The 286452-nt window shown below is 46.5% G+C and overlaps 5 protein-coding genes and 2 non-coding genes across 7 annotated transcripts in view; 5 read left to right on the top strand and 2 right to left on the bottom strand.

Moving 5' to 3' along the window:
- Nucleotides 1–83984, top strand: part of MGA (MAX dimerization protein MGA) — a 91790-nt gene extending 7806 nt beyond the window's left edge. The window contains exons 2-24 of the mRNA XM_049782134.1: nucleotides 1–655; nucleotides 16902–17850; nucleotides 18574–18652; nucleotides 18768–18866; nucleotides 26902–27033; nucleotides 27221–27325; nucleotides 28558–29213; nucleotides 30664–31006; nucleotides 38332–38555; nucleotides 40112–40288; nucleotides 42255–42327; nucleotides 44387–44904; nucleotides 48583–48880; nucleotides 50510–51121; nucleotides 56362–56652; nucleotides 57369–58861; nucleotides 62468–62592; nucleotides 66850–66904; nucleotides 72262–72468; nucleotides 73279–73395; nucleotides 73899–74127; nucleotides 77330–77506; nucleotides 80182–83984. The exon at nucleotides 1–655 is cut by the window's left edge and continues 473 nt beyond it. Of these exons, the coding sequence (XP_049638091.1) occupies nucleotides 1–655; nucleotides 16902–17850; nucleotides 18574–18652; nucleotides 18768–18866; nucleotides 26902–27033; nucleotides 27221–27325; nucleotides 28558–29213; nucleotides 30664–31006; nucleotides 38332–38555; nucleotides 40112–40288; nucleotides 42255–42327; nucleotides 44387–44904; nucleotides 48583–48880; nucleotides 50510–51121; nucleotides 56362–56652; nucleotides 57369–58861; nucleotides 62468–62592; nucleotides 66850–66904; nucleotides 72262–72468; nucleotides 73279–73395; nucleotides 73899–74127; nucleotides 77330–77506; nucleotides 80182–81434 (8867 nt within the window). The 3' untranslated portion in view covers nucleotides 81435–83984. The remainder of the gene's footprint in view (nucleotides 656–16901; nucleotides 17851–18573; nucleotides 18653–18767; nucleotides 18867–26901; nucleotides 27034–27220; nucleotides 27326–28557; nucleotides 29214–30663; nucleotides 31007–38331; nucleotides 38556–40111; nucleotides 40289–42254; nucleotides 42328–44386; nucleotides 44905–48582; nucleotides 48881–50509; nucleotides 51122–56361; nucleotides 56653–57368; nucleotides 58862–62467; nucleotides 62593–66849; nucleotides 66905–72261; nucleotides 72469–73278; nucleotides 73396–73898; nucleotides 74128–77329; nucleotides 77507–80181) is intronic.
- LOC126021398 (U6 spliceosomal RNA) lies at nucleotides 25879–25985 on the bottom strand. Its single transcript, XR_007499916.1, has one exon. It is a non-coding gene; the product is annotated as a U6 spliceosomal RNA (small nuclear RNA).
- LOC126021518 (U6 spliceosomal RNA) lies at nucleotides 35967–36069 on the top strand. The gene has a single exon (XR_007500029.1). It is a non-coding gene; the product is annotated as a U6 spliceosomal RNA (small nuclear RNA).
- Nucleotides 83985–90965: 6981 nt separating the features above from the next.
- Nucleotides 90966–149049, top strand: MAPKBP1 (mitogen-activated protein kinase binding protein 1). Its single transcript, XM_049782400.1, has 31 exons — nucleotides 90966–91087; nucleotides 125292–125383; nucleotides 132484–132546; nucleotides 132701–132758; nucleotides 134208–134378; nucleotides 135134–135271; nucleotides 135520–135702; nucleotides 135837–135854; nucleotides 136082–136242; nucleotides 138580–138769; nucleotides 139649–139795; nucleotides 140032–140207; nucleotides 140889–140980; nucleotides 141134–141259; nucleotides 141600–141670; nucleotides 141751–141872; nucleotides 142296–142371; nucleotides 142453–142564; nucleotides 142727–142790; nucleotides 142996–143130; nucleotides 143248–143384; nucleotides 143515–143570; nucleotides 144543–144773; nucleotides 145041–145183; nucleotides 145313–145458; nucleotides 145553–145735; nucleotides 145872–145956; nucleotides 146220–146494; nucleotides 146652–147179; nucleotides 147562–147647; nucleotides 148196–149049. Exons 1-31 carry the CDS (start codon nucleotides 90974–90976, stop codon nucleotides 148418–148420), a joined length of 4404 nt encoding a protein of 1467 aa, XP_049638357.1. The 5' UTR covers nucleotides 90966–90973; the 3' UTR covers nucleotides 148421–149049.
- A 1601-nt stretch (nucleotides 149050–150650) lies between these two features.
- JMJD7 (jumonji domain containing 7) lies at nucleotides 150651–158396 on the top strand. Its single transcript, XM_049781569.1, has 8 exons — nucleotides 150651–150714; nucleotides 155342–155495; nucleotides 155568–155821; nucleotides 156467–156523; nucleotides 157366–157461; nucleotides 157633–157709; nucleotides 157826–157985; nucleotides 158061–158396. Exons 1-8 carry the CDS (start codon nucleotides 150651–150653, stop codon nucleotides 158159–158161), a joined length of 963 nt encoding a protein of 320 aa, XP_049637526.1. The 3' UTR covers nucleotides 158162–158396.
- An 855-nt stretch (nucleotides 158397–159251) lies between these two features.
- Nucleotides 159252–171407, top strand: PLA2G4B (phospholipase A2 group IVB). The gene is made up of 20 exons (XM_049781537.1): nucleotides 159252–159260; nucleotides 161533–161605; nucleotides 161809–161945; nucleotides 162029–162160; nucleotides 163051–163088; nucleotides 163256–163298; nucleotides 163513–163567; nucleotides 163805–163932; nucleotides 164174–164248; nucleotides 164446–164483; nucleotides 165100–165235; nucleotides 165735–165871; nucleotides 166181–166403; nucleotides 166500–166617; nucleotides 166793–166930; nucleotides 167014–167118; nucleotides 167260–167439; nucleotides 167716–167882; nucleotides 169922–170108; nucleotides 171184–171407. Exons 1-20 carry the CDS (start codon nucleotides 159252–159254, stop codon nucleotides 171405–171407), a joined length of 2343 nt encoding a protein of 780 aa, XP_049637494.1.
- Nucleotides 171408–182006: 10599 nt separating this feature from the next.
- Nucleotides 182007–275646, bottom strand: EHD4 (EH domain containing 4). The gene is made up of 6 exons (XM_049781554.1): nucleotides 275380–275646; nucleotides 250359–250535; nucleotides 235579–235676; nucleotides 196981–197393; nucleotides 190454–190618; nucleotides 182007–182787 (listed from the first exon to the last, which is right to left on the bottom strand). The coding sequence occupies exons 1-6, from the start codon at nucleotides 275613–275615 to the stop codon at nucleotides 182251–182253; spliced, it is 1626 nt and encodes a 541-aa protein (XP_049637511.1). The 5' UTR covers nucleotides 275616–275646; the 3' UTR covers nucleotides 182007–182250.
- Between the last annotated feature and the right edge of the window lie 10806 nt (nucleotides 275647–286452).

Genomic DNA, 286452 nt, shown 5'->3' with positions numbered 1-286452 from the left:
AGTGGAATGGTCGCTGGTGGGAACCCAGTGGGAAAGCTGAGCCCCATGTTTTGGGCAGGGTTTTTATTCATCCAGAGTCACCTTCCACAGGTCATTATTGGATGCATCAACCGGTATCTTTTTATAAACTCAAGCTTACTAATAATACACTGGACCAGGAGGGCCACATCATCTTGCACTCTATGCATCGGTACCTGCCAAGGCTTCATTTGGTGCCTGCAGAGAAGGCTACTGAAGTGATACAGTTAAATGGCCCTGGTGTGCATACTTTCACTTTTCCACAGACTGAATTCTTTGCGGTAACTGCTTATCAGAATATTCAGATTACCCAGCTGAAAATAGATTACAATCCATTTGCTAAGGGTTTCCGGGATGATGGGCTAAATAGTAAGCCCCAGAGAGATGGAAAGCAAAAGAACAGTTTTGACCAAGAAGGGAATAGTGTTCCCAGTTCTCCTGGTCAACGTGTACGTCTTATAGAAGGTGAAGGGTCAGAGATACAACTAAATGATTTGGATCCTTCATCGGGGGGTCATGAATCATCAGGAAAGGGTTTGGAAAAGACTTCCCTTAATAGTAAACGAGATTTCCTTGGTTTCATGGATGTTGATTCAGCACTTGAAGCTCCTCAAATGAAGCAAGCGGCTTCTGAAAGGTATGTAATATTTTCCTCTTCATGATTGAAATAAAGATTTTGGATTTGGCATATTGTTGGCATGAACTGTTGCATACTGATAAATAGAAACCTATAAAATATTTCTTAATCACATTCTGTAAAGTGACAGTTCATTTTTTATTTTTTTTTTGGCAGTGATTATCACATGGCTTCAGAGTCCAGAATTGTAAGCAAATTAAATGATGTCTCAGAATAGGAATTTTTTGCTTATTTAAATTATTTAAATTATTATTAAATTGGTTGATTTGGGTTGGAGCGATGGCGCAGTGGTAGGGTATTTGCCTTGCATGCTGCTGACGCAGGATGGACCACAGTTTGATCCCTCAGCGTCCCAAATGGTCCGCCGAGCCAGGATCAATTTCTGAGTTCATAGCCTGGAGGAAAGCCTGAGCATCACCAGGTGTGGCCCACTCAGGTTATTACTGGTGGTGCATAGGGGACCATATGGGATGCTGAAGATTAAGACAGGGTCTACTGTGTGCAAGGCAAACACCCTACCACTGTGCTCTCAGACCCCCCCCCCCGTGATGTTTTACTTTTAATAAATACTTTAATTGAATCACTGTCAGATACATAGTTGTTCATGGTTGAGTTGCAGTCAAATTGCTAACGTTTCCCACCACCAGTATGCCCAGTTTCCCTCCCCCCTCTCCCACCTTCCTCTATGGCCTACTCCTCAGTTTGCCTCTCTGGCAGTCCTTTTTCTTCACTCTCTACCTTCCCCCCTCTTCCTCTCTTCGTTTCCCCTCCCCCACACCCAACTGCCCTCCAGGTATTCTGGCTCTGCTTTTAGGAATCCTGGCAGGCTGAGGGACCACAGGTTGGCCTCAAGCAGGGCAAACACCCTGTCTGCTGTGCTATGGCTCCTGCTCCCTCTCACTTTTGCTCTCTTCTTATTTTCTTGTAGAGGCTGTGGTAAACACATAGATCATAATTTTTGATTAATTGGGAAAGAAAAAAAGATGTCTCCCAATAATTGAAACAAAGGTTAAGAGGTTTGTTATTTTTCTTACATCTAATATTTCAAATTTACTGCTCTATAGGCATCCTTTTTTTAATCTTTGGTTTCTGGGTCACACCCGGCATCGCCTAGGGGTTACTCTTGGCTCTGCGCTCAGAAATTACTCCTGGCAGGCTCAGAGTACCATTTGGGATGCCAGGATTCGAACCACTGTCCTTCTGCATGAAAGGCAAGCGCCCTACCTCCATGCTATCTCTTCAGCCCCTCTATAGGCATCCTAATTCATAAATTGTTAAAGTTTATGAATGACAGTTTATTAATGAAGGTTATTTAAATATTAAATATTAAAACAACAGAAGTCATAATTTTTTAATTTTTGTTTTTGGGGGCTGCACCTGGTGATACTCGGGTTACTCCTGGCTATGTGCTCAGAAACTCCTCCTGGCTTGGGGGACCATATGGGAAAGCCTGGGGATCGAAGTGCAGTCTGTCCATGTCTGTCATGCTCCACCGCTCTGACCCCTATTATAGTATTATTTAAAAACTTATTAGGGGCCAGAGAGATAGTATGGAGGTAAGGCATTTGCCTTTCATGCAGAAGGTCATTGGTTCAAATCCCAGCATCCCATATGGTCCCCCGAGCCTGCCAGGAGCGATTTTCTGAGCTTAGAGCCAGGAGTAACCCCTGAGCGCTGCCGGTGTGACCCAAAAACCAAACCAAACCAAACCAAAACAAAACAAAACAAAACTGTTATCAGAGACATTGTTTCGAGCAGTGTAGGTTCACAACAAAATTGAGATGGTAAAAATTTCTCATATACACATTCCTCATGTATGTATGCTTAGCTTCCCTAGATTTTAAATATTCCCACTGAAGTGAAACAGATGACAATTGATGAATTTAGTTTAATACATGATAATCAACCAAAACCCATAGTTTACCTTCAGGTTTACTCTTGGTGTTGTGCATTCAATTGGTGTGGACAAATACAGTATGCTTAATAACCAGCATACTAAACAGGTTTTTCATTAATCCCAAAAATCTGTGTCTGTCTATTTCCTACTCTCAACCTCTGCCAACCACTGGCATTTTGTTGTTGTTTGATTTTGGGTTTTGGGCCATACTCAGCAATACTTGGGGGCATATTCCTGACTCTGCACTTAGTAATCGCTCCTGGCAGGCTCGGGGGACCTTATGGATGCTTGGGCTCCAACCTGGGTCAGCCACTTACAAGGTACATATTGCTGGCGCCCCAGCCCCATCCACTAGTATTTTAAAGTTTCCCATATCTTTCCCCTGTTTAATAAGGTGGCATGTTAATCAAGTCTGTTAAATTTAACATTTTCAAATGTTGAACCAGTCTTGCATCTGTCATGATTTTATTATCATGATTATGATAATTATTTATTTGTTTTGGTGCCACAGCTTGTGATGCTCAGAGGTTACTCCTGGCTTTACATCCAGGAATCACTCCTGACAGGCTTGAATACCCTAATGAGATGCTGGGGATTGAACTCAGGTCAACCTTGTGCAAAGCAAGTGCCCAACCCATTGTACTATCTCACTGGTCCATGGTTATGATTTTTTAAATTTTTAATATGCTATTATTGAGGACTTCTGTGACTGTTTTTGAGAGTTAATGGTCTGTTTTCTTTTAGTCTAATTACTGCTTGGTTTTGGTATTAGGGCAGTGCTGGCTTCATAGAATTAAGTTGCTTGTTAGTATTTTCTCTTGCTTCTGCCTCATGTCAGATTGTAGGGAATTAACTTAATTTCTCTCTTTTATTTCATGTTTGGGAAAAGTTCACCAGTGAATCCTAGACTTGGTGTTTTCTTTTTTGTGAGGTTAGTGGTTATTGATAGTTTTCCTCTCCTTTTCTTTCTTCCCAGTTTTTGGGTTGGTTCTGTGCTTAGGTGTTATTCCTGTCGGACTCAAGGGATATGGCATGCTGGATATCTAACCTGTGTCAGCTCACAGGCAATACTGCTAATACTGTACATGCTATACATGCTATATTACCTTTGATAATATTTCTTTAATAGCTGTGGCTGTCAGTAGTTTCCTGAAAGAATTTTGTACTTTTTCAAGAAAATGGTTTTTTAGGAAGCTGGATCTAGAGTATAGTATATCGTTTGTTAACAAATGATAATTTGTTGTATTTTTCATGTGATCTGGCTAGTAGATTGTTCTGATCTTATACAAATACTGTTTTCGGGGGCTGGAGCGATCGCCTGGAGGCGAGGGCACTTGCCTTGCATGCAGCCAACCGGGGTTTGATCCCTGGCATACCATATGGTTGCCTGAGCAGTGCTTGGAGTTGTTTCTGAGTGCAGAGCCAGAGTAAGCTCTGAGTATCACTAGTGTGACCCCAAAACTAAACACAAAATATAATTTTTGGGGGACCAGAGTGATAGTACAGTGGGTAGGGCATTTGCCTTGCACACATCCAGCCCTGGTTTTATCCCCTTTATCTCATATGGCCTCCTGAGCACAACCAGGAGTAATTACTGTGTTTAGAGCTAAGAGTAAGCCCTGAACATTGCTGATTATGGCTCCTCCAAAACAAACAAACAAAAATCATCTTTCGGGGGCCGGAGAGATAGCATGGAGGTAAGGCGTTTGCCTTGCATGCAGAAGGTCGGCGGTTCAAATCCCGACATCTCATATGGTCCCCTGAGCCTACCAGGAGCAATTTCTGAGCAATAGAGCACTGCCGGGTGTGACCCAAAAACCAAAAAAAAAATTGATCTTTTGGGGGCTGGAGAGATAGTACAGTAAGTAAGGCACTTGTCTTGCATGTGGCCAACCCCAGGATTCAATCCCTGGCATCGCATGTGGTCCCCTGAGCATCAGGAATAATTCCTTAGTGCAGAGCCAGGATTAATCCCTGAACATTGCTATGTGTGGCCCCCAGAATACCTCCAGTCATAATCTACCTCCCCCAAATCATCCTTCCTTTCTTTTGTTGATTTTTTTCAATGTTTTTGTTTTATGCTGATTTTTACTTTTCTTTTTATTTATTAATAATTTTTATTTTGACCAAAGTGGATTACAAATCATTCACAGTAGTGTTTTAGGTACCGTATTTTCCGGCATATAAGACGACCCCCTAATTTTGCAGTTAAAACATAGGTTTAGGCCTATATTCGCTGTATCAGACAGAATGTTCCTGTGCTGCAACTGTATGTACCCCAGTGAGCCAATCACAACAAGCAAAGGTTCAAAGGTTATACTGTAATAGACTTCCTCTCTGATTCTGGCCGATATGAACATGCTTTTTACAGTGTAGATTCGGGTCCAGAACATTGTCTAAATGGCATGCATAAAAAGCCTGCTTGGATTGGCTGAGTTAGAGAGGCTGTCCGAGCAGCCTTGCAGTGATTGGTGCAGGATCGAGTTGGAAAATTTGTTTTGTGGCAATATTCAGACAATTTTCGTTTAGCGGTATATTGAAACATTCCCACCACCAATGTTGTCCTCCCTCCACCCCTGTTCCCAGCATGCATCCCATATCACCCCTCCTTTACCCCCCCCCCCCCCGGGCTGCTAGTATAAGTGGTCCCTTGATTGGGTATCGATTCTATTGTAGTTGACTTTGGATTTGGTGTTTTAAGTCTGATCATTTTTTATTTCTACTTGATGTTCATATGACTGTTTGGTCTTGGTGCCATCCATTATTTCTCCCTCAATTTGTGAGGCAGAACAAGATGGTTCAAGTTATGTGGTTCTGTTTGAAGAGAAAAAAAAGAAAAGAAAAGAAAAAGAAAAAAGGGGGGGGGCAAAAATTCAAACAAGCAAAAAATGGGGAGGAGTCCTTCTAGAGACTTAAGAGACTATAAAAATCATTTTAAAAAAGAAAAGAAAGGGAAAAGGAAGGAAAACATAAAAATAATACAAAAAGACAAAACAAAAACAAACAAAAAACCTGAAGTGCACCACAGCAATAAAGACAACAACCAGACACTAACCATGGTCCCGAAATAAAGAAGAATCAAAGGGAGAAAAAATACGCAAAGAAAAGAAAAAGAAAAAAAGCAACAACAATTAACAAAAAAAACTTTTAATTTATGCTATTTTTTTTTTTTTTGCATAGGCATAGTAAAAATTGGGGAGATTAGAAATGGAATTCACCTGGCCTAAGAATACAGGGTTTCTTCACCCTTGAAGTATACTGTCATGGGTATAACTACAGGCTCTGTACATGCTCTTTTACTCTCCCCTAGGTTCTTTTGTGATGTCTGGAAGTTTTCTGTTCTGTTGTGGATGATAAAATCAGTTCTCTGTAGACAGTGATCTTGGTATCTGCACAGGTCAAAGGATGGAGCCTAGGAATGGAGTCTTTCTTTACAGTTCTAGAAGTTTTGTTCCATCACTTTTACTTTAATCAGTCTTCTGTAGTTGGTGGTCTTGATTTTTGCACTGATTCTAGGACGAAGCCTAAGATAGAGTCTTTCATTATGTTTCTAGAAGACCTGCTCAGTTGCAGTTGTCTCAGTCAGACCTCTGGAATTAGAGATTTTTGGTTTTTATACAGATCCTAGGCCAAAGCCTATAGTAGGGTCTTTTTTATTGGTCCCAGGATGCGATCTTGGCTTTTGCACAGATAAAGGATGATGTGTCTTCTGATTTTGTCTTATCATTAGGTGTTGAGATAAGACAACCTGCTCTTAGACCAATTTGTTGCCATTTCCTCATTGACAGGATGTCATACTAAAACTGGCACATATTGGTGTCAGAGCAGTATTAAGAATGTCCCAGAGGGTGTTTGGTTCCTGGAGCTGTTACAGAGAACCGTGTCGGTTCTGTATCTGAGATCTAGGGTTCGGGGTCGATGGTCACTGTCTAATCGCATGGAGTCTTAAGTTGGGACCACATGGCATTTGTTCAAGATCTGCTTAGTACTTACTACTAAATACTACTTTTTTTGTTTTGTTTTGGGGTTACACCTGGCAGCACTCAGGTTATTCCTGGCTCTGCACTCAGAAATTACTCCTGCAGGCATGGGGTGGGGGTGTGGGGGACACACCATATGGAACCTTGGGATTCGAACCACCTTCTGTTCAAACCTGCTGTGTGCAAGGCAAACACCCTACTTCTGTGCTATCTCTCTGGCCCCTACTACTAAGTACTACTTAGTATTTATTTACAATTTTTTTTGGGGGGGGGAAGCATACTCAGTGGACTTATTCCTGATGGGCCCATTGGACCATATGAAATGCTGGGGATCTGGCTGTTTGCAAGGCAAGTGCCTTACCTGCTGTGTTAACACTCCAGCTCCTTTACAAACTTTTTTTGGGGGGTGGGCCACACCAGTCATGCAGAGGCTACTACTGTGCATTCAGAAATTGCTCCTGCCGTGGCACAGCTATAGGGCATTTTTGCCTTGTACACGGCTGACCTAGGATGGACTGTGGTTCCACCCCTGGTGTTCCATATGGTCCTCCCCAAGCCAGGAGCGATTTCTGAGCGCAGAGCCAGAGTGTCACCAGGTGTGGCACAAAACAAAACAAAACAAAAACAAATTCCTCCTGGCTTGGGGGACCATATCCAACCAAGGTTTGTTCTGTTCAGCCATAAGCAAGGCAAAAATGCCCTATCACTGCACATCACTGCATATCTGCTCCCTTTATAATCTTTTTAAAACCCATCTGGGAGGGACCCAGTTCTATTCCAGGTCTCCCATATGGTCCCCCAGCCTGCTGGTGGCAATTTCTGAGTGCAGAGCCAGGAGTAACCCTTGAGCACCACTGGGTGTGGCCCAGAAACTGATCTTCAATCAATCAATCAATCAAGTTAAAAAAAAAAGTTGAGGGGCCGGAGCAGTGGCACAGGGTGTAAAGCGTCTACCTTGCACACCCTAGCTTAGGATCACACACCCATAGGCTTCCTAAGTCAGGGGCCATTTCTTTTTTTTTTTTTTTTTTTGGTTTTTGGGCCACACCCATTTGACGCTCAGGGGTTACTCCTGGCTATGCGCTCAGAAGTCGCTCCTGGCTTGGGGGACCATATGGGACGCCGGGGGATCGAACCGCGGTCCGTCCTAGGCTAGCGCAGGCAAGGCAGGCACCTTACCTTTAGCGCCATCGCCCGGCCCAGGGGCCATTTCTGAGTGTCACCGGGAATGGCCCCAAAACAAAACAAAACAAAACAAAGTTGAAACTTAGATGGTTGACTTTTTTTTTTCGGTATCAAGCAACAGTTCACATTTGGAGGGAGATGGTTGACATTTTAACTTATTTTCTGTTCATTACATGCATACATAAATTCCTTCAGAGGCTAGAGATATAACTCAACAGACTTTAGTGAATATTTTATGTGCAGCAGGAGTGGATTTGGCTTTTGGGGCCACAGCTGGTGGTTCTCAGGAGTTCTGGCTCTACTCAGTGATCACTCTTGGCTGGTTTAAGGGACAACATAGGGCTTGGGGAACCAAAGTACCATAACCACTGTACTATCTCTATGGACCCAGGAGGAGTGGGTTTGATTCTCTGCTATTACACAGTCCCTGGAGCATTTAGAGAGGAGTGGCCTTTGAGCGCTGCCAGGTATGGCCCAGAGCAAAAGCATAATCAAATAAGCACTGTGTTCTCTGTATCCCATAGATATTAGTAAATTGTGCTTTTAAATTTTTTTCAAAGTATTAAAAAAATTCTACTCTGATTATATAGTACTGATGCGTGTCTTTTTTTAGTTCCCCCTTATTTTGGGATTTTGGTCATGATTACCTTGATCATGATTCCTGCTTTAATTTCATTATAGTTCGAGAACAGAGATTGTATGATTTTTGTTCTATTAAATTTGATAACATGATGTGGCCCAAGAATGTTTTGGTGATGAATGTCCATGTGATCTCCAGAAGAATGTATGCTGCTATTGCTGGGTGTAATTTTCTGTAGTAGATTATATCATTAAATTATATATTACTATATTGTATAATTAAATTCTAATCAGTTATATCCTGTTGTGATGGTATTGTTGAATTTATCTTCAATTCTTATTGATTTTCTTTTAGAAAATTTGTCTATTTCTGATCAAATATGTGTCCAAGTAATTTTTCTCTCTGTGTTTCTGTTTTGTGTAGTTTCTTTATGTAGTTTGATACTATTGTTGGGTACATTTCCTTAAGGATTGTTGTCTAAGAAAATTTGCCTTTTATCATTGTGTAATGACCCCTTTCCTTATAACTTTTTCTTAGTTGGAAATATACCGTGTGAAGTTAATAACAGTTACAGTTGTGGGTTTGGATCTTTTTGTTGTTTTGATTTGGTTTTGGTCATATCCAGTGATGCTAAGCACTTACTCCTGACTACGCTCAGGGACCACTCCTGACTGGACTTGGGGAATCATATGAGGTGCAACACACACAATGCTCAATTGCTTGGTCTGGTGATGCTGAACTTGGGCTTCTAGGGCCACCCTACCAGTGTTCAAATGCAAAACTTCACATAAGCAAATGGTATGTGCTTATACCACTTAAGCCATATTTAAAATATTTTTACATTAAATTTATTTTATTTTGGTCACACCCAACAGCTCACTGGGGTTACTCCTGGCTCTCTGCTCAGAATTCATTTCTGGCAGGCACGAGGGACCAGCCCTATTGCTGTGCTCTATCTCCTGCCCCTTAAATTTATTTTTAAATTAAAAAAAAATTTTTTTTCTATTTTTGGTCATACCTGGCAGCACTCAGGGGTTACTCCTGGCTCTATGCTCCGAAATCGCCCCTGGCAGGCACGGGGGACCATATGGGATGCCAGGATTCAGACCACTGTCCTTCCACATGCAAGGCAAACACCCTACCTCTCTCTCTGGCCCCCTTAAATTTATTTTTTAAACATCATGATTTACAGAGTTGCTCATAATAAATAGTTACTTCTGACATTGAGTGTTCCAACACCAATCCCACCAGTAATGTAACATTTTCTCTACCATTGTCCCCTCTTTTCCAACTTTCCTGAAACCTGTCCCTTGGCAGATTTGAGTAATTTATTAATATTTCTTGGTACACTAAATATTAATGAAATTATAAAAAAAAGTCCATTAAAAGACGATTTGTGGAAATTATATCTTGCAATGAGGTCATTATATCATTGAAGGTTTACTAAGCTGTTGGACTTACGTGTGACTTCTATAATTTCATGTCTCATTTGTATTCTTCTGTTAAAAGCTTTTTTGTTTTGTTTTTGGTTTTTGGGCCACACCTGGAGGCACTCTGATTACTTTTGGCTCTCTGCTTAGAAATCACTCCTCGGGGGCCAGGCGGTGGAGCTAAAGGTAAGGTGCCTGCCTTACCTGCGCTAGCCTAGGACGGACCGCGGTTCGATCCCCCGGTCCCATATGGTCCTCCAAGCCAGGAGCGACTTCTGAGCGCATAGCCAGGAGTAACCCCTGAGCGTCATCGGGTGTGGCCCAAAAACCAAAAAAAAAAAAAAAAAAAAGAAATCACTCCTCACAGGCTCTGGAGACCATGTGGGATTGAACCCAAGCAGGCCAAGTGCAAAGCAAATGCCCTACCATTGTTCTCAGGCCCCTATTTTTTTTCTTTTAATTCTTTTTTTTTGGGGGGGTGAAGACCTTGTGTCCCACATTCACCTGGAGCCACTGTTTCAGCTTCTCCGCTGTCCCCTGCATCCAGGGCCTCATCTTGGCAAGCCTTAAGTGCCAAGGACCACCACCTGCCTCGCAGGCCCACAGGTCACCAAGGGCCCGCCCCCGGCCATGATGAGCATGTGCTGCCTTGGCCCCACCCACCCTCAGGCCCCTAATTTGATGCTTTTTGTTGTTGTTTTGTTTGTTTGGTTTTTGTTTGGGGGCCACACCTGGCAGCACTCGGGTTACTCCTGATTCTGTGTTCAGAAATCACTCCTGGTAGGCTCGGGGGACCATGTGGGATTCCGGGATTGAACCCGGACCAATCATATGTGAGGCAAATGCCCTATCCACTGTGCTATTGCTCAGGCCCCTTAATTTGGTGACTGGGAAGTCAGTATTAAAGTTACAGAGGTGTGGTCCAGGACTTTGAGGATCTGTAGAGCTGAACTGATGAGCTCACGTACATGATATTGAGGTTGTTCGGGGGCTTGGTTGCCAGGACTATTGAAAGTAACAGGCCCAAGAGGAGGTTGCCCATCCTGTCTCAAGGAGTCCCTGGAAATAACAGCCACAAAACTGGAGCTTTTGGCACTTAGGAGTCTCTGCAGAGATAAGTAGAAAAGTGGTGAAGCTGGGCCATTGATGTGGCAGCATTTGTATGGCAGGTCTCTTTGTGCAGCTCTCAGGGCTTCAGCAGGGTAAGAGGACTTGCCCCACCACCCTCCAAAGGATCAGCTATGAGACAGGGTATATCCAGGAGTTTTTGCTGCTAGTTTTCCTCTCTTTTGAGAGATGAGTCTGTGACGCTGGCAGATGGGCAGACATGTGAGCCATATTACAGTGGAAACTGCCACATTTTATCTCAGTAGTTAGATCTTTTAAAATTAAGCCTTATTGGGGCCAGTGAGTTGGTGCTAGAGGTAAGGTGTCTGCCTTGCAAGTGCTAGCCAAGGAAGGATGATGGTTCGATCCCCCGATCCCCTGGCGTCCCATAGGGTCCCCTCAAGCCAGGGGCAATTTCTGAGCGCTTAGTCAGGAGTAACCCCTGAGCATCAAACAGTTGTGCCCCCCCCCCCCCAATTAGGCCTTATTAGGGCTGGAGAGATAGCATGGAGGTAAGGCATTTGCCTTGCATGCAGAAGGGCTGTGGTTCAAATCCTGACGTCCCATATGGTCCCCCGAGCCTGCTGGGGCAAGTTCTGAGCACTGCCAGGTGTGACCCAAAAACTAGATAAATAAATAAAAGATCAAATTAGGCATTATTACTTCTTACCTACTATATTTTGCCTTTCACTAGGGACCCCAGATTATGGGGCATTGAGGATTGCCTCATAATCCTGGCATAGTAGTATCCTACACAGCACTAGCAATCAAGCTGTCTGTCTGCCTTGCTCAGTCACTGAGTTATCTTGTTTTCTTCCTGGGCATCTAAACAGCAAAACTATGAGTATAGCTTTAGTGCTTACAAATATTATCCAGGTTTGATTTTACAGCCATAGGCATGCAGTTGATAAGCATTTTAAAGTACAGAGTCATATTCCTACCATGGTTCTAATTTTTAATGCATTAATGTTTTTTCTCTTGGATTTTTCCAGTGGTTCCTGGACCACCTTGCTACACCAAGCAGTGCTCAGGGGCACAGCAGTAGGGCTCTGTAAGTGGCCAACCCAGGACGGACCGAGTTTGATCTCCGGCATCCTATAATGTACCTTGATTCTTCCAGGAGCATTTTCTGAACACAGAGCCAGGAGTAATCCCTGAGCACCGCTAGGTGTGGCCCAAAAACCAAACACACACACACAAAATGTAATATCCTTAATATATTAACATGTGAATGACCAAAAATATTTATATGATTTTATTGAGTAATAAAAAGGAAAGAAGTACAAATATATGCCACAACCTGAAAGAACTTGGAAACATGCTAAATTAAAATATATAGATCTTCAAGTTCCTATTCTCCCTTGAACAGAGGGAGGGATGGAAGGAGGGATTTTCCACTTCTGTTAGATATCCTTAGTAGGCAACTATCCATAAAGACAAGGAGACTGGTGGTTATACATGATAGATGTGAGATTTAGAAGTGGCTGAAAGAAGCTATTCAGTGACAAACAGAGGCTATAGGGTTTTGTGGGAAGCTGATGGAAATGGACTGTTCAGGACCAGAGATAGAATACAATGGTTAAGACACTTGTCTTATATGTGGCTGACCTTCATACTACATTTGGTTGAGGAATTGCCATCACTGCCAGGAGCTGCCTCTTGAATATTGCTGAGTGTGCCCTCTCCCCAAAGTAAAAGACGGTGGTCATGGCTGTACAATCTAGGAATGTATAAGAACCACTCAATTGGGGATGGAGCGATAGCACAGCGGGGTGGGCACTTGCCTTGCACATGGTCAACTCCATCATGGGGTTGGTTTGATCCCTGGCATCACATATTGCCCTCTAGGTGAGGACAAAGCTGGAAGGTGAATGTCTGCAAGTCAGAATGGGAGGTTTCCAAAGAAAGCAAGACTTCAAAGTCTTTAAAACTGAGAGAATTCTTGTTTAAACTACAGTCTTTGGTATTTTGTTAAGTCAATTTTAACAAACTGGTACAAAAATAAAAAATGTAGAGGGTTAAAGAAATAAGCATATAGCATTTAGAAACTCAATCAAAAAGAAGAAATGATAAAGAAAAATGAGAATAGATAAGAGTCAGATGAAATAACTTAAAATTCAACCATATGGGGCCAGAGTGGTAGCACAGTGGTAGGGCATTTGCCTTGAACATGGCCAGCCCAGGATGGACCTGGGTTCTATTCCTGGCATCCCATATGGTTCACAAGCCTGCCAGGAGCGATTTCTGAGCGCAGAGCCAGGAGTAACCCCTGAGCACGACTTGGTGTGGCCCAAACCAAAAACAAATGAACAAACAAAAGAAACCCAACCATATTAAAATATTAAATGTAATTTAGCAAAAGGGGGCTGGAGCGGTGGCACAGCGGTAGGGCATCTGCCTTGCAAGCAGCTAACCTAGGACGGACCGTGGTTTGATCCCTTGGCATCCCATATGTTCCCCCAAGCCAGGAGCAATTTCTGAGTGCACAGAAGTAACCTCTGAGCATCACCAAGTGTGGCCAAAAAACAAAAAAAAAACAAAAACAAAAAATTAGGGGTCGGAGAGATAGCATGGAGGTAGGCGTTTGCCTTTCATGCAGAAGTATGGTGGTTTGAATCCCAGCACCCCATATGGTCCCCTGTGTCTACCAGGGGCGATTTCTGAGCATAGAGCCAGGAGTAACCCCTGAGCATGAGCGCTGCTGGGTGTGACCCCCCAAAACAAACAAACAAACAAAACAAGTTAATTAGCAAAAAAAAAAAAACAGTCCAATTGAAAGTCGGATTTTTTTGGTGTTATTTATTTTATTGAAACCATTGTGATTTACAAAGTCCTTCATAGTTGGCTTTCAGACATACAATGGGTCAGGGTCAATCCCATCACCATTGTCCACCTCCCTTTACCAGTATTCCCTAAGTGCATCCCATATCACCCTCCCTGGTTCCCAGCCTACCATTTTAAGTTTAGATTGTTAAAGTTTGGGTCTTTGTATTCTACTGTTGCCTTTGGCTTGACCATATGAGATGATGGAGATTGAACCTGGATTTGTCACGTGCAAGTCAAGTACCTTAGTATCTCTCTGGCTCCATATTGCTGGACTTTGGATTTATTTCAGTTAATCTTTATGCTTATAATTTTATCAATATAATGTTTTGATTACTGCAGCTTGGTGTGTATGGTCTTGACATTTTTTTTTTAAATTGGGGGACTGAATCCCCAGAACTTTGATAGTATTCTTTAAGATGGTTTAATTGTCTGGGGGATTTTTGAATTTTCAAGTGACTTGTATTCATTTCAATAGAAATTCAAGGTGGGATTCTACGAAGGAAAATTTTCTTGAATCCATAGATTACTTTCAGGGAAATACTGTTGTTTATTGATACTGTCTCATATTTACTCTTTTATTTAGATGATATAGTTTTAAGAGTTGTGTTTATAAGTCTGACACTTTACTTCATTAATTTATTTGGGGAGGGTCTTTTTTTTCCCACCCCGGGGAGGGTCTTTTGTGACTGTTAGTGTCTTGCTCAGAAAATTACTCCTGGTAGGTCTTGAAAAGGACTATATGGGGCTGGAGAGATAGCATGGAGGTAAGGCGTTTGCCTTGCATCCAGAAGGATGGTGGTTCGAATCCTGGCATTCCAAATGGTCCTCTGTGGCTGCTAGGGGCAATTCCTGAGCCGTAGAGCCAGGAGTGACCCCTGAGCGCTGCCGGGTGTGACCCAAAAAAACAAATAAAAAAAAGACTATATGGTTGGGGCTGGAGAGATAGCATGGAGGTAGGGCGTTTGCCCTGCATGCAGAAGGACAGTGGTTCGTCCTTTTAAAATTGTAATTTTAAAATTTTACCATGTGGGATGCCAGGGTTCGAAACACTGTCCTGATACTATTTATGGAATTATTTTTTCAGTTATATTTTGGCACTTACTTCTAGCTTATAGCATAGCTTTGGTGTTTGTATTAATCTTGGGTCCTTACTGATCTTTGGCCAGACTCATTAGTTCTAATAGTTTTTAATGAATTCTTTACTTTTTTAAATAAGATTCATTTCATTTGTGATATTAAAGTAGAACTTTGAAACAAATAATTTTACTTATTTTCACTTGGGAATCTTTTTATTTTTATTTTTTTAGTTTTTGGGCCACACCTAGTGGTGCTCAGAGGTTACTCCTAGCTATCTGCTCCTGGCAGGCACGGAGGACCATATGGGATGCTGGGATTTGAACCAACCACATTAGGTCCTGGGTCTATGCTGTGCTATCTCTCCAGCCCGAGGAATCTTATTTTTATTTTATTATTATTTTTATTTTATATATTTTTTATTTTATTTTGATTTTTGGGTCATACCTGGCAGCGCTCAGGGGTTACTCCTGGCTCTACGCTCAGATATCACTCTTGGCAGGCTTGGGGGGAACCATATTGGATGCTGGGATTCGAACCATTGTCCTTCTGCATGCAAGGCAAATGTCTTACCTCCATGCTATCTCTCCTGCCCCCTAGTTTTATTAAATTATTTAGTTTTTGGGCCACACCCGGCAGCCATCTGGGGTTACTTCTGGCTCTGTGCTCAGAAGTTGCTCCTGGCAGGCTCAGGGGATCATGTGGGATGCCAGGAATTGAACCCAGATCCGTTCTAGATCAGCCATGTGCAAGGCAAAGCCCTACTGCTGTGCTATCTCTCCGGCTCCTATTTTTAATCTTTTTATTTCACCCAGGCTAGATGGTCATCTACTAGCAATATTCTGACTGTACTGGGAGTGGAAAAACCCACTACAGTATTGTGTATTTTAAATGGTCAAAATGGTTTGCTAAAATGTTGAGTTTTAATCTCAATTAAAAATTACTCTCCAAGTATCTAGGAAGAATCACTGTTTTAGGAAAAATAAATCTCCTATTTTGAATGTAACACTGGTAGTTCCCAAAAACCCTGGGGTGGCTCTGGTGGCTCCTTAGCACTACCTTACTGTGTCTGAGTACCAAAAACAGTTTTTTTTTTTTTTTTTTTTTGGGTCACACCCGGCGGTGCTCAGGGGTTACTCCTGGCTGTCTGCTCAGAAATCGCTCCTGGCAGGCACGGGGGACCATATGGGACACCGGGATTTGAACCAACCATCTTTGGTCCTGAATCGGCTGCTTGCAAGGCAAACGCCGCTGTGCTATCTCTCCGGGCCCCAAAAACAGTTTTAATTTGTGGAAGCCCCTGGATCCTTAAGTACATGGAGAGAGAGTCTCCATATGAAAAGAACATTTAGTTAATAGTTTTAAGGATTTTCTTTTTTGTTGTTTTTTTTTTTGTGGGGGACCATAGCAAGCAGTGATTAGGGGTTGATTATTCTTGGCTATGCACTCAGGAATCACTCCTGGCAGTGTTCATGGGGCTGTATGGGTGTTGGGAATCAAACCCAGGTCTGCCACATGCAAGGCAAATAAATATTGCTGTACCATTGCTCCTGCCCCTTAAGGATTCTTCTTAATATTTATTATAATTGTTAATTAAATGGGTATGTTACTGTTTTTATTGCAGTTGTTCAGTATGTAGATATCTAAATTGGTTTTGGATCAGCCAACTGGATCTCACACATTGAGTCTTTGAAAACATTAGTGATAAATGTTCTGTCATGTTTTTTGAGAGGGGCACACCCAGAGGTGCTCAGGAGCTACTCCTGGCTCTGTGCTCAGAATTCACTCCTGGCTGGCTTAGGGGTCCATTTGGGTTGTTGGGGATTGAACCTGGTCTGTCCCTGGTCAGCTGCGTGAAAGGCAAAACACACTACCTCTGCTATCTCTTGGGCCCCATTTTTTTTAACTTTTGGTGATAAAACTCTCACTTGTTACAGCTTATTTACTTATTTATTTACTTGTTTGTTTACTTTTGGGGGCCATACCCAGTGCTCAGGACTTAATCCTTTCTCTGCTTTCAGGGATCACTTCCAGTGGGCTTGGGTGACTATATGGGATGCCAAGGATTGTATCTGGGTTGGCTGAGTTTAAGGCAAGCACCCTACCTGCTGTACTACCACTCCAGCACGTTTTTCTCCTTTTAACCCTTCTTCCCCTGTTTCTCCAGTTTCGTTGCCAACAACTTTGAAGTCAGCTCTGATGTAGCTTCACCATTAGACCCAAATGGAAACTTCAATGTTGTCATTAAAGAAGAACCACAGGATGATTATGAATATGAATTTGTTGAGAGCCCAGAAGGGATAACTATCAAGCAAGAAGAGACAGATGAGGAAACAGATGTGTACTCAAACAGTGATGATGAACCGATATTAGAAAAGCAGCTAAAGAGGCACAATAAAGATGAGAATCTAGATGCTGACCACCTCTCTTCTAAATGGCTGCCAAACAGCCCATCAGGTGTTACTAAAGCTAAAATGTTTAAATTGGAAGCTGGAAAGATGCCAGTGGTCTATTTGGAGCCCTGTGCGGTAACCAAAAGCACAGTAAAGGTTTCTGAACTTCCTGATAGCATGCTTTCTCCATCTCGGAAAGATAAATCTTCACCGTTGACAGAATTTGACTATTTGCCTTCATATGTTGAAAATATCAGGGAGACTGACTACTGCTTAGACAAGGAATCTGACAATGGTCTTAGGAAACATTTATCAGACCTAAGAGTGATACAGAAATATCCTTTGCTTAAAGACTCTCAGTGGAAATACTCTGATATGTCTGAAAGCATTAATACAGAGAGAATACTTGACAATTCAAAGAGTTCAGCTGAGGAATCATTTTCAGGAAAAGAGGACTTGGGCAAAAGGAGAAAAACTATGCTTCAGATTTCAGCAGCCTCCAAGGCTGTGTGTGCTAATCAGACTGCCTCATCCAATGTTCCTGGCAAAAGAGGAAGACCACGAAAATTGAAGCTCTCTAAGGCAGGACGACCCCCTAAAAATACGGCAAGATCTTTATCATCAACAAAGAATACTGTTATAGGCCCTGGGAGTACCTTTCCTGATGTAAAGCCTGATCTGGAAGATGTAGGTGACGTTCTCTTTGTTTCTTTTGAATCAAAGGTAAGATGGTCTTTTTCAGAGTTCTTTAAATGGTTTGTGTACATGTGTGTGCATGCTAAATTGAACCTAGGATCTCATACATACGAAGCATGTACATTACCTGAACCTTTCCAAATAAAATTCTTTTTTCTACTTTTGTTTTGGGGCTATACCAGTGGTATGGTCTGTGGTTACTCCTGGCTCTACACTCTTGCATTTCTCAGGGGATCAATTGGGATGCCAGCAATTGAGTCTGGGTTGACAGTGTGCAAGGCAAGCGCCCTACTCTCTGTGCTATTGCTCTAACCCCAAATAATCATAGAGTGGTTGATAGTTTAGAATGGACTTTTGTGAATGCATACATTTGGATGCGGGAATTATGTGTAGAAGGTATCTCCAAAACATTTGGTTTGGCTTCATATTTTGTTTAATAGGCTTTAAAAAATCTTTTAATTTTAGTTTTATGCTTTTTGCACTGGGGTTTCCTTGAAAAAAATCTTGTTGGATATGTTTTTCCTTCCAAGCCCATCCAGAGTAATCCCTAGGTGCAGAGTCAGGGAGTGTATAGCAAGACCTAAGCACCATTGGGTATGGCCCCAAAACCAAAATGGAAGGAAGGAAGAAGAGGGAGGGAGAAAGAGAAGGAGGGAAAAAGGGAGGGGGGAAAAGAGACACTAAGTAACAGCTTTCAAACTTTGAGAATTGATAAATAATTGGCAATTTTTTTTTTCATTTGGACTAAAGGAAGCTCTAGACATTCATGCAGTTGATGGGACAACAGAAGAATCCTCTAGTCTTCAAACTTCAACCACAGATGACCCAGGTATTGCTTAAATAGTATATATTAAAACAATTTATTGGGTTTTGAGTCTGAATAGACAGAAAGGAGTGTTTTTTTCTGTACAGATAGTAGTTTTATTTTATCATTGTTTCTTGAGTAGGTTGCAGGGCAAGAATTTCCCAGTTGGAAAAGGAATTGATTGAAGATTTGAAGGCTTTGAGGCACAAGCAGGTGATACATCCTGGTCTTCAAGAAGGTACTATTTTCTATTTGAAAAACTAAGACAGCTCTAAATTTTCTTTTTCTTTCCCTCCACTTTCTTTCCTATTTCCTCCCCTTTTCCTTTTCCCTTATCCTTGATTTAATTTTGATTTAATTCCTTTTACCACCTTTTTCACCTTGTAAATTTTCTTTCCATCCATGATTTATACCTAGTTTAAAAAGTGTGGATGTTTTCATCCTAAGAGCAACCATTCAAACTGAAGATAGTAGCTTATTTTTGTGAAGCATAATATCTCACATTATATGATTGGAGATATAGCTAAGCCCAAGAGCATTTGCCTTGCCTATGTGAGGCCTGAGGTCTAATCTCTGGTATTGGTGCTTACTCCCAAGCTCCTGAACCCCAAATAGTCTTTTTTGAGTCACCCTGGCAGTGCTCGGGTTACTCCTTGTTCTTTGCTCAGAAATCGCTTCTGGCAGGCTCCGGGACCATATGGGATGCTGGATTTGAACCAGTGATCTTCTGCATGCAAGGCTAATGCCTTACCTCCATGCTATCTCTCCGGCTCCAACTTAGTTAAAAGTTTAAATTTTTTGTTTGTTTTGCCTTACCTCCATGCTATCTCTCCAGCCTCCCAAATAAGTCTTAATGCATTTAAAATTTTTATCATGATACAAGCTCTTTTTTCCCTTACTTATATGACTCAAATACGACACTAAGTTTTGGTTAATTTGGTGCCTTATTTTTATTATTACTATTATTTTTGAGAGGAGGAGAATTCTAAATTTGTCTTTTTTTCTTTTTCTTTTTTTTTTTTTAATTGTTTTTTGGGTCACACCCGGCAGCGCTCAGGGGTTAAGCCTGGCTCTACGCTCAGAAATCGCTCCTGGCAGGCTCAGGGATACGGGATATGGGATGCCAGGATTCAAACTGCCGACTTTCTGCATGCAAGGCAAATGCCCTTACCTCCATGCTCTCTCTGTTTTTTTGGCCACACCCAGTGGTGCTCAGGGTCTAGTCTTGGCTCTTCACACAGTGATCACTCAGGGTCGTGCTCAGGGACGATTGCCATATGGAATGCCAGGGATGGAACCCAGGGTTGGCTCTGTGTAAGGCAGGTGCCCTTCCCAGTTTTATCACTTTGGTCCCTTACTTAATTCTTAAATATTTAGTTAAAAAAATTTTGGCGGGGGGTTTACACCTGGCAGCGCTCAGCAGTTACTCCTGGCTCTATGTTCAGAAATCGCTCCTGGCAGGCTCGGGGGACCATATGGGATGCCAGGATTCGAGCCACCCACCTTCTGCATGCAAGGCCCCAACTTAGTTAAAAATTAAAATTTTTTGTTTGTTTTGCTCTAGTTTTTTTTTTTTTCTGCATGCAAGGCCCCAACTTAGTTAAAAATTTAAATTTTTTTTGTTTTGCTCTAGTTTTTTTTTTTTGGGGGGGGGGCGGGTGATTACACCCACCAGTGCTCAGAAGTCACTCCTAGCTTTTTTACTCAGAATCACTTTTTTTTTGTTTTTTGGGCCACACCCGGCAGTGCTCAGGGGTTACTTCTGGCTGTCTGCTCAGAAATAGCTCCTTGCAGGCACGGGGGACCATATGGGACACCGGGATTCAAACCAACCACCTTTGGTCCAGGATCGGCTGCTTGCAAGGCAAACACAGCTGTGCTATCTCTCCGGGCCCTCAGAATCACTTTTATTTATTTATTTATTTTGGACACCGGCAGCACTTCAGGGGTTTCTCCTAGCTCTGATCTCAGAAATCGCTTCTGCCAGGCTGTTGTGGAGGGGATTGGGCTGAGGAGAGAACAGGGTCTATGGGATGCCAGTAACAGAACCTGGGTTCATCCTGGGTCGGCTGTGCTGTCCCTCCAGCATACAATTCATTTTCTTGTTATTTTGTTTTGCTTTTGTTTTGGGGCCATATCCAGCAATATTGGTTTAAGGGTTACTCCTGGCTCTGCATTCAGGGATTACTCCTGGCTCTGCTGGAAGACAATCTGGGATCTGGGTCTAACCTGCGTTGAACCTCTACAAAGCAGATGCCACTGTACTATATTGCTCCTGCCCCAATAGTTAATTTTCTTTTTGGAGTTATTATATAGTGGATTATTTATTTAAAAGCATATGCATTTATATAATATAGCATGTTATGCTAACAAAAAGATTTTTTTTTTTTTTGGGCCACACCCGTTTGACGCTCAGGGGTTACTCCTGGCTATGCGCTCAGAAATCGCCCCTGGCTTGGGGGGACCATATGGGACACCAGGGGATCGAACCGAGGTCCTTCCTTGGCTAGCGCTTGCAAGGCAGACACCTTACCTCCAGCGCCACCTACCAGGCCCCATAAAAAGATTTGAATTCTAAAATGTTCATTTCTTTTCAAGATTAAATGAACACCTTTTTTTGTTGTTGTTTGTTTTTTTTATTTTGGTTCACACCTGGCGGCGCTCAAGGGTTACTCCTGGTTCTGCACTCAGAAATTGCTCCTGGAGGGTCGAGGGACCATACGGGATGCTGGGAATCGAACCACTGTAGGTCCTGGGTCACCCGCTTGCAAGGCAAATGCCCTATAGCTGTGCTATCTCTCTGGCCCCTCAAATGAGCACCTTTGACTTAATTTACTTTTCATTTAAAAATTACATGGCTGGGCTGGAGAGATAGCATGGAGGTGTAGGGCGTTTGCCTTGCATGCAGCAGGACGGTGATTCAAATCCCATAGGTTCCCTGAACCTGCCAGGAGTGATTTCTGAGTGTAGAGCCAGGAGTAACCCCTCAGCGCTGCCGGGTGTGACCCAAAAACCAAAAACCAAAAAAAAAGGGTTATTTGGCTGTATCCTGCAATGTTTAGGGATTGCTCTTGGTGCTTAGGAGAGCAATATGTGGTGGTGGGAATGGAAACCAGGTTGACTTGTGCAAGGCTTGTGCCTTAACCACTTTATTGTCTCTCTGACCCTTTTTTGTTCATTTTTGTTTTGGGGAGTCACAACTGGCAGTGCTCAGGCTATACTCCTGCCTCTGAACTCATCAATTACTTCTGGCTGGCTCAGGGAAACATATGGAATGCCAGGGATCAAACCTGGGTCAGCCTTATGTAAGGGAAGCTCCCTATCTCTTTGGCTCTCCTCTGACATATTTTTCTTTATGTGAATCTACCTTTGTGTCTGATATTTTAAAGTGTGCATATCTCAGTCATGCGATAAAAGACTGTTACAGTAGGTTGAGATAGTCACTGTGAAGTCATAGTTTTTCGATAGTAACAGTTAATGTACACAAGTTACACAATTTAATCCAGTTTTTCTCTACCTGTTAAAATTTTTCCCCACTTTTATTTTTTGTTATATATCTCTAATGCATAGATATCACAACATTTATATTGTGTTCTTTCAATCTGAAATAAGTATATTTGTTTTAATCTTAGTTCTAAAGTTTCAATATTTAGTGTAAAGGCCAGAGAGATAGTCAAGCAGGTAAGGTGCTTTCCTTGCAATGCAGAGACTACTTGGATTCAATTCTTGGTACCTCATATGTGGTCCCCTGAGCACTGCCAGGAATAATGAATGAGCCACAGAGCCAAGAGTAATCCCTGGGCATTATTAGGTGTGACCCAATCTCAAAAATCTATAGAATATTTTTGTCTTCTTGGAAATTTTTTGCCTGGGATAATTTTTAGACTATTAGCATTATAATTTTTCTTCTGTTTATTTTTAATGACCTTGAGAATTTTGAGGACTACTCATCAAATACTTGGTATAGAATGGCCTCTATTGGGATTTGACTGATGTTTTTCTCATGGTGAATCATGTTTTTCTTATGATTATATGTTCATATGAGAAAGATAAAACAAAATTCTATTTTCATCTTATATTAAGAGTGTCTGTTAGGGGCCGGGAAGGTGGCGCTAGAGGTAAGGTGTCTGCCTTGAAAGCGCTAGCCAAGGAAGGACCTCGGTTCCATCCCCCAAGCCAGGGTTGATTTCTGAGCACATAGTCAGGAGTAACCCCTGAGTGTCAAATGGGTGTGGCCCAAAAACAAACAAAAAACAAAACAAAACAAAAAAAGAGTGTCTGCTATTACTTGGTTTTGTCATTGATCCTCTCTGCTATGTTCTTTGGAAGAAAGTCATTACATGTATATATCCCATACTTAATAACTGTGAGTTATGCTTTCCCTTCTTGTGGTTGGAATATTTGCATAAATTTGGAAATTTTTGTACAGTTTTATATTCCCATTTATTCATTTCATTATTTATATTTTATTTCTTTTATTATTGTTTTGGGACCTTACCTGGCTCTTCTTAGGGCTTACTATGGCTCTGTTTCTGAGATTACTCCTGCTAGGGCTTTCCCTTTTGTGGTGCTGAGAATTCAGCCTGTGTTTGCTGCATGCTAGGCAAGTGCCTTATCTCTATGCTGTCTCTTTTGAAACTACTATTATTGAAGCTTTTGGTGGTTTTTTTTTTTGGGGGGGGGGCAGTGTTTGGGCCATACCCAGTGACACTCGGGTTTATTCCTAGCTATGTGCTCAGAAATCACTCCTGGGGGCCTGAGAGCACGGAGGTAAGGCGTTTGCCTTTCATGCAGAAAGATGGTAGTTCGAATCCTGGCATCCCATATGGTCCCCTGTGCCTGCCAGGGGCGAATTCTGAGCATAGAACCGGGAATAACCCCTCAGTGCTGCCGGGTGTGACCCAAAACCCAAAAACCAAAAAAAAAAGGAAAGAAATCACTCCTGGCTTGGCCCATATGGGACGCTGGGGAATCAAACCACAGTCTACCCTAGGTTAGTGCGTGCAAGGCAAATGCCCTGTCACTTGCGCCACCACTTGACCCCTTAAGATTTTGGTTCATTTGGGGACTATTCCTAATGATGTACAAGAATTTTTCCAGCTTGGTTCAGGCAACCGTGTACTAAGGATGTTACCTAGCCTCCTGCATGCAAAGTTTGCATACTGTTGAGCTATAAATTTGTTTTGCTCCCAGCAATTGCAGGAATTGAACCTGGGTCATTACATACTCAAAGCAATTAAGTGCTCTACATCTGGCATTTAAATGGTTCTTGTCACATTGAATTACCTTCTTTCAGATACTAAGAAAGATCTAAATGTAGTGTTAGAGTGATTCTTAGCTAGAGATTTTCTTACATATTTCTGCCTTTTTTTCTGTTGCCTATATTCCTCACGTGTGTTTATATAGATGCTTTATATTTTGTTTTTGGGCCACACCCGGCAGTGCTCAGGAGTTACTCCTGGCTGTCTGCTCAGAAATAGCTCCTGGCAGGCACGGGGGACCATATGGGACACCGGGATTCGAACCAACCACCTTTGGTCCTGGATCGGCTGCTTGCAAGGCAAATGCCACTGTGCTATCTCTCCGGGCCCATAGATGCTTTATATTTTAGTGAATTTTGCTATAGGAAGGTATTTTTTTGTTAGATACTATTCTAGATCATTTTGTCTTTGACCTAAAGCTTGTCCTTTTCTCTTCACACCCCCCAAGTTCTGTTTATTTGAGGGGTAAAAAGAGGGTTGGACCATTCCCAGAGAGAATTCAAGAACTACTTTTGACTCAGTGTCACTTTTAGTGGTGCTTATGAGATTATGTAGTGCTAGGATTTAACCAGAGGGTCCTGCATCAAAGCATGTGCTTTAACTTTTTGAGCTATCCTGTCCCAAAGTAAATCTTCCTGTGTGGTTTCGTGTTTGGGGGCCATACCTAGCAGTGCACAGGCATTTCTCCTGGCTCTACACTAGGGATCACTCCTGGTGTACTTGAGGGGACTATTATGAATGCCAAGGATCAAACGTGGGTCATTATGCAAGGCAAATGCCCTGGACATGTTGTACCATCACTCTTGTCCCTGGTGTTTCTTTTTGTTTTGGAACCATGTTTGTGAAGGAACATGTAATGCAGGATCCAGCTCTATGGTTATGAAGTGATGTCAGTGGGAAATCATGTGAGAAAAAAAAGTTTTTGGTTAAGAATTTTTTTTTAATATAAAATCTTTATTTAAGCACCATGATAACAAGTATGATTGTAGTTGAGTTTCAGTCATAAACAGAACATCCCCCTTCACCTGTGCAACATTCCCACCACCAACGCGCCCCCCCCCACCCCCAATCCTTGCCTGTATTTGAGACAGGTATTCTACTTCTCTCATTAAGATTGTCATGATAGGGCTGGAGTGGTGGCGCAAGTGTTAAGGCATCTGCCTTGCCTGAGTTAGCTTAGGACGTTTCGATCCCCTACAGTCCCATATGTTCCCCAAAGCCAGGAGCGATTTCTGAGCACATAGCCAGGAGTAATCCCTGAGTGTTACTGGCTGTGGCCCAAAATTTAAAAAAAAAAAAAAAAAAAAAAAAAAGATTGTCATGATAGTTATTAGTGTAGTTATTTCTTAATTGACAAAGTAGTTCCAGGGGCTGGAGCGATAGCACGGCAGTAGGGTGTTTGCCTTGCACATGGCAAATCCTGGATGGACCTGGTTGATGATACCTAGAGTCCCATATTGTCCCCCTAGTCAGGAGTAATTTCTGTGTGCATATCCAGGAACAACCCAAGTTTACCAGGTGTGGCCCAAAGAAAGAAAACAAGGAAAAAATATAGTTCCTAATAATGATAAAAAGCAAAACCAATTGAATTTGGAAAGAACTTTATGCTTTCTTGGGATTAATTTTGCAGGGAGGTCCACCAGTGATGCTAAGGGTTTACTCCTTGCTCTGCATTTAGAAATCACTCCTTGGAGGCTCTGTGGCTTGTATGGGAGGCCAGGTTGAACCCAGGTTGGCTGAATACAATGCAAATGCCCTCCCCGTTATGCTGTTGCTCCACCCCCCCATGTGTTTTTTGTTTGTTTTTGGGTCATATCTGGCCACACTCAAGGGTTACTCCTGGCTCTGCACTCATATGTTGCTCCTGGGACAGGCTCTAGGGACTTTAGTCAATTTAACTAAATACTGTCACCCCTCACACAATTCTATATAGTATCCCTTTCTTTCTTCATGGGGTTTTCTTGTAAGTTTTTCTTCTCTTTTTTTGTTAAAAATATGGAACGCTTCACGAATTTGCGTGTCATCCTTGCGCAGGGGCCATGCTAATCTTCTCTGTATCGTTCCAATTTTAGTATATGTGCTGCCGAAGTGAGCACTCTTGTAAGTTTTAAGTTCTTTATGGTTGCATCTGATAGATAATGCATATAGAGACATCACATTTACTTATCAGAATTACCTGGATCAGGTTTTGAGTCTCTTCTGCCTTAGGGTCTCTTGAAGCTAGGAAAATGTTGGTTGGGTCTAGTTTTTCATCAGTCTTGACTGGGAAGAAAGTTTCTTCCAGGGCCGGGCAGTGGCGCTAAAGGTAAGGTGCCTGCCTTGCCTGCGCTAGCCTTGGACGGACCGTGGTTCGATCCCCCGGTGTCCCATATGGTCCCCCAAGCCAGGAGCAACTTCTGAGCGCATAGCCAGGAGTAACCCCTGAGCGTTACCGGGTGTGGCCCAAAAAAAAAACCCAAAAAAAAAAAAAAAAGTTTCTTCCAGTTTTCCTCAGACTGTTGGCAAAATTTATGTTCTTGGAGCTCTAAAAGGATGAGTGGAGTGATCAAGTTGTCACAGACTCATAATAATGTATATCCTATCTCCATTTACACTGGATAGAAGCAAATCAAGGCCTTATCTACAGCCAAGGTGAGAAGAGAATAGTATACAATACATACCAGGTGTTATAAATCACAGCGTCATTTTAAAATCTGCCACTTTTCATCTTTTTTTTTTTTTTTTTTGGTTTTTTTTTTTTTTGAGCTACACCCGGCATTGCTCAGGGGTTACTCCTGGCTGTCTGCTCAGAAATAGCTCCTCCTGGCAGGCACGGGGGGCCATATGGGACACCGGGATTCAAACCAACCACCTTTAGTCCTGAATCGGCTGCTTGCAAGGCAAACACCGCTGTGCTATCTCTCCAGGCCCATTTTTCATCATTTTTACTTTTGACTTTCTTTAGTCTCTTAGGTTCCCCCCACATTAACAAAAACAACACCACCACCTGTCTGTGGTCCTTTTTTCTTGTAGTTGGCTTAAAGTTGAATTCTGTGGATCCATCGATGAGCATTGATCTTAAATACCTGGGAGTACAGCTACCTTTGGCTCCAGCTAATAGCTTTCCTTTTTGGAACCTCACAGGAACCAACCCTACCTCTCCTGGTGAGTGTGCTTCATTTATAAAGCTAAACATAATTGTGATATAAGAAAAGTTAAGAGACATTTAAGACATTCTGAGACCATTTTCTCTTGGCCACCTTAATAATGATCTCTATATAATTTTGATAAAATATTAGTAAAAGAAAACTGTCCTGCCAATTTTGGTCACCATCTACTTTTTATTTTATAGATGCTGGATTTCCATTTGTTTCTAGGACCGGCAAGACCAACGACTTTACCAAGATAAAAGGTTGGAGGGGAAAGTTTCAAAATGCTTCTGCCTCTAGGAATGAAGGTAATTAGTTAGATATGTTGGAACAAGTGGCCAAAGGCTTTGTGCTAAAACTGATTATTAATTTCTGGTCTCTTTTTCATGTTTTAAAATAACCTAAAGGAAAAAGTTTTTATATATTTGTCTTTATTTCAGCACCATGATTACAAACATATTTGTAGTTGGGTTTTAGTTATAAAAAAGATCAGGGCCGGAGAGATAGCACAGCAGTAGGGCGTTTGCGATGGACAGTGGTTCGAATCCTGGCATCCCATATGGTCCCCCTAGCCTGCCAGGGGCGATTTCTGAGCACAGAGTCAGGAGTAACCCCTGAGTGTTTACCGAGTGTGGCTCAGAAAACAAAAAAACAAAAACAAACAACAAAAAAAGAGAACATCTCCCTTCACCAGTGCAACATTCCCACTACCAATGCCTCCCAACTCCCTCCTCATCACCCCTTGCCTGTATTTAAGGCAGACACTATATTTCTCTCACTCATTACCATTGTCATGATAGTTGTCAGTGTAGTTATTTCTCTAACTGAACTCAATACTTTTTGTGGTAGGCTTCATATTGTGAGCCAGTCCTTCCAGCCCTCATCTCTATTGTATCTCTGTATTAGTACAATAATGTCTTTTACTTTTCTTAAAACCCATAGATGAGTGAGACTATTCTGTGTCTATCTCTCTCCCTCTGACTTACTTCACTCAGCTTATTTCCATGTCCATTCACATATTTTTGACGGCTGCATAGTATTCCACCGTGTAAATGTACCAGTTGGAAAAAGTATTTTTGACCATTCCCTGTGTTCCTCTGAAATTTACTATGTTAGGGTTTGTTGTTATTGTTTTGTTTGTGTGTTTTTGGCCACACTTGGCATCGCTCAGGTGTCAGTCCTGGCTTTGCACTCAGATATTAATTGTTTCTAGTAGGCTCTGGACCATATGGGATTCTAGGAATTGAACTCAGGTCAGTCTTGGGTCGGCCACATGCAAGGCAAATCACTGTGCTATCTCTCCGGCCCCACTATGTTAGGTTTAAGTAATTCCTGAAACCGTTTATAGACTATTCTTTCTGTTACTGTAAAAGCTGTAAAAGCATCTTTATTTGTTAATTTTACTAATTCATTACATAGAAAATTGAATTGTGATGTAATGGTTCTTGTCTCTTTCATATTCTTCTTTTTAAATTTTTTAAATTTTGTATCTAAAGATCTAAACACATTAAATTTATTATCTATGTCTCCTTATTTATAGGTGGAAATGCAGAAGGTTCACTGAAAAATCGTTCAGCTTTCTGCAGTGATAAGCTAGATGAATATTTGGAAAATGAAGGCAAGCTGATGGAAACAAGTATGGGTTTCTCTGCCAATGCTCCCACATCTCCTGTTGTATACCAACTTCCTACCAAGAGTACCAGCTACGTACGGACGCTTGATAGTGTATTAAAGAAGCAATCTGCTGGTTCTCCTTCTACCTCTTACTCTTCAAAGTCTCATTCTGTACCCCCAGTCTCTCGAAAGGCGAAGTCCCAAAACAAACAGCCTACTTCCAGTAACCGAACTAAGTCATCTTTTAAATCCATTTTACCTTACCCCATTTCACCAAAGCAGAAACATGCTCAGATGACTCCAGGAGATAAAGTTACAAAGAATTCTTCAAGCTCCATCTCAGAAAATGAAGTGAATAACTTGGTTGTATCAGGTGTAGATGAAAATGTATTTCCAAAGCAGATTAGTTTGCGACAGACACATAACCAGCAACAGCAACAGGGAACTCGTCCTCCAGGTTTGTCTAAGTCTCAAGTGAAGCTAATGGACCTGGAAGACTGTGCGCTTTGGGAAGGAAAACCAAGGACTTATATCACTGAAGAGCGAGCAGATGTATCCTTAACAACTCTCCTTACTGCTCAAGTAAGTATATATATTCTAGATCCACATTAATGTTCGGTTAGAATTAGTTTAGTGAGGGGAAAAGGGGAAAAAGGCATTTTGGAAGGAAGAGTGGACATTTAGTTAATCTTCTATCAGCTGTATAGATATCTTTCGCATTTGTTTTTTTTACTCAAATGTTCTACGGAGATGGGGCCTGTGTGTGTGGACTGCTGCTGGGTTTTCTGGTTGCCGGGTGGGTATGTTGGGGGCTTGACTAATCATATTTCACAAGGGAAAACCCAGAGTCTTTAGTCTTGTAGTTTAGTCTTACCTGAAAGGATTTAGCTAATTACATTTGACTTTAGTCTCAGAGCTGGGCCATTTCTGTTGGAGGGTTTAGGAATGGCATTCAGTTGATGTAGTTCACTGGCTTTTTAATTTTAAATTGTTAATAAATTTTAGAGCTATAATCTGATAATAGGAATACTAACTGTTATGGCTTCTAAATATTTATTTTATTATAGAGCAGGCCAGTTGACTTTCTGGAATAGACCAGATATTAAATACTTTGGGCTTTGCATATCCTATGTTTTTGTAGTTTTTCAATTTTGCTGTTGTTGTGAAATAGACATGTTAACCAGTATACCTGGATCCCCGTGAAGCTTTATGAAACCACGTGGATATGACCGACGTTTTTCAGCCTTAATATTTGTCAGCTTTGCCCTACAGGGGTCTCAAACTTGTGGCCCTGCCCTAGAGGAATCTTTTTTTGTTTTGTTTTGTTTTAGTTCTTTGGGTCACACCCCCTCCCCCCAATGTTCAAGGCTTACTACTGACTTTGCACTCAAGGATCACCCCGACTTTGCCTCCTGTGGCCCCCAGGTAAATTGAGTTTGAGACCCCTGCCGTAGAATATGATGTGTGCTTTCTATTGAGAAGACTCAGATTTTTTTTTATTTTTGTCTCATTGATTAAAATACTTTCTTCTCTGTGATATATATTAGATTAGAAGATTTCTCAGAATTCTGTTTATGTTCATGTTCATGCTCTTTGAACCCTGATTATCTTGTGGTATTACTGTTCAGAATCAATGAAGTCTGATCAACATGTGACTAGATGTAATTTTATTTTAACTCATTTAAAAAATTTATTTCAGGCTGGAGAGATAGTACAGCGGTAGGGTAATTTGGCTTGCACACGCCTAGCTGGGACGGACCTGGGTTTGATTCCTGGCATCCCCATATGGTCCCCAAACCTGCCAGAAGCAATTTCTGAGCGCAGAGCCAGGAATAACACCTGAGTATCACTGGATGTGGCCCAAAAGCAAAAAAAAAAAATTCTTTTTAATTTTTTGTTCTTTTTTCCTTTTGTCTATTTTTTTAAATTTTATATTAAGTCATTTCATTACATATGTGAATGAATTATGTTTTCATTCTGTATTGACTTTGTTGGTGGTGTTTAAATTTTCAATTTTCTGTTTTAACTGTAGGCATCTCTCAAAACCAAACCTATACACACAATCATAAGGAAACGAGCCCCTCCATGCAACAATGACTTCTGTCGATTGGGATGTATATGTTCCAGTCTAGCTTTGGAGAAACGCCAGCCTGCTCACTGCCGTCGACCAGACTGCATGTTTGGTTGTACTTGTTTAAAAAGAAAAGTTGTGCTAGTGAAAGGGGGATCCAAAACAAAGCATTTCCAGAGGAAGGCTGCACATCGTGATCCACTGTTTTATGAAAATTTGGGGGAAGAACCAAGAGAGGAAGAAGGAATCAGGGAAGAGGAAGAACAGTTGAAAGAGAAAAAAAAGAGAAAGAAGCTGGAATATAGTGAGTATTTATTGAGAATTAGTACTACCTTTTTATGTTTTTAGTAAAGTATGAATATTTGTAAATAAACCTATTTAAAATACTATGTACCAGGGCTGGAGATAACACAGTGGTAGGGCATTTGCCTTGCATGTGGCTAACCTGAGACAGAGCTCTGTTGTATTTCTGGCATCCCATATAGTCCCCTCAGCCTTCCAGGAGCAATTTTTGAGTGCAGAATAACTCCTGAACATTGCCAGGTATGACCCCCCCCCCAAAAAAAAAAAACTAGAAAAACCGAACAACTATGTACTTATTTTATTTATCTAATTTTGGTTTGGGGCCACATTCAAAGATGCTAAGAGATTATTCTTGTGTCTGGACTCAGGAATTACTCCTGGCAGTGGGCAGACCATATAGGATGCCAAGGATTGAGCCCAAGTTGGCTATACCATATGCAAGGAAAATACCTTTCCTTATCTGTTTTGTCTTTCCGGCCTAAAGATACCCAAATACTAATGGAGCTGGAGCGGTGGCCCAGCAGCAGGGCATTTGCCTTGTGCTTGGCTGATGTAGGACAGACCGTGGTTCGATTGTGGCATCCCATATGGTCTCCCAAGCCAGGAGTGATTTCTGAGCGCATAGTTAGGAGTAATCCCTGAGCGTCACTGGGTGTGGCCCAAAAACCAAAAAAAGAAAAAAATTCCACACATACTGATCAGTTATTTAAAGATTTTTATTTCCTTAAATACTATATTACATGGTTTGTTTAATGCATATGCATGACACACATATAACTTTTTATAAAGTTTTCTCTTAAAAATGACTTTTTTGGTGCTAAATTGAATATCTTTTCATTTAACTGTGGAATGTGCTTAAATATTTTTTGCGCATGTGTGTCTGTGTTTCTTACTCTTTTATTCCCCACCTGCATTTTCTCTAAATAAAAATTTGTGGGCCCGGAGAGATAGCACAGCGGTGTTTGCCTTGCAAGCAGCTGATCCAGAACCTAAAGTGGTTGGTTCGAATCCCGGTGTCCCATATGGTCCCCCGTGCCTGCCAGGAGCTATTTCTGAGCAGACAGCCAGGAGTAACCCCTGAGCACCGCCGGGTGTGACCCAAAAAACCAAAAAAAAAAAAAATTGTTTGTCTGTTTAATTATTTATTTATGTTTTTGGGCCACACCTGGCTCAGGGATTAGTCTTGGCTCTGCACTCAGAAATTGCTCCTGGCAGGCTCTGGGACCATATGGGATGCTGGAGATCAAACCCAGGTCTGTCTCAGGTTGGCAGCGTGCAAGGCAAATGCCCTACAGCTGTGCTATCATTCCAGGCTTTGTAAATAAAAATTTGATCAGTATAATTTAGCTTTTTTTTTCTCAAAAATTATTGATGTGTTCTTTACAAATATAGTTGCATCTGAAGCATATAACTCAATTTTGGCTATATTTACTTTATGAACTGATGATTACCACATCGAGATTATATATTCTCTACCTCAACCTCACCTAAAGAAGTAATTTCTGGAGAGATAGCACAGAGGTAGTGCGTTTGCCTTGCATGCAGCTGACCCAGGACAGATGATGGTTAGAATCCAGGCATCACATAGGGTAGGGGGTCCCCGTGCCTGCCAGGAGCGATTTCTGAGCACAGAGCCAGGGTAACCCCTGAGCGCCGCTGAGTGTGACCCAAAAAAACAAAAAAAAAAGCCAATAATTTCCACAAGACTCTATGATTTGAGTCATTCACTGGGTGTGAGGAATTTTGAGTCTAAAACAAGAACAGAATAGCTGAGTATTATACGGTATACTTTTGGGGGTATACTCCTGACTATGTTCTGTATTATTTCTGGAGGTTCTGAGGATCAAACTGGGGTCATAACATGCAAGGCAAACAAACTTCGTAATCGCTTGTACAATCTCTTCAGCCTTGTGTGAATTTTATTTTAAAAATGTCAAATTTTCCAAATTTAAATATTTTGATAATTTTACTTTTCACTTTTTTGTTTGTTTTTGGGTCATACCTGGCGCCACTCAGGATTTACCCCTGCCTCTGCACTCAGAAATTGCTCCTGGCAGGCTTGGGGGACTGACCATATGGGATGCCAGGTTAGAACTACTATTCGTCCGGGATTGGCCACGTGCAAGGCAAAGCCCTACTTGTGTGTTATCTCTCTGGCCCCCACTTTCTACAGCCTTATGTATTCATTGATTTGTCTCAAATCAAAACTAAGAAAATCCTTGCAAGATCATTGAAAGAAGTCAAAGACGGGGCCAGGAAGGTGGCGCTAGAGGTAAGGTGTCTGCCTTGCAAGCGCTAGGACGGACCGTGGTTCGATCCCCCGGTGTCCCATATGGTCCCCCCAAGCCAGGAGCGACCCCTGAGCATCAAATGGGTATGGCCCAAAAACCAAAAAAAAAAAAAAAAAAGTCAAAGACAATAGTGTTTGCTTTGTTTCTGTTTTTCGATATATAGAATCATTGTGAGTTTCAAAGTTACCAGACCAAATTCCAGACTAAATGCAATCTGCAATGTTCCAGACCAAATTCCTCACCATTGTCCTCTTTCCTCTGTTAGTGTTCCTAGTTACTTTCCTGTGGGTCCCTCCATTCTCTCACCCACTCCGACTTACCTATATTGTAACTTCAAAGCACTATTCAATATTTTTTTTGTGTGTTCTAGCGGACTTGGGGACCATATGGGATACCAGGGATTGAACGTGGGTTGGCCACATGCAAGACAAATGTGCTACCTGCTATGCTATTACTCCTCTGGCCCCCAAACTAGTAGTCTTAATGTTCAGAGCATATAAACCTTCCATGGGAATCAGACAGTAATTTTGATTTTGTTTCATTATGGAAGGTTGATTAAGCTGAATATTTGGATTAAGTGTGAATTGATGCTCAATTACATTTTATGTGACTCTAAGCAAACGATTTTTGGCTTAAAACCATTTATATCTTCTCTGAGTACTCTTAACATGGAAAATGTAGTGTGTGCTTCCTGATAGCTTTTTTTTTTTTTTTTTTTGGTTTTTGGGGCACACCCAGCAGCAATCAGGGGTTACTCCTGGCTCTACGGTCAGAAATCGCTCCTGGCAGGCACAGGGGACCATATGGGATGCCGAGATTTGAACCACCGTTCTTCTGCATGCAAGGCAAATGCCCTACCTCCATGCTATCTCTCCTGCGGGCGCCCCCCCCCCCCCAATAGCTTCTTTATAGGAAAGCAGGGATTGGTTTAAAAATAAAGATCCAGCCACTTACTTTGGCTAAATAATTCATGCTTTCTTTTGTATAGATTCTAGATGATATATGTGATTTTCTCCAGGTTTTGATTTCAGTTGTTTTCATTTTTTTATTAGTGTTTTGAATTTTGGGCCACACCCAGTAGCACTCAGGTTACTCCTGGCTCTGTGCTTAGAAATTGCTCCTGGTGGGGTGGGGCTGGAGAGATAGCATGGAGGTAAGGCCTTGTGCCTTGCATGCAGAAGGTCGGTGGTTCAAATCCCGGCATCCCATATGGTCCCCCAGTCTGCCAGGAGCGATTCCTAAGCATAGAGCCAGGAGTAAACCCTGAGCGCTGCCAGGTGTGACCCAAAAACCAAAAACAAAAACCAAAAACAAAAAAAAAAAAAAGAGAGAAATTGCTCCTAGTAGGCATGGGGGACCATATGGATTGCCATTGGCCACGTGCAAGGCAAACACTGTACCGCTGTGCTGTCACTCCAGCCTGATTTCAGTAATTTTCTGTTAATACATTTTTGTACCTATGCCTTTTGAATTATAGTTTGTCAGCAAGATGTAAGTATAGCAAACAGCTCAGTCTCTGGAACCCTATTGACTGGATTTGATCTTGCCTCTTTCTCTTACTGTTTAACTCCCTGAACCTCAGTTTCTGCAAAATGGGAAAAAATGTATCTCAAGGACTGTTGTAACATTTAAATGAATTTAAATTTATTAAGTGCTTATTTTGCGATTTAGTATGTAATTTTGTGTCTTTCTGTAAAGTTTCCTTCCTTCCTTCCTTCCTTCCTTCCTTCCTTCCTTCCTTCCTTCCTTCCTTCCTTCCTTCCTTCCTTCCTTCCTTCCTTCCTTCCTTCCTTCCTTCCTTCCTTCCCTCTCTCCCCCCTCCCTCTCTCTCTCCCCCCCTCTCCCTCTCTCTCTCTCTCCCTCTCTCTCCCTCTCCCTCTCTCTTTCATTTTTGTGGCTTTTGGGTCATACCCGGCAGTGCTCAGGGTTTTTTTCTGGCTCCGTGCTCAGAAATTGCTCCTGACATGCACGGGGGACCATATGGAATGTCGGGATTTGAACCGATGACCTTCTGCATGAAAGGTAAACACCTTACCTCCATGCTATCGCTCCAGCCCCTCTTCTTTAATTTTTTTTTGTTTTGTTTTTCTTTCATTTTTAAACTTCATTGATTGATTGCTTGGTTTGGGCCACACCCAGTGACGCTCTGCATTCAGAAATCGGTCTTGGTGCTCCCTTTGACAGCACATATACTAAAATTGGAACAATACAGAGAGAAATTGGACCTGGCAGGCTGGGGGACCATATGGGTGTTGGAAATTGAACCAGGTCCCTCCTGAATCAGCCAAATGCAAGGCAAATGCCCTACTGCTGTCCTATCTCCAGCCCCTTTAATTCTTTTTTGTATTGAGACCACAGAACAATTTCTTTAGTGCTTAGGAGCTGTTCTCAGCTTCTTGCTTAGGGTTATACCCAGTAGTGCTGGGGAGACAATGTTTTGTTGAGGATTAAACCCAAGAGCTTCTGCATTCAGAGCATGATAGAGTACTTTGATAAGAGTTCTCTGGCCCCTTGTAAAAATTTAAAGTATAGTATAAAATGGTTATCTTTCATGGTTACAGATAAGACTTCTGCTGACCTTGCGATTTATGATAACATCCTTTGTTTATTTTTTGGTGGTCCCAGGGCCTTATTCCCGTTTTGTTTTTGTAAAAATTTTGTTTCTGGTATTTGCTTCAGCAGCACATATAATAAAATTGGAACTATACAGAGAAGATTAGCATGGCCCCTGTGCAAGGATGACACACAAATTCATGAAGTGTTCCATATTTAAACATTTTTTTGTTTTTGGGGCGGAAGAGATAGCAAAGCAGTAGGGCATTTGCCTTGTATGTGGCTGACCCAGGACCAACAGTGCTTTGATTCCGGGTATTCCATATAGTCCTTTGAGCCTGCCAGGGGCGATTTCTGAGTGCTGAGCCAGAAGTAACGCTGAACGTCGCTGGGTGTAATCCAAAAACCAATTTTTTTTTAATTTTTTTTTTTTTTTTAGTTTTTGGGTCATACCCAGTGGTGCTCAGGGATGACTGCTGACTGCACTCAGCAATCTCTCCTGATGGTGCTCGAGATCAGGGGTGGCAAACAAGTTCGATACAAAGAGCCAAAATTTTAAACTGTGAGAGTCAGAGAGCCACACCATGCAGTGACCTGCCAAAACAGACACACACTCACACAAAAGCATATAATTTTAACAATTTAATTTTAATTTAATTTAACACATATTGCATTTTGCCATTTTGAATAAGGGTAAAAATTCTGCATTGATGGTGAGGGTGTGCTGCATCCTCCACACTAAGAACTAACTCAAGCTGTGACCAAACGTGACACACGGGTCCCCCCGCTCGCTGGCCCGTGCAGTTGTTTTCGAGGGGTGGGAGACAGGACTACGCACACAGAGATATCTCCTCAGAGGTCCCTCCTCAGAAGCAGCATAACAAAATCCAAACTTGGCAAAGAGCCACAGTATACAAAATAATAAGAGGCAAAGAGCCGCATTCATTTTGGCTGGGAGCCACGTGTTCACCACCCCTGCTCGAGATTGAACCCAAGTGGCCACATTGCAAGGAAACCTACTGCCTTAACCACTGTAATATTGCTCCAACCCCCCTGTTTTTTGTTTTTTGTTTTTTTTGTTGTTTTTTTTTTTTTTTGGTTTTTGGTTTTTGGGTCACACCTGGCAGCGCTCAGGGTTTACTCCTGGCTTCATGCTCAGAAATTGCTCCTGGCAGGTTCCAGGGACCATTTGGGATGCCGGGATTTGAACCAACGACCTTCTGGATGAAAGGCAAATGTCTTACCTCCATGCTATCTCTCCGGCCCCATGTTTGTTTATTTTTATTTTGGTTTTTATTCGGGGGGGGGGGGTTGGGGGCACACCTGATAGACCTGTGCTCATAAATTACTAATGGAGGTTCGGGGAAACACATGGAATGCCAGGAATTGAATGTGTGTCAGACTTAAAATGTCCTGCTTGCTGTACTATTTCTCTGGCCCCATTGTTTATATATTATTCTAACCAACCTTGTACTTTATGATATTTACTTGACACTACATAGTTTGATTTACTAGTTTATTTTCTTTATTTTTTTTGTTTTTTTGGCCTTTGGGCCACACCTGGTGACACTCAGGGGTTACTCCTGGCTATGCGCTCAGAAATCATAGCTGGAGGCCGGAGAGATAGCATGAAGGTAGAAGGATGGTGGTTCGAATCCTGACATCCCATATGGTCCCCTGAGCCTGCCAGGAGCAATTTCTGAGCGTAGCGTAGAGCCAGGAGTAATCCTAATCCCTGAGTGCTGCATGGTGTGACCCAAAAGAAAGAAAGAAATTGCTCCTGGCTTGGTGGACCATATGGGATGCCAGGGGATCGAACTATGGTCCGTCCTCTTGCAAGGCAAACACCCTACTACTGCACCACTGCTCTGGCTCATACTAGTTTATTTTCTTACACTGGCATATAAATTTTGTGATGACAGGAACTTTATTTCTGTTTTGTTTCGTTTTATTTTATTTTAGGATCACAACTGGTGTCGCTCAGGTAATGTTCCTCAGGCACCTATTTGGGGAACCATGTAGTACCAGGAATCAAACCCTGGGCCCCTTCCTGCAAAGCGTGCACTTTAGTCCTTTAAGTAATCTCAGCTTGAAAAACTTTTTCATTCATTCATTTGGGGGGGGGTTGGATTTTGGGTCACACGCAGCAGCACTCGGGTTACTCTTGGCTCTACGCTCAGAAATCGCTCCTGGCAGGCTCAGGGCACCATATGGGATGTCGGGATTCAAACCACCATCCTTGCAAGGCAAATGCCTTACCTCCATGCTATGTCTCCGGCCCCTCATTCTTTCTAATGTTTGAAACAGTATTTATAATTGGTATTCTACAAATATTTGTTCGATAAAATTGGTGAAGGAGATAACCGAAGCTCGTTTTAAAAGAGGATATTGTTTTAGTACTATTGCTTATAAGGGTATATTTTGGCAATATACTTTAGTAAACTTGTTGCCAAAAGCACCTAAAATCATTCTTCTTTTTAAGCTATATGTGAAACAGAGCCTGAACAACCTGTTCGACATTATCCATTGTGGGTAAAAGTTGAAGGAGAGATCGATCCAGAACCAGTTTATATTCCAACACCTTCTGTCATTGAACCTATGAAACCATTGTTGCCTCAGCCAGAAGTTTTATCTGCTACTGTAAAGTCCAAACCTCTCACTGGAATTAAACCTGCACGGGTATATACTCCCAAACCCAATCCTGTGGTAAGCCTAGAATTTTGTCTTTTATTGAAAATTAGAATAACATATTTATTTATTTATATTCTGAAAATCATTTTGCTTTTAAGAAATACTTTCTTCTTTCTGGCACTTGAAAAATGTTAAAGAGGGGCCGGGCGGTGGCGCTAAAGGTAAGGTGCCTGCCTTACCTGCGCTAGCCTAGGACGGACCGCGGTTCGATCCCCCGGCGTCCCATATGGTCCCCCAAGCCAGGAGCGACCTCTGAGCGCATAGCCAGGAGTAACCCCTGAGCGTTACCGGATGTGGCCCAAAAACCAAAAAAAAAAAAAAAAAAATGTTAAAGAGATAAATTCTGGGTTAATTTTGGAGGGGTGCATAATTGGGTTTGCTCAGAAACTCTTCCCTGGGGGTTATTTCTGGTGATCATGCCTGAATTTCCTGCATGTAAATTATGCATGTGTTCTAGTCCAATTATTTATCTCCCTTAACCCTAATAATAGTCATTCTTTTTTGTTGGTTTTGGGGCCATGATTAACTGTGCTTAAGGCTTACTCCTAGCTTTGTGCTCAGACGTCACTCTTGGTGGAATTAGACCTTGTATTATGTCAGGAACTGAGCGTGGGTTAGCTGCTTGCAAGGCAGGATCCCAGCCTGCTATATTATCTCTCTGGCCCTCATGAGGTAAAAACCTCTCTAGGATGATCACATAAAGGTGAGCTGCTGTTTTAAAATTACTGACTTGTGGGGCTAGAGCACAGCGGTAGGGCATTTGCCTTACAGTGCTTTTAAAAATTGCTTTATACAGAGACTCAAAGGGCCAGTTCCCAATACTGCTTGGTAATTGGGAGTTATCTATGTCACCTTGATGCAAGCAGGTGCTTTACCTGCTGTTATATCTCGCTACTCTTTTTCACTGGATTTTTAAATATGAAATGTCTTATTCACAGGTAATTTCAGAAGCACTGTTGATCTGCTCTGAAATACATGATAGATATCATATCCTCTCTCTGTTCCATGAGTTAGCACATATAAACTGTACTTGTACTAGTTAAATTTAAATTTTGCACTTAAGAATTTTGTGAGGATATTGGAGGGCTCTAAGTAGTACTTAGGGATCTAGGACCCAGGGACCTTACTTGGTGGTCTTCTGCTAACTCTTGGGCCTGATGATTTGGGTGCTCATGCCTGGGGGTGGGGGTGGGGCTAATCAGGACTATACTTGTGGTGTCAGTGATTGAGTTCAGTTTCTTGAGTGGTCTTCTTAGTTGCTGCACTTCAGAGTTTTAATTGTTGGGTCAAGACAGGGACTTGCAGTATTGAGTCCATGGCATGCTTTGGACACTGCTTTGCAGATCTGGGTTTGATCCCCAGAATCCCATTTGATTTCTTGCATTATTAGGAATGATTCCTAAGTGTCAAGCCAGGAGTTACCCTTGTTTATCACCAGATATGGCCCAAAAACTAAAAAGAAAAAGCGAATTGCTTTCATTGTTACAACAGTAACAAAGACAGTTCCTTTTGGAGTCTACTTCAACTTCCCTCTCCAGTGCATGGAATGTTTTGTTGTATGAAACTTACAGATTCGAGAAGAGGACAAAGATCCAGTCTATCTGTACTTTGAAAGTATGATGACTTGTGCTCGAGTTCGAGTGTATGAAAGAAGAAAGGAGGAACAGAAGCAACCATCACCATTATCACTGCCAGTATTTCAGCCCCAAGACTCATGTCAGTCTAGTCCTGAGGACTATAGTACAAAGGTAAATTACTTTTTTTTTTAATTTTTATTTCTGGTGGTGCTCAGGGGATTATATGGGGTACCAGAGATCAAATTTGGGTTGGCTGCATTTAAGGCAAGCACCCTATCTGCTATACTAGCTCTCTGACCCCAGCTAAGCTATTTCTTTCTTTCTTTTTTTTTTTTTTTTTTTGGTTTTTGGGTCACACCTGGCAATGCTCAGGGGTTATTCCTGGCTCCAGGCTCAGAAATTGCTCCTGGCAGGCACAGGGGACCATATGGGGCGCCGGGATTCGAACCGATGACCTCCTGCATGAAAGGCAAACGCCTTACCTCCATGCTATCTCTCCGGCCCCGCTAAGCTATTTCTTAAGCGATTTCTCTTTTTTTAATCTCTCTATTTTTGAGGGGCTGGGGGACCTGTAGATGCTCAGGGTTTCTTCTGGCTTTGCACTCAGGAATTATCTTAGCTGTGTTTCTAGGAACCGTATGGTATGCCGGGGATTGAACCCAGGTTAGCTTTATGCAAGGCAAGTGCCGTACCTGCTGAACTATCTCTCCCACCCTGTCATTTTTTTTTAATTTCTAAATAGAAGTTATTATTGAATTATTAAGAATTACTGTTAGAGGGGCCGGAGAGATAGCATGGAGGTAAGGCATTTGCCTTTCATGCAGAAGGACGATGGTTTGAATCCCGGCATCCCATATGGTTCCCTGTGCCTGCCAGGGGTGATTTCTGAGCATAGAGTCAGGAGTAGTCCCTAAGTGCTGCCAGTGTGACCCAAAACAAAACAAACAAAAAAAGAATTAGTGTTAGAATGTACATTAATATCAGAATAATGTAGTATAGTCTTTGAGGGCAGAAGCTTGAACATCAGGTATAGGAAGTGTGTGAGTGTGTGTGTGTGTGTGTGTGTGTGTGTGTGTGTGAGAGAGAGGGGGGGGAGAGGGAGGGAGGGAGAGAGGGGAGGGGAGGAGAGGGGAGAGAGACACTAGGGACCGATTCCAGGTCTGCTGCATGCAAGGCAAGTGCTTTACTTGCTGTACTATCACTTTGCCCCTCTGCTAGGTGTTTTAAAAATATTATTCCTGGGGCCGGGCGGTGGCGCTAGAGGTAAGGTGCCTGCCTTGCCTGCGCTAGCCTAGGACGGACCGAGGTTCGATCCCCCGGCGTCCCATATGGTCCCCCAAGCCAGGAGCGACTTCTGAGCGCATAGCCAGGAGTAACCCCTGAGCATCAAATGGGTGTGGCCCAAAAACCAAAAAAAAAAAAAATATATTATTCCTGGGGATGGAGAGATTGTACAGTAGGTAGGGTGCTTGCTTTGCATGTGGCTGACCCCAGTTTGATCTCCAGCATACCCTATGGTCCCCCAAAGCACTGCCATGAATAATTACTGAGTGCAAAGCCAGGAGTTAACCCTGAGCATCACTGGTTGTGGCCCCAAAACAAGAGTGGTATTCCTGAAGAAAAAAATTTAAATTCGGGCTGGAGAAATAGCATGGAGGTAGGGCATTTGCCTTGCATGCAGAAGGACAGTGGTTCGAATCCCAGTATCCCATAGAGTCCCCTGAGCCTGCCAGGAGCAATTTCTGAGCATAGAGCCAGGAGCAACCCCTGAGCGCTGATTTTAATCAAATTATCTCTAATTATTAAATTAGGACTTCCTTTTATTATTGGTAAATTTCCTAAAATACAAGCTTATTTCATCAAACTTTTTTCTCTTTACTAGAATACACTATCAAGTGCAGTGTAAATTTTTTTCCTGCACCTCAGTCACTGCTAAATACACGAGGAAGCAAAACTACAAGTACATATAGGGTTGTATATATTAAGTATAATAATAATGCTCCTGAGCATGTGATACAAAGTTTATACATTTTAATCTTTATACTGTTTGAGGCTGCTTTGAGATAGTTTATGTGTATGACATTGTTTATCTCTTACTATTAATTGTATGTTGAGGTATTCTCTGTAATTTCTCCAGGATCCTGATTCTGAACAGCAGTCCTTGAAACCAAGCACCAGTGACCTGGAGGATGAGTCTGATAAATCACAAGGTCAGCCTGATAAGTCACAATATTTTACTAGCTTGGTAGTAATTATATGAGTACAATAATGGGAAGAAGGAAATCAAAAATATTTTCCAATCTAGAATGTTTATCCTGTCAATTCTGATAAATTGAGAGTTATAAAAGATGTCTTTTCCAGTCTGTTATTCCTTAATTTATCATTCAGTTCTAAGAAATAAAATTTATTCATATCAATAAGGCATTTTATTGCAAGAGATGTTTAGGATGTGCTCTGTGATTTTCTTTTTTCTTTTTTTCCTGGTCTTTAGGCCGTATTTGGCTATGTGAGGGGTTCCTCCTGGCTCTGTACTCAGGAATCACTCCTGGAGAGCTCACAGGACCATATGAGAATCCTGAGGATTAACCTGGGTCAGCCAGATGCAAGGCAAATGCCCTACCTGATAAACTATTGCTCTGGCCCCTGATTTTCTTTTTTCAACCCTCTCCCAAACTCTGGCAAATATTAGCATCATTAGTTACTAAAATTTGTATATGTGCTGCCAAAGTGAGTGTAGTTATTAAAATGTGTCCTCAGTTTGTCAGTACCTTCAGTGATGGAAGAATGCACTGCTTTATTTAGTGGAGATTGTTGCCAGAATTACTATGATGAGAAGTAATGACGAGGGAATTAATCTATTTGTTTTGTTTGGTTTGGGGGCCACACCTGGCTCTATGCTCAGGAATTATTCTTTGTGGGTTTGGGACCATATGGGATGCTGGGTATTGAACCTGGGTCGGCCATATGCAAGGCAGTTGCTCTACCCATTGTTCTGTCACTGACCCCTATTTACTTTTTGTTTACTTTATAAGAATTCAGATACTTAAGCGGTATTTTCTGTTTTGTTTGTTTGCTTTTTTGTTTTTTGGGCCACACCCAATGATGCTTAGGGGTTCCTCCTGGCTGGCTATGCGCTCAGAAGTCGCTCCTGGCTTGGGGGACCATATGGGACGCCGGGGGATCAAAACGCAGTCTGTCCTAGGCTAGCGCTGGCAAGGCAGACACCTTACCTCTAGCGCCACCGTGCCGGCCCTGCAGTAGTATTTTCTAATCTTTAATTTTATGATGTCATATTGTACACAGAAGCAATCATGTTTCTGTGAGAAACTGAGCTAAGTCCGTGAGACTGCTGAGGTGGAACAAGAATCTGCTTGAAAGCAGAACCACCATGTAGGATGAAGAGATCTATGTTCCTTCACACTGTAGCTAGTATAGGTTAGTAAGTAGAATGATTGGTTATAGTACAGTGGTCAGCAACCTTTTTTTTTTCAACTGAGCCAAATCTCGCCAAAACCACGATTGAAATTTATTTTGAGAGTGACTCAGGGCGCACACTGTTAGAGGCCAGAGCAGAGTCCTGGCTCCTGGAGCAGCTGCCCGGTACACAGAAGAGCCAAATTAAAACTGTAAAGAGCCACATATGGCGAGCTGCAGTGCCGACCACTGGTATAGTGGAAGTGGAGGAGTCATATCTAGAAGAATAGAAGTAATCTCAAGTATTTGTAGTACAAACTAGAGTTTGAGTATACTTCTAAACTATGCCAAAGAAGGGACCAAAGTGAAAGTACAGCGGATAGAGCATTTGTCTTGCTCACAGTTGATCCGGTTTTATTCTCTGCTAATTCTGTACAGTTTCCCAACCCACCAGGAAGAATTTATGAATGCAGAAGTAGGAGTAACCCTATGAATATTGCCACGTGTGGCCCAGAAACAAAAAAGCGACACCAAAGAAACTTATTTTTAGGTCATGTTTTATTTGCAGGTTAACATCTTACTGTTCAGTGTTTTAGGGTAGTCTTTAAGTGGGACAACAATTATAAGAGCCCAGACAGGAGGAGAGTGAAACTATTATAGTCTGGTTGTTTGCCGTCTTCCTATTATTCCAGAAAACTCAGTTTGTGAGTGTTAAGTTACCACTGAAAGTACTTGGGAATAGGACATAGAACAGTTGTTGCATTTTCATGCCACTTAATCCTAGAAATCAGGAACAATAACCATTTGTGGTTTGAGATAAATGATGCAAAAAAACTTCTTTAATTGTCTTAACAGAAAAGAGCTGGAAATCATCCTGCAATGAAGCAGAATCCTCTTCAACTTCCTATGTGCATCAGAGGTCACCTGGCGGTCCTACCAAACTGATAGAAATCATCTCAGACTGCAACTGGGAGGAGGATCGGAGCAAGATTTTGAGCATCTTGTCCCAGCACATCAATAGCAACATGCCACAATCACTTAAGGTGGGCAGCTTCATCATTGAGTTGGCTTCTCAGCGAAAGAGCCGGGGTGAGAAGAACCCTCCTGTGTATTCTTCTCGTGTGAAAATCTCTATGCCATCATGTCAAGACCAAGATGATATGGCTGAGAAATCTGGATCAGAGACTCCTGATGGTCCATTATCCCCTGGGAAAATGGATGATATCTCTCCTGTGCAGACACATGCCCCGGATTCAGTGAGGGAGAGATTACATGGCGGCAAAGGTCTGCCCTTTTATGCAGGACTTTCTCCTGCAGGGAAGCTTGTGGCCTATAAACGTAAACTCAGTTCAAGCACATCTGGGCTAATCCAGGTGAGAATTATCTTTAATCTGGGTGTAGCATATTTTTATTCTTAGATAGTATCTTGATTTTTTTTTTCAGAGCCCTTTTTGGGCCTGATAACATTTATTTTCACATTTCCTGGGAACTGGGTAAAAAAATTATTTTTTTTTCTAATAGGCCTAAATTTGATGCCCACCTATACTAAATTTTTGATTCCTCTTGAATTATTGTCTGGCTATAGTGTTAAATTTTGACAGTGAAGCAAGGCTTAAAGAATTTATTCTTTGGAGTGATCAGATAACTTTCAGAACAAAATAAAATTGTTTTAAGAGAATATATAATCGTAGACTTGGAGAAATTTTTGATTTAGTAAGATGATACTCAGATTTAAAAATATTGAGCCACATTTTTATACATGCTTAAACTCTTAGAGGTTTTTGTCAGGGTAATTGTTATAATAAAAATACCTTTATCCTTCATATTCAGTAATTCAGGCAGATTATTATAGTAAAATGATACTGAAACCTAGAAAAAAATCTGGAAAGAAGTTTGATTTTGGATTTTGTGCACATAGTGCTATGGTTCTATCATTTGACGCTTAGGGTAACTTGACTGCTCAGGACCATGCAGTGCTGGGGATGGAAGCTAGGCTATCACATGCTCACTAGCCCTTTGAACTCTCTCAAGCCTGGAAAGTTTTGAATTGAAAAAGTAAAAGTTTTTTCTTCTTGCACAATGTGATTAAATGTACTTTTTTATTGGGGTAATGAATGTGTGGTAGTGACTGGCATTTACTTTATTAGCATGGCCACTTCTCTAGGCTAAAGACTGTTTTCTTAGAAATATAACTATCAGGGGCCAGAGAGATAGCACAGCAGTAGGGAATTTGCCTTGCAAGCCGGCCGATCCAGGATGGATGGTGGTTTGAATCCCGACATCCCATATGGTCCCTTGTGCCTGCCAGGAGCGATTTCTGATCACAGAGCCAGGAGTAACCCTGAGTGCTGTAGGGTGTGACCCCTCCCCCCCCCCCCAATAAAAGAAATATACCTATCAGGGCTGGAACAATAGCCCAGCGGGTAGGACATTTGCCTTTTCATGTAGCCAGCCTGGGTTCAATCCCTGGTATCCCATATGGTCCCCCAAACCTGCCAGGGGTGATTTCTGAGTGCCGAGCCAGGAGTAAACCCTAGTGCTGCTGGATGTGGCCCAAAAACCAAAAAGAAATAGAACTATCAATATATTCAAATATGTTTTATTACATTTTGTTTTTATTGGTGCTATAGTAGCTTATGCTGGTATTTCTTATATTTTTAATGTAAGTAGCATTTTTACCTTATTACTTTATTTACTTTTTTGTTTTGGTGCCACACCCAGTGACGCTCACGGTTTACTCCTGGCTATGCACTTAAAAATTGCTCCTGGCTTGGGGGACCATATTGGACATTGGGGGAGCGAACCTTCGTCTGTCCAAGTTTAGAGCTTGCAAAGCAAACACCCTACCGCTTGCGCCACTGCTCCGGCCCTTACCTTACTTTATTTATTGATAGTTTAAGAATATAAACTTATCTAAAATTTTCTAGTTAAGCTAGACACCTTTTAATACAGGCATAAGAGTCACTATAAAATGTGTGAATTTGGGCCCGGAGAGATAGCACAGCGGCGTTTGCCTTGCAAGCAGCCAATCCAGGACCAAAGGTGGTTGGTTCGAATCCCGGTGTCCCATATGGTCCCCCGTGCCTGCCAGGAGCTATTTCTGAGCAGACAGCCAGGAGTAACCCCTGAGCACTGCCGGGTGTGGCCCAAAAACCAAAAAAAAAAAAAAAAAAAAGTGTGAACTTGCATAAGCAGTCAGGCCACTGTAGTGTGGAGGTTTTAGGGGAAGTTGGTAACTAATTTTCAGAGCAACTCTCAAGATAGCTGATCAGGGATATCTGACTTAAGTTCCGTAGAGCCTGAATAGTTGTGAAGTTTACTTTAGAATGAAAAGGCCTTGTTTTCTGTACCAGACCCAAAGAAAGATACTCTTGTCTGTTTTTCAGCATAAGGCATTTTACTGAAGTAGTAAAGTGTAAGCTTGTATATTTGAAGATAGGGTTACTTGATTGTCCCCTATGAATTCAGAGAGTAGGACATTATGGTTTTGTGGGGCATGTCTTTTATTTTTGTATTGGGAACATAACCCTGGTGCTCAGAGCTTAATTCTGATTTGCACCCAGGAATCACTCAGGAATCACTCCTGTTTGGGATTAAGGGACTTTATAGGGTGCTGGTATTAAAATCCTGTTGGTTACATGTGAACATCCTGCCTGCAATACTCTCTCTTTGGCCCTACGAGTAGGCATTGTTTTCTCTTTATTGCATGATCATCTTTTAAATGATGGAAAGGAATGACAGAAAATGAAGACCCTTGTCATCTAAGTAAATGATGGCTTTGAGAAATTATTTTCTTTTTTTTTTTAGAGAAAACTAAACACTACTCCTGCACAAGATAGTCTTAGACAGAAAATTTTTATCTCCTTTATTGATTCACTTTATTTTTTACTATTTAATGAATATTTTAGAGTTACAGTGAGTTGGTTTTACTATCTATCTTGAACACAAAACCTAGTTTTTCAGGAGGTGACATTTTTTTTTTTTTGGTTTTTGGGCCACACCCAGCATTGCTCAGGGGTTACTCCTGGCTGTCTGCTCAGAAATAGCTCCTGGCAGGCACGGGGGACCGGGATTCCAACCAACCACCTTTGGTCCTTGATTGGCTGCTTGCAAGGCAAACGCCGCTGTGCTATCTCTCCAGGCCGAGGTGACATTTTTCTAATTGAGATTTTTGAAGTCCAAAAGTGGAGGTAACTTTGGGTCTTAAGCTTTTTTGTTTGTTTTGTTTTGTTTTTAATAACAAAAGCTATTTTAAAAACTTTAAAGTGGGCTTGGAGAGATAGCACAGCGGTGTTTGCCTTGCAAGCAGCCAATCCAGGACCTAAGGTGGTTGGTTCGAATCCCGGTGTTCCATATGGTCCCCTGTGCCTGCCAGGAGCTATTTCTGAGCAGACAGCCAGGAGTAACCCCTGAGCACTGCCGGGTGTGGTCCAAACACCAAAAAACAAATAAACAAACAAAAGACTTTAAAGTAGGGCTGGAGTGATAGCACAGTGGTAGGGCATTTGCCTTGTACCCTGCCAACCCGGGACAGACCCAGGTTTGATCTCTACCATCCCATATGGTTCCCTGAGCCTGCCAGGAGTGAGTAACCCCTGAGTGCCACCAAGTGTGGCCCAGAAACAAAAAAACACAAAACCCCCCCAAAAAAAAACCCAAACCTTTAAAGTAGACTAACCAGATAAGAAGAATGTTTGAAAAGGATCCTTGTGAGAGAATTTAGTTAATACCTCTCTGATCTTGTGAGGGAAATTTGGAAACATATGTTTTAGCTGATGATTCATAGTTTAATCAGGATTGCATATTTATGGTGTATAAGTGATGACTATTATGAGATAAGTTGAAAATAACAGGTGATAACATTTTTTAAGAATTTATTAATTTCTCAGATTATCCCAAATAGGAATTAAAAAAAAAATCCCTCCGCCCTATCCCAAATCTGAGGGGAGGGGGACTTTAAATCTTTTTTAAATGATGAAACCCCTGTCAAGGGAGGTGAGTTAGAAAGAGAATTTTATCTTTACAGAATTTCTCTTTGCCACTTGTTTCAGGTTAATGGTAAGAGTTACCCGCAGGCTAAGTTGCTATTGGGACAGATGGGGGCATTGCATCCAGCCAATAGGCTAGCTGCTTATATCACAGGCAGGTTGCGACCCTCAGTCCTGGACCTCTCAACCCTCAGTACTGTCATCTCCAAGGTAGCATCAAATGCCAGCGTGGCTGCATCCAGGAAACCACGTACCCTGTTGCCTTCAACATCCAATTCCAAATTGACTTCCTCCTCTGGCACTACAGCAAATCGCTCTGGGAAGAACCTGAAGGCATTTGTCCCTGCAAAAAGACCAATTGGTAAGTTAGATTGCACATGTATTTTGGGAATGCCTGTGATTCGGTGTTGGGCAGTGGGTCCAGGTACAGAGGTTGTAAATGAGAAATAAATAACTTGGCAGTATTGTCAATGGCTGAGTTGCCTGTGTTATTTTTTGTTTGTTTGTTTGTTTGTTTGTTTAAAAAAAATTGGGGGGGGGTGTCACACCCAGCAGTAGCAGTGCTCAAGGTTACTCCTGGCTCTACGCTCAGAAATCACTCCTAGCAGGTTCAGGGGACCATATGGGGTGCTGGGATTCAAACCACCGTCCTTCTGCATACAAGGCAAATGCCCTACCTCCATGCTATCTCTCCGGTCCCTGTTTTTTTTTTTTTTTTTTTTGTGGTTTTTGGGTCACACCCGGCAGTGCTCAGGGGTTATTCCTGGCTCCATGCTCAGAAATTGCTCCTGGCAGGCACAGGGGACCATATGGGACGCCGGGATTCGAACCGATGACCTTCTGCATGAAAGGCAAATGCCTTACCTCCATGCTATCTCTCTGGCCCCCGTGGTCCCTGGTTTTTAAATTCTTATAATATACTAAATGAATTGACAGAACTCTGGCTAGTTTTTAGAATTTTCAGACTTGGTTAGAGATTTGGGTTTCTAAATACGTTTTTAAAAGGGAAGACATACACTTAAATACGTTACCTACTTAACAGTTTTTCTAAGGACTGGTGTTTTCCTGGTGGCAGTCATAAGTTCTTGATCTTAAGAAGCCAAGGAGCTTGCCAAATCAAAGTAGGTTCATTTAGTACAGACTTTAACATAGATGTTACATAAAAATTAAGTTTGGAAATAGCTTAATACTGTTTATTTCTGTTTTTCTTCAGTGTTTCAGTGCTAGTCCAGGATATATAAACTTGAAATTGTTTTTAGCATTGAGAATATATAGTTGGTTATTGAGTTCTTTTTTTGTTTTAGATATTTAAGAGTTTTTAAGTTAGAATAAATTTCTCTAAGAGTAGTTCTGTTGGAGGGTAGAGTAATAGCACAGTGAGTAAGGTGCTTGCCTTGTACATAGACAACCCGGTTTCAATCCCTGTCATCCCATATGGTTCCCTGAGCTGCCAGGAGTAATACCTGAGCACCACCGGGTGTGGCTTCAAAACAAAATAAACACAAAAGAGTAGATCTGTTTGAATATATATATGTGTGTGTGTGTGTGTTTATGTATATTAGACATATTCAAATTTTAACCACTTTATAGGAGGACTGAAATAAGGAGGTGGAGGTGCTGAGAAAGGAGGAACAGTGGAAACTAGTGTTTAAATTAGACTTAGAAAGAATATCTTTATTTGTTTTAAATTATTAAGTTGTTTGCTGCTGCTCTTTTTAGTGTCTTTAGTGTCTTGGCAATTTGAATATATTGCACAGTCAAAAGATCTATTTAGTAATACCCAATTTTAATCCCTTTCCTATTAAATTGATAAAAGTTGGCATCTAGGAAAATGCTTTATTTCTAGGAGTTGGAACTGGCACATATAATACTGGAGGTAGTACTTGTTAGAGATGGACCCAGTGGTGCACAAGAAATGTTGATAGACATAATCACTAAGAAGATAAAATATGAGAACTGAAGATTTTGACCTGCAAATTTTTATTTGCAGCGGCTCGACCCTCTCCTGGTGGTGTGTTCACACAGTTTGTGATGAGCAAAGTTGGAGCCCTGCAGCAGAAGATACCTGGAGTTAGCACACCCCAAACCCTAACAGGGCCACAGAAGTTCAGTATCAGACCTTCTTCATTAATGGTTGTTACACCTGTGGTTTCTTCTGAGCCAACTCAGGTGTGCAGCCCTGTGACTGCTGCTGTCAGTACTACCACCCCTCAAGTGGTTTTAGAGAATGTTACTGCTGTGACACCTGTGACTGCTATTTCTGACACGGGAGCTAAAGAAACCACTTCTGGTGCCACCACTGCAGGGGGAGTTGAGGTCTCTGAAACTAATTTCAGCACCTCTGTAACACCTACAGCCACTGTGAACCTTATCAAAACAACTGGGATAACTACCCCTGTGGCTTCAGTTGCTTTTCCTAAGTCTTTGGTAGCATCTTCTTCAACCATAACTCTTCCTGTAGCTTCCACTGCCTCCACCTCCATAGTCGTGGTGACCACAGCTGCATCTTCTTCCATGGTGACCACAACAACTTCATCTCTGAGCTCTGTTCCCATCATACTCTCAGGAATTGATGGGAATCCACCTGTGAGCCAGAGACCAGGTAAGGCCTCGGTTACTCGCTGGCTATTATACAGTTATTTCTGTAACTTTGTGGTTGTGTTAGAATTAAAGCTCTCTTAGCTTAACAGTATAGGTGTTTCTTTTTCACACCGTATGTATATATATTTTTTTTTTTTTGGTTTTTGGTTTTTGGGTCACACCCGGCAGTGCTCAGGCTGTCTGCTCAGAAATAGCTCCTGGCAGGCACGGGGGACCATATGGGACACCGGGATTCGAACCAACTACCTTTGGTCCTGGATCGGCTGCTTGCAAGGCAAACACCGCTGTGCTATCTCTCCGGGCCCCGTATGTATATTCTTGAAAACCACTGCATTCTACAAAACTTGCTAAGAATAATTTTTATAACTCTTAATATAGGTTAGGGAAAGTTTCTGAAAATTCATTCAACTTTAAAGTAGGACATTAATAAAATTACAACTGATAATTCGGTACTAAATGGAATAGTCCTGAGAAGTGACCTAATGAAGTGAAGATTTTCTTAGGAGAGACTAAAGATTGAGAATAAAATGATTGCTGTCAGATACTGAAGTAATTAATGGGAGTAGAGTATTGAGCCAGTAGAGCAACCATTAAGTCGAGTATAGGAGTAAAAGCAACCTGTTCTGTACTAAAGGTTTATATTCCTGAAGAGGAAGGCTTATTTAGGGAAGGGTTTTTCTATTTTTGTTTTGTGGTGGGGCCTTCTAATGAAGGGAGTGGTAAGAGTCTATGCTGCAACTAACCTGAGAGCTTTTTGTGTTTGTTGAAGATTAAAACTCTTGAGTCCTCTTGCCTATTCTTTTTATGACTCAATTAATTGCTGTATACTGTTGACATTTTGGGTAAAGTACTCAATTTATTTTTATCAGTTTTAGATTTTTCTTTTTTATTAGCTTAGTCTAATTGAGTTCAAATAGGGATATCCTGTACTTAGATTTGGGGGGTGGTTGGAGTAATTCCCAGTGGTGCTAGGGCCTACTCCTGGTTCATTTCCCAGGATTGCTGCTGGTGTTGGTGCTCAACTGATAATATATATGGTACCAACAGCTGAACCCAAATTTCCCATATGTAAAATAGTATTCCAGCTCTTTGAGCCATACTCTTAATACCATAATTGTATTTGTGTAGGGGGGGGGGGATTTAAACCTCATTCAGTGGTGCTCAGATATTTCTGGCACCACCTGGGCTGTTCCTGGCACTCTGTAACGCTGGGCGTTCAAACCAGGACCAGTGGGATGTAAGGCCAAAAGCGTTCCCCTGCCATTTTTATATTTATTGTGGGGCTGCGATACCATTTGGGCCACATCTAGGGACTCTCGGGTTCTTTATTGCCTCTGTGTCAGGAGTGACCCCTGGCTATGATCTTTGGTGCCTGGAATTAAACCACATTATCTATATGTAATTGAAGTGTGTTACTTCTATACTATCTCTCAAAATAACATAAAAGAAACAATACTGTTTTAATTGAAAATGGATATTACTTGCCAAAGTGGAGGTTAACTATAAATAGATTAAAAGCGACAATAATACCTGCCGTGGCTTGCTCTCAGTGGAATTAGAAAACACTGATTTGGGGCCGGCGCGGTGGAGCTAGAGGTAAGGTTTCTGCCTTGCCAGCACTTGCCTAGGATCCCCTGGCGTCCCATATGGTCCCCCAAGCCAGGAGTGACTTCTGAGTGCTTAGCCAGGAGTAACCCCTGAGCGTCACCATGTGTGGCCCAAAAACCAAAAAAGAAAAAGAAAATACTGGTTTAGTATTAAAGAGAGTACTAAAATTTTAAGTTATAAATTATCATCTTGCATTTTGGTCAACTGTGACTTTTGTTGACTTTTTTGTTCTTTCCTCTGTTTCTTCTTTTCCACATTTCAATATACACATATTTCGTATGTGAAAGACTCTTTTTTTTTTTTTTTTTTTTTTTTTTTGGTTTTTGGTTTTTGGGCCCGTTTGATGCTCAGGGGTTACTCCTGGCTAAGCTCTCAGAAATTGAGCTTGGGGGGACCATATGGGACGCCAGGGGATTGAACCGCGGTCCTTCCTTGGCTAGCGCTTGCAAGGCAGACACCTCTAGCGCTACCTCACTGGCCCCGTGAAAGACTTTTTTTTTTCTTTTTTTTGGTTTTTGGGCCACACCCGGCATTGCTCAGGGGTTACTCCTGGCTGTCTGCTCAGAAATAGCTCCTGGCAGGCATGGGGGACCATATGGGACTCCGGGATTAGAACCAACCACCTTTGGTCCTGGATCGGCTGCTTTCAAGGCAAACACCGTTGTGCTATCTCTCCGGGCCCTGAAAGACTTTTTATTGTCTGAATTAGTGATCTGATTTTGAATCTCTCTTTAAAAATTGTTTTGATGGGGCTAAAATGGTAGTATGGTAGATTGAGCATTTATCTTCTTACAGCCAATTTGGGTTCAATCCCTACCATCCCTAGCTTCATCAGGAGTGAGCCCTGAGCACCACTGTGTATTCACAAAAACAAATTAAATGAGGGGCCAGAGCAGTGGCACAAGTAGCAGGACGTCTGCCTTGCATGCACTAACCTAGGATAGACCTCAGTTCTATCACCCGGCATCCCATATGGACTCCTCAAGCCAGGAGCCATTTCTGAGCACATAGCCAAGAATAATTCCTGAGCATCACCAGGTGTGGCCCAAAAAAGAAAGAAAGAAAAACAACCCCAAAAAACTTAATTTGAGTAGAAATGCTCAGGAAATTAAGGATGTTCTTAGCATGTGTTTCTTGATATATTTGTTTTTTTCTTTTTCTGTAACCATTTCGGGGCCTCCAAACCCATGTAAGACATTTACTCTACCACTGAGCCACAGCTTTGGCCTGGTTCATTTACATAGAAATTCTTTTTTGTTTCTTTGTATGTTGTTTGATTTTTTTTGTTTGTTTGTTTGTTTTTGGCCACACCGGGCAGCACTCAGGTTACCCCTGGTTCTGCACTGAGAAATTACTCCTAGCAGGCTCTGGGGAACACACAGATGCAGGGATCAAACCTAGATTGTCCATGTGGAAGGCAAATGCAATGCCTGCTGTGCTATTGCTTTGGCATAATTTTCTTTCTTTTTTTTCTGGCCCTAATTTTTATTGATTTCTTTTGTGTGTAAATTGCACACTATTGCTTTTCCCACGTGAGGGCGGGGGTGGGGGGTTCTCTTGTGCCACAACCCAGCATCACTCAAGGGTTATTCCTGGCTGGCTCTGGGGACCATATGAGATTCTGGGGACCAACCCCATGTGGCTGCATGCAAGGCAAACACCCTACCTGCTGTGCTGTTGCTCTGGCCCTCGACACATTATTTCTTTTATGAAGTTTCGTCTTGGTTTTTGTTTGGTTTGGGATTTTGGACTGCACTTGACTGTGCCCAGCAATCATTCTTGGTGGTGATCAGAGGATAATATATAGTGTCTGGGTAAGCTGCATACAAGACAAGTATCTTAACACCTGTACTGTCTCTTCAGCTCCATGATATTTATTTCATTTTTAAGAGTTCTAGATTTTTGCATATAATTTTTTTTTTTTTGGTTTTTGGTTTTTGGGCCACATCCGGCGTGCTCAGGGGTTACTCCTGGCTGTCTGCTCAGAAATAGCTCCTGGCAGGCATGGGGGACCATATGGGACACCGGGATTCAAACCAACCACCTTAGGTCCTGGATCGGCTGCTTGCAAGGCAAACGCCGCTGTGCTATCTCTCCGGGCCCTATAATTTAAGTGAATATTAGAAGCATGATCTCTTTAGAAAATTGTTCAGGGCTAGAGCGGTGGCGCTAGAGGTAAGGTGTCTGCCTTGCAAACACTAGTCTAGACGACCACGGTTCGATCCCCTGGCGTCCCATATGGTCCCCCCAAGCCAGGAACGATTTTGATTTCTGAGCACATAGCCAGGAGTAACCCCTGAGTGTCAATGGGTTTAGCCCCCCCAAAAAAGAAAATTGTTGTTAATGGGCAAAGTGCCTTGCTAAAAAGCAGTATCACACATCAAGCCACTATTGGTTTTATTGATGTTATTATTTTTTATTTGGTTTTTGGGTCATACTCGGCGGGGCTCAGGGTTACTACTGGCTCTGCGCTCAGAAGTTGTTCCTGGCAGGCATGGGGGACCATATGGGGTGCTGGGATTCGAACCACCGTTCGTCTTGGATTGGCTGTGTGCAAGGCAAACGCCCTATCACTGTGTTATCTCTCCGGCCCCTGATTTTATTGATGTTATTAAATAAGTTCCATATTTTCAGTCTAATGTTATATTATGTGATATTCATTGTTATCCCTACTTCTCTATTTCTATAGCCCAGAATTCTAGATAATTCATATTTCCCCCATTAATTTAGTATTTTAAAATATCTCCTCCACACATTAAAATGCATCTTAAGGTATGCTTGTTTAAATTTCTTTAAATTCACATCTTCATTAAATTTGTTTTTTTTGGTTTTTTGGTTTTTGGGCCACACCCGGCAGTGCTCAGGGGTTACTCCTGGCTGTCTGCTCAGAAATAGCTCCTGGCAGGCACGGGGGACCATATGGGACACTGGGATTCAAACCAACCACCTTTGGTCCTGGATCGGCTACTTGCAAGGCAAACGCTGCTGTGTTATCTCTCCGGGCCTCAAATTTGTTTGTTTTAAAAGTTATCTTTTGCCTCTTCCTAGCCAGGCTTTATTTCCCTGCTTCTTTGGTATCTCTTAATTTCATTACATTTTTTTGGGGGGGTTATGTATTTATTTTACTTCTAAAAATTATTCTCCATTTGTTTGTTTGCATGTCAGTGAAATGTAAAAGCTGAGGTTTTTTTAAAATGTATTGTGTGATCTTTAGTCAGTGGCCTTATCTTCAGTGTGAGCTCTGAGACTGAGCCATAAGTCTAGCATTAATAGTATAACTTTTAAAGTTAAAGAAAATTTTATCTTATCAGAATCTAGATTATAAATTCTACCTATATTTTTGTTAGGAGCATTATCTCTTTAAAATGTCGTTAAAATGTTCTATCTTTCGATTGGTGCTTTTTTATAATTTTGAATGTAAGACCATACTATGTATAAATAAAACTTGGGTTTTCAGTAACTTTTTTGAGCCATACACTTGAGGTACAATATTTTACTTGACTGTAATTCAAATTAGAAGTTATTTAAGCTCTAGCAAGCAAAAGTCTATATCATAAATATTGCATATGTATATATTTTAATATGTATTAAGGAGGAAATTCTTATACTATGTTTCCATGTTCTATTTTTCAGAAAATGCCCCTCAAATTCCAGTGGCTACTCCACAGGTCTCTCCTAACACAGTGAAACGTACTGGACCGCGATTATTGTTGATTCCTGTGCAACAAGGTTCTCCTACTCTCAGACCTGTGTCAAATACACAAGTTCAGGGACAGCGGATGGTTTTACAGCCCGTTAGGAGCCCAAGTGGAATGAACCTCTTCAGGCATCCTAATGGTCAGATTGTCCAGCTCCTTCCTTTGCATCAGCTTCGAGGTTCTAATACTCAGCCCAATTTACAGCCACTTATGTTTCGCAATCCAGGTATAAAATTGGAGAGCTTTCTGAGGAATTTATCTTGTGTTATTTGACCATGTGATATGCTAATACATTAGGATTTGACTTCTTTAAAAAGGTTTTTGTTTTGTTTTGTTTTTTGGGTCACACCAAAAAACCAGGGTTTACATCTGGCTCTTCGCTCAGAAATTGCTCCTGACAGGCTTGGGGGACCATATGGGATGCCAGGATTCGAACCACTGTCCTTCTGCTTAAAAGGCAAATGCACTATCTCCATGCTATCTCTCCGGCTCCTTTAAAAGTTTTTAAAGTTATTTTTTAATAAAGGACTCCTGGATTGGAGCATTGGTAGAAGAATAGGGCTCTTTTCTTGTACATTGCCAGCATGGGTTCAATTCTGTATTCCACATGTTCCCCTGAGCACGGCCAGGAATAATACCTGAGTGCAGAGCCACAAATAACCTCTGAGCATTGGTAGGTAGGTAAACCCAAAAGACACTAAAAAAAGTCTTGGGGCCAGAGTGATAGTACACTGTATAGGTCACATTCTTGCATGTGACCAAGCTGAGTTCAATCCTGGCATTCTGTATAAACCCTCAAGCCCACCAGAATTGATCCATGAGTGCAGAGCCAGGAGTAAGCCCCTGAGCACCACTTGTATTTGTAGCCCAAAAACGAGGCAGGAAGAAAAATATTTTAGAAAGTCTTGATAATAGACTGATTATATTTCTTTTTTAAACTAGGGTCTGTGATGGGAATCCGGTTACCCACTCCTTCTAAACCTTCAGAAACTCCATCATCTTCTGCTTCATCTGCTTTTTCTGTTATGAATCCTGTAATTCAGACAGTTGGGTCTTCTCCACCAGTGAATGTTATCACTCAGGCACCATCATTGATTTCTTCTGGACCTGGTTTTATGTCTCAGTCTGGTACACTGACCTTAAGGATTTCTCCTCCAGAATCACAAAGTCTTGCAAATAAAACAGGCTCAGAAACCAAGCTAACCTACAGCTCAGGAGGGCAGCCTGTTGGTACAGCAAGTCTTATTCCTCTTCAGTCTGGTAGTTTTGCCTTGCTGCAACTTCCAGGACAAAAACCTGTTCCTAGCTCCATTCTTCAGCATGTTGCTTCTCTTCAGATGAAGAAAGAACCACAGACTGTAGAACAGAAAGATGAAATAAGCTTGTTAAAGAGAGAGCAAGAAATTAAGAAAGACCTACAATCAGAAAGGGAAGGTAACACTGAGGTTACTATAATAAAACAAAATTCAGGAGCTACTACTACCTCAGAAGAATCCATGAACGATTCTTTGGAAGATCGGAGTGATCATTTAAAGGAAGAATCCATTACAGAAGACAGCCTAACTGATAAACCTTCTGAAAACTCCTATATCGCTGGGTCCTGTGTTAATGAAGACTACAAAGATGAAAATGAAGAATATAAGATTAGGAACGCTAAAGAAAAACTGACTGTTTCAGAAGTTAAGACTATTCCTGGAAAAGTGAGTAAGATAACAGTCCACAGTATAAGTGACATACCACTTAAAAAACCTAGTGGTATGAAAATGGACCAGCAGAAAGGATCAAACAATGCTATCAGAAAAGCGAATGAATTTCCAGTCATCCCTAAGGAAGAAAGTAAGCTCAATTTCTCAAAGAGCAAAGTTGTGGACCAGCTAGGTCCAAAGCCAGATACTAGAGAGAAGGCACATGGTAATTCTTTAGAGAAGGACAATGTTAGGGAGAGATGGAGAAAACACCCAAAGGGCTCTTTGGCCCAGAAATATGTTGGAAGTTCACAAGAATTAAAGAAGGAGGCAGATGAGCAGTTAATTAAAGAAACAAAGACTTGTCAGGAAAATTTAGATGAGTTGCAACAAGAAGACATCCCTGATTTTCTTGGGAGAAGTGGAACTACTGAGAATGCTCGAGTTTTAAAAACTGAATGTGATTCTTGGAGTACTATTTCTAGTCCTGTGGCCTTCTCTATTGTTCCTAGGAGAGCTACAAAAGAGAGCAGAAGAGAAGGACGTTTTCAGGGTCAATTATTGTTATCAAGAGAACAAAAACAACCAAAACAAGAAAAGAAGGGTGGGAGAAGTCATGTTGAGTTCACTGCCATGGATTTGGAAGAGGAGGACGAGGAAGAAGAGAATGAGAAAACCGATGATTCTATTGATGAGATTGTGGATGTTGTTTCTGACTACCAGAGTGAGGAGGTTGATGATGTAGAAAAGGTGGTGAGCTCATTTTTGTTGTGACTGAAACTTCAAGGATTTAATTGATTTATTGCTGACAGTAGCTTTTGCAGAAGATCACTAGACCTGACAATATTTAGTTGGATGTATAGGTTTAGATCGTGGTTAAATGACTAGTTTTTAGGCTATGTTAGTCATATAACATTTATTGAGCTTATCTTGTTCTTTGAGACTTACCTAATATGGAAAGTCTGGTGGATAGATGCTTGCAAATCCCTTTCAGATTGGGAGTTTCAACGAAGAACAAAACACAGTCATATTGTGCGCACACACGCACTCGTGCACACACGTCAGTAGTGCCTTTCAGCTTGGGAGTTTAAACGAAAAACAAAACACTGTCATATTGTGTGTGTACACACATACACATACACAGCCATGTCAGGAGTGATCCCTGAGCACGGCTGGATGTGTCCAAAAAAATAAATCCAGTGTGTCCATTGTATTTCAGTTAGTTTATTTGATATTTTCTAAATAAAATGATGGTAGATTATCTGATATTTAAGACTCAGGGAATGAGTGATTATAGTACTAGAGGATAATTTATCTACTTGCTTTTGTGGTAGTTTTCTTTTTGGAAAAGAAAAGTATCATTGTTTTTTAATATAACCCTGCTTTAAGTTGCTTTTTGTAATAAACTGAAATTCAATATCAAGTGTATTAGCTACCCTTTGTAATATGACCTTTAAAATACATATTTTTTTTTTTTTTGGGTTTTTGGGCCACACCCTGTGACACTCAGGGGTTACTCCTGGCTATGCGCTCAGAAGTTGCTCCTGGCTTCTTGGGGGACCATATGGAATGCCGGGGGATCGAACCGTGGTCCGTCCTAGGCTAGCGCAGGCAAGGCAGGCACCTTACCTCCAGCGCCACCGCCCGGCCCCTAAAATACATATTTTTATTTTTCTAAAACAATTTTTATAGTTTTCCTATTTAGAATTCTGTTCATTGAATTATGTAATCGACCTAAGTGTAAATAAGAGTTAAGAAATTGAGTAAACTTCATAAAGTGCTTAGCATTGCAGGCTGAATTGCCTTTATTACTCAGTGACTAAATAATTACTTGTAGTGGGAGCACAAAAATAGCCATAAGCAATAATAATTGAGGGAATATGGCTGTGTTCCAGAAAAATTACTTACATAAGAAGGCAGCAGGCTGTGGTTTGTTGACCTTTGCTTTAGGGTCTGATTGAAAACATAGCCAGCTGCTGATGCAGTGCTTTGAAATTTAAACTGCCCCTCTCTTCAGTAGCTCATAATATGATCATTTCAGACTGAGAACATGACTTAATGTGCATTCCTGGGTTCCATCCCAGGCGCCAAATACCTCTCCTCCAACAGCAATGGTCTGGTCCCCCTCAACCATAAAATAATGATTATTTGTACTGAATGCCATGTAGTTCTCAAATCTCACTTGAGATTCATTTGTACTTTTGTCTGGATCTTTTTTGTTAATGCCTGTATTGATATAGATAAACATAATAAATAGGTTAGTATTCTAAAACTCAGTGTTTAATTTCTATACCTCAGTTGTTTTACTTGTAAAATGAGGGGCTGAACTCTAAAATGGAATGATTCTGTTTATAGCTTATTTGTAGCTAAAGACAGATGTCAGTACATAGATGATTTATTGAATTCATTGAGTTTGGCAATTTATATGATAGTATTTGTGCTTTTCTTGATATAAGCACTCCATTTAATTTTTGCCTGGATAAGTTTTAGACCCAAACCAGTTCAACTGAAAAACAGTGAAAACTGTTGCTCTCAATAGAGTTGAGCTTTAAGTGACTTACATGTACAGCGTATTATTGCTTGAGTTTCTTAATAGGGAATCTGCCATTGAAGGCACACTAACCTTTTTAAAAACAAGCAATATATTAAATGATCTCTCAAACTTAAATTCATCATTTATATATACACATATATATCCTCTACCTATGATATCTTTTTACAATTACCATGACACAAACAGTGAAAGGAAAGTTGTATCCTCTTTCATTTAAGTCTCCCATTATGAAGTTTATTATATTTTATACTTAAAAAAAAAACTGCAGGTAAAGAAGAAAGAGAAAAAACAAAAAAAAATTAAAAAACAAAAAAAAAAACTGCAGTTAAAGCCATCCTGTAGACAGGTATTCATTAATTTAAAATATTGTTAGGAATTCTTAAGACTGGGTTTTCTTGGAACTCTTATTAACTGAAAATCCGTTAATTTCCTATAATTATACAATGGGTTATGTTGCTTACATTTACTATACATTGTATTATGTTTAAATGGGGAAACAAAGTTTATATTTATAAATGTCTATCAGCCGTATGGAATGTATAATTTGGGGGTAATTTTTCCAGCAAGTTTTAAGCTTAGTAATTTATAAAGTGGTTGGAACATTTCATTTTGAGTTATACCTCTCCGGTACAATACTGCTATAGATGACATTTGCTATTTTGTTGCTGGCATAGTAAACACTACTTTAAAGGTAGACTTAAAATTATTTGATGGGGGCCGGGCGGTGGCGCTGGAGGTAAGGTGCCTGCCTTGCCTGCGCTAGCCTAGGACGGACCGCGGTTCGATCCCCCGGCGTCCCATATGGTCCCCCAAGAAGCCAGGAGCAACTTCTGAGCTCATAGCCAGGAGTAACCCCTGAGCGTCACAGGGTGTGACCCAAAAACCAAAAAAAAAAAACAAACAAACAAAAAAAAATTATTTGAATATCCATAATTCAAATAGTCTACTGTTTTATATAGTAATACGATTACTTTCTTTGCTAGATGCTCAATAAATGCTTAAGTTGGACTGATTTAAAAGTATAAGTAGTCCAAGCCTGGGTTTCTTTTTTCATAACCTGAAATTATCAGAAGCTTTTGTTTTGCTGGGGGTTGAGAGACTTAGAAGACTATTGGGGTTATAGTCATTTCTTAAATATCTTTTTGTTCACCAAATCTAACTTTACTACTAGTCTTAACATTTTTATGGTTTCAGTGCCCGCGCACACACACATGCCTGAATTTACTAAAATGTGAATATAGCCCTTTTGGAACTTAGGAGTCTCCTGTCTGTTCGATAAATAACTGTGCCTGAGCCAGCAGTGTGACTCAATAGTAGAGTGCATATCTTGCGTATGTAAGACTCTGGATTCAGTTCCTAGTTACTTCAACCCATCACTATATTGATATATCTCGTTATATTTATTTGTTTGCACTTAATATAGTGCTTGTTAGTTACTTAATTACATATTGTCTTTATAACATTTTTGTTTCTGTTTTTCTTGGGCTATACCCAGAGGTGCTCAGAGTTTACTCCTGGCTTTGCACTCAGAAATCACTACTGACAGTTTTGGGGGACCACACAGAATGCCAGGGAATGAACCCGAGTCAGCCACGTGCAAGGAAAACGCCCTAGCCACTCTGCTATTACTCCCTCCCCAGTCTTTGTAACTTTTTGTGATAAATAAGTCTAGGATGATCAGTATGCATGTTATATAATATTGCTTAGTTCTTGTTGGTTTTTTGAGGGTAACATTCAGTTGAAAAGTTGTGATGTATTTGCTTTTTACTATTTGTGAATGAATCCTCTGTTCTTCTACACAGAAGAACTGTGTACAATACATTGAAGATGACGAGCAGGTGGATGTTGAGACTGTGGAAGAACTCTCTGAGGAAGTTAATTCTGCTCGCGTGAAGACCACAGTTGCTCACACACAGACTTCAAAACAGTAAGTCTTAGTACTGTTTAGATTAATTTTTTATTGGTAGAATTTTGTGACTATAAATAAAACAAAATATTCAGTTTAATAGCTCTGGGTAACTGACCTGGTTCTTAATTTCTTTAGACAGAATTCTCCTTTTTGTTTGTTTCTTTTTGGGCCACACCCACAGGTGCTCAGGAGTTACTTCTGGCTCCACGCTCAGAAATCACTCCTGGCAGGCTTGGGGGACCATACAGTGGACCATACACGTTCATCCTGAGTTGGCTGAATGCAAGGCAAACGCCCCACCGCTGTGCTATTTCTCCAGCTCTCCCCCCCCCCCCCATCCCCCCGTCCCCCTATTTAGACATCATTCTAATCAGAGGCTGAGATTGAGAACTAACTTGGGCCAGAGAGATAGCATGGAGGTAAGGCATTTGCCTTTCATGCAGAAGGTCATCAGTTCAAATCCCAGCATCCCATATGGTCCCCCGTGCCTGCCAGGAGCAATTTCTGAGCCTGGAGCCAGGAATAACCCCTGAGCACTGCCGGGTGTGATCCAAAAACCACAAAAAAAAAAAAAAAAAAGAGAACTAACTTGGTTGTTAGGGCACATATATTAATCTTAATATACTTTTGAAATCAGGTGCATTGATTATTAAAATACTAATTTGCTATTTTGGAGCTCTTAGAAAGTCTTCTGTTTCAGAAGCTTAAACTTTTTTTTTTGGAGGGGGAGCGGGGGCATACCTGGTACACTCAGGGATTACTCCTGGCTATGTGCTCAGAAATTGCTCCTGGCTTGGGGGAACATATGGAACGCCGAGGATCAAACCCAAGTCCATCCTGGGTCAGCCACGTGCAAGGCAAACTAAACTTCCTACCGCTATGCTATCATTGAGGAAATGTTGAATATTATGTATATTTTGTATGAACATATAAGTATGAAATATACAAGTAGATTCATATTTAACATATGTAAGTATGTACATACATATATACGCATACATAGATGATTCAACATAGGCCAACTTATCTTTTGAGAAGACATTTAAATTTGGTCATTTTTTAAATCAGCCAGAAGCAGTACAGTCAGCATTTTATACCTGTCCAATTAATGAGATGAGAATATAATAGAGATGGGACCAAAGCAGTAGTATAGCATGTAAGGCATTTATTTAAGCCTTGCATACAGCCTACCTGAATTCAATCTCTGGCATCCCATATGGGTCTCCAGGAGTAAGTCCTGAGTATAGTAGGGATGTGGCTTGGAGCCAAAATTAAAAAAGAAGCCAGAGAGATAGCATGGAGGTAGGATGTTTGCTTTGCATACAGGACAGTGGTTCGAATCCCAGCATCCCATGTGATCTCCAGAGCCTGCCTGGCGATTTCTGAGCGTAGAGCCGGGAGTAACCCCTGAGCGCTGCTGTGTGTGACCCAAAGACAAAAAAAGAAAAAAGAAAAAAAAAGAGTTGAGAAAGACTTTACCTGTGGCCAGAGAGATAGCATGCATGAGTGTTTGCCTTGCATGCAGAATGACTATGGTTCGAATCCCATATGGTGAGAAAGTCTGAGGAAAAGTGAAGGTAGTCCAGTTCTAATTTCTCTTCATTCCAGAGGCTTATACTAATTTTTCACTTCCGGGTCATGCCTAGTGGTGCTCAGGGTTCATTCCTTGGTTCATTCTGGCTCTGTGTTCAGGCATCACTTCCAGTTATGCTCAGAACACTATGGTTCCAGACTTGAAAGCAAGCAAGCACTTTACCCCTCTGCTCCGCTTTAGTTTTAGAGGTATTTGAAGGTTTTTTTTGTTGTTGTTGTTTTGTTTTGTTTTTGTTTTTGTTTATTTTTGGGCCACACCTGGCGGTGCTCAGGGGTTACTCCTGGCTGTCTGCTCAGAAATAGCTCCTGGCAGGCACGGGGGACCATATGGGACACCGGGATTCGAACCAACCACGTTTGGTCCTGGATCGGCTGCTTGCAAGGCAAACACTGCTGTGCTCTCTCTCCAGGCCCTAAAGGTTATTTTTGCTGACTTTTACTTATAGCTGAAAATGGTTTAAGTATCTCTTGAATACTTCATTAGGCTTAAGTTCAGCAGTATTGTGGGTATAAATTTTATTTGTACTAAAATAATAAATTTCTACAGCAACAACAAAATGTAACCTAAAAGAATAGCATTTTTTGTGGGGGTGGTGATAACAACCATTAATTCTTAGGACTTACTCCTGGCTCTGCACTCAGGAATGACTCTTGGTGGTATTTGGCAGACCATGTGGGCTATCAGGATCAAACCTGGGTTGGCCATGTGCAAGGCAAACATCCTACTTGCTGTACCAGTTCTCTGACTCTTGAAGCATAATAATAACAAGAACAAGAACAACAACAACAACAACTAACATGGGCCAGAGTGATAGCACAGTGGTAGGGCTTTTGTCTTGCATGTATCTGACCCTGGTTTGATCCCTGCCATCCCATATGGTCCCCGAGCCTGCCATATGTGATTTCTGAGTGCCAAACAAGGAGTAACCCTGAGTGATAACAGGTATGCCCAAAAACATCATCATCATAAACATATAAAGAGCACAGACTGTAAAGAACCAGATTTTTATAATTTCTAAAAACTTCTAGACTCAGAGGGAAGGAAGGCATATAGCAAGTAGGATCTTTGCCTTGCATGTGCTGACCTAAATTCAATTCCCAGCATCCTGAGCTCCTCAGCATTTGGTCCCCAAACAAAAAAGTTTCTATGCGGGGCTGGCGCGGTGGTGCTAGAGGTAAGGTGTCTGCCTTGCCAGCGCTAGCCTAGGATGGACCTCAGTTCAATCCCCCGGCGTCCCATATGGTCCCCCAAGCCAGGAGCGACTTCTGAATGCTTAGCCAGGAGTAACCCCTGAGCATCACCGGGTATGGCCTAAAAAACAAAAAAAAGTTTCTATGTGAATACCATGAAGTTGACCTATAAGGAAAAACATTTGCATTGAATGTTTGATAATGATTTAGTACTAAGAGGGGCCGGAGAGATAGCATGAAGGTAAGGCATTTGCCTTGCATACAGAAGGTCATTGGTTCAAATCCCGGCATCCCATATGGCCTCCCGTGCCTGCCAGGAGTGATTTCTGAGCAGGGAGCCAGGAGTGACCCGTGAGCGCTGCCGGATGTGACCCAAAAAGAAAACAAAACAAACAAACAAACAAAAAGGAATTAGTATTAAGCTATAAAATCTACTGAGAAAGTAGTAGAAGAACAGTTAAGGATGTCAACATCAGTACACAGAAGATGACTACTAAACACAGATTTGCTGAGCCAACAAGTAATTGGAGAAATGTGGTTAAATCACAATGACTTTGCTTATTCAGACACAAAGAATTAATTTTTATCTAGTTATGGAGACCTTTCTAGAGGTCATTCTAGAGATGGCAATGAAAATTGTTCTTTGAAGAGAATTGTATATCATCCTAATAGTAAAGATGTGCGTGCCCTTCTAGATTAACTTTCTATATATATTTTCCCATGCTGTGTGATAATTTGTTTAGAAACATTACTAATATACTAAGATAAACATTACAATATGGATTGTAATGTTTGGGATGTTTTACCTATAGTAGGAAAGACAGCAAATGAAGTGGTTTATGCATAGAATCTTCATTTGTTTAGTTTTATTTGTTTTTTTTGGGGGGGTGGTTAGGCTCTATACCCAAGGATTATTTCTGGTTGGCTCCGGCAATTATATGGGGTGTCAGGAATCAAACACAAGCCGGTTGTGTGCCAGGCAATCAACCTACCCACAGTATCATTTTTCAGAATTTTAAGCTTAGGTGGTGGTAAATAGCTAGGTGATTGTGTACTTTTCTGTGTCAGACTAAAGTAACTTGTTTTAGGGACTATTAAAACATTTTTAAGAGGATATTGTAGGGGTCACAGAGATGCACAATGGGTTGGGTGTTTGCCTTATATGTAACTGACCTGGCACCCTGTATAATTTTCTGAGTCTGCTAGCAATGATTTCTGAGCTTTGAACAGGGGCATAAGCCTTGAGCATAGCCTTTTGTGGCTCCAAAACATAAGTAGTCAAGTGTATTGTAAAATAAATTTTATTTCCCTCATATACTATACCTAAAGGAAAATAAGCTGGTTGCAATTTTAGTCAATTTGAGTAGCTTGGTTTGCTATATCATCTATGACATAGGTCTTGGATTTTTCTTTAATTTATTTTAAACACAGGAAATAGGTCTCAGATTATTGAATTACAGTAAGCCTTCAGAAAATGCTGTCTTTATCTAGGTGCCGAACCCCCCATATATCTGCAGAAGAAAAGACTGCTGAAAGAAGTCGAAAGGTATTTACACTTCACTTAATGATTGCTTACTTAATAAAATCGATAATGCAGTATTGTTCTTAGAGCAGTGCTTCTCAATTATTTTCTGTCACGCCCCCAGAAAGAAGAAAACATTTTTCACACACCCCTGCGTGACTGTAAATAGTATCTTTATTATAAAAAAAAAAAACTTTAACCTACAAAACATAAAATATATAAAGTAATTTGAGCTGATTTTTTTGCTTTTTGGACCACACCCGGCAGTGCTCAGGTTACTCCTGGCTGTCTGCTCAGAAATAGCTCCTGGCAGGCATGGGGGACTATATGGACACCGGCATTCGAACCAACCACCTTTGGTCCTGGATCGGCTGCTTACAAGGCAAACGCCGCTGTGCTATCTCTCCAGGCCCTGATTTTTTTTAATCAGAGGTGATGTCTGGATTAATGGCTACAATGAGCACGTTTTGCAATGCATAGCTTTTCAAAGCGGGGTTTGAAGCAGGACATAGCAACTCTCAGCTCCAGAGACATACAGAGACATAAACACAGGGCTTAGCTTGTTATGACAATGTTTGCCGAGATCAAACACGACCCCCTGGGGGGTGTACACCCCACTATTTGAGAAGCACTGCCTTAGAGTAAAATAATATTAGCTTTATTAGGTTGTGGTTTTTTTTTTGTTTGTTTTTTGTTTGTTTGTTTGTTTGTTTTTGGTTTTTGGGCCACACCCGGGGGCGCTCAGGGGTTACTCCTGGCTGTCTGCTCAGAAATAGCTCCTGGCAGGCACGGGGGACCATATGGGACACTGGCATTCGAATCAACCACCTTTGGTCCTAGATCAGCTGCTTGCAAGGCAAACGCCGCTGTGCTATCTCTCCGGGCCACTAGCTTTATTAGTTATAACTTCTTTCATGGCTGTTTATACAAATGACTTAACTACTCCTTCTCTGCTATTTAAAAATTATTAATATTAATGCTGTTTTTTACTTCTCCTTTGTGTATATGAGGCTATACCCAGCAGTGCTTAGGGACACAGGGTTACTCCTTGTGGTACTTAGAGATGTCCTGCCTCTATCAAACTCAGGGCTTTGTCAATGCCAGGCTTATGTTCTACCACTTGAATCTTATTTTTCCCTCTAATTTTTATACTCTCTGTAAATGCTGGAATAATTTTTAGGTTAAAATGAATATGAAGCATTTAGAAATTGATGTGCTTACTCTGAAACTAATTTAATAGTGATTTATCTTAATGGATTTATTTATGATACCATGGAACCATAATTATGTAAGGTTTTCTACATATCCTCACAAACAATAAAAGTAGAAGGAACTGGGCCAGAGAGATAGCACAGTGGTAGGGCATTTGTCTTTCATACAGCCAACACAGGATGGACCCGGGTTTGATTCTTGGCATTCCATATGGTCCTTCAAGTCTTCCAGGAGTGATTTCTGAGTGCTGAGCCAGGAGTAACCTCTGAGCACCACCTGATATGGCCAAAAAAAACCCAAACAAACAAAGGAACTTTGTTAAAAACAGTGTTTCTCAAACTTACCCCAGCAACGCCCACCTTCTGACCTTCTGTTCTTCCTTGTCTTACTGTCCCTTTAGTGTTGATGCAGTGTTCTTGCATTTATGTGTTTTGAGTGTTTTCACCTCTGGCCTCATGGGCCATTCTGGGGCCTTTCAATGGGTGTCATAGGCTCGTGGTTGAAAAATAAAATGGTTATGACCATTTCAGTTTGTCTTTTTCTCTGCCCTTTTTTGCTGGGTGGTCAGACCTCCCACAGGCAAAGTAGGCAGCTCTAGCCCTTTGAGGAAAGGGGACACATTTGACGGTGCTTAGGGGCTTACTTTTAGTTCAGTTCTTCAGGATCACTCCTAGCTAGCTGTGCTCAGTGGTACATATGCAGTACTGGAGATGAACACAGGCAACCATCAGTTTTGATTTGGTTTGGTTTGGTTTTTTTTGTGCCCTATCTAGCTGTGTTGAGACTTCTCCCATTAGAGTTTCAGATAAGATCTGGCCACCCCAGGGCCAGAGTAACAGTATACTGTGTAACATGTATTACAGCCGACCAGGGTTCAATCTCTGACATCATGTATGGGTCCCCTGAGCACCACTAGGAATGATCCCTGAGCAAGGAGCCAGGAGTAAGCCAGGTTATTGCCCACCCCTCCCGCAAGGCAAAATAAAACAAAAAAGCCTGGTCATCCCATATTCAAGACATGTATGCATTCTATTGAGTTTAATTTGAGAGAGTAATACTAATAATAGAGCTTGAATTGAGGTCTGGAGGGTGATGATCAGGTCTTTTCAAAAGCCTGTTTCTGGTTGGTTTGTGTCATGGTATATACCTCACACTTATTTGGGGGGGGGGGTCCATACCTGGCAGCACTTGGGTTACTCCTGTCTCTATGCTCAGAAATCGCTCCTGGCAGGCTTGGGGAACCATATGGGATACCGGGATTTGAACCACCAACCTTCTGCATGCAAGGCAAACGCTTTACCTCCATGCTATGGTTGTTTCTGAGGATATAGTTACGGCACAATTGATTTTCATAATAAACTTCATATATATATATTTCAAAAATTTATATTTTAAACCTGTCTCAGTGGACAAATGGTAAAGCCACTAAGATACTTGCCTTGGACCATGGCTTAACGTATATATTCGATTATAATCTGACCCTTCCCCCCAATTTTACCCTAAAAACTGGGAAAACTTAGTGACTTTAGTATAAGCCAAGGTGGAAAATGCAGGAGCCACTGGTAAAAATCAAAAATCAAAATATATACTCAGGAACTGGTGCGATGGCGCAAGTGGTAAGGCATCTGCCTTGCCTGCACTAGCCTAGGACAATGGTTTAGTCCCTCACGCCAGGAGCCATTTCTGAGCGCATAGCTAGGAGTAACCCCTGAGTGCCACCAGTTGTGGCCCAAAAACCAATTAAATAAATAAAAATAATGATATATACCCAAAACAAATAATTGAGGAACCAGTAGGTTAGATGTTTTTCAATATTTATTGTAAAGAAAAACTGTGAACTATCAACAATAACTTTAAAACTTTAAATGAAATGCAGAAAACCGTAGCATACCAGGTAATCAAGCTAAATCACAAAGGTTAAAATCCTTCAAAACTGGATTCCTCCTCCTCATCTGTATGCCCGAACAGAGCTTCAGCTGTATCTGATATGAGGGTATCAGCATAGACATTGTTGTCATCACTGAGCTGACAGATATCATCACTGCTGTCGGTCTCATACAAAGCGCAGAATATTGTGGGTTCAGTAGTTCAGTGGCAGGGCTGGAGCGGTGGTGCAAGTGGGAGGGCATTTGCCTTGTATGTGCTAATCCAGGACGGATGGTGATCCCCCGGTGTCCCATATGGTCCCCTAAACCAAGAGCAGTTTCTGAGAGTTCTGTTCAGCCTTGACTTGTGAACTGAGCTGAAGCTCCGCTCCCTCCAGCAGACGACCGGAGACTACGTGCATTTGATTCAGTGTGCGCAAATCAGAGTATCACTGTGTGACTCGATGACCAAAAATAAGCAAGCCCTGTATGTGACTGTTACTTTCTCATAATACATAATGTAATAAATGAGAAATCCTGAATCATCTCAAGGAAAGAAGTTTCCGGAAAAGGGCAACATTTGGGTTTTAAATGTTGTTATGGAGGATGGTATGGGAAGAATGAACAATTCAGATGCAGACAATAGCACATACTGCATGAGATTTTAGGATGTATTTTTTTTATTGTTGTTTTGTTTTTGGGTCACACCCTGTCGCACTCAGGGATTACTCCTGGCTCTACACTCAGAAATCACTCCTGGCAGGCTTGAGGGACCATATGGGACGCCAGGATTCAAACCACTGTCCTTCTGCATAAGCAAATGTCCTACCACTGTGCTATCTCTCTGGTCCTTGCAGGATGTATTTTAGGAATTTTAGTATTTCATAGTAGTCGGAAGAAAAGGTGCTTTAGAAGGAGTTGGAATTGATTTTTACCAGAGTCTTTCAAGTATTAAACATTCACTTTGGGGGCCTGAGAGATAGAAAGTACTATGGATAAAGTGCTTGTCTTGCATGCAGCTGACCTGGATTCAATCTCCAACATCTCATTTAGTTCTCTGAACACTATTAGGAGTGACCCCTGAGAGCAGAGCCAGGAGTAACACAGCATCACTGAGTATGGTCTAAAACATAAACTCAAAAATTCACTTTTGGGGGCTGGAGAGATGGCATGGAGGTGGGGCATTTGCCTTGCATGCAGAGGGACGGTAGTCCAAATCCCGGTATCCCATATGGTCCCCTGAGCCTGCTAGGAGTGATTTCTGAGTGTAGAGCTAGGAGTGACCCCTGAGCGCTGCTGCTGTGACCCAAAAACCAAAAAAAGAAAAAAAATTATTTTTAAACCTTTTTCCGTTGACCTAGAGTTCAAATTTTTTTTCTCATTAATTTTTTCTGAAACGTGTTCTAATAAACTATAGGACTGGAGATTATAACACAGGAGATGCAGTGCTTGCCTTGTATACATCTGACTTTGGGTTGATTCCAAGTACATGTTCTGCCCATGTACCAAAGTGAACCCTAAGGACAGAGTCACGAATAGTTCTTGAACACCACTAGATGTTATCCATTCCCCCAAATAATAACTTTTTTTTGGGGTAACACCCGGTAGCGCTCAGGGATTACTCCTGGCTCTACGCTCAGAAATCGCTCCTGGCAGGCTTGGGGGACCATAGGGGACAGCGGGATTTGAACCACAGTCCTTCTGCATGGAAGGCAAATGCCCTGCCTCCATGATATCTCTCTGGCCCCCAAACAATAACTTTTTTGTTGTTGTTGTTTTGGGGTCACACACAGCAGTGCTCAGGGGCTACTCCTGGTTTTATGCTCAGAAATTACCCCCCAGCAGACTCTGGGACCATATGGGATGCTGGGATTTGAATCACTGTCTTTCTGCATGCAAGCAAGGCAAACGCCTTACCTCTATGCTACCTCTCTGGCCCCCCAAATAGTAACTTTTATAGGCAGTTTCCCCCCTTGTTTTTGGACCACATTTTGTGATCAGTTGTCATTCCTGTTGATACTTGGGGGAGCGTGTGCGATGTTGGGTATTGCCCTAGATGCTATTTTTTAAAGGATTTCCCTTAATCTTTTGAGAATCACTGAAATTTGAGCCAGAAGTCACAAGAATACATTAATAAAATGTACGCTATTGAAGTTACATTTGAAGAAATAGTAAGCTGTTGGGTACTAAGAAATTGTTAATGATATAGCTTAGACAATAGTCTTATTTCTGAATTATAACAGTGACATTTTGGTTGAAGAAAAGTCAGGTGTGAGAAAGTGGTTGACTATTTCATTTGGATAGGCATCATCTGTTCCTCTGAAACTAAAGCCTGATTACTGGAGTGAGAAACTACAGAAAGAAGCTGAAGCTTTTGCTTATTATCGCCGAACACACACTGCCAATGAGAGGCGTCGCCGTGGTGAAATGAGGGATCTTTTTGAAAAATTAAAGATCACATTGGGGTTGCTTCATTCTTCCAAAGTTTCCAAAAGTCTCATTCTCACAAGGGTAAGTATTCTGTGTAAGTGACAAAAGTTTGACTTTAGGGGCCAGAGCGATATCATAGCAGGAGGGCATTTGCCTTCCACACGGCCGACCCGGGTTCAGTCCTGGCAGTGATATTCTTTTTTTTTTTTTTTTTTTGTGGTTTTTGGGTCACACCAGGCAGTGCTCAGGGATTATTCCTGGCTTCACGCTCAGAAATTGCTCCTGGCAGGCACGGGGGACCATATGGGACGCCGGGATTCGAACTGATGACCTCCTGCATGAAAGGCAAACACCTTACCTCCATGCTATCTCTCCGGCCCGGCAGTGATATTCTTAAGAAATAAATATAATTCATGTTTCTGTTATAGATATACTCTAGAAAGCCACCTACTGTTTCAACATAAATAAGTTCTGGATCATCAGAAAATATTTTTAGTTGGATTGTGGCTCAGTGGTAGATTACATGACTCCCAGATCTGAGATCTTGTCTGGGACTCTCTTCAGAACCAGTTTGCTTGCTTGTATATATTTGCATGTTTGGTTACTTGGTGGATCATAGGTGGCACTCAGGATCAAATCCAGGTTGACTTTGTGTGCAAAGCAAATATCCTACCTGCTGTACTATCTGCACTGCTCTCAACACTCCTCATTTCAAGTAAAGTGTGGTTTAAAGTCACTTAAGTATTAGATTTCATTTTTTGCTTTCAGGAAATTGTATAGCCAGGCTATAATAAGTAGCTTATTATAGAGTGTAAAAAGAAAAGTTGTGTAAGTCTCACTTGTTTAGGAAAATACAGATTGGTTGACTTGTTACTACTGTTTCTGTTCTAGGCATTCAGTGAAATTCAGGGACTAACAGATCAAGCAGACAAGTTGATAGGTCAAAAAAATCTTCTGACTCGCAAACGGAATATTTTGATACGCAAAGTATCATCTCTTTCAGGTAAGGTACTTGAGTTATTCCTGGTGAAGTGTGTGATAAATATTTTGATGAGCAGAAGTTGCTTTTATTTTTATTATTTGGTGGGGGTCTCCAGTCCAAAGACCCAGGGATCCCTTATGGGCAGTTGTTGACCAACCAGGCCAGTAGGTCAATGTCAGGAACAATGTCAGTGTTGATCATTTCTGTGTTGGTTGGAAGCCTCTCCAGCATAGCCCAGCAATGGCTCAGGAGAGGTCCCTGTTATTTATGCTGGGCTCCAAATGGGATTGACTGCAAACATGGTAAGCAGTCAACTCTCCTGTACTTTCTTGCCTCATATGTAGACCTATTAAACACTACTTAGTTTAAGTCTCAAGCTTAAAAGCTGGATTATCTTTGGACTTGATGGGACCTTTTTACTGGCTTATAACTTTTGTCAGTAAGTCAACTGAATTTTGGGTTGTTCATTTCTCATTATTCTGAGGTTTAAGAGAGAATAACAATTTCTTTGGTTGACTTAATAGGTAAGACAGAAGAAGTAGTTTTGAAGAAGCTAGAGTATATTTATGCAAAGCAACAAGCATTAGAGGCACAAAAAAGAAAGACGAAGATGGGACCAGATGAAATTGATGTGTCTGTCAAAACTAGCAAACAGCCAGAAGGATCTTCTACATCATCTGTAGTTCTGGGAGAGATGTTTATAAATAACAGGACGGGGAAACCTTTGATTCTTTCTCGAAAGAGAGACCTGGCTACAGGTAAGCAGTTTATTTCCTTAATGTAGGTGAACATTGGTTTATTGTAGAGGACTAAGTGTCCTTTTTTGGCTCTAATTTTAATGAAGTATAGATTAATTGTGGGGCCAGAGTGGTGTCACAGAGCCGTAAGGCAGACTCTGCCTTGCCAGTGCTAACCTAGGTTGGACAGTGGTTCTATCCCCCAGCATTCCATATGTTCCTCAAGCCAGGAGCCTATTTCTGTGCACATAGCCAGGAGTAACCCCTGGCCATCACCATGTGTGCCCTTCCCCAAAAAAGGAGGGGGTGTGGAGAAATAGCATGGAGGTAGGGCATTTGCCTTGTATGCAGAAGGACAGTGGTTTGAATCCTGGCATCCCATATGGTCCCCTGAGCCTGCCAGGACTGATTTCTGAGCATAGGAATAACCCCTGAGTACTGCTGAGTGTGACTCAAAAAACAAAAACAAAACAAAACAAAAAAAAAGATTAATTTTATATGCGGATGGCACAGTGGGTAGGGTGTTTGCCTTTCACACCTCGAAACTTGGTTTTAATCCCTGGCATCCCATATGATCCCCAGAGCTTGCCAGGAGTAATTTCTGAGTGCAGAGTCAAAAGTAATCCCAGAGTGCCACAAGGTATGGCCCCAAAAATCAAAATAACAGCACGATTAATTGTAAGAAGTCAAATATAAACTACATTAAATTTTAATTCTGGTTTTACACATGCAATTACTTCTTGTTCTATTTCTCTGCCGTACTTCTGTAAATGTTACAAGTTTATCATATGTGGTGACATAAGACCTACTTTGTTTTGGGCTTGGGGGGGGCCCACACTCATTGGTGTGTAGGGCTTACTCCTTGCTCTGTGCTCAGGGATCATTCTTGACAATGCCCTGGAGGTACCGAGATCAATCAAACTGAGTATCAAGGCCACCTATAAGTATAGCCCAAGACCTACTTTTGAGAGTAGTCTGACATTTTTCATTCTCTGGTGTGTTACTAATTTTTTTAATCTGTCATCTTCCAAATTCTAAACAAATTATTCATTTCCTTGCAGTTATCAAGAGTTTAGATGTTTGGATCTAGCTAAAACAAATAAATTGGAAATTCAAAAATCTTTAACTTTTGCTGGGACTGTAGTTCAGAGGTAGAGTGTATGCTTATTCAGAAGGCCCTAGGTTTAGTTCCTAACATCAGGAAAGAGTGGGAGGGTTTAAATTCTTGCTCTTTGCTCTTGATTTTGGAAATGAGGCAAAATTGATTTTATGATGTTTATATTCTCGGAGACTGATTTCTTTTTTGCTCTTTGAGTAGCCTGGTATATTATAAATGAGAAAAGTCTGGCCTTTTGTTTTTGGACCACACCCAGCTGTGCTCATGGCTTTCCCCTCACCCTTTGTTCAGAGATCACCCCTGGAGTGACTTAGGAGACCACATAAGAAGCCAGGGATCAGGTCTGCTATGTACATGGCATGTGCCCTACCCACTAGACTATTGCCTTGCCTCCTCAATTACTATATTAACTAAGAAATAAATGAGTTAGGTTTTTGTTTCAGTTTTTGGACCATACTCCTCAGGATTTAACTCCTATCACTTCTGGCTAGATTCAGTGACCATATGGGGTATTGGAGATTGAACCCAAATCATCTGCCCGAATGGCAAGTGCCCAACCAACCGGTTTTATTAGTTCTTTGGGCCCATGATTAGCTTTTTAACACTGCAGAATCAAATAATAATAATAATAATAATTAATAATAATAAGTCTAAAATAGTATTTTAATAATAATTTAGTCCTATTTCAAAAATGAAATAATTTTGTTAGTGTATAAGAAAGCATATTTAGGGTAGAATTGGTTATTTTTTGCTTTTTGTTTTTATTTTGGGTCAAATCTGGGGTTGCTCAGGGGTTATTCCTGGCTCTGTGCTCAAAATTTACTCCTAGCAAGCTTGGAACCATTTGGGATGCTGGGGATTCAATCCCTGAGTGTAAGGCAAATGTCCTACCTATCATTTATTTATAAATAAATTTGTTTGCACTCAGGTTATTCTAGAAATCAAACCCAGGTCTGCTGCATGCAAGGCAAACCAAGGCAAATGCCCTACCAGTTGTACTAGAGCTCTAGCCTCCAGAATTGTATGGGTTTTTTTGGGGGGTGGTTTTATTTTTCTTTTTTGGGTTGTTTTTTTTGGGGGGGCCATTGGTTTTGGGCCATACCCAGTGATGTTCAGGGGTTACTCCTGGCTATGCACTCAGAAATTGCTCCTGGCTTGGGGGGACCATATGGGACGCTGGGATTCAAATCACCATATGTCCTGCATGCAAGGCAAAAACACTATCACTGTGCTGTGGCTCCGGCCCCTTCCTTTTTGTTTGTTTGTTTGTTTTCAGGCCATACCAGGAGGTGCTCAGGGGTTATTCTTGGCTCTGTGCTCAGAAATCTCTCCTGGCAGGCATAGGGGACTATATAGGATGCAGGGAATCAAACCCAGGTCCATCCTGGGTCGGCTGTGTGCAAGGCAAACATCCTACTGCTGTGCTGTCACTCTGGCCCCAGAACTGTATGTTTATATCTGGATTTGCCTCAAGACTTACTATAATGGGGGCCAACACAATAGTGGATAAGGTGCCTGTCTTGCATGTGGGTGACTCAAGTTTGGTCTTTGGCATCCCATTTGATCCTTTGAGCCTGCGAGGAGTAATTTCTGAGTGCAGAACCAGGAATAAGTCCTGAGCCCTCCCCCCAAAAAAACTTAACTATAATTCCACTGAAAACAAGTGGTTCAGGGCCGGAGAGATAGCATGAGGTAAGCCATTTGCTTTTCATGCAGAAGGATGGTGGTTCAAATCCCTGCATCCCATATGGTCCCCTGTGCCTGCCAGGGCCGATTTCTGAGCATAGAGCCAGGAGTAATCCCTGAGTGCTGCCGGGTGTGACCCAAAAACTAAAAGAAAAAACAAGTGGTTCTGTAAAATATAAAATAAATAAAACAATAAAAGAAATAAACAATAAATAATGTTCTCCAGGAGAATTAGAGTACAGATAAACCATTCTGAAAAGTAGTGAAAAATAAATTCAATTTGAAGTTCTCAAATTAAATTTGAAATTCATTTATTAAACCTCTTAAGTCATTGTGGCTTGATAGATAAATCATAGATAACATTAGGATTATTTTAAGATAATAAGATCTCTTATATTTAATTTCCGATCTTCCCTTCAGAAAATACCTCATCCTCTGATACTTCTCACACCTCTGCCAACATTGTGATGACTCCACAAGGGCAATTACTCACCTTAAAAGGTCCCCTATTCTCAGGACCAGTGGTAACTATTTCTCCTGCTCTCTTAGAAGCTGATCTGAAGCCTCGTGTTGCCAGTAGTGCTGTGGCTCAATCGGGTATGTCCTAAGTGTTCTCTCTTGGTAGCAAAAAAGTTCTATCTATGCCTGATATCTCATAGTGACTAGAAAGCCTTTGAATGTGTTCTGTAAAAACTATTGTTTATTTTTGCTTTTAAGGGAGGGCTTTTTTTTGTTTGTTTGTTTCATTTGGTTTTATTTGGTTTGGGGCTACACCTACTCGGGACCATATGTGTTATGTATAAGACAAGTGTCTTGCCTGCTCTCTCCAGCCTCGGAACTCTTTTTTTTAGAACATTTTTGCCATTACATTTTACGTAATGACTAGGAACCAATCCTGGTGACATTTGGCCCGTGCTGACATGACACAGGTTACTGTACTGTTCAGTGTGGTGTTGAAGACCTCTGGGGCCCCCTTGACAGTTCTGGGGCCAATCTCTGCTGTGTTGGAGAAGGCTGGGCATGAGGTACTGGCTTTTGAGCTCTCTTCTCTCTCTAGCCTTGTCTCTCTCTCTCTCTCTCTCTCTCTCTCTCTCTCTCATCTCTCTCTCTCTCTCTCTCTCCCCCTCTCCCTCTCTCTCTCTCCCTCTCCCTCTCCTCTCTCTCTCTCTCTCTCTCTCGCTCCTCTCTCCTCTCTCTCCCCTCTCTTTTTTTGGTTTTTGGGTCTCACCCAGCAGCACTCAGGGTTTACTCCTGACTCTACGCTCAGAAATCACTCCTGGCAGGCTCTGGGGACCATATGGAATGCCTGGATTCTAAGCACCGTCCTTCTGCGTCTAAGGCAAATGGCCTACCACTGTGCTATCTCCCTGGCTCAGCCTTGTATCTTTTTATTTTTATTTGAAATCAGAAAGAAATCTGTGATCTCAAGTTATTTCTTTTTTTGTTTTGTTTTGTTTTGTTTTTGGGCCACACCCTTTTGACGCTCAGGGGTTATTCCTGGCTATGCGCTCAGAAATCGCCCCTGGCTTGGGGGGACCATATGGGACGCCGGGGGATCGAACCTTGGTCCGTCCTACGCTAGCGCTTGCAAGGCAGACACCTTACCTCTAGCGCCACCTTCCCGGCCCTCAAGTTAATTCTAAAAAGGAAAGGAGTATAGGGATGATGTGAAACTGAAAGGAAGATGCGCAATTGATTAATTTGGGGCTGGGTGGTGTTTGTATGACTGCATACTTGGGCACCCAGATTACTCTCAAACACTGCATGGCTCCCCCAAGCTTTAGCGTTGGAGACACCCACCTACCTCTGGGTGGTATGGTCCTGAGGACCTCCATACCTCTGTGCCCGGAACAGTGCCCATATATCTTGGTCTGAGCATTGAATTCGCCCGGCCAATTGATGAAGTATTGTGAATGGCTTATAGGTTGCCACAGCACAGCTTCCCTTCAATTAATCCCTTTGTATTGTCTTCCAAGATGGTGCATTCCTACATTAACAGTCTGAATCAGTTTGATCATACTCTTGTTAAAGTTTGAGCACCATTTTCTTCGAGAGAGAGAGAAGGGAAAAATGTTAGAAATTTTACTTTGATGAATTAGGTTCTAGGCATATTTATTTTCTGTTGAGGTTATAAATATATATATGTATATATAAAATGTTATATATAAAAGATTGTCCTTGGCAGTGTTAAATTTGCTAAATTCAATATGAAGGAGTCACCCTTTGTTTTAGTGCTGCCTCAAGACTGCATTCTTCCAGTTAGAAGTATTTGTTTGTTTGGTTTTGGTTTTGGACCACACTCAGCAGCACTCAGAAGTCACTCCTGGCAGGCTTGGGTGACCTTGTCCAATGCTGAGGATCTATTCCGGGCTGGCCACATGTAAGGCAAAGGTTCTTCTCTCTTCCCACTGTGCTAGTGCTCCAGCAGCCTATAGTAATTTTTGTTTTTATCTTCTTTTTTTCTTTTTTTGGTTTTTGGTTCTTGGGTCATACCTGGCAGCGCTCAGGTGTTAACTCCTGCCTCTATTCTCAGAAATTGCCCCTGTCAGGCACAGGGGACCATATGGGATGCCGGGATTTGAACCACAGTCCTTCTGCATGAAAGGCAAGTGCCTTACCTCCATGCTATCTCTCCTGCCCCTGTTTTTTATTTATTTTTTTTTTTTTTTTGGTTTTTGGTTTTTCGGGCCACACCCATTTGATGCTCAGGGGTTACTCCTGGCTAAGCGCTCAGAAATTGCCCCTGGCTTGGGGGGACCGTATGGGACTCCGGGGGATCGAACCGTGGTCACGATCTTTCCTTGGCTAGCGCTTGCAGTGCAGACACCTTACCTCTAGCGCCACCTCGCCGGCCCGTTTTTATCTTCCTTTTTTTTTTTTTTTTTTTTTTTTTTGGGTTTTTGGTTTTTGGTTTTTGGGCCATATCCGGCGGTGCTCAGGGGTTACTCCTGGCTGTCTGCTCAGAAATAGCTCCTGGCAGGCACGGGGGACCATATGGGACTCCAGGATTCGAACCAACCACCTTTGGTCCTGGATCGGCTGCTTGCAAGGCAAATGCTGCTGTGCTATCTCTCCGGGCCCTGTTTTTACTTAATAAGAGTTATTGACTGACATTTTTTTCTGGGTCTTGGGACTATACTTGGTGGTGATCAGGGAATTCTATTGGCTCTGTACTCAAAAGACTCCAACACCTTGATATGGTCCTTGAGTATGATTGAGAGAGAATGCTTTTCCCTGTAAATCTAAGTGAAATTTTTTTTTCTTCCATTCAGAAAATGATGACTTATTTATGATGCCAAGAATTGTTAATGTGACATCATTGGCTACAGACGGAAGTTTGGTGACTATGAGTGGCAGCAAATATGAAGTTCCTAATGGCAAGCCACCTGACCACCCGAAAAACACTGTCAGGAATGAAGCCAACTCTTTTGAAGATTCAGGCAAAATCTCTTCCAGAGGCAACCATAGAGATAGCCGAATGACACTGGGTTCTACTAAGGTTTTTCTCACAAATAAAGATTCTGGTATAAAACAAATAGTTGAAGTTTCCAGAGTCCAAGAAACTAAAAAGATTTCTGGTGATAATAGAGGGAGTCAGTATAAATGGAAAGAAAGTGAATCAAGACGGGAGAGACTGAAGCCAAAGGATTCTTCGTTTCATAAACTAAAGATAAAAGATCTCAAAGACTCAAGCATAGAGATGGAACTAAGAAAGGTGGCATCTGCCATAGAGGAAGCAGCACTGGATCCCAGTGAACTGCTAACTAACATGGAAGATGAAGATGATACTGATGAGACACTGACTTCTCTGCTCAATGAAATTGCCTTTCTTAATCAGCAGTTAAATGATGACTCTGGTAGCCTGGCTGAACTGCCCAACTCTATGGATACAGAGTTCCCGACAGATGCTCGGAGGGCTTTTATCAGTAAACTCTCTCCTGGAAATCAAGAAACTTTTCACGTTGGCCACTTGGGGACAGGTTTGAAAGACTTGCCTGATGTGCAAGGGGAGAGTGATTCTGTCAGTCCCCTCCTCTTGCACTTGGAAGATGATGACTTCTCTGAGAATGAAAAGCAAATTGCAGAAACAGCCTCTGAGCCGGATGTTCTTAAGATCGTTATTGACTCTGAGATGAAGGATTCCCTTCTTTCCCACAGGAGAGACAGTGACGGAGGGAAGAGTACTTCTGGTATCCCTGCAGAAGCTGAAAGTGTGTCCTCACCCCCCATCCTACATATGAAGGCTAGTCCAGAGAATAGCACAGATACTTTGTGGAGGCCTATGCCAAAATTGGCACCTTTAGGTTTAAAAGTAGCTAATCCTCCTAGTGATTTAGATGGTCAGAGCCTCAAGGTGATGCCTTGCTTGGCACCAGTAGCTGCCAAAATTGGGTCAGTTGGACATAAAGTAAACTTAACAGGGAGTGACCAAGAATGCCGGGAAAACAAGATGATGCCTGCATTGGCACCTGTTGTAGCCAAATTGGGCAACTCTGGGACCTCACCAAGTTCTGCAGGGAAATGAACTAACTTGTCTTCATTTTGAAGCCAGGCTGTGATGGGAAATCTCCTTTCTCTGCATGCATCTGTGTCATACTGTGATCCTTGACTATGATACAGTAGTTAATGGTAGAGAAAGGGGGTAGGGTGCTGACCTTGATACAAGAAATCACTGTTAGGAAATTCTGATCATGTTAAAATGTGTTACCTCACTTGTGGTGCTGGGTCTCCTCATCCTCTCTAAGAAGATGTGATCCATTACTGAATACGAGGTGCCCGTCTTACCCAAGGAAGTCAAAACAAGACAATAGGTCCATAGTAGTTCTTAGTTCTTTCCTCCCGGAGAAAAAGCTGCTTTTGACTTTGGAGTTGCTATGGACTAGTCTTAGTTGATTACTGTTGTGTAAGTTAAGTCTGAAATCCAAGGAATGTGATGCACTGTGCAGAGGGATCCAGAAGAGATCTTTTTTTAAGTTGGTGTTTTAAGAGTAGGAGAAGAGGATGGGTACCATGGAATACCAAAGTGAAGTACTTCTTGTCATTTGTCAAAATGTTATTTTCTTTCATGCCCAAGTAGCTTTCATTTCCTCACCTTTTCAATCAGAATTGTAAATCCAAGCCTTCTCATACAGTTGGAATGCTTCTAACTTTTATAACTAAGGTGATTATTTTGAGGTATCTCAACAAAAATACTAGTTCTTCATTATAATGTCTGGGTATTGAAAAGACCATTTCACAGTGCTAGGAATTTCTACTCAGAATGTATATTTTGAAGGTAAGCATAGAGGGAGTTCTTCCCCCTTCACAAATCAAAGATAGCTAAAATGAAAAGCATATCCTCCCCAGACTAGAGACAAAATTTTTTAAATGTAAGACTGGTTATTTCCAAAATCAAAACAACCTCCTGGTGCTTGAAGGAGCTATTACCTGCACAGGATGTAATTAAAAGTTCCAGTAGGTACTCTTTACCAGGGAAATAAGGCAGTATTTGAATCACAAGATATATTTTTTATTATCCGCAACCATGGATTCAGTGATACATAGAGCTTTTTCACTCAGTAGCTGTCAGGGTATGAAGGACTGACGGCTTGTAAAGACAAAGATATTTATATTTTTGTATAGTTGTTTTCATAGATTTCTCAAAGGCTGAAGTTTTCAACCTAGAAGATGAGATTTGTATTGAGTATAGAATTGATGTTTCCTATCTAGTTTGTAAATAATCATGGTGCACTTGAGGGGTCTCTTGGAAACTCCTGGGACAAGAATCACTATTCTGAAAAATATATAGACTGGGATTTAGCTGCTGCATTTTGCCTTTCTTAAATAATTATATTTTGGAATGTAACCCCTGTTCTGTCTTCCTTGACAGGATATCCTTGTGTTGCAAAAAAAAAAAAAAAAAAAAAAAAACCCAAACAAAAACAAAACACAAGAGCTTCCATGCCTTGGGCTGTGCCTGGGTAATAACTACTTCCTCTACATCCACTGCCTTTTCCCCAAATACCACTCAGCATATCTTTGACTAGAATGTGAGATCAACTTTGGAGTAATTCTAGCCAGTGAATTGCTACTTCCAGGGTGTGTTCTCATTCTAGTGACTAGTAATTCACAGATTAAAAAGGTGGAAAAACTTCTTTTGCAAATTGTAGTTGGGAGCAAGTTCTTTTGTTGGTTTTGTGCTACTTGCCTTTCTAGACCTGCTCAGCATTCACCCTTCTTTCCTTCTAAGGATTACTTAATGAAGCTTAGAGTAGGTAAAGGATGTCCCCTCAGCTTCTGGTGATCTCCCCCTACTCCTTTTTAACCCAGCATATTTCATTCAATGCCTTAGCCAATGAATCCAGCAACCAATAATTGTCCTTGGAGATGCTAGTACTTTAATCCAGGTATAGCAGTATCCCATTATTCCTTGCTTGTCTCGTCCTTACATTTCCTCCTGACTTCCCAAGGCTCTTGATATGGTTTTTGAGGGTCAGCAAAGGAACAGGCAAGTGAGTGAATAAACCTCAGGAAAAGAACTGTTCTGTTTCTGAACACCATTCCCCTTTTTAGAAGAAAATAGGCAAGCAGGTAATGTAATACGTTCTTGATGGGTAGATATTTGACTGTGAGAGATGGCACAAAGATGGAAATGAGAGGTAATAATTTCAGGTCTCCTTGGAAGGCTGTAAATACCATTAGAGTGCCCCCGCTCTCTTCCCCTCAAGATAATGGTGTTTTCAGAACCTCAGAATTGGGAATTAAGTCACCAGGGTTTATTTAAAGAGAGCTCAGTCTTCAGAAAACGCCTGCAGTCTTCATAGAAATCTATAATCTCCAAAACTTTAACCTTTCACCTTATCCCAAGAGAAACCGGTATTTTAGAAATATATGTGATTATGGACTACATAGTTGTGAGAGGAATGGAGGCATCTGAATCTGCAGGATCATGAGCTCTTACCCTAACTATATCAGAAGCATGATCTCAGTAGACCAACTCGCCTTTTTATACAACCTGTAAATAAATGGAATGTTTTTAAGAATATAATTATGTCAGATTTAGCCTTTTCTTTTATATATAAAATATATATCTTTTCTTTTCTGCTTTTGAAAAATGACTATTTTTTTAGAAATCTAAGGATAGAAGAAGCTTGGCTATTGAAAGGCAGAATGTATAAACTTGAAATAAATCAGTTATAATAATAAAACCAATACTTGGTGTTGGGAGGTTTGTGCTAAGTTGGCCTAGAGAATTTGATTGCTTTGAAATTTGAGAGAGATGCCATTGGATTCATTTTATCATAAGAGCTTTCATCATTTTTCAACATTTCTGACATGTAATAGGGGAGACATTTTTTTGTTTTGGTTTTTGGGTCACACCCGGTTGCGCTCAGGGGTTACTCCTGCTAGGCTCTGGGGACCAAATGGGATGCCAGTTTTGAACTGGGACTGTCCTGTGTTGGCTGAGTGCAAGGCGAACGCCTTCCCGCAGTGCTGTTGCTCTGGCCGCAGGGGAGAAATTTTGGTGTTCTAATCCTTGCAGCTGTTTTACATAGGGACTTAAAATTTTGTTTGATCTTGGCGCTAGAGGTAAGGTGTCTGCCTTGCAAGCACTAGCCAAGGAAGGACCGTGGTTCGATCCCCCTGCGTCCCATATGGTCCCCCCAAGCCAGGGGCAATTTTTGAGCACTTAGCCAGGAGTAACCCCTGAGCATCAAACAGGTGTGGCCCAAAAATCCAAAAGAAAAATTTTTTGTTTGATCTGATGGCAAGTATTTCTCTGAACAAGTTCTGCAGTGAAGAAAAGCTAATTGCCTAGTACCAATATGTACAAAGAAATACACTTTACCCTGGGGTAGGGGTCCTCAAACTTTTTAAACGGGGCCAGTTCACTGTCCTTCACATTGTTGGAGGGCCAGATTATAGTAAAAACAAAAGTTATGAACAAATTTCTATGCTCACTGCATATATCTTATTTAGAAGTGAAGAAACAAGATGGGAATAAATACAATATGTGGCCCTAGGGCCGTAGTTTGAAGACCCCTGCGGAAATCTCAGGACATGAACAGTGTCTTCGAAAAGGACAATTGGGTTAGAGCAGTGGTCGGCAACCTTTTTTTTCTTTTTTTTTTTTTTTTTTCTTTTTTCTTTTTTTTTTTTTTTTTTGGTTTTTGGTTTTTGGGCCACACCCGGTGGTGCTCAGGGGTTCCTCCTGACTGTCTGCTCAGAAATAGCTCCTGGCAGGCACGGGGGACCATATGGGACACCGGGATTCGAACCAACCACCTTTGGTCCTGGATCAGCTGCTTGCTTGCAAGGCCAATGCCGCTGTGCTAGCTCTCCGGGCCCGGCAACCTTTTTTTTTTTCAACTGAGCCAATTCCCGCCAAAACCACTTTTGAAATTTATTTTGAGAGCCACACAAGGCGTGCACTGACAGGCTAGAAGAGTCCTGACTCCTGGAGCTGCCGCCTGGCACACAGAAGAGCCAAATTAAAAGTGTAAAGAGCCACATGTGGCTCTCAAGCCACAGGTTGCTGACCACTGGGTAAGAGCAGCAGGTTAAGTGTTTGCCTTGCACATGGCCGGTTCAGTTCTCGGCATCCCGTGTGGTCCCTCGAGCCTGCCAGGAGCGATTTCTTAGCACAGAGCCAAGAGTAACCCCTGAGCACTGCCGAGTTTGGCCCAAAAACCAAAAGGGGGAGGAACACAATAGATGTTCTTAAAATAAGATGCATGTTGTGGCTGGAGAGAGTACATCAGGTTGGGCGCTTACCTTGCACATATCTCACTGGGTCTATCCTTAGCATCCCTGAGTACAGCCAGGATTATCACCTCGAGCATCACCATGGCCTAAAACAAAATGACAAAAAGATACATGTTAACACTATGATTTTTTTATTTTTTATTTTATTTTTTTGGTTTTTGGGCCACACCCGGCGGTGCTCAGGGACTCCTCCAGGCTATCTGCTCAGAAATAGCTCCTGGCAAACACGGGGGACCATATGGGACGCCGGGATTTGAACCATTCCTGGATTGGCTACTTGCAAGGCAAACGCCGCTGTGCTCTCTCTCCAGCCCCAACACTAGGATTTTAAAATTGAAACCAAAAAGCCTTAGTAAAGGACTTCTTTAAATACTGAACTGGGGGCAGTAGGGCATTTGCCTTGCACAAGGCGGACCCAAGACAGACCGGGGTTCAATTCCTGTCATTCAATGTGGTCCCCTGAGCCAGGAGCGATTCCTGAGCACAGAACCAGGAGTAACCCCTGAGCGCTGCTGAATGTGGCCCAAAAATAAAATACTCAACTGTTATAATAAGATCACTCAACAGATAAATCCAGTTCTATAAATTTTATATGTATATATATATTGGAGAGGGGGTTGGGCCACACCCAGTGGTGCTCAGGGGTTCTGCGCTCAGAAATCACCTCTGGCAGGCTCGGGACCATATGGGATGCCAGGGATCAAACCCAGGTCAGCATCGTGCACAGCAAACGTTGCTGTGCTATCTCTCTGGCCCCTGTATTTAATTTTCTTATGTTTCCTCCCCTTCAGAATTATGTATGAAGCAAATGTCAGTACGCATTTCTATAATAGCTTTGAAAGTTCTGAACAGGAAAAAAGCAACATATATATTATTTTGGACATGCACTTTAATAAACGAGTCAGAATAACCTTTTTGCACAAAATTTGAATTTTTTGTTTTGGGGCCACAACTGGCACACTCAGGGTTACTCCTCCTGGCTCTGTACTCAGAAATTATTCTTAGGCTTGGGAGACCATATGGATCAAACCTCGGACTGGCTGAATGCAGGCCAAATACCTACCCATTGTGCTTTTATTATAGACCCAAATTTTGGTTGCATTTCGTCTGTTGGTTTGGTTTGGTTTTGGGGCTATGCTCAGGTTATTCCTGGCTCTGTGCCCATAAATCCTTCTGGCAGTCTGGCCGGCTGCGTGCAAGGCAAATGCCCTGCTGTGCTATCTCTCCAGCCCCAAATCTTGGTTTTTGATGAAAGTAAAGGTATCGGTATTTCCATATCATTGTATTAGATTTTAATTCAGTTTTACATAAAAATGGGTGGCTGGAATTAGGAAAATTAAGTTGAGGTACTCTGAAAGAGAAACTTTTTTTGGAGTGGGTCACACCCGGCGGCACTCGGGTTACTCTTGGCTCTGTGCTCAGAAATTGCTCTTGGGACCATATGGGATGCGGAAATCAAACATGCTATCACTGGCCTCTGAATTGGGAAACTTATTTTTGGTTTTGGGGCCACACCTGGTGCTACTCAGGAGTTACTCCTTGCTATGCGCTCAGAAATCGCTCCTGGCTTGGGGGATCAAACCTCTGTCCGTCCTAGGTTAGCCGCGTGCAAGGCAAACACCCTACCACTTGTGACACCACTCCGGCCCCTGAAAGGGAACCTTTTCACTGAGGCATAGTTATTTATTAAACATAGCTGAACTGCTGTAATAGGATACATCCATACATGTGATGGAGGTGTATGTGGAAAGGGAGAGAAGCTTGAACTTGCTGTGTAAAGAGTTTTTTGGGGATGGGATGACAGACATCAGATGGGTAGGTCATTTGTCTTGCATGTGGCCAACCCGGGTTTACTCTCTGGCATTTGATGTGGTTTCCTGGGGCCTACTAGGAATAATTTCTGAGCACAGAGCCAGGAGTAGCACCAGGTGTGACCCAAAAACAAAAAATGTTTTGAGGAGGAAAAAGTTTTGTTTTGGTTTGGTTTGGTTTTGGTTTTTGGGCCACACCCGGTGTTGCTCCAGGGCTTACTCCTGGCTGTCTGCTCAGAAATAGCTCCTGGCAGGCACGGGGGACCATATGGGACACCGGGATTCGAACCAACCACCTTTTGGTCCTGGATCGGCTGCTTGCAAGGCAAACGCCACTGTGCTATCTCTCTGGGCCCCTCATAAACATTTTTTGTTAAATGGGAAAGCAAGCAATCTTGGAGGCATGGTTTTGAAATATATCCTGTTTTCCAACTACAAACATTGGTCTTAATTGTTCCCTAGTGTCTTGCATGTAAAGGTCTACAGTACATATTTTAATGAGCAAATATTTAATACAACCTGCTGTAGGAAATTAAACTTGTAACTATTTGCATGCCAAGCCTAGGATGAAACAAAATCAAGTTAGCATAGAAATAAATTATGTGCTTCTCCTCTAGACAGAATAGGATCTGACAACCCTATCAGTTGTTTAAGACACAAGAATAAAAAGTGAAATAGCACATGGATGTTGAAATAAGGGTCAACTGCATTCTGAAAGGTGGGATAGCAAATACTTAATTTGGAGGAACTCTTCCGTTACACTGCATATTGGGGAAACTTCTGGGGAGGAAGCTCACAAAACATGAGAACTTTATGAACTTATAATCTATGGCCTAATCCCAACGTGATACCTCATTAACTCCACACAATAAAGATGGGTCTAAATTGTAAAGAGTTAGAAATGGTGGCTTTGGTGTGAGGCAGGAAGTATTTAGATCTCCCTTTTCCACTTGGGTTTTGCTTCTGTAACTTTAGTCTCACAGTAATTTGGAAAATATTTTCTTCAGGTAGCTTTGGATATGAAATCACAAATGACAGTAAACCAATGTACTTGGCCATATGTGGTGGTGAAAAAACCACTACTGGGGCCGGAGATAGTACGGAGGTAATGCATGCAGAGGGACGGTGGTTCGAATCCTGGCACCCCATATGGTCCCCCGAGCTTGCCAGGAGTGATTTCTGAGCGTAGAGCCAGGAGTAACCCCTGGGCACTGCCGGCTGTGACCCAAAAAACAAACAACAACAACAACAAAATCTATTGGACACAAAAGTGGTCTGGAGATGGTACTTGCTGAGGTGCAATGTAGCATGCAAGTAAGGACACCAGGTGGCACCAAGAGGTTGGAAGAACCAACTTATTTGCATTCTGTTGATGAATGCTTTCTTCCTCCAGATTTGGGAAATTAAGGTCAAGATTCTGTCTTCTATTTCATTACACTTCAGTGCATAGTGTAAGGGAAAAAACGCATCAAGGGGCTGGAGAGATAGCATGGAGGTAAGGCATTTGCCTTGCACGCAGCAGGATGGTGGTTCGAATCCCAACATCCCGTATGGTCCTGAGCCTGCCAGGAGCGATATTTGAGCGAAGAGCCAAGAGTAACCCCTGAGACTGCTGGGTGTAAATCCACCCCCAAACAAAGAAAAAAGCTTCAAGTTTCTGGTAGTTGTTGCCAGTTGCTCTTCTAGAAAGCGATCTGATTTTTTACAATATGTGGCTAAAATTGGGAAGTATATACCTGTTTTGGCTACACAGCAAGGGGCTGCCCCTATTCTGAAGTCTTCCACAAGAATTTCAAGGCTCTAGGGGCCAGAAGTGATAGCACAGTGATAGCACTGCAGTCAGACATTTGCCTTGCACGCTGCCTACCCGGGATGGACCCTGGTTCAACCCCCAGCATCCCAAATGGTCCCCTCGAGCCTGAGCACAGAGCCAGGAATAGAACTCCTAAGTGGCCCAAAAATCACACACACAATTTTTTTCAAGGCTCTAGATAGGGTGTGACTGGGCACTCTGGGGCCGCCCCCAAGTTTTTGGCTTGGATTAACCTTTCCATAAGGTAGGTGGTTCTCTTTAACAATGGAACAAAGCCCAATTTCTAGTAAATGCGTTGTTAGTCTGAAACACCTAGGGAATATTAAAGATGTTTCTGTGCCACCACATACACACATCATTAAGTCATCCCTAAATCTGGTGCTGGTAAACTTGAAAGCCACTTCGCCAAAAATTCGCATCAGAAAAGTTGATTGGAGGCTGGAGTGATGGTGCAACGGTAGGGCGTTTGCCTTGCACGCAGCCAGCTCAGGACGGACCCCGGTTCGATCCCAGCATTCCAGGATTCCTGAGCGCCGCCAGGTGTGCCCCCCCACAAAGAAAAGAAAAATTGATTTCAGGAGTGTGTTGTTAGTTTCTACTGTTTATCAGAACGAGGAAGAGATGTGAAGCCATGAGTGGTCCTGGAGGCTAAAAAGCCCTGAAATCCAAGTGTCCCGTGTTGTCATTCATTTGACTTGGCACTGCAGGTTTCTCCTGAAGTCAATCTGCTTATCCGGTTCAAAGCATTTAGCGCTCCTTTTTTTTTTCTTCCCTGTAGCCCGGAGGGGTAGTGCAGCGATCCCTGGTACCCCATACGGTCCCGGAGCCCCCCAGCAGGAGTAATCACTGGGTACCGCCAGGCTTGTCCCCCACCTCTACACACACCCCCAAAATGAATTAAGCATCGGGAGTCGTTTCTATGTAGGCCAGGATCCGGCCTGGCCGCTAGCAACCACGACCCTAAGTGCTGTCAACCCACGTCTTGGAGTCTGGAGACGGGGCACCCGAGTCCTGGCACCCGGGGGCGGGGGTGTCGTCGACGACGGCCGATTCTCGGGGCTCGGAGCAATCCTTTTCCGCCGGCACCACGAAAGGCTCAGCTCTCCGAACCTGCCACGCCATCCTCCTCGTCTCTTAATTGAACCTCCGCGTCGAAGCGCTCGATCCCCGCCGGCGGCTCGGGGCGGGCGGAGTCAGCAGCTCTCCTCCCGGACTCTGTGACTCTCGGCTTCCGGGGTCTGGCGCTGGCTCCGCCCCCTTACGCGGCCTCGTCCACTCCCGGGAAGCCCTCGCGGGAGAGGCCACGCCCCTAGACGCAAACCACGCCCAGCGAGTCTCGATCACGCCCACCGGCGCGGGTTCGCGTTTTGAGCCGCCCGCGCCGCCGTAGCTCGCCGTGGGCGCCTCGGAGCCGAAGTGGCCGCCGACCGAGCGCGCTGCGATGCGCCGCGCTGCGATGCCCGAGGGCGGGCGCCTGGAGCCGGGCGCGCCCGGGGCCCGGGGACGCTAGGTAAAGCGAGGCCGGGCTGGGGCCGGGCGGAGGGGCGGAGGGAGGGCCGGCGGGGGCGTGGCGGGCGGGCCGGGCCGACGGGCAGGGAGGGCCGAGGCGCGGCGGAGGGAGGGGAGGGAGACCCAGCCAGGCTCACGGCCCCGCGCCCGCCAGGCACCCGACGCCCGGAGCGGCCGAGCCCCAGCATGGCCGTGGACGGCGCGACCATCACCAGCCGCATCCGCAACCTGCTGCGCTCCCCGTCCATCAAGCTGCGCCGCAGCAAGGCCGGGGCCCGCCGCGAGGACCTCGGCTCCAAGGTGAGCGAGCCCCCGCCCTGCCCCTGCCCCTGCCCGCGCCGGAATCGAACCCGCGGCTCTGCTCCCCCTTCCCCTTCCCTCCCCTCCCCTGGGCCCCCGTGTCTTCTCCCTCTGCCTCCCAGGGGCAAGAGAGCCAGGAGCCTCCGCCCCCGGGCACCCCCAGCTCCACAGGGTCCAGGAAAAGGGGACCTCGCTCCCCGGGCTTGGGGCAGCCCACTGAGTGTCTCTGACTCCGTTTCCCCTGCGCGCACCTGGTCGAAGGATTAAGTTGTGACTAATGGGACCCGGAGCGGCGTGGGTTACGCAAGGTAGTAGTCGCCCGAGGAAATGCACCGACCTACCAGCAGACACACCTGGTGTCCGACAGGGACTCGGTAGAAACCTCTTTGCTTGAGATCGAAGCGTGTGTGTGTGTGTGTGTGTGTGTGTGTGTGTGTGTGTGTGTGTGTGTGTGTGTGTTGGGGTTGTGTGTGTGTATGTGTGTGTGTGTTGGGGTTGCACCCAGCAGCTCTCAGTGTGTGTGTGTGTGTGTGTGTGTGTGTGTGTGTGTGTGTGTGTGTGTGTGTGTGGGGTTGTGTGTGTGTATGTGTGTGTGTGTTGGGGTTGCACCCAGCAGCTCTCAGGGGTTCCTCCTGGCTCTGCGCTCAGAAATCGCTCCTGGCAGGCTCGCTCAAAGTGGGGGACCTTATCTATGGGATGCCAGGATCGAACCACCATCCTTCTGCATGCAAGGCAAACGTCCTACCCTACCCCCATGCTGTCTCTCCGGCCCCAAGATCGAAGCACATTTGGCTCTCTAGAGACTGAATTGTCTTTGGGATTAGGAATGATGGCTTGCAAAGAAACTGCCAACTAGTTCGCCTAGTTTGCCCTTGAGCATTATTTCTTCTCTTTGACTTTCCTGAGAAGGACTCTCACTTGCTTCGGACCTTGCTTGCTGTGAAGCTCAGCTCCACCATCCCCAGCCCTGCCGGAGTCAAGTGGCTTTCCATTCCCTCACCTGTTTGGGTTTTGGGCTTGAAGCTTGTTTCAACTCTTTAGAACCAGACGACTTTGGGAATACAGAAACAGACTACATTTATTTAGTCCCTCAAGTGATCTTAGTGTTCCCTTAGGATCAGATTAGACGTTTTTGCCCTATTAGCAGTCTGTAAACACAGAAGCTTTGTATGGTACTGGATTGCCAAGGGGAAAGGCAATTGGGACATTAAAGTTTTATTGCCTTGCTATCTCTTCAGAAATCAGCAGAACCGATGAGGAATGATTCAGAAGGCTAATAGCCCACATGGCAGGGTTCTGACCTCCCACTTCATCATAGTTTTTCTTTAGTAGATCTTCCATGGGTTTGGTCAGAAGATGGACAACTTCCCTTTGGATTTCCGCAGAGATGTTGATTTTGTTTGTTTTATACTTTGGGGCCTCACTTGGGGTTGCTCAGGGGTTACTCCTGACTGTGACTCAGGAATCACCCCTAGTGGGCTCAGAGGACCATACGGATTGTGGGGTTTGAACTGGCAAGCACCTTCCTGTACTAGCTCTCCAGCCAGCAGTGGTATTGAATCAGAATTGACTACAACTTTTCCATGACATGGAGAGCCATGGAAGGATTCCCTTCCAAGGAATCCTACTAATCTTGGTTCATATTTGCCATTGGCAGGAGAATGAACTTGAAATTTAGAAACTGTCTTTATTTGACAGTTATTTTTGTGTTGCAGCATTCTTCATATGATGTGTGCTCATATTCTTGACTGGTATAAACTGTCAAAGATGAGCATTTTTACAGCAGTCTTTTTCTGACATTCACTTCTTAGTAGAATCTATATGATGGGAATTTAGTCCTTAGTGTTAATATTGTAGTGTGTTCTGGAATCCAGAAGGTATGTTGCCATTCTTTAAATTTCTTAGGTCATTCATCATTAACACATTCAGTAGATGCTTATTATGTGCTTTTGCCTAATCTGTGTGGAATCAATGAGGAGCAATGTAGTAGTCTCACCATCACTGAGTTTGCAGCTAGTTTGTCATGTAAACAGGTCATTTACATATTTTGCATATTTTTACATGTTTACATCATGGTATGTGGTTAAAGGTTATTGTAGACCTATCTATATGCAAGGAAGTTTTTTTTTTTTTTTTTGGGGGGGGGGGGTTACTCCTGGCTGTTTGCTCAGAAATAGCTCCTGGCAGGCACGGGGGACCATATGGGACGCCGGGATTCGAACCGATGACCTCCTGCATGAAAGGCAAACGCCTTACCTCCATGCTATCTCTCCGGCCCCTGCAAGGAAGTTTTATTGGAGGCAGAAGGAGGATACCTAACCCAGATTTGAGGATTTGGAAAAACTTTTTTTTTTTTTTTTTTAATTTCTTTTGAGCCACACCTAGTGATTCTCAGGGCTTACTCCTTCCTGGCTCTATGTTCAGGGATACTCCTGACCATACTCAAGGGACTATATGGGGTGCTAGGGATCAAACTTGGGTCATGTACATGCAAGACAAGTGCCTTACCTTGCACTATTTCTATCTCTGTCCCTGGGGGAAACTTTTAAAGGAAGGGATATTTTAACTGAAAACTGAGGAAGATGAGAAACTCTAGGAAAACCATGGGCCAGGGCATTTCTGTATCACCATTAAACCTCCCTGTCCCAAGTAGGAATTAATTAGATGCTCAGACGGCTTCCATTGGTTTTGTTTGTTCTAGAGCTGTGAGTGAAGGACATACTTAGCTGAAGTTGAATAGCTCTTGAAGAGTGTGGTGTAGAGCTGTAGCACTCCAAGTAGCTGTAGCTAGTCTCTCCATGTGCCTAGATCCCCAAACTCCCATTATGGTGGTTCTGAAAAAAGGCACCTTATGGAACATGGGAAAAACAGAGCCGCTACTGGGAGTTGGTGGCTGTAGATAAACCTGAATAATCAGAAAGCTTATGACTCGTGGATAACTAACTAATAAATTATGTTGTTTGTTTTTGGGCCACACCTGGCCTGGGATTACTCCTGGCTCAGAAATCACTCCTGGCAGGCTCCGGGGACCATGCCAGGATCTTACCCCCGCGCAACCACATGCAAGGCAAATGCCCTACCTGCTGAGCTATGCTTCTGGCCCCTCACTGTAATAAAATTTGAACACCAAAAGACAGATGTTTTGGTTCCCAGGTATTTTAGTGTTTTGGTTTGCCCCTTTTTTCCTGGGGCAAAGAGGATAGTGCCAGAGGGCCTACAAGTAGCTCTTTTTTTTTTTTTTTTTTTTTTTTTTGGGCCACACCTGGCGATGCTTAGGGGTTACTCCTGGCTGTCTGCTCAGAAATAGCTCCTGGCAGGCACGGGGGACCATATAGGACACCAGGATTTGAACCAACCACCTTTGGTCCTGGATCGGCTGCTTGCAAGGCAAACGCAGCTGTGCTATCTCTCCGGGCCCACAAGTAGCTCTTTGTTTTTTTTTTGTTTTTGGGCCACACCGGCGTTGCTCAGGGGTTCCTCCTGGCTGTCTGCTCAGAAATAGCTCCTGGCAGGCACGGGGGACCATATGGGACTCCGGGATTCGAACCAACCACCTTTGGTCCTGGATCGGCTGCTTGCAAGGCAAACGCCGCTGTGCTATATCTCCGGGCCACAAGTAGCTCTTAATTTCAAATATCCTGCTGCTTTGAATCACTTGGTTCTTCTAGTTTTTCTTTTCTTTTTTTTTTTTTTTGGTTTTTGGGTCACACCCGGCAGTGCTCAGGGGTTTTTCCTGGCTCCTTGCTCAGAAATTGCACCTGGCATGCACGGGGGACCATATGGGACGCCGGGATTCGAACCGATGACCTTCTGCATGAAAAGTAAATGCCTTACCTCCATGCTATCTCTCCGGCCCCGGTTCTTCTAGTTTTTCTATGTAAAGCAATCTTTCCACCCCATTTTTTACTTATTTGTAGATCCACCTCTGGTTTTACAGGTGCCAGAGTTGCTTCTTTGACCCCACTGATTGGCCAATCTTTAATTGTTCTTTTTTGTATGCCTTCCTAAGGTCAGGGGTAATTTTGTTGTTGTTTGCTTGCTTGTTTGTTTTGGGGTCACAATTATCAGTGTGAAGGATTTAATCTTCTGCTTGGAATTCTTTCCTGGCCTTGATTCAGGGACCATATTGGGATGCCCTGGGTAAACCCTGATTGGGTACAGCCAAGCTGTACTATTGCTCTGACTTAGGAATAATTTTACTTGCTTTTCTTTTTCTTTTCTTTTTTTTTTTTCTTTTTGGTTTTTGGGTCACACCCAGCAGCGCTCAGAGGTTCCTCCTGGCTCTATGCTCAGAAATCGCTCCTGGCAGGCTCGGGGGACCATATGGGATGCCCGATTTGAACCACTGTCCTTCTATATGCAAGGCAAACACCTTACCTCCATGCTATCTCTCCGGCCCCTTACTTGCTTTTCTACCATAATGCTTTGAGAGGTCACAGTAGACAATGACTAAATGATGTTCAAGCAATTTTTTAATTTATATTTTAAAAAACTTCGGGCCCTATGGGGCTGGAGAGATAGCACAGCGGTAGGGCGTTTGCCTTGCATGCAGCTGATTCGAGCAGCTGATTCAAACAAATGGTGGTTTGAATTCCCGTATTCCATATGGTCCCTCGGTGCCTGCCAGGAGCGACTTCCAAGTACAGAACCAGGTGTGACCTAAAAAACAAAGAAACCTTTGGGCCATATGAGTGATATTCAGGGGTTTCTCCTGTTTCTGCATTCAGGAATCACTCCTGGTAGTGCACAGGAGACCATATATGTGAGGCTGTGGATAGAACCTGGTTTGGCCAGGTAAAAGGAAAGCACCCTACCTGCCGTATTATTAATCCAGCTCGTATTTGAACAATTTAAAGACAATAAATGAAGTTTATATAAACTAACAATATCATATAAGTAGGATGTATGTGACTACTTGAGAAAAGTAATTCAAGCCAGAGCTAATAAAAGGGGAAAAAAAGAAGTAGTCATACAACCTATTTGGGTGCAAAGGGCTTAAGAGAGAAGGAAGAATACACAGATAAATAAAGTGCTCATTAAAGTTTCTTTAATTCAGTAGAGACTTGGTTAGCAATATGGTTGAAATCTGGTTGAAAGCTAAAGCCAGGCAGCCAGTGAGATGGGATTTCAGTTATGGGAGAGTAGTCTTTTTTTTTTTTTTTTTGGTTTTTGGGCCACACCCGGTGACGCTCAGGGGTTACTCCTGGCTATGTGCTCAGAAGTTGCTCCTGGCGTGGGGGACCATATGGGACGCCGGGGGATCGAACCGCGGTCCGTCCTAGGCTAGCGCAGGTAAGGCAGGCACCTTACCTTTAGCGCCACCGCCCGGCCCCGGGAGAGTAGTCTTGAGCTGAGATTTTTATTACATTTTCTCCAAGGGAGGGAAATCTCTGTGGTGTGTTGAGAACTCTGTGGAGTTGGAGAATAATTGGAGGTTTATGCCAGATCCGCTGAGTCTTGAAGTGTAACTCCAAATTATCATTTGCAAACACCCTTTGACTTCACATCTTGTGCAACTGTCAGTTCTGCTCTCAATTGAAGCAGTGTTTTCCTAAGAAGCAAAAGTGTCTCTTAGTAGCTATCCCTCCCCCTCTGAAAGTTTCTAAGATTTTTATGTAGAGAGAGCTGGGCTGTTTTTCAATTTTAACAAAGGACAAAAATGGACTGAAGCCCAGCAAGCAAGGTTTAAGTTAGGGCTACAGAAGTGTGGCCCTTGCTGGAAGGTTCTTAGAATTTGAAAATGTAAAGATTTGAAGTTCCCTCCTTAACAGTATAATCAGGTCTGAATTATATTTTGCTTTCTGGAAACAATGGGCAAAGTGATTTGCAGCTTTGTTCTAATTCTTATGTTTATTAACTTGAATCCAGTTCCTTCTCTGTTTCTAATCCTAAAAGATTGTTCTTCGAGGGTTTTTTTTTGTTTCCTTTTTTAGGGGGAGGAGACCACACCCAGCTATGCTCTGGGGTTACTCTTGGCTCTGCACTCAGGAATTACCGCTGACAGGCTCTGGGGACCATATGGGATGCTGGGTATTAAACCCGGTTGGCCACATGCAAGGCAAGCACCCTACTGACTCACTACTATCACTCTGGCCCCACTTTGAGATATTTTATTTTTGTATATGTGGCCATAAGAAAATTCTAGGGCAGATAATATATCTGGCTCTAGAGGGGGAGGAAAGTTATACTATCTGCCCATAGAGGTTAGGGCAGATAGTATAGAGGTTAAAGTTTTTGTTGTTGTTGTTGTTGGGCCACACCCGGTGCTCAGGTATTATTCCTGGCTCTGTGCTCTGAGCTCTGTAGACCCTTTGGGATGCTGGGGATTGAACCTACATCCTGCCACATGTGAAACAAATGCTATCATCGCTCCAGCCTGGAGGTTAAAGTTCTTGCCTTGTATGTGGTCAATCCTGATTTAATCTCAGGGCCACCAGCACAAAGCTGCTTTGACCCCAAACCCCCTAACTCCCCCAATTTTGTTTTAAAGATAGGTGACTTTTATGACAGAGGAAAAGCTGCTTATCTAATTCATATTTTGTTGGTTTGGTTTGGTTTGGGGCCACAACCGGAGAAGCTCAGGGGTTACTCCTGGCTGTGCACAAGAAATCGGCTCCTGGCTTGGGGGACCATATGGGATACTGAGGGATTGAACTCAGGTCTGCTCTGGGCCAGCCACGTGCAAGCCAAACACCCTACCGCTGCGCCACTACTCCAGCCCCTAATTCAGATTTCGTTCAACGTTGGAGTCTAGGTATTCGTATTGAGGCTATAATTTGCCTATTTGGTGGCAGGGAGGAAAGTGGGGGAACCATAATCATTTTCAAAGCATTTCTGGGTGATTGCGACTTGATGGCTTACAACTTGGGGGTGGGGATAGGAAAATCACCTGTATAGTATTTGGGGGGGGGGGGTCATACCCGGCAGCGCTCAGGGGTTACTCCTGGCTCTGTGCTCAGAAATCACTCATGGCAGGCTCAAGGGACCGTATGGGATGCCGGGAATCGAACCACCTTTGGTACTGGATTTGCCACTTGCAAGGCAAACGCCCTACCACTGTGCTATCTCTCCGGCCCCACCTGTACAGTGTTGAATAAGATATTAAGTCCTGGATGGAGATGGATGGAGGGTGAGGCCTTTCTCTGCCGGCCCGGGCCACACGCTTGCAATTCCCTCCAGCCTATGGGTCTGAGAGTTCAGGGTAACTGTGAGGCAAAAACTCACAGCATTCAGGTTTCAGGAGACATGAAACTTTATTCAAGGCCCTAGCCACCATGTGTGACTCTATGCTTTTTAAAACCTTTCAAGCCATCTCCATTATTAGCCCTGCTTTCAAGCCTGTCTCTTCTTCCTCCATCCTGCTTCTTGCTGAATCTCTCTGAATCCTTGGATCCCCTATATACCCTCAGGGAATCTTTTTTTTTTGGGGGGGGGTTTTCGAGCCACACCCATTTGATGCTCAGGGGTTACTCCTGGCTAAGCGCTTAGAAATTGCCCCTGGCTTGGGGGGACCATATGGGATGCCGGGGGATCGAACCGAGGTCCTTCCTTGGCTAGCGCTTGCAAGGCAGACACCTTACCTCTAGCACCACCTCGCAAGCCCCGGGAATCTTTTTTTTTTTTTTTAGTTTTTGGTTTTTGGTTTTTGGGTTATACCCAGCAGCATTCAAGGGTTACTCCTGGCTCTATGCTCAGAAATCGCTCCTGGCAGACTCGGGACCATATGGGATGCCGGGATTTGAACCACTGCCCTTTTGCATGCAAGGCAAACACCCTACCTCCATGCTATCTCTTTGCCCCAGGCAATCCTTTTGTTACCTTACAAAGACCCCTCAGAAATGGGCAGGTCTTACAGTCAGGTAAGGTTATGCAGGAAGATGGGGGGTGGGGTGACAGTACAGTATTTTTTGTTAGTTTGGTTTTTGTTTTTGGGCCACACTCAAGCAGCACTCAGGGGTTACTCCTGGCTCTATGCTCAGAAATTACTACTAGCAGGCTTGGGACCATGTGGGATGCCGGGGATTGAACCTAGGATAGCCTAATGCAAGGCAAACACCCTACCTGCTATGCTTTTGCTCTGGGCCCTATGTGCAGTATTTTTTAAATACACATTTTTGCTCTCATTCCATCTCTATAGATTATAGCGCAAAGCTAGGGGAAATGGGTAATTACAGCTAAGATTAAGTTCCATAAAAGCCCACTGCTGGTCACAACTCCCTGTTATAGGGGATGTGAAAGGAACTGGGGGTTGCTTGAGGGTGTCAAAGTCCAGCCAGCATCTGTACTGTTGTTCCCCTAAAGCTATGCATCTTCAGAGCATCTCTTAGAGCACTTGCTCAGTCTGAGACTGTCAGGGATATCTTGTGTAGAATTGCTCAGAGCCACACAAAACAAAGTATGTCAGCAAGAGTTTCCTCTCCTCCAGACAATATCCCTGAATCTGGTCTATATTTAACATCACTGATTGCACTTCACAAAGGTCTCATGAGAAGCATTTTTCTGTTTTGTTTTGTTTCTAGTGTTTAATGCATTTTCTGGGCTCCCTACCTAGAATCAGTGGCCTTGTGGACAGTAGCCCTGCCCATGTGAGTGACCCTGGTTAAGTTGTGCTTGAGTTTTCTCTTTCAGAAAATCATATTGCCATTGAGATAGTGAAGTGCCAGGAGCCTCAGAGCTGGTGGTGGGCAGTGAAAAGGGTGAGGTACCCTTCTGATTCCATTCCTTGGGTTTCCTCTTTATTTCCCCCAAGGCCTTCAAAGTAACCATCCCTGCAGGGGGAGGAAGGATTTTGCCCACACCAGCCCCACACCTCTTCCTTGGCTGTTCATGCAGACTGCGGCTGCTGTGCATCTAAGGGCCGCTTTCTTCTCTTTTTTTCTTTTTTTCTTCTCTTTTTTGTAATGTACAGTGTGAGGCCTGGTCCCTTGCCACATTAATTTGACTTACTGTCTGTTTCCTGCCCATGGCATTTTGAATGTAAATTGGTATTTCTCTGACTTCACTTCTTTCTTCCACTTGTCACCTGTGTTTTTATTTCATGACTCATGAAGGAACATTGGTACAAGTGAGGCTTCAGCCCAATCTCTGTATCCACTCTATAAACCTCAAGTCTAAAGTTGGGCTTATGTCTGTTATCACTGCCCCTTTATTTGGCAGACTGTCCAGGGCTTGCAGTGGGGGACTGTTTATTCAGACCAAGTTTCTGTGGAAGCCTGTCCGGTTGAGGGCTTTCTCAGAGTAGCTGTTGGGTTTGTTTTTTGTTTTTGTTTTTGTTTTTGTTTTTGTTTTTTTGCTTCATGTTCTGGCTTCAGTGTTGGTAAGGAAAAAAGCTACAGTGTTTTCAGTAGGATTTCTTATATGACACATCACATTCCCACTACTGCAGGCTGGACCTCTCCACTGAGCTCCATTCTGTAAGGCCGTATTTTTCTTTCAGCTTCCTTTTATAGTAGTTCTCGGTAGACAGGTGGGATGAAGGCAGCCCTGCTTAGGCTTTTATTATGTTACCTCTTTAAGAAAAATAATAAAGAGCCAGGAGATGGCTCAAAGGGCTAGAACATGACCTGGATTTGGTCCTTGATGCATGGTCTTTAAGCACTGGCAAGCATAGTTCCTCTAGATCTCTCCCCCTCAAAAAAATAAAGTGCGGTGAGGAGAGGGCAGGCTAATAGTGTGGGACTTAAAGGTTGGTGATTTTGAGTCCTCAAGTTTTCCGCTTGGTTCTCTTCCTACAGGAATCTCAGTAATTGCCCAATTACTTGATTGGCCACAGCATTTTCCTCCAGCTTTGAAGGAACTTAAAAAAGAATGAACATGGTGTGATCTCTCTCCTTTTCTCCAGACTTCTAGGAAGTGAATATCACCCTTTTCATTTTAATATAGGACTTTTTTTTTTTTTGTAATTTTCCTCCTTTATCAGCTTTTTTCTTTTTTAAGAAAAGTTGTTGTTTTTATGGGGGAGACACATCCCACAGTTCTCAGAGCCTATGCTTAGGAATCACTCCTGGTTGGGCTCATGGTACCAGGGATTGGACCTGAGCCAGCTACATACAAATCAAATGCCCTATCTGCTCTACTAACACTTCTGCCCAGTTTCTTAGCAATTATCTTGTCTTACCTGATCTAAAATTTGCATTTTGTATTTTTTGGTTTTGAGGGAGCCCTTAAAAGTGCTCAGGAGCCTGGGGATCCCTCTTGGTGATAGTTGGTTTACTGGACCACCAGTATAACGTGATGGCCTGAGGATGTGGTGTGCTTTGTCTCTGTGGTGTTCAGGACTATGGGGCCATCCAAGAAATGCTTAGGAACTCCAGGCTCATGCCCAGTGATTCTACATAGGCCCCTTCCTCTTCTCAGACTTACATTTGTCCTATTTTTATTCCTTACCACAATGAGACGTGGGGTTTGAACTCATGTCTTCTTTCCTTTGCCTCCTTTGTCCTGAGATACAGGAGTCCTGAGGTGGATTCGAAGAACCACAGGCTGTTTGTAGTCCTGGGGAAGTAGCCTGGATCTTTGCCACCTCTCAGTTACCGTTCTTGAGATCAGGCACCTGTTTGTGAAAAATGTACTTCCCAGCAGGCAGGCTCTAAGCCTGTGTGGGAACTGGCACCTCACAGCTTCCATCCAGGATAGTGTCTGTATCCCATGATCATTCTCACATGACCCAGAACCTGCTGCTTCTCTAAACATGTCCTTCCTCCTTTTAGGAAGTTCTGCCTGCCTTCCTTGCTTCCTACTTTCCCTAGGCTGCTTTGCTTTCATCAGAAGCCCCCAGCTGCTCTTTTGAAACCCCTCAGGGACTACCTCAGCACTACCTCAGGGATGGAGCTTTGGAAAATTTAGGTTGCCAACACATGAGGGAGTAAGGGTGAGAGGTAATGGGCTAATGAAAATGCACATTCAGAGCTGGGGCTCAGCAGCTGAGCAGCAGCCTGGCATGTGTGAGGCCCTGAGTTCCATCTCTAGCTCAGTTTAAAGAAAAGGCAGATTTCATTTTATACTTTGTTTTTTTGGGGGTGGGCCATACCCGGCGACGCTCAGGGGTTACTCCTGGCTCTGCACTCAGAAATCACTCCTGACAGACTCAGGGACCAAATGGGATGTCAGGGATCAAAACCAGTTTGACTGCATACAAAGCAAAAGCCCCTACCTGTTGTGCTGTCACTTTTGGGGATTTGGGGGATTTTTTTTTGGCCACACCCAGCAATGCTCAGGCTTCTTCTGGCTTTACACGCTGGAATCACTCTTGGCAGTCTTGGAGGACCATAGGATATGCCAGGGACTAAACCTGGGATGGCCTCTCATGCAAGGCAAGTGCCCTATTGCTGCTCTATTTCTCTGAGCCCTCGCAGTATCTTTTTAGTCCCTCTGGAACTTTTTTTTTTTTGTGGTTTTTGGGTCACACCCGGCAGTGCTCAGGGGTTATTCCTGGCTCCAGGCTCAGAAATTGCTCCTGACAGGCACGGGGGACCATATGGGGCGCCGGGATTCGAACCGATGACCTCCTGCATGAAAGGCAAACGCCTTACCTCCATGCTATCTCTCCGGCCCCCCCTCTGGAACTTTTACCAAGTCCCTAAGTGATACATCCATGCTGCTCTCTCAACCACACATTGGATAGCGCGCATGTGAGTTTGTGTGTATATGTGTGTGTTTGTAAAAGAGTGATGGTGGTGGTGATGGAGGAATAATTTTCTCTCCTTTCTGAGGAAGTAATTTCTTTTGTTCTGGAGCTATTGAGAGTTAAATATGGAAAAGTTTGGGGCCAAAGTGGTAGCACAGTGGTAGGGAATTTGCCTTGCACGTGGCTGACCTAGGATGGACACGGGTTCAAATCCGGCATTCCATATGGTCCCCCAAACCTGCCAGGAGCAATTTCTGAGTGAAGAACCAGGAATAACCCCTGATCGTCGCTGAGTGTAACCTCCCCCCCCCCAAAAAAAAAAGTTAATTTATTTTCCATCTAAAAAGTAGTTACCAATGTTATCACTGGTTTGTAGATATCTAGAACACCCAGAATTTGCTGGCAAATTTTTATTTATTTGGGGCCAGAGTGATAGCATAGTGGTAGGTGTTTGTCTTGCATGTGGCTGACCTAGGACAGACCAGGGTTCGATCCCCGGCAGTCCATATGGAGCCTGCCAGGAGTGATTTCTGAGCGCAGTCAGGAGTAACCCCTGAGCGCTGCAGGATTTGGCCCAAAAACAAACAAACAAACAAAAAAATTCATTGTAGTTTCTATTTGCAAGAATCCCTTTTTGCAGGTTCACACCTTTTTGTTTGTTTCTACATGTACTTATTTTTTTCTCTGTGGCTGCTACTTCTTTTCAGTCTTTTTCTTGCTAGTATTCTTTTTGTTTGTTTGTTTTGGGTCACACTCAGCAGCGCTCAGGGGTTACTCCTGGCTCTACGCTCAGAAATCGCTCTTGGCAGGCTCGGGGGACCATATGGGGTGCTGAGATTTGAACCACTGCCCTTCTGCATGCATGGCAAATGCCCTACCTCCATGCTATCTCTTTGGTCCCTCTTGCTAGTATTCTAACTTGGTCACAACACCTAACCAAAAAGAAGGGTTAGCAATTATTCTTTTGTTTTGGCTTTTTATTTTTGTTTTTGGGCTACACCAGTGGTGCTCAGAGCTTGCTCCTGGCTCTACACTCAGGAATTACTACTGTGAGTTGTCTTCATGCAAGGCAAGTGCTCTACCCAATTGGGTATTTCTCTGACCCTATAGTTATTCTTTTTTGTTTTGTTTTGTTTTGGAGCCACACCCAGTGATGCTCTGGAGTTACTCCTGGCTACGTGCTCAGAAATCGCTCCTGGCTAGGGGGACCATATGGGATTCCGGGGATTGAACCCAGGTCCGTCCTGGGTCAGCTGTGTGCAAAGCAAACGCCCTACCGCTGTGCTATAGCTCTGGCCCCTAGTTATTCTTTTTTTTTATACTAACTACCTAGTACAATTTATTCCAGGGTTATGGACATGATTTGGGGGAATTAAAACAAACAAACAAACAAACAAACAAACAGGGGCCGGGCAGTGGTGCTAGAGGTAAGGTGCCTGCCTTGCCTGTGCTAGCCTTGGATGGACCGAGGTTCGATCCCCCGGCGTCCCATATAGTCCCCCAAGCCAGGAGTGACTTCTGAGCGCATAGCCAGGAGTAACCCCTGAGCATCACCGGGTGTGGCCCAAAAACAAAACAAAAAACAAACAAACAAACCAGTATCGTTGGTGTAGGGATTGAAATCACTGTGACATGATGGGATTCACTACAAAAAATCACATGCTTTTTCATTGCAGCAGCTTCTCTAGAAATTGAAATGTTTTCTTGGGGTTAACTAATTTATATTGACAAAAAATTGGGGAAGTGAATTAGTTCTAGCACTTACTGTCAGCTGAGAACTTTTAGACAGTGAAAAATACATTATTTTGGTTTGCTTTTTAATTTTGTTTTGTTTTCTTTTTTTGTTTGTTTGTTTTTGGCCACACCCAGCCATACTCAGGGGTTACTCCTGGCTCTGTGCTCCTGGCAGGCATGGGGGACCATATGGGATGGCCAGGATTCAAACTACCATCCATCCTGGATCAGCTATCTGCAAAGCAAATGCCCTACTACTGTGCTATCTCTCCGGCCCCTTGTTTTGTTTTCTTTTGGGGCCATACCTGAGGGTATTCTCCACTTACCCCTGGCTCTACACTCAGGAATTACTGTTGGTGGGCTTGGAGAACCACATGGGATGCTGGGGAGCAAACCCAGGTTGACTTGAGTACAAGGCAAGCACTTTAGCCACTGGAGTTATCTCTCTTGCCATTAGCATTCATATTGTTTCACGCTTCTAACATTGTGCCAGGGAAAAATATCTTTCTGAAATGATTTTGCTTCATTAAAATATGTGTGGGAGGGGCCGGAGAGATAGCATGGAGGTAAGGCGTTTGCCTTTCATGCAGGAGGTCATCGGTTCGAATCCCGGTGCCCCATATGGTCCCCTGTGCCTGCCAGGAGCAATTTCTGAGCCTGGAGCCAGGAATAACCCCTGAGCACTGCCAGGTGTGACCCAAAAACCAAAAAAAAAAAAAAAAAAAAAAAAATATGTGTGGGAGTAAGTTCGCTCCTGCCCTTGCAAAGGTACTTTGTGAGTTGATCCAAACCTCTGAAAGGGTTCTCTGGGGACAGACATATTCATTTCTTCATGTCCACGCTTCATTGTTTTGCATTTTATTCTATGCCAATATTTATTCCACACAAGGTACATAGAATTGATTAAACTTTTTGGTTCACAATAGTGACATCTTTTACGTAGCTGATTACAGGATTGGAAAAATATCCGTAAAGAATGTTTTGCTAAAAAGAATCGGGTCGGTCCTATCAGATATACCTCATATATGGTAACAGTGCATAAGATACATTAAGTGTTAGTGATATGTATGGCTTTGTTAAAACATACCTGCATTTGTGTTTACAGAGGAAAAGTGAAGCTATAAATACCAGACTGTTGATACTGGGAGGAATAATAGATTATGGTGGACTTTTACCCTCCTTCCATCTTTATTTCAATAACACTGGAATTTTTTTACAATTTTTGTTTATTTGTTTTTGGGTCAGACCTCGTGGCACTCAGGGGTCCCTCCTGGCTTTGTCCTCAGAAGTCACTTCTGGCAGGCTCGGGGGACCATATGGGATGCCGGGTTTGAAACCAGTGTCCATCCTGTGTTGGCTGCATGCAAGGCAAAGGCCTTACCACTGTGCTAATGTTTTATCTGTAGAAAGAAAACAAATAAAGATAAACTCTTCTCTAATTTTATTGTATATATGTCATAGTTAAGCTGAAATGTTTAAAATTTTTAAAAAAATATTTTTTGTTCGGGGGGCCATATCTTCTCATAACTTAGTGCTCATAACTTACTTCTGGCTCTGTCCTCAAGGATCACTCTGGCAAGCTTGGGGAACCAAATAGGTTTGAACTTGGATCAACTTCATTCAAGGCAACTATTCATGCAAGGCAACTATCACTTCAGCCCCTGTTAGCTTTTTTTTTTTTTTGGGGGGGGGGGTCATACTTGGCAGTGCTCATGGGTTACTCCTTGATTTATGTTCAGAAATCGCTCCTGGCAGGCTCAGGGGACCATATGGGATGCCGGGATTCGAACCACCATCTTTCTGCATGCAAGACAAACGCCCTACCTCCATGCTATCTCTCAGGCCCCTGAAATAATTAATTTCTGAGCTCTAAAAAGTATTTCTTTGGTTAACTTTGCCAAACAGAATAGTTTTTATACTTTCTAAAGTTCACGTGCTATCTGAAAATTTTATCTGGGCATGGGGTCATACTCATAAACCAGGGATCGAACCCAGGGTTGGCTGCATTCAAGGCAAGCTGTGCTATCACTCTAGCCAGTGAAATGTTTGTTATATAAGACATATATAGCAAAGCATAAAGAAGAATGCTAATCATTTATAGTCTTTTGTTTTTGAGCCACACCCAGCAGTGCTCAGATCTTAATCATGGTACTTTGCTCAGGGATCACTTGTTTTTTGTTTGTTTGTTTGTTTGTTTGTTTTTGGGTCACTCCTGGTGGTGCTCAGGGATTACTCCTGGCTCTGCACTCAGAAATCACTCCTGGCAGGCTTAGGGGACAATACGGGAAGCTGGGAATCGAACCTGGGTTTGTGCTATGTTGGCCATGTGCAAGACAAATTCCTTACTGCTGTGCTATCACTCCAGCCCCTCAGGGATCACTTCTGGGACCATATGGGATACTAGGGATTGAATTCTGGTTGGCCATATGCAAGGCAACACTCTACCCATTTTTGTGTGTTTTTTTGAGGGAAGAAATGGTTTGGGGGATTGAGCCACACCCAGTAGAACTCAAGTGTGGCCGGGCGGTGTCGCTAAAGGTAAGGTGCCTGCCTTGCCAGCGCTGCCTTGGACGGACCGCGGTTCGATCCCCCGGTGTCCCATATGGTCCCCCAAGCCAGGAGCAACTTCTGAGCACATAGCCAGGAGTAACCCCTGAGCGTTACCGGGTGTGGCCCAAAAACCAAAAAAAATAATAATAATAAAAAAAAAATAAAAAAGAACTCAAGTGTGACTCCTGGTTCTGCAGTCAAAAATTACTCCTACCAGGTTCAAGACCATATGGGATGCTGGGGATTGAATCCCGGTTGGCTGAGTACAAGGCATATGCTCTACCTGCTGTACTATTGCTCTGGTCCCCTATCATTTATGTTCTGACATTCAGAATACCTCCTCAGAACTGTATCCATTTCTGATTATTAAAATGGCTAAAGCTTTTTTTTTTGTTTGTTTTGTTTTGGTTTGGTTTGGTTGTTTGTTTTGGGGTCACACCCAGCAGCGCTCAAGGGTTACTCCTGGCTCTGCTCTCCTGCCAGGCTCGGGGCCCATAGGGGATGCCAGGAATCGAAGTCCATCCAGCATTGGTTGTGTACAAGGCAAATGCCCTAGCACTGTGTCATCACTCTGGCCCCAAAGCATTTTTTTCTTTTTTTTTTGAGGGAAATCGCCCCTGGCTTGGGGGACCATATGGGACGCTGAGGGATCAAACTTTGGTCCATCTGAGGCTAGCGCGTGCAAGGCAGACACCTTACCTCCTGCACCACCACTCCAGCCCCAAAACTCTTTATTAAATTTATTAGTGATTTGGGGCTGAAGAGATAGCATGGAGGTAGGGTGTTTGCCATGCATGCAGAAGGACAGTGGTTCGAATCCCGGCATCCCATATGGTCCCCTGAGCCTGCCAGGATTGATTTCTGAGAGTAGAGCCAGGAGTAACCCCTGAGAGCTGCCGGGTGTGACCCCCCCCCAAAAAAAAAAAAAAAAACCACACACACACAAAAAAAGTTAAATTTATTAGTGATAGTACACTGGGTAGGTGCTTGCTTTGCTCATGGCCAACCCTGGGTCTGATGTCCAGAATCCCAGATGGTCTCCCGAGTCTACCAGGAATAATTCCTGAGATCAGAGGCAGGAGTAAGTATCGCCAGTATGACCCAAAAAACAAAAATCAGAAGAAAGAATTTATTATTGATTTTGGTTTTGGTGTTTGGTCTGCCCTAGTTGCCCTGTGCTGAAAGGCTGCTCCCAGTGTGATGGTCAAGAGTGCCGCCCCAGGGTCTAGCTCAGGCCTCTGGCCTCCAAAGCATGTGTGTAGCCCATTGAGTTATGGCTTCAGCCCAAGAACCAGCAAAACTTTTTAAACAACAGAATTAGTTGTTTATTCTTTTATTAAAATTCTTTTTCAAGAAGTAAATTTTGCAAATTAATTCTGGGGCTGGGTTTGTGGCCTGGTGGTTTAGTACTTGCCTTGTATATACGAGGTCCTGGGTTCAGCTCTGACGCCACAAAAAATTATTCTACTCTTGAATTTTTTTTCTTGAATTCAGGTTTGTGAAGAGTCATGCCATACATGTTATTACCAAAGTCAGAGATAATAACTGCTTTTATTTGTAGTTGTTTATGGCATGCAGAGATTATCCAGCTCATTTAGACCTTTCCGTCTCAGAAAGGCATCATAATTCTACTTCCTGTTAAAATGCCTAGGGTGGCTCTGAAGGATGTAAAATTCTTTTTTTGAGGGGGAAGTTTGAGCCACACCCAGCGATGCTCAGGGGTTACTCCTGACTGTGTTCAGAAATTGCTCTTGGTACACTCGGGACCATATGGAATGCTAGGGATCAAATTCAGTCGGTCCCAGGTCAGCTGTGTGCAAGGCAAATGCCCTACCTGCTGTGCTATGGATGTAGCCCCAAGATATAGAATTCTATAAGAGCTTATTAAGTAAGAATAGGGGTCGGAGCGATAGCACATCTGTAGGGTATTTGTCTTGCACATGGCCAACACAGGACAGACCCCAATTTGATTCCCGGCAACCCACATGGTTCCCCAAGCCTGCCAGGAGTGATTTTCTGAACGCAGAGCCAGGACCCTGAATGCCACTGGGTGTGACCCAGCCCACCCCCCAAAGAAAAGCATTGATAAATATTTTGAACTTATAAAAATAACATATATAGGGCCCGGAGAGATAGCACAGCGGCGTTTGCCTTGCAAGCAGCTGATCCAGGACCAAAGGTTGTTGGTTCGAATCCCGGTGTCCCATATGGTCCTCCGTGCCTGCCAGGAGCTATTTCTGAGCAGAAAGCCAGGAGTAACCCCTGAGCACCGCCAGTGTGGCCCAAAAAAACCAAAAAAAAAAAAAAAAAAAAAAAAAAAAAAACATATATAGGGGTCAGAGAGATACTATAGTCACTATAGTATAGTGGGTAGGGCACTTGCCTTGCATACAGCCAACCAGAGTTTGATCCCTAGCATCCCATATGGTCCCCCAAGCACCTCCAGGATTCTTTGTTTTTTGTTTTGTTTTGGTTTGGTTTTGGGGCCACACCCAGCGGTGCTCAGGGGTTACTCCTGGCTGTCTGCTCAGAAATAGCTCCTGGCAGGCATGGGGGACCATATGGGACACCGGGATTCGAACCAACCACCTTTGGTCCTGGATCGGCTGCTTGCAAGGCAAACGCCGCTGTGCTATCTCTCCGGGCCCATCCTCCAGGATTCTTGAGTGCAGAGCCAAAAGCCCTGAGCATTGATGAGTGTGGCCCCAAAACTCCCCCAAAATAGGGACAGATATATGTATAAAACTATTATTTGTCATATATATTTTGATATATATCTTTACATACTATTTATCAAACACATGTTTTCTGTACTGTAACCATAGAATTATATGAAGCACAGCTTCTCTCTTCCATGAAATTATAGACTAATAGGGGAGCAAGACAGAATCTTAGAAACTTCTTTTTTTTTTTTGGTTTTTGGGCCACACCCGGCGGTGCTCAGGGGTTACTCCTGGCTGTCTGCTCAGAAATAGCTCCTGGCAGGCACCGGGGACCATATGGGACACCAGGGTTCAAACCAACCACCTTTGGTCCTGGATCGGCTGCTTGCAAGGCAAACGCCACTGTGCTATCTCTCCAGGCCCAGAATCTTAGAAACTTCTATCCACAGTGCTAAGTGGCACCAGCCAGGTGAGTGGTACAAACTAAATGCCGCTGTAAGAACAACCAAGTATGGGTCTCCAGAGTCACAGGAGAGGCAAGCATAGGGGAGATGGTTTATTTGAACTGGGCCTTAAAGGAAGAGGATCTACTTCTGACTGGTTACGAGGCAGAAGAAAAATGTGAGCTCTAGCCCCAAAGTGCCTTTCTACAATGATAAACAACCCAGATTGACCACTGACATGATTCCTGTAGATGAGGAATACGAACTAGAAAGAGCATTGGATGCAAGTGTAAGGCTTGTTGGCTGGATTCAGTTAGCAGTGAGGAGCAGTTTAGAGTAGGAGAGGACATGACCAAGGCCTGACTATGGAAAATGACTGTGAGTTAGCAGGAGGGGAGGACAGGTTTGCAGATGAGAGATAAATGAGGAAGACACTGCTATGTTGTCCAGGAGCATGGTGCTCAAGGCCTCCGCCAGGTTGTTGGATTGAAGAATGGAAAGGGAGGGACTATTTTGCAGAGATTTCCATGGAGAAGAGCCCTTCCCTTTTCCCAGTAGAGTCCCAGAGTACAAGTTGGCATGACTGTGAGGACACCAGGAGTCCTCCCACTCCCCTGTGTCCCTGAACTCATACTCTGTACCTCATCCAAGTTAAGGGAGTTAGGCCATTCTCCTGGTTACGAAGTGACCGCCAAGATAAGAAAACTTAGGGATGCAGAGTTGGTGGATAAGGAGAATGGTTCCTTGTTCATGGTCAGGCTATTAGCTCACACAGCTTTCTTTATGCTTCTTGTTTTGCTGTAGAGGAGACTGAACTTAGAAAAAATAATTACTCAATGCTGCTTGCTTTAATCAAGATAAGCCCATCTTTGTCTTTCCCTTACTATTGCCTACTCTAACCCAGGCACCATGATGTTCAAGCCACTCTCTGGACTTGGGTACACACGGATATTCAGATTAAAATTCCCTTCTCATGAGTGAAGTTGTTGCTATCCTTCGTATTTCCTCCCGCAGGACATGGAATCAGTGTCCAGCTTCAGACCCTAGAATGCCAGTTGCCTTAGAAATAGGTCTCCAAAGTCTGTGCTGACTGTGGATACTAGTTCCCACTGGATGTCAGCACTCTGGCTAGGGTTCTCTGGCATTTAAAGACTCCCTGCCTCTTCTTCCATAACCACCTGAATGAAGAGAGCTCAGAACCCTTTGGGAGGGGGGCAACCCAGACATGCTCTGGGGCTACTCCCTGCCCTGTGCATTGGGTCTCTTAGCTGTGTCGAGATACAGATAGTAACAGGGCTTGAATTTAAGCCTTCTGCATGCAAAGTGTGTGCTTCAGCCTATGGAGCAGTTGCAGAACTCATTCTGGAACCATTTAGGCTACTGAGGAAGTCTTGGTACTGTGTTTTTGAGGTGTTCTTTTTTTTTCTTTGTAACACCTGTGGTACTCAGGCTTATTCCTGACTCTGCACTCAGGGAATTACTCCTGTTGGGGTCATGGAACCATATAGAATGCTGGAGATTGTAAGGCGGTGACCACATCCAAACTGTACCCTTGCTAAATTTTTTCAAAGTAAAGTTACTGAACTGTGGGTAAGAGAGCTAGCACAGGGTTTCATCATACTTGCCAAGTATACAACTTGCTGAGATTCTATTCCAGGCAACATATATTGTCCCTGCAAGCACCACCAGGAGTGACCCTGAACATAGAACCTGGAATAAGCCCTGGGCACACCACTGATGTTCCCCCCAAACAACAACGACAATAATAAAGTTAGTGTAGTAAACATTGTTCCTCTATTTCTCTTGTGCCTTCCTCCATGGCTCTTCGACTGCCTCAAACACGTCCGAAGAGACACTGTGTTTTTCTCATGGATTCCCCTCCCAAATGCACCGTTCTGGTAATTTGAGAGAACCCCAGCTCTTTTTGAGTCACTATGGTTTATTGTTTTCTCCTTAATTCTGGAGACTGGGAGGCTAGAATTTGAAAATAAAGGGGTAAATGCTAAACCTAATAGTTCCCCAATTCATCTCTCTGCTCTTTTAATTTTGTGGTAGTTTATGTGGTTGCCAGAGACCAGCACTTAATTGTAGTGGTCACACCTGTGGCTGCTCCCTGGGTAGCACATATACTACTTGCACAGACCCTTACTCTATGAGCTCCTGGGGGCCCCAGACTCCAGAGCAGCACTATCAACCAAACTCATGATTTCAAGCTTGTAAGGCAGGTGCTTTTAGCTATTGAGTCATTCCCAACCCTCCCTTTTACCCCAATTTATCTTCATGGCCTCCTGGAGAGCTATATGACCTACTTCATATCTGTTAGAGACAGGAGAGGGATTGCTTTCTGAATAAAAGTCTACAGAGAAATTCTGGCTGATCACCCACCAGTCTCACCTAGTGCTGAGGATCAAGTATTGGATTGTGGAACTAATGCTCTGCATACCTGAAAAATTGTATTGAGACTCAATGGTAGGGCACTTACCTTGTACATGGCTGACTGGGTTCAATTCCTGGTATTCCTAAGACCCACTCTCCCAGGCGTACCAAGAGTGAAACCTGGGCCCAGAGAGATAGCACAGCGGCGTTTGCCTTGCAAGCAGCCGATCCAGGACCAAAGGTGGTTGGTTCGAATCCCGGTGTCCCATATGGTCCCCCGTGCCTGCCAGAAGCTGTTTCTGAGCAGACAGCCAGGAATAAGCCCTGAGCACCGCCTGGTGTGGCCCACGAACAAACGAACAAAAAAGTGAAACCTGAGTGCAGAACCAGCTCAGGAGTAAACCCTGAGCACCACTGCTTGGGAGGTGACCTTAGAGATCCCCCAGGAACCAACCCAGGGAGTCCTACAGAACAAAGGTTTACAATCCTGGTCTTTCAATTTTTTCAACCTTTGTTCTGCAGGACTCCCTGGGTTGGTTCCTGGAGGATCTCTAAGGTCACCTCCCAAGCAGTGGCAGATTTACCTTCCTAAGAAGCAGAGGCTATTTTCATCCCTGTACCAGAGAATTGGCTCAGCCCCAGTGCATGCTGGACTCTAAGCAAGGGCGCCTGCTTCTCAGAGTGGATGTTCCTTGTTTCTAGAGCCTTCAGGGTTTTGGCAGTGGAACAGAACCCAGCCAGTTGGTGTGGAGACCCAGAGCCTGGCCCAGAGGCAGGGTCTGTTTTGGGGTCTTGGTACAGCTTGCACTTGGGACTCTGATGGGCCGGAGTATGTGAGCAGGGGAGGGTGTGACACGCCTCTCCGCCCCTGCCCCACCAGTCACGGGACTCTGCCCAGCTGGCTCAACTCCGCACCAAGCCTGCCTGCCTCGGGCTGCCCCTGTGGTTTTGCACAAGCTGGCAGCTCCCAGTGTCTGCTGTTGAATCTGCCTGTGGGATTAGTTTGCCGTGTGTGGGCAAGACAAGGAGGGTTATTCTTAACCTGCAGCAAGGGAGGGCAAGGCCCAGAGACAGGCCTGTGACTTGCTTGTTTATGGAAAGAACAAGCCTGTGGTTTGGTGGGAATGAGTGAGAACGCGGATATTTTTCACTTGCATTGAGCGTGGCAGCAAAACATCACAAAAGCAGCACTGGGCTTCCCCTCGGAGGCTAAGGTACTTTGGCCAGCATGAGGTCAGCCAAATCCTGGAGGCCATTGTGGCTATGGCCTCCTGGTTATCTCTCTCTGGAGAGCAGGCCTGCTGCCTGGCCTTTTCAGACTTCAGGAAGCCCCTCTGTGCAGAGAGAAGCAGAGGTGAACCACTTGTGCCTGTCCTGCCACCCCAGGTGCTGTCCTGTGCCTCCCTTTTCTTCCCTCTCTACTGTCACTGGTACGTTTCCTATCTTCCCTCCATTTCCCATCCTTCTCCTCCAACTTGGCCTCAGCCTGACCTCTCTCCCCAGCATTCAATCCTCATTTCTGTTGTGAAATCAAGTATTGTGTAGTTCCTGTCAAACATCCCGAAGCACTGTAGATTCAGTACATCTGAACAAGGCATCCTCAGTGCTTCTTTAGTGCAGTTGCAGGTCCTTTTCTGGCTCCACTTCTTCTTATGGCACCATTAGAGTGCTCGGCCATACTTGTTCATCTTTTGCCACCTATCTATTGGTAGGTTCTTTGCTCCTCCCATTTTCTTTTTGCTGGTCCAGATCCTCTTATTCACTTCTATGAGCTATTCTCTGGACAGTATCTGCTCTTGCCATTGCTCACCTTTGTTAGTTCCTTCTGCCCAGTGTGCTCATGCAGCTTTTTCTATCAAGGATTCCTCCTCCAGGAAAGATAGCATGGAGGTAGGGCATTTGCCTTACGTGCAGAAGGACGGTGGTTCGAATCCCGGCATCCCATATGGTCCCCTGAGCCTGCCAGAAGCAATTCTGAGCATAGAGCCAGGAGTAACCCCTGAGCGCTGCTGGGTGTAGCCCCCCCCCCCAAAAAAAAAAAAAAAAGAATTCCTCCTGTAAGGCATTTGCCTTTCATGCAGAAGGTCATTGGTTCGAATCCCGGCATCCCATATGGTCTCCCGAGCCTACCAGGAGCGATTTCTGAGCATAGAGCCAGGAGTAACCCCTGAGCGCTGCTGGGTGTGACCCCCCCAAAAAAAAAAAAAAAAAAAAGAATTTCTCCTGCTTGACTTCCTACCCATTTGGATACCTGTCCTCCAAGAAGCCTCGCCAAATACTGTCTTCCTTCCTGGAAAGCTTCCTTGTTCTCTTCTCCACGCTTGCTCAAAAACCACCTCTCCTTCCTTCTACTTGGAATCCTGTGTGTCTTCCTTATGCCTCTTAACACATTCTTGGCTGCTCTGGAGTCTTTCGTGCAACTTTCCAGATGGATTTGAGGTCAGGGGCTAGAGTCCATGTGTCTGTCACTCCCCCATCCCCACTGTCACCACAGTGCCATGAAACAGCTCTTGTGAAATCTGCTTTATACTTTGACCCAGTCAGTACATCTGCACACTCCTGGAGCAACAAAGTTTCTTGGTCATTATTCTTTCTTCCTGCGTGCCTGTTGAATCTCCTCTATGCCCCATTCCATTATTCATTACCCTCTAATTTGATTTCAAGTCCCATTAATAGACGTAGGAAAATACTGTGCTATCTAGTATGAATGAGTGGTTCTTTCTATGGCCTCAGAACCACCTGTTTTTTCCATCCACTTTAATGAAAGCCAGAAGAGCACTTAAACAGTTGGCTTTATTCTTTCCTTCTCTCCTGGGAAAAGGCTATTATGAAGTTATCCCTTTATCTAATTAAAGTGAGGTACAAGATTTTACTTTCCTTTTTCCTCCCAGCAGAATCCATTCCCTCCCTGGTTAGGGCTGCTGTGAACTGTGGGTACCTGGAGTAATTCTGCTCTTGAGGGAAGCTGACACTGTCTTTCAGGCTGGTGTAGGTTTTCCTTCCTTTCAACACTTGCCACCTGCCAGAGCTAAGTCCCCACAACTTGCATTCTCCTGTTGGTGGTCTGGTTTCAACTGTGGAGGGCAGGCAGGGCGCTTGTGACCTCCATTCGGAGTTTTCACTCATGCCTGAAGTGATGTTTCTAGAGCTGTGGAGGTCATCTGGGCACCACCCATTTGTGTCCCTTGGCACTTGTGTCCTGTCCCAGGCCATCATCCCATACCTGGCCACAGGTGTCTTCTGGGCTGTGTTTCATGGACTTTGGGCCACTTTTTTTTTTTTAGGCTGCTGTCATGCCTGTTTTTTTTTTTTTTTTTTCAGTTATACTTGAGGGTCAAAACACACCGTGGCCTTGCTTCCTTATGTGAAAAGAAAGTTTTATTCTGGGGGATCTAGGACATTGGTTCTCAGAGTGTAGTCTGGAACTCCTAGGAGTCCCCAGTCCCTCCTAGGGCATCAATGCACTCTGCCCTCCTTTGACTACATCTCCAAGTGAGGCCAGTTTTCCTCCAACTAGAATAACATCAGGCAGCAGATCTAGTGCAGGCACAGATACGAAAATCCAGCTGTTTCCTCTTAAGCCAGACATTAAAGAGATTTGCAAAAATGCAACAGTGCCACTCTTCTCACTGATTATTTTTTGTTTTGGAAACCAGTTATTTTGAATAAGTGTTCTGTTAACGTCTAATGTTTGGTCTTGTTATTTATTTGTTTTGTTTTGTTTTTTATTTGGGGTCACACCAGTAGCGTGTGTGGTTACTTCTCAGGGGTTACTTCTGACTCTACACTCAGAAATCGCTTCATGGGCCCGGAGAGATAGCACAGTGGTGTTTGCCTTGCAAGCAGCCAATCCAGGACCAAAGGTGGTTGGTTCGAATCCCGGTGTCCCATATGGTCCCCCATGCCTGCCAGGAGCTATTTCTGAGCAGACAGCTAGGAGTAACCCCTGAGCACTGCCAGGTGTGGCCCCCCCCCAAAAAAAAAAAAAGAAATCGCTTCATATGAGGGATCATATGGGATACCGGGGTTCAAACCACTGTCTTTCTGCATGCAAGGCAAATGCCCTACCTCCATGCTATCTCTCTGGTCTTGTTATTTTTTAAATGAATTCAAAATATTTAAAGATATTTATGTTGTGTGTTTCTAACATAGTAAATATTGATAGATCGAAATTGATATTGTATAAACAAAGCCTATTAAAGTCCTTGATGCTTTCTTTTGTTTTCTCCTCAGTACTTTCTTAGAGTATAAAGAAAGTGAAGAATGAGAGAGACCAGAGTGTGAAAATTGCCTAGCTAGGTCCTCTCATGGTGGCTGGTGACTTCATGGTTCCCTGAATAAGATGGTGTTTTCTCTCCTGCCCTAGCTTGTGTTTCTTGAAGTGGGCACTTGTGCACCGAGCTGAGGGCCACCATCCCATCACATACTGCTATGATACCCTCACTCCCAGCTTCCCCGGTCTCTTCCCCAGTCATAAAACCACAGAAAAGGAAGGAAGGTGAGGCAGAAGAAAGGAGGAAAATATACTCACCAAGAGCATCATAAAAATGTGTCACCCCAGTGCAGGGGTGGCGAACAAGTTTGACACAAAGAGCCAAAATTTTAAACTGTGAGAGTCAGAGAGCCACACCATGCAGTAACCTGCCAAAACAGACAAACACTCACACAAAAGCATGTAATTTTAACAATAATATATTAAACACATATTGCATTTTGCCATTTTGAGTGAGGGTGAAAATCCTGTTCGCCACCCCTGCTCCAGTGCAATGATTTGAAATACTTTACCAGGCAGCGTAGGGTTGTGAGTTCAAATTCCGGGACTGTCATATGTAGTGATTCCATCAGGACAGTCCTTCTGCATGACCTCTGGCAGGAAGGGCTGGAAGACTGTCCATTGGCTCAGAGCACTGGCCCAGCAGATACAGGGCTGTGAGTTCAAACTGGTGTTGCCTGCTGGTGCTGAGATAATCAGGACAGGACAACACCTGTGAGGGGCCTTCATAGAGAAAAAGCCTGGGATTGACTTAAGAAGATCTAGGGCAGTGATGGCTAACCTTTTTGAGCCCAAGTGCCCAAACTGCTGCACAATGCCCGGTCCTCCCAATGGCCAGTCCAGCCCTGTTGCCAGGTGAGCTGCAAACAGACACCGGCACACTCACCTCCCACCACACCGAATATCTTTTTTTTTTTTGGTTTTTGGGCCACACCCGGCATTGCTCAGGGTTTACTCCTGGCTGTCTGCTCAGAAATAGCTCCTGGCAGGCACGGGGGACCATATGGGGCACCGGGATTCGAACCCAACCACCTTTGGTCCTGGATCGGCTGCTTGCAAGGCAAACACCGCTGTGCTATCTCTCCGGGCCCCCACACCGAATATCTTAATTGCGGACCTTCTCGAGTGCCAGCTGCAAGGCCTTCGCGTGCCACAGCTGGCACCTGTGCCATAGATTTATCGAGGATCTAGGCTAGGGTAAGTGTGAGGGCCTGAGTTCAATCCCTGGTGTTGCTCTGTGCCACAGGGATTCAGAATGGGATCCCCAGCAAGGGAAAATTGGAAAAGGAGGAAAGTGTAGCCTTACAAGCACTTACGGAAGCACTTGCTTAACTCAAATAAAAGTGAATTCTTGTGCTCTTCACTCTTTCTGCTGGGTTGGTGAGTATCACCAGGTAGCTTGATAGTTCAGGAGTGGTTGAGGATGTGCATCCAGGGTGTTGCTTCTAAAGTACTGAACTCCACACCGTTTCTTTTTCTTTTTCTTTTTTAAATTAAAATCTTGATTTAAACACCTTGATTACAAACATGATTGTGGTTGGGTTTCAGTCATGTAAAGAACACCCCCTTTTACCAGTGCAGCATTCCCATCACTAATGTCCCAAATACCCCTCCTCCCCACCCCACCCCGCCTGTACTCTAGACAGGCTTTCTACTTCCTTCCACACCACTTCTTTTTTTTGTTTGTTTGTTTTTTGTTTTTGGGCCACACCCGGCGTTGCTCAGGGGTTACTCCTGGCTGTCTGCTCAGAAATAGCTCCTGGCAGGCACGGACACACACACACACACACACACACCATATGACCATATAGGACACCGGGATTCGAACCAACCACCTTTGATCCTGGATCGGCTGCTTCCAAGGCAAACGCCGCTGTGCTATCTCTCTGGGCCCCACACCACTTCTTAGACGACACCATCATCTTAAGAAACCAGGTGTTGGGGACTGGAGCAGCCCCCAAAGCAAGCAGGTAGGGTGCTTGCTTTGTACATGGCTGGCCTGTTTCCATCTCCATCATTTTTTTGGTTTTGTTTTGTTTTGTTTTTCGGCCACACCCGTTTGATGCTCAGGGGTTACTCCTAGCTAAGCGCTCAGAAATTGCCCATGGCTTGGGGTACCATATGGGACACCGGGGAATCGAACTGTGGTCCTTCCTTGGCTAGCACTTGCAAGGCAGATACCTTACCTCTAGCGCCACCTCACCGGCTCCCATCTCCAGCATCTTATATGGTTCCCTGCATCCCACCAGCTTTGAGCTCAGAGCTAGGAATAACTCCTTAGGCATTGCTGGGTGTGGCCAAAAAACCAACCAACCAACCAACCAACCAACCAAATGTTGGGTTGAGAGAGATGACTTAAAGGGCTGAGTATGTGGGGCAGGAGGGATGGCACAGTGGTATGCCATTTGCCTTACATACGGCCAACCTGAGAGATGACGGTTCGATTCCCAGCATCCCCTATGGTCACCCGAGCCTGCCAGGGGCAATTTCTGAGCACAGAGCCAGGAGTAACCCCTAAGCACCCATGGGGTGTGACCCAAAAACAAAAAGGTCTGAGTATGTGCTTTGCATGGGGAATGCCTAGGTTTGATACCTGACACCTCATGGTACCCCAAACACTGTTTCAGGAGTCAACCCTGAGGCTTACATGCTCCAGTTTTCATGGATTTACTCTCATCTGATCTGTGACTGTTCACAAAGTCTCTGGCATTGGTTTGTTTCTCAATGATTTGTCAAGTGCCCCATGTGTGCCAGGTACTGTTTAAGCGTGAGGAATATAGTTCTGTCCTCAGGAAGCTCATCTTGTGACAGAGAAAAAAGACAGTAAGTCTAATTGGGTTAAGTGTTGAATAACAGCCCTGGATGGGGCTGGATGATGGTGAGATGGATGGAGGGTGAGGCCTTTCTGTGCAGGCCCAGGCCACACTCCAACCTGGGTCTGAGGGTCCAGGATAGCGGCGGGGAAATGATCCACAGACATCAGGTTTCAGGAGACATCAGCTTTATTCAGGCCCTAGCCAACAGATGTGGCTTCTATCATAACCAATTTAAGCATGCTCTCTTCAGCTTGCCCTGCATCTTAGTTCCTCTCCGCCATGTCTCCTCTTACTGCCTCTTCCTGTTGCTTCCTCTTCTATCTCCCCTTCAATCCTCCAAATCCCCCTCCAGCCCCTGAGGTAAACCTTTTGTTACCTACCAAAGACCCTCCCAGAAATTGTCAGGTCTTACTATCAGGTAAGGTTATAGAGGAAGATGGGGGTGGGTGACAGTTAAGTTTTAGGAAGGGAACAGGCACTGGGTAATTGGGATAGAGAGTGATGACAGTGAAGCTAGTTTGGAAAGTTCTGGCCTTGGAGCAGAGGCCTGTGTGAGTAAGATGTGTGCGGGAGGTTTTTTTGTATAAGTAATATCTGCAGAACCCATGTGCAGAAACTGCGGAGTCTTTGAGACTGCAGTGGGTGAGGCGTAATCAATGAGGAAGAGGCCAGAGGCTCCGTGATGATTGAGAGCCTTGTAAACCTAAGTAGAGAACTTGGAATTGAACCTCAAGACTAGTAGCCACAGAAAATTTATAGCAGAATTATGACCATCGTTGTGGTAAGGGTTCCTCCCCAGCAGTGCTCTGGGGTTCTGTGACGCCAGGGATCAAACTCAGGGCCTCACACACGCAAGGCATGTGCTTAGCACATGCAGCTATCTGCCCAGTACTCCATGTGTGTTTGAAAGAATCCCTGTTGCTCCCATGAAGAGAACACAACACAAATCAGACCAAGACAGAGTTATTTCAGGGTCCATGTGGGAGGTTGCGGTGACTTCAACTCAGGGCTGTCTCGGTGAATGTTTGACAGAATTTTGGTGGGGAAATAAAGGCCTTGGTTTGTAGTATTTGCTAAGTGTCCATGGTGTAAGTACTCACTGGTTCCCACATTCTACTTGAACTTGGGTGAGTTTAGCTTGTTATATGTATGTCAGTGGGTATGCTAGCTTGTCTCCATGTTCAAGAGTAGATGGGGCATGTACCCTTTTTTGGAAAGGGTGCCAGGGAGGTAGTTGTACAAAGGAGAGGGTGGTTTTTCTATCCTGTCCTTAATGTCAGAGGCCTTGCAGGAATTCTGGTCTCGAAGATTCTTTGAAAATGGAGCTCCGCCCTAAACTTCACTGCAAACAGGAAGCTGGTTTGAGTTAGAACATAAAATAAAAACCAGCTGATGCTCCTGAATGTCTTCCCCCGCTTCTTCTCATTTCCTCAAACCAAAGGAAATTGCCTTTCTCCTCCTTGGTTAACTATTCAGAAAACCAGAAACAGCCAAAATCATACATAAATTGGTTTTATAATAAACTTGGTCTTTGAAAATAAGCCAAGTTTTGAGCCCAGGCAAACTTGTGCCTCTGGAGATTTTCTGGCTCAGAAATCTGCTCTACTGTCCACTGACCCAGCAGCTAAGTATCCAAGGAACCAATACAATGGTACCAGAAATCAAAACCTGTCTGTAAAGCCCAGGGAAGCGATTTTTTGATTTCAAGCAATTTTCTCAAACAAGCATCCAAGCCCATTTATTGGTCTGTGAGTCAGTCAAACGTGACAAACATCATCATCATCATTTTGGTTTTTGAGACATACACAGTGGCACTCAGGTTACTCCTGGCTCTGGCAGGCTTGGGGTACTATATGGGATGCTGGGGTCAAACCTAGGTCAGCCACATGCAAGGTAAATGTCCTTCCAGCTGTCTCATCACTCTGGCCCCAGCATTACTTTTTAATAGGATGGAGTAGAATAAAGAGAAAACTCACTGGACTATTTATTGTTCAGTGAAACTCTGGCTTCAGATTTCTGTCTATGCGCTCTCTTTCTCTCTCTCTCTCTCTCTCTCTCTCTCTCATGCACACTGCACACACAATGTGCACACTGGATCATGAGACATCATGTGTCTGTTACCATGGCTTGTGGTCAGAGAAGTTGGATAAACACTAGTCTTCAGAGCCTGAGCAACGCACTCTCTTTCCTCCTTTATATGGCAGTTGAAATGTCCATGCTAGTTTTAGCATTAATTCTCTTTGGAACTTGATCATCTGACTGCAAAACACCCACCCAGATTTCTGTCAGAAGCCGAGAACTAGCCAACTGGTCTAATTTTTTGAAACCAAGTCTTAAGCAGAAGATGGTCTGAATCCTATGAATTTCCTGCCCTGAGGATAGCTCCCTGACCTGGACAGCACAGCCTTTCCAAGCTATGTGGACACCACTGGGGCAAAAGATAGTAGAGTAATTGCCTTACATGCAGCTGACCCTCCTTTGATCCTGGCACTACATACGATTCTCCTGTCTGCCAGGAGTAAGCACTGAGCACTGACAAGTGTCGCCCACCAACCTCAACCCCTCAACCCCTCCAAAAATAACTACCTCATCTCAGCACCTTAGCTCAGGGCCTGCTGGCAGACACGTGTTGACATGGTGGCTGTGGTCGAAGTGCCCTGTGCTGACATGAGCCATAGATACTTGTTGGAATTTCTGGTCTGTGGTTCCCCAAGAAGCACCAGTGACTTGGGGGACCATCCTGGGAAATCGTTTTTTTGTTTTATTTTGTTTTGTTTTGTTTTTTTGGGTCACACCCAGTGGCACTCAGGGATTGCTCCTGGCAGGCATGGGGGACCATATGGAATGCTGGTATTCAAACCACCATCTGCCTTGGATCGGCTGCGTGCAAAGCAAACATCTACCGCTGTACTAATCTCTTCGGCTCCCTGGGAAATATTTTTTAACTGTAACATCCCATATGTCTGGAGTGATAGCACAGTGGTAGGATCTTTGCCTTGCACTCAGCTGACCCAGGTCAGGCCTGGGTTCAATACCTGGCATTCCATATGGTCCCCCAAGCCAGGAGCGATTTCTGAGCTCAGAGCCAGGAATAATCCCTGAACGCTGCCCAGTGTGGTTCCCCACCCCCACCCCAATAACTATAACATCCCAGAAGATTTAGTCTTGTCTTTGGCCACTGAAAGGCATTATTTATTTTCACTAATTCTGAACTAAAACAGTCCTTGGAGATAAGATTTAAACTGGCCCCTAGGAACATGATGAAGTCATGCAATGATTTCAGTGCAATGAGAGAGAAGGAGATCCTAAATCTTCTTAGTTCTGGGCTTCCCCGTTCTAGAGCCTGAGAACTGCCCTCTCTTTCTTCAGTGCCGCTCATCCCTCAGCTCATCACTGAGACAGTGAAAATGGAGTTTTCAAGAAGATTCTGGCACCAGGCTGGGGGCCATGACTGAGGTTACTGTCACTTGCTGATCATAAGGGAATTGGTGGACAAGCCAAGGCTTGCGAGCCACATGTGGCTCTTTACACTTTTTTAATGCGGCTCTTCTGTGTGCCGGGCGGCCGCTCCAGGAGTCAGGACTCTGCTTTTAGCCTCTGTCAGTGCATGCCCTGTGTGGCTCTCAAAATAAATTTCAATCGTGGTTTTGGCGAGATTTAGCTCAGTTGAAAAAAAAGGTCGCCCTCTACTGATAAGGGATGGTCAGCCCAGGTCTCCCAAAGTAGGTGATACCACCTAGCCTGGGAAGCACAGAACTGAAGGGGTTTAGTAGCTTGAGATGCAGTGTTGGGGGACTTTCTGTTTGTTCATTAATAGAAAGTAGATTTGGGGCCAGAGGGATGGCACAGCGATAGGGCATTTTGCCTTGCACGCAACCAACCTGGGGAGGGACTCGGTTCGATTCCTGGCATCCCGTATGTTCCCCCAGCCTGCCAGAGGTAATTTCTGAGTGCAAGGCCAGGAGCAACCCCTGGGTACTGCTGGGTGTGGCCCAAAAAACAATCAATAAAAAAAAAGTTAAAAGTTAAAAAGTAGGGGCCGGTGAGGTGTCTGCCTTGCAAGCGCTAGCCAAGGAAGGACCACTGTTCGATCCCCTGGAGTCTCATATAGTCCCCCCAAGCCATGGGCAATTTCTGAGCGCTTAGCCAGGAGTTACCCCTGAGCATCAAACGGGTGTGGCGGAAAAAAAAAAAGTTCAAAAGTAGATTTGCTGGGGATCCGGTCTCTGCACCAAGTGCAGTGGGCTGGTTTGTACAAAATCCTGGTGGAGTTAGACTGTGACCAGGGATAAAATGACATGGCACTGAGGATAGTGACCAGTAATGATGGAAATTATGGTGGCATTGTCCCCTCAAAGGCCCTAAATACTATGCATGTGCCCTTTCTGTTTGGGGAATGGGTGCAGTTCCTGGCAGTGCTCAGGGCTTACTCCTTACTTAGTTTAGGAATCGTTTGTGGTGGAGCTCTGAAGACCATATTGGATTCCAGGAATTGAACCACCTGCAAAGCAAGCACTGTATTACTGCTGCACTCTCTCTCTCTGGGCATTGTGTGCATGTCCCCTTTCATCTCTGTGGGAAGTGGAGCTTAGCCATCATAGCTCAGAATAAATTGGGCATCTGTTTGTAAAAGCACTTTACAGAGCACAGCATTAGGCCATGCTTCTGCCTCCCAGGCTACTTTCAGTCCAGAAGGCAGTCTGGGTGGGGCCCAGTGCTGGCAGGAAGAATGTGATGGAATGCAGATCCTGGGTGGATGAGTCACCTAATTGACACCTAACAGTCTCTGGTTCCTCCCTTCTGGTCACTGAAGATCAGTGACCTCAGGGTCTCTTGCTCAGAAGCCTGTGTGGATACAACAGGCCCTAGCTTGTGCTACACCCTTCCTACTTCACAGCTGGTGCTTCCTTGGGAGTCTGAGCTAGCTGTCACCACTCTGCTTCTCAGGGTCCTTGCCTTGTGCCTTGATTAGAGCTGGCGGTTCACACTGCTTTCCCCATGTGATCTAGAAGAGAGCCTGAGGAGGTCAGATCCACCCCTAAAGCATCAGGGCCTCTCTAGGGGTCAGGACAGAGCCTAGTACAGCAGGCAGGTCTCTTTCCTTGAGTGCAGCCAACCCAGATTCAGCCCCCAGAACCTACTAGGAGAGATCCCTGAGTGAAGCCCTGAACATTGTCCTGAGCATTGCTGGTATGTTCCAAAAATCAAAAAAGAGGGTATCTTGATCTGGGGTATGAAACGTAATTAAGGGCAGGTAGGTTATTTGACAAGAAAGCAAAAGGTGGGGCTATAGAGATAGTACACGAATGAGGCACTTACCTTATGGCAACCCCAGCACCCCATATGGTCCCCTATACCAGCCAAAGTGATTCCTGAGTGCAGAGCCAGGAGAAACCCCTGATTACCTCTGATGAGGACCCTGAAATGGATAGTGGCCGGAACTATAGCACAGCGATAGGGCGTTTGCCTTGTACTCGCTGACCCAGGACAGACTGCGGAGCGATTTCTGAGTAACCACTGGGCATCACCAGATGTGGCCCACCAAAAAAAACAAAATAAAACAAAAAAAACAAAGAAAGAAAAAAAGAGGATAGTGGTGTCAGGATCCCTAAAGAGGACAGGGCAGGTATGAGGAAGGTGACTCCAGTACTGGACTAGCTGGGTGCCCTCAGCACACTCTCCTAGCCCTACTTGTCTCTGACTTATCCTTCTCTGTCTCACAGGTGACTTTGGAGAAAGTGCTTGGAATAACAGTGTCTGGAGGCAGAGGACTGGCCTGTGACCCTCGCTCTGGGTTAGTCGCCTACCCAGCAGGGTAAGTGCAGTGGAAGAGCAGGGACTTTTTACAAAGCCTTGTGAAACAGCTGGGTGGTCAGGGTTTCCTGGCATCTGGATTGGGTCCAGGGCAAGATTTTGTTGTTTTGGTGAAGAAGACACAGGGCCAGGTAAAGGCTCTGGTAAGATATTGTCCTGATGCCCAGCTGTCCTCTCCCACTTCTTCTCCCCCACCATAGAGAATCTATTTTATATACATACAGCTCCGAGCCCTGCCGCACTTTTAATTTCCACCTTGTCATTTTCTTTTTTTTTTTTTTTTTTGGTTTTTGGGCCACACCCGTTTGACACTCAGGGGTTACTCCTGGCTATGTGCTCAGAAATCGCCCCTGGCTTGGGGGGACCATATGGGACGCCGGGGGATCGAACCGTGGTCCTTCCTTGGCTAGCGCTTGCAAGGCAGACACCTTACCTCCAGCGCCACCTACCCGGCCCCCCACCTTGTCATTTTCAAAACCAGCTTTGTTAAGATAATAATTTTCTGGGCCAGAGAGAGAGAGTACAGGGAGTAGGGTGCTTGTCTTGCAGCTCACCCCAGTTTGATTACAGTTTGGCACTGTATAATCCCCCCAGAGCCAGGAGAACCCAAACATTCACCCCACTGGAAAAAAATACTTAATTTCTGAGCTATAATGATAGCTGAACAATCTTGAGTGTATGTTTTGCATGTGGGAACCTTGGATTTGATCCTTGGTCTCACAGCACTGTTGGAACCCTAGGATTCAAAGAAGTAGGTTTACTTAAGGACATAGAGCAGGTACCTGCACGAGAAGCCAGCTCTTGTCACCTGATTGAGGAACAGCTCTTGGTCCCAAGATGATCCAGGGTCCTTTGGCCAGACCTGGCCTGTGCTGTTTGTGGGCTGCAGTGTCTCATGCGGGAAAGTACTTACCTGTCTGGGCTGTATGTCCTGAGAGACCTCAGGCTTCTGTGGTCTGGCCGCCCCCTTCCCCAAGGACTTTAATGGATGATCTCTGGTGCTGAATCCAGCACGGGCCTCTCCCGCCCGGGGGGAATTCCTTTCAGCCTGCCTGGCCTGGGAAAACCAAGTTCTCTCTTGCTGGAGGTGGGGCAGGAAAGGCCTAGGGTGTTGTGCCGTAGTCCCTGCCCAAACTCCTCCCTCCCCCCTTTCCCTCTCCCTACTCAAGGGCCTCAGGACTGGTGCCTTGAAGAGCAGTTCCTAGGCTGGTTACTTGGTTGGAGACCCCCACCCTGTGACCTCCCAAGGCCCCTGAGCGTGCTTCTCGGCTGTGCCCCGCTCAACTTCCTCTAACTCCCAGTTGGATCTTTGTAAATAGCCCCTTTCTGGGTGTAGGAGCTTCTTTCTGCTTGGGGGCCCTGGGAGTACCTGAGTGAGCCTGAGCAGGCCCTTCCCCCTGCCCTGGGCCATTCCTATCTGTGATATCAGCCCTGCACCACCCCCCACTCCTGTTCCTGCCATGCTAGTTGCTGGAGGAGCAGCTCAGGTATCCTAGAAACAAGAAGAGAAACAAAGCTTAGAAAATTCTCCCAGAGGCCTCGAGGCAAATATCAAACCAAAACAAACTTTTCTGAAAGGAAATGAAACAGCTTGAGGAGGTAAGGGATGGGGCAGTGTGCAGAGACCCCTCAGTTTGGGGCTGCCTTCCTTCCCCAGACTCTTCCTTAGCTTCTGCACTCCTCTGAAAACCTTGCCTTCCTGGGGAGGCCTGTCTGGCTCTCAGATAGCTTCTTTGGGAGTCTTAGTCTGATGGAACACGCATAATCCCTTTTCTGGCTGACTTGCTTCAAGGGTCTGGAATTTAGCAGCCCAGCACAGACCCTATCAATCCTCATTGTGAGGATGAACCTGGCCTGGGGATTGTTAGGACCCTCTGGCCTGAGAGCAAGTTTGATTGTCTTGTCTGGATCAGAGGAAAATGCCAAGCTCACTGTTCTTCCCATTAGCACCAGGCCTGGGGGTGGGGAGCTGGCACACAGAGAGAGCCCAGACTCCTCCCTGCTGAGATAGGAGAGTTTATGCTGGTTGCTATGTGCAAAGACTGGGAGTAGGACAGAGGGTGAGGCAGGACATCCCTGCCACCCTTTCAGGTATTCCCTACTTGGGTTCCCTACTCTTATAAGTTAGGGTTTGTCTCCCCAGGAGAGCACTGGGGAGGCACTCAGCTCTTTGAGCCAACAGCCTCCTGACCCCCAACTTCCCACCTTGTCTCTTTCCCCACATCCTCTACATTTTCCAGAGCTGGAGGGCTGGCCTGATGGAGCTATGGCTTCCACTCTCCACTGGGCCTTCAGCTGGTTCCAAGGGGTATGAGCACCTTATGCACCCTTAGGCTGGGAGCCCCTGCAGAGCGTGTGTTTTCAGGGTTTCCACAGTCACAGGGAGTGCAGAGAGAACCATCAGTCTCACTGAACCCATTGGGCCCTTCCTCATGCTCCAGACCTGGGATCTCACTTCCCAATCAAGTCTAGAACTTTGAGGGGCTGGAGCAATAGCACACTGTTGCACAGCAATTGCCAGCACCAGTGGGTACAGTATCCCTAATCATCACCAGCTGTGCCCTCCCCCCACCAAAAGAGAGTGGACTCAGGATAAGAATTGCTCTCTTCTGACACCTGTTCTGGTCCCCCAAATCCTTTGGCCTAAATCCTCTTCCATCTCAGAACCCCCCACCTTCTGCCCACTATTGAGAGGCCTCAGTCCTGTCTTGTAACTACAACTCATCCCTCTATTGTAAGTTTATCTCCTCTTCCCAGACACAGACATTGCCTAGGCACTGCCCAAATTGTATTAGCTGCATGTTCTTTTTTGTTTGTTTGTTTTTGGGCCACACCCAGTGACGCTCAGGGGTTACTCCTGGCTCAGAAATCACTCCTGGCTTGGGGGACCATATGGGATGCCAGGAATCTAACGAAGGTCTGTCCTAGGTCAGCCGCATGGCATATGCTCTACCACTGCGCCACTGCTCGGGCCCCATTAGCTGCATGTTCTGTAGCTGGCAGCCTCCCTGCTTTGAACTCCCCCTCTCAGCAGCAGTCTCTGGGCCAGCATCACATGGGTGGGTAGGGAGTATGATTAGATAAATAGATGAGATAGATAGAGCAGGCATATGAGGTGATTCTCCTGCTACATAGAAAGTGCTAGATAAGCAGTGACTTAATTGTTTCTCTGTGTGAAAAACATCATTCAGGGAAGTGGAAGCTTTTGTGTAGAGCTCAGTGGAAGCCTGATATAGCCTGTTTAGGCATCGCCAGGAGGTGAAACTCCAAGTCCCACCTCTCAGAGCTGTTCTCTGTACCCTGCCCTCACACCATGCCACCTTCCAAATTAATCACTTTTTTGTTGTTGTTGTTGTTGTTGTTGTTGTTGTTTTTGGTTTTTCGGTCACATCTGACAGCACTTGGGTTACTCCTGGCTCTACGCTCAGAAATCTCTCCGGCCGGCTCTGGGGAATATATGGGACGCCAGGATTCAAATCACCACCCTTCTGCATGCAAAGCAAACGCCCTACCTCCATGCTATCTCTCCAGGTCCAATTAATCGCTTTTTCTTTTTGTATTTCATTTTGATTTCTTTCTCTCTTTTTTCTTCTCTCCTTTCTTTCTTTGGTTTTGGGGCCACAACCAGTGGCACTCGGGTTATTCCTGGCAGGTTGGGGGGAATCATATGGGACACCAGGGATAGAATCAGAATTAGCTGTGTGCAAGGCAAAGGCCCTACCACTGTGCTATCGCTCTGGCCCCGAGTTTATAAGTCAGTTAAGGTACAGATACTTCCCTCCAACAATATCCCAGCTCCTTTGTCTTGATTCCCCCCCTCAGGATAACCTACGTCTCACCCCCTTTTTGGACTCCTCTCCTTTCTTCCAAAGGAAAACCTTCACATAGTCCCTCAGCACCTCATTTCATACTTCTGGGATTCCCTTTTTTCATCCTCCTTTTCAGAAGTCCCATTAAGAAGACATGCATTAGCAAGGCTCCAGTCCCTGTCAGGAAAAAGCATTCACTCTCCATAGAAGTCTTAGTAACAGCCTCCTTAGCCACAGATGAAGAGCCTGTGAGCTCTCAGGGTTGCAGAGCTGTACATGTCAGAACATGGATGCAGACCCTCATTTCCAGCTGCAGCACCACTCCTGCCCCAGTTTCTCAAGACTGCCTCTAAGGCAGGGGTCTCAAATTCACGGCCCGTGGCCAGCTTTCAAATATCGCAGTATTCGCGATTATTAGGTAAATCACAATAAAAATCGCATTAGTAAGGAAAAAAATAGCATTAAACATTCGCTTACCCCGAACAGTTCTGTTTGGGGTATGCAAGTGTTTAATGCAATTTTTCTTACTAATGCGATTTTTTTATTGCGAATATTCGGTAAATGAAATCCCTTTTGTGGCCCTGCCTCACCCTGACTTTGCCTCCTTCGGTACCCAGGTAAATTGAGTTTGAGACCCCTGCTCTAAGGACTGGAGTCCCTCTCTCTCTGTGGCACAAGTGGGCCACAGGGCAGGGAGGAGAGTGAGGCCTGCTAAGACTACAGTCTCTAGAACCCAGGAGGCTTCAACCTTCCCTAAATGATTTTTGTACAGCTGTAGAGGGCCTGGATCTCCTAGGAACACAGTGGTTAGAGAGACCAATGAATGTGTTATGACCTCTGATGGCACATGGAAGGGGGCTAGAAGCAGGCAGGAATACTTTGGCCAGGGAGTGGACTTCGGTTCCTGGGAAGGCACAGGAGAGGATCAGACTGGGAGAGTGGGAGATGGAGATGCATAGTTGGACAGGAGCAGAGCTGGAACCCTGTAAGATGTTTGGTTGGTCGTAGTCCCAAGGGCATTTAGCCAGGGATGCTGGCATCAGCTGTTACATGTGCCACGGAATATTTGCTGGGAATATAATCCTGGAAGGGAAAAGGCCTTTAAAGCCTGGCTCTTCCTTCTTCAGAGCTTGCTGGAGGGTTAACCTTGACTGTCTTTAAATTTAAAAGCTCCTTTCTCTGAGCACCTTCATGTGCTAAGTTTCCCTGAGCTGTTTTGGAGAACCCTGACCCCTATGTCCTGTCCCTAATAAAATCTGTGTATGTGTATGTGAGTCTGCATGCACGCGCACACATGCACACACACAAATATGTGTTGGGAAAGAAGAGAGACAATGATATTTTCAAGGGGAGATTTGTGCCATATCTGCCTGTGCTCAGGGTCACTATTGATGGGGCTTAGGGGAACTATATGTGGTGCTTGGGATTAAACCAGGATTGGCTGCATGCAGGACAAGTGCCCTAACCCTTGTGCTCTCCTGCTAGCCCCTCTTTGTCATCATATATTTAAAATTTTTTGTGACATGACATTCTAGAAGGGAAGCCTGAGACCCCAAGTTGTTATAATGAGAGAAGAGAGAAAGGAAGGAGGAAGGGGAACAAAGGAAAAATGGGGTGGGGAGGTGTAGCAGAAGCCTCATGCTCTAATCCCAGGGGATTGGAGAGATGCGGTCTGGAAGCAAATAATCCACACACAGTTAAGGGGATAAAATGCGTTCAGGAACTTTCACCATAAGCCTGCTTCTAGCACTAAAACCTGCAAGCAGAAAGTTTAGTTGTTGAAAACCTGAAACCACAAGCGGTTTTCCCCTGAGACCTGGGGTCTGTATTGGGGAGTGCACCCAGTACACACCCTGGGGTGGAGAACAGGTAGGGTAAGAGACCAATCCAAAGGGTGCTTCCATTCAAAGGTGCTTCCGTCCAATGAGTAACAAGCATATCCTGCACTATAGAAAAATGCAACAATATGAGGTAAAACAAAGTAATAGGGAAGGATGAAGAAATGAGTGAGGAAGGATTCTGTTAATCTGCATCTTTGAGTAGTTTGAAGCCTAGCCACATGCGTAGGAGCAGTTTTCACCTTCCTTTGCTTCCAGTTTCTAGCAAGGAGAATAGGGTTGTTTTAGTTTTGGGGCCATGTCTAGCAGCGGTCAGGGATTATTCCTGGCTCTGCACTAAGAAATTACTCCTGGGGGGCCAGAGAGATAGCACAGCAGTAAGGCGTTTGCCTCAGATGCAGAAGAACAGTGGTTCGATTTCTGAGCATAGAGCCAGGAATAACCCCTGAGTGCTGCCGGGTGTGACCCAAAAACCAAAATAACTAAAAATAAATAAATCACTCCTGGCAGGCTTGGGGGCCCATATGGATTGCTAGGGATCAAACTCAGATCAGCAACATGGAAGGCAAATGCTCTACCTGCTGTACTATCACTCTAGCCTGAGAAAAGGGTTCTGATACAGAGCTCCTTGGGCTTCCCACTAAACAAGGTTAGGGGTGCAACTCTCTTCTCCCTTGTGCAGGTTATTGTGGAGGGAACTTGAGGCAGAGGGCAGTGGGGCTCCTTGCCTCCTACTCCTAGCACAGCGCTCCCCTCAGAGCACTGAACCTGAGCCCACTTAGTCTTTCCATCTGGTGGGAGAGGCACCTCCCTGCTTCTCTGCAGGTAGGCAGAAGAGGTCCTGGTTGTCTCCTGGCAGTCTGAGGTGAGGTGGAAGACCCTTCAGTCTCCTTATAAGTAGGGCTTGTCGGGGCCGGAGAGATAGCATGGAGGTAAGGCATTTGCCTTTCATGCAGAAGGTCATCGGTTCGAATCCCGGCGTCCCATATGGTCCCCCGAGCCTGCCAGGAGCGATTTCTGAGCATGAAGCCAGGAGTAACCCCTGAGCACTGCTGGGTGTGACCCAAAAACCAAAAAAAAAAAAAAAAAATAGGGCTTGTCAGAGCTGGACACTACAAAACTCTAGGCCTGGATCAGACTTCTCAGACCATCCTGCTCCAGTCCTGCAGAAGGCTCTTGGGGCCCTCTGCTCTCATCCCTTTCCTCCTCTCACACCAGAGTGGAGAGGGGCTGGCCCCCTGCCAACTATGCACTTGGGCATCCACATGAGAGGCTGTGGCCTTCCTTGCAACACTGGATGCCTGGGACTGCCCGCCCATCCTACTGCTCTGGGTGGCTTTACTGCTCGGGGACCTGCGTGGCACAACTTCAGGGAACTGCTGAAAGTCACTGCTGGGTAGCTCAGCAGCCATCCAGAACTGTATTGATGCTGAATGTGTCCCCTTCCTGCCTAGGTGCGTGGTTGTGCTGTTCAATCCCAGGAAACATAAGCAGCACCACATTCTCAACAGCTCCCGGTAAGTGTGCACCTCTGAGGTGCTGAGGGGGCTGTTGTCTGGGTTCTCTGGACTCTGGGATAGAGCAGGAAATGCCTTGTGGGCCACAGGAGTCTATGAGGGGAGCAGATTTAGGCCTGACTGCAGACACACTGAGCTGGCTCTTCTGTTGTAGGAAGACCATTACTGCCCTCGCCTTTTCCCCTGATGGCAAGTACTTGGTCACTGGAGAGGTGAGTGAGGGAAGGGACCATGGGGTTGGGGTGAGGGATGCAGGTGGCCCTGGTTCTAGGAACAGAAGGCTGCTGCCATTTGGCTTCACTGTTTTTGCTGAGCCTTGAAATGAGTTTGTTTTTATATATATATATATATATATATATATATATATATAAAGCATAAAATACCCCTTCCCACATTCCTCCCTCTTTGTAACCTTCCGACTAAAGACCATTTCTCAGTTTTGCTTAGCCTTGTGCAGTTGTTACACCCCTGCTATGTTTCTCTACATCCCATATATGAGAGAGAGCATTCCATTCTGTGTCTGTCCCTCTCCTCTGACTACCTTTACTCAGCCTGATGCTTTCCAGGTCCATCATAGAATAGCAAATTGCATGACTTCATCTTTTCTCACAGCCATATAATATTCCACTGTGTTTGTTGTATGACTGTGAATGTCTGTATGGTATGTATGTACACAATGTCTATCTTATGAGTGTAGGAGTGTGTTAACATGTATACTATATGATCCTTGAAAGAATTCTTGGAGCCAGAGAGATAGAATGGAGGTAAGGCGTTTGCCTTCCATGCAGAAGGTCATTGGTTCAAATTCTGGCATCCCATATGGTCCCCCGTGCCTGCCAGGAGAGATTTCTGAGTGTAGAGCCAGGAGGAACCCCTGAGCACTACTGGGTGTGACCCAAAAAACCAAAAAAAAAAAAAAAAAAAAAAAAAGAATTCTTGAATCTTTTTTTTTTTTTTTTTTTTTTTTTGGTTTTTGGTTTTTGGGCCACACCCAGTAACGCTCAGGGGTTACTCCTGGCTATGTGCTCAGAAGTTGCTCCTGGCTTGGGGGACCATATGGGACACCGGGGGATCGAACCTGGTCCGTCCAAGGCTAGCGCAGGCAAGGCAGGCACCTTACCTTTAGCGCCACCGCCCGGCCCCGAATTCTTGAATCTTGATGTAAGTTAGAATAACCTGGAAGGCTGTGTATATGCATATGACTAGTGCTGGGCCTATCCTGCTCTTTCTGATTCTTTAGTTTGGGTTGAGACCGTACCCCAGACTTCCCTCTAACCAATTCCTACTGACCATTGATACCCATTACTGATCTCCTGGGGCCCCCTGCTGGAAAGGAACAGAATTCCTCCCCTTCTCTAACTGGAAGAAAGCAGAGGTTGAGGGGGTTGCCATTGGGTGGTTGGAGTTCTGGTTGTCTTCAAGAATCCTCCCAGAGGCTTGGCATAAGTATAGAGGCACAGATCCTCCCCCACAAAGATGTTGAACAAAACCAGGCCTGTTTCTCCTCAGTTGTCTTTGTTGCCCCAGATGCATGTTCTGTTTCCTGTTGCGTTATCCGTGCTTGATCTGCTCCTGATTTTGCTGGGGCAGTCAGCTGGTAGCTGGGGAGGTGGTGGAGGCATCGATGTTGGTCCTCACCCTCATTCCCTGTCTCTCTATAGAGTGGGCACATGCCAGCTGTGCGTGTATGGGATGTGGCCGAGCATAGCCAGGTGGCAGAGCTGCAGGAGCATAAGTATGGGGTGGCCTGCGTTGCCTTCTCCCCAAGTGCCAAGTACATTGTCTCCGTGGGTTACCAGCATGACATGATCGTCAACGTGTGGTCTTGGAAGGTGAGTTGGGGACTGGCCTCGCAGCCTCAGGGTCTGAGGGCCTGCTGGAGAGGCAGGAAGCTTGCCTACCTGTGCCCCAGCATCCATGCTGCTGACCATGGTCCTCCTCCTAGGAAATAATCTGAAGCAGAAAAAGAGTAGCTGTGAAACCAGCATGTCTATGGAAAGAGGCTGGTTTGATGCCTTCAAGGAACCCATAGGAAATGGAGAAAGCCTGTAGTGCGGGGTGGAGGGGGGGGAGTGCGGGGGTGTCCTTTGAGCCATTTCCTTGACTCTAAGAAACACTTATTTTTTTATTTAGAAGCACACTTGACATTGACCCAGGGTTACTTGTGGCTCTGTCATTGGGGATCACTCTCAGATATATGTTGGTACCATGAGGTGCTGGTGCTCAAACCCAGAATTCCTGCATGCAAAGCCTGTGTTCTGATGCTGAGCTTTCTTGTCAGCACCAAAAACATTTTTCTAAGTTCAAATCTCACCCATACATTCTCTTTGATCCACTTATCCTCTTTCTCTGCCCTATAAAGCTGCCCTTGGGTGCTGGAGTGATAGTACAGTGGGGAGGGCATTTGCCTTGCACACAGCCGAATCCTGGATTTGATTCCTGGCACCCCATATGGTCTCCCAAAGCCTGCCAGAAGTAATTCCTCAGCACAGAGCTAGGAATAACCTCTGAGTATTGCCCTATGTGGCCCAAAGCCAAAAGAAAAAGAAGCTGCTTTTGACACTTCCTTGGCTTTCACTCCCTCCAGAAAAACATTGTGGTGGCCTCCAATAAGGTGTCTAGCCGGGTGACAGCCGTGTCCTTTTCTGAAGATTGCAGCTACTTTGTCACTGCAGGCAACCGGCACATCAAATTCTGGTACCTTGATGACAGCAAGACCTCAAAGGTAAGGGTCTGAGTCTTGCACACCCCTGATACATACTAACACTCATAAAAGCCCCAAATCACACATGCTCCCCCCATATACATTCACACCCCAATACAGGCACACTCAGTTTCCCTCTGCTTGTGTTTCAGCCGTACCTAGGAGTGCCCCTGTACATAGGCCAAGCAGTGGGGCAGGGGTTCAGAGGCTCTGCTTTCCCAGTCCGGGGGAAGCTCAGTTGTGGGTGGCAGCAGCATGTGTGTCTCTAGGTGAACACCACCGTGCCACTGCTGGGCCGCTCAGGGCTGCTGGGTGAGCTGCGCAACAACCTGTTCACGGATGTGGCCTGTGGGCGCGGGAAAAAGGCCGACAGCACCTTCTGCATCACGTCCTCGGGGCTGCTGTGCGAGTTTAGCGACCGCAGGCTGCTGGACAAGTGGGTGGAGCTGAGAGTAAGTGTCCTGAGCTGCACTAGCCTGTGAAGACCACTGGGGAGGCAGGGGGGGTCCGCCAGCCCCAGCCCGGATAACCAGCTCCTCTCTGCTCTCTCTCTACTCTGTTTTCCCTGCTTTCCTCTTCTGCTCAGAACACAGACAGCTTCACAGTAAGTGGGGCCTAGACCCTCCTGTCCTCCTGCTCTTCCATTCTCCTCATGGGCCTTTGCTGTCCTGGTGTTCTTGGCCACTGCTGCTTATACATCCTTTTTGCCCAATCACCGCCCCCAGAGCCCTGCAGCTCACAGGAGGGCTCCTCTCTCAGCTGGCCCTGATAGGAGACTGGTTAGGGGGGCGACAGGTGGCCAGGCTGACCCACGTGCCCCTCTGCCCGCAGACCACCGTAGCCCACTGCATTTCTGTGAGCCAGGACTACATCTTCTGCGGCTGTGCCGATGGCACTGTACGCCTCTTCAACCCCTCCAACTTACACTTCCTCAGCACCCTGCCCCGGCCACATGCCCTGGGCACGGACGTAGCCAGCATCACAGAAGCCAGGTAAGCTGCAGGGCCCAGCCCTCTCCAGAGTTGGTACTGTGTGCCCGACTTCCTTGCTTCTGCTTCAAGGACTGTGGCAGAGTGCATGAACATCCCAGAGGTGACAGGAAGCACCTCTATAAGCAAATGTCACTGTAAGGTTGTTGCTGTTACTGTTATATTATCATTACGGCTTTTGGGCCACTTTCAGCAGTGCTCAGGGTTAATCCTAACTCTAAACTTAGCAATTACCGTATTTGCCGGCGTATAAGACGGACCCCCTAATTTTACAGTTAAAACATAGGTTTAGGCCTATATTCGCTGTATAAGACAGAACGTTCCTGTGCTGCAACTGTATGTACCACAGTGAGCCAATCACAACAAGCAGAGGTTCAAAGGTTCTACTGTCATAGACTTCCTCTCTGACTCTGGCCAATCTGAGCAGGCTTTTTACATTTACAGTGTACATTTGGGTCCAGAACATTGTCTAATTTGCATGCATCAAAAGCCTGCTTGGATTGGCAGAGTTAGAGAGGTGGTCCGAGCAGCCTTGCAGTGATTGGTGCAGGATCGAGTTGGAAAATTAGTTTCATGGCAATATCCAGATGATTTTCGTTTAGCAGCATATCGAGACTTTTTTCGGGATATACTCGGCGTATAAGACGACTCCCGATTTTCGGTTGACTTTTTTCGTTTCAAAAGTCATCTTTTTTTTTTTTTTTTTTTTTTTTTGGTTTTTGGGCCACACCTGGTGACGCTCAGGGGTTACTCCTGGCTATGCGCTCAGAAGTCGCTCCTGGCTTGGGGGACCATATGGGACACCGGGGGATCGAACCACGGTCCGTCCAAGGCTAGCGCAGGCAAGGCAGGCACCTTACCTTTAGCGCCACCGCCCGGCCCTCAAAAGTCATCTTAAACGCCGGCAAATATGGTAGTCCTGGCAGTGCTCAGGACCACGTGGGGTGCTGGGACTGTATCCAGACTGGCCACGTGAAGGCAAGTGACTGACCCCTATACTATCTCTCTAGCCCCTAAGGTTTAACGATACTTATTATAAGCAAGGAAGCTGCACTAGGGGTTCCTGTGATATATCGTGGGCTTGCCTTTGAGGAGTTGAGGAATGTGTGAAAGGATTGACAATTTGTTATTTTTGGATGTTGTCCAGAGATGCGAGTATTTCTATAATTGACTTTATTAAACATTTTAATTTTTTTATTTCTTTGTTTGGGCCATACCTGGCAGTGCTCAGGGTTACTCCTGGCTCTGCATTTAGGAATTACTGCAAACAGTGTTCAAGGGACCATATGGGATGCCAGGGATTGAATCAGGGGCAGCAGCATGCAAAGCCAAGCACCCTACCCACTGTACTTTTGCTCCCAGACTCTATATTAATCAATTTTGTTTAATTTCATTCTTCCCTGCCCCTGTCCTTTCAGAGGACGGTGCCAGCACAAGTTTTGGGGGGGTTTTGGGGGGGAGCACACCCAGTGACGCTCGGGGTTTATTCCTGGCTATGCACTCAGGAATAACTATACTCCTGGAGACCATATGGGATGTTGGGGATCGAACCCAGGTTCGTCCTGGGTTAGCTGCATGCAAGGCAAATGCCCTACTGCTGTGCTATTACTCCAGCCCCTATTACCATACTATCTTTACTTTTTTTTTTTTTTTTTTTGCCAGCATAATTTTAACTATGATACTACACATTGTGCTGCCCATGCCTTCCCTCCATCACAGTGCTCTCTGTTGTAGTATGCTCACATGTGCTCATCTGGAGCACTTTTTCTGGTCACATGGTTTAGTTGTCCTTGTTAGAGTTTGTATCCCACATTGGTGATCTCAGATACAGTCCTGGCTCCACTGTGACCAGAACATGCTGGCAGTGTCACAGAATACACACAGCATAGCTGCGGGGATTGTGCTCAGCACATGTGGGACAACAGAGATTTGGCCCTAATGGCAAGGCAGCTCCCACTGCATTCTTCCACTGGGCTCTTCCTCCACAGGTGGGTGGGATTAGCTATGGTGAGAACTGTCAGTAAGATTGGGAAGGGCAGCTGCCATTTCCATGGTTTGCAAAGATATACTATGTGAACTGGTATTCACACATCCCTATGGATTCTTGTATTTGTTCTGTGCTGTCCTGGCTGCAGTTGGCTTATATGGTGCTGGCATTCTTTGACAGTGTCTTAGTTCATCCATCAGGAGGAGCCCAGGTCTGCAGCCAGGGCCATGGGGTCAACTTTCTTCTCTCAATCAGTTGTTTGCAAACCTGCAGGGCCAAAGGTGGCTTCTTGTTTTGTTCCCTTCAAGCCTTTGCCCTTCCTTACTGCTACATGTCCTGTTCTGTTCCCACAGCCGTCTTTTCTCTAGCGTGAACAATGCCAGGTACCCAGACACCATCGCCTTGACGTTTGATCCTACGAATCAGTGGCTGTCTTGTGTTTACAATGACCACAGCATTTATGTTTGGGATGTGAGGGATCCCAAGAAAGTGGGCAAGGTGTACTCAGCTCTGTATCATTCCTCCTGCGTCTGGAGTGTGGAGGTATGTGAACGGAGCTGGCAGGAGGCTGACTGGCTGGCTCTTCTGGGATACCACTGTAAGCATGGGAACAAAGGAAGGGAGGGACCTCCAAGTCTCACCTGACTTTTCTGCTGCCTATCTTCTCCACCACACACTCTGTATATCTGTACCCCCTCCCCCAGCTCCTAAGCCTAGAGCTGGATGGTTTCTTCCAGTGTGCCCCTGCCCATCCTCTGTTAGTCCAGTCCTTGAGTAGGTGACCTTGGACAAGTCACTGAAATTGCCCTAGTCTCAGTTTTCTCAGTTGTAAAGTGACATACTTGACATGTTTCACTTTTCAAGAATCAGTCTAAGGGGATTTGAATGATAATACATAAGGTAGGGCATTTGCCTAGAATGTGGCCAATTCACTTTTGATTATCAGGCACCCCATATGGTCCCCTGAATCCCATTTGAGTACAGAACCTGGATTAACCCCCTGAGTGTCACCAGGTGTGGCTCCCAAAACCAAAACAAACCAAAAAATATCAGGTCAAAGAACTTACCTAGAAAACAGAAAAGTACCTGGTGCTTGGTGAATTATCTCCATCATGATGCATGTCACAGCATATGGCCATGTACGGCCCTCCCCTCTCCCATCCTCTGTCTCTAGTACAGGAGCACTGAAATGGAAACTGGACATTTTTTGGTCTTTGGTTATTGTTGTTGTTGTTTGGGCCACACCTGGATGTGCTCAGGGCTTCCTCTTGGTCTGTATTCAGAGGCCACTTCTGCCAGCAGTGATCAAGGCATACTATGTGGCGCCCTAATCCAAGTTGGACACATATAAGGCAAGTCCCCTACCTGCTACGTTATTGCTCTGGTCCTGGAGACTAGTCTTTGCTCCCTGTGCCCTTGCAGGTCTACCCTGAAGTGAAGGACAGTAACCAGGCCTGCCTGCCCCCCAGCTCCTTTATTACCTGCTCCTCAGACAACACCATCCGCCTCTGGAACACTGAAAGCTCTGGAGTCCATGGATCCACCTTGCACCGAAACATCCTCAGCAATGTGAGCCTTGAGATCCCGGAACACCCCCTGCATGCTCTGGGAGCACCCCAGGCTCTCAGCCTTTGTACCCAGGCTGGCTGGGCAGGATCTGAACCCCAGATCTTGATCTTCCAGCTTCCAGTTGGCACCAGGCTGGGCAGGCCAGGGGTTTAACTTGGCCACACCTCAGCCCTTTCAACCATACATGTTCTGGCCACGTATGTTCTGGCCTCACCCTCCTTCTCCTGTTCCCCTAGGACCTCATCAAGATCATCTACGTGGATGGGAACACTCAGGCCTTGCTGGACACAGAGCTGCCGGGAGGAGACAAAGCTGACAGTTCCCTGATGGATCCCCGGGTGGGCATCCGCTCTGTGTGTATCAGCCCTAATGGACAGCACCTTGCTTCAGGAGACCGAGTAGGCACACTCAGGTGAGACCCGGCCTGCAGGCGCACCATCCAGGACTAAGGTCTCAAAGCTACAACCTTTGGGAAGTTTAGCTTAGAAAGATTTGGGGACAAGGTCTTATAAACAAGTTACCATATAATTTTGCAATGACAAGACATACATAGCAGAAATTACCTTAACCGAGTGATCAAGCTTAAATAGCCTCATGTCAACATTATGAAACCTATACAGGAAGTATTCTGTGGCATTCTCATAAGAATGGGTAAACTCGGCTCAGTCTCAAGAAACGGAGGATAAAATCTAGTCAAGCTTATCGATCCTTGGCAGGAGGACAGGGTCATAGGATCAGAGAAAAATGGAGGAGACCAGGGGAAATAGCAGTTCAGTGTTATTTGGTCTCTGGGTAGATGCTAGAGTGCTGGAAAAGAGCATAGAAAAGCTGTTGAAGCTCACACTCTGGCTTTCATTGTCTTGGTGCCAATATCCTGAGATGTTGATACAAGGGAGAATGAGGTGAGGGAACTGTGGAAGCTCTGTATACTCAATGCAACTGTTCTCAAAGCTTGAAAATTCCAAAGTTCATGATAATTAACAACAACAAGAAGTTTGGGGGAGAAGAGGTAGAGAAGGTTTGCGAGTCTCCCCTGTAGCTGGCAGTGACCCCCTATGACTTCTGACCTGAAGGATTGGCTCCCCTTTTGCAGGGTGCATGAGCTGCAGTCCTTAAGTGAGATGTTGAAGGTGGAAGCCCATGACTCAGAGATCCTGTGCCTGGAGTACTCGAAGCCCGACACAGGTACAGTCCAGAGGGCCTGGCCGTCTAGCACAGTGGAGATGGGGATGCTGCAAACCTGCAGTTTTCAGTTGGGTTCCTTGCAGGTATAGTTATAGGCACTGCCCTCCTTTCTGAGCTGAGGCACTGTGGGCTGACAGGGTGTTTCCATCCCAGGTCTGAAGCTGCTGGCATCTGCAAGCCGGGACCGGCTCATCCATGTGCTAGACGCAGGCCGTGAGTATAGTTTACAGCAGACCCTGGACGAGCACTCGTCTTCCATCACAGCTGTCAAGTTTGCAGGTAGGACAGTGTGGCTGAGACCCCTTCACATACCCACCGCCACTGGTCTCCTGCTCCCACGAGAAGTCTGCCCAGCTTCTGGGGAGATGGGACAGTGTCTGGGAACAGCAGGCTGGCTAAGGAAATGGGTGGGGTATGGCTGCTAGGCCCAGGGGCCCAACAGCCAGTCAGGATGACTGACCATGGAGGGACAGGAAAGACATGATGCAGAGGGAAAGCCCCTGATGCAGCTGGAGGTTGCAGCCCTTTAGAGTAGGTCTTGTGGGCTCCTGGAGGGAAGGTGGAGAGGCTGCTCACTGTGGTAAGAGCAGGGATTAACAGTCATTTTCTCCTGCAGCAGCCAGTGATGGGAAAGTGCGTATGATCAGCTGTGGGGCAGACAAGAGCATCTACTTCCGCACCGCCCAGAAGGTGAGGGTCCTAAGCTTTTGGGTAGATGGGGCTGGGAGGTGAGTGGGTATGGGGTCTGCCCACATGCTCCCTGTCTGCAGTCTGGAGATGGAGTACAATTTACACGGACACACCATGTTGTGCGGAAGACGACCCTCTATGACATGGATGTGGAGCCCAGCTGGAAGTACACAGCCATCGGCTGTCAGGATCGGAATATTCGGTGGGTACCCCTTTCCTACCACCTGTTCCCATGTGTCTGAGGAGTCAACTCTAGGCATCTTAGTCCCCACGTCTCTCTGTCTGGGACATTGCATACGTGTGCCCTCAGAGCACCTGGGAGGTGGTGGGTACTGTTGCTTTTATTTATTTATTTATTTGTTTGTTTATTTATTTATTTATTTTTGGTTTTTGGTTTTTGGGTTACAACTGGCAGCGTTCAGGAGTTATTCCTGGCTCTATGCTCAGAAGTCGCTCCTGGCAGGCTCAGGAGATCATATGGGATATATGGGATGCCGGGATTTGAACCAGGATTCGTCCTGTGTTGGCCGTGTGCAAAGCAAACGCCTTACCACTGTGCTTTCACTCTGGCCCCTGCTGTTGCATTTCTGCCACTGCTGTGCTGACCTGTAGTACTTCTTCCCAGGATCTTTAACATCAGCAGCGGGAAGCAGAAGAAGCTGTTCAAAGGCTCCCAGGGAGAGGATGGTACTCTCATCAAGGTGAGGCCTGGGGTGGGCTCTCTGGATTGGCCAGTAGGGGCTGTGTTTCCAGCCTCCTCCAACTGTGAGGTCACTTCTCAGGTGCAGACAGACCCTTCAGGGATCTACATTGCCACCAGCTGCTCTGACAAAAACCTCTCCATTTTTGACTTCTCCTCAGGCGAGTGTGTGGCTACCATGTTCGGCCACTCAGGTGAGTGTCATCTTCAGCCCTGGCCCATTTCTTCTGTCGGTCTCTTGGAGGTCAGCAGAATAGTCTCCCCTCCCTTCCAGCCACCCCATCTCCACTGTTGGGGCAGAATCCTGGTAGGGAATCCGAAGTGACTTATGAGGCTGTGTTCTTTGTCTTGCACAGAGATTGTCACTGGCATGAAGTTCAGTAATGACTGCAGACATCTCATCTCTGTGTCAGGAGACAGGTGAGCAGGATCCAGCTTTTCTGATACCCACCTGGCCCTGCTCTGCCCACTTGTATGTGCCAGCTCTGGGAGGTCGGGCTGAGCTGGAGGATCGCTCGGATCTTCCATGGCTCTGGTCTCTTGGTGCCCTTTGGAATGGGGGTGGGAGGGACACCCCACCCCAACTCTCCCTGCCTTCCCTCCCTGACTCGGTGGTTCTCTGCAGCTGCATATTTGTGTGGCGCCTGAGCTCCGAGATGACCATCAGCATGAGGCAACGTCTGGCTGAGCTGCGCCAGCGGCAGCGAGGGAACAAACCACCAGGACCATCTTCTCCACAAATGTCTGCTGGACCAAACCGGTAAGCACTGGCTGCAGGGTGTCAGGTGATGTCCTCCATGTGCCCATGTACCTGCTGTCCTCCTGGCACCTGTTTTTCACACAGCCCCCTGGGACTGGTCTCTTGTTTTGGTCACAGACACGAGACCCCCTCCATGCTTGCTCCTGGGCCAGCTCTCTCGTCCGACAGTGACAAAGAAGGAGAAGATGAAGGTACCGAAGAAGAGGAGCTCCCCGCTCTACCTGTCCTTGCCAAGAACACCAAGAAGGAACCAGGTCGGTCCCCTTAGACCCTTAGAGGGGCCTCTGTTATCTGGTGGGACTGTGGGGTGAATGAGATGAAGATCTGGGAGCTCCTGGAGCCAGTGGGACAGCTGGGTAGAAGCCTTGACTCTGATCTCTGCAGCCTTGCAGCCTGGCCCAGCCCTGCCCCGGAGCCTATCGCACTGGGAGATGAGTCGGGTAAGTCATGCGCTTACGATGCTCCCCGAGATTGTGAGGTGTGAAATCCGGTGAAAGGAGGGCGCTCTGGGACTGACAAGCATTTGGAATGGCATTTGCCCACATCTCTGCCCCTTAAGTTCAAGAAAGGGACTTCTCAGGCACTTGCAACCCTGCTGAGTCAGAGCCCCTCGCTGGGAGCTAGGGCCGCCACCACCAAGGGGACAGGCCCACTGTTCCCACTGTTGTTAGGAGGGGCAAATGTGAATGAGGGACAGGTAGAAAACGGTGAGTAGAAAGTGGTGTCTGGGGGCCGGGTGGTGGCGCTAGAGGTAAGGTGCCTGCCTTGCCTGTGCTAGCCTAGGACGGACTGCGGTTCGATCCCCCGGCGTCCCATATGGTCCCCCAAGCCAGGAGCGACTTCTGAGTGCATAGCCAGGAGTAACCCCTGAGCGTCACCGGGTGTGGCCCAAAAACCAAAAAAAAAAAAAAGAAAGTGGTGTCTGAACTAAGTGGCTAGAATGAGAGTGCCAGAAAGTCAGTGGTCCAGACAGCAGCAATTTGGAGATACTGTCGTTCCAAAGGTATGGGTGGAGAGGAAGCCAGGACCTTGCAGTAGAGTTGCGGAAAAGTCATAAGGGGGCAAGTCACTGGTATAGCGATGGTATAGGGGCTTTTGGGGGAGCCCGCCAGTGGGACAGCAGCCATTTCCTGGAAGGAGGGAAGTGCTGATCAGACCTGGGCAAGGTCTCAGAGATTGGTTTGGAGTTGGGCTCTCCCACAGGCTTGAGCTAGAGACTCACAGCATAACATGTCCCTTATGGATGCTCAAGTCTGAGACTAGAGGGGTCTTTCAGCCATTGCATGAGGCCAGATACTGGGGTAAGCACCAGCCCCTGCACAGGGTCTGCAGTGTGGACAGCTCATTCTCTGCTTCCTCGGGAGGGTCTGCCACCACAGTGGGCATGCTCAAGTTTGCTTCTCCCCTGCCAGGCCCAGGAGACTGAAGGGTTCCTGGACCCCACTCCCGAAGCCACCCAAGGACCCAGGAGGAGGGGGCGCTGGGCCCAGCCAGGCGCGAAGCTTAGTGTGCGCTCCATGATGGACCTGCGACAGCTGGAGACCATGGCCCCCTTCACTCAGGGCCCTGGTCAGGACGCCATAACCCAGTCTGCTCTAGGGAAGCCCCGCCCACAGGCACCTCAGCCCCGCCGTCCTGGCCAGGTGAGAGCGCTCTCTCTGGGGCAGTCTTTGCCAACCCCCAGGGCCTAAGCCCCAGTCTGGGGTGGGGGTGGGCTGCCTCTGTCTGGACTCAGCACTATCTGTGCTGTGGGGGGTCCTGGAAGGGATGTTCACAGGGGTTGGAGGTAGGGAATCCAGAGAAACAGTTCTAGAAGCTCCAGAGAAAGGGTCCGACCCCCTACCTTCTGGCTTCGTGTTGGGCAGCCACTTCATAAGTAAGGTGCAGACTCAGCTACACTTTCCCCTCAGGCTTCCCAGCCCTGCTCTTGCTCCCACATCATCCAGCTGTTGTCCCAAGAGGAAGGGGTCTTCGCACAAGACCTGGAGCCCGTGTCCACTGAGGATGGCATTGTCTACCCGGAGCCGAGTGACAACCCCATGCTGGACACCAGGCAAGGGCCCTGCAACCTTACCCGAGTCACACCCATCTTCCCTTTTCAGTTATGGGTGCACATGAGTCGGGGAGGCAGGAGTCCCATGGGGCTGTGCCCTCTGCTCACGGCCACTCCTCTGCCTGGCAGTGAGTTCCAGGTACAGGCCCCATCCCGAGGGAGCCTGGGAAGAGGCTACGTGGGTGGCCGGGGCTCGGAGAAGCACAGTCCTGACAGCGCCTGCTCCGTGGACTACAGCAACAGCTGCTTGTCCAGCCCTGAGCACCCCAACGAAGGTGAGGCTCTAGCCCTAGCATGGACAGGTGGGGGGCCCCTGGTGACTGCCGGCTGCAGGGGTGCAGCAGGTGCTTCTCTCCCGCCCGCTCCCAGACTCGGAGAGCACGGAGCCCCTGAGTGTGGATGGCATTCCCTCAGACCTGGACGAGCCTGACGAAGAGGAAGAGGAGGGGGGCACTGGCCCCTTTGGGCTACAGGAAGGGAGCCCTCGGACCCCGGACCAGGAGCAGTTCCTGAAGCAGCACTTTGAGACCCTGGCTAATGGGGCAGCTCCAGGTGGGGTCAGGGGCCAGCCTGCCCTTCTCCCCTCTGTCCAGCTAGGAGGGGGTGAACGGGCAGCCATGACTCGGGCTGCCTTCCAGGGGAGGCAGGACCTGGGGGGCCTCCCTGCATTTATGCTGTTCCCTGGCAGGGGGTCCCGCCCGGGGGCTGGAGAGGACTGAGTCTCGGAGCATCTCCTCACGATTCCTGCTGCAAGCACAGAGTCCCCCCATCAGGTACCTGTCTAGAACCCTGCTCTCTCGAGGTGGTCCTGGTTCCCCTGACTACCCAGAGGTCCCTGCAGGATGTCCTGGGGCAGAGGCATCCCTCCGCATCCAGGACCCCACAGGGACCTGACGAGGTATTTTGCGCATCAAGTTCTGTGGCAGTGCCCTCCATCCCCTCTCTGAGCTCCCTTTCCTACTCCCAGAGCCTCTCCCTCACCTGCGAGGGAGGGACGTTGAGCCTTCTCTGCACCACGGCCCTTCCTATCCCCTAGGCAACTGTCATCCACCTCCTCGAACCAGCCAAGACCAGTGCACATGCCACTGGCTTCCGGAGAGCTGCTGCGAAGCACCTGTGCCAATCCTCCGGGGGCACCCCCAGAGGCGGAGCCCTGCCCTGGGAACCGCAGCCCCCAGCACACTGTCCCCGTGCTGTTGCCACGCCGTCGCCTCAGCCCCGACAGCAGCCGGACCACCAGGAAAGTGGTCACAGGCAACCCCTTAGGGGGCCTCCAGAAAGCCCAGTCTGTGCAAAACCTGGTGCCCCAGGGTGAGCTGGCGGACATTCACTTGTAATGGGGGAGGAGTGGGTGTAGCCCTAGGGGAGCCGATGCTGGCCTGGGTTAAGTGTGGACACAGTACCTGCAGGAATGGAGCTTGGCTCCAGGCCTTGCCAAATAACCGGCTTCCATCTCTGCCCTCTGCAGATGAAGCTCCTCCCCCAGGCCCCTCATCTCAGGAGACAGCACCCCGGGACAGCTCAGCCCAACCCCACTCCTACCAGAACCCTACCACCAGCTCCATGGCCAAGATGGCCCGCAGCATCTCTGTCGGGGAGAACCTGAGCCTGGCCTCTGAACCGCAAGCTCCTGCCCCTGCCCGAGCCTCTCCACTCACCAAGCTGGCCCTGCCCAGCCGGGCTCACCTGGTTCTGGATATCCCGAAGCCGCTGCCAGATCGGCCTTCCCTGGCCACTTTCTCGCCTTCCACCCGGGCCCGGGCCACTGTGGAAGCAGGCCAGCAGGAGGGCGTGGGCAGGCCCCCCAGTACCACTGAGAGGCGAGCCTGGGTGGCGGAGGGTGCTGCACCCAAGCCCAGGACAGACTGCCAGCCTCAAGCTGCGCCCCACAGCCCCAGGAGCCAGCACCTCCCAGACAGCGGCCTCCTCCAAGGCCCTGAGAACTGGCAGGCCCCGCCCCCGGTGAAGACCACCAAGCCCTCAGAAGATGCCCCAGGTGCGTGCCTCGCCTCCTCGCTCTCACTTCCACCCACCCCTCCTCTCTTCTCTTCTGGCTCTGTCAGCCACTCTTGGGCTTTGTTCCATTTTTATATATCCAGCCTCTGGCGTTTTTGTCCTGTGTGCTCCTGTCTTGGTCCTTAAGTCACACCCCCGATAGTGAGACCCTCCTGTCATCCTCATGCTCCCCGTGACCTGCTGGCCCCTCTTAGGGTTGCAGTTCTGAGGGAGGGCGGTGCTAGCCCCATCCTTCTTCCTGGCATTGTGTGCGGTGCTTGGTGGTGTTGGACGGGTGAACATAGGAGTGTGATAAGGGTGGGCTGCTCCTGGGAGGGAGGGGAGGCTTCACTGTGCCACATGGAGCCTTCTCTATCCTCCAGAACCAGCAGTGAACCTGGAACAGTGTCAGCAGCTGGTGGCTGAGCTCCAGGGCAACATGCGCCAGGCAGTGCGGCTCTACCACTCGGTGAGTGTCCGTAGGAAGACAGCACTTTAGCAACCCAGTGCTGAAGAGAGTTGAGCTTGGAGTTGGAGCCTTACGTAGGTACAGTGCAGTACTCTATAGGACAGTTACTTGGCATACAGCCAACCCAAGGTCACTTCCCAGCATCCCATATGATTCCTAAAGAATCATCTCTGAGCACAGATCCAGGAGTTGGGCACCTCTGGATGTGATCTTGGGGGGGGGGGGGAGAGAGAGAGAGAGAGACAGAGAGACAGAGAGAGAGACAGAGAGACAGAGAGAGAGATGGGAGAGGGATTGCTCAACCTGTTGATTGGTGGGATTCGGTGGGATTCCCTGTAGTTTCCCTGTCACATAACTCAGTTCCCTGAGTTGTTGCTATGATATGCAAGTGGCACGAATGCCTGCCCCATTCCACATTATCCTGATGGTGTGTGGCCCACCCCACTTAGCTGGACCTGACAACTCCTCCTTTTGGGCAGGTGGGTCCCCTGCTGGCACCCTGGCTTGACTCTTCCCCACATGGCTTCTTTCCTCATTCTCCCTCACAGGTGGCCGGCTGCAAGAAGCCGTCTGCGGAGCAAAGTCGCATCACTCAGCTCCTCAGAAACACTTTCTCCTCCATGAGGCAGGAGCTGGAGGCCCTGGCAGGGCCACTGCTGTGCAGTCCGGGCATGAGCCCTGGGGTGGGGGCTGAGCAGACTCAGGCCCTGCTGGAACAGTATTCAGAGCTGCTGCTGCGGGCGGTGGAGCGGCGCATGGAGCGCAAACTCTGAGCTCCGAGACCTCCTCCGCTCCCCACCTGTGGGCATCAGTGCTCAGAGGGGAAGCGACTGGCCCTCAGGAGCCCCTGTATTTATTAATTTATTTCCCTGACTGTCGCCTCACTTTTTTGACCACCTGCCTCCATGGCCCCTTGGGGGCTCACGCAGAGGTGGTTTTGAGTTTTGTCACCTTGGTGCTGTGAGGAGGAGGACAGTCCTCTCTCCTTAGAAGCCATTTGCTGTTACTGCAGGGATCAGCTCCCAGCTGGAGCACACACAGGGTATCAGTAGGGGAGGGGTCCACAGCCACTCCTCCCCGCTTCCGCCCCCTCCCACACCAGTTGCCAGTGTGGGTTGGTCCCTTGTCCCCAGCAGAGTGTCTCCCCCACCAAAGCATTCCCAGTCATCAGAAGGCTTGAATTGTTGGCAAGTCCTGAGCCCCACATTCCACTCCCATTCCTGTCCCTGAGCGTCCTTAACCGAGCCATCCTTAACCGTTGTCTCCCCTGCACCCCTCTACCCCCAGAGCTGTGGAGCCAGCCAGCAGGAGGGCATTGCTGCGGGACAGCGAGCTCTCTGCTGGCATACCTGAAGTCCTAGACCCCCTTTCCATAATCCCTTGGTCCTCCCTGTCCCCAGCTCAGGCCCTCTCTTTCCTCATGGTCACAGAACCCACTTACCTTTTGTTTGGGACCTTGGCCATAGATTTCTCTCTCTCTCTCTCTCTCTCTCTCTCTCTCTCTCTCTCTCTCTCTCTCTCTCTCTCTCTCTCTCTCTCTCTCTCTCTCTCTCTCCTCTCTCTCTCTCTCTCTCTCTCTCTCTCTCTCTCTCTCTCTCCCTCTCTCCCTCTCTCCCTCTCCCTCTCTCCCTCTCTCCCTCTCTCCCTCCCTCCCTCCCCTCTTCTCTTCTCTCCCTCTCTCCCCTCTCTTCCCTCTCTTCCCTCTTTGTCTTCTCCCCTCAGCCCCCCACATGCATACACATACCCCTTGTTGCTAGAACAATTGCTTGGCTGGCTGCTGTGTGGCTGGTTTTCTCACGTCCTGATTTTACAGACATCCTCATGGGACTCCTCTCCAGGAGTTCAAGGACAGAAAGAACATACTAACTTGGGGCCGGACGATAGCACAGTGGTAGGGTATTTGTCTTGCACGTGGCCAATCCAGAACGGACCCAGGTTCCATTGCCAGCATCCCATATGGTCCCCCAAGCCTGCCAAGAGCAATTTCGGAGCACAGAACCAGGAGTGATCCCTGAGCGTTGCTGGGTGTGGCCCCAAACAAAAGAACATACTAACTGAATTCTGGCTTGTATGAGATGGTCCAAAGGGTACTTGGTTCAGGGGTAAGGGCCCTCCAGCGGTGCTCAGAGACAAGAGAGGAGGGAGGCACAGAGGTGCCACGGCTGGAGCTGACAGATACCAGAAAGGTAGAGGGTGGGACAGGTAAGTGGCAGAGGGCAGCGGGGGAGAGCAGAACAGGACAGTGTTGGGGTAGAGGAAATGTGGGGCGTGGGTGGAGCAGGGCCCAGTTAGTGGTAGTTCAGTGGGTGAGCGCAGGTGAAGAGCAAGGACCTCGGGTCGGTCAGGGCAGCCTTGCACAGTGCCAGGCCCAAAAGCCTTGCCACTCTGGACAGGCGTGCAGCCCATGGGTTCGAACCGAGACTTAACTGGATTCTGAGAAGTACCAGGCCATCTGCATTGACCCCAGGGTGTAAGCCGGCCCCCTCCTCTCTGGTCCTGTCTCCCGCAAACCCCAACCCCAAATCTAGGGCTCAGGCTTGAACGAGCAGGCTCCCCTTCCCCGCCCATCCCAGCCAGTCCGGCCGGCACCGCCCCCCCACCAGGGGCCAGCCAGGCGCCTAAGGAGCTCAGGTTCGCGGGAAGGTGCCGGTCCTTTTCTCCTGCGGCCTGGCTGGTGGGTGCCCTCGGCGGGTGCAGCCCCTCCCTCCACCGCCCCCACCCTCCCGAGACCCCCCATCCAGTTTCGAGGCCCCTTATTTATACTTTTGCACTTTGTCCGGGGGGAGTTTTTCCTCCTCCCCCGGGGCGGAGGCCGGTTTTTTTTTTACCGTGTCGTTCGTATGGATGTCCGAGCTCGTCAATAATAAACAATCATTTGCTAAGCCTGGCCTCCTCGCTGCGCGGCGGGCGGGGGCGTGGTCGGTGGGCGGAGTCTGAGGAGGGGCGTGGTCGGTGGTGGGCGTGACGCTGCGTCACGTGTTCTGGAGGGCGTGGCCGGGCGTCATGGCGGAGGCGGCCCTGGACGCGGTGCGGCGGGAGTTACGAGGCTTCCCGGCCGCGGCGCGGGGTGAGTTGCGTGTCCGTCGCTCTTCGCAGAGCCGGGGCGGGGCGGGGTTCGCACGTGGGGGTCCCGGAGGCCCCCGAGGCCTGCCGGGCCGGTTCCCCAGTCAGGCCCGCGGGCTTGGTTCCTGCTCCCTGCCCCCCGTCGCCTCCTTTCTGGGACTCAGCAAGTCCGAGAAACTCGAGGTTCGGGGGACCGCAACCTCGGTCCCCTGGGGCCACCCGGGACCCCAAACGCCGGCCCCCAAGACCGTCGGCGGGCTGAAGCGGCTCTGCAGGCCCCGCTTGCTCTCTGGGACGTGGCTCCCAGACACCCCTTCACCTCCGCGTGCAGCCTCATCCCAATGGCAGGTTGCTGGACCTGGGTTCGATTCCCGGCACCCCATTTGGGCCCCCGGGCCTGCCAGGAGCGATTTCTGAGCGCAGAGCCAGAAGTCACCAAGCCCCTGAGCGCCACCGGGTGTGGCCTAAAAACAAAAATCCAAAACGACAACAAAAAGAAACAACAACCAATAAAGCAAATGTACACAAGTAAAGGCACTTGCCTTGCACTCGAACAAGCCGAGTCTGGCCCCCAGCATTTCATATACGGTACCCCTAGTACATCAGTAGTCATTCCTGATCAGAGAACCAAGAGTAATCTCTGTATACTCTCACATGTAGCCCCCCAAAAACAAACCCCCCAAAAATGTTTTTAAATGTGTTCTGCCCTGAATTTTCCATGCTCTGAACTCGTGTTGTCCACTCACATACCCCAGTGTTGACAGGCGCTGAGGTAATTTCCACCCTGTTTTGAATGCTGCAAGGAAGAAGGAACCAGGGAAATAAGGGGGTGGAGCCCTCTTCCCCAGCTCTGGCACTGAAGGTGCTTGAATGATACCCTGCCAGCTTGAAAACGACCTTGGGGGTATTCCTGATGATCCCCAGCACCTCTGGGCCTGAGCACAAAGCTGAACCTGCCCCTCTAAAAAAATAACAACACTCCAATGACTACCTTGAGTGTGTTCTTTAATAAGCACTTATTCAAGAGCCACAGCCATAGGACAGCAGGTAGGGAGTCTACCTCCCATGGGGCCAACCAGGGTTTGATCCCCAACTCATCAGAGCCTGCTAGGAGCAATTTCCGAGTGCAGAGCCAGGAGTAACCCCTGAGCGCCACCAGTTGTGGCCCAACAAAACGAAACAAAGTACTTAACCAATACTTAGTTGCGCCCAGCAATAGTCCGTGTGCTTACTGTATACCAGTGACCCAAAAAATTCCACCTCTATTCAGCTGGCCTTATCAGTGAGGTCTTGGCATGAGCAGACACTAAGAGACTGTCCAGGAGATGGGTTAGAAGGCAAGTGATCTAGGGAAGAAGCAGAGGGTAGAGGTTTAGGGTACAGGCCAGAGGTAGTAGCAAACATAAGATGGTTAAGGAAAGACTGAGGAAGGGCCAGTGCTTTGTTTAGCAAGAGGGACTGGACTGATAGGCTGAAACCCTGAGGGTCCAGGAACAGAAGTGGGGGCCACACAGAAATTGGGGAGGGTGTTTGTTTGATTTCTGGCAGGATTGTTGGGCAAAGGAGTTGGGATTCCTCTCACTGTTTGGAATCTTCTTATTTGAAGTCAGGAAATAATGGCGACCCCTCTTCTAAAGGAAATTTGTATAGTGAGAAAATAAAACTGAAATAACAGAATGCAGAGTTCTAAAAATGGCAGTTTATATGCATTTTAAGAATTCCAATGAGGGGCCAGAACTAGTTCAGTGGTTGGGGCATTTGTCTTGCTTGTGGGCGACCTGGGTTTGATCCCCAGCACCCCATATAGTCTCCTGATCACTGCCAGGTGTAATCCCTGAGCATTGCCAGATGTGAGCACCCCCTAAAAAATTCCAATGAAAATAATGGGGAGATTTACCTAGCCCCAGCTTGCCGCCCTGGCTGACTTTTATTGCTAAACCCCATCTTTCCCCTAACTACTTTGTGGGCTTCCTGCTTCTCTCTAGCCCAGGGCTACCGAAATGTTGTTTTTCTGTTTTGAGGCCACACCCAGTGGTGCTTAGGGTTTACTCCTAGCTCTGCTCAGGATTCACTACTGGTGAGGTTCAAGGGGACCCTATGGGATAATCCTGGATTAGCTATATGCAAGGCATGGGTTGTAGGAGTATTCCATCCTCAATTTACCTACCAATTTACCTGATCCTCTAAAGAAAATAAAAAAATCACTCAGCAACCCTCTGGTCTGAGTTCTTCCCAGGTACAAACAAAAAAAGCACTCCACAATCGAACCATGAAGGTCCTCTGGGCTCATCCAGCACGTCTCAGGGATGGCATTGCCCACTTAAAAACCCAACTTGGGCCAGTATTATGAGTACAAGTACCAGCTCTGTTTAGTGTTCTTGGCCCACCACAGTCTTCCCAAAACAGACTTCCAGTTTTTTGACCTAAGGCCACTTTCCAGTTAGGTCAGAAGAGATAGTACAGGTAGTAAGGCCCTTGTCTTGTGATGTGGGGAGCCTGGGTTTGATCTCTGGTACTATACATGGTGCCTAGAGCACTGATGAGAGTGATCTCTGGGGGAGTAGGAAGAAAAGGGAAGGAGGGAGGGATTGATTCAGAACTAGGACATAACTTACTGAGCATGTGCCCACCTGGGTTCCATCCTTAGCCCCTCAAGCATCCCAGGTACAGCCCCAGAAGTCCCCAGAGCACTGCCTGGGGAGCTCATGTCACCCCAGCATCATGAGACCTGAGCAGCACCACACACTTGGGTGCTTGCATTAAACTGCCACCCTGTTGGGTAAGAATTGCTGGCGTGGGGGTCTCCTGCGGTTCTTTCCTCCTGAGCATCACTTGGGCTTGTTCCCTTAAAAAATACAGTAAAGGGACCAGCGAGGTGGCACTAGAGGTAAGGTGTCTGCCTTGCAAGTGCTAGCCAAGGAAGGACCTCGGTTCGATCCCCCGGCGTCCCATAGGGTTCCCCCAAGCCAGAGGCAGTTTCTGAGCGCTTAGCCAGGAGTAACCCCTGAGCATCAAATGGGTGTGGCCCGAAAACCAACAACAACAACAACAAAAATACAGTAAAAAAAAGTCACTTTCCTACTAATTGCAAGAGACAGGTGAAATTGTAAAATCCAGTACAGTGGATTATTGGAGTAAGCTGCATTAACTTCCCTCTGGGGATGTAATGTAGATGAGCCCTCTAAAGGAGGAGGACATGCAGCCCCTTGCCCCGGCTCCCTGAGTCGGAACAGGAAGGCATTCCAGCCAAGTGGCCAAGTGTGGCCACGCCTGAAAGCCTATGTGGAGTGGGGCAGCCGCAGATAGGAGGTGCAGACTGGAAAGGTAGGTTGGACCTGTTCATGGAGCTGTGCTGCTGGCTCAGGCAGACTGGTTTGTAAGTGGTGGTAAACCATCAAAGGAATTTTTACGGGGAGTGTTGAGAAGTTGAGATTGTGTTCCCTGGTGATGACTGGGCCAGAGTTAAGGATGCTCAGAAAGAGGGTAAAATTAGCCAAGGGAACTAGTCAGTTAACTGCAGGAGACTTTCATTCCACTATGGAATTTTTTGTCTGTGTATGCCTTTTTGAAACATACTTGGCAGTACTCGGAGGTTACTCCTGGCTCTATACTCGGGGATCACCCCTTTGGGGCTCAGGGACCCATACATACAGGGTACCAGGGTTTGAACCCAGGTTAGCTGTGTGCAAGAAAAGACACCCTCCTGCCTTCCACCTACCTTCACAACTATCACTTCAGCATTCTCATCCCGTCGTTGAGCAGACTTTGCCTGCACTCCCATGGCCACATGAGAGCTACACGAGGCCCCAGGGAGGCATCAGAGATTCTTGTGATAAGTAGTCCTGACCTCAGGGAACCTCTGTTCTGGCCAAGGAGCCCAGTGAGTGCTTTGAAGAAGCGAAATATCTAGCACTGATCAGATGTTGGTAAATGGCAGGGGGAAAGTTGCAATTTAAGAAAGGATGCTCAGGGAGCAGCCTCGAGAAGGGACACCTGAGGACCTAGAGCAGGTAGGTTGAGTGTGGGAACCAGCAGCTGAGCAGGGGCCAGTTTGAGATAAGTGATAGAATCAGCAGGGCCAGGGTGTAGACAGTTACTGGGGTGATAGGACAGGTGGGGGTGGTGCGTGGGCACTGAAAAGAAGAGGATTGTATTGAGGGTTACGTGGGGCCACCGGAGCTGCCCAGTATGCACAGCCACCCAGGAGCACAGGCTGCACGGGTGATGGAGGACCAGGATGTTGTTCCCAGCACAGAGCCTCTGTCAGGCCTGACTTAGTGCAGCGGTTGTCTGAGAGGAGTGGGGTGCCAAGCGCTCATGAGCGACTCTTGTGAGAAGGCACTTTCTCATACTTTCCCGCGACCCCAGCCCACCATCCGCCCTTGGTGGCTTCACTTTGCTCATTCAGAGCCCTCCACAGCCTTGTTGGCTGCCTTTCTTGAGGGGCCTCAGGAAATAGGCTGCACCAAGTGGGAGGCCTGGGCCTTCGGGGTGCAGAGGTCCTGGGTTGGACACTTGTGGCCCAGCCAGGTCCTTTATGTTGTCCAGGGCCCTTCGTCACCAGTGTGTCCACACCAGGGTGCTTACCCCAGTGGTGCTGGCCTTCAGCCTCGATCTGTCCTTTCTCTCAGAACTCAGCGTGCCCCTGGAGGTGCCCTACCTGGACGAGCCCCCGACCCCCCTTAGCTTCTACAGAGACTGGGTGTGCCCCAACAGACCTTGCATCATTCGTGGCGCTCTGGAGCACTGGCCGGCTCTGCAGAAGTGGTCGCTCCCCTACCTCAGGTGGGGCCTGCCCTGGTGGGGAACGGGTGGGGGCTCGGGTGCTGGGCAGGTGCTGACAGCCCCTTCCTTCAGAGCCACGGTGGGCTCCACGGAGGTGAGCGTGGCTGTGACCCCAGATGGCTACGCAGATGCTGTGCGCGGAGGCCGGTTTGTGATGCCTGCCGAGCTGCGCCTGCCCCTGGGCCTCGTGCTGGATGTGCTGGAGGGCCGTGCCCAGCATCCGGGGGTCCTCTACGTGCAGAAGCAATGCTCCAACCTGTCCACCGAGCTGCCCCAGCTGCTCCCTGACCTGGAGCCCCATGTGCCCTGGGCTTCTGAAGCACTGGGTAAGGGCCATGAGGACACCCTGGTTGTAATGGTTCTCCCCATGGTGCTGCCCTCAGAGGGTCAGGCACAGTGGCCAGCACCCTCTCCCTGGGCCCTGGCCAGTGCTGCCTATTTATCTCCCTCCCTCCCTCCTTCTGATCTTTCCCCTTCTTCCCTTCTCTCTCCCTTCCTCTCTCCATCTCTCCCTTTCTTTCCTTTGTGTGTGTGTGTGTGTGTGTGTGTGTGTGTGTGTGTGTGTGTTTTGGGGCCACACCCGGCAGCTCTTAGGGGTTACTACTGGCTTTGTGCTCAGAAATCACTCCTGGCAGACTCGGGGGACCATATGGGATGCCAGGAATCAAACTCGGGTCTTCCCTTTTATCCTTCCTTCCTTCCTTCCTTCCTTCCTTCCTTCCTTCCTTCCTTCCTTCCTTCCTTCCTTCCTTCCTTCTCTTTCTCCCTCCTTCCCTCCCTCTTTTCCTTCCTCCCTCCCTCTTTTCCTCCCTCTTTCCTCCCTCCTTCCCTCCCTCCCTCCCAACTGTAGAGGCTAAACCCTGTCTACCTGTGTCCTTCCCTTGTCCTTCCAGGTCCAGGGGTCCCTGATTTGGTACCCAGGCCTGCCCTCAGGACAGATGCCTCACTCACCTCTTCCCTCTGACCCACAGGAAAAATGCCTGATGCTGTGAACTTCTGGTTGGGGGAAGCGGCTGCAGTGACCTCCTGTAGGTGTTGGTCGAATTGGGGCGCAGAGTGGGAGGCAGTGGGGTGAGCTGGATACCTTCGGTTAAACTTTAGAGTTGTAGACACACACAGCTCATGTGGGATAGGCCTGGGATAGCATGGAGGATAGGGGTTTTTGGGTGTTTTTTTGTTTGTTTGTTTGTTTGTTGTTTTGATTTGATTTGGGGGCCAAACCTAGTGGTGTTCAGGGCTTCTGGCTCTTAAGCCCAGAATTTACTCCTAGCAGGTCTGGGAGACCATATAGGATATGGGAGAACAAACCAGCATTAGCTGCCTCATGAGACCAGCGCCCTGCCTGCTGTACTATCTGTGCTACCCCTGTCCCTGTTTTTCTCGCTGTGATAGTTCCACACCTGGAAGGGTTCCTCCAGCAGTGTCTGGGGCCTGTACGTTGCAGACGGTGGGCCAGGATGTTATACCTGTAAGACCTGCTCTTGGCCCTGGAGGACATTGTTTTCTTTGTTTGTTTGTCTTTTTGTTTCTGGGCTACACCCTGTGATGCTCAGGGGTTACTCCTGGTTCTGTACTGAGAAATCGCTCCTGGCTTGGGGAACCTTATGTTACTCCGGGGATCATACCCAGGTTCGTCCTGGGTCAGCCACATGCAAGGCAAATGCCCTACCACTGCACCATCACTCTGGCCCAAGGACACTTCTTTCTCACTAGCTCTAGAATGCTCTCCTAAAGCTCAGGGGGTGAGGGGCTGCGCTCCCAGTTTCCATAAGTGGAGACAGGAGCCTTCAGGCCCTGGGGAGTCAGAGCTACAGTGCTCCCCTACTCCATCCTGCCCTTCACGACTCTGTCCTGGTCTCCCCTGTGACAGTGCATAAGGATCACTACGAGAACCTGTACTGCGTGGTGTCAGGAGAGAAGCGCTTCCTCTTGCATCCCCCCAGTGACCGGCCTTTCATCCCCTATGGTAGGGTGCCCTGGAGGAAGCAGTTGGGGCAAAGGGCAGCAGAGCCCTGGAGGCCAATGCTCATCCCTGAGGTGTGGACACAAGCCTCTCGTTCCCAGGGCGCATGGGGGGTGGAGGGACTTTGAGCTCCAGGACACAATGGGGCTCATTCCTCTGTCCCTCTGGCTCCAGAGCTGTACCCGCCAGCCACCTACCGGCTAACTGCTGATGGGAGCTTCCAGGTGGTCGAGGAGACAGCTGCTGACAAGGTGAAGTCTGTTCTTTTTCAGGAAGGGCCAGGCCTGGGAGCTGTGCTGCCGCGCTGAGACCCCAGGCCTGGGTGGCCTGTGGAGTGTTCCATTCCGTGTTCTCCACCTTGTCCCAGGTGCCCTGGATCCCCCTGGACCCTTTGGCTCCGGATCTGGCCCGGTATCCCAGTTACAGCCAGGCGCAGGCCCTCTGCTGCACGGTGCGGGCCGGGGAGATGCTCTACCTGCCAGCACTATGGTTCCACCATGTGCAACAATCCCAAGGCTGCATCGCCGGTGAGTGCTGGATGTGCGGGCTGGGTGGGGGGAGTGAGGAAAGCGGCCTTGTGCTCAGGCCTCTTCTCTCCATAGTGAACTACTGGTATGACATGGAGTACGACCTCAGGTACAGCTATTTCCAGCTGCTGGATTCCCTCACCAAGGCCTCAGGCCTGGAGCAAGAGGCCCGGTGACAGGTGCTGGGAAGCACATTTCGGCGGCCTGACTGGAATGGTCCTTGGAGGACTTTGGGAGTGTCTGGAGGCCCGGAGGTGCCAGGCTGGTCTGGGTGTGGGCTCGCAGGAAGTTGCCTCATGGGTGTGCAGCCCCAGCCCTGCCCAGTGCGTGACAGGCACCACCTGTCTGTCTAGAGGGAGGTGGTGCCCTGTGGTGGGCACACGGGAGTCTCAATAAACGGTGCTGTGACCCCTCTGTTCTCACACCCGCTCTGCAGCTGCCTTGTGTTCTTGTGGATTTATTTGAGTGTGTGCTCAGCATGAACTGGAGCCCCTTGTGTCATCTTCCCTCCCTTTTGCCTTCTTTGGCCTCTGATAACAAGCAATCTGTGAGAACCCCTGTAGTCTGCTATTTCCTAGAGAGGAGCAGAGCTGGCTGGAGAGAATGCTCCCAGCTGGCTGTTGGTGGCTATACAGGTTTTCTTTTTTGGGGGGCTACATTCGGCAGTGCTCAGGGGTTACTCCTGGCTTCTCCTGGCTCTGCACTCAAAAATCGCCCCTGGCAGGCTTGGAGGACCATATGGGATGCCTGGATTCCAATCAATGTCAGTACTGGATCGACGGCTTGCAGTCCTACCACTGTGCTATCTCTCAGCCCCTAGGTGTGTATATATATATATATATATATATATATATATATATATATATATATATATAAAAATAGAGAGAGAGAGAGAGAGAGAGAGAGAGAGAGAGAGAGAGAGAGAGAGAGAGAGAGAGAGAGAGAGAGAGAGAGAAGCCATACTTGGCAGTGTTTGGAACACAAGCCCTCTTAGGCGTAGGGATGGGAGTTGGGGCGGTGGGGAGACCTACAGTGTTGGGGCTTGAACTTAGGACTGTACACATCAAACGTTTGCATGTGCTCTGCCATTGAGCCTCCTCTGGGGCCCTGTGTGTGGGTTTGAGGTGTCATCTCCCCTGGTTGGTGGCTGTGTCAAGGGGTGGGGCTGAGGTGGCTGGGAGGAGCTGGGACACCCCTGCTCTGGGTTTAAAGGCTGCCGTCCTCATCCTATACCACTGCCTCCATCCCTGGCTCCTGAGGATTCTCATGGCTCTGGTAAGACCCCGTAAGGTCCTGGGCCAACCTGACTTGGCTTCCTGGGACCAGGTCAGTGCTGGTTGTGAGGGACTAGTGTGCTCCCCGAAATGGAAGGGAGCCAGGTAGGAGCAGACTCTGGGAGAAGCAGGGTGCTGGGCAGGAGATCGTCTGACTCCTTCCTGCCCTCCTGAGATGGACTCAGGCAGAGCCCCACTGTCACGGATTTAGACCCCGAGACTTGAACTGCTCTTCTGGGGCCCCCACAGGAAGTGGCTGCTCTGCTCCCTCTGACTCAGTTGCTTGGGGTGTGGGGCCCCCAGGGCTAATACTGGGGAATGAGCTTCCCGGCTCTGCCTTTACCTCCAGAAACTCCAGGGACTCTCCCTGAGGCCCTGACCTAGTGCCCTTGCCCAAGCCTGACCCCTACCAGGGGAGGGTTTGCATGAAGCCACATGGGGACCTGAGGACTTGACATCAGTTGATGTGGGGGATCAAAGTGGGGCTGCTGTGCCAGCCCCTCCCTAGCATTTTCAGAATCCCTGAACCCATTTTCAGAATTGTTTCCTGGGTGGGGTAGAGGGTACAAAGAAGATCCAATCTGAGATCTGGGCCCAAAGCCAGGCTGGGCCCCCACATTTCTCTGCCTCACCTCTCTAGCTACTCGCACACACACATGCAAACGTAAAGACATGCATGCATAATTGAACCACACACGCATGCACACAGAAACATGTATGTTTACACAAGTGCACATAAAGTGTACACATGGAGCCAGAGCAATAGTACAGCATTGGGGCATTTGCCTCGCATGCAGTCGACTTGGAAATGGACCGGGTTCAATCCCCAGCACCCCATAGGGTCCCTCGAGCCTGCCAGGAGCGATTTCTGAGCACAGAGCCACCGGGTGTGGCCCAACTCCCCCAATATTTACATGCACACACCCATGAAGACACATAACCTTCATGTACACAGCGCAGGATCATGCTCTGGAATGCTCAGCCATGGTGTGGTCCAGGGCATCACCACTGCCAGTGGATCCAGGAGCCGGAAGCAGGGCTATGTGAGGGTGGAGAGTACCACTCAGACTGGTTGGGTCCAGGCCTGTCCCTTGGGCAAATGACTCCCCTGTGCCTCAGTTTCCTTGTAGGATAAGTAGCCTCCCACAGAGAGTGACTATGTGAGTGAGAGACTAACCCAAGAATCACTGTGCTGTGTCAGTGCTGACTAGTGGGTTTTAGAGATGCCATTGCCGCCTGTCACTTCAGGGCTGATGGGCAGAACTGGCTTTAAGATTTGGGATTAAGGGGGCCGGGAAGGTGGTGCTAGAGGTAAGGTGTCTGCCTTGCAAGCGCTAGCGTAGGACGGACCATGGTTCGATCCCCCGGCGTCCCATATGGTCCCCCCAAGCCAGGGGCGATTTCTGAGCTCATAGCCAGGAGTAACCCCTGAGCGTCAAATGGGTGTGGCCCAAAAACCAAAAAAAAAAACGAAAACAAGATTTGGGATTAAGGGGGCTAGACTGATAGCAGAGCGGTAGGGTGTTTGCCTTGCACATGGCCAACATGGGACAGACTCAGATTTGATCCCCAACTCCCATATGGAGCCTGCCATGAGCGATTTCTAAGTGCAGAGTCAGGAGTAACCCCTGAGCATCACCCAGTGTGAATCAAAAACAAAACCAAAAAAGATTTGGGATTAGGGCCAGCATGATAGCATTTGCCTGCACATGGCCAACTCAGGTTCTATCCCAGCCATACCATATGGTTTCCTGAACCAGGAGTGATTTCTGAGTGCAGAGTGAAGAGTTGGCCATGGGCCCGGAGAGATAGCACAGCGGTGTTTGCCTTGCAAGCAGCCGATTCAGGACCAAAGGTGGTTGGTTCGAATCCCGGTGTCCCATATGGTCCCCCGTGCCTGCCAGGAGCTATTTCTGAGCAGACAGCCAGGAGTGATCCCTGAGCACCGCCGGGTGTGGCCCAAAAACCAAAAAAAAAAAAAAAAAAAGAGTTGGCCATGATGGGCCAAAGTGGTGGCACAGTGGTAGGGTGTTTGCCTTGCACGCGCTGACCTAGGACAGACTGAGGATCGATCCCTGGCATCCCATATGGTCCCCAAGCCAGGAGTGATTTCTGAGCACAGGGACAGGAGTAACCCCTGAGCGTCACCAGGTGTAGTCCAAAAACAAAAATAAGAAGATTTAGGATTAGTCTTGAGGAGTTGCCAGCCTGGTCTTCAGCCCCATCACCTTTGGCATGGCCAGCCTGCAACATGCCCTCTCCTGCCTCTGCAGGCAAAAGTGCCTGGGACCTGCCTACTCACTGTCCGTATCCTGCAAGCCTATGACCTGCCCTCCAAGGACCTAGGTAAGTGCTGGCCCAAAGAGGGCCTTGTTCTAGCTGAATTCAAAGTGATGGGGCCTACGGAAAGAGGCACGACTGTGGAACTGGGCGTGCATTGACCAGCTCCTTCAGTCTTTGGGGAGCACCCCGTGACAGAGGGACATAAGCAGCAAGAACTAGGCCAGCAAAGGCTTATAGTCACTGCTGGATGCTTGTCCTGCCCACAGTGACCCCCTCTGACTGCTATGTCACGCTCTGGCTGCCCACGGCCTGTAGCCAGAAACTGCAAACCCGCACGGTGAGAAACAGCAGAAATCCTGTCTGGAATCAGAGCTTCCACTTTCGGATCCATAACCAGCTCAGGGTGGGTCCAGAGCACTGCCCCATCCCTTCCCAGCCCCCTTTTTCTGTCCCCCACTTCCTGCAACCTTGCTGTTTCTTTTTCAGAACATCATACAGCTGAAAATCTTTGACCAGGACCTGGTCACTAGCGACGACCACCTGCTGTCCGTGCAATTTGACGTGGGGACCCTGCGGGTTGGGGAGCACAAACACAAGAGCTTCCCACTGGGCTCAAAGGCAAGGTTGCACTAAGGGGGTGGGCCCAAGGGTGGCTGGGTCCTGGTACCAAGGCACAGCCACAGTCCCCTGGTATATGCTGGGAATTGCTGTCTACACAGGAGCAGTCCATGTCTCCATTTTTATTTTATTTTATTTTATTTTGTGGCCACACCTGGTGATGCTCAGGGATTACTCCTGGCTCTGCACTCAGGAATTACTCCTAGCAGATTCTGGGATGCTGGGGATTGAATTTGAGTTAGTTGTGAACAAGACAAGCACCCTATCCACTGTACTATCTCTTCAGCCCTCTGCCCAGTCTTCTTGATTACTAAGCAAAGCAAAAATAAAAATACTAGGAAAAGCCCAGTATTTATAGTGACAACTCCAGAAAAACTGGGGACTCTGAAGCCACTCCTCGTGAGGTTCTGCTGTGTAATGTGTATGCTGGCGGTAGTGAGTGCTGTTGGACCACATCAGCTGTGCTCAGAAGGCCTGGTGATGTCAGAGATTCAACCCAGGGCCTTGCATATGCCGGGTCTGTGCGCTTGTATGTGAATTGCCTCCCTACATCCTAGAGCATTTTCTTAGTGAGTTCCAAAGCAGATAAGAATACTCGGAAGGTGGGGCCGATAGCACAGTGGTAAGGCATTTGCCTTGCATGCAGAAAGACAGTGGTTCGAATCTTGGCATCCCATATGATCCCCCGAGCCTGCCAGGGGCCATTTCTGAGCACAGAGCCAGGAGTAACCCCTGAGTGTTGCCGGGTGTGGCCCAAAAACAAAACATAAAAAGAATACCCTTGAGGCCCCTGGTGGCCTTCCTCTGTCCCCAGGCCTCTGCAACCCCAGTTGGCACCATACACGTGCACTTCTATTCCTGGCTCCTCTTACTTATTCCTGTCTCTCCAGGACAAGCGGCTGGAAGTGGAGTTCCGCCTGCGGAGCCTGTGAGTTGGGTTTGGGGCAGGTCCTGTGAGGGGATGTTTCCTTCCCAGAAGGGTTGAGCCCCAGCTGATACCATGGGAGATTTCAGGGCAGAGAAGGAATGCCCAAACCTGCTGGGGGACATGGATCTTCTCAACTTCCACTTACGGGCCCTGGGGACTCTTTCCAGGTCAGACTGTGCTGAGCAGCTCGTCAGCAATGACATCCTCGTGGTGCGTCTGAACCTCGCCCAGCTCTGCTCTCCTGCCTGGGTTCCGTGAGCAAGGCTTTGGTGATGCTGGGCCGTGTGTGTGTGTGTGTGTGTGTGTGTGTGTGTGTGTGTGTGTGTGTGTGTGTGTGTGTGTGTGTTGTGTGTTTGTGTGTGTGTGTGGTGGGTGGGGTGTCAAACAGCGGTTGGCTTGCCTTTGACGGTGTCTCCCGGTTTAGGCCCGGGAGCTTTCATGCCTGCATGTTCGACTGGAGGAGATGGGGGACCAGCAGGGTGAGCCCTTTAACTCTGGTCTAGGCCCTCTCAGCCCTCACCTCCCTAATCTGACAGGGTATAGGTGGAGACCCTCACTAGTTGCCCTTGGCTTTTGCCGGCAGGAGCAGGTGTGGGAAGGCTCCATCTTCCAGCTTTGGCCAGACCTCTGTGGTGGGGTGATGGGATGTGACCCTCTGCCTAAGGGGCAGGACAACACCCTGCTGCAGCCTCTCTACTTTTGACTTCTCTTCCCAGGGAAGGGCCGAGTTCAGCTTGTAGTCCCTGGATCCTATGAGGGCTCCCAGGAGGCATCCGTGGGTGCTGGCTCCTTCTGTTTCCATTTCCCTGCCTGCTGGGAGCAGGAGCTGAGTATTCACCTGAAGGTAGGATGCTGCACCCTCTGCCTGTGAGGGGACCCCAGACCCTTCTCACTCAGGTCCTCCTCCAGCCTATACCTCTGGTCACCACCAGCAGCCCTGGCCCTCCCTACCAGTGTCGGGTACTCAGGGAGGGGACTAGGGCTGGCAACCGCCTCCTCTGTCCCCTCCTCATGTGTGTGCCCAGTGGGTGGTGCTGGGAATGGAAGGGTGGGAGTTCTGAGTGCTCCTGTTATTCTTCCTGTAGGATGAACAACTGAAGGTGCCCCTCAACTCCCTGCCCAACGGGCAGGTGGTACGGCTCGTCTTTCCTACTTCCCAGGTACCATTTGCAGGAGGCTGGCTGGGAAGGGCCAAGGGAGGCTCAAATAGATAGGTCCTCTGAGCATCCCTGACAGCCTCAGGCCAGCCTCTGGTGGAGATGGGGGTGGAGTGCACAAGTCTGGACATCCATAGTGTAGCTCAGGTGAAGAAAAACGGTGGGTCATCCTTTATGACTGGAGCATTTGCGGTTTTCAGGAGCCCTTCATGAGGGTGGAGCTGAAGAAGGAAGAAAGGTGAGTGGTGGGGCCAAGCAGGCATGTGGGAGCATCCAGGGAGGAGGAGACAGACACCAGGCCCATTATGGGGGACCCAGGATACAGATAACTGGTGCTTGGCCTTTATTCCCTCCTGCCTTCATGCCTTAGAATTAGATGGAGAGCCTTGACCTAGCTCAGAGGTACTGGGAAAAATGTTGGTGGGAAAGTGGGTGTCAGGTGAGAATGGTGTGGTTGGAATGGGAGGGAGAGCAGCTGCACCCCTGCAGCTGAGGGTGCACCCTCACCATTCCATAGCAAGAGGCTAGAGAAGCCCTGCTTCTGTGTCTTGGCTTCTCCCCAGAGGGGGCCATAGCCTCTCAGACTCTTGCGGAATTGATCTGGGAAGGCTGAAGCTGCAAGGTAAGGGTGTCTGTGGTGTGAGGGCCCACTTCTGAGCCACTCTGTGCCCTGGGGCCTCTCCTGCCCCCTCAGACTGCTGGTCCCTATGTGCACCCACACATATGGGTCTGCCTTCATCAGGGTGCCCACATCCCACCCTGCAGAGTCAGAATTTGGAGGCAGGACTGGGAGAGGAGTGGGAAGAGATGGGCTTCTCAGCCTCAGCATCGCCCTTTCCTCCCTCCTCCTGCAGCCCTGAGAAACTGGCCGTGCGGTTGGGCAGTGGGCCCTGCACCGAGGAGCAGGCATTCCTGAGCAGGAGGAAGCAGGTGGTGGCACGAGCCCTGAAGCAGGCCCTGCAGCTGGACGAAGACCTGCAGGAGGATGAGGTGTGGAGTTGCTCTGGGCCAGACTGGGGGGTTCCTTGAGCCAACTGCACTGGGTCTAAGCACTCTGTAGCTGTTGGCAGGCTGGGCCGGCCCCTTCTCTTTTCCCACACAACCTCATCAGGTGCAGAGATGGCAGAGGGGGAGAGGGATGGCCTTGGGCAGCCAACCTCTGGGCCCCTGGGGTCAGTTATGTTGCCCTGATCAGCAGCACGGGAGTGGCCTCACAACAGGGAGGTGGGGAGACTTTGACATGACCCTGGAACTTCCTGAGAGGTCAGCCAGTGGCTTGAGGTAAGGAGAGGCAGCCTAGAAGGCATCTGCTTTGTTTTTTCTGGACTTCATCAAACCAGAGTGATGAATACTATCAGGGCTACCTCTCCTCAACCCTCCTAGGATACCTGACTGGAGCAGTTCTGTAACCTTCTCAAAGCTTGGCTGGTAGCACTGGGGGCCATTAGGAATTCTGTGTGGCCTCCTCCCATCTGGCTGTTCTCCTCAGGTCCCTGTGATCGCTGTGATGGCCACTGGCGGAGGCATCCGGGCCATGACCTCCTTGTACGGTCAGCTGGCTGGCCTGCAGGAGCTGGGCCTCCTGGACTGTGTCTCCTATATCACAGGGGCTTCCGGCTCCACCTGGTGAGTGCAGGGGTAGGACGGGGTGAAAAGCAGGAGTGCAGGGGTGGCTCATGGACCCTCTAGGCCTCCCTGAGCAGCTTGAAGTGGGAGGAGGCCTGTATCCTTGGATGGTACCTGTACCGCTGTTGTCCTTGACTTGAAAGCCCAGGGCATAGGTCAAAGAGATAGTACAGTGGGTAGGGTCCTACACATGGTTCCCCAATCCCCACCAGGAGGGAGGCCCTGAGTACCACTGGGCGTGGGACAGAAACCAGAAAAAGAGAACAAAGCAAGCCCAGGGCAGATGAGTTCTTCTTTGACTTATACTAGGGCCCTCGCCAACCTCTATGAGGACCCAGAGTGGTCACAGAAGGACCTGGCTGAACCCACCAAGCTGCTGAAGACCCAGGTGACCAAGAACAAACTGGGTGTGCTGGCCCCCAGCCGGCTGTGGCAGTACCAGCAGGAATTGGCTGAGCGCACCCGCCTGGGCCACCCGGCCTGCTTCACCAACCTCTGGGCTCTCATCAACGAGGCCCTGCTGCATGATGAGGTGCGGGGTAGATGCAAAGAGGGCATGGTGCGGAAGTGGGTATCTTGAGTCCCCGGCAGTCATGGCATGGAGTGTTCCAATTACTTTCCCCGCCAGCCCCATGAACATAAACTCTCAGAGCAGCGGGAGGCCCTGAGTCGGGGCCAGAACCCGATGCCCATCTACTGTGCCCTCAACACCAAGGCACAGGGCCTGAGCACCTTTGAATTTGGAGGTGAATGGGGTAGGGCTTTAGCGGGGGTGAGTGGGTGGGGCATGAGACGGGTGCTGGGTCCTGTCATCCTCCTGGAGTTCTTCTGTTGGGCGATGCCAGCCTAGAGGTGGGGGTCCCCCCTCAAAGGGGAGCCAGGGGGTATATGGATCTGAGGGGAGGCATGTGGTCTCTGCAGAGTGGTGTGAGTTCTCCCCCTACGAGGTCGGCTTCCCTAAGTATGGGGCCTTCATTCCTTCCGAGCTCTTCGGCTCTGAGTTCTTTATGGGGCGCCTGATGAAGCAGCTCCCCGAATCCCGTATCTGCTTTCTGGAAGGTGAGGAGGCAAGAGACTGGACGGAGGAGGGGCCTGGGCAGGATTGGGGTTTCCTTCCTCTCATGATGCCCCGTCCCCTTCAGGGATCTGGAGCAACCTGTATGCAGCCAACCTCCAGGACAGCTTGTACTGGGCCTCAGAGCCCGGGCAGTTCTGGGAGCACTGGGCAAAGGATCAGGCCAGTCTGGGTAGGTCCTGCCATCATGAGGTCATGATGGAAACTCTGGGGCTGTGGTTGGAGGGAAATCTCAGCTCTTTGAGGGGTCCACAGGGGCTGGGATATAGCCCTACAGGGTCACCATTTCCTTTCCTGCCCACCCCAACTTCAGAAAAAGAACGGGTTCCTCTTCTGAAGATAGAGGAGACGCAGACAGTGGCTGGCAAAATCGCAGAGTTCTTCACGGACCTGCTGACGAGGCGTCCACTCGCCCAGGCCTCACATAACTTCCTCCGTGGCCTCCATTTCCATAAGGACTATTTTGAGCATCTGCACTTCTCTGCCTGGAAAGGTAGCTGCTTTCCCCCTGCCCCTGACTTCCCCGGGTCATTTTGGGGTTGCTTGAGCCCTTCAGCCCTGGTCCAGACTTCCTCAGCCCCAGTCCCGCTGAGTTTGTTCCCTGAACTTCTAGAAGTAGGAACCTTCTTTCCTCACATGTGCTGGAAGTCAGAACCCCTCTGCAGGGTGGCAGGGAGGGCCAGGCTCCCCGCCTCTGAGGGCCTGTGAGGTCGGTGCTCTCTGCTCTGGTGACAGCAACTACCCTCCCCCATCCCCACTACTTTCCCAGCCACCAAACTGGACGGGTGTCCCAATGAGCTGACTCCCATGGAGCCCTACCTGTGCCTGCTGGATGTGGGCTACCTCATCAACACCAGTTGCCCACCCCTCCTGCGGCCCATGCGGGATGTGGATCTCATCGTGTCACTGGACTACAACCTCCAAGGCGCCTTCCAGGTGGGCCGGGGCTCCCGTTGGCCCCACAAGGTTGGGAAGCTGATTCTGCTCATTCGGAGGACTGGGGTGGGGTCAGACTGGACGGTGCTCTGTTCGGGTCTTTCACCTGGTTCTGCACTAAAGGATCACTCCACTTGTTGCTCAGGGGACTGTAGGACTGTGTGGGATACCAGGGATCATCACACTGGGTTTGGCCGAATGCAAGGCAAGTGCTGTGCCCACTACCCTATCTCTCCAGCCTGGATGCTGATTTTTTGTTTGTTTGTTTTTTGTTTTTTGGGCCACACCCGTTTGATGCTCAGGGGTTATTTCTGGCTACGCACTCAGAAATTGCCCCTGGCTTGGGGGGACCATATGGGACACCGGGGGATCGAACTGTGGTCCTTTCCTTGGCTAGTGCTTGCAAGACACTTTACCTCTAGCGCCATCTCGCTGGCCCTGATGCTGATTTTTTTTTTTTTTTTTGGTTTTTGGGCCACACCCGGCGGTGCTCAGGGGTTACTCCTGGCTGTCTGCTCAGAAATAACTCCTGGCAGGCACGGGGGACCATATGGGACACTGGGATTCGAACCAACCACCTTAGGTTCTGGATTGGCTGCTTGCAAGGCAAGCACCGCTGTGCTATCTCTCCAGGCCCGATGCTGATTTTTAAAAAAAATTTTTTTTCTTTTGTTTTTGGGCCACACCCTGTAGTGCTAAGGGGTTACTCCTCAGCTATGTGCTCAGAAATCACTTCTGGCTCGGGGGACCATATGGGTCACCCAGGATAGAACCACGGTCCGTCCTGGGTCAGCTGTATGCAAGGCAAATGCTCTACCTCTGTGCTATCGCTCCAGCCCCTGTAAAAAAGTGATAGCAGTGGGGCCAGAGAGATAGCATGGAGGTAGGACATATTTGCCTTGCATGCTGAGGGACGGTGGTTCGAATCCTGGCATCCCATATGGTCCCCAGAGCCTGCCAAGAGCGATTTCCGAGTGTAGAGCCAGGAGTAACCCTTGAGCACTGCCTGGGTGTGACCCCCCCCCCAAAAAAAAAGTGATAGCACAGAGGTAGGGCCGCCTTGCAAGTGGCTGACCCAGGATGGTTCGGTTTCTGGCATCCCATATAGTCCCCCAAGCCTGCCAGGAGTAACCTCTGAGCTCCACAGAGTGTGGTCCAAAAAGAAAACAAAACAAAAAAAAATTTTTAGGGTCAAATGCCATAGAGCATTTGTGTTGCATGCAGATGACTGGTTCTATTCCCCCGCCTCATCGTATATGGTCCCCTCAGCAGAGCCTGAGGTTAATCCCAGAGCAGCACTGAGTATGACCCAAAAACAAAAATATTTTCTAGCCACACCCAGCAATGCTCAAGGGTTACACTTAGCTCTGCACTTAGGAATTACTCTAGGCAGTGCTTGGAGGCCATATGGGATGCCCATAATCAAACCCAGGTCAGCTGAGTGCAAGACAAGCGCCCTACCCACTGTACTATCTTTAACTCGGTCCCTGGATGCTGAATTTAAATACATGTTATAGGGGCCGGAGAGATAGCATGGAGGTAAGGCGTTTGCCTTTCATGCAGAAGGTCATCGGTTCGAATCCCGGCATCCCATATGGTCCCCCGTGCCTGCCAGGAGCAATTTCTGAGCATGGAGCCAGGAGTAACCCCTGAGCACCGCCGGGTGTGGCCCCAAAAAAACCAAAAAAAAAAAATACATGTTATATTTTCATCTCCTGGGGGGGGGCAGAGAGATAGGAGAGTGGTTAGGCTCTTGCCGTGCATATGGCTGACCCAGATTTGATCCCTGGCGTCCCCTATTGATTTATCGAATCTGCTAGGAGAAATACCTGGTTGTAGAGACAGGAATAACCTCTGAGTACTGCTGGATGAGTGCCCCCACCCAAAAAAAAAACCCATTTCATCTCCTTTGAACCGCACCATCCAGGCCCTCCGCGTTAAGGCTAAGGCTAAGGTTAAGACCCTCTCTGGGCCCCCTGAGCGGCTTTTCTGCAGATGGCCGCTCGCCCTGACATCAGTATCTCGGGTCTGCCCAGCAGCAGCTGCAGCTCCTCGGCCGGTTCTGCGAGGAGCAGGGCATCCCCTTCCCCGCGGTGGAGCCCGCAGCCGAGGAGCTGCGGCAGCCCCGGGAGTGCCACTTGTTCCTGGACCCCGACCGCCCCGAAGCCCCCGCCGTGCTGCACTTCCCGCTGGTCAACGACACCTTCCGCACGCACTCGGCACCCGGTGAGCCCCGAGCCCGAGCCCCAGCCCTGGCCGCCTTCCGCCCCGCCCTATCCTAATCCCCGCCCACCCGGATCACGACCACGCCCCGGCTCTGAGCCACGCCTACCCAGACCCAGGGGTTTGGTCCCGCCCCTAGTCCTAAGTTTCGCCCACCAGACAACGCACCAGTCACGCCCCGCCCAGCCATAAGCCCCGCCCACTCCGGGCTAGTTTTCAGTCCCGCCCTAGTCCTGAGCCCCGCCCACCCACGGACCCTGGTTTGGGCCCCCGCCCGAACCCTAAGCCACACCCACCCACCCCAGCCTCTGGTACTCCCTCCCCCCGCCCCTAGTCATAAGCCCGCCCACGAAGACCCTGCCCCGCCCCAGCCTTAAGCCCCGCCTGTCCCAGACCTTGTTCTCGGCCCCGCCTCCAGTTCTAAGCCCCACCCATGCCCTGACCTGGTCTGGCCTCAACCCTAAGCCCCGCCCACCCAGGTCCCGCTCCCGCCCCAGCCCTAAGCCCCGCCCGCCACCCAAACCCTGGTCCCAACCCTAAGCCCCGCCCACCCTAACATCGGCCACGCTCAACCCTAAGCCACACCCGGTGGAGCCCGGACCTGGTTCTCAGCCCCAGTCCTAAGCCCCGCCCACCCCTAGCCTCGACCACGCTCAGCGTATGCCACACCCACCGGCCCTGGTTTTTTTGGCCCCGCCCAGGCCTAGCCTCGGTCACACTCAACCCTAAGCCACGCCCACCGGCTCTGGCTCTCGACCCAGCCATAAGTCCCGCCCACTCCTAGCATCGGCCCCGCCCAGCCCTAGGCCACACCCGCTCACCCCATTTCTCGGCCCGTCCCAGCCGTAAGCCCCGCCCATACCTAGCCTCGTCCCCGCCCAGCCCTAGGCCACACCCTCCAATCCCGTTTCTTGGCCCCGTACCAGCCGTAAGCCCCGCCCACCCTAGCATTGACCACGCCCACCGTCCCCGGCTTCTCGCCCCGCTCTCCGCGGCCCTGGTCCTCAGCCTGGCTCCCGAGGCCCGCGGTATGCGCAGCCCAGTCCCGCCCGCTCACCGCCCTTCTTGCCCGGCGCAGGCGTCCGGCGGGCCCCCGAGGAGATGGCGGCGGGCGCGGTGGACCTGTCCGCCTCGGGCTCCCCGTACCACTACTCGAAGGTGACCTACAGCGCCGACGACGCCGACAAGCTGCTGCGCCTGGCCCGCTACAACGTCTGCAACAACCGCGGCCGCCTGCTCGAGGCGCTGCGCCTGGCCCTGCGGCTGCGGAGGCGCAAGCGGAGGGGGCCGCAGCCCCAGTGAGGCGGCTCGGACGGCCCTGCCGGGACCCTGCTCGTGCTGGAGCTGCAGGGCCCGCCCCAGTCTGGGCACCCCTGAAGAGACAGAGGGCCTCCGCTCCCCACTCCGCCTCCAGCTCTCACCCTCTGCACTCTGCTTCCTGGCACACCCGGGCCAGGCCTGGGGCCAGAGGAGCGAGCCCAGCGAGGGGGGCCTGTCTGTCCCTAAAGCCTTCCTGAGGTGGCCCTGCGTGTGTCCGTCCTCGCTGCCACCTCAGGACCAGACCCCTTGGAAGAACAGAGCTGCGGTGAATTAGGGCCCGTTGCCCAGAGGGAGATTGCTGGGGATGCCTCCACCCAGGCCTACCTGGATGAGGTCTGCGGCCCGAGGACAGGCAGGAGTGGGGTGTGGAGGTGATTGGTTCCCATGCCCTGGCACTCAGTCCTTAGGGGCCCCTGGGCCTGAATCACACGGTGGGGGGGGGCCTTCGGGCATGGCTGCCCAGGGGCAAGAGGCCATCCCAAGGCCCGTATCAGTGCCTGGAGCACAGCACGTGGCTGTGAGTCCGTCTGTGCATGTCCTCTCGTCTGCTACCCTGACCCTTGAGCCCTCGCAGGGCAGGAAGGCCTGGGGCCAGCAGGAGAGAACAGAGGCAGGGATCTGGGGAAGAGGAGGCTAGGTGAAGAGGCAGGGTAAGGGTGTGGGTGGAGCTGGGCCGTCATCCCAGGCCTGGCCACTGTGGGCATCTGGGGCCTACCAGGAGCTGTCAGTGCACATGCGCTCAGTGAAGGGGTCTGGGGACAAGCTGGGGGACAGCCTAAGGAGAGGGGCAAAGGGAAGGGAGCCTCATGGGCCAGGCCTGCTGGGGTTTGCAGGGACAGGGAGAGGCTAATTTGTTACCCTGCCTCCTGGGAGCACCTTCAGGTGCTAGAGGCTCAGAATTGCCATCCAGCCACCCCAACCCCACGACTGCCTGAGCAGAGTGGCCCAAAAGACTGTTCCCATGTTCTGCGCTCAGGCTGAGGGCTAGGAGCAAAGAAGTCAGTAGGTCTTCACCCAGCTACCTGGTTGCTGCCTGCAGCTGGTTCCCACCTAGCATGAAAGACCCCAAGTTTGAGCCCAAATACTGCCCCTACATCTCAGAACTATTACGCCCACACCACCAGGCCAAATGTCACCAGAAGTGGCCCCTGAGCACCATTGGGAAGCACCCCGAGAGACCCCAAGAGCTCCCTCGCCCTTTATTGTGTAGGGACAGCAGGAAGGGACAACCAAGGGGTGGGGCTGTCCACCCCACCTGCCATCATGGAGGTGCCTGTTGGCCATGGACCTTATGGTCCCTTGTGGCTGAAACTGGGGCAGGAGGTGGGGAATCATTTCTCATGACCTGGCAGCCTCTGGGGACCCCTGGGCCTGCTCAGTCTTGCTCTGCTCTGGTCTCCCAAGAAGTTCATGATCCAAATCACACAGTGCCTCCGGGCACGATGGGGCATCCTGCCCAGGAAGATGGAGCATCCCTGGCGAAAGCCAGGGATTCCTTCTACTATATGATTGTCCATGAGAGGCAGAGGTGAGAGCAGAGGAGGCTGGTCGGTGCCATTTCCACAGAACCTCTCAGCAGGTGGCTGGCTGTTCACCGAGGCACTCAGATTCCCATCCTCTCTGTGGATTCTGAGGTCTCAGGAAGCTGCTGCTCTGTGGAACAACTCAGGCCCTGGAGCCCACCCCGTCTGGCTAGTGTGGGACCCAGGAGACCTGGTGTCTTTTTTTTGGTGATCACCCACCTGGTGATGCTCAGGGGTTACTCCTGGCTATGTGCTCAGAAATTGCTCCTGGCTTGGGGGACCATATGGGACCATATGCAAGGGATCAAACTGCGGTCTGTCCTAGGTCAGCCACTTACAAGGCAAACACCCTACCACTGCGCCACCACTCGCCCCGAGACCTGGTGTCTTGGACTGTGAGTGTGTGGTTAGTGATCAGAGCTCAGCCAGTATAGAGTTGCATGCTTCGAGGTTTGCACTGCACCAAGAGAGACAGATGGAGAAGGAGAGAAAGACTTCTGACCCACTGGGCTCTGCGAGTGAAGATGGCTGTGGCCATCTCACACAGTCTCACACACACACTGTCACTGACGCACTCACTGACCCTCCAGTCCCCAAATGATTACAACAGGTCCTGCAGGCTGCAGGAGGCCTTCCTGCTCCCAAGAGGTGGGGATGGGTGGGGAGGCCTCAGGCAACTTGACTCTGCTCTGCATCATTCTGGGGGCATGCACCCCTGGGGCATCAGAGCAGCGGCTTTGTTCTTTGCCTCCCACTGGAGCAGCTGTTTGAGGAGTCCCTGATTGGAAGACAGTGCTCCCTCACTTAGCCTGCTGCAGGACACCCTCCCTCTCCCCAGATCTGCAGGAGCCCACCCCCAGCTTCTCCTTGGCCTCCTGGGGGTAGACAGGCTGCATTAGACTTTGCCTGTAGGCTCAAACCAGGCAGCCCTCCCAGCCCCCTGCTTCGTAAACTGTAGGTTGCAACACTTTCTAAGGTTGCATACTGAATATGTCAGGGTACTGAAATTTAGTCTGAAAAGTAAACATGATTTATTAGCAATGTTTGATTTACAGATCTATTTTGTATTTGTATTTGTTTTTGTTTTGTTTTGGGGCCACACCTGGCGGCACTCTTGGCTCTGGGCTCAGAAATCGCTCCTGGGACCAAATGGGATGCCAGGATTTGTACCACCATCCATCCTGGATCGGCTGCATGCAAGGCAAATGCCCTACTGCTGTGTTCTAAGCCTACAAACCTATTTTGTACCTAGATACCTGGTGTCACATCAGCATTTCTTGTTTAAAGGTTTGGAGATGGAAAGTGAAGAAGAAGCCCTGCTGGGGAGACAAGTTCTCCCTGACCTCACTGCAGAAGACTGTCTCCACCAGGGGTGGTGAACAAGTTCGACACACAGCCAAAATTTTAAACTGTGAGAGTCAGAGAGCCACACCACCCAGTGACCTGCCAAAACAGACAAACACTCACACAAAAGCATATAATTTTAACAATAATATATTAGACACATATTGCATTTTGCCATTTTGAGTGAGGGTAAAAATCCTGTTCGCCACCCCTGGTCCATCATGGTCACCCATCTGTGGTTCCCAGGTCTCCCCTTAAAAACTCTGCAGCTCCCCCCACCTCAGGTTTCTCACTCCCAGGGCACACTAGCTGCCTGCCATATAGGACCCTCCAGAGTCCAGTATTGATGAATTGGTGTTGCAAACCAGGTCCACTGGCCAGAGGCCCCAAAGGCTGCAGCTTCTCAGCAGCACCCACAGTCTCCATCCCAGTTTCCAGCCTGCCCTGTTCCTCGTGCCTCAGTCTCCTGTGCGTGCCTCCTCTTTACTCACTGTAGCGATGGGTAGTGAGTAGATGGGCCCCGAAGGCAGACGGGGTGACTGTGGTACCAGTGGCCTTGTGGACCCCTTTTGGGGCTTTGCTGCTCAGGAAGGAGCCTCACTCTTCACAGTGGCAGGAGATGCTGTGGGAAGGCTTGAGAATGGGGGACAGGCTCTAGAGCTGCTAGGAGTGTTGTGGGGGGGGGCTAGAGAGGTTGAGCCACCCTAATTAGTGCTGCTTTCAGAACTCCTGGTTCAACTCTCAGGGACCACTTCTGGGCCCTAAGCAGAGCTTGGATTACAGTGGGAAGGAAAGGGGGATGGAATGGCCTGATTATAGGGTTCATCAAGAGGCCTAGGCTTTGGGCCCAGCAGTGTGTCCTTCCTCGGTTCTGGTTTTCTTCATCTGGAAAAACCAGTGCCACTAGAGATGCAGAGGCTCAAAGACTTGGGTGGGAAGGCACTTTTTGGGCCACACCTGTTATTGTGGCTCCGAGCTCTGGAATTATTCCTAATGATTCAGTGGAACCATACAGGATATCGAGGATTGAATTTGGGTCAGCTGCATGCAAGTCAAGTGCCCTACCCTCTACGAGAGTCCTGGCCTGACAAGGTATCTTTGTAAGCCACAAAGCACCTGATAGAGGCTTCCTCACCTCTGCTTGTTCCTCTGTGGAACCCAGGCCCACTGTGCTTGGGTACCTCACATAGGTTAGGTGAGAGCACCCCTCTGCCTCCCAAAGTGGGGGACCAACCAGAAAGTACCCTGTGGCCTCCGTTACCCCTCCCCCAACTTCCTGCCTGTCCCACCTTCCAGGTGAGACCCACCCACAGCTGGAGGGGTCTGTGGTTGCTAATTAAGGGGTTGGGAGGAGAGTGGGAGAGAGAGATCCAACAGGACCAAAGGTGGTCCCCTGTGCCTGTCAGGAGCTATTTTCTGAGCAGACAGCCAGGAGTAACCCCTGAGCACCGCAGGGTGTGACCCAAAAAAAAGAAAAAAAAGAAAAAAAAAAAGAAAGCTTAGCTTAGGGGTGGGAGAGATAGCATGGAGGTACCGTGTTTGCCTAGCATGCAGAAGGACGGTGGTTGGAACCCCGGCATCCCATATGGTCCCCATATGCCAGGATTGATTTCTGACATAGAGCCAGGAGTAACCTCCGAGTACTAAGGGGTGTGACCCAAAACCAAAAAAAAAAAAAAAAAAAAAAAAAGAAAAGAAAAGAAAGAAAGCTTAGCTTAGAGGCCATGTGAAAAATATGAATGAGAAATATGAACATGGTGATTAGGACTTTGTAATAAAGCTGGATGTCTCCTGAAACTTCAACTGACTACCTGTGGATCATTTCTTTGACGGCACCCTGCATCTACAGATTTGCCGGCTGAAAGGGCTGCAGGTGCTGGGCCACGCCAAGAAAGGCCTCATCACCTCCACACTACTAGGGCTTTATAATTAATAATTAATACAGGGACCGGAGAGATAGCATGAAGGTAAAGCATTTGCCTTGCTTGCAGAAGGACGGTGGTTCGAATCCCGGCATTCCATATGGTCCCCTAGCGACTGCCATTTCTGAGCTTAGAGCCAGGAGTGACCCCCAAACCAAAATAAATAATTAATACAACACCTTCCATCCTCCCTCAGCCTCAGGGAAACAGAGTGAGAGGTGTCAGGGCTGCCCAAATGAGTGGGCTCCCCTGTGTGTGCTGGGGTTGGGGCTCTCAGTCAGCCTTCCATACAACCCTCCCCTGCCAGAGAAGCCACGGCATGCAGGTGGTGCCACAACAGACTCAGAACCTCCTTTGCTTCTGCCTGGGGGCCCAGAGATATGGGGGCAGGCCAAGTGGATGGGCCAACACCATCTCTCTCACTACCAATCACCCAACCTACACCCCACCCCTACCCCAATCCCCACTTCTGGATCCTGAAGGAGAGCTTCCTCCAGTGGCAGAATTGGGGCCTGCCTGGCTGCAGGAAGGCCTTGGTTGGGCATTTCAGCCTCCTCCCCTGCAGCAGCCTCTGCCTCTGCTTCCAGGTGGCCATCAGTGCCTGTTCATGCTGGCCCAGGAACGTCACCTCCTGGGATTCCAGAAAGCATAAGGCTGTCCTGGTTTGGCTGTGAGCCTCTAGGACAACAGGCAAAAGGTCAGAGACTGTGTGCTCAACCCCCTTGCCTCGATGGTCATTCATTAGGAGCTCTGACAGCAGATGACTCCACGGTGTAAATCCATGTCAAACCGAGTCCCTGAAGGTTCCCTGTTCCCCGACCCTCCCTTTCTGGAGCCTCATAGTCCAGCCCACAATCCACCCCACTCTCTGCTGCTGCAGGTCCTCACCCTTGCTCCCTGCACAGCTCAGCCTGGATTCCTCTGCCTGCAAAAGTGGCCCTAAACTCTCCCGAAGTAAGCTGTACGAGGCCTATGCCTGGGGTCTGGGCCTCAACTCGCTGGCCACTCACTCCTGTACTGCTTGAGCTGTGCCAGCAGCATCTGCATTTGGGTTTGCAGGGATGGACCTTCTATTGCCGCTCCGCTCCCTGGCTATGTGAGTTAGGGAGAGCTGGGGTGCTGTGAGTAGTATGAGGGGCTCCCTCCTGGGAGAATGTGGGAGTGTGCATTGAAAATGTGGCTTGGGGGACCTCCAGCTGCTGCTCTCCGGGCCTTCTTCTTGGTGGTTCTGGTCCTCTTGTGCGATTTCCTGTTTTGTTTTAATTATCAAATCATAGTGATAGTTACAGTTGTTTATGATTGAGTTTCAGTAATACAATGCTTGAGCACCCATCCCTTCTTCACCACTGTCCGTCCACACTTCCTGCCACTAGTGGCTCCGGTTTCCTCCTGCCTCCCAGTCTGCCTCGATGGCTGACATTCTTCCCTTTCTCTCTGTCTCTCTGTCTTGTCTTGTCTCTCTCTCTCTCCCCCCTTTCTTTCAGGCATTGTAGTTTGCAATACTGTTACTGAAGGGGTATCGTGCATATCAGTTTACCTCCTTTCAGCACCCAGTTCTTGCCCAGAGTGATCACTTCCCAGTATCACTGTCACTTCTCTGTCCTAACCCATCTCCCCGCTTTGCCATGTCCTCTGTTGAGGGTCGAGCGCCACCTAGGGGCCACACTTTGACTTGCCTCAACCTGGCGTCACAGGCTCACAGGCCTCTCCAGAAACGGTTTAGGCCACCCCTACCCTGGGTGAGATGCAGTATGAGGTGGGACTCACAGGGACAGAATACAGACCGGACACACCCTCTCCCAGTTCCTGTACCCCATTGAAAGGGATTCCCGCTTTCTTCCTGAGACCCTGGGCATGCAGTCATTTGAGAACCAGATTCAGTGTGAGAAAGGGGATGATTTTCCCGCATTTATTGATCCGTAGGTGGCATCTTTGACAGCACCAAACACGATTACAAAAAAATAGAAGCATTGTGTATTAACTGCATTGGCTGACATGTAACTTGATACACTTTTTTTTTGGTTTTTGGGTCACACCGGCAGTGCCCAGGGGTTACTCCTGGCTCTATGCTCAGAAATCGCCCCTGGCAGGCACAGGGGACCATATGGGATGCTGGGATTCGAACCACTGTCCTTCTGCATGCAAGGCAAATGCCCTACCTTCATGCTATCTCTCCAGCCCCTTAATACACTTTTTCTTTTTTTTTTTTTGTCTTTGGGCCACACTCAGGGGTTGCTCAGAGTCTACTCCCTATGACCTATTTAGTGTCAGGGTTGGAACCTAGGCCTCTCTACATGTCAAGCACATGCTCTAGCCCTTTGATCTTTTAGTTTTTGGGCCACACCCGGTGACGATCAGGGGTTACTCCTGGCTTGGATGCCGGGGATCGAACCTCGGTGAGTCCTGGGTCAGCTGTGTGCAAGGCAAATGCCCTACTGCTGTGCTATCGCTCTGGTCCCTGCTCCAGCCCTTTGGGATGGGTAACATGGTAGGATCTAAGTTGAGGTTCACATACACTGAATACACTCAGTTTCTCTTTCCAAAGAATATCACTTGTCTGTTCCATCCCACAGAGGAAGTAAAGTGTGTCTGTTCATGTTCTTTCTCAGGTGCAGTTTGTCTGGGCTGTTCATTTCTCGAGGAATAATGAAGGTGCCTCATTGCAATGAGAAAGGTCCAGGTGGTGATTGTCTTACCCTGGTATCAGGCCCACATGCTCTTAGGCATGCCTGGACAAGCAGTCCCAGGATGTGACAGCTTCCTAAAGTTCAGTCCCTGGGGGAGGTGCCGCAGCCTCAAGCCCAGAGGCCAGGGAGCTGTACAGAGATCAGTGTAAGGTTTGGGGAATGTTTGGTTCTGTCTACAGGAATGGCCAGCTCTGGAACACAGTGCATGTTGCAAGAACCCACACACGAGGCTGGGTGGGACAGCACCTACTAGGTACAGGGCAGATCTGGGGACCTCATCAGCAGGGTAACCATCAGAAGCTGACTTTGGGAGGAGTAGATGGAAGTTTCCATTCCCCCACCAACTTGCAGAAGTTGGTGCTAATACAAGATGTCATGTGCTGTGAAGAAAATCATCTTTTTTTTTTTTGTTGTTTGGTTTTTGGGCCACACCCGGTAACGCTCAGGGGTTACTCCTGGCTATGTGCTCAGAAGTTGCTCCTGGCTTGGGGGACCATATGGGACACCGGGGGATCGAACCGCGGTCCGTCCTAGGCTAGCGCAGGTAAGGCAGGCACCTTACCTTTAGCGCCACCGCCCAGCCCCAGAAAATCATCTTGAACCTCAGGATCTTGCTTGCTAGGAGTTTCCTGATTTTCTTTCTTTTTTTTTTTTTTTGGTTTTTTGGGTCACACCCGGCGGTGCTCAGGGGTTACTCCTGGCTGTCTGCTCAGAAATAGCTCCTGGCAGGCATGGGGGACCATATGGGACACCGGGATTCGAACCAACCACCTTTGGTCCTGGATCGGCTGCTTGCAAGGCAAACGCCGCTGTGCTATCTCTCCGGGCCCAGTTTCCTGATTTTCTACTTGACCTGCTTGCACATGCCCCAACCTGTCCATCTGAGGAGGGTGCTTGTCCACACATTAGTGTGGTGTAGGAAATGCAGCATAGCCAAGCTGAACTGATGCAGGAGGAGGGCTGAGACCTTCTACCGTGCACTGGATTGTGGAGAAACAGGTGTTTTGGCTCCAGATTCAAACTCTGTATGGGCCTGGGCCTCACTGGCTACAACCCCAGGCCTCTTCTAATTTTTCAGGATGAATGACTTCATGTGCTGAGAGAAAGATGTGAATGGGTAGGTTTCCTTTCCTTTCCAGAAATCATTAGGACCCAGTAGGGCAAGGATTTGGCTGCCAGAGATCCTCCAAATCCAGGAATGGGATGAGCATAGTGCCTGAGAAATCTCCAACCTACAGCTCCTCTAACAGGCAAAACCTGGCCAGGTCACCATACAGACAAATGAACGCATGTCAGAGGACACACCTGTAAAGGTGTGTATTTGTCTCTATTTTATATAGGGTAACTGAATGAGTTAAGACACACATAACTCTGGTGGGAAATCAGCTGGCATGCGCAATCTAACCCCCAGACACCCATCTCTATCCCCTGCTCACCACACACCCCTGTCCTATGCCATCACACTTGGGTCCCATTGGTTACAGCTACTTGTTTATGTTGCATGTCACAGAGTTGCAATCAGACACAATTCTTTCTCTAAGCATCTAATAAATTCAAGCATGCTCATGTGAAGATTAAAAAAAGCCAGTATATATTTATTCTTTTAAAGCTAGATTAAGAAGGCGTGAGAGTGAGGAGGCTGGTGCGTGGCTAAAAAATGTTTTCAGAGTTTTCCTCTTGATGCTAAACAGTGTTGGTCTGTGTAAGGCTCAGGCAAGGCCTGGATCTCATTCATATCATTGTGCAGGGACAGTGGAGGTACCTGCACCCCACACTGGCACCCCTACTCAGTGAGTGAGAGTGGGTGAGCAGTCACTGATACAGGCCTGGACAGGGCAGAGCAGCAGAGCCTGCAGGGATATGTGGAAGGAAACAGTATGGAGTCAAAATCCATGTGTGCCCTAAGGAAGGGCTTCCGTAGTGGGCAGAGTTTTTGAAAGAAAAGTTTCTGACTTCAGTTCCACACTGTTTCTGAGGAAAGGCTTTCAGCCTGTAAGAAAACGAATCTGGGCAAAATGAAACATCTAACCTCACCCCCCAAATTAAAATAAATAAAAGCCAGACAAACCAAAAACCAGTATCTAGGTAAGTGAACTTATTTCTTTCCCCTGACAGCCTAGGGCAGGCCACAGGGACACACTCTTCTGCACCTAGACACATTCCTGCTGAATTCAAAGTCAGCTACTGACTACAAAGGTAGGGCACCACCTCTCCTCCTGACTGTGGCTTAGTATGAGAAACAGACTCTACTGCGCAGGCAGAGCAGGACGGAAAGCTGAACCTCAGATCGCAGTCAGACTGGGAGTGAGTTAGCACAGCAGTGTCTTGCCAGAGACGAGTGAATGAAGGTGTGAGGGCTTCAAATGCCTGCTCAGATGCTGCTCTGCTGGGGGTAAGGGTCATTGGTGGGAAGGTCAGAGGTGGGGGATGCAGATGGGGTGATGGGGTGGGGTGTCCTGTCACACTTGCAGACATCAGTGTCTTCTCTTTGGCAGATGGTTTGGAGAGGACAGAGAACCTCTCTGCTTCAGCCCCCTAATCCACAAGGAGCTGGCAGGAAACGAAGATCATCTCTGCATCTTCCTGTGCTTCTGAGGGGCAGACTGGGAACAGACAGGCTGATGAGGCTTGGAGACTGCTAGTGCCCCTTGAGCCTCTGAGATGCCACCCTGTCTCTCCAGACTCTTTTTTTTTTTTTTTGGTTTTTGGGCCACACCCGGTAACGCTCAGGGGGTACTCCTGGCTATGTGCTCAGAAGTTGCTCCTGGCTTGGGGGACCATATGGGACACCGGGGGATTGAACCGCGGTCCGTCCAAGGCTAGCGCAGGCAAGGCAGGCACCTTACCTTTAGCGCCACCGCCCGGCCCCTCCAGACTCTCTTTATTTTTTTTTTATTTATTTTTTTTTTTGGTTTTTGGGCCACACCCTGTGACGCTCAGGGGTTACTCCTGGCTATGCGCTCAGAAGTTGCTCCTGGCTTCTTGGGGGACCATATGGGACGCCGGGGGATCGAACCGCGGTCCGTCCTAGGCTAGCGCAGGCAAGGCAGGCACCTTACCTCCAGCGCCACCGCCCGGCCCCCAGACTCTCTTTAGACAAGAGCCCTTTCACCTCAACCCTTTTACCTTCCTCACTCCCTCCCCTCCAAGCTTTGAAAGGAAACAGGAACTGCAGGGGTGAGAGGACCCTTGCCTAGTGTCCAGTGTCTGCCCTCTCCAGTCTATGGACAGGGAAACTGAGGCACAGAGCGGCAGTGCTCGGCCCAGGGTCACTCTGGGCAGAACGTGTGGCAGAGTGGCCTCTAGGTCCTGGTCCCCCCATCCCCACCCATGCTGCCTCCCCAAGCCCTCAGTCGGCCTTGGGCAGAGACTTCCTGTGGGAGGGGGGCACAAGGTGTGGGGGCAGGCTGTTGGGCAGCTCGTAGCCATCTAGCTTGATCTTGATAAGGTGCTTGGCCAGCGCGAACTCCTCCTCGTCCAGCATGCCATCAGAGTCACAGTCGGCCAGCTTCCAGATCTTGCCCAGCACACTGTTGGGCAGCTTGGAAGTGACCATCTCCTTCTTGGCGTTCACCCCTGAGATCTTGCCGTTGACTGGGGACAGGGTGTAGAAGAGCTCGTCATAGACCGGCTTGTCTTTGGCCACCACCCACTCCTCCTCGTCGGCCCCCTCCTTGGCCCCCTCTCCGTAGCCCTGGTTGAAGGGGCCTTCAGCGGTGCCGTCGAAGGCGCCGCCCTGCACCAGCTGCGTGGGCATGTTGGTCTCCTCCTGGCTGATGAGATTCATGAGGGAAGAGATCTTGTTGGTCAGCATGTGATCCACCGCCTCGATGAGCTTCGGCTTCAGCGAGTGGAATTTGGTGAAGTCATAGTTCTCCAGCTGCTCCTGTGGGGGACACGCATGACTAAGCAGGAGGCCAGGAGGGAGAGGAGCTGGCTGGCCTAGTTTGGCTCAACAACAAAGGAAGGTTTGGTGGTTGTTGTTGTCTGTTTTGCTTTGTTTGGGAGCATACCCACTGTGGTCAGGGCCAACTCCTGGCTCTGGGCTCAGAAATCATTCCTGGAAGTGCTCAGGGAACCACAGGGGGTGCCAGGGATCAAACTTAGATTGGCCACATGGAAAACACATGGACTACTCACTGTATTATTACTCAGTTCTAGGAAGGTTATTTAATTTTTTCCATGGTTTTTGGAACACATCTAGCAGTGTTCAGGGGACTATATGGGATGCCAGGGATCAAGCCCAGGTGCGTTATATGCAAGGCAAGTGCTCTATCTGTTGTATTATAGCCCTGACCCCAAATTTTTTTTTTTTAAATCAGCTACAATTGTAGTTTAGGAGCATCCTATATGGCTTACTGAGCACCACCAGGAATAACTCCTGAGTGTAGAGTCAGGAGTAACCTCTGAACATTGCCAGGTGTGGTCCCCAAACAACAACAACAACAAAACACAAATAAAAAAGGAAAATAATTAGGTTCTGGAATGTGGTTCAGCAGTAGAGTATGCAAAACACAGACACTGAACACACCCACACCCAGAGGTTGGTGCAATAGTATAATTAGTAGGTTGTTTGACTTGCACACAGCTGACCTGGATTCAGTCCCTAGCATGGTCCCCTGAGCCCTGTTCATAGTGATCCCCAAGTGCAAAGCCATGAGTAAGCCTTTAGCACTGCTAGGTGTGGACAAAACAAACAAGCAATCCCCCTCAAAACAATCATCTATAATCCCATAGCCCGGTAGTGCAGTCGCTTCTGCTAATATTTTTGGGAAAACATTTCTGTCTGTCTCTAACCACACTGTTTAATCAACCTGAATTTTAAAGAAATAATGTAGCAGCAGGCCAGAGAAATAGTACAGCGGTTTAAGTATTTACCTTGCAAGCATCCAACCTGCACTCGATCCATATAAGCTTGCATTGGCACTACATAAGTTTTCCTGAGCATTGCCAGGGGCTATTCCTGAGCACTACTGGTGTGGCCCCAAAGCCAACAAACAAAATAAAAAGTATAAGGGTCAGGAATGTGGCTCAAGTGGTCAAGAACATTCCTAGTATGGCAGAGCAGAGTGGGTAGGGTGCTTGCCTTGCATGTGTCTGACACAGGTTTGGTCCCAGTGTCCCATATGGTCCCACAGCACTGCCAAGAGAATTTCTGAGTGCAGAGTCAAGAGTAACTCCTGAGCATTGCTGAGCGTGACCTCAAAACAAAATAAAAACAAAACAAAAATTCCTAGTGTGGTATGTGAGGTCCTGAGTCTGAGCACTGTGGGCCCTCTTAGGACCATCAGGTATTCCCTCTGAGCACCACTGGGTGTATCCCCAGACAATGAAAAATAATGCATACCAATTTTCTATGCTATTCACTTTTCTTTTTGGTTTTTGGGCCACACTTGACGGTACTCAGAGGTTACTCCTGACTCTGTGCTCAAGAATCACTCCTGGGCCCGGAGAGATAGCACAGCGGTGTTTGCCTTGCAAGCAGCCGATCCAGGATCAAAGGTGGTTGGTTCGAATCCCGGTGTCCCATATGGTCCCCCGTGCCTGCCAGGAGCTATTTCTGAGCAGACAGCCAGGAGTAACCCCTGAGCACCACCGGGTGTGGCCCAAAAAACCAAAAAAAAAAAAAAAGAATCACTCCTAATAGGCTCGGGGGACCATATGGGATGCCTGGGGTCAAACCCAGCTTGGCTGCATGCAAGGCAAATGCCCTACTTGCTGTGCTATTGCTTCAGTCCCATTAATTTTTATATGGTATGCTATATAATCATTTATATATAAAATATATAAATATACATCTTTTATATAATTTTTATATAATCTTGTTCTGTCCTTTTGGGGGGGGTATTTTTGAGTCAAGCTCAGCAGTGCTTCAAGGTAGCTCAAGGGTCACTCCTGGCAGTATTTGGGGGAATGTGTGGTGGTGGGAATGAAAGCTGGACCTCCCACACACAAGGCCAGGTTCAGTTATGATGTCATCTCTCTGCCCTATGGCTCTGCATAGCCATACCCTGGAGATGGGCCATTCTTCCTGTGCCAGCCTATTTTTCCTGGGAAGCCTCCCTGGACTCTGGGATGTACTGAGAGGAACCTTCCCTGTTGCTCTTTGGAGATGAGCATGTTTCCTGGGGGAGGAGATATAGGCCATATCGTCCCTCCAAAGGCTTCACTTCTCAGGGCCTGATGCTTGGCCAGGCTGGTGGCAGCCAGGTGATGCCAACCTGGTTTCTCAAGCACTTGCCACTTTGCAAGACTTGCACCCTCATGGATGGGCCAGTAGGCCAGCCTGGGTCAATCAATGGCCAGCAGAGCGGCCAGCATGGGGCTTCTGCTGCTCACACTGTGACTACTCAGAGGACTTAGTGGGGCCAGCTGAGCAGGAGGGCAGCCACCAACACAGACATCTGAGTATTGCTGGTCAACAAGCTTGGGCTCTGCAGCATGTATGGACACCTACTTGGTGTCTTTGGAATGAGCCGAAGATCTTAGCACAAAGAGCTGCTGTGTCCGGCTCAGTGGAGAAAGGAGGCGGTGGCCGCCCAAATGTTCCAGCCATTTGAGGGGCTGGATTCTGGATTCAGTAGCAGCCGGGGAGAGGCTTAAACTCTCCAGGGGTGGGGAAGGAGAAGTTCTCATAGAAGAAACAAGCATTAGTCACATCCCCAATATCCCTCCACCTCTAAGTCTGACCAGGAGGCTGGAGTTTGAGGTAAATCATCTCCAGTCCTGCCCTCTGCCAAGGTGTCTCCAAAGTGAAAGTCTTATGTTGAAATTGTGGCCTCAGGAGTACTAACAGGAATATCTCTAGTCACTGCACCACACCCACCTCCATACAGCCCGGGTTTCTTTGGGGCTTACTACTAGTTTCGTGCTCAGGGGTTGCTTCTGTTAGTTTTCAGAAAACCATATGGGGTGCCAAGATGTGAATTCAGGAGTCAGCAGTGTGTAAGGCAAGAACCTTACCCACAGTAAGCCCCATCAGTATAATGTTTTTATGGAGATGAATACAAATTGGGTAATTTGAAGATTTATATTGTCAATTGAGTCCATCAATCCTCAGGCCCAGTACTAGAACTGCTCTTCCCAAAGGCAAAGCTCCCTTTCTATCCCACTCTGCTCTTTCTGCCCCTTACTCCCATGATGCCCAGAGTATTTTCCAGTCAAGAGAGGGGCTGAGCACACAGGCTGTGCTGCCCTCTGCCGCTGAAACAATGCTAATGCATGGTTGCGAGGTGGGGTGGGGATGGAGCCGAACTCTCTTCTACTCAGAGGGAGGCTCTGTGATGATGTCCCCTTCATTCTGCATTGGAGGAAGGCAGACCCCTTCCAGCAGCCCCAGGCAGTACTGGAACAAGAAATTTTCAGGATAGATTTGATTATTACCATAGCTAAGAGCTATCCCGAACAATTTGGTTCACCAGAGCACTGGGAAATCAGAGACTTAAAACGGGCCTTAGGGGCCAGAGACAGTGACTGACTCGGGTTCGATTTCCAGTATCCCACATGGTCCCCCGAGAACTTCCAAGAGTGACTCCTGAGCATCCCTGGGTGTGGTCTCCGCCAAGAAAGGCTAAAGAGATGGTACATAGAGGCTGGAGAGTCTGCTTTGCATGCAGGAATCCAGAGTTTGATCTTGGCACTCCCGGGTCTCCTGAGCACTAATGGGCAAACTGAAAAACTGAAAAACAAGGAAAAAGAAACACAAGAAACTAAAACATAAGAGCTGGCATTGGGTCACTGCTGGCATGACCCAAGAAATACACACCTGGGTTGCATGCTGGGCCAGACATAGTCATTGTGTGGCTGAATGTGCTGGAGAGACTCTGGGTACCCTATGAGCTTACTCTTGCCCTTCCTCACAAGCCTTCTTAGGTGACAACGAACTAGCCAACAGGCTCTAGGCTGCCTGAAGGGACTGGGGTTCTGGGATCAGGGCTCAGTCCACTCCCTAGGACAGGGTTCTCAAACTTGTGGCCTGCAGGCTGTTTGTGGCCCTCCGTACAACATTTTGTGGCCCTGTCCTAGAGGAATCTTTTTTTTTTTGTTTTGTTTTGTTTTAGTTGTTTGGGTCACACCCCCCAATGTTCAAGGCTTACTACTGACTTTGCACTCAAGGATCACCCCAACTTTGCTTCCTGCGGCCCCCAGGTAAATTGAGTTTGAGACCCCTGCCCTAGGAGGAATCCTCATCTGCTTCATAGGTTGGCTCTGGCAGTTAGTCAGGTCTGAAAAATCATGCCTATGACTTCTCTCAGCCCGTTCTTAAAGTACCTGCTCTGGTGCTACAGCAATGGTCCAAGGGCAGGGTTTGCTGGCCCTCCAGCCTGAGGAGAAAATCCTGAACCATAGACTGTGTCCTCAAGTCCACACAGCACAGTCTCCAACCACACTAACAGTTAAATTGATATTGGGGGGATTTAGGAGGCACATCTGGTGATGTTCAGAAGTTACTCCTGACTCTGCACTCAGGTTATTCCTGGTGGTCTTGGGGAACCATATGGAGCACCAGGATCACAAGCAAGACAAGCACCCAACCCACTGTATGATTGCTTTGGTCCTAGTGGTTAATTTAAGGTTCACTATGAGGATGCAGTGCTGCTCAGGCCCTGTGGCCCTAGGATTACCCAGGATACCCCAGCAGTGTTTTTTTGGAGCCTTCAGGTTTAGGGCATGACATGGTGCTGGGGATTTAACAGGGGTCGTGTACCTTAACCCCCTATACTATATCTCCAGCTAGAGACAAGGATTCTTCTTTTTTCTTCTTCTTTTTATTTTGGTTTTTTTTTTTGGGCCATACTTGGTGATGCTCAGGGGTTATTCCTGGCTATGTGCTTAGAAATCGCTCCTGGAGGGGGCCGGGTAGGTGGCGCTGGAGGTAAGGTGTCTGCCTTGCAAGCGCTAGCCAAGGAAGGACCTCGGTTCGATCCCCCGGCGTCCCATATGGTCCACCCAAGCCAGGGGCGATTTCTGAGCACATAGCCAGGAGTAACCCCTGAGCGTCAAACGGGTGTGGCCCAAAAACCAAAAAAAAAAAAAAGAAATCGCTCCTGGCTTGGGGGACCATCAGGGACACCAGGGATCAAACCCAGGTCCATCCTGGGTCAGCCGTGTGCAAGGCAAACACCCTACCACTGCGCTATTGCTCCGGCCCCAAGGAGTCTTCTTTTTACTGCTTGTTTATGGTTCTTCCAGGGCCTTAGAACAGTGACTGGCCAGAGTAACCTCTGCTACTACTTCCTGGACAAACAAAGAAGAGAGTAGACCCTGGGCCGACGCAGACCCATCTGGCTCTGGCGACACCTAGAAAGGTTCAGGAGCTCCCAGAGTTGGCCAACTAAGTGTGCCAGGGACCCAAGGTGAGGTCTCTGGTACCCTGTTTTCTCCCCACAGAATGGACATCAGCCCCTGACAGCCCAAAGAACTAATGGGTACTGCAGAAGGAGAACAGAAACCTAAACTTTGTCCTCCTGAAAGAAAATCTGACAAGCAGGCAGGAGTGATAGCATAGCAGTAAGACATTTGCTTTGCACAAGGATGAACTCAGGTTTGATCCCCAGCATCCCATATGGTCCCCCAAGCCTGTCAGGAGTGACTTCTGAGTATAGAACCAGAAGGAACCCCTGAGCACCACCGGTTTTGGCCCACATAGAAACAAACAAAGAAAATCTGACAAACAAGCTGGGCTCCATGGGGGTGCACATACCATTCACATATGAGCCACCCCTGGGGCCTTCTTTCTCTTTTCCCACACCCTAGTGGTTCTCAGAGCTTTCTACCAGCTCTGCACAAAGGGATCACTCCTAGTGGGGCTTAGGGGACCTATGGGCTGCCAGGGATTGAACCTATGTCTGCTGTCAAGAGAAAGACAAGCACCTTACCCACTGTGCTATCAGTCTGAGCCCTAAATTAATTTCAGTGGCAGTGAAGCTACCTGTATCACATGTATCCAGCCGGAGCCCCATGACCCAATAGTCACTATGGCCACATTAAAGTCACTATGGCCTGGCTGGTGGACATTGTCTGCACCACCACCCTGTGGGCCCTGAACCTGGAAGCTCTCTGCTGAGCCCCAACCAGAGGCTTCCCACTTCCAGTCGCATATTTTATCTGCCTTTTTTTTTTAGGGGGGACAGGGGCATATTCAAGTCTGCTTGAGTGCTACACTAAGCTTAGTGGCTCCTAGGTGGCACAGGGGGGTAGGGACGGAATGCTGGGATGAAATTCAGGACCTTGACATGCAAGGCAGTGCCAGTATATGGCTGACATACTGGGCCCTGCTGCACATTTTTTGTTTGTTTGTTTGTTTTTGGGTCACACCTGGCAGCGCTCAGGAGTTATTCCTGGTTCTATGCTCAGGAATCACACCCTGGCAGGACAGAGGGCCATATGGGTTGCCGGGATTCGAACCAACCTCCATGCTATCTCTCTGGCCCCTGCACATTTTTTTTTGATTGTTTATTTTTTGTTTTTGTTTTTGGGTCACACCCGGGCAGTGCTCAGGGGTTACTCCTGGATCTATGCTCAGAAATCACTCCTGGCAGGCTCGGGGGACCATATGGGATGCCGAGATTCAAACCACCGATCTTCTGCATGCAAGGCAAACGCCTTACCTCCATGTTATATCTCTGGCCTCCTGCTGCACATTTTATTTATTTATTATTTATTTATTTATTTATTTAATTTTTTTGGTTTTTGGGCCACACCCGGCGGTGCTCAGGGGTTACTCCTGGCTGTCTGCTCAGAAATAGCTCCTGGCAGGCACGGGGGACCATATGGGACACCGGGATTCGAACCAACCACCTTTGGTCCGGGATCAGCTGCTTGCAAGGCAAACACCGCTGATGCTGCACATTTTTTTTTTTTTTTTTTTTTGTGGTTTTTGGGTCACACCCGGCAGTGCTCAGGGATTATTCCTGGATCCAGGCTCAGAAATTGTTCCTGGCAGGCACGGGGGACCATATGGGACGCCGGGATTCGAACCGATGACCTCCTGCACGAAAGGCAAATGCCTTACCTCCATGCTATCTCTCCGGCCCCGATGCTGCACATTTTAAAGGTCTCTTAATTCTGTGCTCTCCTGTGGCTCAGGGTAGGGGATGTTGAGGGGACAGGGGTCCTGAAGAGTAGCCAGGAGCGAGGTATTTTTGCTTGATATATGAAGTATTTGTTGTGTATGTGTGTGTGTGTGTGTGTGTTTAATTAGGCCACAACGAGCAGTGCTTAAGGCTTCTCACTCAGGGATACTTCTAGGGGGTCCTCAGGGGAACATGCAGTGCTGGGGATTGAACCCAGATAGGTCCTGTGCAAGACAATTGCCTTGCCCACTGTACTATAGCTCTGGTCTCTGATCAGCTAATGTTTTCTCATACAAGCTTTGTTCATTTGTTGAAATATGTCCCCTTTTTATATACATGATGGTATGGGGGAATTTCTGCACCACTGACAGGAGCCTGGTTTCGGGGGTCATGGAGAGGGGCATGCATCTTTCTCCTGGCCAGGGCTGCTGTGTCCACCCTTTGCCCCCAGGCCAGCACCCGCTGAGTCAACAGTACCTGCATGATCTTGACCTCGGGGAAGTCACCTGCGGAAATCTGGTACTCGCGCTGCAGCTGGATGTAGATCTCTGGCAGCCGGCTAATGAGCTCTCGCTTCTTGTTCTCCTTCCCGAACATGCTCGGCATCTCCTTCTTCAGGTGGCTGATGATGTAGGCGTGCACCTGGTGGGGCACACAGATGTCAGTGAAGACATGCCCTATGCAGAAGGCCATATAGTCTCACAAGTCCTCCAGGAGTGATTCCTAAGCTCAAAGCCAGGTACCCCTGATCACCAATGGGTATGGCCCAATTCCCTCAAAGAAAGAAGGCAGACATTTTTTTTAATTGTTGTTTTTGGGCCACACCCAGTAGCACTCAGGAGTTACTCCTGGCTATGGACTCAGAATCATTCCTAGCAGGCTTGGGAGACCCTATGGGATGCTTGGGATCAAACCCAGGTCTGTCCTGGGTCATCTGTGTGCAAGGCAAATGACCTACTGCTGTGCTATCACTCTGGCCCCAAGAAGGCAGACTTTTGGGAGGTGATGAGTAATAGTTTTTCTAAAAGGGGTAGCAGGTAAAGTAGGTCTGGGGTTCTCAGTACTGGGAGGTGGCAAGTGACACTGGAAGCCTGAGCCAAGTATGACTGAGGTGAAGATTCTCATCAGCCCAGGGACAGCTGAAACTTGGGGTCTCTGCAGCTGGTGCCTGTCATTCTCTACAAGCGTGGCTGCCTGAGATCAATCTCTGGATGAGGGGCCCCGGTCCAATGAGCCCAGGACTGGGTCTGTCCCAAAATCTGGGGACCCTGCAGCAGGGCTCTGCCAATCATGCCTTCCCAAACAGCATCCCAACATTAATAAATGTGACTTTGGGGCCGGGCGGTGGCGCTAAAGGTAAGGTGCCTGCCTTGCCTGTGCTAGCTTTGGACGGACCGCGGTTCGATCCCCCGGTGTCCCATATGGTCCCCCAAGCCAGGAGCAACTTCTGAGCACATAGCCAGGAGTAACCCCTGAGCGTTACCGGGTGTGGCCCAAAAACCAAAAAAAAAAAAAAATAAATAAATGTGACTTTGTGGACTGAGCATCCCACAGAGCCACGTAGGAGTCAGGACAATAACTGAAATAAGAACAGATGAAAAGCAGAGAGGCAATTACTAAAAGAAAATGACCGGACAGTGGTGGAAAATGCTATTCCAGGAAACAGACTTCACTGTAACCTCGTGGAAGAGTGGAAATTTAATCAAGCGGGTGGGCAGGCGGGAGGCTGGTTGGGTCAGGCAACGGCCAAGCACATTGGGAAGGCCCTGGCTTGTCTCGGAACCACTTGCTCCTGTTTCGTGGAGAATAACCTGAAGTGTTCATACTGTCCTGTGTGAGCAGATGGAGCCTCTGTATTACATTCCTGAGGATAAGGGCTCAGGAGACCAGTCATTTCCCCTGAGAGAAGTCTGCCTTGGTTTAGCGTAGTTGGGGAGCAGAAGAGGCATCTGGAAGGCCAGTCACACTCACTGGGGAGACTCAGCCTCTTGTTGCTGGCTGGAGCCTTCCCCCTGGAATCTGTGGGTGTCTCTATCTTTGGTGCTCAGGCTGACAGCATTCTGGAGCCAGCACTCATTAAACTGGGGTGCCCATAGTTACTCACACCTCCATCCTCAATGACATTGTCTAAGCTCCCTTTTAGAGGCAGGTTCCTGCAGGCTTCTTAAGAACCTCCTACCTCATGGAGGTGATACTTTGACTGTGCCAGGCTGCTCGGAGATGGCTGAATCAACCTGCAGACCCTGATCCCAATCCAGTGTCTGAGGGCTATTGAACTGGTTTGAATTTGGGACTTACTCCTTGCTTTAGCTCAGGGATCACTCTTGGTGGGTTTAGGAATATGGGATGATGGGGGATCATAACCAGATTGGCTGCTGCAAGGCAAACATCTTACTGATTGTACTATCACTCTGGCCTGCTTTGAGCTAATTTTAAAGGTCCTGTGAGGGGGCTGGAGCAATCACACAGTGGGTAGGGAGTTTGCATTGCACTCGACCAACCTGGGAAGGACCCGGGTTCAATTCTCACATGGTCCCCCAGCCTGCCAAGAGTGATTTCTGACAGCAGAGCCAGGAGTAACCCAAGAAACCTGAGTGCTGTGAGTGTGGCCCCCAAACCTAAATAAATAAATAAATGTTAAAAAAAAAAGTTCCAAGGCTGAAGTGATAGCATAGCACTAAGACGTTTGCCTTGCACGCAGCCTACACAGAACGGACCGCAGTTTGAATCCTGGCATCCCATATGATCCCGAGTCTGCCAGGAGTGATTTCTGAGCACAGAGCCAGGAATAACCCCTGAGCACTGCCGAGTGTGACTCAAAAACCAAAAAAAAAAAAAAAAAATCCTGTGTTTGCCTTGTACACAGCTGATCCAGGATGGACGGTGGTTGGAATCTCGGCATCCCACATGGTCCCCCATTCCTGCCAGGAGCGATTTCTGAGCACAGAACTAGGAGTAATCCTGAGCACCACCAGGTACAACAACAACTATAAAAAAAGGTCCTGTAAGGCTGATCCTCTAAGGACTGTAAGGACTGGCCATTATCCTCTGTAGGATGATTCCCAGACACATTCACTTGGTTCTTCCAGCATCTCTGCAGCAGATCAGCAGCATAAACAAACAGGATAGTGGGGCTTAGAGTCAGACTCATGCCTAAGAAAACACTCCTATCGACAAGACTAAATTCCACAGAACCACAGTGAACCCCAATCACTTCCCTCTTCTTGTCTTTCTATTTTAATTGCTGGGTGTTAATTTCCCCCTTAGCAACCGCAACAAAAATTTGGGGAAGAGGTTTGAGCCACACCAGCAGATCTTTTTTTTGGGGGGGAGGCCACACCCAGTGACGCTCAGGAGTTACTCCTGGCTCTAAGCTCAGAAATCGCTCCTGGCTTGGGGGACCATATAGGACACCAAGGATTGAACTGAGGCCCGTCCTTGGTCAGCTGTGTGCAAGGCAAACGCCCTACCGACACCAGCAGATCTTAAGAGGCTATTCTTGACTGCACTAAAGAGTCACTCCTGGCAGGGCTCTGGAAACCATGTGTAGTGCTGGGGATGGAACCAGGGTGAGGGGTACCAAGTAGTCACCTTAAACTCAGTACTATCTTTCTGGTCCCATGCACAGAATTTTCTAATTTTTTAGTACTTTCGTTTGTTTTGGGGCCACACCCATTGGTCCTTAGGGTTACTCTTAGCTTTTCACTCAGGGATCACTCCTGGTGGGGTTCAGGGGACCATATAGGGTGCTAGGGGTCGAACCTGGGTCAGTTGTGTACAAGGTAAGTGTTCTACCTACTGTACTATCTCTTTAGTCCCATGCACAACAGATTTATAAAACAGCAAAGAGCATAGCTCAGGGGACCCCACAAGAATTCACAAGTTCCTAAACGGTCAGAAAACTGCTGATTAGCTCAAGTGCTTGTGGGTCTGGCCATTGTGCTGAGTTCTGCTTCTTGGCCCCTGCAGCTGAGAGCCTGTTTCCTGCCCCCGGACAGCATGGAACTTCCTAGGAGCAAACTGGCACTGAGAAGACAGGCTGGAAACATCTGCACTTCAAACATTCTCCTTCATGCGAAGGAACAGGCCAGTGGCTATTCTTCAGTGGACAAGAGAGTTAGGCTGTTTTTCCTCGAAGTCAGCTCAGTAAGTTGCTGGTCCCTGCCCTCACTTACAAGGACTCGCATTGTTCCTGCTCAGAGGACAGAGCTGCATTCTGTGTCTCCCTGAGCCCAGGTCACCAGCCTGCTCAGTTCCCATGGTGCTTGCTCCTTACTGCATCACAGGCCTGAGTCCTGCTGTATCTAGAGCCCACAGCAAGGCCTTCCTGTGAGAAATACCCATGGGTGCTGAGAAGTGGCTTCAAATTGGGGGGGGGGGGAATTTTGGGCCACACCCGGCGGTGCTCAAGGGTTACTCCTAGCTCTGGGCTCAGAAATCACTCCTGGCACACAAGGGACCATATAGGATACTGGGGATCAACCCAGGCCTGTCCCGGGTCAGCCACTTGCAAGCAAACACCCTACCGCTGTGCTATCCAGCCCCATTATCCTCGAACCATGACACCTGCAAAAGTTGTGACAGGATTGGCCACCTCTGTTCATAGAAAAACTTGGGGTACAACCAACGGGCTCAGGTCAGCTGTGCTGGCTGGAGAAGGGAAATACCATACACCATGGGGGTCCTGAAAGGAGCCAGTCGGAGACCCTATTAACAGGCACCATGCCCAGGCCAGGCAGGAAAGAGAAGGAATGTGAGGAGAGCTGTGAGTAAATGCTTGCTCACACCACCACCGTGCAGAACTGGGACAAAAGTGGCTTCGTTCTAAAGGGAAGCAGCCTGTACCCGGAAGAGAGGAAAAGGAACCATGACTCATAGGAGCACCTGAGGCTGCAGATTAGATGAGCTGAGCTGAGGGATGGGAGGGGAGCTAGAGCTGCAATGGGGCACTGGCAGCACTGAGCAAAGGACTGCTAAGTACTAGGTACTTTTTACCAGCACTGTATGAGTACTCAATATTGTGTGCATTGAGGACTAGACACTGAGCACTGATTATTGAGCACTAGGGAAACTGAGAACTGGGAGCACTAGGATGAGAATTAAGCAGAGAATAAGAGTAGGAGCAGAATTATTATTTTTTTGGGGGGAAGGCACACCAAGCTATGTTAAGGCCTTACTCCTGGCTCTGCACTCAAGAATTATTCCTGGCAGTGCTCTGGGAACCATATAGGGTCCTGGGGGTTGAACCAGGGACAGCTGGGTGCAAAGCTAATACCCTAATCACTGTACTATTGCTCCAGCTCCTAGATGCAGAATTCCACATGGGCTGTGCAGCAGGGAGAGTTTCTGTGTCCAGGACAGGGGTCAGAGAGGAGATGAGGGATGAATAAGGAAGCTTTGGCTTTGCTTAGGGTTCCCCTCTCATTGTCTTGTCTCCCTGGAGAGGCCCTCCCCCAGTGGGTGCACAGAGTCTGGAACATGAGTGGGTCAGTGTGGATGAGGTGGGGATGGGGCCCAGAGGGCAGAGCTATAGTCATTTGGGCAGCAGGAGGAGGTGGGTCCTTTTCTCCAGAAGGTGAAGGTGAAGTGAGTCGGCTTGACTTCCCAGCCAGCATAGTGGTGGGCTTGGGGAAGCTGAGGGCTGCTGTCAGCTGAAGCAGAGGTTAAAGCTGGGGCAGGGAGCATTGTCCTTTCATCCCGGAGTGGTCACTAGCAGGTCAGGAGAAGCTGCACATCAGCTATCTGACCTGATCCTTGTAAACTTGCTGTGAGGGAATTAGGTAGACTTCAGCTCTGGTTTCCACACCAGGAGGATGATAAGACTACCTGGGAACGATGGATGCTTATATCTGCATATATACGTGTGCCAGGGGCTAAGCCAAGGTATGTGGTCTACCACTGACCTACATCCTCCTCAGGAACTCTTACACATTCATATGCACACACATAAACACCCAACACATATATACAATACCATAATTGCACACACCCACAGACCCATGCATATACCTACACATATACTTATGTGTTCTCATACACAATCACATGTGTGTACTCACACATCCATACACTCAGGCATGTACACACATACATGTACCCTGCAGCAGGGTCTGGAGATCCACATGGAGCAGTCTTGGTGTTTCTGTCCTGGAGGGCTGGGTCAGCACTGGAGGCTGTGACCCCCAGAGCTGTGTAGTCTTTAAAGAACTGTGCTATGGGGCCCAAAGAGATAGCACAGCGGCGTTTGCTTTGCAAGCAGCCGATCCAGGACCAAAGGTGGTTGGTTCGAATCCCCGTGCCTGCCAGGAGCTATTTCTGAGCAGACAGCCAGGAGTAACCCCTGAGCACCGCCGGGTGTGGCCCAAAAACCAAAAAAAAAAAAAAAAAAAAAAGAACTGTGCTATAAGACTTCTGGGAGTCATGTGTTCTTCTCTCTTCAGAGATACAAGAGAACCGAGCAGCAGCCTGTGTGAGGGAGGCCCATACACCACCCACTGATTCTTAGCCTTTCAAGGTTCGGCTCCAACGTAGCATGGCTCAGGAGTGACTGGGATGGCCCCTCATCAGCCCACTTGGCTGGTTCTCGTGAGTCCACGCTCTGAGTGCTCCTTGGGCTATAGAGTGCTCCTTGGGTATAGAGCTATGGAGCTCTATACCTTGGGCATTTGGGTGACATCCGAGTACCTCACTGTGCTCTCCAGTTCAAGTAGTCACAGTTCCACTCTCCTGATATATTAGAAGCTTCCAGAGAGCAGGCACACGCAGGGCACACACCCCTCACACTGAACCCTCATAGGCCCCTGGGACAGGCTCTCCTCAGCTCCACTGCTGAGACTGGAAGAAAGGTTTGGACAGGAGTCACCTGGCCAAGAGCACAGAGCTAGAAGCCAGAATTTAAACAGCGGCACTGTTCTGGAGGCTCTTATTCCCTTCCCTCAGGTTCACCCCACATTCCCTCAGACAGATGCCCTGATTCCCCCAGCCCCAGGTTGTCCCAGGCTCACCTTGGCCAGCCTGGCTCTCTTGATGAGGTCATTAAGTTTCCGTACAGCTGCCTTCTGGGGGAGACCTTGGATGTCCCTGAAGAGGTCCTGGGCCTCTGCCTCAAAGAGGCGGCGGTTGTCTGTGTTCTGCAGAGGCTGAGCCCAGAATGAACCAATATAGACGCGGAGCACCTCGGGTGTGTTGATAACCTTGCCCAGCGACCACATGAGGGCCCCGTACACGCGCATCAACTGCTGTGTGTCCACCTGGTCGGCCTTGTTCAGTACCACGCGGATCTTGTCATCCTGGCCCCGGAAGGCCTTGATGGCCTCTGAGAATTCATCTGAGATGTCCAGTTTGTGAGCGTCAAAGAGCAGGATGATGCGGTCCACCCGCTCAGCAAACCACTGCAGGACCTGGCAGAAGTCATAGCCTGTGGGGAGAGGCGATGTCCTGAGTGTGTGAGCTGAGAAGCATTTCCAAGGGGGTCTGAGGGGCCACTGCCTGCAGGACTCCTGAAATGAGAGCCCAGGGTCTCACAAAGGCAGACTTGTGTTTTAGGGCTGAGGCACTGCCCCCACTCCCAAGACTCTTTTGTGGCTCCTTTCTCTGGACCTTGTTCCCTTCCACACCTGCTACCCGATCCAGTCTTCAGGAGTCTCTCAGATACCCCAGCACTGTCCTTTGATCAGGGGCAAAACCAGTCAGCCATGCTATAAAAACAAGGGCCTCAGGATGGAAGCTCTCACTTCTCAGGGTCGTTGGAGACAGCTCAGCTAAAGTTGGCATAGGCAAGACCCTGAGTTCAACCCGCACAGCGTCTTACCCCTACCCCTAGCACCGTTAAGGTGGCCCCTGAGCACCAAACCATCAGCCTGCACTGGCTAAATGCTGGCTATAGCCCCTATAGAAATAATCTTGCCTTGGGGCTGAAACAACAGTACAGTTGGTAGGGAGCTTTCCTTGAACATGGACGACCTGGGGTTGATGCCCAGCATCCCATATAATCCCCAGAGCCCTGCCAGGAGCAATCCCAGAGTCAGAGGCAGGAATAATTCCTGAGCACTGATGGGTGTGATCTAGGATCCTGTGCCCTGCTCTCACCAAAAAGAGACAATCTCTTTTTCCAAGCAGGCCAGAGATTAAAAGAGGAAAAACCTGGAGCCAGGGGTTATCACATGGGATATCCGAGAAGTCTGTGACCACAGAGGAATCACCTCTGGGTAACCCCAGGGTTGAGAGCCCAAGGAAGTCAGAGGGAGCCTGGAAGGACTAGACCACTATCGACTGTGGGAAGCAGGAATAGCTGAGTGTGTGGGACGATATTTCACCCATGGAGCTCTGGCACAGTCTCTGCGGTGCCCCCTCTCACATGGTGAGATCCACCACAGGCCTGATTTGTTCATCAGCAGGTGAACAACTAAATTTAGTTGGGCAACTAAATCAATACCCCTTGCACCTGTGATCACAACACGAAGTGGGGAGTCCTGAGGGAGGCAGATTCCCAGGAAAGCAAACCAAAGGAAATGGATCTCACAGCCTTCGTTCCACCTTGGTCTGGAGGAGCAGGAACTGGAGTCTTGGACTACACTGGCAGAGTCCAGCAAGTACTTCTCCTGGCTCCTGTGTTTGTGCCCTCACCGCATACTTTTTTTTGGGGGTGGGTGGGTGGGTAGTTGGGTCACACTTGGCAGTGCTTAGGAGTTACTCTGCGTTCAGAAGTCACTCCTGGCAGGCTCAGGGGACCACATGGGATGCCGGGATTTGAACTGGGGCCCGTCCTGTGTTGGCCATGTGCAAGGCAAATGCCTTACCGCTGTGCTATTGCTCTAGCCCCATCACCACATACTTTTACTCGGTATTGACACTTGACCTTTTTGCTTACATACTTAAAAAACTATCAGGGACCAGAGAGACAACACAGGAGGTAGCGTGTTTGCCTTGCACAAGGCTGACCTGGGTTCAATCCCTGGCATCCTATATGGTTCCCTACCCCCCAAGCCTGCCAGGAATGATTTCTGAGTGCCACTAGGTGTGGCCCAACCCCCCCTCCCCAATTTAAATCAGGGACTGGAGCAAATGGGAGGATTCTAGCCTTCCATGTGGCTGACCTGAGCCTCTGAGTCCTAGCCCCTAGTCATCTGAGCCCCACCAGAAGTGATCCCTGATTGTAGAGCCAGGAGTAATCCTGAGCACTTGTTAAGTGTGCCCCCCAAAACAAACAAAATTTAAACCTATTTTATCTGCTTTTTTGTAGTTCTGGGGATCAAGCCCAGCACTTTACACATGCAAGGCAAACTCTTCTGGGGAGTCATATTCCTTGCTGAGTCTAGTTTATTTATATCTAGCACAGGGGTCCCCAACTGCTCCCTTTCAGAAAAATAATCACTCCATATTCTCTGGAAATCTTTCTCCTTTTTTCTTTTTCTTTTTTGGGGGGGGGGGTCACACCCGGCATCACTCAGGGGTTACTTCTTGGCTCTGTGCTCAGAAATTGCTCCTGGCAGACAGGGGTGGGGGAACATATGGGATGCCGGGATTTGAACCACCATCTGTCCTGGATAGTCTTCTTGCAAGGTAAATGCCCTGTTGCTGTGCTATCTCTCCGGCCCAATCTATCTCCTTTTTATTGTTTTGTTTTGGGACCATACCCTGTGGTGCTCAGTGGATACTCCTGTCCCTGTGCTTAGGAGACTGCTGGGGATGGAACTTGGGCCTTAGGTAAGCAAAGCCTGAAATCTCTGGCTGCACAGCTTAAGTCCCCATGCTCTTTTGTCCTGGTTTGCACCTGAAACAAATCTCAGATTAGGCTCCTACACTTCCTGGCTGAGGAAAGTGTCTGGCAACTCGAGGCATCTCAGCAGGACTCAGGAGGGGAGAGAAACAAGGTTTTCTGAGAGATTTGTTCCTGATGTTAGCCAGGCCCACAGATGCTGTTTAGTCAGACCATGCCAGTGTGTGCTATGACAGAGCTATCACCTAAAAAAGGTTGACACTGAGGACCTTTGGACAGAATATGGCTGCTGAGTATGGTTTTCTTTCCTTTTCTTTCTTTTTTGGCCACACACAGAGATGCTCAAGGGTTACTCCTGACTTTATACTCAGGAATTTTTTCTTTTTCTTTTTTTTTGGGGGGGCCACACCCGTTTGATGCTCAGGAATTACTCTTGGCTAAGCACTCAGAAATTGCCCCTGGCTTGGGGGGACCATGTGTGACGCCAGGGGATCGAACCGCGGTCCTTCCTTGGCTAGCGCTTGCAGACACCTTACCTCTAGCACCACCTCACCGGCCCCTCAGGAATTATTTCTGACAGGCTCAGAGGACTATAGGGAATGCTGGGAATTGAGCCTGGGTTTGCCACATTCCAGGCAAGAGCTCTACCTGCTGTGCTCTCTGTCCCCCACCCCACCCCCCAATTGTTTTCTTTAGCCTCTGAAGAGTCTTTGAATTTCAAGTTGCTTATCTTTGATCTGAATCTGAATGCCTGGTCCTCACAGCACCACAGCTCTGATGATGCATTTCAGGACAAACTGGGGTCTCTGGAAAGCCCCCTTGTTCTCCCAACTTCCTTCAAAGTTCTGTCACCCTCTTCCCCAGCACACACTTTCAGCTTCCTGGTGCAAATTCTGTTGGGTCCTGCTGACTGTGCTCTTTCAGCCAGGGCAGTGACACCAAACAGAGGTCTCAAACATACATTCTTTTTTTTTTTTTTTTTCCTTGGTTTTTGAGCCACACCTGGTGGTGCTCAAGGGTGACTCCTGGCTGTCTGCTCAGAAATAGCTCCTGGCAGGCACAGGGGACCATATGGGACACCGGGATTCGAACCAACCACCTTAGGTCCTGAATCTGCTGCTTGCAAGGCAAACGCCGCTGTGCTATCTCTCCGGGCCCTCAAACATACATTCTGAGAAATTCTTTTTTTTTTTTTGGTTTTTGGGCCACACCCATTTGACGCTCAGGGGTTACTCCTGGCTATGCGCTCAGAAGTCGCTCCTGGCTTGGGGGACCATATGGGACACCGGGGGATCGAACCGCGGTCCGTCCTAGGCTAGTGCTGGCAAGGCAGACACCTTACCTTTAGCGCCACCGCCCGGCCCCCATTCTGAGAAATTCTTAGAACTACGCCCAAGGAACATGATTTTCTAAACCAGTTAGTCCACCTTGCCCTAAACTGGAAATTCAGCCATGTACTCACCAGGTAACAGGTCCTCCTGTAAAGGAACATGTCATCATCAGTCAAACACCAGTTACTGACATAGCACCACACACAACTCAGAAACACCACGAGAGAAGCCAGACCCCAGAGAACAGGCTGCATGGCTCTGTGCATATTAAATCTCCAACATCAGACCTAAGCTTCATGACAGAAAGCAGATTAGCAGGGAATGGGACCAGCACCAAAGTGGCATAAACAAATGGAGCTGTTTCCTGGTAATGGTGTACAGTACAAACTCACATAGAGAAGAAAACAGGCCAGATAGCAAAGGAAAGAGCTCAAGACTGTTCAAGTTACTTAAACACAAGCATCTCCATGAAGCACCAAAGGACCAAAGGACCAAAGGCTTAGAGTGCAAAGGGTCTACCTAGATATGAAGTTGGATAGAGTTAAGGCAGAAGTCCTACATCTAAGGCTGAATCAGCCTTAAACAAAGAAGCTAATGTGAACTTTGACTTATTTTTTGGAAGCTTGAGAGTTGTGCAATTACACTAGAGTTTTTGAAATTGGGAACAAAGTGACAGTACCGCGGGTAGGGCATGTTTACCTTGCACGTGACTGACTCAGGTTCAATCCCCAGCATCCCATATAGTCCCCTGAGCTAGCCAGGAATAATTGAGGAGTAAACCCTGAACACCGCTGTATGTACCCCTCACGTTCATAGAGTCCATGAACTTGAGGGGATAGAGTGTTCCACAGTGAGCATCAAGGGTGGGGAGGATCTGAGCTGATACAAAAATTCAGAACCAGGGGGGCTGGAGAAATAGATGAGTTAAGACACTCATCTTGGATATTGCCAATCCCACTTTAACTCCTAGCACCTCATACTCATATCGCCAGGAGTGGTCCCTGAGCCCACAGGTTGTGACACAAGAACCAATTGACCGAACAATTGGTACCAAATAGGCAAAAGGAGACATGACCAGGGGCATAAAAGGTGAGTGTGTGCAGTAATATGTGTATATGATAATGTGTATATGTATGTGGGCATGTATGCAGGGACTGCACATGTATGTATGTGTGTGTGAGCATGCAGAAGCATGCAGGTGAGGGTGGATTATATTGAGGAGTCTCATTGGAGAGGACAGGAATCAACATCATAAAAGGACTGTCCCCATGATGCTCAATATTTTTATAATATGGATTCATCCAATTACAGATATCATTGAATTGTAGATATTATAGACATTTATTAGTCTGAAGAAAAAATGGAGAAACAGTCTAATTGCTTAAAAATATAGTTTCTATCTCTGCAACAGGATCCCACAGCTAACCAGAATTTGGCTGGTAGGAAGTCCCAGCTTGGCAAGGCTGGTTCCATGTTCTGGAACAAAGTGAGGGGGCAGGCAGGAAAGGGCCCCTCCCGCCAATCAGTGGCTTCCTGTAACAGCCCCATGGAAACATGTGCTCTGTATCCCAGCCGGTGGGACCCACCAGGAAAAGGGCTGTTAGGATTGAACAGCAGCCATGGCTCAGGTAAACACTGGGCAGGACTTTGAGGAAGCAAATCTGACCGTCTATTTTTAATCGAGAGGCAGAAAAAAAAAATGCCTGTATTCTTCCGAGAGCCAAGCTTCTTACTTTGTGAGTTTTAAAACAAGATACGTATCAGCCAAAGGATGCCAGATAACAGAGGTGAGTCAGAACTGAGGCCTGGATCTCTCTGCCAGCACCCCAGCTTCATTCTTGGGGTGAGCTTGGGGTGGGCAAGCCAGAGCTTCCTCAGGCCTCTCTTCTCCAGTGAGGTCCTGTCATGCTCTCCTGGAGCTAGTGTACCCCCCATCCCAGGCCAGGCCATGCCCTCTCTGAGCACTGAAGTTGCTGATTTGGGTATTATTGACTTATTTCCCTGGGGTTCCCTGGAAATTATATCCGTCTTTGTGTTACTCTAACAATAAGGTGATTGTCCATTGTCCTGATGGGCACTGAGCATGCCCACTTGCCCTCCACTGACCTTGGTCCCCAGGTTCCTTCCTTTCTAATCTTGCTCTTAAATGCTTCCCACCCTTTCTAAGAATTCAGATTATATCCCAAACAGTGAACGTTCCGATTCCTTCTAGTATAAATGTTTATAGGAAAAATTCTCTCTGACTGGCGCCCATTGACCTCTCCAGTTTTTTGCCATTATTCTTCCTACATCCCACCTGCCCCACCCACAACATGGGGTTCCTGCTGTTCCCAGGAAGCCCCCCACCTTCCTGTCCTTGTGCCTTGGCCCAGACATCTCCATCTGCACTGAACACCCTTTCCGCTTCTCCTGGTACAACTTTCCGTCCCTCTGGGCCACTCCCCTGCTCTGTGGAAATGAACCAGCCTGCCTATTCTTCCTGGTTCAGAAAGAACAGGGTTGTTCTCTGCCCCAGCCTGAGGGTATGTGGGAGCCCCAAAGCCCACCACAGATTGCTGCTTCCAGCTTCCCTGCCTTGAGCTTCCACTGTGCCCATGAGTCAGGTGTCACACTCACTGTGGCAATGCACTCAGTGATCCTGGTAAAATACTACATATGCAAACAAGTTATTATCTAATAGATATAGGAACATAAATTTTGTAATGCAGTTAGGCCTTATACCCTGAAAACTGGCATAATGACTTGGCTCAGGCCTCTGAAGAATGGGCATTGCCCATACACCCCTGAACCATTGACCATCTATGGAAACAACCACAATTGTCTACAGCATCACCAGGAAGCAAATCTCTACCAGGAAGACCCTACTGCTATCTTGGCATTGATTTTACTCCAAGGAGTGTTCCCTTAACACCCAGATGACTCAGCAACAGCAACAACTTGCTTGCAGATCAGGACACCCCGAATCTAATGGTGAGGTGAAACTAGAGGACGCTCTACATCCTGACTTCAATGAAATACTGAAACCAGAATCTTTAATAACAGAAACTGGACACCAACAACAACTAAGGTGTGAAAAAATTTCGCCATGAACACAAAGAATGACTCAGGGGTTAAACAACCTAGTATGCCTGGAAACCAGAGTCAGTCTTATGCCAGAAAACTTCAGGGATAAGGTGTCTTTGTATTTAGGCTAATTAGGCTAAGGCTAAGGCTTATATGTATTAGGCCAAGGCTGTTTTTATTTTATTTCTCCTTTTACCCATATTTGCTGGGCCAATGCAAACAACAATTGCCACTCTCACACGGTTATTACTGTATTTTATTTTATTTTATTTTATTTTATTTTATTTTATTTTATTTTATTTTTTGGTTTTTGGGTCACAACCGGCAGTGCTCAGGGGTTACTCCTGGCTATCTGCTCAGAAATAGCTTAGCTCCTGGCAGGCACGGGGGACCATATGGGACACCGGAATTTGAACCAACCACCTTTGGTCCTGAATTGGCTGCTTGCAAGGCAAACATCACTGTGCTATCTCTCCGGACCCTACTGTATTTTTTTTCCTTTCTTTCTTTAAAATATATATTTTATTTAAGTAACATGATCATAGTTGGGTTACAGTCACAAACAGAACACCCCCCTTCACCAGTGTAACATTCCCCTTCCCCCCTTCCCTTCCCCTGCCTATATTCGAGACAGGCTTACTAAACTTTCTGCTGGTGCTTCAATGAATTCATTGTGAGTGAATAATTTTCAAAAAATATTCTTTCCTTTCTCTTCCATCTCTTTAGTTTTTCTTTCAATTTTCTATTTTTTTAAACATGTTGCTTTAGGTCTCCCTAAAAATGTATTATGATCAGTTATGTCAACTATGTAATGCATTTTCTTTAAATAAATTAATTAAAAAATAAATTTTATTTTTGATTTTGGACCACACCCTGCAATGCTCAGGGTTTATTCTTGGCTCTGCATTAACGAATTACTCCTGGTGGGACCATAAGCAATACCAGGGATTAAACTCAGGTCAGCTGCATACAAGGCAAGTGACTTATACACTGTACTATTTCTCTGGCCCCTAACATAAATTTCTTTTGTTGTAGCAAGGATTGAATCCAGGACTTCACACAATGCAGTCAAGTGTTTTACTGCTGATTTATGTCTTTGGCCTATTGTGCTTCTCTCCTCTCCTTTTCCTTCTTCTCCCTCTTTCTCTCCTTGTCTTCTCTTTTCTTTTGGTTCTTGGGCTACAACCAGTGTTGCTCAAGGGTTACTCCTGGCTTTCTGCTCAGAAATAGCTCCTGGCAGGCACGGGGGACCATATGGGACACCGGGATTTGAACCAACCACCTTTGGTCCTGGATCGGCTGCTTGCAAGGCAAACACCGCTGTGCTATCTCTCCAGGCCTGTCTTCTCTTTTCTTTTACTAATTTTAGACAGTACAAATCATTTCCAAATAAACATCAACTATCTGCAGTTGCATGGGTATTAAAAATATATTTTCCAAAAAAGCCCCTCCGGTCAACAATAGTAGTTCCTTGCATACATGGACAAGCCCCACATTGTTTCCAGGCTAAGTTTACTTTGCAACTGGAAAAGGCTGTTTCTGAAAATGTTACTGGGCTTGAGTGCAGTGATACTAAAAATAAAGGCAGCAAGTATTTATTGAGCTCCAGCCACATTCTTTTTTTTTTTTTTTTTGGTTTTTGGGTCGCACCGGCAGCACTCAGGGGTTTCTGGCTCTATGCTTAGAAATTGCTCCTGGCAGGCTGGGGGACCATATGGGATGCTGGGATTTGAACCTCCATCCTTCTGCACCTAAAGCAAACGAACGCCTTACAGCTATGCTATCTCTCCAGCTCCTCCAGCCACATTCTGCCTTAGTCTCAGAGCTTTATCTCAGTGATAACCTGGGAACCTCACCCTGAGACCCTCAGGTGGGACTGTTCTGGGGGCTGTTAGCCCATGTTACATGTGAGCCATGGAGGCACAGAGGCTCTGTGATGTGCCTGTGTTGTGAGGCTATGTATAAAGAGAGCAGAATTGGAACCCAGGAACTCTCACCCCCAAACCTGTGCTTCCGCCACTGGACTGGACCCTACACACACCAGGATCGGGGAATCAAGGTGGCTTTAATTTTCTTCTTTTTGAGTTTTTTAAGTCATTTCTAAGTATTCTACCTTCATCCTATACTACTTTTTGTTTTATTTATTCATTTGTTATACCTAGTGGTGCTCAAAGCTTACTGCTGGCTCTGTCCTCAGGGGTCACTCCTGGTGGGCTTGGGAGACCATTGAGATGCTGGGAATCAAATCCAAGTTGGCCACATGCAAGGCAAGCACCCTTCCCACTGCACTAAATAGTGCTCCAGCCCCATGATCCTATACTATTTTTGTATTTGGAAAAATAGAAGTGCATTGTAAAATGTAGGGTTAGTAGAAAAATTTTGTTTCTGGGAGCCAGAGCTCAGAGTCAAGCGTAATCCCTGGGGCCAGAGAGATAGCATGGAGGTGAGGTGTTTGCCATGCATGCAGAAGGTTGGTGGTTCGAGTTCCGGCATCCCATATGGTCCCCTGAGCCTGCCAGGAGCGATTTCTGAGCATACAGCCAGGAGTAACTCTTGAGTGCTGCCAGGTGTAACCCAAAAAACAAAAAAAATAGAGTAATCCCTGAGCACAGCTAGGGGTTGCCCCCAAAACAAAACAAAATAAGAAGCTTTACAGTGTCTAAAAGGAATAAAGGGAGAGAGAGAGAGAGACAGAGAGACAGAGACAGAGAGAGAGAGAGACAGAAAGAGAAAGACAGAAATGAGAAATGCATGCCATAGACAGGCAAGAGTGAGGGCAGTGGGGGAGGGTAAGAGAGAAACTGGGAACATTGGTAGAGGGAAATGTGCACTTGTAAAAGGTGTTACACACTGTATGACTGAAACTTAATCATGAATAATTTTGTAGCTGTGTATCTCATGGAAATTCAATTAAATAATTTATTTAAAAAATGGAGATTGTTCCTTTTCATCTAGATCTATGTTTGAATTTCCAGCACTTTCCTTTTCAAGAGGACTGAAGGTAAAACAGAATCTCTGCAAAGACAGAATCTCTGCAAAGATTTCCTGGTGAAAGGCCACCCTAAGTCTGTTGGAGCAAAGAGAAGGAACTGAGTTAAGTGCAACAAGTCACAGATGTTTGTCCTCCAGCCTCTGGCCCTTTCTTCTTAGCCTCTTATTCTTCTACCCAGATGATCTGAGAGCTATAGTGTGGTATGTGTGTGGGGGTGCTGAGGGGACACACCTAACACACTGTGCCTGTTGAGACCTGAACAGTGGGAAAGGCCATTTGGTTCATGACTCACCCCCTCTAGCCAGGGAGGGGATTTAATCTCTGAACAGATCAATTAAAAACTCAGGGGCTAGAGGGATAGCACAGTGGACAGGGAGTTTGCCTTGCATATGGTCAATCCAGGTTCCATCACTCGCATCCCATATGGTCCCTCATGCCCTACCAGCATAATTCCTGAGTGCAGAGCAAGGGGAAAAACCCCTGAATATCACTGGGTATGCCCAACCCCTCCCCCAAAAAACCCTAACCCCCCCAAAACAATCCCAGATTGGAATCTGTTCTAGGCTGAATCTAGTGCTTTTATCATCTGACTCCACTCTCCACTCTTTCTGTTGGAATTGAATCCAAGTCCCTTTGAATGCTCATCTCGATGCCTGTTTCCTAAAATAAATAAGTGAACTTTACAATCTGTTGCTCCTTCCTCTGGGGATGCTGAACTCTCTGGAATCATGAAGAACAGATGGGGGCTGTGTACCACTATCCCCCTTCTGAGCACAGGGACTCAAAGACAAGAGCTTGATACGAACATTCAGCCTGTTTCTGGTCTCATGACCCAGTCAGAGGGACAACTGGGTTTTGAAACTTATTTTCTTTTTTTTTTTTTTTTTTTGGTTTTTGGGCCACACCCGTTTGACTCTCAGGGGTTACTCCTGGCTATGTGCTCAGAAATCGCCCCTGGCTTGGGGGGACCATATGGGACGCCGGGGGATCGAACCGCGGTCGGTCCGTTCCTTGGCGCGCTTGTAAGGCAGACACCTTACCTCTAGCGCCACCTTCCCGGCCCCGAAACTTATTTTCTGTCTCATATAAAAAATTAGATGAAGGGGCTAGAAAAACAGTAAGGTGGATAGGGCATTTGCCTTCCATGCAGCTGACCTGGACCATATCCTGCATGGTCCCTAGAGCATATGCAAGAGTGATTCCTGATGCAAGGCCAGGAGTAATCCCTGAGCTTTGGTGGGTATGGACCTAGAACAAAACCAAAAACAAATAAGCAAACAAAATTTAGGTTAAGAAGCAGGATCCCAGGGGCCCGGAGAGATAGCACAGCGGTGTTTGCCTTGCAAGCAGCCGATCCAGGACCAAAGGTGGTTGGTTCGAATCCCGGTGTCCCATATGGTCCCCCGTGCCTGCCAGGAGCTATTTATGAGCAGACAGCCAGGAGTAACCCCTGAGCACCGCCGGGTGTGGCCCAAAAACCAAAAAAAAAAAAAAAAAAAAGAAGCAGGATCCCTAAAGCAGCCTGAATCCTGGAAGAGCTAGCTGGTCCCACAGTGTCCCAGGCTCTTTGCCAGAGAGAGAAGTTGGTGAAAACCTTCCAAAAGAAGGAATCTGGCTCAGCTGGGTCTCTGGGTCAGAGGGTTCTTTCTGTGTCTTAATTATACTCCCAGGTAGGAGTTCTGAATTTAAAGTTTTATGAGATTAAAATAAAAGTCATATTCTCGGAGAATAAATTTAGCTCAGTGTCTGTGTATAGTACAGATCTCAAGTAGTTAGTATAGCTCAGTCAACTATAGAACCAGCACTGCAAAACTGGGCCAGAGAAATAAATAACAGAGATAGCATTTGCTTCCCATGTGGGTTCAATCTCTGGCATCCCATATGGTCCACTGAGCACTGCCAGTAGTAAGTCCTGAGTGCAAAGCCAGAAGTAACTCCTGAGCATCACTGGGTGTGACCCCAAAACCAATCAAACAAACAAACAAAAATTAAAACTGGGACCAGAGTGATAATACAATAGGTGGGACATTTGCTTTGCTGGTTCAATCACTACTATTTCATATTATTCCCTGAGCATTGCCAAGAGCTGGAGTGATCTCTGAGTGCAGAGCCAAGAGTAAGCCCAGGGAACAGCTGGGTGTGAGCCCCCTGCCACCTCGATGCACATGTGCAAACACACAAATTCCACAAAACTTGGACTGGAGTGATGGAGTGATAGTACACCAAGTAAGACATGTACTTTCATGAGCTCAACCCAGATTTGATCCCTGTCATCATCTATGGTCCCCTGAGCCCAAGCAGGAGTGATCCCTGAGTAGAGCCAGGAGTAAGCTCTGAGCACTGATGAATGTAGCCCACCCCACACCCCAAAATGTGGGGCCAGAGATTCAGTATCACATGCAAGGTGCTTGCCTTGCATGTGATTGACCTGAGTTTGATCTCTGGTATCTCATATGGTCCCCAGAGTCTTCCTAGGAGTGATCCCTAAGCACAGAGGCAGGAGTAAGCCCTGAACATTGCTGGGTGTGGTCTCCTTCCAAAACAAAAATCACAAAACAAAACCAAAAGAAGCAGAAGTAGGGGTCTGGAGAGATGGTCCAATGGGCTTAGTACAGGCTTTGCATGTGAAGCGTGCAAGGGTGCGGAGTCTGAGTTTGAACTCCTACACTGCATGGTCCTGTGAACACCACCACGAATGACCCTGAGCAATGCCAGGTATGAGTCAAATATGCCCTCCCCTAAAAAATAGAACAGCATTGTGGAGGGGATAGGAACAAGGACTGAGTCATTCTCTGATAACATTAACATTACCTAGCTACAAGCTTATCTTATCACACTAGATTCATTGAACTCATGTATTTGAGCCTGAAGGCTCTTGTAGGGTTTCCAGGTGGGTACTTAGTTGTCCTGAGACTTTTGGAAACAATTCTGTGCCAGAAGAGACTCCAGAGGAAACACACATAATGGGAGATCATCACGGATCGTGGAGAAGTCAAACTTCCAAGACCGTGATGAATAGGGCTTAGGAGTCAGCTGCACACACAGACAAATTGCCCATCTCTCATTTTCCAAGTGGGCTTTGTGTACTCCGGGTAAGAACATCTCACACAATACACCAATAAATCAGAGTCACTTTGTACTTGTATTGGATTTTCTTGAGGCAACATGCCAATAGTATACAGACTCCACCCAGGTGAATGAGGCCTCTGATGGCCCCTTTGAAGAGCAGCTTGTCTCTAGCATTCTAGAAGAGTCAGAGACAGTGGTGGTTCCAGCTTCAACTAGCCTTCCTTCGTTCCTTTCCTTCCTGTGTTGGGGGACCATATAGGATGATAGGGATTAAACCTGGGCCTGTAGTGTGCAACATAAGCACCCTATCTGCTTTTGTATTGCTTTGGCCCCCAGCTACAATTGACTATTATTATTATTATTATTATTATTATTATTATTATTATTTTGGTTTTTGAGTCACACTTGGCAGCACTCAGGGGTTTTTCCTGGTTCTGCACTCAGAAATCGCTCCTGGCAGGCTCGGGGGACGATATGGGATGCCAGGATCCGAACCACCGTCCTTCTGCATGTAAGGCAAATGCACTACCTCCATGCTATCTCTCCGGCCCAACTAATTTTTTTTAATTAAACATTTTGGGGGTTTAATTAGGGGCCAGACCTGGTAACTCTTGACTCTGCTCAGGAATTAGTCCTGGTAATGCTTAGGGGGCCATATAGGATGACCAAGTACCCTAACCATTTCCTAGCTCTGAAACCCCAGCCTCAACTTTTTAGAGATATGCCAAACAAGACAAACCCAGTTTGGGACCAGCAAGGCTTGATCTGACCCTTGACCAATGAAAGGGCTGGATCTGATCAGAACTCCTTACCGGGGAACTCTGTGCCCTGCCCTGTTCCTCTCTTTAAACATTCCCAGTGCTGTGTGAGTGTCCCAAGAGAATCTGGACATCAGCCAACCATAAAGACTAACTCTAGCAATGCTTGTTATGGGTTCATCTCTACAGCCAAATACTCGCTCAGAGCTGGCGGTTTCTTTATTTTTTTTCTTTTGGTGGGATGCCGGGATTTGAACCACCATCCTTCTCCATGCAAGGCAAACGTCTTACCTTCATGCTATCTCTCCGGCCCCAGAGCTGGCGGTTTCTGGGTTAAGGTTCCAGAAAGAAAGCCAGATGGGGAGGCCGGAGAGATAGCATGGAGGTAAGGCATTTGCCTTGCATGCAGAAAGACAGTGGATCAAATCCCATATGGTCCCCTGAGCCTGCCAGGAGTAACCCTTGAGCGCTGCCAGGTATGACCCAAAAACCAAAAAAAAAAAAAAAAAAAAAAAAAAAAAAAAAAAAAAGAAAGCCCGATGGAATCAGTAGATATGATATGTTTCCACACTGAAATCCTTATTTATTGTTTTTGTTGTTATTGTTGGTTTGTGTCACACCCGGCAGTGCTCAGGGGTTACTCCTGGCTCTGCACTCAGAAATTGTTCCTGGCAGGCAAGGGGGACCTAATGAGATGCCGGGATTCAAACTACCATCCATCCTGGATCAGCTCCATACAAGGCAAATGTTCTACTGCTGTGCTATATCTCTCTGGCCCAAGAGGGCATTTTTGTATTGTGTTTTTGTATTCCTAGAAAACAGGGTACTTATTTACCAAATAAAAGTCCATATAATTAACCACAGTATTTCCAAATGGCCAATTATCGTTGGGGTGGGTATGCTCTGAAAAAAGACATGAAGAAATGGCCCACGAGGGGCCGGGCGGTGGCGCTAAAGGTAAGGTGCCTGCCTTGCCTACACTAGCCTTGGACGGACCACGGTTCGATCCCCCGGCGTCCCATATGGTCCCCCAAGCCAGGAACAACTTCTGAGTGCATAGCCAGGAGTAACCCCTGAGCGTTACCGGGTGTGGCCCAAAAACAAAACAAAACAAAAAAAAAAAAAAAAAAAAAAAAAAAAAAAAAAAAGAAATGGCCCATGAGACTGACAGATGATAAACATTGAAATGATGAGACGCAACTAATATACCAGATAAAGCAATAACCAGTGATCAGGCTGGCAAGGCCCGAGTCAGGCGGTATAAGGGAAAAAGGCTTTTTGTTTGTTTGTTTTTGGGCCACACCAAAAACTATATTCAGGACTTCTGACTCTGTACTGAGGGATTACTCCTGGAAGGTTCAGGGAACCATAGGGATGATGGGGATTTAACTAGGGCAGACGTTGGCAACCTGTGGCTCCAGAGCCACATGAGGCTCTTTTGAAGCTTTGCAGTTCTGACAGCAGGACTGATAGCAGGGGGGCGGGTGGGGAACAGTATCACTTAAATATTTTAATTGGCTATTAATTTGCACAAATATATTTTACATTGCTAAGTGAAAAGTTCTTTTTTTCCCTTCAGATTAATTCTTCATTAAATGCCTCGATGGTTTTGTGGCTCCCAGATTTTTTTCCCATTCAGAGAGGAGTCCAAGTGCCTCTTTATGTCTTAAAAGTTGCTGACCCCTGAACTAGGGGAAGCTTCGTGCAAAACAAGTGCCTTACCCACTGTTCTATCTTTTCTGGAAACAAGCTATTTGTGCTGTGGTGGAAAGGTAACTACCATAGGTGTATCTCTCAAGGCGGGCATTTTGTTTTTTGTCTTGTTTTGTTTTGCTTTTCTGTTTTTGGGCCACACCAGTTATGTTCAGGGCTTACTCCTGGCTTATGCACTCAGAAATTGCTCCTGGCTTGGGGGAACATATGGGACGCCGGGGGATAGAACCACAGTCCGTCCTAGGTTAACACGTACAAGGCAAATGCTCTACGGCTTGCACCACTGCTCTGACTGCCCCCCCCCCCCTTTATTTTGAGGGAGGGCATTTTGGCATCAGCAAACACAGTAAAAAGATTAAAGATTGCAGATACTCTTGAATCAGTAATTAAATTCGCAAGAACATGTTTGAAAGATATGCTTGCACTTGACCATGCAGACTGTATATACTGGCCTTAGGTAGCCGAGCTCATGATTCCCTGCAGCAGTACTGTCTGTGGAAGATTGAAAAAGTATGCTCCACCCTTCTACCGGAGACTAGAGGAGGAAACTTCCCACAGGTGCCTATACCAAGGCTCACAGCCCAGTGTGCGAGGACACCCTGCTCTGAGAGGAAACTCAAGGGACCTCTCTGACAAAGTCTGGCCAGGGCCAGCATAGGGTGTAGGTAGAATGTGTGCTGCACTCTGACATTTGTGGCCTTGTTGTTCTCTCCAGTGTGTACATACTCCAAGCTGCTATGGAGAGCACTCAAGGAAGGAGAAGTGCTGGGCAAACACTCTGACCCGTGCTTTACACAAACATTTGGCTTCAAGCAGAAAGTGGCTATTAGACCCTGAAGGCCCACATGTAATGTCTGTCATCCCTGTATATCAGAAAGACTTTTGTGCTTAAAAAGGATGAAAGGTTGGAGAGACAATACAGCAGATAAGGCATTTGCCTTGCATGTGATTGACCTGGGTTCGATCTCCAGCATCCAATATGGTCCCTCAAGAACTGTCGGGAATGGCGCTGGAGAGATAGCATGAAGGCAGTGCGTTTGCCTTGCATGCAGAAGGATGGTGGTTCAAAATCCAGCATCCCATATGGTCCCCAAGGCTGCCAGGAGCGATTTCTGGGCATAGGGCCAGGAGTGACCCCTGAGCACTGCTGGGTGTGACCCAAAAACCAAAAAAAAAAAAAAAAAAAAAAAGAGAACTGCCAGGAGTTCCTCTGTACTGAGCTGGGAGTAACATCAGAGCATGTTGGGCGTAAACCTCAAAAAAAAAAAAAAAGATGGAAGAGGGATCCTTGGACGCAGGGACTCAACTCCTGGTCTTTCTCTTCTGCAGGTTCACACCCCAATCCTGCCTGCACTCCCCAGGCTTTCCATAGCCCCATTTTCTCCTGACTGTTCCACTTCCTCTGTTAGGCTCCTGAAAGAGCAAGGTCTATGTGTGTTCCAGAGCTCGGTCATCATCTGTTCTCCCTTGGGAGCCCCAGAGTGCTTGGCTGAGCTAATCTGGGAGAATTTATTATGGGGCCACTTGGGCTCCTTGAATCCAGTTGGAACCCCTGTCTCCATCAAATAACCAACAGAATCGGATACTAAATGGTTTCTATCAATAGTTCCACTCTCCCTTCAAACAATCCAGTGTGTGTGTGTGTGTGTGTGTGTGTGTGTGTGTGTGTGTGTGTGTGTGTGTGTGTGTGTGTGTGTGTGTGGTGAATTCCCTCACTTTGTAGCTGTGAGACCTGGGTCCCAGTTCAAGTTGAAGTGCCAGGATTGACTTAGACCAGGTTCTCCTCCAGGGCCCTCATATCTTGCCTGCACCATACCATTTCACTCTCATGGCAGGAGGGAAGAAAATCCTAGGGGGATGTTCTGTCCTTCCTGACCCCTGTGTGTGTCACAATTGGTATCTGAGCATCGAGGCCTCGACTCTATGATTCCAAGGAAAACTAAATCTCCTCTCACTTTACAGGGAAAACTGAGGTTTGAAGAAGTGGAGTCACTTGGAGTTTCCCAGTTGGTAGGTGGGAGATAAGTGGAAAAAAATGTCTTAGGCCTATATTCTAAACTAACCTTCCGCCCATTACTCTGGAGAGACCCCCTCCTGGAGCACAGAGATGGGGGATCACAAATTCAACAGTGGAGATAGAAAGCAATGAAATTATTATTATTTGCAGGGGGGTGGGGAGTTGGTACTACACCTGGTGGCGCTTAAGGGTCACTTCTGGCTCTGTGCTCAGAAATCATTCCTGGCAGGCTCGGGGGACAAGGTATTGAACCTGGGTCCGTTCCGGGTCGGCTACATGCAAGGCAAATACCCTATTGCCTTGTTATCACTACGATCCCAAGCAATGAAATTATTAATTGTATAAAAGTATAAATAAAATCTCTCTCTTTTTTTAAATTTATTTTTTGAATTTTGGGTCACACCTAGCAACACTCAGGGATTACTCCTGGCTCCGTGCTCAGAGGACCATAGGGGATGCCAGGATTTGAACCACTGTCTATCCTGGATCAGATGTGTACAAGGCAAATGCCTTATCACTGTGCTATCTCTCCAGACCCAAGAGCTCTCTTTAAAAATGACTTAAAGTGGGCCCAGAGAGATAGCACAGTGGCGTTTGCCTTGCAAGCAGCCGATCCAGGACCAAAGGTGGTTGGTTCGAATCCCGGTGTCCCATATGGTCCCCCGTGCCTGCCAGGAGCTATTTCTGAGCAGACAGCCAGGAGTAACCCCTGAGCACCACCGGGTGTGACCCAAAAACCAAAAACCAAAAAAAAAAAAAAAAAAAAAAGACTTAAAGTGGGGCCGGGCGGTGGCGCTAGAGGTAAGGTGACTGCCTTGCCTGCGCTAGCCTTGGATGGACCTCGGTTCAATCCCCCGGTGTCCCATATGGTCCCCCAAGCCAGGAGCGACTTCTGTGCGCATAGCCAGGAGTGTGTGGCCCAAAAACCAAAAAAAAAAAAAAAAATGACTTAAAGTGTTAAAAGTTGGGGCTGGAGAGATAGCACAGGGTAAGGCGTTTGCCTTAGATGCAGAAGGACGGTGGTTCAAATCCCGGCATCCCATATGGTCCCCCAAGTCTGCCAGGAGCAATTTCTGAGCATAGAGCCAGGAGTAACCCCTGAGTGCTGCCGAGTGTGACCCCCCCCAAAAAAAAAAAAAAAAAGAAGAAAGGTGTTACAAGTTTGTTATATGCCTGTCATAGAGACAAGTTGGGGATGGGAGAGAACTTGGGGATATTGGTGGTGAAACTGGCATTCGAACATTGTATGACTGAAACAATTCTATTATGAACTTCTTTGTAAATCATGGTGTTTCAATAAAACCCAAGAAAAGAAAAAAGAAATTAAAGTGCCGTCTTTATTTTTCTTTAGGAGGTCTCTAAAAAGCCCACCTTGCTGTCAGGTTGAAGGGATTAAATGGTTGAAGGGTGATCCTACATGGGGTGGGAGCACAGGCAGAGGGTGTCTCACTCAGAGGCTAGAAAGCACTGACAGAGTGAGCGCTTGAGAGTGCCCTGCAAAGCCCTGGTTTAGGGAGGGGTGGTTGGTAAATTCCAGCATCCATCTCACAGCTGGATACCCATCTCCTCACCCAAGACCCCATCAATCTCACTGGCATCCTCTGTCTCCAACCAGAGTGGTGGCAAGAACTCTTTGAGGTGCAGGTAGGGGATACTGCTGGGGCTGGAAAGTAGAGCAGTGGGTCAGTAGAAAGCTGGCCTGCATGCTCCAGCAATGAATGAGAAGCCCTGCATGGGCAGCTGTCAGGACCAGCGCCAGGCCCTGGGCTGCCTGTTCTATGTGGAGTCCTTGGTGTGGCACATTCTTCACAGTCTCCATGGCAGAGTAGGGAGAATGTGGAAAGAGGGGAACCCTAGAACAGTCAGACAGAAGGATAGAGGACCAAGTAGCAAGGCGCCCACAGAAATCAGCAGTGGCCCAGACTGAATGCAGTCCGGGATGTTCATTATGATAACTTGGAACAATTGAGAAAGGCTAAATAAGATAATACTTCAATGGCTTCCTGTTGTCCGCAGACTATGAAGCCACCATGCCTCCATCAGGCCCACGGCTTATATCAGATTTCTGTCACCTCACTGGTCCCTACACCTGACCCTCTCCAGCTTGTCCTGAACCTGTTAAGTCTGGTTGTGCCTCCGGCCCTCATAATATAGGCCCAGCCTCCTGCCATGCTTTTCCACTTCTGCAGGCCAGACTCTTTATCTCTGGTGTCTGAGCTCCACTGCCACCTTCTCAGAGAGGCCTCCCCATAGAATCATGGGGCCCCATGCAGGGGATTGGCAAACTTTTCTTCTCTTGGTTCAGTATATGTTGGTTTTGCACGGGGATTCATCTGTCTCCCTCTCTCCAAGTGTCTGCCCTAGGAAGGCAGCTGTCAGGCCCATCATGCTAAAATTAAGGTACTCTGACCTGCCACAAAACAGGTATCTAAAAGAGGAGGCTGGAGGCAGGTGTGATGTGTACAAGGCAGACACTCAGTAAGAAAACCTTCCCCTTTCCACTCTCTTCTGAGTGGAATGTGGGGCTGGGTACTATCTTTCCCAAAAATTTCTACCAAAAACTGCTGAAGAAAAAGCCCAGGAAATTGGGGTTTGTAAAGGAAGAGCTTCAATTACACATAAACTCTTGGCCACTAGTGACATCCTTTCCTACTGCAGCCTAGAATTCTGTGCTTAAGTATATGGATGTGCGACTGTGTGTATGCATGTGTGAGTATATGAATGTGTGGGTGGGGGTTGTGTGTGAGTGTGAGTGTTGAAGTGTGAGTTTCTGAGTGTATGTGAGTGTATGTGTATGAGAGTGTGTGTGTAAGTATGCGTGAGACTGGTAGGGGTTTCCTACCTTCTTCCTGCTTTATTTCCTACTCTCCTATGGTTTCAACATATGTTCTGGCACTAAGTTGTGTGCAGTGAATCTTGCCCAGCTACTTCTTAGTGCTACTGGTAATCAGCCACCTTAGAACTTAATGGTTTAAGCCGTCATTGATTCTTTGGCCTGAGGTTGACTGGGCTCCATTGGTTGGTCCTCACAATGAGGCAAGAGATGGCAGGTAGGGTGGAGGCCCCCTGCCACTGCCCCCCTAGTTCACTGGGGTGGGTGTTCCCAGAACCTCCGCCCGCCCCTGCCCTCAACAGCTCACTGGCCTGTTATCATGGACAGAGGCTTTCCGAGCCCCTGGGCCTTTCTATGTGTGGTCTCAGAGTAGCTTAACTTTTTATTTGGTGGTGGTGGGATAGGGAGCTTGGGACTTCACCTGGCTATCATCAGAGCTTACTCCTGCTCTGTTATTAAGGATCACTCCTGGCAGAACTCAGGGGACCATATGGGAAGCCTAAGATCAAACCAGGTCAGCTGCTTGCAAGGCAAGTTCATTTCCCACTGTGCTGTTTTTCTGGAGCTGGTAATCAGATTTTTAACATGGTTGGGCTTCCCCAGAATGAGATTGCCAAGAGGTCCATCCAGAACCTTGTAATTTAGACTTAGGAAGTCCTATTGCATCACTTTTGTGAAATTCTGTGGATCAAAAAGAAAGTCAGAGGGTTCCCCAATTCACTCAGCTATAAAGACTGGTGGGGAGATATCTTTGAAACTAGTGAGTTTACTTGCTATGGATTAAGGGTGGATTTTTTTTTTTTTTTGGTTTTTGGGTCACACCCGGCAGTGCTCAGGGGTTACTACTGGCTCTATGCTCAGAAATCGCCCCTGGCACGCACAGGGGACTATATGGGATGCCGGGATTCAAACCACCGTCCTTCTGCATGAAAGGCAAATGCCTTACCTCCATGCTATCTCTCCAGCCTCAAGGGTGGATTTGTTTTTGTTTTTTGTTTTTGTTTTTGTTTTTTTTTTTGGTTTTTGGGTCACACCCGGCATTACTCAGGGGTTACTCCTGACTGTCTGCTCAGAAATAGCTCCTGGCAGGCACGGGGGACCATATGGGACACCGGGATTTGAACCAACCACCTTTGGTCCTGGATCGGCTGCTTGCAAGGCAAACGCCGCTGTGCTATCTCTCCGGGCCCAAGGGTGGATTCTTACCTTCACAGAATTAGAATGTAGTTCCAACCTCTAAGCTATTGTGAGAGAGAAATAAGTTTAAAAATATGTGAAAAGCATCAAACTGTGACTATTAGCATTATTGTATTTCAATTTAATAGTTATCACAGTTTTTCTTTCATTCCCAAATTTAATTTATAATCTCAATTGCATAATTATTGAGGTGAGGAATAATTCTGTTCCTCATGCTGTCACTTAAGTGGAAAACAGAGAAGCAATATATTTACCAGTGACTTGTGGATGCACCATGAGCCTTGAGCCCAGACTGCTTAGTGCACTGAATTGCACATTGTACGCATATTTCTGGGTGGTGCAGAGACACTGTCACTATTGTCACATGACCCAAAGGGGATCCACAGTCACAAAGTGAGGGAGGGCAGATGAAGAAGCCACATTCAGACACCATAGGGTGAAACATGCACCTTCCTTCCAGTGAAAGCTAAACTGCGCATGATGGGTTCACCTGCCAGTGGTCCCGCCTGTTTTAGTTTGCTTCTCAACATCCACCCTCACAGCAGGAATAAAGTAACTTCTTTGTGAGAATAAGATTCAACAGCTCATTATCCTGGTATCCTAACAGCCTTGCAGCCCCAGGGTGCTTATGAAAACAAGACTTTCAATGACCACTTGTGCTGTTTCTATGAGTGGATTATGAGCAATGATTACCAATGGACACAGTTGGAAATACTAAGTGCTGGTCCTTATGCTCATGGGTAGTTAAGAGTTGGGACCTTAAGGGCCCGGAGAGATAGCACAGCAGTGTTTGCCTTGCAAGCAGCCGATCCAGGACCAAAGGTGGTTGGTTCAAATCCCGGTGTCCCATATGGTCCCCCGTGCCTGCCAGGAGCTATTTCTGAGCAGACAGCCAGGAATAACCCCTGAGCACTGCCGGGTGTGGCCCAAAAAACCAACAAAAAAAAAACCAACAAAAAAAAATAGTTGGGACCTTAATACCATTGCTACCAAGGAAACAGTCACCAAAAGTTATTAAGAAAAAAATGGGAATCTAGGCATAGGATGGATCTAAAGACAATGCATATGTGGCACAGTGATAAAGCAATAATATCTCATATGAGTAATGCTGAGAAAAGGGGATCAAATAATGAAGCTTTATCTTCAGGTACAGAAGGTTAAATATTGTATGTCTGCATTTTGCAACACTGTGTCATGGTTTAGGTATAAATTTGGACCAATAAATTTTGTTTGTTTGGGGGCCACACCCAACTGTGCTCAGGGATTACTCCTGGTGGTGCTCAGAGAACCATATAGGGTGCTGGGATTGAACTAGATTCAGCCTGATGCAATGCAAGGGCCCTACCCACTGTACATTTCTCTGATTCTGGACCATTGATAATTTTTTTATTTTGGTTTTTAGCTACATCTGGCAATGCTCAGGAATTACTTCTGGCTGTGCAGTCAGGGTCACTCTTGGTAGTGCTCAGGAGATCATATGAAATACTGGGACTGAACCCTGGCTGGCCGATTTACAAGGCAATCTGTTGTACTATATTTTGTAGTCATGGACTATTAAATTTTAAGCATACCTGTGAGTTTTCCATGCATCCTACCCTGCACCAAAGACAATTAAATAATGAGAAGTAATGAGTGATATATTTTTGTTTGTTTGTTTTTTGGGCCACACCCGGCAGCGCTCAGGGGGTCACTCCTGGCTCTGCACTCAGAAATTGCTCCTGGCGGCCTTAGGAGACCATATGGATATGCTGGTAATTGAACTAGGGTTCGTACTGAGTTGGCCATGTGCCAGGCAAACGCCCTATTGCTGTGCTATAGCTCCAGCCCCTAATGAGTGATATTTGTCATATGGACAGAATGAAAAAGAAGGCTTCACATAATGGTTACACCTCACTCTTTGGTTAAAAAAAGTTGGCATGGGGCTGGAGAGATAGCATGGAGGTAAGGCATTTGCCTTTTATGCAGAAGGTCATCGGTTCAAATCGTGGTATCCCATAGGTCCCCCGAGCCAACCAGGAGCGATTTCTGAGTGTGGAGCCAGAAGTAACCCCTGAGCACTGCCAGGTTGACCCAAAAACCAAACAAACAAAAAAAAAAGTTGGCATAGTATTTTCAAAAATTACTCTGTGGAGTTTTGATATTACTTAAAAACAGTAAGGAACAAATCCTTTCTCTAATTAATCCCTCTCTTCAACTGCCTATACAATGTTCTCTTTTTTTTTTAAATTTGGTGGTGGTGGTGGTGATGATGAGAAATTTTTAGGCCATATCCAGTGTTACTCAGGGCTTACTCCTGGCTCTGTGTTCAGTGGTCACTCCTAGTAGAGCTCAAGGGACCATATGGGGTACTGGGTATCAAACCTGGGTTGGATGCATTCAAGAAAAGTGGCCTACCTGCTACACTATTTCTTCAGCCCCTGTGAAATGTTTTGTGAAATAGTTTATAATCCTTAGTTGTTCTATAAGGAATGTAAGAGAAGTATTCTTTCCCCTAAGAACAGCACCTTCTATTTTTCATTTGAAAGTCTATGTATATTCAAAGTCTGGGTAGAAATAGTCATCCTGCAGGCTCAAGCAAGCATTTAAAATATTAACAAAAACTAAAAATAGCTGCCAGGGCTTGGCAAGTGCCACGCTGAGTCATAGCACGGGTATGCTCAAATTAGGGGTAGGAGCTGCACACTTGTGGTGTGGAATTTCCCGTGGCACCAGCGGAAAAGGAGCCATGAATGTGTTTGTCAGCAGACTTCCCCCAAACAAAAAGAAATCAGGATTTCCTGTTGGGACGGAAGAAGTGAGTGATGTCCAGGACATCACAACCCAACCTCAGGTTGGCCTTAGCACTTGCCAAAAAACCAGGATCTGCCAACAAATCATCAGGGGTCAGCCCCAGTTCTAGGGATGAACAATTTTCTGCAGTTGAAAAATTTCAGTAAAGCTCAGACGTAAGTTACTGAGCTTATGCTTTAGATAAAAGTGGCATCAGAATTCAAGCCTGTGAATGTAACCTGGTCTAAGCCTGGTCTGTGGTGTGGCGTTCTCTTCCTCTTCTTCATTTGCCCCTTCTATCCTAAAGAGCCATGGGGACCTTTTCACTGGACTCTTTAACTATTTTTTCAGTCCTTATCATATAAGGCCTAATTTATGAGTAGGACTCATAAATTATTTATGATTAACTTACCCCTTTTTTAAGTTTGTTTGCTTTAGTATTTTTTTTCCTTTTTCTTTGGGGTACAAGTTACTCCAGGCTTAGGGGAGCATGATTTGCATACAGAATCCCACATTGCACCGTCCCTTGCATGCAGTCAAGATTCACCCACAAGCACAGAGCTGAGAATAGCCCCTAAGCACCAAGGAATGTGATCCCTAAATCAAGGCCCTCCCGAGCTCCAAACATTAAATATTGAATTACCATAAACCCAACAATTTTTTTTTTTTTTTTTGGTTTTTGGGCCACACCCGGCGATGCTCATGGGTTACTCCTGGCTGTCCGCTCAGAAATAGCTCCTGGCAGGCAGGAAGGACCATATGGGACACTGGGATTCGAACCAACCACCTTTGGTCCTGGATCGGCTACTTGTAAGGCAAATGCCACTGTGCTATCTCTCTAGGCCCAACAACAATTCTATTCCTAAGTAGGCATCCAAGAGATTTGGAAACAAATATTTTCACCAGAACTCACACATAAGCATCATAGGCAGAGCTATTTAAAATAATTAGTAAATCATAACAATGTGAATGAATGAGGGAAGTAGAAAGCCTGTCTCGAGTACAGGTGTAGGGGGGTGGGGAGGAGGGAGATCTGGGAAATTGGTGGTGGGAATGTTGCACTGGTGAAGGGGGGTGTTCTTTACATGATTGTAATCATACAACTATAATCATGTTTGTTATCACGGTGTTTAAATAAAGATAAAAAAAATAAAATAAAATAATTAGTAAAAGCAAGTCAAATGTCTTCAACTGATCAAGAAATGTGGTACATGTAATAGAACCCTATTTAGCTGTCAATAGGAATAAAGTACATATAGAAAATGTATCATGAATGAGCCCTGACACCAAATACTAAATAGAAAAAAAGACTTAAAAAGCCACTTATTGATTACATTTAGGAAAAATACGCAGAATAGGTTTATCCATAGAGACAGAAAGCAGATTAGGGGAGAGAGCAATATTATAGTTTGCCTTGCACATAGCTGATTCATGTTGGATCCCTGGCTCCTCATATGGTTCCCCCCAAGCACCACCAGGAGTGATTCCTGAATGTAGTAAGCCATGAACCACCACTGGATGTGGTCTCAAAACAAAAAATAAAATAAACAAAAAGAGAACAGATTACAGGTTGGCAGGTCTGAGAGAAATGGAAGTGATTCTAAATAAGATAAACATGTCATAATGTTGATTATAAAGTTGCAGAGCTTTGCAAATATGTTTAAGGAACTGTGTGTGTGAGATAAGGGTGGGGGAGGAGAGAAAGAAAAGCCCCTACTCTTAGCAACTTTGGAAACTGGGGTTCCTGCTGTACTTCAGTTTATTAGACTTTTGGGTTACACAGGGCAATACTCATGAGTTACTCCTGGCTCAGGGCTCTGGTTACTCCTGGTTCCCAGAGGACCATGTAGTGTTGGATAATGAACCCTAACCTCTAGGATACAAAGCATGTGCTCAGTCCAGTGAGCCATCTTCCAGCCCCTCACCATACTTCCTTTTGGGGGCGGCCACATTCAGCAGTGTTCCAGGGTTATTTCTGGCTCTGCACTTAGGAATCACTTCTGGTAGTGCTCTGGGAAGCATATGGGATGCCAGGGCTTGAGCCTCGGTCAACAACATGCAGGAAAAGCGTCCTATCCCCTGTGCTATCACTCTGGCCTCTCACCATACTTCTTGACTAGAAGTCCTATAGCAGGGGTGGCGAACAGGATTTTTACCCTCACTCAAAATGGCAAAATGCAATATGTGTTTAATATACTATTGTTAAAATTATATGCTTTTGTGTGAGTGTTTGTCTGTTTTGGCAGGTCACTGTGTGGTGTGGCTCTCTGACTCTCAGTTTAAAATTTGGCTCTTTGTATTGAACTTGTTCGCCACTCCTGTCCTATAGCAAACAGGGTCAGTGAAGCTTATCTAGTAGTAGGTCCATCTTATTTGAATGTGAATATCTAGCTAGGGTCTGTGTCTCACTCATTTTGAATCCTGGAATCCAGACAATAGTTAACACCTAGATGATTAACATCATATGTTTGAATGGATAGCCTTTAACATAACCCTGATATTATTGTTGCATTTTTTCCTATCACTTCTGAAACAAAGAACTGCCTCGAAGAGAATACGCAAATATATACTTAGCTGTAACATCTGTGATAGTTAAAAAAAAAAAGTTCATTTCCCTCCAATTAGTTTTTAAACTGGATGATCAATTCAAACATTATATCTTTTCTACTTCAGGGGGACATGTGATTTCAAAATTGAATAGTTAATTATCAATAATATTACTAAGGTGGGTGGGAAAAGGTGGAAATACTTAATTTGAAAAATGCCTCAAATAACAAAAATGCTATAATTTAAATGTCTTGACCAAAAATTTCCCTTCGTTAGGCCAGAATGATAGCACAACAGGTAGGACATTTGCCTTGCATGTGACTGATCCAGGTTCGATTCTTGGCATCCCATATGGTCCCCCAAGTCAGGAGTAAATCAAGAGTGCTTTTGGGTGTAACCCTCCCCCCGCAAAAATTCCTCTGGTCAGTGAGTCAGAAGATTTTATTTTTGTTTTTTGGACTACACCCAGCAGTGCTCAGAGTTTACTTCTGGCTCTGACTCAGGAATCACCTGACTCAGGACCATCTGGGGTGCTGAGGATCAAACCCAGTTGGCTGCATACAAGGCAAGCTCCTTATCAGCTATATTATTGCTCAGGCCCAAGAAATTGACTAAACAAACAAACAAACAAAATAACAAAAGATAAAATGCAGTCTTTGAAAAAATATTCAAAGTTATTACTTTAACAACAAGAACAATATGAAAGTAATAACAGCTAACTTTGGTGAACTCTCACTATGCATTATGGTGGGCGTTATGGTATTTCTACTTTCTCAGTAATTCAAGGTGTTTTTTTTTTGTTTGTTTATTTGTTGCTAGGCTGTATTCAGGGCTTACTCCAGGCTCAGCATTCAGGAATCACTACTGAATGGGCTCAGGGGATCATATGCGATGCTGGGGATGGAACTTGGATTGGCTGCATGCCAAGCAAATACCTTATCTGTTGTACTGTCACTCCAATCCCTGCTTTCTCAGTAATTCAGTGCCCACAATATTGGGTTGGAGGTGCTGTTAGTATCCTCCCTTTGAGGAGAAAACAACAGATTTCCTCAGGCCACATGGCTGTTTAAAGCATGAGACTGGAATCCTGGAGGTCTCAGTCTGCTTCTGTGCTTCCTCTATGCTACCCAGGAGTACCCTCAGAAATGCCAGTACCTGGACTGAATCAGGGAAAGCATCCTGTTTGATTCTGGATATATGGATTGAAAAAGGCTGATTAAAAAAAGATCTTGAGGGCCCGGAGAGATAGCACAGCGGTGTTTGCCTTGCAAGCAGCCGATCCAGGACCTAAGGTGGTTGGTTCGAATCCCGGTGTCCCATATGGTCCCCCGTGCCTGCCAGGAGCTATTTCTGAGCAGACAGCCAGGAGTAACCCCTGAGCACCGCCGGGTGTGGCCCAAAAACCAAAAAAAAAAAAAAAGATCTTGAGGGGCCGGAGCGATAACATAGCAGTAGGGTGTTTGCCTGGCATGTGGCCGACCTGGGACAGATCGGATTTGATTCCTAGCAACCCAAAAAGTCCCGCACTAGCCTGCCAGAAGCGATTTCTGAGTGCAGAGCCAGGAGTAACTCCTGAGGGGCTGCCAGGTATAGCCCCTGCTCCCCCCCACCAAAAAAAAAACCAAAAAAACCCAATCAACCAAACAAGCAAAAAGATCTTGAGTGGATACCTGAATTGTGGGAATTGAAATCCAGGGCTGACTGGCTGAATGTCTATGCTGTTGACTCCCTTTTACATATCAGAGGGCACTTTCTCAGCAAAGGATATAGCGGGGATAAACTTGATATGCCCCACTCTGCTAGGACTTTAGCTCTCTACCCCATTTCTCTCATAGGCATGGCTGTCTCATTTCAACTCTCATGAAGTGTCCTGATTTCCCTGTTGATATCTGCACAGATATATATTTACATATATGTATGTCTTTTGCATCTATATAAACTGATAACAAAGGCCCAGAATCCTTTTTGCTAGCAGTATTATAGGCATTAGCTGCCCAAGTCAGGTTCAGTGCTTACCTACATCTGGACCCCATGCCCCTGCCTGTAGATGAACTCCTGCCCATCTAGTCGTCTAGCCTGGTCCCAGTGTTGCTAAGCACATCAGTGTTCAGATCTCTCAGCCTTTCCAGGGGCAGCTAGAACAGCTTTGACTATGCCAAAGCAGGCCACTATCTTGCACCATGCCTTCTTGTTCTCTTAGGGAAAAAGGCTTGTTCCTTTGAGTCCTTTGTGTTTCCATCCCAGGTCCTCCTTCCCAGTGCCTGAGAGGGGAAACCATTCTTATCTGACCATCTCTAAATGTTTTCTCTCCTTTTAAGCTGTTTTCAAAATCCGGTCTTAAGTTTTAAAAGTTCAAAGGACTTGTCAAATCAATGTGCTTGGCCTATTCTGATTATGGTTTATTTTTCTGCCCTCTTTTTTTTATTTTACCTTTACTGATTACAGGCTGAATTCCCAGGCCCTGCTTCCTAAGCTTGTCAGTTCTTTTGTGATACTGTGTTTGGCACCTCAGCTGTGTGGGCAGACTCCTGGAACAGCCTGTTCTTTGACAGTATTTGAATGTCTTTTCACCCTTGATGGCTTCTCTTACTGTGGCCCAAATCAGGAGGCCCTGAGTGAGGATGGATACCTGTAAGTAAAAGCTAAACCACGGATAAAAACTTTGAAGCTAAGTTATTGCCAGTTATTGCATAGTGAGTTATTGCATAGTTATTAAAGCATAGTGAAATCTTTTTTGTTTCAGGTATTACTGCTTTTTACTGCTTTTTCTTTCTGTTTTTATTTGATTAATTGATTGATTTTTGGGTCACACCCAGTGGCGCTCAGGGATTACTCCTGGCTCAGAAGTCGCTCTTGGCAGGCTCGGGGCGGGGGGGGGGGGGGCGCGGGGCATATGGGATGCCAGAAATCAAACGGGAGTCCATCCGGGGTTGGCCACATGCAAGGCAAATGCCCTACTGCTGTGCTATCACTCAGGTCCTGGCTCTGCACTCAGAAATCGCTCCTGGCAGGGTTGGGGGGCCATATGGAATGCCAGGGATGGAACCCTGGTATGTCCCAGATTGTCTGTGTGCAAGGAAAATACCCTACTGCTGTGCTATCATTCTGGCCCCAAGTGACTTAAATTTTTAAAAGAGCAAATTTGTGTTATTTTTGTTACCAAAGTCAAGTTTCTTAAAAGCTACACAAACCCTCATCATACTCTTAGGAAACCTCAAGAATAATCATTTGCTGCTAAAAATATCACTTTCCAAATGCTTATGTGCTAGAGAAGGATAAGTACACCAGTTGCCATCATAACGTCTCCTGGCTAGGCAGGACATTGTGAACCCAGAGTGCAGAAGTTTGTACCACGTAGCTGAGAGTGCACTTGTGTTTATGCCAAGTCCAGAAATAAATCCTAGATGATGTTTAATTTCAGTATGAAATAAACAATATTTTAGGAAGCAAACAGTCAGAGAGTCAGAACAATAAGAGCTTGGGAATGAAAACAAGGATGTGAAGATAAATGTGCTCTCTTTTCTCAGTGCACAGAATGAAAAAAAGCTGTATTCTGGGGCCGGAGAGATAGCATGGAGGTAAGGCGTTTGCCTTTCATGCAGAAGGTCATCGATTCGAATCCCGGCGTCCCATATGGTCCCCCGTGCCTGCCAGGAGCAATTTCTGAGCATGGAGCCAGGAGTAACCCCTGAGCACTGCCGGGTGTGACCCCAAAACCAAAAAAAAGAAAAAAAAAAAAGCTGTATTCTGGGGCTGAGGGATAATATAGGGGGTTAAAGTACTGGCTTTGCATGAGGCTACTGAGGATCTACTCCATTATCAAATGTTCCCCAAAGCACTACTAGTGCAGCCTATAGGCCTCGAGACTGGCAGGAGACCAGGGAATCACTGGCAGGCATCACTGGGTAAACAGTACCACACCCTTGAGTCTATCCAGTTGTCTGTACCAGGAGGACCCTTGGGCCCCCTGAACACCACTTGTCCCCCAACTTCCATCTAGATTCTGTAATCAGGGGCAAAGGAAGATCTTATAAGGAAGCCAAATCAGATTTTTTTTCACATCCTTCAAGAAAATAATATAGAAAAATCTTGAGTATTCAAAGTTTCTTTTAACAGTCACTATAATGCCAGTAAGGAACAAGAAAAGTGGGGCTGAAGTTCCTGTATAGCAGGTAGGGCTTGCATGAGGTCTCTCCTGGTTTGATCCCTAGCACCCCATACAGCCCCTCGAACCTGTCAGGAGTAATGCCTTAATGCAGAGCCAGGAGTATGTTCTGAGCACCACTGGTTGTGGCCCAAAAACCAAAATAAAATAAAATAAAAAAAGAAACAAAAGAAGTTTGTAGAAGTTTTAGAATGTAGATATTGATAGATTATTATAAAATTAGCAGCATATTTTTGTCCCTGCTTAATCAGAATTCTTCACGTCCGGCAAGAAAACTCCAATTTAGCAACAAAGCTCAATCTTTTGTTCCTAATTATTTCCTGCTGACTATAATTAAACGAAGGAAGAGTTGAAAGGAACAGGTTTCTACATGGGTTAGCACCTAAAAATTGCTACTGAATGACCTGTCATGGTTATTTTTCACAGAGCTTCCAAACAGGAGTTTAGGTAGTGGCATAGTCCCTGTTCCCCACTCCACATTGTGTTACTACTGTGGAGGCCAAAGTGGGGATACAGGGATGTAGGATGTTACCATGTGGGTCAGAGTTGAGACTACACTGATGAGGGGATCATGGAAACATTCACTTGGGTAAAGACTGATTCTAAAATAAGGCAGGCCCATTACTGTGCCCAAGCCCAACAGGTTAGACACCTCCACTCAGGCAGACACACATTTCTTCTGTCTCCAGGCCTTTGTGAAAAGTCTTGCACACTCATACAGAAGAAGGAGCAGGTTGGTCTGTGTGGAGGAGGAGGAATGAATAGGAAAGAAGGGATGACAGGATGAGGGGCACATGGACTCCTCCCTTCCTCCCTCCCTCCCTCCCTTCCTTCCTTTATTCTTTCCTTCCCTCTTTCTTTTGGGACTTGGAGACTATACAGAATGCTGGGGATTGAACCCTGGGTGGCCACCTCTAAGGTGAATGCCCTACCAGCTGTACAATAGATCCATCCTCTTCCCAGTGCCCCCTCCTCATCCCACCAACCCTGCCCATGTTCATTTTTTTGGGGGGGTATTGTTTTTTCACCATACCCAGTGATGCTCAGGGATTACTTCTGTTTTTGTACTCAGAAATTACTCCTGGTGGGCTTGGGACCATATGGGATGTTGAAGATTAAACCTGGGTTGGCTGTATGCAAGGCAAACGCCCTACCCGCTATGCTATCACTCCGTGCTCTACCCCCCAAATTTATTTATTTATTTATTTATTTATTTATTTATTTATTTATTTATTTATTTATTTATTTGTTTTTGGGCCATACCCAGTGCTTAGGGGTTACTCCTGGCTTCTGCACTCAGAAATTGGTCCTGGTAGTATCAGGGAACCATAAGGGATGCTGAAGATTGAACCTGAGTTGGCTGTATGCAAGGCCATACCCGCTGTGCTATCACTCCGTGCACTCCCAACATTTATTTATTCATTTATATATTTATTTAGATTTTTGGGCCATACCCAGTGCTCAGGGGTTACTCCTGGCTTCTGCACTCAGAAATTGGTCCTAGCAGTATCAGGGGACCATATGGGATGCCAGGAATTGAACTGGGGTCTGTTCAGGGTTGACTACTGTGCCATCTCTCAGCCCCAGCCCCCCACCATATTTATTTCTAAGAGATCAGAATTTCTTCCTGATGATACATCCTCACAAGCCCCCAGCCGTCTGAGGTCTGGGACAGCTGGGTGAACAAGGATGGGTGGGGTGAGGACTATCTCTGGGGATACAAGAGGTAACTCTCCAGTTCAGGATCCTCTGAATTCCACTACCCCCCCATTCCCCACCCCTCCCCCCTTGCCAGCAGAGTGTTTCACTGCTGCCCAAATCTCTGGGTGGGGTACAGCTTGTGGGTCTTCCTGGGGATGCTCAGTTTCACTGCATTCTTAATCGTCTCCTCCTGGAGCTCCAGCTCTGTCCACAGACAGGGCCATACCGCAGCCCAGGCCTCAGCAACATGCAGTACTCATTCTCAGATTTTCTCAGGATTGGGTCCCAGATAGTTTTTACTCTGCCCATTCCCCTAAAGTTGAGTTCAGCCACTCAGCTGCCAGAATCTGGACAAGATTCTCAAGAAAGCTGGAAGGCTTTGTTTACCTGAGGCTTAAAGGAGTTCTGGGATTCCTGGCTGGGGTGGGGAATCATCTGCAATGCACTTATATGAGAGCACCCAATTCTGACCAGGGAGCCCAGCATACAGCCCTGTTAGGGGTTCTGCAGGATGGGGTCACCCTCTAGAGCAGGCAGGAACACATGCCACCTTCCTTCCCTAGACAGAGCAGGTGAGCAGGAGACAAAGCCCACAAATCAAATCAATGGCAGATAGTTTGCTGCTCTAGGGGTCACTCTTTGTCCCCACCACATGGTGTGACATTGACATAGTGACAAATGAAGGTCATGCTGGGATTGGCCAAGCCTGCAGGTGGGAAGAATGAAAGGAATGCTTGGGGTAGGGGTTGGGTGGGGAATCACTCTCTGGTGTTAAATCACTCTCAGCTGAGTGACTCCAGTTACGACTAGCCCCTGATACTGGCTGGTACCCAAACCTGTAACCCTGGTGTAGTGCTGACATGGTCACTGCTCTGGGTACTGTCCTTACAGCTGCCATGTCCATCAAAGGTGGGGGCCCTGCAGACTGGTGGGGGCCACACATACTATTTCTGTGCATCGGATGTGAGTAATACAAGCCGTCATAGTTTAAACCAGGAAATGAGTCAGATCATTATAAAGTCTTACAAGGGATTGATCTTCAAAGTGTCTTGAAAGCAATAACCAGGTGACGTCATGTATTAGGATGGTAATTTGAAAGATGCACATAATGGTGAAACAAAGGAGAAAGATGGATGCTTAGTATTGCCAACCAATAAAAAGAAATGGAGATGGTTGGAGTTAAAACCCAAGGGATCTTAAGACAGAAGTAAAATATATGGGCTAGAGAGATAGCACAATGGTAGGGCATTTGCCGTCAAGCAGCTGACCCAGGACCAATGGTGGTTCGAATCCCAGAATCCTATATGGTCCCCCATGCCTGCCAGGAGCTATTTCTGAGCGCAAAGTCAGGAGTAACCCCTGAGGCTGCCAGCGCTGCCCAAAAACAAACAAAAAAAAAAAAAAACAAAAAAAAAAAAAAAAAAAAGAAAAAAGTAAAATATCTGAAGGTTTTCCAAGAAGACCACATGTTTCTTAGCAAACTTTAGTCAGATGTAGAAATGGAGAAACATGGGTAGCTCAGAAAAGATGTGAGAGGTGAATTTACTTTATTTTCCTTGTTTGCGGGGGGGGGGGGGGGGGGGTTGGGGTGGGGTGGGGAGGGTGGAGGTGGATGGCGTACACTTCACTATAGTCAAGAATTACTCCAGGCTCTCCACTCAGGGATTACTCCAGGTGGGGCTTAGGAGACAATATCACTCCAAATCAGTGTTGGTTGTGTACAAGGCAAGTGTCCTATCCCATAAGCCCTGCCTTATTTTCCTTTAAAAATTTTTTTTAGGGGCTGGAGCAGTGGCACAAGCAGTAGTGGGTCTGCCTTGCACGAGCTAACCTAGGACGGACCGTGGTTTGATGCCCTGCATCCCATATGGTCCCCAAAGCCAGGAGTGATTTCTGAGCACATAGCCAGTAGTAACCCCTCTGTGTCACCAGGTGTGGCTCAAAACCAAAACCAAACAAAATTTCTTTAATTTAGAAATCAACTTGAGGGGCTGGCGAGGTGGCACTAGAGGTAAGGTGTCTGCCTTGCAAGCGCTAGCCAAGGAAGGACCGAGGTTCGATTCCCCGGTGTCCCATATGGTCCCCCCAAGCAAGGGGCAATTTCTGAGCGCTTAGCCAGGAGTAACCCCTGAGCATCAAATGGGTGTGGCCTGAAAAACCAAAAAAAAAAAAAAATCAACTTAAATAGGACCAGTTTAATGGTTATAACCTGTTTTTTGTTATAAGAACATACAAAACCATGGGGCCGGGTAGGTGGCGCTGGAGGTAAGGTGTCTGCCTTGCAAGCGCTAGCCAAGGAAGGACCTCGGTTCGATCCCCCCGGCGTCCCATATGGTCCCCCCAAGCCAGGGGCGATTTCTGAGCACATAGCCAGGAGTAACCCCTGAGCATCAAACGGGTGTGGCCCAAAAACCAAAAAAAAAAAAAAAAAAAAAAAAAAAAGAACATACAAAACCAAAAACAAATAAGGGGCCAGAGTGGTAGCACAGAAGGGATGGTGTTTGCCTTGTATGTAGCTCACTTGAGTTTTATTCCCCAGCTTCCCACATAGTCCATGAACCTGCCAGGAGTGGCCCCTAAACAAACAAACAAACAAAATCAAATCTAAAAGACCTAATAGCACTGAGGTATAATCTCTCTCTTCTCTCTGTCTTTCTGTCTCTGCCTCCTCTCTATCTCTCTCCCCCATGCACGCGCGCACACACACACACACACACACACACACACACACGCACGCACGCACGCACGCACGCACGCACGCACGCACGCATGCACGCGGTATCTATCTGCAGCATTATTTGTGAGAGTGAAAAAACAAACAGGGGTGGAGCAATAGCACAGCAAGTAGGATATTTGCCTTGCATGTGGTCAATCCAGGTTTGATCCTCAGTATTCCATATGGTCCCCCAAGCCTGATACAAGTAAATTCTGAGTGCCGTTGGGTGCGGCCCAAACACCAAACCAAACCAAAGCCATCACAAAATCCGAAAATAGTTTCATGAGTTGTGATGTTTTTCTTGGATGAAGCCCAGTAACTGCTGACAGCAATGAAGTAATTTGGATATAATTGCCTGGAGTATGTCTGGGGTGGACAGTTATAGAGAAAAATCAAGTCGTGGAATATAGGCATGGAAATTTTGGTTCTGTTAAAAAAATAATTTGAGGCTGGAAAAATAGTACAAGCAGTAGGATTGGATCCCTGGCATTCATATGGTCCTCTAAGCCCACCCAGGAGTGATCTCTAGTGCAGAGCCCTGAGTAAGCTCTGAGCACTGCCATGTGTGGAACGCCCCTCCCCCCAGTTCTCTCCTAACAAAATTATCTGCCTGCCTTAGGAAGTTCAAGAATACTCCAGCAGAGAGACAGCACAGCGATAGGGCATTTGCCTTGCAAGCGGCTGACCCAGGACCAACAGTGGTTCGAATCCCGGCATCCCATATGGTCCCTCGTGCCTGCCAGGAGTGATTTCTGAGCAGAAAGCCAGAAGTAACCCCTTAGTGCTACTGGGTGAGACCCAAAAACAAAAACAAAAGAAAACAAAACAAAAAAATCGAGAGTGAGAGAAAACCATTAGCAACTGCTTCTAGTGGTAGAGGAGGCTTCATTTCCCCCCTTCCCTTCTCTTGACTGTTGCTGTAATGTCTGGGGGCCACATATATCTAGGGGGTATCACAGAGTATGATTCCTGAGGCTCCTTGTTCACTGTGATTCCTTTATAATAGCCAGCATTTATCCAAGGGTCCTCAAACTTTTTAAACAGGGGGCCAGTCTTTCAGACTGTTGGAGGGCCAGATTATAGTAAAAACAAAAATTAAGAACAAATTTCTATGCACACTGCATATATCTTATTTAGAAGTGAAGAAACAAAATGGGAATAAATACAATATATGGCCCACGGGCTGTAGTTTGAAGACCCCTGAAAACCAATAAAGAGTGATGAGAGGTATTTGGTTAGAAATGCAATATTCTTGGAAGTCTCTGGGCAGCCCATTGAGCACCTGATGGAATAGTGTTGGCACAATAGGCAGATCCAGCAATCTGTGACTCAAGAAGTTGCAAAGCTGCATTTTTTTTTCCTTTCTTTTAAAAATGTTTTTTGAGAGGTTTTGGGGCCACACCTGGTTGTACTCAGGAATTATTTCTGGCTCTGCACCCAGGGGTCATACCTGGCAGTGTTTGGGGACCATATGGAATGTGGGAGATTGAACCTGGATTGGCTGCATACAAGGCCAATGCCCTCCTCTCTGTGCTATTGCTCAGGCCCCAAAGCCTGCATTTCTGAAGAGCTGAGAATAAAGAGGGATGGCTGACCTTAGAAACCTCATCTTTGCCCTGTTGCAGGCTACTAGTTTCTGAGCATCTATCTGCACACACTCCCCAGGACTGCCTAACTATGTAGCTGCTCCAGGAACACAGGGGGATTTCCCATCCGCCTGTGGCCTTTACCCCACATAGCTTAATGCCTGACCTGGGCTGCAGCTTGCCTTCATACAGTTCTTGAGAGGTCTGAGGCGTTGTCAGCAGTCAGTGACAGCAGTGACTCATTGTCCCTGTCTCCCTACTGCAAAAGCCTTTAAGAACTGCCCTCAAGTGGCCTGAGTGATAGCACAGTGGGTAGGGCATTTGTCTTACACATGGCTGACCTGGGGTCAATCTCTGGTATCCCATATGGTCCCCTGAGCCTGCCAGGAGAAATTTTTGAGTTCTGAGCCAAGAGTATAACCCCTGAGCGCCACCAAGTGTGGTCCCCAAATTAAAACAAACAAACAAACAAACAAACAAACAAAACGCTGTCCTCAGTTTGAACCTGCCTCTGTAAGCACAGGAATTTGTCCTCAGACACAGTTATCTGTGTCATCTCTTTTAGTCAGCTATATCCTCAGGATTGCCCCTATGGCCCTTCTTCCAAGAGAAGGTCTAGAAAGTGTTAAGGTCACAGCCTGGTTTCCAGAAGGTTGATGACATCCTGATGAAACTGCCCATCACAGGCACTTTCTGATTTCTGCATCCATCTTTCCTCACAAGCTGGACTGACACTCTCCCAGCCCGCAGTTGTCCCAGGGACTCTTACTCACCTTCCACATCCTGTCTCAAATGTCACTTCTTCTGGGGAGCTTATCTAATACCCTGATGACAGGACAGGCCTAGACACCCTGAGAATGCCTGCCACACCATACTCCCACATGCATCTCAGCACCCATCCCAGCTCTCACTATTGCTGTGCTAAGAGATCCCCACTACTTCCTTTAGTGTGCAAAGAGCCCCCGAGAAGGCCAGTGTCTCAGGCTGAAAGTGCCCATGAAGATTCCCTGGCTGGAAGATGCTGCAGGAGTGGCTGAGTAGAGTGGCTCATGTGGGAAGAAAAAAATCTCCTTCTCCCCCCTTCCCTTTCTGTCCTATGTGTCCACATAAATGGTCAGCAGGAAACATACCCACCTGCACCCCAAACTCAAGAGGCTTCTCTGAGAGGCAGGTAAAATAGAAGGGGACCATAAGTTTTAAAAGGATTAAGGAGGGTACAGCTACAACTCCAGAAAGTTTCTTGATTCAGATGACCTAAGTACTGATGCTACGAACCACATGGATTGACACTTGAATGCTTTCAGCTCTGGACCTCAAGGCTGCCCAGGCTGCTGGGGTGTCCCAGAGGAGAGCTGGAGTATGTTGGAGATGGAAACCTTCTGCTACCCGAGAGCAGGGTATGTGAGAGGTGGGGGCAGGATACTGACCTCGGCTGATGCGCTGTTTCTCCCCAGACAGGATACCAGGGCTGTCAATGATACTGATGCTTTTCAAGACCTGATTGGGCAGCTGGGAGCACATGAATCTGAAAGAAACAGCACATGAGTGGATCAGAGGCCATCATCATGAAGTCCAGTGACCTCTGGTTACCATCATCTTCTGCGGCGATCGATCCTGGGGGCAACTGAGGCTGCCACTATAGGTGCCATGGAAAAGAGATACTGATCCATGAGACCAGCATGTTGCCCAGGCACCTGTTAACGCTTCCTTACAGTGTTCCACGCACTGATTTCAACCATCATTTCACCAGGCCACTTCTGTATCTGAGAGCCCTGAACTCTGCTTCTCTCCACAAGGCCTCATTAAGAGCTGCTCAGTGCTGATCCTTGACCCAGGTGGGTGTTGCTCCAAAGCCCAGCAGCTCTACCTGCCCAGTCTCTATGCTGCTTTCCAGCAATCAGTTGGGGCTTCTGCTCTTAAAGAGCCTCCTTTCATCCTCAGGCTTCCTGTCTTCAGCCTGGGGCTTGCTGTGACTGCAAGTGGAGGAATTTCTGTAGGAAGCTTCCCCAATGTCCTAGGTGCTTGGGAGTCCTCTGTCCGAGACTGAACAGAGTTTGTCCCTCACTGGTCTGCCGTCACCTTCTCTGCATCCTGTCCTCTGTGGCTCTGGACAGTCACCCTGGCCATGGAGCAGAGCAGAGGAGGGTTTACTTAGTTCATTCTTGCTAATCATGTGCTGTGTGAACCCAGACAAAAGCTGTCCCTCACTCGGCATCAGCTTTGGCCTGTGGGATAGAGGAATCAGTCCAGGGCTAGCTGAGCTCTGGTATTAGCACAGGGAGTAGCTTTGTTATTTCCCGCCCCCAGGCATGGGGCCAGAGGGGCTCTGTGGCTGGGAGGATGGGGTAGTTTAAGGCAGAGTGACTGAGCTTCTGCAGGTAATGGCCAACCTGCTTATCTGTGGTGGCAGAGGACTTAAACAGGCAGTGAGACCTCAATTCTTCCATTCTGTACAACTGATGGGGATTACTCAGAAAGTAAGCATTTGGGGAATGCAGGGCAGGGCGCCTACCCAGTGTGCATGTGGGCACCATGACCTCTCGGGCAGGGCAGAGGGAGAGGTGGGGGCTTAGCCTAGGAGCGACAGTTCCTGACAAGGTTGGTGAAATGACAGATGATTCAAGTTAACTATCTTTCAAAGAGACTCAGACAAGTTTATCACTCACTTTTCCCCTTACATTTTCAAGTCTGTCCAGGATGATGTAGGACAAGACACTGATCTTTCTGAAGCTGAGAGAGCTGAGCCATGCAACACTTATGACATGTTGGGGTCACGGCCCTGGGCTCTGGCTGGCTGGAGACTATTGCCGAGAATTTATGTCAGTTGAACTCAATCCATGAAGCTAAAATGTCCTTAATGTTACAAATACAGTGCCATGTTAGTGTCAGAATAAAAACCTCATTTCTCATTTCTAATCCTCACCATGACATAAAGCATCCCTCGGAGAGAAGATGGGTGAGAAGGAAGTGTGGGGTCAGTAGACATCTCTATATATTCTCAGAGGAGAAGCCCCCCAGTTCTGGGGAGTGAGGGGGAGCACCTTGGGGTTGATATTAGGAACAGCCCAGTCCCTATCATGCTCCCCCTCCTTTTTATTACAGCGGCCTGAAACACTGAGACAATGCTGAGAAAATGGCACCTATATGAGATGGTCTCACATAACATGTTCCTGGGGCAAGCTGACCACACCCCCAAGCCCCCCACTCATACTCAGACCTTACTTTTCCCCAACACAGATATCCCATCTTCATCTTCACAGATGAAGAATTGAAAATTAAGAAGTTGGGGCCAGTGAGGTGGCGCTAGAGGTAAGGTGTCTGCCTTGCAAGCGCTAGCCAAGGAAGGACGGTGGTTCGATCCCCCGGCGTTCCATATGGTCCCCCCAACCCAGGGGCAATTTCTGAGCCTTCAGCCAGGTGTAATCCCTGAGCATCAAATGGGTGTGGCCCAAAAAACAAAACAAAACAAAAAGAAAAGAAAAAGAAAATTAAGAAGTTATCTAGGGGCCGGAGAGGTGGCGCTAGAGGTAAGGTGTCTGCCTTGCAAGCGCTAGCCAAGGAAGGGCTGCGGTTGGATCCCCCGGCATCCCATATGGTACCCCCAAGCCAGGGGCAATTTCTAAGCGCTTAGCCAGGAGTAACCCCTGAGCGTCAAATGGGTGTGGCCCCAAACAAACAACCAAACAACAAAAAAGAAGTCATTTAGGGCCAAAGAGATAGCATGGAGGCAGGGCATTTGCCTTGCATGCAGAAGGCATGATTCGAATCCCAGCAATCCATATGGTCCCTCATGCCTGCCAGGAGTGATTTCTGAGTGCAGAGCCAGGAGTAACCCTGAATGCTGGTAGATGTGACCCAAAAACCAAAAAAATTGGGCCTGGAGAGATAGCACAGCGGGTTTGCCTTGCAAGCAGCTGATCCAGGACCTAAGGTGGTTGGTTCAAATCCCGGTGTCCCATATGGTCCCCGTGCCTGCCAGGAGCAATTTCTGAGCAGACAGCCAGGAGTTACCCCTGAACACTGCCGTGTGTGGCCAAAAAACCAAAAAAACAAAACAAAAAAACAAACCCCAAAAACAAAACAAAACAAAACCAACCAACAAACAAAAAAAAACCCCAATAAAATAAAATAAAATAAAATAAGTCATCTATACCTTTGCAGTAAAGAAAGTGTTTTCAATACCTCACAAAATAAGACATGTCTGATGTGATATCTATATGACCCAGATGAAGGGTGAGGAGGTATGAGTGCAGAGAGGAGAGGAAGAGCAGGCAGAAAGATCTACAAGAAGCACCTTCATATGGACAGTTGGGTGGTGGGTACAAAGTTCTAAGAGAGAAAGCATCTTAGGGGTCTGAGGTAAGGGCAAGGTTACAAGAACAGGGGCCAGAACAATAGCACAGCAGATACGGAGGGCATTTGCCTTTCATGCAGTAGACCCAGGTTCGATCCCCAACATTCCATATGGTCCCTGGAGCCTGCCAGGAGTGATTTTTGAGTGTAGAGCCAGGAGTAACCCAAGTGCTGTAAGGTGTGGTCCCCAAACAAAAACAAATTAAAAAAATAACAAAATAGGGCCAGAGCGGTGGCGCAAATGGTAGGACATTTGCCTTGAGTGCGCTAACCTATGACAGACTGTGGTTAGATCCCTGTTGTCACATATGGTCCCCAAGCCAGGAACAATTTCTGAGCACATAGCCAGGAGTAACCCCTGAGTATCATCGGGTATGGCCCCCAAGCCAAAAAAAAAAAAAAAAAAAAAAACCAACAAAAAACAAAAAACAAGGAACTGGAGAGATAGCACAGAGGTGTTTGCCTTGCAAGCAGCCGATCCAGGACCTAAGGTGGTTGGTTCGAATCCTGACGTCCCATATGGTCCCCCATGCCTGACAGGAGCTATTTCTGAGCAGATAGCCAGGAGTAACCCCTGAGCACTTCCGGGTGTGGCCCAAAAACCAAAACCAAACAAACAACCCCCCCCCAAAAAAAAACAAAATAGCTCTGCAATGAACACAGACACAAAGAGGGCATTTTTGTATTGTGTTTTTTGTTCCTAGGGTATATCCCTAAAAGTAGTATTGCTATATCATATGGGAGCTCAATTTCCAGTTTATTTCATTTTACTTTATTTTATTTTATTTTTGTTTTGGGCCACACCCATTGACGCTCAGGGGTTACTCCTGGCTATGTGCTCAAAAATTGCTCTTGGCTTGGGGGACCATATTGGACACTGGGGGATCGAACCGTGGTCTGTCCTAGGCTGACACATGCAAGGCAGATGTCTTATGGCTAGAGCTACCACTCTGGTCCCAGTTTATTTATTTATTTATTTATTTATTTATTTTGTTTTTTGGGTCACACCCAGCAGTACTCAGGGGTTCCTCCTGATTCAGAAATCGCTCCTGGCAGCCTCAGGGGACCATATCATATGGGATGTCGGGATTCAGACCACTGTCCTTCTGCATGCAAGACAAGCACCTTACCTCCATGCTACTCTCCGGCCCTATCCCAGTTTATTTTATTTTACTTATTTTTTTGTTTTTTTGGCCCACACCCGGCAGTGTTCAGGGGTTACTCCTGGCTCTATGCTCAGAAATCGCTCCTGGCAGGCTCAGGAGACCATATGGAATGCCAGGATTTGAACCGCCAACCTTCTGCATGCGAGGCAAATGCCTTACCTCCATGCTATCTCTCTGCCCCCCCCCCCCGTTTATATTTTTAACTTTTTTATTCATTGATTGATTGACTAGTTTTTGCATCACACCAGCGGTGCTCAGGAGTTACTCCTGGCTTTGCACTCAGAAATCGCCCCTGGCAGGCTAGGGGATCATATGGGATACTGAGAATTGAACCGGACCCCTACATGCAAGGCCTACTGCTATGCTCTCTCTCCGACCCCAATTTCCAGTTTTTTGAGGAATTTTCATCCATATTATTTTCCAGAAAGGCTGGGCTAGACAGCATTCCTACCAGCAGTGAATGAGAGTTTCTTTCTTCCCACATCCCCGCCAGCACTGATTGTTGTTGTTATTGGTGATGTATGCCAGTCTCTGTGGCATGAGACAGTACCTCACTGTTGTTTTGATTTGCATCTCCCTGATGATTGGTGATGTGGAACATGTTTTCATGTGCTTTTTGGCCATATGCATTTCTTCTTTGGGGAAATGTCTGTTTATTTCTTCTCCCATTTTTTTGATGGGGTTAAATTTTGTTTTTCTTGTTAAATTCTGTCAGTTCCTTGTATATCTTAGATGTTAGCTCCTTATCTGATGGGTATTGGGTGAATGGTTTCTCCCATTCCGTGGGTGGCCTTTGCAGCTTAAGACACTGTTTTCTTTGAGGTGCAGAGCTTCTTAGTTTAATGTAGTCCCATTTGTTTACCCTCTGTACATCTATGTTCATTGCAGTGCTATTTACAATAGCCAGAATTTGGAAGCAATCCAGATGCCTGACAACAGATGAGTGGTTAAAGAAACCATCGTACATATACAATATGCAGCCGTCAGGAAAAATGCTATGAAAGTTTCCTATATATGGATGGACATGGAAACTATTATGCTGAGTGAAATGAGTCAGAGGGAAAGATATAGACACAGAATAGTCTCACTCATCTGTGGGATTTAAGAAAAATAAAGGACTGTATGTTAATAATACCCAAATACAATAGAGATGAGGGCTGGAAGGATGAGCCCATGATATAAAAGTTATTACAAAGAGTGGTGAGTGCAGTTAGAGAAATAACTACACCAACAACTATAATGACAACAGTAGTGAGTGAAAGAAATATAATGCCTGTCTCAAAAATAGGCAGGGGATGGGAGAGGAGGGAGATGGGAGGCATTGATGGTAGGAAGATTGTACTGGTGAAGGGGGGGTATACATTTGGGGGGGGTATATTTTTATAATTGAAACCCAACTACAAACATGTTTGTGACCATGGTGCTTAAATAAGAATATTATAAAAGAAAAAAAATTAAGCTAAAAAACCCCCAAAACAGACAACAACAACAACAACAAAAACAAACAAAAAGGTTACAAGAACACAAATTGGCATCAGCTCATGCTTTTGGCATTTGAGCCACAACAGGGCTCTTAGAAAATTTTGCTGTCATCAGCACCCCCAACCCATGCAGTGCAGTCTGACCCCCCACTTCCCCTATGTCTGAAAGAAGGAAGTGAGAAGCAAGATGAATGTGAATGACACAGCCTGCTATGCGATGGGCCCACTGACATGCTTCCAAGCACAGATTTGCTGTCTCAGGATGGATTTCCTGCTCCTTCCGGGAGTGGCTGATATCCAGCATATTGGCCTCACCTTCCATATCTCACATGAGCCAGGGGAGGCGAGGGAGCTGTAAGAAAATATCTCCCGGGGCCGGGCGGTGGCGCTGGAGGTAAGGTGCCTGCTTTGCCTGCGCTAGCCTAGGACGGACCTCGGTTCGATCCCCCGGCGTCCCATATGGTCCCCCAAGAAGCCAGGAGCAACTTCTGAGCGCATAGCCAGGAGTAACCCCTGAGCGTCACAGGGTGTGGCCCAAAAACCAAAAACCAAAAAAAAAAAAAAAAAAAAAAGAAAATATCTCCCTCCTTCTCCTGACCACAATCTGCTTTCTGATAAGGGGAAAGGAAGGGCCACATTACACCTTCCTTTGGATCCGTATTCCCAAAGGAAGACTATGGGGCCATACAGAGTAGGTAGGGAAAGAATGATGTGAGAGGGACAGTGTGGCAAGGGAGAAGAGGGTGGTATGTAAAATCAGAGATGCAGAGCTCTTTATGTGGCCTTCAAGCACTAGCATTCAGCAGCAATCAACATTTTAGAAGATGCAAAACCTCAACACTATTCATGTTTTCCAAATACCTGCCAGATAATTAGTTAGGAAGCCCTGAGCACCATCAAATGTGGCCCCCAAGCAAAAAACAAAAATTAAAACAAAACCAAAAAAGATCACCACAAAATGGTACAAGCTGCCCAATTACTTTTGTACCTTCAGAAAGGGTCACATTTCTTCAGTGAACAGGTGAACAGGTGCACAGCTTCGAGGCTAGCTTCTTTCCTTCCATCCTCACCTGGCAGTGTTCAGGGCTTACTCCTCACAGGGCTCAGGGGACCATAAGTAATATCAGGGAATGAACTTGGGTCAGCTGCAAGCAAGGGAAACCCCTACCCACTATACTATCTCTCTGGCCAGGTTCTTTTTTTTTTTTTTTGGTTTTTGGGTCACACCCGGCAGCGCTCAAGGGTTTCTCCTGGCTCTATGCTCAGAAATTGCCCCTGGCAGGCCCAGGGGACCATATGGGATGCCGGGATTTGAACCACCATCCTTCTGCATGAAAGGCAAATGCCTTACCTTCAGCTATCTTGTGGGGAGCCTAGCTGATGAAACCTGGAACATAGGACACCTCAGTAATTCCTAATCTGGCCACCCACGTGACCAAAAGGCCCATGCCTTGAGAACAAAGGAAATAGACAAAAATAAAGTAATTCAGAGCAGCCCAATATATCCAGCCAGAAAGAAAAATATAGAGTTTGCCTTTGTGTTAGCAAACATTATTAAAAACTTTGTTTGAATCTTATGCCTTTTAGTAAAACGTGCTCAGGTCTACCTCTGCCCCTCCCTACTACCTGCCCCAATTTATGCTAATGAATGCTTGTAACTGTGATTGGTGTAAAATTTGTAACACCCCTGACGTGTTTCAGCCCTTAAAAGCTGATCCCCCAACAATAAACTTCCCTTTTTGAACAGCATGTGTTGTCTTGAAGGCTTCTTTTACTAATCTCTCTAGTTCTTCTTTACAGGTCGGTTCTGCTCGAGTGAACCCACTAATAACTAGCAACTTTCATTTCCACACCCCCGCGGGTCGGGGGACTCCCACGAAAGTTGCACTATCTCTCCGGCCCCATCTGGCCAGGTTCTTAACCAAAGGTAGTTCCCACCATTTCTGGCCTGAAGCAGCCTTCCTTACTACTCAGCAGGCCACATCCTAACACAGAAAGGTGACCACAGGTAAACTAGGAACTCCCTAGGAGGCTGGGTGCAGGTTGCAATTATCTGTCTACTGCCACAGGGTGAAGCTCAAAAAGGCCAAGGATTGGACTCAAACTGACTCCCAAGCTACTTTACTTGTGACATTGGGTTGGTCTCTGAGCAGCTAGGGAACTCCTAGCTGTGATTCTGTATGTTTAAGCTTGTAGTGAAGAACATATGGACCATTGTAAGGCCCAATTTACATCCCAGTTCATTTTATATATTTTATATTTTATATATATTATATATATTCATTATATATATTTTATTTTAGGGGTGAGACACACACGGTGGTACTCAGGGTTATTCCTGGCTCTGTGCTCAGAAATTTCTCCTGGTAGGCTCTCATCCCTGTTCATTTTTTTTTTTTTTTGATTTTTGGGTTACACAGGTGGCACTCAGGAGTTAGTCCTGGCTCTGTGCTCAGATATCGCTCCTGGCAGGTTCAGGAGACCATGTGTGATGCTGTGATTCGAACTGTGGTCCATCCTGTGCTGGCCACGTGCAAGGCAAATGCCTTACTGCTATGCTATCGCTCTGCCCCTCCCGTTCATTTTAATGCTTGGAGAAGTTGTATAAATTCCCAAGTTTGCACAGTAAAAAACAAGCAGGATATAAAATGGCTTTGACAATGATCACTACACAATGAATTAACCTTCCATTGCCCAGGTGCTTAATTTCACATCTAGGCAATATCAAAGAACATGGTTACTCTTAGATCAAATCTTATAAAATAATAAAATTTCCAGGTAAGGGCCCGGAGAGATAGCACAGCGGCGTTTGCCTTGCAAGCAGCCAATCCAGGACCAAAGGTGATTGGTTCGATTCCAGTGTCCCATACAGTCCCCCGTGCCTGCCAGGAGCTATTTCTGAGCAGACAGCCAGGAGTAACCCCTGAGCATCGCTGGGTGTGGCCCAAAAACTAAAAAAAAAAAAAAAAAATTCCAGGTAAATGGTGTTGAACATTGGCCATTTCATATACTTCAGCCCAGACAGATATTTTCTTTTTTTTTGGGGGGGGGGCACACCCAGCAGTGCTCAGGGATTATTCCTAGCTCAGACGTTACTCATGGCAGGCATGGGGGCCATATGGAATGCTGGGGATCAAACCCAGGTTGGCTGCATGCAAGGCAAATGCCCTAGCTGCTATGCTATTGCTCTGGTCCCCAATTTTTTTCTTTTTGGAGGGTTTGGACCTCCAAATGTGCTGATGACATTCAAAGGCTACTCCCAGCTCTGGTTTTGCTCTTAGTAGTGCTCAGGGGGAACTTGTGAAGCCAGGGACTCAACTGGTGTCAGCTACATACAAGGCAAGTGTTTTTTTGTTTTGTTTTGTTTTGGTTTGGTTTTTGGGCCACACCCATCGATGCTCAGGGGTTACTCCTGGCTGTCTGCTCAGAAATAGCTCCTGGCAGGCAAGGGGGACCATATGGGACACCGGGATTCGAATCAACCACCTTTGGTCCTGGATCGGCTGCTTGCAAGGCAAACGCTGCTGTGCTATCTCTCCAGGCCCATACAAGGCAAGTGTTTTAACCTCTGAGCTATCTCTCTGATCCCCAGAGGTACCTTTCTATATCTTCTCTCTCTTTCTGCAAGGCCACACCATGGGAGAGGCCAGGCCGCAAGGGCTGTTTTGAGAAAGTCTGCCTGAGTCTAGGGAGTCAAGCTGACTTTTTGGAATGTCCGGACTAGAATGATAGAGGCGACTGCCAATGTAGAACAATGGCTTAATGACCCTGGGAGCCACCATAAATCCTGAGGTTAAAGATTAATGAGAAGAGTCTCTGTGAGTTTATTATGGGCAAACATACCATAAAAATACAGTTAATCTCACAGATAAAATAAAAACCACAATAGTGTTCCTGCTAAATCAAGAGGAATTCTTGGCAAGAGCCCATTTTCCTTAATCTCTGTAGCCCAATTAGCTGGCAGAGCTGGTAGTCATCAAGACTGCTCTTGTGTACTAGTATTAAGTTCTTATTTTAAGAAAAAATTCCCAGTAGTGCTAAGTGACCATGTAACATTCAAAATATAAAAGCCTATTTAATGAAGTCTCATTTGGTTTATGAAAACAGAGTAACTAATGATTAAGCTAAGTGATTAAATTAAACGGACATCCACAAGTTCATCCGTGTGATTCACAGTGGTTGGTCACTAGGCAAGTGGAAGACAGAAGAGTTTCCTCCTCAGCCCATCAGGCTGGCTATTCATTCAGATTCTTGTTATTTGGGAGATTTCAAAACTTCAAGTCCCAGACTAGAGACTAATTATCAGATTAGAGTTTTTTTTTTTCAAAGGGAATTAGAGACCATGGAGACTTCAGAGAGATTAAAAATCTCACCCATGAAGGAGTAGAAGGCAAAAACAAAACAAAACAAAACAAAAAAAACCAAACGTCTGAGGCTCTCTGAAGTTAAGAAAAGACTAGCATAGAGACAGTAAAAGATTTTTTTTTTTTTTTTTTTTTTTAGTTTTTGGGTCATACCCGGCAGTGCTCAGGGGTTACTCCTGGCTCCATGCTCAGAAATTGCTCCTGGCAGGCACGGGGGACCATATGGGACGCTGGGATTTGAACCGATGACCTCCTGCATGAAAGGCAAATGCCTTACCTCCATGCTATCTCTCCAGCCCCAGTAAAAGATTTTTTGGGGGCTGGACAGATAGTACAGCACGTAGGGGTAGGGCATTTGCTTTGCATGCACCTTGCACACGAACCCTATCTTTTTCAGGAGTAATTATTTTTTGTTTGTTGGGCAACACCCAGCAGTGCTCAGGGGTTACTCTTGGTTCTGCACTCAGAAATAGTTGCTAGGGGAGTTGAGGGAAAAAAAAAAAAAAAGAAATAGTTCCTGGCAGGCTCGGTGGACCATATGGGATGCCGGGCATTGAACCCAGGTTGGCCATGTACAAGGCAAACACCCTATCTGCTGTGCTATCACACCAACCTCTAAATTTTTTTTAAATTCAAACACATGGTTACAAGGTTGTTCATAATAGTTTTTTTCCCCACAGATAAAATTCATGATTGACTTACAAGTCATACAATGTACAACAACCTTCACCAGTGCACATTTCCTGCCACCAATGTCCCTACTTTTCCAATCACTCTTCCTGATCCTGATACCTTCTTCCCTCCTACTCCCTTGCCTGCTTCTGGAGCAGGCATTTTACCTCTCCCTCTCTCGCTCTTCCTTTTTTGATACTGTGGTTTGCACTACAATTAATGACAGGGTGCCATGCATGTCATTTTATCCTAGGGGTTGCATTTTTACTTCATTCCCAGAAAAGCCTGTTAGGTACAAAGAGGGTTGTCTGCTTTAGAGCTGAGTCCTCAGAGGGAGGCTATAATTATGTACATATGTTTGAGTGCCCTCCACTAATTGACCATGTTTCTTACATAATTGCTCAAAGAGACAGCAGCACTGTCATGGGGAAAGCGCTTAATCAGGCTGTTTACTTCTAAGTATGCTATTAAGTTATAGAACATACACCTGGCAGAGGGCTCAGCAGGCATGGGGACAGAGTTTGTAATTTGATTTTGTTTTCTGGGACATACACCCATGGTGGTGTTAGGGTATTATGTAGCTCCCCTCAGCCTCCAGCATCAAACTCTCAATCTATTAAGTCATCTCTTGACTCCAGAATTTCTCTTTGCTAGGGTTTTTCAAGGCACAGTAAAGGCAAACACAGGAAGAAGCAGTTGAATATTAGTCTTGAATCTGCTGTTTTTTGAACAAGTCAGTTTACAGATTTGCCCCCAGTCTTCTCATCTGTACAATGGTCACTGTATTATCTATCTTACTAACTCTCAAAGGAGTGTAGGTAAAGCTCTTCATTTATAGTGTAAGGATAAATTCGTCACCATAATTATTTGGGACTAATTTAAGGATAGCTCTACATGTTAAATAGGGGGAATGGTGGGGCCAGAGAGATAACATGGAGGTAGTGTCTTTGCCTTGAATGCAGAAGGACGGTGGGTCGAATCCTGGCATCCCATATGGTCCCCTGAGCCTGCCAGGAGTGATTTCTGAGTGTAGAGCCAGAAGTAACCCCTGAGCGCTGCTGGGTGTGACCCAAAACAAAAACAAAACGAAACAAAAAAACCAAAAACTTTGCTTTCAAAGTTGCTGATTCAGGTTCAAGCCCTAGTATTCCATATGGTCCCTTGAGATTCACCAAAGTGTAAGGGTCAGTTGGCAATGGTCTCAGTCAAAATTGAACTCAGTTTCCAGGCTACTGGCAGGGCTCTGTGTTAGATGGCCTGTGTCCCCTTTCCCACTTGACCACTTATCAGCTGAGTTACCCCACAGAAGTTCAACTAATCTCTCTATGAGTTAATTCTTCCTTTTTTCCACACAGGTTGTGGATTTTTCTGAGGAATTAGTGCTAATATATAAACATCTGGCACTTAGTAAGTATTGTTTAGGTTTTTTTTTTAATTTTTTTTTGTTTTTGTTTTTGGGTCACACCTGGTGGCACTCAGGGATAATTCCTGGCTCTGCACTCAGAAATCGCTCTTGTCAGGCTCAGGAAACCATATGGGATGCCAGGATTCAAACCACCTCCCGTCCAGAATAGGCTTCGTGAAAGGCAAAAGCCCTACCACTGTCCTATCTCTCCAGCCCCTATTTAGTTATTTATTATCCTTTTCCTATGTATCATTCTGAATTCAGTCAACATTTGATATATAATGTGTGGATCATTTTCAGCAAGATATAATGTACCCTGTTATTCAGACTCTCCTCTCTCTTCTGTTGTGTGTCTGGGAGATCTAAAGAAAGGGAATGGGTTAGAAAAGCAAACTGTGCAGATGAAATGAGTCAAGTGCCACTTTGCCTGGTTCTTCCTGTGTGAAGTGGGCATAAGGAAAAGTCTTTGAAAAAAGGGACAAATTCTTTCTGTTTTCCAGGATTAAGGAGAAGATCAATCAGGAACAGTGGCAATCAAGGTCCAGCCTCCCAGGCAGCTTTCCTCAGAGAACAGCCAGGCCCTACACTTCTCAGGGGTCCCAGCTTGCTGTCTACCCAGTAACCATGACTCCCAAGGTGCCATTTCTCCCAGGGGAGAAGTGGAACTTTTCCCACTTCTCAGTTGTGGTCTCTGCACTCCAGTTGTGCTCTGCGTCTACTTAGAAGACCCACTGAGGCCTGCCAGTTGCTATGCTGAGGTGTGAAGTCCTGGAGAAGGGAAGGAGGCTCTGGCCTTTTTTTTTTTTTTTTTTTTGGTTTTTGGGCCACACCTGCCAATGCTCAGGGGTTACTCCTGGCTCTATGCTCAGAAATTGCTCCTAGGTTGGCCGCATACAAAGCAAATGACCTACCATTGTGCTATCTCTCTGGCCCCTCATTTATTCTTTTTGATTTTTGGCTTTACCTGGCAATGCTTTGGGGTTACTCCTGGCTCTGTGCTCAAGGATTGCTTGATCCGATGGTGCTCAGGGGTGGTTATTCGTGGCTCTGGGCTCAGAAATCGTCCCTGACAGATTTGGGGGACCATATGGAATGCCAGGATTCGAACCACCGTCAGTCCTGGGTCAGCTATGTGCAAGGCAAATGCCCTACCAATGTTCTATCTCTCTGGCCCCAACTTTTGGAGGCATTTAGGGGACCATAGGAACTGTATTATCTCTCCAGTCCCTGGGTTATTCCTTTCTCTCTCTCCGTTTTATTTTTTCTATTCATTTCTTTTTTTGGTCACACCCAACAGTGCTCAGGGGTTACTTCCGGCTCTGTGCTCAGAAATCATGCTTGGCAGGCTCTCGGGGGCCTATATGGGATGCCAGAGATCAAATGTAGGTCCGTCCCAGGTCAGCTGCATGCAAAGCAATTGCCCTACCACTGTGCTATGCTCCGGCCCATCTATTCATTTCTTTCTTTCTTTCTCTCTCTCTTCCTTTCTCCTTTTTCTTTCTTTCTCTTTCCCTTCCTTCCTTCCCCTCCCTCTCCCTCTCCTTCCTGCCCTCCCTTCCTCCCTTCATTCCTTTCTCATGGCCGGCTTGGGGAACCATATGGGATGTATTGGCTGTATGCAAAGCAAAGCCCTACTACTGTACTATCACTCCAGCCCCATCTATTCATTTCTTACACATCTTTAAAGTCCAGGTGGAGTTTAAGTCTCCAGTACCATTAATTCTTATATCTCTTCTTCCTTAAGAAGCTTAGAGGATTCTTCCTGGGCTCTGTATTTATCACTGTCTCCAGACCAACCTTTCTAGAGTGAGAGATTCATAAAAGGGAAGAGAGTGGCAAGAGGCATGACAGTAAATAATTTTACAAAACCAATAAAAGAGTGGTCAGGTGCAGTCGTACAGTGGGTAGGGTGTTTACATTGTACTTGGACAACCAAAGTTCAATCCCCAGCACTATATATATCTTCTGAACCCTGCCAGGAATGATCTCTAAGAACCAGGAGTAAGGCCTCAGCACTGCTGGGTGTGGCTCAATAACATAAATAGATAAAAATAAAAGACTCTTAGAGGCCAAGGGGAGGGGAGTAAAATCTGTCTAGAACAGGAGGAAAGCTGCAGCTAGGTTTCTGGGGTCACCTTCTCTATCTCTCTGGGGACTCTGATGAAAGATAACAAGAAAATGTACCTCTAACTAGGGCATTCTTCACATTGATAAAACAAAGACTAAGGGCCAACATTAACTCAACTCATTAACTGTTTGGACTCCACTTTCCCCATCCTGCTCTAATGGTTTGGAAATAGCTCAAAGAAGGGAGCAAGAAGATAAGGGTTAGCCAGGGGGGTGAGGTGACCAGTCCTGGGGTAATCAGGACAGGTCTAAGTCTAGTGGTCAGGTGAATCCCAGGGTTCTGTGGTCAATGCTGAAGGCCCTGAGCACCTGCAACTCTCACATTGGCCACCTCTTAAGTGGGCTGGCTTGGGACACTCACTGACAAAGCCACATGCTTCAATTCTGCGTGGGTAGAAACATGTTCCTTGTTCCACAGGGAATTCTCATGCCAACCTGTATTAGCTCTGCCCTCTGCAGTCACCCAGAACAAGTACAAATAAGCAGGCTTGGCGCTGCTTTCAACTCCCTGAATAAGATAAGCACATTCTCTAGGACTTCCATCTCAGAGAACAGACATGCTCTGTTCTGTTTTTGAACCTTTACATGCTGTTGGCAAGAATTAGAAGAAACATTTACATGACATGTCCTGGTCCTTACCGATTCAAGAAAGCATTTCCAAAACGACTGAGCTTTCGAAATGGCTTTTTGGGGTCCACAACCAATGCATTCCCTGGGGTGTTGCCCTCAGTCTCCCCGTACATCACAGCAATGAAGGAATCGGTAGTGGGTTCAGGACCAATTCTCATGCCTGGGAAATCTTGCTCCAGTAAGTATCTGGGAGAGGAAAAAGAAAAGGCAGTTAGTTAGCACATTGGTTTTGTTTTTGTTTTGTTTTTGGTTTGGGGGCCACCCGTCGGTGCTCAGGGGTTACTCTTGGCTTGATGCTCAGAAATCACTCTTGGCAGGCTTGGAGGACCATATGGGATGCTGGGAATCAAACCCTGGTAATCATGGGTCAGCCGAATGCAAGGCAAGTGCCCTGCTGCTATGCTATCACTCTGGCCTAGTTAGCACATTGTTACCAAGCATGAGGCATGCAATATTGGCAGTCTTTTTATGAAGCCTATTCATAAAAACCTAGAAACCTAGAAACCAAGAAAAGGAGAATGATCTTTGACTCTGATAATAAAGGAATTTCGATCCTGAACATCAATAACCCTGGGTCCCCACAGCATAAAGAGCCTGGTGGAAAAGTGGAACTTCCTTCTGATTGACTGGATCATGGAATAGTGTAGCTTTGCTCAGCACAGCAATTCTTATTTGTGGTTTTGGGGAGGCAAAAGGTAACCCCCACTCAAAAGAGGTAGATCCAGCCAGCTTTCAGGCATCCTGGAACAGCCTTTTCCAACTCCCTGTCCCCAGCTCCTGCCATGCACCTCTGGGGACACCTCATTAGTGATCCCCAGGCCATCATGATATTCCCTTGGTGGCTTTGCAATTCTCTGTCCATGGGCCCCTGCTGACATCATGATATCAGCAAGGCAACACTTCCTCCTTGGCTTATTCTAAAGCTTCCTTTAGAGGGTGTAAAAAAAAAAAAAAAAAAAAAAAAAGAACAGAGGGTGTGGTGGGTTGGTAGAACATTTGCCCTGGAAGACTCTCCAGAGACTCCAGCAGCAGCAGAGGCTACTATAGGGGGTGAAGGAGGAGCTCTGATTACATGTCACAGGGACCCTTTCTCTAGGCAGACACAGCCCAGGCCAGGTCTCACAGCTTGGCAAGCCAGGTCGCTGACTGGACAGTCTCTCCTTTGCCTAGGTGTCCATGTGATTTAACTGTAGGATTGTGTACCAAGGACTCACAAATGTCTGAGAGGCTTCTTATCCAAGGGGGGTGGACATAAGCTGGCATCACTGTGGAGGCCCTGGCAGGTGTCACTTTCTATGGAAAAGGTGGGTCCTAATAGTCCTTGTTACTCCATCCCCCATTCTTCCTGTGTAATCTTACCTGCTAGTAAGACCTGCCCATTTCTGGGAGGGGTCTTTGGGAAGTATCAATAAGATTACTTAAGAGGCAGGAAAAGGATGGGGAGGAGAGATGGGAAGATATTCAGTGAGGAATGCTGGCAGGATGGGGAGTTAGGACAGACAAGGTTTAATGCAGGGCTGAATAAGGATCCAGTGTAAAACGTTAAGATAGGCCACACATGTTGGCTAGGGCCTGAATAAAGCTGATGTCTCCTGAAACCTGTTGTGGATCATTTCCTTGCTGCTATACTGAACCTGCAGACCCGCAGGCTGAAGGGGTTTGCAGACGAGTGGCCTTGGCTGGAGGAGAAAGGCCTCTCCATCCATCTCACCATCCAGCCCCATCCAGGGCTGTTATTCAACAGTCTTACCCACTCAGCACTCCGCTGAGCATCCCCCCCCCCACTCTCTCTGTGGAAACTTCCTGCATAGTTCTGCTGCACTTCAGCATATACAAAATTAGGGAACATTGTGCTCCCCTCCTCTGAAATCGAGCAAGTGCAAAAGGAGGAGCATTTTACGACACATCCTACTTCCAAGGGAGCTACATTTGAGAATCCCTGACAATAGGGTAAGGGGGTTTCTGTTGAGAGCAAGCCCAGTCCTGCAGGGAAGCCAAGGTAAAGGGGCTCAAGGTCAGGGTCAACACTGCTTTCTCCTACAGCCAATCATCTGGTTTGCTCTAAATCATTCTTTGTTTCTACAACCTTCAGGTCAAATTTAATCTGGGAATCTACTGCTAAGATAGACTTGAACTACCAATTTGTCAAACCCATTTAATTTTTCCACATTTCTAAAAACCTGAAATTAAGACACCCCTGAGGCCAATGTTTTCTATACAAAGTTATGGCTATTCAGCTATCCCAGAAGATTCTAAATCTTACACACTTTCATTGCTACCTCTGACTCTGCCCCAAAGTTCTACATTTAAGTGACATCATGTAAATATGTTCCGTAAATTTAGAGTAAATGTGAAAAGAACCAGATAATATCCCCTATAATTGGCATATATTTAAAAGATCAGATAATACTGATACCATTTACAAAGTGCTCACTATGATCCTGGTATAGGAGGAAGCCTTCTATGTGAATAATGATGTAGTCCTAAGAGGGCCTAAGACACTCTTAAAGGCAAATACTAATATTACCCATATTTTACAGGTAGGAAATTGAGGCACTAGATAACCTATGCAATTTGCTGCAAATCATGTGGTGAGTGACAGAGGAACATAGAGTTGGACTCCATTAGGGGCTCAGCTACTCTTTCCATCTCATTCCCCGACCTCGCTGGCCCCCCTCTCCCCATTTTCTATAGAGAAAAGCTAGGGAGAGTAGAAGCTATACTTCCCAAATATGGTTCAATTATGTTTTTTGTTGTTCAATTTGTTTTTGTTTTGGGGCAATTTCTGTTAGTGCTTGGAGCTTATTCCTGGCTCTGCATTCAGAGATCACTCCTAGTGGGGTTTGGGATATGTGGTGCTGGAGATCAAACCTAGGCTGTTCACATGCATGGCAAGTGCTTTACCCATTGTACTTTCACAGAAGCCCCCAAATATGGTCCAATTAAATTTTTTTTTCCAGAACATTTTTCAGGCTCCAAGTAGCCTAGAAAATAACCTCATAAGGTTACGTTTGAAAATCCCTGTGAAGTCCTTTCCAAAGCTTAGATCCAGGTTGGCAATGTGTAAGGTAAGCACTCTACCTACTCTGGCTCCAGCTCCTTGACCCACTCTTCAAGTCTCTCCTAAGTGGTATTACCTCTTTGAGGGCTGGAGTTCTGGCGCACTGCAGGACATTTTTGCTCCACCTCACCCCACCTTCTCTTGTGGAGCAAGTCCTAGAGTTCCACAAATGCTGGTCTGTCCTCTCCTGAGAGCACCTCTCTTCCTGCAGAGCATGCTTCACACTCTCCACATACTTAGCCCTAAAGCCTCTTAGCAGCAGTTTAGTTCAATTCCTGGTGTGGACAGTAGTTATGAGTGGGAAAGCTAAGTAGGACTCGATTGCCTGCACAACTTCTTCCTGGCCCAAGGTTTTTTACTCTTATACCAGACTCAGCCTTGTAGCTCTCTGGAACCCTACAGCAGGACTCCAGCAAGATACTTGAGCTCTTCTGTGACTCTAGGAGCTATGGGCCGATGGCTGAAAATCTGCTACAGTAGGTTCACGGCACTGTGAATAGGTGTGGGGGTGGAGGGTGAGGATGGACAGCCAAAAAACCAAGTTTCTGATGGGAATGAGTGAGGGGATGTGAACAAGAATGCAGGAATGTGACTCCACACTAGCAACTGTGAAAGCAGGGGTCTATGTCCTGAGCTGCAAAATTATAAAACAGTTGATTATGTATGTGGCTGATGCACATTTTTTTTGTTTTGTTTTGTTTTTTGGGCCACACCCGGTGACACTCAGAGGTTACTCCTGGCTATGCACTCAGAAATTGCTCCTGGCTTGGGGGGCCATATGGGACGCTGGGGGGATCGAATCGTGATCCATCCTAGGCTAGCGTGGGCAAGTCAGATGCCTTACCTCTAGCACTACCGTGCTGGCTCCATGACCCACATTTGATCCCCAGCACCCCACATTGTCCATTGAGTCTACCAGGAATAATGCCTGAGTGCAGAGCCAGGAGTAAACCCTGAGTACTGTTGGGTGTCCCCAAACCAAGCCCAAACAAAAAAACAGGACATTAAGTACAGATCAATGGGTGATTATTCCCCTCATCCTCTAGAAAAACCCAAAAGGAGTTCCCAAAGCTGGAAAACTAGAATCTCTTAGGACGGTGGTGTTACTTGCAATCACAAGAATTCAAAGGCACACAGGCCACAGGAAGATACAGAAAAGAATGCAGCACAGCTCCGAGCTGGCGCGCCTGCACAGGATGCCTGCAAGTACCACTGGGTTTTGTCCTTAATTCCACCTCACTCTCCTTTTCCTGTGTTCCAAAGAGGGCTGCCAAGTGATTGCTTCAAGAGTCCCGAGCCAAGCCATCCACATTTGGATTCCAAACAAGGAGGGAGAAAGGGAGGATGGGAGACCTGACGTCTCATTGTCCTTGTGGGCTGTGGTTTCTGTGCACACCATGGCCAGGCTCAGCCTCAGCTTCCCCTGAGCGAACATTCACTCAGGGCTTTTTGTGGACATTTTTCGCTCTTCCCTTCTTAGGTTAGATGCAACTTCTTTTCTTTTTCAATTTATATGAGGGGAAAGATCACCAATGATAAAGAATGAAACTGTCTTCAAGATAATGAAAAAACCCTCAATATACTCAACTACCATATCTCAAAGATTGTCTAAGGAGGACTAACACCAAATTGAAGAAGCACATTATATAATAAACATTCTAGAAGCCAGAGAGATATTTCAGGGATTAAGGAGCTTGCATTGCAAGTGACCTCAGTTTGATACCTAGCATGGCATATATTCCTCTGTCCACTGTCAGGAGTGACCCCTGAGCAGAGACAAGAGTAAGCCTTGAGCACTGCTGGGTGCAGCCCAAAAGCCTGAGGAGGAAGGACCTAAGTTGTAGTTGCAAAATATCTATACTATATTTGAATTTTGATGGCACAGCTGTACTTAGAATAAAATACATGACTTTTGGGGCCAGAGAGATAGTACAGCGGCTGACCTGGGTTCTATCCCCAACACCCCATATCATCCCCTAAGTTTTCAGGAGTTATTCCTGAACTCAGATCCAGGAGTCATCCCTGAGCACAGTTGGGTATAGTCCAACAAACAAACAAGATGACTTTTTAAAGATTAATACCAAGATTTGGTATTAGTCCCCACATGTCTGGGAATTTTCCTATTTTCCTTTTGTTGTTAATTTCTAGTTTTATACCAATATATCTGAAAAAGATTCTTTTGTTTTTTTGGCCATACCCAGCTGTATTCAGAGGTTACTCCTGATTCTGCACTCGGGAATCATTCCAGATAGGCTCGGGAGGACTATATAGGATGCCAAGGATCAAGCTCAGTTTGGCCACATGCAAGGCAAGTGCCCTGGCCACTGTACTATTTCTCCAAGTTCCTGAAAAAGATTCTATTTTTTTAAAATTATCTTTATTTAAACACCGTGATTACAAATATGATTGTAGTTGTATGATTTCAGTCATGTAAAGAACACCCCCCTTCACCAGTGCAAAATATATCATAGAACTGTGGTATTTTTTGTTTGTTTGTTTTGTTTTTGTTTTTTGTTTTTGGGTCACACCTGGCAGTGCTCAGGGGTTACTCCTGGCTCTATGCTCAGAAATCGCTTCTGGTGGGCTCGGGGGACCATATGGGATGCCGGGATTCGAACCACCGTCCTTCCGCATGCAAGGCAAACGCTTTACCTCCATGCTATCTCTCTGGCCCCTGAAAAAGATTCTTGATATAATTTCAATCTTCACATATTCACTAAGACTCTTTTGGTCTTAGTGAATAAATGAATCCTTTGAGAATGTTCATATACATTTAAGAATGTATTCTTCATTTCCCTTGGGATAGAAGTTTCTTTCCGTGTATATGTGTATAAGCTCACCTATTTTATTAGTTCATATAATGCCATTTTTTCCATGTGACTTTTCTGTCTCAACCATTTATCTATTATTTCAAGTGATGTATTGAGAGCCTTATGATCATCTCTACCTTCAGTGTATCCCTTGACATCTATTAGTACCTGTTTGTATATCTAGTAATCCCTGGATCAGTAGCACTTACGTCGCTAACTATTATATCTTCTTGCTAGATTGATCGCTTGTTCAATATCATAATATTAACCTTTGTCTATTATTTCTTTTTTTCTTTTTTTTTTGGGCCACACCCGGCGGTGCTCAGGGGTTACTCCTGGCTGTCTGCTCAGAAATAGCTCCTGGCAGGCATGGGGGACCATGTGGGACACCAGGATTCGAACCAACCACCTTAGGTCCTGGATCAGCTGCTTGCAAGGCAAACGCCGCTGTGCTATCTCTCTGGGCCCTATTATTTCTTTTTTAGTTAAATTATTATTTTATCAGATACTCAAATAGCAATTCTGCCTTGTAACTATATATTTTTGGCTTAGAACACTTCACTCCATTTTTTTTATGCTGAGCTTTTCTTTCTTTCTAGCTGACGAGACTCTTGTATGTCTCATATAGAGAAATCCCGTTTTTTGCTTCCTTTTTACATTCATCCAACCACTTTTTGTTTTCTGTTTGGTGAGTTTAAACCATTAACACTAAAGATGATTTTAATATATGACGCTTGCACGCCGTTATTCTAGTTTTTATTTTCTGGATATTTCTCTTCCCATTTGTTTCTGTATTTTCATGTGAATGATTTGCTCTGATAATTTTTTCTTTTTAATTTTTTATTATATAAATTAGAAAAGAAAAGAAAAGAAATTTTTTTATTATAAATATTTTTGTTCCCGATTTTTGTTTTGTGGTACTAAGGGGATATGGATATACTTTATGTCATATCTAAATAAGTCTTTCTTATCAATATGTCATCATTTGACTATACTGGTTATATCATTTCTTCCTCTCCTTTTTATCATTTTCTTCTTTCATATCACTATTGTTTTGGTTTTTGTTATCTTATTACTATTTTTCTCATTTAAGATTTTGCAATTTTTTCTTTATTTTCCTATGGAACAATTTATTTTAACATTTCTTGTAGAGCAAGACCGGTCTGGTAGTGATAAGTTGTTTCTCTGAGAAAGCCTTTTTATCTCTTCATCACACTTAGATGATAATTTTGGTTATTTTTTCTTTTCTTTTATATGGGGGTATGTGTATTTGGGCCATATCCAGTGTGGTACGGAGGGATTATTCCTGGCTCTGCACTCAGAAATCACTTTTGTCAGGCTCAGGGAATCATGAGATATTAAGGATCGAACCCAGGTAAGCTGTGTGCAAGGCAAACACCCATTTTGTTGGATTTTCTTTGCTGGCAGTTGGCTTTTTAGTAGTGTGAATATGTCATTCCAAGGTTTTCTATCTTGTAAGATTTCTGCTGAAAAGTCTCATGAGAACTTGATAGAGGAGCCTTTGCATGTGGCATTTTTCTTTCCTCTGACAGCCCTCAATAGGTTTAATTATTTAATTTGATAATATTTTTGTTTGTGTTTTGGGCCATGCCTGGCAACACTCAGGGGTTGCTCCTGGCTCTACACTCAGAAATTATTCCTGGCAGTCTCGGGGACCATATGAGATGCCGGAGATAGAATCTGGGTCAGCCATCTGCAAGGAAACACCCTACTGCTGTACTATCACTGCAGTCCCATTTGATAATTTAACAATAATATGTCAGTAGGTTGTTTTCAATTAAAAGATTTGGGAGTTTTCTCAGCATACTAGATAGCTCTGGCTAGATTTTTTTTTTCCCTGTTGGATTGGGAAGTTACCAAATATATTGCTTTGAATAAGGTCTCTGCCCCCTTCTCTCCCTTTTCACTTCCTGGTATTCCCATAACTGTTGTTTGCCTAACTAATAGAAGCTGATATTTCTCGTGGGTTTTTTTCTTCATTTTTTCTAAACCCTGTTTATCCTCTTCTGAGTCACTACTGTGATCTTATCTTCATTTTGATATTCTTTCTCCTATGAGATTGAGTCTGCTTGTTAAGCGTCTCATGTTATATTGATTTTTCTTTAATGTTCATTTGGAACATTTGAGTGTCTTCAATCTCCTTGGTAAAGTACCTGTGTACTCCTGTAGGTCTTTTCCCCCCCTCCCATCTTAGAGTTACTGCTTTGTGTTTAGATGATTTAAAAATTTATTCAGCTTTGTTAGGAAGATCTTCTCCATTCTTAGTCCATTACTTCCTCTAATTTTCTAGGGTTTCCCTCTGGAGACTTGCCACTTTTTCTTGAGGAATTCCATCTTATTTTTGCAAGTGGTTGCCTGCTTATGCATCTGAAGCAGCTTCTTTTTTTTTTTTTTTTTTTGGTTTTTGGGCCACACCCAGCAGTGCTCAGGGGTTACTCCTGGCTGTCTGCTCAGAAATAACTCCTGGCAGGCACGGGGGACCATATGGGACACCGGGATCCGAACCAACCACCTTTGGTCCTGGATCAGCTGCTTGCAAGGCAAATGCCACTGTGCTATCTCTCCGGGCTCTGAAGCAGCTTCTTATAAATAATTTATTGAATTATTATGAATTACAAAATTACAAAGTTATGTATAATTGAGTTTTAGGAGTGCAATGTTCAAATACCAATCCCTTCACCAGTGTCCACCTGAGGGTGGCCTCTTTTGTTTTCCTGCAGGTGGTGCTATGGATTTAGTGAGGGAATTTTCCTTTGTTTCTATGGCTATGATGGGGTGCAGGCTGATGACAGAGAACATAGTCAGTGCTGCCAGGGGTGGCTGCCACATGTTTCCCCTTAGGTTCTAAAGCCACACTGGTTCCCAACTCTGCCAATAGTGCTCCAAACAGTCACCATTTCTGGTGATGAGTAGGGGTGCTTACCATCTCTGATGGACGGGCATAGAGGAAATGCCAGTCCAGCTGTCTAAACTCCCTGGACTCAGTTTTCATTTTTGTCCTGAAGCTCAGGTAGCTAGTAGCACTCTGAGAGTGGGCCTGTTAATTGTATAGATATGGCCCTCTCTTGCCAGGTCAGGTCTGCCTTCAGGAATGGCAATTGCTGTGCACCTCACAGTTTGAGACTCTACTAAGATCCATCCAGGTTGCTTCTTCCATTCAGTTCCAGCCTGCAATTAATCACTCCTTCCAACAGATAGAGGAACACAATGTCTTTAAGTCAAACTTTCAGACTGGGAGTGTTCAAGGCTTTTCTGGTGATGTATAGTTGATTTCTGGTTATACTTTAACAAGGAGCTTTGTTTGTCAGCATTTCATTGTTTGACACATCTCATCATTATACAATTTACAAGGTATTTCATCCATGTTTCTTTTTTTTTTTTTTTTTTTTTTTTTGGTTTTTGGGCCACACCCGGCAGTGCTCAGGGGTTACTCCTGGCTGTCTGCTCAGAAATAGCTCCTGGCAGGCACGGGGAACCATATGGGACACCGGGATTCGAACCAACCACCTTTGGTCCTGGATCGGCTGCTTGCAAGGCAAACGCCGCTGTGCTATTTCTCCGGGCCCTCATCCATGTTTTTTATTACTTCACCTTTACTGTATTTGGTGCACATATTTATATCTTCAACTACAGAACATAAAACTGTTTACAAGTTAAAAGCTTGCATGATGTCACATTTAGCACAAGATAATAATTTTTAACATCCTGATGAGTTCTAGTGAGTCATTTTTTCTATGAATATAGTGCGCTATAATACTAAGGTCAAGACATTTAAAACAATTTTGTAGGTACTTTTAACAAAATTATTATTTTCACCTTCTCTCTTTGAACCAGGGTCATGGCTGCCACAACTACATGCAAGGTATCTTATCTCTTGCACTCTCTCTCCAGCTCACATGTAGCTTTTTTACTATTAGGTTTTCCTCATGCCATTAAACATGCTTAAAAACACTTTTTATTGATTATAAACTATCCTAATGCAACTATAAATTGATTTAGCCTGCCATTTCCTTACTGTTGGACATTCAAATAGCTTTCAATTTCTTGCAATTATAGAGGTAAATACCTCTCAATGAACATGTGCTTTGAAAGTTAAATATTTTTTGAGTTATTGTCAGGTTAAACAGTTTTTGTCCATTTTTAAACTATATACCTTCCTTTCAATATAAAACCTTTTGTTTTTATGTTTTTCTTTGCTTTTGGACCACACCCAGAGCTACGCAGGACTTATTTCAGGCTCTTTGTTCTGGCAGCACTCCTTGTGGTGCTCAGGGGACCATATGCTGTGCCACGGATTGAACCGGAATTGGCTGTGTGCAAGACAAACTCTTTAGCCTCAATACTATCTCTCCAGTCCAACCTTTTATTACTTATATATTTTGTGTGCCACATCTGGTTGTGCTTAGGGTTACTGCTAGCTCTGCATTCAGGGATTATTCCTGCTGGTGCTTTGGTGGTCTATAAATGGTGCCAGGAATTGTGAGCCTTAGTCTGGTGCATGCAATGCAAGAGTCTTACTCACTGTACTATCTCTCTGTCACCCCTTTTATTTTAACATCTTTCCCCCCTTTAATCATAATCACTAATATAATATCATCAGAACTGCTTTTTCATATGCATTATCTTTGAAACACCCTAGTAGCTATAAGAGAATGATGGGACTAAGAAACCGGAATTCGCTGGGTAGTGTCTTCCTTCCTTCCTTCCTTCCTTCCTTCCTTCCTTCCTTCCTTCCTTCCTTCCTTCCTTCCTTCCTTCCTTCCTTCCTTCCCTCCTTCCTTCCCTCCCTCCCTCCCTCCCTCCTTCCTTCCTTCCTTCCTTCCTTCCTTCCTTCCTTCCTTCCTTCCTTCCTTCCTTCCTTCCTTCCTTCCTTCCTTCCTTCCTTCCTTCCTTCTTCCTTCCTTCCTTCCTTCTTCCTTCCTTCTTCGCTGAGTAGTGTCTTTCCTTCCTTCCTTCCTTCCTTCCTTCCTTCCTTCCTTCCTTCCTTCCTCCCTCCCTCCCTCCCTCCCTCCCTCCCTCCCTCCCTCTCTCTCTCTCTCTCTCTCTCTCTCTCTCTCTCTCTCTCTCTTTCTCTCTTTCTCTCTTTCTCTCTTTCTCTCTTTCTCTCTTTCTCTCTTTCTTTCTTTCTTTCTTTCTTTCTTTTTTTTTTTTTTTTTTTTTTTTTGGTTTTTGGGTCACACCTGGCAGTGCTCAGGGGTTATTCCTGGCTCCAGGCTCAGAAATTGCTCCTGGCAGGCACAGGGGACCATATGGGGCGCCGGGATTCGAACCGATGACCTCCTGCATGAAAGGCAAACGCCTTACCTCCATGCTATCTCTCCGGCCCCCTCTTTCTTTCTTTCTTTCTTTCTTTCTTTCTTTCTTTCTTTCTTTCTTTCGTTTTTGCTCAGGGGTTACTCCTGGCTCTATGCTCAGAAATCACTCTTGGCAGGCTCAGGGGATCATAGGGGATGCTGGGATTTGAATCACCACCTTCTGCATGAAAGGCAAACGCCTTACCTCCATGCTATCTCTCCAGCCCTGGGTAGTGTCTTTTTTGAGTCTCTAATGATTTTTCCAGCTATGTATGGAATTTAAACACTATGGAGCTAGGATGCACTTTAAGCACACTGTTATCTCACTCTGCCATAACCTGTAGCTATTTCATTCTCCTTCCGTGCTATTCTAAGAGGAAGAGAAGAAGCAAGGAAAAAAGTTTACTGGAATTAGAGTAAATAAAACTTCCAATTTCTGCTTTTGATTTTTTCCCAGTCATTATCTGCTCATGATGCAAATGTATTATTTCCTATATTATGCTTTGTAATTTGCGAATCAGGTAACAGGCTTTAGGTTGATCTTGGAGCAATGTAACATTTATTGAGGAGGCTACCGAACAAGTATTTACATAAAATACTTTACTAAGGAATGCTTTTTTTCTTTGAATACCTATTTATAATCTTCCAGAAAGGTATCTTATCAAAAACAGGTTAAAGAAAAATGCAGGGGCCGGCACGGTGGTGCTAGAGGTAAGGTGTCTGCCTTGCAAGCGCTAGTCTAGGACGGACCGCGGTTCAATCCCCCAGCATCCCATATGGTCCCCCAAGCCAGGAGTGACTTCTGAGCACATAGCTAGGAGTAACCCCTGAGCGTTACCACTCAGAAAAGAAAAGAAAAATGCAAAAATATATGTATAATACAATATGTAAAATATATAAAATAATATGTGTATATTATGTAAACTTGCCCTATGCCAGAGGCCTTCTCCCTTGCCTGGGGAGTGCTGGGAGGCTTGGCAAGCCTCCAGCCATCCCCCTCTTTCTTCCCTGGACTCCAGGCCCTCCCTGGGTGCCGGCCCAGATGGCCAGAAGTGGGTTCAGGTGGACTCTTAGTGGTCCTCAGGCTTCCCCCTCCCTCTGTACTCCAGGGGGGAGGTGCATGGGGAGGAGGGCAGGCAGATATCTGGCTTCCAGTTTTCTCTTTGATTCTGGAGGCCAGCTCTTGCCAGGTATGGGGTTTGGGGAGGCCCCATGCCAGAGGCCTTTTCCCTCACCTGGGGAGTGCTGGGAGGCTTGGCAGGCCCCCAGCCATCCCCCTCTTTCTACCCTGGACTCCAGGCCTTCCCTGGGTGCCAGTCCAGGTGGACTCTATAGGGGTCATCAGGCTTTCCCAATACCTCTCCCACACTAATGGGAATGCGCTTTGGGAGGAGGGTGGGCAGTTGCAGCACTGGTTTATGTTGGGGCAGCCACTGGAAATTTTGTTACTTGGTCTCCATCTCCAAAACTATGCGGGGGCTAGTGCCCCCACGTGTACAATATATATTGATAGTATTATATGCATATATTATATGCATATATGCATAGATATGCATAATATCCATCTTGTATTGTGACCTTGATACTGCCCTACAAAGCTCATTTCTAATCTTTTACTGCCTCAGTCCCAACCATTATTTCCCCCCATTTACCCATGTAGGTGCAACACATGACATGAAGCTTACCACATAGAGTGATGAGTGCAGTTAGAGCAACAACTACACTGAAAACTATCATAACAATGTGAATGAATGAGGGAAATAGAAAGCCTGTCTTGAGTACAGGCGTGGGTGGGGTGGGGAGGAGGGAGATCTGGGAAATTGGTGGTGGTAATCTTGCATTGGTGAAGGGGGGTATTCTTTACATGACTGTAATCATACAACTATAATCATATTTGTAATCGCGGTGTTTAAATAAATATAAATTAAAAAAAAAGAATATATGTAAACTTGAACAATAGTGCCCACTGCTACCATAGCATTGACTTACTCCAGAGATGTGTTTTTTTTTTTTGTTTGTTTTTTGGGTCACACCTGGTGGTGCTCAGGGGTTACTCCTGGCTGTCTGCTCAAAAATAGCTCCTGGCAGGCACGGGGGACCATATGGGACACCGGGATTCGAACCAACCATCTTAGGTCCTGGACCGGCTGCTTACAAGGCAAACACCACTGTGCTATCTCTCTGGGCCCTGTTTTTTTTTTTTTTTTTTTGGTTTTTGGGTCACACCTGGTCACAGTCAGGGGTTACTCCTGGCTCCGCACTCAGAAATCACTCCTGGCAGGCATGGGGGACCATATGGGACGCCAGAATTCAAACCATCCTGAATAGGCTGCATGCAAGGCAATCACCCTACCCTTGTGCTATCTCTCTAGCCCCCAGAGAGGGTTCTTATGACACCCTGACGACTTGGTAACAGCAACAATCAGCTTTCAGGGCAGAGTTCTCTGCATTGCTACCTAATGGTGAGATGAAACCAGAAGATGCTCCATGTCACCCTGACTTTGACATAGGATCTGTACAGAAAACAAGATCTCTAACTACAGAAACTTGACTGACAGCAACAACCGTGATTGTGAAGAGCTTTCACTGGGACCACAGAGCAAGACTTTGGGGTTGGACAATCTAGTATGTCTGGAGCCTGGAGTTGGTCTTATGCCAGAATACTTCATGGGTAAGATCTCCCTATTGTTAGGACAAAGGTTTTTCCTTTCTATTTCCCCCATATTTTGCTGTGCCTATGCAAACAACTGCCACACACACACCTTTTTTTTATTGTATTTTTAAATCTATCTTTAAAAAAATAAAGCTTACTAAACCGTCTGCTATTGATTAATGACTTTATTGAAGATACAATAATTTTCACAAATATACTTGCTACTGAATTTTTCTTATTTCTTCTCTTCCATTTTATTTTTATAGTTTTTCTCCTTCCTTCCTCCCTTCCTCTGTTCCTTCCTTCCTCCCTCCCTTCCTCCCTCCCTCCCTCCCTCCCTCCCTTTTATTCTTGCTTTTTGGGCCACACCCAGTGACGCTCAGGGGTTACTCCTGGCTTTGTGCTCAGAAATCACTCCTGGTTGGGGCTGGGGGAGACCATATGGGACAACAGGGAATCAAACCGCAGTCCGTCCTAGGTCAGCTGCGTGCAAGGAAAACACCCTCCAATTGCACTATTGTTCTGGCCCTCTTTCTATTTTCTTTTTGTATTTTAATATCTTTACTTTTCATCATCTTAAAACAAATGTATTATGATCAGTATGTCAACTATGGGATGCATTTTCTTTAAATAAAAAAAAAAATTAGGAGCCTGAGTGATAGCACAGTGGTAAGGTGTTTGCCTTACATGCAGCTGACCTGGGATGGACCCAGGTTCGATCCCCATTATCCCATATGGTCCCCAGGTCTGACAGTAGCAATTTCTGACCACAGAGCCAGGAGTAACTCCTGAGTGACTCCACTGGGTGTGGCCCAAAAAAAACAAAACAAAACAAAATTTATACTTTTTAAAAAGTTTTGGTTTCGGGCCATTCCTGGTGCTAGTCAGGGGGACCATATGGGATGCTGGGGACTGAACCTGGGTTGGCTGTGTGCAAGGCAAACACCCTACCCTTTGTGCTATCTTCCAGCTCAGTTACATTTTTTTTTTTTTTTGGTCTTTTGGCCACACCAGGTGACACTCAGGGGTTACTCCTGGCTATGCGCTCAGAAATCACTCCTGGCTTGGGGGACCATATGGTACGCTGGGGCATTGAACTTCTCAGTCTGTCCTAGGCTAGTGCGTGCAAGGCATATGCCTTACGATTGTGCCACCACTCTGGCCCCCTCAGTTACACTTTTTGATGCAATAATTTACACTCATATGACTGACTCATCCTTTTTTTGAAGATTACTCTATGACATGCGAAAAAATTCATTATTGCATATGAATTGAAAGACTGTTGATTAAACAGCATTTTTCTATGATTTCACTTTGCAAACATGCCTTCTAAATTCACAATTGTCCAAGAGCTTGTAAAGTAAACTGTATGTCTTTTAGAAGTAAGCTTCTAGATGAAAGAGAATTTTATAACTTGAAGAACCTACTTTCTCCCTGCATTTTTCCTTAATTACCTGGCCCTAGAAGTTTGCCAAGCAGATGCAGTACAGGGGAATGGGGGAGGCAGACAATATGTAGTCTGAGTTCAGTGTACTGCCCATCAGCTCAGACTGTCCTGAAGACCCTCAGTGCCTTGCTCAGCACCCCCACATCTCAGACTCCTGAAACACCAGCTGCTTCCCCTAGCCCTTCCCAAGCATTCTGAACTCTGCTGAGGTGGTGTTACTGGTTTTAAATCAAATCTCTGGAATGCCTGTGACCAGGGCTCAGCACCTCCTTCAGTGCCCAGTTGCTGAGAGTTTTCTATATTTGATGATTTGCTTCCCACTCATTCCTCAACTGGCTGCCGCCTGGCTTCCATCACCACCACTCACTGGCATGGCTCCTGCCAAGGTCACCCTGGCTCTAGAGAGCGAATTCATAGGTTTGACTTCCTTGCTGCTCTAGAAGCATCTGAAGCTTCTGGCTTTGGTAAGCCATCTATTGTTTTCTCCACTTAGCACCCACATACCCCCACCTTTTTTTTTTTCTTTCTTATAATGGCATCCTTGGGTGTTACTTTTTCACATTAAAGCCATATGGTTTGGGGTGTGTGCACCTCAGCACCCTGGCTTGGGGACTGATAGAAGGGTGAATAGATGAACAAAATAATAAGATGAAAACTCAAGATTTGTTGTTTGGGGGCAGCACATCAAGAAGTGCTCCAGGACTAGTCCCAGCTCTGTACTCAAGGCACTTAGTTGTACCAGAGATCAAAGTTGAGCTCCAGCAGGTGAAGCATATGCTCCAACCTATGCAACTAGTCTCCAAATCCTGGGAACTTTCTTTTTTTTTTTTTAGCACTGGAGATAGATTCAAGATCTCCCACATATGAGGCAAGTGATTTCCCCACTATGCTACATCCCTGCCCCAAACCTGAGAATTTCATTGCAAATTATGCCTGCCCCCAACACCCACCCCACTGGCATTGCTGAGCTGGCAAAGGGGAAATGGCCACCTGCCCAGTCCATGAAGGACAAGTGTCTTAGAAAGAGGCCAACCTGAGGAAGCAGCCAGCAGAATAGAGGCAGACTTTCTGCTGTCACCTGGAGTCGTAGGCCAGGCCTGATGCCAGCCCTTACAGTTTACTCAGTTTCATGGAAATGGAAATGCATGTGTCTGTTTACTTATGTCTTTTTCAGTTTGACTGTCACTTCTAAGCAGAAGCACCCAAGATGGCTGGGAGCCTCTATCCTTCCCTGCTTTACTCCACCACTTTGTGTCTCCTCCTAGAGTCCTCACAAATGATTCTCTCTCATGCTTTGCCTCCAATGTTCACGATTTTTAGAGTTGAACAATTCTCTTTTACAGGCTTTGACTTCCAAAAGCCAACACTCCAACCCTCAGACACATTTCCTATGAGCTCCAGACCCCTGTAGGTCTGACACTCCATGCACTGCCCACCTTGCTGTCTAATGAAGCATAAATTTAAATCCAAACTCATCATCTGTGTCCTTTCTTCTGTGTCCATCTTGGTGAAGCACTTCAGTCCCACCATTTTAGTCAAGAACTCTGGGTCTCATCAGTGGTACCTTCTTGTCCTTACTTCCCAGTTTCCTTTGGGCTATAACACTGACTCATTGCAATTCCCCCATCCCTCTCTGTCCCTCTCCTATCAAGGCCCTTGTCACTTCCAACCATAATGATTTGATTCTTGTCCAGATTCTTTGTGGCACTCTAAGTTTTTGGATAACCAGGTCCATTCTGGTTATACCTAACAAGTCAACGTGTTTGGGTATCATCTAAATGAAGGGATATGAGGGCCTGCAAGCATGCTGAATGTGTGTGGCCTAGTTTTTACAAGCCAAACATCAATATTTCAGAGCAATATGTGACGATCAGAGCCTTTAACAAGAAAGACTGTGGTTTCGGGCCCGGAGAGATAGCACAGCGGCGTTGACTTGCAAGCAGCCGATCCAGGACCAAAGGTGGTTGGTTCGAATCCCGGTGTCCCATATGGTCCCTCGTGCTTGCCAGGAGCTATTTCTGAGCAGATAGCCAGGAGTAACACCTGAGCACCGCTGGGTGTGGCCCAAAAACCAAAAAAAAAAAAAAAAAAAAAGAAAGACTGTGGTTTCCAGGGGCTCTTGAGCCTGAATGAGGGTGAGAGCTGCTCAACTGGCCCACAGTTTTACTAATGGGGAACTCCAGGTGTGAGCCAGGCTGCCTCTAGTGACCGTCTTTGCTTTTTTTTCTTTGTTTGTTTTTTGGGGCCACACCTGTTGATACTCAGCGGTTACTCCTGGCTCTGCACTCAGAAATCATTGCTCCTGTCTTGGGGGATCACAAGGGATGCCGGGGGATCGAACCTCAGTCCATCCTAGGCTAGCGCTTGTAAGGGAGACACCTTACCTCTAGCGCCACCACTCCAGCCCCCTGTGCTTTTTTTTTTTTCTTAATTAGTAATTGAGTTTAGAGCTTTCCAAGGAATAAAGGAGGGCTTTGTTTCTAAACAGAACCCTACTCTTTCCATCTCATCACCCCCCTTTGTAAATATATTTTATTTAAACACCTTGATTACATTGTATTTGGGTTTCAGTCATGTAAAGAACACCACCCATCACCATTGTCCCAAATCTTCCTCCTCTCCACCCAACCCCTGTCTGTACTCTAGACAGGCTTTCTATTTCCCTCATACATTATCATTATTAGGATAGTTCAAAATGTAGTTATTTCTCTAACTAAACTCATCCCTATTTGTGGTGAGCTTCATGAGGTGAGCTGTAACTTCCAGCCCTTCTCTCTTTTGTGTCTGAAAATTATTATTGCAAGAATGTCTTTCATTTTTCTTAAAACCCATAGATGAGTGAGACCATTTTGCGTTTTTCTCTCTCTCTGACTTATTTTGCTCAGCATAATAGATTCCGTGTACATCCATGTATAGGAAAATTTCATGACTTCATCTCTCCTGACAGCTGTATAATATTCCATTGTGTATATGTACCACAGTTTCTTTAGCCATTTGTCTATTGAAGGGCATCTTGGTTGTTTCCAGAGTCTTGCTATGGTAAATAGTGCTGCAATAAATATAGGTGTAAGGAAGGGATTTTTGTATTGTATTTTTGTGTTCCTAGGGTATATTCCTAGAAGTGGTATAGCTGGATCGTATGGGAGCTCGATTTCCAGTTTTTGGAGGAATCTCCATATCGCTTTCCATAAAGGTTGAACTAGATGGCAATCCTACCAGCAGTGGATAAGAGTTCCTTTCTCTCCACATACCCGCCAACACTGTTTGTTCTCATTCTTTGTGATGTGTGCCAATCTCTGTGGTGTGAGGTGGTACCTCATAGTTGTTTTGATTTGCATCTCCCTGATGATTAGTGATATGGAGCATTTTTTCATGTGTCTTTTGGCCATTTGTATTTCTTCTTTGTCAAAGTGTCTGTCCATTTCTTCTCCACATTTTTTGATGGGATTAGATGTTTTTTTCTTGTAAAGTTCTGTCAGTGCCTTGTATATTTTGGAGATTAGCCCCTTATCTGATGGGTATTAGGTGAGTAGTTTCTCCCACTCAGTGGGTGACTCTTGTATCCTGGGCACTATTTCCTTTGAGGTGCAGAAGCTTCTCAGCTTAATATATTCCCATCTGTTAATCTCTGCTTTCACTTGCTTGGAGAGTGCAGTTTCCTCCTTGAAGATGCCTGTAGTCTCAATGTCCTGGAGTGTTTTGCCTACGTGTTGTTCTATATATCTTATGGTTTCAGGTGGATATTGAGGTCTTGAATCCATTTGGATTTTACCTTCGTACATAATGTTAACTGGGGGACTACATTCAATTTTTTGCAAGTGGCTAGCCAGTTGTGCCAACACCACATGTTGAAGAGGTTTTCTTTGCTCCATTTAGGATTTCTTGCTCCTTTATCAAAAATTTGGTGATTGTATGTCTGGGGAATATTCTCTGAGTATTCAAGTCTATTCCACTGATCCGAGGGCCTGTCTTTATTCCAATACCATGCTGTTTTGATAACTATTGCTTTGTAGTAAAGTTTAAAGTTGGGGAAAGTAATTCCTCCTATATTCTTTTTCCCAATGATTGCTTTAGCTATTCTAGGGTGTTTATTATTCCAAATAAATTTCAAAAGTGCCTGATCCACTTCTTTGAAGAATGTCACGGGTATCTTTATTTAAAAAATAATGGGACATTAGCCTGCTTCCAGTTCTGATATTTTTCATATTCTTTATAATTTCTTTAATTTATTAATTGATTGAGTTTTGGGCCACACCCAGTGGTGCTCAGGGGTTACTCCTGGCTCTGAACTCAGAAATTGCCCCTGGCAGGCTCAGGGGACCATGTGGGATGCCAGGAATCAAACCAGGACCCTCCTAGGTTGGCCGCAAGCAAGGCAAATGCCCTACTGCTGTGCTATCTCTTAGCCCCCTTCATAATTTCTTAAATATTACTTTCTTTTTAGTATAATAGCAAGTCCTTTTATAATAACATCTTAAGTCCTTCCTTTATTTATTTTTTATCCCCCACCTTCCCAATCTCCTTCCTTTATGGCTTTCCCACTCATCTATCTGTCTTAGTAGTAACTGTGTCTCATCATGTCTGTGCCAGGCCCTGGAAAGTTTCTCATTCTCAGAATTGTGATCTCATTTCAGACATGGTTGGCTCCTTGTTCCCACCTCTGGGCTATTTTCTTTGAGAAAAAAGAGGAAGCAAAATAATAATCACTAAGTAGTTCTGCTTTCTGCTAAAGTTACTGTAAGCCTCCTAAGCAGTAGAGAATCACTTCCTAATTCTTTTTCTTATTCTAATCATACCTAAAAAGACATTTTGGGGGGGGGGGTATTTGGGTCACACCTGGCAGTGCTCAGGGGTTCCTCCTGGCAGGCAGGCTCGGGGACCATATGGGATACCGGGATTCAAACCACTGTCCTTCTGCAGGCAATGCAAACGCCCTACCTCCATGCTCACTCAGGAGTTACTCCTGGCTCTAAAATCATTCTCAGCAGGCTTGGGAGACCATTTGGGATGCTGGGATTTGAATCACCATCCTTCTGCAAGCAAGGCAAACGCCCCACCTCCATGCCGCCTCTCCGGCCCTTCACACTAGCTTCTTAATGCTTCGTATTGTCCACATACCTTGTCACCCTCTGTTACATATGGGCCCACTACTCCCCTTTCCCTATAAATACTGTATTTAAGATATATACATATATTTTTGGTTGTGGGCCACACTCAGCTGTGCTCAGGGATCATGCCTGGCTGAGCTTCAGAGACCATATGAGTTCTAGGGATTGAGGCCTGGTTGGCTGCATGCAAGACAAACATTTAATCTGCAGTATTATTATTCCAGCTAAGGTTTTTTTTTTTGTTTGTTTGTTTTGCTTCTTTGGGCCACACCCTGTGACGCTCAGGGGTTACTCTGGCTTTGCACTCAGAAATTGCCCCTGGCAGGCTGGTGGACCATATGGGATGCTATGATTTGAACTGGGTCCCTCCTGGGTCAGCCACATACAAGGCAAAAACCCTACCATCATGCTATCTCTCCACCCCCTTAAAAGTTTTAAAATAGGGGGCTGGTGCAGTGGTGCAAGTAGTAGGGTATTTGCCTTGCAAGCATTAATCTAGGACGGATCGCTGTTTCCCATATGGTCCCCCAAGCCAGGAGCGATTTCTGAACGCCTAGCCAGGAGTAACCCCTGAATGTCACCGGTGTGGTCCAAAAAAGCAAAAAAATATATATCTTTTTAAAATACACTTATACTTTATTAAAAATTTCAAGGAAAACATCATACTTGATTTTCCTTACTTGAATGTTAAAATTTTTTTGTGTGATTTTTCTGAAAGTGGAGAGATTCTCAGTGTACAATCCAGCATGAAGTATAAAAATCCTCATCCCCTCTCCTGACAATGAGTGCGGGCACTGTGTGCATGGGCCCAAGGAGCAAATGTTCTAAATGTTAGGAATTTTGGACATAATTATATACATCAAGGATATTTGAGAAACCCCATATAGGAGATACATGGTAGCTGCTCTTTGCCTCATGTTTATTACTCTTTAGTTCCTCTTGTTCTTATGTTCTTTCAGTTTCTTTCTACTTTCACTTGCTTGCATACTTTTTGACATCCATTATAATTTTGACTTACTAGACCAGATGTAGAATTGACAGAAGGATTAAACACAGAATGAGGAACATTAAATACATTATAGAATGTCTTGTACCAGAAGACTAGATATAAAATTATTACTTTACTTATTTTTTTGTGCTGTCACTCCGGCCCTCTACAAATGTCTTCCTTAAGGCTTCTGGGCATAGGGATTTTTCTGGACGCATCTCTGAGATCTGTTTTTGGGTTTAGACAGTGGTTCGGCAGAACTCAACACCCACCTTTCTTGCTGTTCCTGATTCTAAAGTGACACTACCATTTTCCCCACACCTGTCTCTTCTCTGACCCATTCTTTCTTGCTGGTCAGAGGTAGAAGACGAATAGCTACTCTCATTGCATTCTCTGTCTTCAGAGAAATAAACATGCCAGAGACTATAAGTCTCTTCATCTGTCGTCTTCTACTGGAGAGACTAGACAAACTAGGGGTCCCCCTGGGGCTTGTGGTCCTGTGAAGGAAGTAAGCCCAGAGAATGCCCCTGATGCTGTCCTCTCCTTTGCACTAACCCCCCTCATAATCTCCTCAAAACAGGTGGCCCATCTACTGTTCACTCTTCACCCAGTCCACCTCGAGCCTTTTCAGTGGGATGAAGCACTCTCTTGACTTTCTCTTGATGCATGCCAACTCCTGTGCTTAAAATGAGATGCACATAGTGGCCTTGATGAAAGACATTTCTCACTTCACTACAGATTGTCACCTCCAGATAAGAATCTTGGACTAGGGGCTGGAGTGATAGCAGAGCAGTAGGACATTTGCCTTCCAGGAGGCTGACCTGGGACCCAAAAGACAAAAGCAAAATGAAAAAAAAAATATCTTGGACTATAAGAATAGGCCTGGCTTATAGCCACATTGAGCTCCTGGTGCCCAATTGACAGCAGCAAACTACCAGGTATTGATCAGCCTCTGCACAAAGACAGCCATGGGAGCAGGCAGGATCTAGGACAGACAGAACCCTGGGTTGACGCTCCCCTCTGCTCCCCAACTCCTCTGTTGGCCCTTTTGATTGGGGCTTTCCACCCAGAAGTGAAATATCTTCCCCCTTAGTGCTATTCTGAAACCAAACTTTAGATCATCACCAAACATCCTATCCACCTTTTTTGGTGGGGGAGGGGGCTCTGAGTGTCCTGGAGGCTATAAACAGTGACTTGCCACCGATAGAGCCAAGTTCAGTGCTTAGAAATGAAGGTTACCAGGGCCGGTGAGGTGGCGCTAGAGGTAAGGTGTCTGCCTTGCAAGCGCTAGCCAAGGAAAGACCAGGGTTCGATCCCCCAGCATCCCATATGGTCCCCTCAAGCCAGGGGCAATTTCTGAGTGCTTAGCCAGGAGTAAACCCTGAGTATCAAATGGGTGTGGCCCAAAAAAAACCAAAACAAAACAAAATAAAAGAAATGAGGGTTACCCTAATGGTGCTTGGGGGTCTGAAGGGCTACATCCAGCAGTGCTATTTTTTTGGGGGGGAGAGGCAGGCAGTGTTGGTGACTGAATCTAGGTTCTTCTACATGTGAGGCCAGCAGTGCTCTAGCCCTTTGAACTCTCTTCCTAGTCCAGTTTGACCAGCCACCTAATGACAAAGCCATTTAGGTAGAGAAGGCCTGAAAATCAACTGACTTCCTGATAAGATCCCTATCCCTGTGTCTGTCCTTGGCTCCAGGGCCCACTAGTAAGTGGTCTATTCTGACTTGAGCTGCCAGGAGTCAAATCTCTAAGGCCCTCATAAAACAGTGCTTAGCTGCTCTACAAGGCTCTCCCCAGATGATGAAGAGGTGAGGCAGTGAGAAATAATGTAAGAGCAAACTGCCAAAAAGATGAATTAATATTCAGGTGCATTGTGTTCTCTTGTCTCCAGCTTGCTTAATTGTTTTTTTGTTTGTTTGTTTTGTTTTGTTTTGGTGGGGACACCCGGTAAGTGTTCAGGGGTTACTCTCGGCTCTGTGCTCCACAGATCATATATGATGCTCGAAATCCAACTTGGATCTGCAGCATGCAAAGCAAGCTCCTTAGTTCCTGTTCTAGATCTCCAGCCCTCTTGCCTGCTTAGTAACCAGGTGTTGGGAGTAGAGTGAAGTAAAACAGCAGCAGCCAAGCTCATACACGGCATAAGGAAGAACCAAGGGATGGAATGTGTCCTGTGAGTGCCTGAGTCAGTGTCATTATAATTATAATAACGTCCAGGCTAATTTCTTCTCCTTTATCTGGTTTTTCAAAAGATATACTTCTATTCTTGAACCACTTGGTTATGATACTTTATTATTAGAACTGAAAAATGGGTGGAGTTATTAGACTGTAAATGCATTGCCATTCTCTTTCAAGCTACCCATTACCGTAATGTTTTTAGGCTCATTTGGAGTATTTGGGGTAACACACCTAATACTACTTTCTACTAACAAATGCCAAAGAAAACCATTTTAAAATTCTCTTGTTCGCTCTCCCTTGTGTACAATATTTCCTTTGAGTGTGCATGACGCTTCAATTCATTCATAGCGTCTCTGCGGGCCTGGATCAAACAAATTTCCTGTAGTGTCAACGACTCTATTTGTAGGAACTATGTAGGTCATTGGCATGGAGAAAAAAGAGGTCGCTACTTAATAGAAAAGGCATGCATCCAAATAGAGACTGGGTTTTTGGAACACCTGTTGGGACAGTCGTGAGATTGTTACACTCTGCAAAACCCTGCACCAACCCTGTAAGTGATCCCTATTAAACCATACAGGGTTTGGAGCAGGGTTTGGGGAAAAAAAACAACAACAACCAACTAGCCTAAGTGGGGGTGTGTGTGCTTAACTGCTTAAAAAGTAAAAGAGCCTCTTCCAAAAGCAGCTGGTTTCAAGTCCATTATTCCCTAGGAGAAAACACCAGTGGAAAGAAACCCTAAAATTGGAACCCTGGGACATGCTGCTCCGCGATCGCTTTTTCTGAGACACAGAGAATGTGACCAATATTTCCAGTTGTCGAGAGGGAAGGACCCACGTCAGAAACAGAAACTAACCCACAGTAACATGACACTCCCCCCACTCGGTGCCACTGGGCTCTGGGCTGGGGTGGCTGCAGTTGTTGCTAACTTCCTCTGGCCATTATTAATAAAGGCGAGGCTGCGCTGGCAAGAAGAGGGGGGGAAGCTCTGAACCCTAAACTCCCCAATGTAGTATTGAGGATGCTGACGAGCGAGGCAGGACAGGACGTCCAGCGAAGGGGGCAACGGACCATGCCGAAGCATGCATGCAATCGTGCGTGAATTCATTCATTCATTCATTCATTCATCCCCTCAGCCCTGTCATTTCCAGCCCCGGGCCTCTCAGCCTGGGTGCAAGAAGGAGATGCTTCTTAGAGCCCGTCCCCGGGCCCCACCCAGGCCAGGGTGACGGGGGTGAGGCCCATCAGAGGAGCACTTTGCCAAGAGCCACCAGGGAGGCTCCAAGTATTTGGAGAAGGGTTCTGTGAGAACTGTGAGGGGACCCAGTCCCTATGAGGGGGGGACTCGGGTGGCCGAACACCAGAGGCCACGCAGCAGCGGCCCCGGGGTTCTGTGAAGGGGGAAGTGAGGGGCGCCTGCAGGGAGCCCCGAGGGCGGCGAGAACTTTCCCCGGGAGGCGGCGGCTTACCTGATGAAGGTGGTCTTGCCCGTGCTGTACTGGCCGACCAGCAGGATCATGGGCTTGTTGTCGAAGTCGGCGTCCTCCAGCGCGGGCGAGTGGAACTCGTGGAAGCGGTACGCCTCCTCCAGCGGCAGCACCTTGCGCAGGTAGAGCGAGCGCAGGCCGCCCGTCACCGTCTGCACCGGGTCGGCGCCCCCGGCGCGCTCGCGCCCGCCCGCCTGCCGCCCCATCCAGCTGAACATCGTGTGGGCTGCCCGACGCCCGCCTTCCTTTCCTGGCCGGGAAGTTCGCACCGTTTGCGCCGAGGCTCCCTCGGTCTCGCAGCGATCCCCTCGCTCGCGACTCCCTCCTCTGGCAGGAACTGAGCCGCCGCGGGGGCGACTCTCGCTACCGCCCGGGATGGCCCCGCCCCTGCCCTGTGCCGGCCAATGGCGAGGCAAGACGTCACGGGAGCGAGTTAATTATTCAAAAAAGCTCAGCTAAGTCCTTCCTCATTGGGTCTCACGCCGAGATGGCCCCGCCCACTTGGGGGCCGCTGGACTGGCCAATGGCGAGACAATACGTCACGGAAGTGACTTTAGTATCAAATAGAGCTCTGATCAAGCCCTTCCTCATTGGGTCCCACGTCCAGACCGCCGCTCTCTCTCTCTCTCACTCTCCGTCTCCGTCTCAGGCTGTTACTAAGAAGCATCCCTGGTAGGGGCAGCGGCTCCGGTCTGAGGCGGCCACGCCCCTTTTCCCGGGCTGGCCAATGGAGAGTCAATACGTCACGGGAGCTAGTTTATTATTCAAAAGAGCTCTGCTCAAGTCTCTCCTCATTGGCTCTCTGCCAGCGCGGGGCGGAGGCGCCAGCCAATGGCGAGGAGGCCCCTTCATGAATTATGGATGATGGAATCTCTCTTTGAAGTGTCTCCTGGCCTGGTGCAGAGCTGACAGGTCATCGCGATGACCCGCTTTGATGGGCTCCACCTCAGGCCTTGTGGCGTCGGCTTCTGGGCAAATCTGAGGTTAAAAAAAAAAAATGAGGTAAAAAAAAAGTCTTCAGGGGCCGGCGAGGTGGCGCTAGAGGTAAGGTGTCTGCTTTGCAAGCGCTAGCCAAGGAAGGAGCGCGGTTCGATCCCTTGCGTCCCATAGGGTCCCCCCAAGCCAGGGGCAATTTCTGAGCGCGTAGCCAGGAGTAACCCTTGAGCATCAAACGGGTGTGGCCCGAAAAAACAAACAAACAAACAAACAAACAAAAGTCTTCAGAGACTGTTTAGTCTCCTGGAATGTTTCCCGGAGTCTGTCGGGCTTGGAAGTGGACGAGCAGGTTCTTGCTGTCTTTCTGCTGGCAGGTGACTATTCCCTGAGGTGAGAAGACAGACGGAATGATGAGAAATTTGGAAAGAAGGAAAGAAAGGAGATTGGGTCCATGCTTATGTTTTTCAGGTGTCGCCAATAAATTCTAGATCTAGCCCAGGGGTCTCAAACTCAATTTTTCTGGGGGCCGCAGGAGGCAAAGTCGGGGTGAGGCAGGGCCGCATAAGGGATTTCGCTTACCGAATATTTGCAATAAAAAATCGCATTGGTAAGAAAAAAATTCGCAAAAAATCGCATTAAACATTTGCATACCCCGAACGGAACTGTTCGGGGTATGCGAATATTTAATGCGATTTTTTTCTTACTAATGCGATTTTTATTGCTATTATTCGGTAAGCGAAATCCGTTATGGGGCCCTGCCTCACCCCGACTTTGCCTCCTGCGGCCCCCAGGTAAATTGAGTTTGAGACCCCTGATCTAGACGGATTGAAAGACCAGTTGGTTCTTACTGATATTTTATTTCCCATGAAACCCAAGATTTAGTCATGGTCCTTATTAATTAATACAACCTGATGTTCACATCTGGACGTATAAATTCATGATCTCCCAGCTGTCTCTTTTCCGAGTGAAAAGGAGACATCGTACTAGAGAGAAAGAAAGGGAAGACACACTTGAGGTGTCCTGGACCACAGGTAGGACAATTGTGACATTATTCGAATGTCATCCAAGAAAGAAGTCATCTGCATGAATTACCCGTGAGGAAGGAGACAATATGGTTGGCAGAGCGCGTGTCTTGCAAGTGGTTGACCTAGCAGCCATGCCAGGGTTCGATCCCTGACACCCCTTCATTCCCTGGAGCCCCACCAGGAGTAATCCCTGAGCACAGAGCCAGGAAGGAATAAGCCCTGAGCACGGCTGGGTGTGGCTCAAAATGCCAAAAATAAATGACCTGTGATGCTCATAAAATGGTAACTTCTTGCTCCTCACCCTCACCTCACTGAGGTAAAATTCTAGGAAGTCTCCCCATACCCTACATGTGGAGAAATAGGATGCCCCTCCAAGATTTTTATAAGTAGCTCTAGAGTGGGTCTGAATGGACTAGTACTTTTTCCAGGAGTTGCAAAGCTGCTCCCCACCAAACCCCACAGTGCCAAGACTAAGGTGAAGAAAGGGCAGGCACCAAGGACCTTTGCACCAAGGCTTGGGCTTGAATCCTGACTGTCTATCAATAGCTGTATAGCCTTACATGCAATAATTATCAGTGCTTTGGTTTCCTTGTTTGTAAGATGGGAACTCTTTTGGAGTTGTTGTGAGACTAGATATTTAGAGGAACTCATATGTAATTAAGAAAGTAAAAACAAACCAATAAAAAAATCCAAGGAAAATAAATATCCCACACCAGGCAATGCTCAGGGATTATTCCTGGCTCAGCACTCAGAACTCACTTCTGATGGTGTTAGGGGGACCCGCTGGCATGCCAGTGATTGAACGTGGGTTGGCTGCATGCAGAGCCATTACTCTACCCTCTGTATTATCATACCTACCCCCCAAATAAATATTTTCCTTAAATTCAAAACAATACAGACTAAATATAAAAAATTAATCTTAGGACTGCTTAGAAGAAGATGCAGGAGAAGATTCATAATAATTTGGAAGGAAAAAGTCTAACCAAAGCCAGAGATACATTTTAAAGGAAAAGGTTGATAGATATGACAACAAAAAATTAAGGAAGGTTTCAATATGTTTTTTTTTTAAAATATGCTAAACAAGAACTGGAGAGATAGCATTAAGGTAAGGCATTTGCCTTGCATGCAGAAGGAAGGTGGCTCGAATCCCAGCATTCCATATGGTCCCCCAAGCCTACCAGGAGCGATTTCTGCGCATAGAGCCAAGAGTAACTGCTGGAGGCGACTTCTGTCCTATAGCATCAGTGGGATTTCAATGAATCCACTTCAGGGAGAGTGAAATATGAGATATGAAATAATGAAACCACACACAGAAATGTGGGGTCAACACATCTTCTGGCAGGTGTGAGACCCACTCTCCCTGAAGTGGATTCATTGAAATCCCACTGATGCTATAGGACAGAAGTTGCCTCCAGCAAGTAACCCCTGTGCACTGCTGGGTGTGACCCCAAAACCAAACCAACCCAAACCAAACAAAAAAATGCTAAACATACTCTTACCACAGATCCAGAAATTGGACTCCTTGGTATCTGTTTAAGAACTTACAGTCACACAAACCCCTCCATATTCAGATGCTTAGAGCAACTTTATTCATAATTATCAAACTTGGAAGTAACCATGGTACGAGTTGATATGGAGTTGGTGAGAGGGGGAATGAGCCCAATTGAGTGGCCAGTCCCTAGGGGTCAGCTACAGCCATTTGTCCTATCTGTTGGATGCAACTATGTCAGGGTACTCAAGACTACTAGGGACAGAAAGGTGAGGATTCACAGCTGACAAGTGACAAGAACAAACTGCACAGCTTCTAGGACTTCTGGGGAGAAAGTCTCTCCTCCTGGTCAGGTGTCCTGATTACTCAGATATCTCACCTCCAAGACCTTGAGTAAACTGGTTTTATGGTCATATGTGATTTCAGTTCAATATGTACATAAAAATGAATCCAAGGACTGACTATAGCATCCCTGGGAGGTCCATGAGATTGATAGATGGAAATGCACCTTGTAATAGGACCATTTTAACAAAATTAACAATGTAAGTGTCACTTATCATCATAACTCATCATTGTTGTGTGGTAAACATCTGGACAGAACAGACGGACTCAGTTGCCCTTTTTCTGCAGCATGTTAAATATAACCAAAAGGACTTTTATACCACAATGCTAACTTTATTTTTTTTTACTTTATTTAAAGAAAATGCATCACATAGTTGACATAACTGACCATAAAAAAAGAAAAGGAAAAGTACAGTAGTAGGCACATTTGTAAAAGTTATTGTATCTCTAATGAAGTAATTAATACAATAGCAAACTCTTGTTAGCTGTTCATTCTGTGCAAGTGGGGTATTCCTTTAGGGATGACAGCATCAAACTAATGAAATTGTCCAGAAATTCAAAGCACTATTGCTGATACTGTGACTTTTAGGGGCATGTTCTGAGCTGCCAGGCCTCCTGGAACAAGGAAGATACAAGTGGACGGTGCCCACATTTGCTCCAAGAAGCCTGATGCTATCAGCCCAAAGATTGGCATCCCTAAAATTTCATCAGATTGGTGTCCCTGAAAGGAATTGTAGAGGGGCCCTGAGGCAGAGCCATCAGGAAAACAGATTCTGGGTGGTGGATAATTTCTTATGCCACTATCCTGAGGGGAAAAGGGAATAGAGTCTGGAGCAGGGCTGCAGCAGGAAATGATCCAAACCAGGCTGGAGAGATGAAACATGGGTCTGGCGACCTTTCCACTATGTAGAGCGAGAGAGAAAAGCCAACCAGTACCGCAGTATTTATTAGGAAGATAGAACCACCCCCATGGGTGGAGAATAGGTTGGTGTTCACTAAAGCCTATCTAGTTCTTCCTCCCCAGGAGGATTTTTGATATTAAAAAGGGAAGCCATATAGTTGAGTGTGAAGTCTTATATGCTATAACTGATTAGGTAAAGGTTGCTAAATCAAACACTGGGTGATGGAAGTAGTGGGTGTGGCTTTGGCAGGACAGGGGCTTGGTCCACCCTCTCCTCCAGAGATGGCCAGCCTTCTTCTGCATGGGCTAGTGTCCCCATGATCTTTCATGGCTTGGTTTACATTTGTTTGATGAAAGAGTGAATTTATGGAGCTGCCCTGGTTGGAACATTTAATGCTAACTTTAAACCAGTAATGCTAATGTTTGTATAACTATTTGCTGTTACCTATGAAAGCATTTCCATAAGATTATTACCTCTGCCTGTTGTCCCACCTTTACCTACCAGGTGGGGGCGCTGTTGAGAACCTAATAAATAGTCTGGTAGCGAGGTGCTAAGGGGTCTTTTGGTCTCAAACTCAATTTACCTGCGGGCCGCAGGAGGCCAAGTCGGGGTGATCCTTGAGTGCAAAGTCAGTAGTAAGCCTTGAACATTGGGGTGTGTGTGTGTGACCCAAACAACTAAAACAAAACAAAACAAAAAAAGAATCCTCTAGGGCAGGACCACAAAATGTTGTACGGAGGGCCATTTGCGGCCTGCGGGCCGCGAGTTTGAGACCCCTGGCTGGCTCCAGGTATTTTTTTGGAAGCTGATAGTAGACTTACAAAGGATTCTGCACCCAACCTTCTTACCCCTTTACCCTCCTGTCTGTGTGGATTATTTGCTGCGGATAAATATTACCAAGAATTCCCCCGACAAGGGAATGGGGGAATGGGTATCAATTTCTCATCCTGGGAGCTCTTTGAGGATGCACCGATAACCAATCAAGGGGTAAACGGGACCCATCAATATGCCATATATTAACTTTGATCCATCAAATGACTTTGTTTATTCTTAGAAGACCACACTAGGTGGTGCTCATGACTCCGTGCTCAGTGATCATTCCTGACAGGGCTTAAGGGACCATATGTCTGGGGATCGAATCCAGGATGGCCTATCTGCTATATTATTGTTCTGACCCCAATAAAAATTATTTTAGAACCAATTACAGAACTTAAATTATGAAACATCTAGGGAGAAAACAGGAGGAAATATTTGTGATCTTTTGTAGGGAAAGTTTTTATTTTATTTATTTATTTATTTATTTATTTATTTATTTATTTATTTATTTATTTATTTATTTATTGTGGTTTTTGGGTCACACCCGGCAGTGCTCAGGGGTTATTCCTGGCTCCAGGCTCAGAAATTGCTCCTGGCAGGCACGTGGGACCATATGGGACACCGGGATTCCAACCGATGACCTCCTGCATGAAAGGCAAACGCCTTACCTCCATGCTATCTCTCCGGCCCCTCTATTTCTTTTTTGTTTGTTTGTTTGTTTTTGTTTTTGGGCCACACCTGGCGTTGCTCAGGGGTTACTTCTTTTTTAAAGAGGGGCTGAGCCGGCAGTGGTGGTGTGCGCCTGTAGTCCCAGCTACTCAGGAGGCTGAGGCTGGAGGATCGCTTGAGTCCAGCAGTTCTGGGCTGCAGTGCGCTAAGCCGATCTGGTGTCCGCACTAAGTTCGGCATCAATATGGTGACGCCCGGGAGCGGGGGACCACCAGGTTGCCTAAGGAGGGGCGAACCGGCCCAGGTCGGAAACGGAGCAGGTCAAAGCTCCCGTGCTGATCAGTACTGGGATCACGCCTGTGAATAGCCACTGCACTCCAGCCTGGGCAACATAGTGAGACCCTGTCTCTAAAAAAAAAAAAAAAAAAAAAAAAAAGAGGGGCTGTATCCAGTGGCGATAGGCAGTGTTAAGAACAACATCTGTCGTTCCCGGATTTCAGCACCAAAAAAAAAAATAATAATAATAAAAAAGAACAATATCTGGTGGTGCTCAGGGCATGCAGGGTCAGGAACTGAACTGAGGACTTCAGGGTTGTTACACATGCTATACCTGTGCTGTTATTTATTTATTTATTTATATTTTTATTATTTTATTTTATTATTTGAGCTTTGTCCCCAGCCTAACGACAAAGTGGAAACAGGCCAGTTACAAAAGCAAGTATGTACAATTGCTATGAAAAACAGTGTGGTGAAGAGAGAGGAAGAAGAGAGAAGAGAGTGCAGTTGAGAACTCAATAGCTACCACCACAGGATCTAGCCATTCCACTTTCCACTTATAGGTATGTGTCCAAATGACTCCCCCAAAGAAAACTATGGTATAGACAACACTGTATTGAATATTATTCACCTTAAAAAGGAGGGGCTGGAGAAATGGCATGGAGGTTAGTCATTTGCCTTGCATGCAGAAGGACTGTGGTTCGAATCCCGGCATCCCATATGGTCCCCCGAGCCTGCCAGGAGCGATTTCTGAGCATAGAGCCAGAAGTAAACCCTGAGCACTGCTGGGTGTGACCCCCCAAAAAAAACCAAAAAAAAAAAAAAAAAAAGGAAGGGTAATCTTTTACATTTTACAACCTAGATGAACTATGAGACTATTAAATTGAGCTAAACAGCTCAGTCACAAAAAGACAAATTTTGTATAACACTCCTTATATGAAATATGTAAAACAGAAATATAAATAAAAAGTAGAATGGTGGGGCCAGAGCGGTAGGGTAGTAGTGTGTGTGTTTGCTTTGCACGCGGCTGACCCACAACAGACCTTGGTTCAATCCTTGGCATCCCATATGGTCCCCCAAGCCAGGAGCAATTTCTGAGCACATAGCCAGGAGTAACCCATGAGCATCACTGGGTGTTGCCCCAATAAAACAAAACAAAACAAAACAGAAAAAAAGTAGAATGGTTGTTAGTAGGGACATAGAGAGTAAGAAAAGGGAACTTGTTTTTCTGTGGGTATATAATTTCAGTTTTTGCAAAATGATGCAGATTTATTGCACAATAATATGAATAGAGCTGACACTACTAGATAGTGCGTTTAGAAAGAGTAAAGATGGAGATGTTGGAACAATCATCTGGCAGGGCACTTTCTTTGTATACAACTGATATAGGTTGATCCCAGGCACACCATTTGGTCCTACAACCCCTCTTGGAGTTATTCTTGAGCGGAATGGAGTAAGCCCTAAGCACAGCAGAGTGTGGGGAACTGCTACAATGGCCCTGCAAGTAACAGAGTAAAGATGGAGCCTGGAGAGATAGCACAGTGGGTAGGGTGCTTGCCTTGCATAAGGCTGACTTAGGCTCACTCCTGGGCACCTCTTATGACCCCCTAAGCCCATCAGGAGTGATCCTGAGCACACAGACAGGAACCACCAGATGTGACCCAAAAGCCTACAAAAAAAAAAGAATGAGTAGGGTCTGAAGTGATAGCACAGTGGTAGAGCATTTGCCTTGCATGCTGCTGACCCTGGATGGACCTGGATTTGATCCCCAGCATCCCATATGGTCTCCTGAGCCTGCCAGTGATTTCTGGGTGCAGAGCCAGGAGTAACCCCTGAGCACTGCCAGGTGTGATCCAAAAACAAACAAACAAAAAAAGAGTAACAATGGTCAGTTTAATATAGTTTATAAATATAATATATAATATAAATATCATATTTAATAATCCATGTATTTTGAAACAGTTGATAAAGTGAAAAAACAATTTTTTTTTTTTTTGCATTTTGGGACTGGAGCAATAGCACAATGGGTAGGGTGTTTGCATACAGCTGACCTGGGTTCAATCCCTGGCATCCATATGGTCCCCAGAGCCTGCCAGGAGTAATTTCTGAGTACAGAGTAATTTATAAGTTCCCAGTAAATCCTGAGTGCTGCCACATGTTGCCCAAAAACAAACAAAACAAAACAAAAACAAAACAAAGGCCTTTTTTTTTTCATTTTGTGAAAAAAAAACTTTTTTTGTTTTTTGGGCTATACTCGGTTGACTCTCAGGGATTACTCCTGGCTATGCGCTCAGAAATCGCTCCTGGCTTGGGGGACCATATAGGACGCTGGGGGGTCAAACCAAGGTTCATCCTAGGCTAGCACCGGCAAGGCAGACACCTTACCCCTTGTGCCACTGCTCCAGCCCCTGTAAAGAATTTTTTTAAATATCCAAGAAAAAGATGTTAAGGCTAAACTTCAAATGATAGATGAGCCACATTTTCTTCTTTACATGCTTTAGTGTTTCCCCAGTTTTACATAATTATCATTTTATAATCAGATGTGGGAGTCATACCCAGCAATACTCAGGATTTGTACCTGGCTCTGCACTCAAAAATTATTCCTGGTGATGCTCAAGGGACCATATGGAATGCCAAGGTTTGAACCCTGATCAGCCATGTGCAAGAAATGCCTTACCTGCTGTACTATTATTGCTCTAGCCTCAGGAATATTGTTTTTTTGGTTTGTTTGTTTTTATTTTGGGGTCACACCCAGCGGCACTCAGGGGTTACTCCTGGCTCTGTGCTCAGAAGTCACTCCTGGCAGTCTAGGAGACCATATGGAATGCTGGAATTTGAACCCGGGTCCATCCTGTGTTGGCCACGTGCATGGCAAACACCTTATTACTATGCTATTGCTCTGGGTCCATTACTGTTATTTTTAATGCCAGGGATTAAACTTAGTTCTCCTGTATGCAAGGCATGCACTTTATTGCTGAGCCACATGCCTGACAGGAAAAGTATTTTTAAGGAAGAATAATTGTTTATCTTTAAATCTTTTAGAAATAGGAAACATGAATGTTTTAGAGAGCCCAGAGGAGGGACAGTTTTGTCCTTCCTTCTCTGGTGCTGTCAGCTGCTGTGGCTTTCCCTTCTTCCGGTGGAGGATGGGCAAGAAGATCCTGTTGGGATGGCAACTTTGCATGGCTTGCAAATTGTTAGGCTCCGTTTTCTTTCTTTAGACCAAACACGTGCATTTCCACTGGCCTTTTCATCTCCATTTCTGAAAGAAATTCTATTTTTTTCAGGTCGAATGCTATGATAGGTAGCATAATCTTGGTAGTAAGATTCACAACTTTTGACTGTGTGGAGATTTTTACTGTCATTCCTTTGGAAGCAGTTTTCTTTCTTCTGGGCAATTCCATGCTCAAGAGTCATCACAGTCATGCTAAGGAACTGGCTGAAAATGTAGGTTGTACAGGCCCGGAGAGATAGCACAGTGGCGTTTGCCTTGCAAGCAGCCGATCCAGGACCAAAGGTGGTTGGTTCGAATCCCGGTGTCCCATATGGTCCCTCGTGCCTGCCAGGAGCTATTTCTGAGCAGACAGCTCAGGAGTAACCCCTGAGCACTGCCGGGTGTGGCCCAAAAACCAAAAAAAAAAAAAAAAAAAAAAAAAATGTAGGTTGCAGGTCTGACTCAGAAGTTTAAATTCCAGAATGCTGAGAGGCCTGGAGGCTCCTTATAGTAGGAACTAGCTAGAAGTTCTGGCCTGGAAAGAGTCCCTGTTTACTGACAGATACAGGTCTCCTTTGTAGCTATTTATTGAGCTCATTGCTGCACTGTGGACTCAGAGGGAAGGGAATGTCTAGCAGAGTCCTACAGTGAGATTGCCCTTTACTAACAGAACCCTGATTTTTAGCTGGGTTTCCTGTCAACCTTAAGAGGAAACTCGCCACATGGGCTGTTGCTAAATCAGAGCATGAAACCAAGGGCTTGTTGTTTCCTTGATAGGTGGAAGGACTTGTAGGACAGGATTTGATTGGAGAGATAGTACAGGAGTTAAGGCACTTTCTTTTCTTGAAATTGACCCTGGTTTGATCCCTAGCACCGAATGATCCCTGGAGTACCTGGTGGTGGTGGTGGGGTTAAGGGTGGGGAGATAATACCTATGCCATAGGGTCTGCAGGGAGAATAATCATGTGCAATAAGACCTGCAGAGGCTGTGCCATCTGGCTCCGGTTATGTAGTCATTAGGTGAGTATCAGTGATGTTGGGGAGAAATGTTTGCAAGGGGTCAGGGTGACCAAAAATCTCTACTCTGTAGAGTTAGGGAAGGGGAGGAAAGATGAAGGGAGGAAATGGAAGGGGAGGGAAGAGAGGGGGAGGGAATGAGAGGGAATAGGTGAGGGAGGAATCTCCTTGATTTTTTTCAGTTTAGTCACATCACAGGCAGGGACAGGGGACCTGCAGATATGTTCTGTGTCCTCTCCAGGATGCTGGCTGTCTCCTGGGTAGACCTGCCCTTTACTGGGAGGAAGTCACCCCTGGTAGTGCTTGGGAGACTACGCCACTTATAAAGCTCCAGCTCTCAGTCTTCTCCTGTCCCCCTGTCCCCATGGC

This window comes from Suncus etruscus, chromosome 10 (assembly GCF_024139225.1).
Source record: "Suncus etruscus isolate mSunEtr1 chromosome 10, mSunEtr1.pri.cur, whole genome shotgun sequence".
Classification (NCBI taxonomy): Eukaryota; Metazoa; Chordata; class Mammalia; order Eulipotyphla; family Soricidae; genus Suncus; species Suncus etruscus.
The sequence above is the reverse complement of the archived record's forward strand: the minus strand, read 5'-3'. Positions and strand labels throughout refer to the sequence as shown.

Coding starts and splice junctions, on each gene's coding strand:
- MAPKBP1 (XM_049782400.1), top strand. CDS start 90,974: ATGGCCGTGGACGGCGCGACCATCACCAGCCGCATCCGCAACCTGCTG. Junction 145,184..145,312: donor AACCCCATGCTGGACACCAG/GCAAGGGCCCTG, acceptor TCTGCCTGGCAG/TGAGTTCCAGGTACAGGCCC. Junction 146,495..146,651: donor GCAAAACCTGGTGCCCCAGG/GTGAGCTGGCGG, acceptor TGCCCTCTGCAG/ATGAAGCTCCTCCCCCAGGC.
- EHD4 (XM_049781554.1), bottom strand. CDS start 275,615: ATGTTCAGCTGGATGGGGCGGCAGGCGGGCGGGCGCGAGCGCGCCGGG. Junction 250,536..275,379: donor GGCAAGACCACCTTCATCAG/GTAAGCCGCCGC, acceptor TTCCTCTCCCAG/ATACTTACTGGAGCAAGATT. Junction 197,394..235,578: donor GAAACAGCGCATCAGCCGAG/GTCAGTATCCTG, acceptor CTCTCCCCACAG/GCTATGACTTCTGCCAGGTC.
- PLA2G4B (XM_049781537.1), top strand. Junction 161,946..162,028: donor GGATCCATAACCAGCTCAGG/GTGGGTCCAGAG, acceptor TTTCTTTTTCAG/AACATCATACAGCTGAAAAT. Junction 165,872..166,180: donor GGGGCTTCCGGCTCCACCTG/GTGAGTGCAGGG, acceptor GACTTATACTAG/GGCCCTCGCCAACCTCTATG.
- JMJD7 (XM_049781569.1), top strand. CDS start 150,651: ATGGCGGAGGCGGCCCTGGACGCGGTGCGGCGGGAGTTACGAGGCTTC. Junction 157,710..157,825: donor AGGAGACAGCTGCTGACAAG/GTGAAGTCTGTT, acceptor ACCTTGTCCCAG/GTGCCCTGGATCCCCCTGGA. Junction 157,986..158,060: donor ATCCCAAGGCTGCATCGCCG/GTGAGTGCTGGA, acceptor TTCTCTCCATAG/TGAACTACTGGTATGACATG.